The 288,358-nt window shown below is 38.9% G+C and overlaps 3 protein-coding genes and 1 pseudogene across 4 annotated transcripts in view; 1 reads left to right on the forward strand and 3 right to left on the reverse strand.

Annotated features, from left to right (window-relative positions):
• Positions 1–7,013: 7,013 nt before the first annotated feature.
• Positions 7,014–9,233, reverse strand: Adam30 (ADAM metallopeptidase domain 30). The gene has a single exon (XM_047559767.1). It carries the CDS (start codon positions 9,231–9,233, stop codon positions 7,014–7,016), a length of 2,220 nt encoding a protein of 739 aa, XP_047415723.1.
• A 24,850-nt stretch (positions 9,234–34,083) lies between these two features.
• Positions 34,084–193,131, reverse strand: Notch2 (notch receptor 2). 2 transcript variants are annotated; one of them, XM_047549663.1, is made up of 34 exons: positions 192,799–193,131; positions 152,159–152,240; positions 124,622–124,881; positions 121,284–121,619; positions 112,503–112,625; positions 95,722–95,955; positions 94,095–94,250; positions 93,474–93,662; positions 92,496–92,609; positions 91,571–91,684; positions 89,507–89,740; positions 85,774–85,884; positions 81,142–81,334; positions 79,719–79,864; positions 77,580–77,693; positions 74,603–74,722; positions 74,028–74,180; positions 68,963–69,191; positions 68,003–68,204; positions 63,543–63,696; positions 63,010–63,194; positions 62,106–62,238; positions 51,050–51,286; positions 48,877–48,989; positions 47,477–47,982; positions 45,788–46,135; positions 44,793–44,935; positions 44,405–44,615; positions 43,882–43,978; positions 41,968–42,136; positions 41,050–41,351; positions 40,158–40,305; positions 39,400–39,497; positions 34,084–38,644 (listed from the first exon to the last, which is right to left on the reverse strand). In XM_047549663.1, exons 1-34 carry the CDS (start codon positions 192,869–192,871, stop codon positions 37,256–37,258), a joined length of 7,416 nt encoding a protein of 2,471 aa, XP_047405619.1. In that variant the 5' UTR covers positions 192,872–193,131; the 3' UTR covers positions 34,084–37,255. The 2 variants fall into 2 exon arrangements, with proteins under 2 accessions (XP_047405619.1, XP_047405621.1); XM_047549665.1 differs by lacking the exons at positions 34,084–38,644; positions 39,400–39,497; positions 40,158–40,305; ... (17 more) ...; positions 79,719–79,864; positions 81,142–81,334 and adding an exon at positions 85,422–85,585.
• LOC124988762 (stomatin-like protein 2, mitochondrial) lies at positions 64,306–65,277 on the forward strand (annotated as a pseudogene).
• Positions 193,132–274,040: 80,909 nt separating the features above from the next.
• Sec22b (SEC22 homolog B, vesicle trafficking protein) overlaps positions 274,041–288,358 on the reverse strand; it is a 17,201-nt gene continuing 2,883 nt past the window's right edge. The window contains exons 2-5 of the mRNA XM_047558068.1: positions 285,281–285,390; positions 282,171–282,331; positions 279,323–279,469; positions 274,041–275,370 (exon numbers count right to left, since the gene is read on the reverse strand). Coding sequence (XP_047414024.1) covers positions 275,216–275,370; positions 279,323–279,469; positions 282,171–282,331; positions 285,281–285,390 — 573 coding nt within the window. The 3' untranslated portion in view covers positions 274,041–275,215. The remainder of the gene's footprint in view (positions 275,371–279,322; positions 279,470–282,170; positions 282,332–285,280; positions 285,391–288,358) is intronic.

Raw genomic sequence — 288,358 nt, forward strand, 5'->3', positions numbered from 1 at the left:
TCTTGCCCATTTGTTTCCATTCACACTATCACCCCATAGTCTACTCCACAGTACTCTTTACCAAGGTAATTAAAAGGAAATTCTGATTCATGCCATCTCCTGTGGTTATTGTTATCATTTTATGTTGTCTGGGCATCCATTTTGAATACAAGTTTAACTTTTTCACACCAGAAGCAGGGCCAGTCACCCTTGACATAGTTTCCAATTCTATACCACACTCCAATGGCTCAAGCCCAAGGCCAGAGATTAGCAATTTAGAGACATCTTTCCTGCCTGGTAGACAGTGTTCCCAGACACTTTCCTGGGGCTCCCTTTCCAGGACCATTCAGGCATTTTCCTTTACCTTTTTTCTTTATATATACTGCTAGTTGTCTTTCTGCCTCTGCCTCTGTCTACTTCACTTTTCAATCCTGCCCCAATGGGATCCTGAGTCTTTGTGCCCAGGATCTGTAACAAATCTTTGACCTTATTTCCTAATGAGGGTATTGTATGGAACCTACCCTCTGAAGAACCAGGCTGGTTTTCCCCAGGATGCTGGAGTAAACAGAAAGTCAAGCTTACAGCACTAGAGTGATGGTCAGGGAGGACACAGGTCAGACAAGAGCCACCAGAATCTGTGAGGGGCCTCCTGATTTTGAGTGAGACAACTAATCATCATTAAACCATCCACCAGGTTAAAACAAGTATCCTATGAAAGGCACACTGTAACCGCCCGTATTCATTCACTTTTATTTCCTGTTTCCTCAGGGTTATGGCCACTCTGGAACCCCAACTTATCTGGAGGAGTCTCAAGACATCTACCACTCATTTTCTGATATTGCACCAAGAGTAAAAAGGCCTAAACAGTGAGTTATAGAATCATCAATGAAATTCATATCAGCTACTTAGCTGGATGGACTAGAACATCATTTTATTAATATAAGAAGACAGTAAAGATCAACCTCACAGAACTCGTCATTCTCATTTTCCAGCACACCCCCCCTTCACCATGGCTTAATTCAATCTTATTAATGAGCATATATACAATAGCCCATATTACAGCTCTAGTTACACTGTTCATTGGAGTTCCAGACTGCTGTTTTCCCCACATGAATGTTTCTGTAACACTCAGACTCAATGTCCAAACACAAACCCTCCCTTATCCCAGCCCAATTTTTTTTTTTTTTTTTGGTACTGGGGATTGAACCAGGGGTGCCTTACCCCTGAGCTATGTCCCAATCCCATTTACTTTTCATTTTGAGACAGGGTCTTGCTAAGTTGCTGAGGTTCTCTCTAAGTTGTCCAGACTGCCCTTGAACTTGTGAACCTCCAGCCTCAGCCTCCAGAGTCACTGTGACTACAGGCACATGGTACTATACCTGGCTCCATCCAGACTTTTTCCCAGCAATTTGGATGTAAGAGGATTGTGCCACTGTGTCCAGAGACATAGCCAGAAGCCTACAAGTCAGATCTCTGCAACAAAAAAAGAAGCAAACAAGAAAAAACAGTAAATTTATTAATGCATGCAGTGCACATCCTGTGGGAGAAAATGAAAGGAATATCAAGGCAGGGGGTTAGAACTTTGACTCACATAGCCACATGTGTCAAAGAGTCATATTGTGAGGTGACATTCTGATTTCCTTCAGTGCCTTGACCCTTCAGTGAGGAAGCATCTTTAATAAACAGTGCTAGCAATGCAACAGATATCTACATTCCCATGCTTATTGCAGCATTATAATAACAATAGCCAAGGTACAGAAACAACTTAAATGCACATCATCAGTAGATGAACAGATACAAAATTGTAGTATACATCCACAATGAGATATGATTCAGTCTTTAGAAAGGAGGTATTGACATATGCAACAACATGAATGAACTTGGGAGGAACTTGTGCTAACTAAAATAAGCCACTGAGAAAAAGAAAAACACTGTGCAACCTTACTTTTATGTGGTATCTAAGAGAAAGGGAAAGTATAAGAAAGAGTAGAATGGTGGTGACCATGGGTGAGGAGGGAGAGGAAATGGGGAGAGGTAAAACAAATTGCATAAACAGGCAGTTAGAGGACAGATGAGTCTATGAATCTAACGTATAGCAGGAAGACTATAGTCTATAATACAATAGTATTATTGTACTCATATTTGAATAATATTTTACCATATAATTAAACATTGTTGAGAGTAGATTTTATGTGTTCTTATCACAAAAGAAGTAACTAACAAATAATAGGTATGTGAAATTACTTATCCAGAGTAATCATTTCACTGTATTTGCATACCTTAAGTTTTATATCTTCATGTTGTATACCTTAAGTTTGTACAATAGAAATATGAACAGAAAGTGAAGAAGAATGTGAAACAGACAGAATCAAAAAGAAGAAATGAAAAGGCTGGGGTGTAGATCAGTGGTAGAGCATTTGCAAAGCATATATGACACCCTGTGTTTAATTCCCAGCACTGGAGGGGGGTGGGGAGAGGGAGGGAGGGAGGAAGAGAGAGAGAGAGAGAGAGAGAGAGAGAGAGAGAGAGAGAGGGAGAATCAAAAAGCAATTAAGCTAATATTTACCAATATTTGGAAGAGTTGAATCCAACCAAATATCTCTTAAGTCACAATATTGGTCAATAACAATGATTCTATAACAAATGTTTTAAAATGTAACCTGAAATATACTATGTGCAAGGGAATGTAATTCTTTATATGATGAGCACAGACACTATTGTTCTTTGGAAAAAAATATTTAGAAATAGGACTAAATATAAGAAACAACAAAGGTAAAATTTTAAGAAAGAGGTTTAGGAAAATTTGCAAATTCCTTATCAAAATGGGAAACACTATATATAATTACATAAGGTGAAACAGAAACCAGTAAAACTTCAAAAATAAAATCATGGTGAGAACTTGTAAGGTCGTGCTTTTAGGAGTAGTCAGTCACACACATAACATAAATATCTTAATAACTTAACAAAATCATTAAGTTAAAAAATTAATGGGTGTTGTGTTTTAGTCAGCTTTTCAGTACTATGACCAAATTACATGAGAAGAACAACTTAAAGGAGAAAAAGGTTATTTTGGCTTACAGTTTCGAGGTTCCATTCACGGTCAGCCAACTCCATAGCTCTGGGCCTAAGACAAGGCAAAACATCATGATGGAAGGATGGAGCAAAGGAAACACCTCCAGACATGGCAACCAGCAAGCAGAAAGAGAGCTCTGCCTGACAGAGACAAAACATAAACCCCAAAGGCACCCCTCCAGCAACCTACTTTCTCCAGTCACACCCTACTTGCTTACTGTTACCACCCAGTTAATCTGTCGGTATATTAATCCACTGATTAGGTTATAGCTCTCATAATCTACTCATTTCACACTTAGGCATTCTTATATTATCTCACACATGAGTTTTTTGGGGAAATAACCTAAACCATAACAAGGGAAAACTGGATATCCTGCAAAAGAGTAAAACTGCACCCTTATCTTATACCATATATAAAAGTTAACTCAAAATGGATCAGACTTAAGTATAAGACCTGAAACAATAAAAGAAGAAAACATAAGGGAAAAGGTTCATAACATTGAATTGGGCAATTGGATTTCTTGGCTGTAGCACTAAAACACGAACAACAAAAGCAAAAATAGCTAAATAGTACTAATCAAAATAAAACACTTCTTGGGCTGGGGCTACAGCTTAGTGGTAGAGCACTTGCCTAGCATGTGTGAGGCACTGGGTTCGAGTCTCAGCACTGCATATAAATAAATAAAATAAAGGTCCATTAGCAACTTAAAAATTTTTTTAAAAAATAAAACACGTCTGCACACCAAAGCACAAAATTGACCAAATGGAAAGGCAACATACAGTTCTGGGGTTGTGGGTCAGTGGTAGAGTGCTTGCCTGGCATGTGTGAGGTCCTGGGTTCGATTCTCAGCACCACATGTAAATAAACAAGATAAAGGTCCATATATTTTTAAAAGGCAACATACAGAACAGGAAAAAATATTTTCAAATCATGTAACTGGATAAAAAGTTAATGTTCCAAATGTGTAAAGAACAACTACACTTATTCAAAAATAAGAAACCAAACAACCCAATTAAACAATGGGCAAGGGATTTGAATACAGATTTCTCTAGTGAAGATATACAAATAACCACTAAGCCTATGAAAGATGTTCAACATTGCTAATCTTTAGGAAACTTGCAAATCATAATCACCATGAAGTACCATTTTACAACCATTAGGAAGGTTGTTTTCTAAGAACCAGAAAATTCTAGTTTTAGGGTAGATGTAGAGAAATGGGAACACGTGTGCACTGTTTGAGGGAATTTAAAAGGCTGCAGCTGCTATGGACGACAGCAGGGCAGTTTAAAAAACTTAAAAACACAATTACCACAAGATCTAACAATTCCACTTATAAATACCCCAAAGAAAGTAAGGACATGAACAAATATTTGTTCACAGCAACACTACTCACAATTGAAAAAAAGTGGAAGCAACCCAAGTAACCAGTGAATGGTTAAACACTGTGGAATATAGATATATTCAAATACTATTTAGCATTACCAAAGAAGAAAATTCTGACACATGGTGAAAACAACTCTTGAGACTGAGGGATCTTTGAAATGAAAGGGAGTATTGAGACATTATAGATGCAAGCTAGAAAAGGATCAGACCCTTGGACAAGTTTCTGCAACTTCCAGTACCAGGGCTAGATGGCAGTTAGAAAAAAAAAAAATGTCCTTTGTACCTATAAATCAAGAGTATTTTTTATAACAAAGATTTGGAAAAGGAAAACAAATTGAATCAACATTGGCTATGGATAAGAGGGACAGGATAACCCAAAGTGGGAGAAGATTGGGGATAGAACAGTCCATAAGGAGAAGTACTGTTTGCTTTTGAATTGGTTAAGGTTGTAAGTAGGTTGCAATGAATGGCACCTGGCTATCAACCATGTGGGGGTTTAAGTCATATGGTCTTGGAATGTGGAATAGCCTTTTGTTGGTTTGGCTTATCCCAATGAACTGATTAACTTTCCTTATCTTTCCTCTCCTCCACCCACCAGCCCTTGTAATTAAATGCAGAATATCTGAGAATTTTTATCTTATCAACAGACTACAACATACATGATCCCTGAAGACATCGTGCTAAGTAAACCAGTCACAGAAAGAAAAAAATAGTATAAAATTCTGCTTATATGAGGTATCAAGGTAGTCAGATTTATGGTGACAGAAGGAAGAATGGGAATTGTCAGGGATGGAGAGAGGGAAGACTAGAGAGTCGTTGTTTAATGGCTATACAGTTTCAATTTTGCAAGATGAAAAGAGTTCTGGATATTATTTGTCCAACAATGTGAATATTCTAAATACTACTGAACTGTCCACAAAATGGTAAACATATTTAGGTACCCTACTGAAAACTGTAAAAACATTTGCTAATGTACATATATCTTTATGGTTTCTTAATAAATGTTCCTCTCTAAATTCAGTTCCTGAATTACTATTAACTTTTTCTTGAATAAGGTCATTTTTATTAACTGTATAAACCTGCTTAGGTTAGCCTGGCTGTGACTCAGTTTCTATTTGGGAAAAAACAACAGCAAGCTGACAGAATTACTTTAAGCTAAAAACATGTTAATGCACATGAAGCTCTTACAACATCGCCTGGCACATAGTGTGCTCTCAATAACGTTAGCCATCACTATCAGCGTGCAGCTGTGACTCAAGGTCCTTGGTTTTCTAGGCACTTTCCAGTGAAGGCCAAGCCTGATACATGTTTGGAGTTATGACCAGCACAAAACCGGTCACTTGAGGTTCTCCTCTGAGTGAAAACAGTCCTCAAGCCGTCCAGGTGGAACGGCTTTCACTGTGAACCTGCCCCGCCTTGTCTTCGGTCAGAACCACCTTGTGGCTGAGGAACAGAAGGTTGGGGTGGGGCACTGAGGCCTGCAGTGCTGCTGGGGAGGGAGGGGACAGTGGGCAGGGTGAGAAGAGCAGGAAGACCCAGCCTACTGCCAGCCCAGCACCTTGGGCCCAGAGGTCTGGGAGGGCCAAGCCCCTGCCTGGATGTGAGAGGTGGGCACCCACCCTTGCAAAGTGCCACTCAGTCCTCGCCTCCCACCCAAAGAGCAGTGTGAAGGGGACAGAGATTTGGAGGCAGAGACATGGAGGTCCTTGGGGGTGAAAGGCATCCCTACTCTCCTCTGTTGTACTTGGGAGTGTGGAGGTCCGAGGCCAGGTGTCCCTCGGCACACCCTCACAAAGACTGTCCTGCAAGCTCATGCCCCAAACACAGAAATTTGCTCACAGCCAAACACTGCTAAAGATGGGAATCATCTGTAGACTGTGGAGCAATGCAGGTGTTATGAGGGATCAGTGTGGTTGACCCCGAACTGAGGTCACCCCGAACACTGTTGGAGACCCCACCTTGTAGAGCCAGAGAGACCTGCAGAAAGGCCATGACAGAGAAAATGCTCATTGAAGGGACAGGCTTTAATTTCATGCTGTTTATTTATAATAGGTGTTATCTTCACTTATCATGCAATATGGGGCTCAGGTGCAGCCCTCAGCAGTGAGCAAGTTAAAGGATGCAGAGGGAGAGGCAGATCATTTCTTCATTTATTGGAATTCTAAGACAGGGCTACACTTTGAAAACCGTGGAGGGCTGGAGATGTAGCTCAGTGGTAGAGTACTTGCCTAGCATGCACCAGGCCCTGGGTTCAATCTTCAGTCCGCAGTACCACAAAACAAAATGACAACAACAAAACTGTGGTAATTTCAGAGTTTTAGTGTTCAGAAAAGCCATTAGGGCATTCTTTCCAGGTCACCCAAAACTTGATTACAAATGGAGGGACAAGTGAATACTAGGAAAATAAAATGCACTGATTTTTTTCCAAAACAAGAATGTCATTTATTTGCTGATTGAATGGGTGTGAAATTTAAGTTAAAAAGTTTTGGGAGAAGAAAGAAGAGTAGTTTGGATAAGTGATAAGCTTGTTAAATAACTGAGTCTATGTTATCAAATGACTAAGGATCGCCTGGTTACTTTATTCATTTCTTGGCATTTCTCGCTCAGGATCTGTTGGCATAGTCTTAGTTGGTTGTATTTTCTGCTTGGATTGTGAAGATTTTGCTCTAAGTTGCCTGAAAAACACAAAAATTGCTGAGATGACAAGTAAAATAAGGCGCAAAAGCATAATAGCTATAACCTGAATTGTTGAGGACTCCTGATCCTTCTGTGGTCCTGGGGGTCCACTGTCGATGCTCCCTCCAAACCCCTCCTCCTCACAGAATGGAGGGGCCCAGCCATACATGCAGTGGCAGTGTTTCTTTGCGTTGCAAACACCTCGGCCATTGCACTTCTCAGGCAAACAGTCAAACTTCAGGACTGAGTTATTGACACAATTTTTGTTAAAACATACCCGGTTCTCACCACAGGAGGTGCCGTCATTTATCACACCTATGTCAGGTATCCCCATGGGCTTCATGGCTAGATGGTAGCCTGTGCCCCAGCACATGAGATTGTCCTCTCGCAGATGGGTGGATATTATAATTGTGTGGTCTGGCAAGTCAGGGATCTTTTTGACATTTATACACTGCAGCCTGCCACATATCGCATTTGCCTTCTCACACTTTACATATGTAGAGACATCTTGTATCTCACAGTTACCAAATTGATCGCCTTTTAAATTAATTACATCATAGCACTTATTAGGTGCCTCCCTAGCATCATGTCCAAAAATGCTTTGGCACTGCATGTATCTGGATCGGCACCCCTTACGATAACAATAGCCTTCATACTTGCAAGGGGTCCCATCCTGCTTGTAAGTGTCAGCTGGGCAGAAACCTGAGGTCCCATCACAATACTCTGCAAGATCACATTCATTTTCTTCCTGCCTACACATAAATCCAGATGGAAGAAAGTTACATTTGTGACAGCAAAGTCCAATGCTACAGTTGGCTCCCAGTTTAAATTTACAATTAGTTCCACAACACAAGTCGTCATGACATTCATCGCGTGTACCACAATCACATTCCTCTTTTGGTTCCACAATCTTGTTTCCACATCTGGTAAACAGAGTATCTAGATCTGGGATATTATTTAGGCATTTTGCTGCTACAGATACGTATGCAAAAAAAGATTCGTAACTGCAATTACTAAACCCAGTTCGTCCTGTGCCCATGATGCAACTCTTCCTACCTCTACAGTGGCAGTATTCTTCATCATGTAACATTCCCACAGAATGACCCAGTTCATGAGCAGTCCAAGTGGCAGGTCCAAGGACATTTAAATCTAGAAAGCTACTTACTGATCCAGCTGCATCTCTACTACACACTCTTCCCCAGGACCATGCAAGGGCATCTGTATATTTTCTGTTAATATAGAAATGTGCCCAATCTGCAGGGAGCCGAGAATTTAGTGTGTTTTTTCTATAATGTACAAATTGGTTTAATACTTCAGCTAAAGTAGAGTGTTCAACATCTACTCTGTTGTGATCTGTCCATACTTCAATGGCTGATAGATATATCCTCATATTGAGATCTTGAAAGTAGGTGTCCATAATCCCAGTCAAAATAATGGCATCAGACACAATTATAGAAAGATTGGAATTCAAAAAATGATATCTAGTCTCATCAAAAACCATGACCAATTCCAAATACTTTCGGTGTTTATAGGATCCAGAATAGTCCCTTATCCTAGCCATATCCTCCTGTTGGGCCATATGCCTTTTTGTTCCATCATAACTCAAACCACAGGTCTGATTGCTTAACTCTTTCTTCAGGAGATACACGACATGTTCAAAAGTGGACGAGGCCTTGAGGGGCTCGATTTGGTACTGTTTGGCATCGATGGTCAGTATGCCTCGGAGACCCCCCATGCATGTGCTTAGAGTGGCCCCAGAGTCCTGAAACCCTTCCACCGAACCTATATAGTTGCAGTCCTTGGGTATATAAGGGTGATCCTCCAGCAGCTGGCCCTGTTCTGTGAAGGAGAAAACGCGCAGATGTTGCGGCAACAGAAGTTTCTTGGGCCACAGGTGGATGATGTGCTTCTTACCTTCTAAGTGCAGGAGGTAGGACACGGAATTGGGGATACCCTGCTCCTCTCGCCAGAAGCTCAGCTTCCTGGGGATGATGATTTCGTAGGAGTCAAATTCCAGTTGGTGAAAAAGTAAGTCGTCGCCCAGAGAGTCAAGGAGGAGCAGGGCCAGAACCAGCACGGGGAGCGGGAGGCCTTGGCAGAGGAGGGTGTGCACGGACCCCATAGTCTATTCCCTCCTTGGTCTGTTCCCTCCTCAGGAGTTGCGGGGGCAACTCCAACCTGGCGAGTCAGACTTCCATGGACTGCCGCTAGAGGCGCCGGAGCGCCAAGGGCAGAGCTCCCCCAGTAGAGACTGAGGGGAACACTGTCCTCTGGGGGCCAGGTCTAGCTGACTGTACCCAAAGCGCGCGCCCTGCCCAACGCATCCAGTTCGTTTTCTGGGCGGTGCGTTGGGCGCGCGTGGCTGAATCGAGGGAAAGGTGCGCGAGAATCAAGGCGAAGGGGGCTGCTATCATGTGGGTTGGAGGGGAGCAGAGAGCAGTTTGAGGAATGGGAAAGGTATGGAGAAATAGGGGGAGCGAAAGAGAGCTCGTTAAAGGTCCGCTGTGTCCTCATCTTCTAGTCTGTTCTATGAGCCCTGGAACAACGGTAGCAATTGGATGTTTCTTGGGCCGCTCTGCTTACCTGACTGGCTGTCCCGCTGGGGTCCTGCAGCAGAAGGATGGAACACCAAAACCCTCAAGAGTTGAAAAGTTGACTTGAGAATCAGAGTGCGCGAGTGCAGACTCTACATCGCAGCCCCTGTCCCCTGCATCAGCCTTGGCTGCAGAGAGGCTCCAGAGGCTTCATCCGTGTACCCAGGCATGAGGCAGTTCCTGTGCACATTTTGCCTGGTGGCTTTTCTGCTGTGCCTCCTCAGGGTGCTGGGCATCAGCAAGATTTGATTTTTGGTGTCCCTATGCTGTGTGGGAGAATCTAGGGTAAGGACTTGTTAGAAGAGGGAAGTCCAGGAATTTTCTGAGAAAGGCAAATAGCTGGTTGTTTTTGTAGTCTGAGTGACAGGTGAGAGATGGCTACGAAGGTAAGAGTCCCCACCTCAAGACAGAGGGAACAGTTTCCACAGAAAGGGCAAATCCCAGAGTCATAAGGTGACTTGGAGGAATTCTGAGAGAAGGGTAGCATTTTCAGTTTTTTCTTAGGAAATTTCTTAGGAAATGAAGTCTGGCATTTACAGAGGGCTTATGTGGACCAGGACCATTCTAAGCTCTTTGCATAAGATGGCTTGTTCAGTCTTCACAATTACCCTATGTCATGAGCTGTACTATTATCACCATATTTGACACCTGAGGAAATTGCAGCTGCCCCTTGGTCAGGTGGTGGTGGTAGCTGACAGTCTCTGCCAGTTTAGGCAGTTCAGTCCAGAGCACATGTTCTCTACAGTAAATTCTCTTGTCTCTCTAAGGCAGGACCAACATGACACTTCCAAAGTTGTGAAGCAACATAGACTCTGTTGGACTTAATATTTGAATAGAGTCTTTGGCATGAAAGAGGCAAGAATGGTTTAAATGTTTGTTTCTGGCTTCAGCAAAGGTTGAGTATCATGACTCCAACAACTTAAGAGAAGAAACCATCAGAACAAGTAGATTTAGGTAAGGGGAAGAAATGTGTCAAGCTCTACTTGGGACATGTGATGCAGGAATATTAAAGAAGGGATTTCTAAACTTCAGTAAGATACATGGACATCACTGAGGTGAGGTGTATGGGCTGGAGCTGAGCCCATGCCATGGGCACAGGGCTGCAGATTAAAACAGTGAATGCTGATGGCCATACCTCATGGGGCTGCATGGAATGAGCAGATAGCCCTCAGGAACTCTAGGATTTAAGATCAGTCAGAAGGAAGAAGTTTGCAATGACCTTCAAAAGAGTGGTCATGGATATAAGAGCAAGCATAGAATAGGTGAAATGAAAGATGTGGTGGTCAATGGGATGTCATAGTAAATTTAGTGCCAAGTCTTTTAGGAAACACTGATAAACGGGTCAGATATCAGTACGTTTGGATGTAACCTGGAAGTTAGAAAGAGGAAATCACAAACCTAGCCCACATCTTCAAGAAATTGGATATGAAGAAGAGAGGAAAGATAGAAAAGTGGCTGGTGGGGAGTCTATGAGAGGAAGATGGTTTTTCTTAAAATTTATTTTTATTGTAAACAAACGGGATACATGTTGTTTCTGTTTGTACATGGAGTAAGAGCATACCATTTGTGTAATCATACATTTACATAGGGTAATGATGTTTGATTCATTCTGTTATTTTTTCCTTCCCCCCCACCGCTCCCATCCCTCTTTGCCCTCTATACAATCCCTCCTTCCTCCATTCTTGCTCCCCTCCTACCCCCCATTATGTGTCATCATCTGCTCATCAGCAAGATCATTTGTCCTTTGGTTTTTTGAGATTGGCTTATCTCACTTAGCATGATATTCTCCAATTTCATCCATTTGCCTGCAGATGCTATAATTTTATTATTCTTTATGGCTGAGTAATATTCCATTGTGTATATATATATATATATATATATATATATATATATATATATATATATCTCACAGTTTCTTTATCCATTCATCACTTGAAGGACATCTAGGTTGGTTCCACAATCTGGCTATTGTGAATTGAGCGGCTATGAACATTGATGTGACTGTATCTCTGTAGTATACTGATTTTAAGTCCTTTGGGTATAGGCTGAGGAGTGGAATAGCTGGGTCAAGTGGTGGGTGCATTCCAAGTTTTCTAAGGAATCTCCACACTGCTTTCCAGAGTGGCTGCACTAATTTGCATCCCCACCAGCAATGTATGAGTGTACCTTTTTCCCCACATCCTCTCCAACACCTATTGTTGCTTCTATTCTTGATGATCACCATTCTAATTGGGGTGAGATGGAATCTTAAGGTAGTTTTGATTTGCATTTCTCTTATTACTAAAGACGGTGAACATTTTTTCATATGTTTGTTGATTGCTTATAGATCTTTTTCTGTGAAGTGTCTGTTCCTTAGCCCATTTGTTGATTGGGTTATTTGTATTCTTCGTGCAGAGTTTTTTGAGTTCTTTATATATTCTGGAAATTAGTGCTCTATCTGAAGTATGAGTGGCAAAGATATTCTCCCACTCTGTATGGTCTCTCTTCGCATTGCTGATAGTTTCCTTTGCTGAGAGAAAGCTATTTAGTTTGAATCTATCCCAGTTATTGATTCTTGCTTTTATTTCTTGTGCTATGGGAGTCCTGTTAAGGAAGTCTGATCCTAAGCCAACAGGTTGAAGATTTGGACCTACTTTTTCTTCTTTAAGATGCAGGGTCTCTGGTCTGATTCCGAGGTCCTTGATCAATTGTGAGTTGATTTTTGTGCAGGATGAGAGATAGGTGTTTAGTTTCATTCTGTTGCATATGGATTTCCAGTTTTCCCAGCACCATTTGTTGAAAGGGCTATCTTTTCTCCATTGCATATTTTTGGCACCTTTGTCTAGTCTGAGAAAATTGTATTTATTTGGGTTTGTGTCCGTGTCCTCTATTCTGTTCCGTTGATCTACCTGTCTATTTTGGTGCCAATACCATGCTGTTTTTGTTACTATTGCTTTGTAGTATAGTTGAAGTTCTGATATCGCGATACCCCGTTTCACTCTTCCTGCTAAGGATTGCTTTAGCTATTCTGGGTTTCTTATTCTTCCAGATGAATTTCATGATTGCTTGCTCTATTTCTGTAAGGTACATTATTGGGATTTTAATTGGAATTGCATTGAATCTGTATAGCACTTTTGGTAGTATGGCCATTTTGACAATATTAATTCTGCCTATCCAAGGTCATGGGAGATCTTTCCATCTTCTAAGGTCTTCCTCAATTTCTTTCTTCAATGTTTTGTAGTTTTCAATGTAGAGATTTTTACCTCTTTGGTTAGATTGATTCCCAAGTATTTTTTTTTTTTTGAGGCTATTGCAAATGGATTGTTTTCCTCATTTCCCTTTCAGATGTTTCATCACTTGCATATAAAAATGTTTTAGATTTATGTGTGTTGATTTTATAGCCTGCTGTTTTGCTGAATTCATCGAGGAGTTCTAGAAGTTTTCTGGAGGAGGTTTTTGGATCATCTAAATATAGAATCATGTCATCAGCAAATAGTGACAGCTTAAGTTCTTCTTTTCCTATTTGTATCCCTTTTATTTCTTTAGTCTAATTGACTAGAGTTTCGAGGACAATGTTGAATAGAAGTGGTGAAAGAGGACATCCCTGTCTTGTTCCCGTTTTGAAAGGGAATGGTTTCAGTTTTTCTCCATTAAGAATGATGTTGGCCTTGGACTTAGCATAAATAGCCTTTACAATGTTCAGGTATGTTCCTACTATCCCTATTTTTTTCTAGTGTTTTGAGCATGAAGGGGTGTTGTATTTTGTCAAACACTTTTTCTGCATCAATTGAAATAACCATATGATTCTTATCCTTAAGTCTATTACATGGTTGATTACGTTTATTGAATTATGAATTTTAAACCATCCTTGCATTCCAGGGATGAACTCCACTTGATCGTGGTGCACGATTTTCTTAATATGTTTTTGGATATGGTTTGCCAATATTTTGTTAAGGATCTTTGCATCTATATTCATCAAGGATATTGGTCTAAAATTTTCTTTCCTTGATGTGTCTTTTCCTGGTTTGTGTATGAGAGTGATATTAGCTTCATAGAATGAGTTTGGTAGGGTACCCTCCTTTTCTATTTCCTGGAATACTTTGAGAAGTATTGGAATGAGTTCTTCTTTGAAGGTCTTGTAGAACTCGGCTGAGAATCCGTCTGGTCCTGGGCTTTTTTTGGATGGTAGGTTTTTAATGGTTTCTTCTATTTCATTGCTTGATATTGATCTGTTTAAAATGTGCATGTCCTCCTGGTTCAGTTTGGGAGGAGCATATGTCTCTCAAAATTTGTCAATGTCTTCGGTAGTTTCTATTTTGTTGGAATACATATTTTCAAAGTAGCTTCTCATTATGTTATGTGTCTCAGTGGTGTCTGTCATGATATTTCCTTTTTCATCATGAATTTTAGTAATTTGAGTTTTCTCTCTCCTCTTTGTTAGTGTGGCTAAGAGTTTGTCTATTTTGTTTACTTTTTCAAAGAACCAACTTTTTGTTTTGTCAATTTTTGAATTGTTTTTTTTTGTTTCAATTTCATTGATTTCAGCTCTGATTTTAATTATTTCCTGTCTTCTTCTACTTTTGCTGTTATTCTGTTCTTCTTTTTCTAGGACTTTGAGCTGTAATGTTAGGTAATTTAGTTGTTGACTTTTTATTCTTTTCTGGAATGCACTCCATGCAATGAATTTTCCTCTTAGTACTGCTTTCATAGTGTCCCAGAGATTTTGATATGTTGTAACGTTTTTCTCATTGACCTCTAAGAATTTTTTTATCTCTTCCCTGATGTGTTCTGTTACCCATGTTTCATTCAATCGCATATTATTTAGTCTCCAGGTGTTGGAGTAATTTCTGTTTTTTATTTTGTCATTGATTTCTACTCTCAGTCCTTTATGATCTGATAGAACACAAGGCAGTATCTCTATTTTTTTGCATTTCCTAAGGGCTGCTTTGTGGCATAATATATGGTCTATTTTCGAGAAGGTTCCATGTACTGCTGAGAAGAAAGTGAATCCACTCATTGATGGATAGAATATTCTATATATGTCTATTAAGTCTAGGTTATTGATTGTGTTATTGAGTTCTATGGTTTCTTTGTTTGGAAGATCTATCTAGTGGTGACAGTGGTGCGTTAAAGTCACCCAGAATTATTGTGTTGTGGTCTATTTGATTCCTGAAATTGAGAAGGATTTGTTTGATGTACAGGGTGCACCATTGTTTGGGGCATAAATATTTACTATCGTTATGTCTTCCTGATTTATGGTTCCCTTAAGCAGTATGAAATGTCCTTCTTTATCCCTTCTGACTAACTTTGGCTTGAAGTCCACTTTATCTGATATAAGGATGGAAACCCCCACTTTTTTACTGAGTCCATGTGCTTGGTAGGTTTTTCCCATCCTTTCACCTTTAGTCTGTGGATGTTTTTTTTCTATGAGATGAGTCTCTTGCAGGCAGCATATTGTTGGTTCTTTCTTTTTAATCCATTCTGCCAGTCTATGTCTTTTGATTGATGAGTTTAGGCCATTAAACATTCAGGGTTATTATTGAGATATGATTTGTATTCCCAGTCATTTGGGCTTATTTTTGGTTTTTAAGTTGGCTCAGTTTCTCCTTTGAGTGTTTTTTCTCTAAGGTAGTTCCTCCCTTTGCTGACCTACATTGTTGTTTTTCATTTCCTCCTCATGGAATATTTTGTTGAGAACATTCTGTAGCATAGGCTTTCTATTTGTAAATTCTTTTAACTTTTGTTTATCATGGAAGGATTTTATTTCACCTTCAAATCTGAAGGTTAGTTTTGCTGGGTATAGGATTCTTGGTTGGCAACCATGTTCCTTCAGAGCTTGAAATATGTTGGTCCAGGCCCTTCTAGCTTTTAGAATCTGGATTGAGAAGTCAGCTGCTATCCGTATTGGTCTCCCCTATATGTAATCTGATGCTTTTCTCTCACGGTCTTCAAAATCCTATCTTTATTTTGAATGTTAGGCATTTTCATTATAATGTGCCTTGGTGTGGATCTGTTTTAATTTTGTGCATTTGGTGTTCTGTAAGCCTCTTGTATTTGATTTTCCATTTCATTCTTCAGGTTTGGGAATTTTTCTGATATTATTTCATTGAATAGGTTGTTCATTCCTTTGGTTTGTATCTCTGTGCCTTCCTCAATCCCAATAATTCTTAAATTTGGTCTTTTCATGATGTCCCATAGTTCTTGGAGATTCTGTTCATGATTTCTTACCATTTTCTCTGTTTGGGCAACTTTATTTTCAAGATTAAATATTTTGTCTTCACTGTCTGAGGTTCTGTCTTCCAAGTGGTCTAGTCTTTTGGTGATGCTTTCCATTGAGTTTTTTATTTGGTTTATTGTTTCCTTCATTTCAAGGATTTCTGTTTGGTTTTTTGGTTTTTTGTTTGTTTGTTTGTTTGTTTTTTGTTTTTTGTTGGTTGGTTTTTTGTTTTTTTTTTTTTTTGAGAATCTCTATCTCTTTGTTGAAATGATCTTTTTGCTTCCTGCACTTGCTCTTTCAGCTTATTGGTATTATCATTCACTGCCTGCATTTGTTCTCTTATCTCATCCTTTGCTTCGCGAATCATCTTAATCATGTATAATCTGAAGTCCTTTTCTGACATTTCTTCTAACATACTGTCATTGGATTCTATTAATATAGAATCTAGATTTGTTTGGAGCATTTTCTCCCCTTGTTTTTTCATGTTGTTCATGTATCTTCCCCTCTAGCAGTGCAGATCTGGGGTATTGCAGATTTCCCCCTATAGGCTTATAGTGGCCCTATAGGTTTCCAAAACCTTTTCTTTAAGGGGAGATCAACATTAGCAGTGCCCAATTCAGACACTATGCAATCCTAGACTCAATAGCCCCTATGAGGACATTAACAATATTGTCATAATAAACAGAATGAGTTCAGATAGTATCTTCAGTAAAACAAACAGATTTGCAATAAGGTCTGCAGTTTCTAATGGAGGACAAAGAACATGCAGAGGGATGTAGAATGTGGCTGTTAATGGGATAAGAAAAGAATATACAGAAGTTCTAGATAATAGAAAGGGTGAGAGTGTAGTCAAAAGAAATTGGATGTTAGCATGCCAAAAAGGGAGAAAGAGACTCTGAGGGAACAGGTAAACAAAAGGAAAAGAGAGCAAGAAAAGTAAAGAAATAAAAACTTAAAATTTTTCAATAAGGAGAAAAAAGAAAATCTACTGTATAACAGTCATATAGTAATGAAACTTCCCAGTGTTCAGTAGTGTGATGCATGAGAGGTACCTGACAATGAGCTTCAAGTCTCCAGCAGGCGTCTCAGGATGGGTTTTGCCCCACCTAAAGATCTGAGCTACAGCTTCCAGGATTATCCAAGATGGCCGCTCTGGCTTCCAAATATGTTGGCAAATGGGGAACTGCAGCTCAGGGTGTGGACATGGTCAGCTGGAGGTCCTGGAGGCGGGGTGTGGTTGGTCAGGCAGGGGTCCTGGAAGTTGGGTGTGTTTGGTGTGGTTGTGGAATCCTGGAGGCCAGGTGCAATCAGTTGGTCTGGGGTCCCGGTGATAGTGTGCAGTCAGTTGGTCTGGGAGTCCTGGTGGTAGGGAGCAGTCAGTCGATGTGAGGATCCCAGAGGCAGGGAGTGAACCGTCGGGCTGAGGGCTCCTGGAGACAGGGCTCCATCAGTTCGGCCAGGGGTCCTATGGGGCCTGGCTGTTGTCTCAAAATGGTGGCAGCCACGTGTAATCAAACCTGCAGTTACTGTCACAGTGAACTTCCAGGCAACAGCAGGCAGCTGGTGCTCCACTGGCAGTCTCGGCGATCAGTTTGCTAACTGTTGTCGGACGATTGGGAGGTGAACCTTGTGCGTTGGGTGATGGATAGGTGTAAAGCAGGCGATGGACTGGTGAGAGGCAGGCAAATAGCGGATGATAGGCGCCTGACAATGAGTAATCTGCACTCAAAAAAGGCGTCAATATGCTGGCAGACTGCAGGTGATCACAGCAGACAAATGGGGTAAACAGCAGGGGATCAATAAGCAGCAAAAACTGCCTCATGAAGAAACAGATATCCTCTGCTTGAAACTGGAGTTATGGAGCGACGAGGAACGCAGCCTCCCTCTAGTCCGCCATCTTGGATCTCCCTGGAAGATGGCTTTTTAGAGGAAAAGTTCTGGCCATTTCCATGTGCTGTTGGGAAAGCCCCTGAAGAGTATCCAGGAGAAGATGGCCAGCCTGTTGCATTCCTCTCAGGAAACAGCAGGAGGCCAGTGGACAGTGGAGAGATTAGCAGGTTGGCAGAAGTACAACTGCAAGTGTGAGAAGATAAGGGGAGGCCACTGCAAGGCATCAGTTCTCTGTGAAGTCCAATGCTGAGAAAGAGGAGCTGGTGGAGGTGAAGGGGAGAAGACAACTCAGGACAGCTGACCAGGGAGGAATGTGTTTGAGGTCCTGGTTCATGTTGGCAACCAGAAACTGCAGTTTCCCCAGTCTGTAATTCTGTTTGCTTTTTTCAAGTCACACAAACAGCCTAATGTGACAAGGGCAATTGGAATCCATCTCCTGGATTGATCCAATTCATTGTTGTTTTTCTCTGTACCATTTTCCTTTAGGCTGCTTGAGAATTTCTTGAGGGATGAAGTTCCTTTTGCTACAGTCTAGTCTGTATGCTTGACCCTGCAGCATCTGTGTATTGGACATAGAGCCTTGTGGAAACAGCCTGCTTGACACACGGCTTTATTCACTAAAGTCATGTATGCATATCATGAAGGCACACACACACACACACACACACACACACACACTGAGTGATAAGAGTAGCAAATGAAAACCAGCATTATATGCCAATCCTGCATACCTCTCCATATGCTCCCCACATAGGACTGTTTGGGTGTGATTTGTTCTCCATCTCTTGATATGTCTTTAGAGGTACAGAAATTATGTTTTAAGGCATGATGTCAAGCAAAATAATCCAAAAACAGAAATACAGATTCTGTATGATATGGCTTATATATGAAACAAAATACTCAAAAGTCCTAGAGGCAGATACTTGTTAGCATACAGGTGTTGGGAACAGGAGAAAAGAAGGTACGAAGTTCAAAGGGTATGAAGCTTCAGTTATGCAAAATAAATAAGGTCTGGGGGTCTCCTCTACAGCATAGTGCCCATATTCAACCATAGTGTGTGGTGTATCTGAAATGTACATAGAGGCTGCACTCATGTTGTGTTCTTACCACGCTCCTGCAGTTGGAGCTGAAATGTCCTCCAAAGGCCCATGTATTAAAGGTTTGGTTCCCCACCTGGAGGGCTATTGGGAGTGATGAAATTTTTAAGAGATGAGGCCTTGTTGGGAGAAGTTAGGTCATCGGGGATGTGCCTTGAGGGAGATATTGGGATTCCAGCCCCTTCCCTCCCTGCAACTCCCATCTCCCTCTTTTTCTGCCTGCCCCCATTCCTGACTATGAAGTGAGCAGCTTCCTTTCACCATGCACTACCGCCATGATGTGTTGCCTTGCCCTATAGGCCCTAAAGCAATGAACCAAGTGACCATGGTCTGAAACCTCCAAAACCAAGAGCCAAAATGAATTCTCTTTTTTTTTTTTTTTTTTTTTTTTTTTTTTTTTTGGTACTGGGGATTGAACTCAGGGACACTTAACCACTGAGCCAGATCCCCAGCACTTTTTTGTATTTTATTTAGAATTACTTAGTGCCTCGCTTTTGCTGAGGTTAGCTTTGAACTTATAATCCTCCTGCCCCAGCCTCCTGAGAGGTTGGGATTACAGGCATGTGCCACCACACCCAGCAAATTCTCTTTTTAAGTTTATTACCTCAGGCATCTTCTCACAGTGATGGAAAACCGACTAACACCCACATGTACACACAACTATAATAATAGTAAAGGAGGCAGAAGGAAATTTTGGGAGGTGATGGTTATGATTATGACCTTAGTTGTCTGTAAGGTTTATATTTCTACAATGTTTGAATAGAAGTCTTTAATGTAGTCTTTTATATAGATTTGCATTTGAAAAAGAGGATAGCTCATTATTTTAATTGACATTCTCTGTCTACTGGGGTTGAGCTTAGTAGATGAAAATTGATCTACTCTTTTGTCATTGTGGTAAAATTTTTCATATTCTTCGCCCATTCTCTGCTTTAAATAATTTGTTGGAGCTATTTAAATAATTTGTTGGAGCTAACTGATTTTGCAAATCAGTTTTGTCAATCTGTTATTTGTAGTTAATTTTTATAATGCTTTTCACCATACAGAATATCTTAAGCCATTCTGGTTTCTGAGTTTCCTGTCATCTGTCTTCCCTTATCGTGATTGTAAAAATATCTGCCTAATAATGTGCTTTAATAAATTTCTTTTAGCATGTCTCTGCTTTTTCTTTGTATGGAATACAATTCTATCTCCCATCTAAGGTATGATTCTGTCTTATTATTTGAATAAGATAGTGAATAACCTATAACTGACAAAGGATACTATAAATGACTGATAAATCAATGATAAAAGGACAATCTAATAGAAAAGGAGCAAAGAGTTCTACAGGCACTTCACAAAAGAGATCCACCCTGGTGGCTCTTGCCAGAAACCCAACCTATAAAGTATTAGGAAAAGCCATTCACAGGCAGGTGTCTCACCGAGGCATTCAGGGGTACTGAGGAAAGTTGTTCACAGGAAGATATTTCAGCCATCATTTAAATACACTCCACTCTAAAACGGGGGGCTGCTGGAATGGCTGCTGGCCACTGGGTGCCTCCAGCTGCTATGTGCTACCCATGTGAAGTGCTGCACAAGTTCCTGCCTCTGGAGACCCCCCTGCGGGGATCTGCTTACCATGTTGCAGACCCTGTCAGTAGACTAGTCACTGGAACAGGAAGGAAGACATCTTACCCCTGACCAATCTCTCCAGCACCCTCAGCTCACAAAGCTTAACAGAGTGTCAGTTAGCAGAGTGAAAATGCCTAAAAGACCCAGGTTCATTTTTACAGAAGAAGCAAGAAAGGATGATTCAGCATCGTCTCTTATAAGGACTTAGATTTGCCAGTCAGAAGAGAAAAAATTACAGAAATCCAGTTAGTGTCTATGTCTCTCAGCTGGGGCAAGGGATGCAGGCTCTGTGATTCCAGGACAACACTTCCTGAGGCACCCGTGGAACTGCTGAATCCACGTTTTCACTCTAATGTTCTCCATCAGATCAACAGAAGTCTCTAAAATCACATCCCTCCACCAGCCAGGTCTTCTCACCTGAGGCAGATTCTGGTACCTGACAGAATCTAGATAATTTCATGATCTGCAGGGATTCGAATAATCACCTACAGAAAAGATTCTGAATCTTTAGAAAGTTTCTCTTGTTCTCTTTAGTGGCAACAAGTTCTAACCGTTGTGGGGTTTGGGGACTTTCTCTGTATATAATTAGATCACCTCCAAGCAAGGACTGCTCTGCTTGTCTTCCTGGCTAGAGCTAGGACTTCCAGGTCACATGGAGCACAACACATGAGAGAAGGCTGGCGTCTGCATTGTGCCAAGCTTTCAGATCTACAGTGCCATCATTAAATATGACATCTGCGTAGATTGTGGTGGATACTTCATTTGTTTTATCAAATTCCTCTCTGGTCCTAACACACTGTTATACTTAGTCATTTTTACCATGAATATTTAATTTTATCAATACATTGCTGTAATTTGTGTCTTCCCCTTAATGTGATGATGACTCATAATTGGTACACCCACCTGTTAACTGTCCTTCCTTTCCTGGGGAAAAACGATGGAATTCTAAAACATACATTGTTTTGGTTCGCTAATAGTTGATTTAGGATTTTTGAATCTGTATTAATGGGTAAGCTAGATCTCTAATTTTCCTTGTTTGTATTTTCCTTTTTGTTTGTTTGTATTTTTTTTGTTCCAAAGTTATAATAGTTTCCTAAAATAAGTTGAATAGGCTCTCTATTTTTAATTCTCTGGAAGGTTAATGATTGGGCGTATCTCCTCTTTGAAGTTCAGTAGAACTTACCTATTTCAGTATCTAGATCTGGTGTTTGTTTTTTTTCCTAGACATATTAGGATAAATTTGTTTATGTTCACTAATGAATCTTTATTTATGGATATGCTTTTTCTTTTTAGATATACATGACAGTACAGTGTATTTTGGTATATTATACCTACATGGAGTATAACTTATTCTAATTAGGATCCTATTCTTGTGTTTGTACATGATGTGGAGTTATCCTGGTCGTGTATGCAAACACAAGGATTAGAAAGTTATGTCTGATTAATTCTACCATCCTTCCTATTCCCCTCCAACCTCCCTTCCCTTCATTCTGCTTTGTCTAATCCAATGGACTCCTATTCTTTCCCTCTCTACCCTCCCTTCTTGTGTGTTAGCATCCACATATCAGAAAGAACATTCAGCCTTTGGTTTTGGGACTTATTTCACTCGGCATGACACTCTCCAGTTCCATCCATTTGCTAGCAAATGCCATAATTTCATTCTTCTTTATGGCTAATATTCCATTGAGTAATATATACCACATTTTCGTTATCCATTCATCTGCTGAAGGGCACCTAGGTTGGTTCCATAGTTTGGCTAGTGTGAATTGAGCTGCTGTAAACATTGATGTGTTTGCATCACTGTAGTATGCTAATTTTAAGTCCTTTGGGTATAGACTGAGGAGTCAGACAACTGGATCAAATGATGGTTCCATTCCAAAATTTCTAAGGATTCTCCATACTGCTTTCCAGAGTGGTTGCACCAATTTGCAGTCCCAACATTAATGTATGAGTGTACCTTTTTCCCTACATCCTCACCAACATTTATTGTTCCTTGTACTCTTTTTTTTAACCTTCTTTTTTTACTTTAATATTAGACTAAATATTATGATGCAAAGTTTCTGTTTCTTTTGGTTTTCAAGTACAGAAGAGAAGAAAATCATAGGAAATGCTTTTTAAATGTTAGAAATAGAAGTACTACCCCTTGCTTATTTTTAAGAAAAGTCTTATATTTTATGCCAAACAAAACTAATAATTTTAACATGGAAATAATAATGGACACAAGATTCAATGACCTAACTCCTTGGGTTATTAATCTATTTTACTTTTTAATTTTTTTCTTTTAAAATTTTTTACAGACTGCATTTTGATTCATTGTACACAAATGAGATACATCATTTTGTTTCTGTGGTTGTACATGATGTAGATTCATACCATACATGTAATCATACATGTACATAGGGTAGTGATATCTGTCTCATTCCACCATTTTTCATACCCCACTTCCCTCTCATTTCCTTCTACGTAATTTAAGTTCCTCCATTCTTCTCTCACTCCGCATCCCCCCTCCCCTGCCTTGGCCCACATTATATATCATTCTCAACTTATCAGGGAAAACATTCGGCCTTTGGTTTTTTGGGATTGGCTTACTTCACTTAGCATGATATTCTCCAATTCCATCCATTTATTTGCAAATGCCATAATATTATTCTTCTTTAAGGCTGAATAATATTCCAGTGTGTATGTATACCACATTTTCTTTATCCATACATCTGTTGAAGGGCATCTAGGTTGGTTCCACAATCTAGCTATTGTAAACTGAGCTGCTATAAACATTGATGTGGCTGTGTTACTGTAGTATGCTGATTTTAAGTCCTTTGGGTATAAACCAAGGAGTGAGACAACTGGGTCAAAAGGTGGGTCCATTCCAAGTTTTCTGAGAATTCTCCACACTGCTTTCCAGAGTGTCTGCACCAATTTGCAACTCCACCAGCAAAGTATGAGTGTGCCTTTTTCCCCACATCCACACCAACATCTATTATTGTTGTTTTCTTATTGGGGTAAGATGAAATCTTAGAGTTGTTTTAATTTGCATTTCTCTAATTACTAGACATGTTGAGTGCTTTCTTATTTATTTATTAATTATGTCTTCTTCTGTAAAGTGTCTGTCCAGTTTCTTGGTCCATTTATTGATTGGGTTCTTTGTATTTTTGGTGTAAAGTTTTGTAAGTTCTTTACAAATTTTGGAGATAAGAGCTCTATCTGAAGTGTGTGTGGAAAAGATTTTTCTCCCACTCTGTAGGCTCTCTTTTCCCATTATTGATTGTATCCTTTGCTGAGAAAAAGCTTTTTAGTTTGAGTCCATTCCATTTATTAATTCTTGCTTTGATTTCTTGTGATTTGGGAGTCTTGTTAAGGAAGTCTGATCCTAAATCAATATGATGAGGATTTGGGCTACTTTGTCTTCTGTTAGGTGCAGGGTCTCTGGTCTAATTCCTAAGTCCTTGATCCACTTTGAGTTGAGTTTTGTGCAGGGTGAGAGATAGAGGCTTAATTTCATTTTATTGCATATGGATTTCCAGTTTTGCCAGCACCATTTGTTGAACAGACTATCTTTTCTCCATTGTATGTTTTTAGCTCCTTTGTCTAGTATGAGGTGACCGTATTTATGTGGGTTCGTCTCTGTGTCTTCTATTCTGTATCGTTGGTCTGCCTATTTTGGTGCCAATACCATGCTGTTTTTATTACTATTGCTCTGTAGTATAGTTTAAGGTCTATTCTTCTATTTGGTGCTTGAAATTGATCTGTTTAGATTGTGTATGTCTTCCTGATTCAGTTTGGGAGGATCATATGTCTCTAAAAATGTGTTAATGTCTTTGATATTTTCTGTATTTTTGGAGTACAGATTTTCAAAGTAATGTATTATGTATTTCAATGGTGTCTGTCATGATCTTTCCTTTTTCATCACAAATTCTAGTAATTTGAGTTTTCTCTCTCCTCTTTGTTAGTGTGGCTAAGGGTTTATGAATTTTGTTTACTTTTTCAAAGAATCAACTTTTTGTTTTGTCAATTTTTTGAGTTGTTTCTCTTGTTTCAATTTCATTGATTTCAGCTCTAATTTTAATTATTTCCTGTCTTCTACTATTTTTGGTGTTGATCTGTTCTTCTTTTTCTAGGGCTTTGAGATGTAATATTAGATCATTTAGTTGTTGACTTTTTATTTTTTTAATGTATGATTTCAATGCAATGAACTTTCCTCTTAGTACTGCTTTCAGAGTGTCCCAGAGATTTTGATATGTTGTGTTGTTGTTCTCATTTATCGCTAAGAATTTTTTTATTTCTTCCCTGATGTCTTCTGTTATCACTGCATCATTCAGTAGCATATTATTTAGTCTCCAGGTGTATGAATAGTTTTTGTTTGTTATTTATTGTTGCTTTCTAATTGCATTTCATTATGGTCTGATAGGATACAAGGTAGTATCTCTATTTTTTTTTTATTACTTGCTTCTTTGTGGCATAACATATGGTCTATTTTGGAGAAGGATCCATGAACTGCTGAGAAGAAAGTATATTCGCTCGATGATGGATGAAATACTCTGTATACCTGTTAAGAAAATATCATTGATTATATTATTTAGTTGTATAATATCTTTGTTCAGTTTTTGTTTGGAGGATCTATCCAGTGGTGAGAGCAGTGTGTTAAAGTCCCCCACTGTTATTGTGTTTTGGTCTATTTGATTCTTAAAATTGAGAAGGGTTTGTTTGATGTACATAGATGCTCCATTGTTGGGGCATAAATATTTAAAATTGTTATATCTTGCTGTTTTATGCTTCCCTTAAGCAGTATGAAATGTCCTTCTTTATCCCTTCTTACTAACTTAGGTTTGAAGTCCACTTTATCTGATATTTGGATATTTGGATGGAGACACTTGCTTTTTTACTGGGTCCATGTGCATGGTATGTTTTTCCCCATCCTCTCACCTTTGGTCTGTGAATGTCTTTTTCTATGAGATGAGTCTCTTGAAGGCAGCATATTGTTGGGTCTTTCTTTTTATTCCAATATGCCAGTCTATGTCTTCTGATTATTGAGTTTAGGCCATTAACATTCAGGGTTATATTTTGATATGATTTGTATTCCTGGTAATTTTGGCTTATTTTTGGTTTTTAACTTGACTTGGTTTCTCCTTTGATTGACTTTTCCTTTAGGATAGTTCCTCCCTTTTCTGACTTGTATTGTGTTTTTCACTTCCTCCTCACAAAATATTTTACTGAGAATGTTCTGTAGTGCAGGTTATTTGTAAGTTCTTTTAACTTTTGTTTATCATGGAAAGATTTTATTTCATTGTCAAGTCTGAAGGTTAGTTTTGCTGAGTCTAGGATTCTAGGTTGGCATCCATGTTCTTTCAGAGCTTGAAATATATTGTTCCAGGCCCTTCTTGTTTTTAGAGTCTGGGCTGAGAAATCTGTTGATATCCATATTGATTTCCCCTTATGTAATCTGATGCTTTTCTCTCGCAGTCTTTAAAATCCAATCTTTATCTTGTATGTGAGATATTTTCATTATAATGTGCCTTGGTGTGGATCTGTTGTGATTTTGTGCATTTGGTGTTCTGTAAGCCTCTTGTATTTGATTTTCCATTTCATTCTTCAGGTTTGGGAAATTTTCTGATATTGTTTCATTGAACAGGTGTTCATTCCTTTGGTTTGTATCTCTGTACCTTCCTCAATCCCAATAATTCTTAAATTTGGTCTTGTCATGATATCCCATAATTCTTGGAGTGTTCCATTCATGACTTCTTAACATCTTCTCAGTTTGTTCAACTTTATTTTCAAGATTGAATATTTTGCCTTCATTGTCTGAGATTCTGTCTTCCACGAGATCTATTCTGTTAGTGATGCTTTTTATTGAGTTTTTAATTTGGTTTAGTGTTTCTTTCAAGTATTTTTTTTCAGAATCTCTATCTCTTTATTGAAGTGTTCTTTTGCTTCCTGCATTTGCTCTTTTAACTGTTTACTGGAATGATCATGCATTGCCTGCATTTGCTTTCTTGTCTTCTTTTGCTTCATGGGTCATTTTAATTATGCAGATTCTAAACTCTTTTTCTGTCATTTCTACTGCCATGCTGTCATTGGATTCTATCAAAATAGCATCTTGGTTTGTTAGGAACATTTTCTTCCCCTGTTTTTTCATATTGTTTCTGTATATTCCCCTCTATCAGTGAAGATCTGCAGTACTGAAGTTTCCCTCCACAGGCTTATTGTGACCCTGCAGTTTTCCAGTACCTCTCTTTTGAAGGGGAGATCAATATTAGCAACACCCAATAAAGAGAAAATGCAGCCCTGAACCAGATAGCCCCTATAAAGACTTTAACATTATTGTAATAAACAGGATGAGTTTGATTACTATTTATAGTATTTCTAGTTGTGAATGAAGAGGATGGTTAAGGGTGTAGGATGTAAGTGAGTAAATACAGGTACTGTCAAAGTGCCTCCAGTCTCCTGTAGGTGTCTCAGGAAGGGAGCCACCCTTCAATGATGGTGGCCACACCCTCAGGAATAATTCAAAATGTCCCCACCAGCCTCCAAAGAAGCTGAGGAGCCCCAGCGAGGGCCTACTGAGTCAGCATGGGTGTGAGGGCAGGCACAGTGTCTGGTGTACCTCTGCTGTGGGGGAGTGGGTGAGCTCAGCGATCAGAGGCGGGTGGTGTTACTTGTATTCTTGATAAGTACCTTTCTGACAAGTGAGATGGAATCTCAGTGTAGTTTTAATTTGCATTTCTCTAATTGCTGGAGATGTTGTACCTTTTTCATTTTTTTTAACCATTCATATTTCTTCTGTCAAGTGCTTGTTCAGTTCCTTTGCTCATTTATTGATTGGGTAATTTGTTTTTTTGGTGTTAAGATTTTGGAATTTTTGGATATTCTGGAGATTAATGCTCTATCTAATGTGCAGGTGGTAAAGATTTTCTCCCAATCTGTAGGCTCTTTGTTTACATTCTTTTTTCCTTCACTGTAAAGAAGATTTTTAGTTTGAATCCATTTATTGATTCTTGATTTTACTTCTTGGGCTTTAGGATGTCAGTTCATAAGTCAACATGATGAAGAGAGTTGAACCTACTTTTTCTTCTAGTAAGCTTAGAGTCTCTGGTCTAATGTCTAGGTCCTTGATCCACTTTGAATTGAGTTTTGTGCAGAGTGAGAGATAGGGGTTCAAATTCATTCTACTATATATGAATTTCCAATTTTCCGAGCACCATTTGTTGAAAAGGCTATTTTTTTCTCCAATGTATGTTTATGGCACCTTTGTCTAGTATGAGGTAACTATATTTATATTTGTGTGGGTTTGTCTCTGTGTCTTCTGTTCTGTGCCATTGCTCTTCATGTCTGTTTTTGTGCCAATACTATGCTATTTTTGTTACTATAGTTTGAGGTCTGGTATTTTGATGCCTCCTGTATCACTTTTCTTGCTAAGGATGGCATTGTCTATTCTGGGTCTCTTATTTTTCCAAATGAATTTCGTGATTGCTTTTCCTACTTCTAGGAAGAACATTATTGAAATTTTAATAGGAACTGCATTAAACTGTAAAACACTTTTGGTAGTATGGACATTTTGACAATATTATTTCTGCCCATCCAAGAACATTGGAGTTCTTTCCATTGTCTGAGGTCTTTTTCAATTACTTTCTTTAGTGTTCTGTAGTTTTCATTGTAGAGACCCTTCACCTCTTTTGTTAGATTGATGCCAGTATTTTTTTGGGGGGTGCTATTGTGAATGGGATAGTTTTCCTGATTTCTCTTTCAGCTGATACATCATTAGTGTATAGCAATGTAATTGATTTATGGGTGTTGATTTTATACCTTGCTACTATGCTGAATTCATTTATGAGTTCTAGAAGATTTCTGGTGAAGTTTTTTGGGTCTTTTAAATATAGAATCATGTTGTTGGCAAATAGGGATAATTTGAGCTCTTCTTCTCCTATTTATATGCCTCTAATTTTCTTTTTCTTCTTCTTCTTTTTTTTTTTTTGTCTAATTGCTCTGATGAGTGTTTCAAGGACTACATTGAAGAGGAATGGTGAAAGAGGGCATTCTTGTCTTGTTCCAGTTTTAGAGGAAATGCTTTCAATTTTTCTCCATTTAGAATGATGTTGGCCTTGGGTTTAGCGTATGTAGCATTTGCAATGTTGAGGTATGTTCCTACTATTCGTAGTTTTTCTAGTGTTTTGAGCATGCATGGATGCTGAATTTTGTCAAATGCTCTTTTTTTTTTTTTTTTTTTTTTTTTTTTTTTTTTGCATCTAGAGAGAAAATCATGTGATTCTTCTCCTTAAGTCTGTTGACATGGGAATTATATTTATTGACTTTCATATATTGAAGCAAACTTGCATCCCTGGAATGAACCCCACTTGATCATGATGCACTATCTTTTTTAAAACATATTTTTAGTTGTAGATGGACACGATCCTTTGTTTTTTTTTAATGTGGTGCTGAGAATTGAACCCAGTGCCTCACACATGCCAGGCAAGCACTCTACCACTGAGCCACAATCCCAATCCAGGAGTACTATCTTTTTAATGTTTTGTATGCAGTTTTCCAGTATTTTATTGAAAATTGTTGTATCTATGTTCATCAGGGATATTGGTCTGAAGTTTTATTTCCTTTGTGTGTCTTTGTCTGGTTTTAGTGATATTAGTTTCATAGAATGAGTTTGGAACCCTTTGAAAGGGTTCCCTCCTTTTCTATTTTTTTGAAGAGTATTGGTGTAAGTTCTTCTTTGAAGGTCTGGTAGAAGGCAGCTGAGAATTCATCTGGTCTTTGGCTTTCTTTGTGAGTAGGCTTTTGATGGTATCTTCATTTTCATTGCTTGAAATTAATCTGTTTAAATTTTCTACGTCCTCTTGATCCAATTTGTCTCCAGAAATTAGTTGATGTCTTCATGATTTTCTATTTTATTGGAGTATAGATTTCCAAAGTAGCTTCTGATTATTGTCTATATTTCAGTGGTGTCCGTGGTGATATTCACTTTTTCATCTTGAATTTCAGTAGAGTTTTCTCTTTTTCTTCATTAGCTTGGCTAAGGGTTTTTCTATTTTGTTTAGTTTTTCATAGAACCAACTTTTTGTTTCATTGATTTTTTAAAATTCTTATTGGTTTCAATTTCATTGTTTTGGCTCTGATTTTAACTATTTCTTGTCTTCTACTCTTTTTGGTGTTGATTTGCTCTACTTTTTCTAGGACTTCTAGATGTAATGTTAGGTTATTTGGTGACTTTCCTTTTAATGAACAAGCTCAGTGCAATAACCTTTCCTTTTAGAACTTTTTCCTCTTTCCTCTTAGAACTTTCCTTCATAGTGTCCCTGAGATTTTTATATATCACTATTCTCATATAAATTTTAAATTACTATGTCTGCTATTAAATCCTTTTATTTCTGTAATGCTTATTAGTTGTGCATTCTTTATAATCTCCTTGTTGATTCTTGTCAGTTTTCTCTCATTTTTTTCAAATAACCAACTTTTAGTTAAATTATCTTTTTCAGTTATTTCATTCATTTCTGCTTATTTTCTTTCTTCTATCTTTCTGGGCTTAGTCTTGTGTTCTTTGTCTAATTTTTTAATGAAGGTGCTTTACATTGTTATTCAGTCTTTCTGCTGCGATGTAGGTAAAGTTTTTCTATTTAAAACCTTAGTTGCTTTCCACAAATCTTAAGTGTTTAGTATACAGTGCTACTATTTTATAATTATTTTTGTCCAATTCTAAATATATTCTAATTTACATTTACACAAGTAACTTGATAATTTGTAAATTAATTTTTTCATACATGTAGGAATGTTGGTCATTTTTTTGACAGTGCTATGATCAGAGATAACTGCATGATATTGAATCTTAGAAATAGAGTATGTTGAATTTTTTGTGAATGTTACTCTTTGAAATAAATTTATAAACTGTTTCCATAGTTCCTGTTTGTAACTGTGTGTTGAAATGGGACTTTTTCAGTCTTGGAGTTCAACACAGTGCCTTGCTGATGTCCTTCAGTCAAAGATCAGTGGAGTGGCCCTGTGAGTCAATCAAGTAAGTGCTCCTTACTGAGTGCTGCAGTAGAGAAGCTGCACACCTTGGGGAATGTGGGCATCTCAGGAATTGAACTACTGCTGGGTGATAATAGCAGGGATTCAAACGATTGAGTATTTTAATGAATTTTATCTGAGTTGTGGGCGTGATCAGATATATTTAGGATTTTTATCTAGAAAATCAGTAGAGCAGAAAAATGGGAATACAGTAGAGCTGGAGTTATAATTGATGAAGCAGCAGTAACTGATAAAGCTGTAACTGATAAGGAAACAGTGGGTGATGCTTGTTAGTATATAGGGTTTGTGATTTTTTTGATGGTTATTGGGGGGGTATGTGTCTGTATGTTTGCTATTATAATTGTTCACTTATTTTCAATTATATGCTCCAACTAGGTTTTTAATAACAAATCTGTTTCTATGAATTAGTTTCATATCACTCTATTAAATTCCATATGGTTTATGGTAATTCTTTCATAAGTTTTCTTTGGTTGTACAGGTACAGTCTTACTAAACTCCCTTCCAATTCTTACATGTAAAACCTTGTAATAACTATAGTAATATGATTATTACTGATTCCCTTCCTCTGATTAGTCCCTGCCCTTTAGCCTTCCTCAGCAGGCAAGGAAAAGTGATCCTCGAGGGGAGAAACAAAGAAACATGAGACAATTCCATTACAGAGAGTAAACACTGGGTCCCTATACTCCAGTATTTTCTTGGCCTAAATTCTGTGAAAATAGACACATGAAGCAGTGAGGATTTACAAAGAGGTTCTTAAAAATTGCAGTGAGATTACAAAACCCAGAACCAATCCCAAACCAGTGCCAACAGGTACCAAATAGCAGTCAGAACCCAATGGATACGAGTTATCAGCCAGAACCCAGAACTCTGGCCCAGCAAGCTAACAACACTAGCTCATGTCATTTACTTAATTAACTTCACAAGTATTCAACCCCACATTTCATTCGATTGAGTTTGAAAATATTACAAGCAACAATGTTTTAGAGAAGATAATTCCTGCAAACCAAATTCATGAAAACCAGTAACTGGGAGGGGAGGGAAGGGGAGGGGGTAAAAAAAAAAAAAGAGGGTAATAGAATTAGAGGGAAAAATAGGAGTGTTAAGTTGAAAGCAGTATGTATGTCATCCTTAAAAGTCTGAAATAAACATGATGACATACATTTTATAAATTCTAGTATTAGGTGTTTATATGTTTCTGTAGGTCATTGAAGGTACATTTTATTGAAGTACAACTTAAGTAAAATGAACAAATCTTGTTAAATTTTTCATGCAGTGGTACGTACGTGTACATCCATATAATCGTGACCTGGTCAAGAGGTTTTCAGACTCCAAAAAGATTCATTGCCCTTGTCTCAGTCAAGATCCCCCTCCTCAAAAGGTATCCATCGTTCAGATCTCTATTTACTATTGCTTTATTTTTCCTGAATTTATATAATGGAATCATACAAAGTGTGTTCATGTCTGAGTATTATGCTCAATATGTCTATGACGATTCTTGGTGTGGTGTTGCATACGGTTGTCTTTCATTCCTGTGTAGGATTATTTTGAATGAATGTAATATTATTTGTCCAGCCTACTGTTGGTCATGCTCAGGTTGGGTACTGAAAGCCAAAGCAGGAAAGAAGCCCACAAGGAGGTCAGGAGAGTAATTTCACTCAGGATTATCAATGCATAATTTCTTTCACTTTGTCTTTCCTGTCTTGATGTACCAATGCAGACCCCACCAGTAGAAATTTCTCTTAAATATTATAGTTGAAGGGAGAAAGTTTGAGGGAACAACGTGTTAGTGCCTTCAGATTCATTCTCTTCCCTTCTCCATCAAACTCTCAGCCCCAGAAATCCTTTTTCTAAGCTTCCACTTGGACTCACCTCCCAGGTGGAGGTGGGGCAGGGAATGAGGCCAGAGTATTCATTGCCTGGCTTCCTTCTCCTCAGAGGCGTAGGGTTCACTGTGTCTTGACAGAAGCCTCAGTTCTTCTCAAGGAAACATGCACTATTGGTCTCTCCTTCCAGGTGCCAGTAACTTCTGCCAGCCTTTGCCCCTCTAGATCTACAGTGGTAATAGCTCACTGATGCTTGGCCAGAGGCTTCTATGCTGACCCCGTTCTTCCCCCACACTTCACAATGCCTTTTGTAATAATCCTTTCACAAATAAGGCTTCTTTGAATTATGCTTATTTGATTGAGTGTGCCCACGCTTTGCATTTGGGATTGATCATTGCAAATATTTTAAGCCAAAAGAAGGAAAAGTTGTATTGTTTCACACTCATTTATACCCTGACACATACACCCTCTGGCTGGAAAACAATGGCAGAAGAAGTAATAAGCTTGCATTTTCCCCATGGACCACATCCTGTTGAGTGTGCAGATATTAAGGACAGTTGTTCTGCTCATTGTGTTCTGAAAAAAGAGCCAGCCTGGCCACTGGGCTGTGAGGCTGTTCAGCTGTATGACTGAGGGAGACCACCCCTGCCCCTGCATGATCATGGTCTGGTATCTAAACTTATCATTCTGGTTCCCTGTATAACTGGGGGTTAAGTTCCATGGCTTAAGATCGCAGGGGTAGGATGTGGTCAGTCAGCAGACCAGTAGCCTTCAGCCCAGACCTATTGAAGCAAATTTTCCATCCAGCAAGTTCTAGTTCCACGAAGTCCACAGGAGGCAACTCCAGCTCTGAGAGTCCAGGCTGAAAGGGTGATGAGTCCTTGCTTTCAAATTCATTTTCTTCTTACACCATTATAAAACACACATGAAGAATCAATTGTTTTTTAATGAAATTATAACACTGGGAATAACTAATTAAAGTGTTACCAACTGGGTTGACAGTTATCTTCAAATAAACTCATCTGCTTAACTGAAGCATAACAAGTTTCAAGTCACTTAAACATATACTGTTAGCATTTTTAAGTATGCATATGTGATTCAGAAGCTTCTGCAAAACAGGAAAATATTGAAATAAACTAGATGCTGAAGTTTATATGAGAATGCTAATGCAACACATATCATCAATACCAAATATTTATGTTCAAATGTCTTACTGATTGTCTTTATAAGTAAATGTCCAAATGTGAACATGGTAACAACTTTATACACAAAATACTGTTTTGTAATCCCATATGCCATGTTCTACACAAAGTTTAATTTGAAGAATAATATTACAAAACAAAGGTTCTGGTAACTGTTTCGTTTTTATATCCCAACAATTCTTGCTTCAACAAGAATTCTCCCCATTTCCATTGAAAGGTGTTTTGTCCTGAGCAATTGTCTACTGCTCACTGGCTACTGGAGGGTGGCATTAAAGTATTATGATGCATGGAAGTATTATGACTCAGTATTATGATGTTTCTGATTTGATGGAAAGTTTTTCCTCAAAAGCATTTACTTATGATCTGATTAGATAAAGAAGAAGAAGGGGGCGGGGGAGGCAGCCCAGCTAGGCTTTGTAGGATTCAGAATGAAAGGAAAACTATTTTTCTCTCACCAAATTATGACATTTTGATGTAATCATAAGAGCAGGGACACAAAACTGGAAAAATTTTTAAAAAATGCAATACCACTGAGCTTGACATGTAACCTTTTTATTTTGTGATAAAAATGCTTTCATATAAATTTCATCTTAACTACTTTTAGAATGAAATTTTGACAAGTAAAAACAAAGTGTGCACTTTCCTTACTATGTATAGTCAGGAATATGCGGTCATTTTATTGGTTATTGGGTTTCTCATACAAACAGATAAAATATCACTTTTAAGAGAAATGTACATAAAGAAGTTGAAACGAAACAATTATTGGTGGGGGCCTTGGGACATAAAAATGTGTCCTCCCAAAGAGTCATCACTCAATGTGTTGGTTAAGGCCCACATCCCCAAACCACAGGTCAACATAACACTATTACCTTTGGTTCTTTTCTATGCAAGAATTACAAAGTGGCAAATTTAACAATAAGATGATATTGTTAAATATCACATCACAGCTCGACTTCTTACACCAAACTCTTTAATTTGTGGTCTCACTTTCCTGAAAACCTTTCCCTCCCCCACCATCACATAAGTCAGAAAAAGATATTAAAAAAAAAAAACACAAGAAAGAAAGAAAAAAAAAAAACCTATCCTCAAAGGCAGGCAGATGAGAAATCAAAGAAAGGAAGAATTTATAAAAAGAAAAATAAACCCAAAGTGGGAGGGATCTATGCATGGCATAAAAGAGTCCCATAAAATCTTGTCTCCAATTCAGAACCCAAATGAGAAAGTGATTATCCACATTACCTTCCCTTTTAGTAGATACTACACAACAGTTCTTAAAATCCGAGACTGGTAAACGTTGAAAGGTAGTGCTGTCCTCACCACTGAAGTCTACTGTCTGTAATGGCAGCTCTCACATTCCTTCCTCACAAACCCAAAGGATCCAAATTAAAGTAGCCCAAAGAGGAAAAACATGAAAGTCAGTCCTTCATTGTGCTGGGGGAGGGAGGGTATAAAAGATCCGGTAGCTGCATCAGAGGCTGATACTCTCAGGCAGTGGGGATGGAGCAGGGGCCAGCAAGGGGCAGATGTGGAGTGGTCCAGAGTGGTCCATACAGATAGGTGCTAGGCCAAGAATGGGTCCAAGGGAAAGAGTCACCATTTGGAATGATAACGTGTTTACACACCACTAACGGGACTGGCAGGATGCTGCCACAAGAGGGAATCAAACAACAAACAAGCCATTGCATGTACCGGGGCAGAACTAATTACTTTTGTTGATTCAATGAACTTGGATGGTATGGAAAAACACTATTTATAGACTGCTATGCCACTGGACACAAAGGACTTCTATAGAGGGCCACAGATATATAAATGAGGTCAGTGGGGAGCACGGGTGATACCCCCAAGCACTGCAAGAATGAGGACTACCATTAAACCAAAACAGAGCAGGAAATCAATCTACTAATATATACAAAATGCCCTAGCAGAACTAATTTTCCAGGTGTCACAGGCATCACAGTACCAGGGAGAATTGGCAGTGTGGCCATAAGACCAAATATTCAAGGAGAAGATGAAAAACATTGTTTCTATAGCTGACTAAAATGGTTCTGATCTTGTTGGAGAGTAAGTCACCAAGACCACAATTCAGAGGACAGATTCAGGTGCAATCACAATCAGAACACAAGGCTGACAATGAAAGCATGGAATCCATCATGATTTACAAGGTGACTCTAGGAAAGGAAAAGTTCCTGGGAAGTTTCTATACTAGTTTTCAAAAGGACAACATCATGACTGCTTCAGATCAAAAGAAACAGCAAAAGGTGGCACAGGTAGCCTCACAGTTGTGCCCTAGAAAACTAGTCCAGCTCTCCATGCTCTGTGCTGGCACACAGTGCAGTATACACAGCCCAGGGAGGACCTGCGGGAGCATTAGTAACTCGGATTGCACAGTGTAGAGGGAATTTGGTAAACAGGCTCCTGCTCTCAAAAATATCAGAAAATAAAAGATTATGATCAAAAGGCAGAAAACTATCACTGGGTCCCTTGAGTGGAGAAAAGTTCAGTCCTAAATGGCAAGGGCAAATTGTTTGAGACATTTTCTTCTGTGGAGATGTATGGAAGGAAAGGCTCAACAGTTAAGACTGACTTCACCTGCTGGATGAGTGAGGGAAGCAGACTTATGGTCCTAAGATCCGGGACAAACAAATGTGTTTCACACTGGCAGTTGATGGAATGCTTGGCAGAAGGTGGAGGGGCCAGTGGCAGGTAACTGCTTCTTGCATGAGTTAGCTTATCTCTTGGTCATTTCCACATTCCGGCTCTTTTTCTGGTTTTAAAAAAAGGGAGGTAAGTTTATAGTACCTAGGCTTCCAAGGATAAAACTTTACACTGACTAGGTCCACAAGCAGAAAACAATTGATTCATATCCTTCATCCTGGTGAGGTTTCTATGCAGCTTGCATGCAGGAAAAAGAATTAAGGTGCAGCCTCCTGAAGGAATCTCCTGCCCCCGAAATTTGTTCAAAGAAAAATATTTTGTTCCCCTTCTCTCTTGAGGAATGATATACGTGGAACATAACATGTTCATTTTTTATAGAAACACACTTGAAAGGTTTATGTTGAGAACCATAACCAAAGTAAACCCTGTGAGACTCCTGGCGGTGCTGAGGAAGTAGGAGGGGGATGAAGTTGCTTTCCAGGGCAGGAATGATTCAAAGCACAAAAAGTCTTGCCCTCTATTATGCTGGTAGGGCTACAACCATGGAAAGGTGCAAAAAAAAGGAAAGCACCAAATGAAGCAAAAGGATTGCCAAGCTGAGAAGATGAGATAGGTCAACTCAGGCAGAATTCCAGGGTACAATTCCCAACTGGACTCTAGTGTAGAATCTTCTCATGGATGTAGCAAAAGCCCTCGGGGCTTAAAATGCAGTCCAAGCTGCAACGATGTCTGGGCTACAAAGGCATCCCTCTTATTCTCCAAACAGAACAGAGTAAACCTGGCCCCAAGGGCTGCATTCATCTTGCATTTCCATGAACTTGACTTGGTGGGCAAGAGATTAAAAGGAACCATGTCCTTCCCCTAAAACTTTGCAGATATCAGTGATGCCCATAAATTGCTTCTCACACGTTATCTGAGAAGATAGGAGCATCTTCCCTCTCTTGCCTTCAAAAGCTGGTTACAGAGATTTCTTCACTTCCCTTCCGGATGACCTTCATTTGTTCCTCAGCAGCATTCACAATAGGCAGTTCTGTCTCTACAGTAGAGGCAGATTCATGCGTAAACCTGCATGTTGCTGTGCGGTGGCTCAGACATGTGTGTCCCTGGTCCCCGCTGAACTCCTCCAGCACCCCCAGGAGTAGGGCTGGTGGTCACATCTGACCAGTCAGAAGCAGAGTGGGGTGATGAGCTTGACCACTGGTCAGGAGACTCTGGGGATGGTGTCAGGTAGGGATGTTCACCCTGGAGGTGACCACTATGACTGGGTGTTCGCTCAGCAGCACTTGAGGAAGTATAACTATGCTGTGAAGGGGGTGTGGGATACTTGCCTACAGAGGCTGGGAAAGGATGATAGGCTGGGAGGATGGTCTGAGCTACCTGCCCATCCTGCTGCGGCATCATGGCAGTGGGGAAAGTCACACTGGGCAAACGGGCCATTTCTGGAATCTGGTACATAGTGGGTAAGGAACCTGCAACAGCTGGAGGGCAGTTGGACTGAGGCTGGGGAGCCCCAGCGGACTGGGCAATGCTGCCTTTGGGGATGAGCTGGAAAGTCACAATGGGGGGTAAGGGCTCCCGTGGAGTGGTGATATGCTTCCCTTCAGGTGGCCTGCTCTGGGGAGCTACACCAGGGTGGGTGCCTTCAGCAGGAGCCAGGACCATGCCAAACATCTCATTGTACTGGGTCTCATTCATCTCCACGCGGTTCATCCAATCTGCTGGGACAGAGACTGGATGTAGTCTACCCAAACTTCCTGCACTGCCACTGCCAGGGGGCACAATATGGTGGTGGGACAGCAACTGGCTCACGGAGGGAAGCACAGTGCTAGCCCCAGGAGCCAAAGGCTGCATGTCATGAAGGTTAGAGAAAGACAGTGCATGCTGAGCATGGACTGGGGCAGTGGGGGCAGCAGTAGCCAGCATAGGGTTGGGTGAAGCCTGTAAGATTCCAGGGGATGTGATCATTGGAGAGGATGTGGTGTCAGAGACATATGTGTGAGGTGACTCTAGAGAATCAACAGGGGATAAAGTCACTGAGCTCTCAGAGAGTTGGACCTTCTCACTCAGAGACTTCTTCCTCCTACTCCCCTTGGCTTCCTTGGCCTCCTTGGCAAGGTTAGGGAGGCTGGTGGGCATGGTACTCTTAGCATTGGGTCGTCTAGGCTTCTTGCCCATCGGTGTGTGCTTCAGACTGAGGAAAGACCTGTTGGGCCCACAGATGACAGGTGAGAGAGCAGAAGTCAGCACAGTGCCTGGGGGGCTCGGTGTCACATTGTACTCATCCAGGAGGCGCACAATGTCATGGTGCATGCGATCACGAGCCACATCTCGGGGAAGACGATCCATGTGATCTGTGATGTCACGATTGGCAAAATGGTCTAACAGGATCTTGGCTGCTTCATAGCTCCCCTCCCGGGCAGCAAGAAACAGAGGTGTCTCTTCCTATAGAAAAGACCCACACCAAACATTGTTAATAACATTTTGGAGAATACAGCAGTGTTACTCCCTTTTTTTATTTAACCCCCTTAGACATATTTTGCCTAAGTGCCTCCCCCCATGAGATTTTAATGCCTCAGACATGCTATCAATCTATGTGATGAATGTATACCTGTGATTTGTGTATAAATGTGTAAGTTTATTTTACCTTTCACCAAGAATCAATTTTCCCTCCAATGGGCAGCACATCCTCAGTGAGGAATTTGTGAAATAAAGCATGCCCCTGAGCCAGAGGCTCACTTAAAACAGTACTGCGCTTGTCAATATACAGTTTTAAAAGGAAAAGTACTTACAAGTAAGGGTAGGAGGAGAAAGAACTAAAGTAAAAATGGGAAAGAGTAAAAGAGACAAAACATGTTAAGAAAGAACTAAGATTTAGGAAAAGAGGAAGCAAATGAGAGAAGATGAGCAAGGTAAGGGAAGCATGACAGACAACTCAGAGGGGAAAATCAAACAGGAAAACATCATGGTATCCAAGGACAGTAAGGGGGAAAATGAAACAAATTCGAGAAAAGTGTGACCAACAGGAAGGAGGACCTTTATCAAACTCTCTGCTTGATGGACACCCAGTTCCTGCCCAGCCTGCCCCTCGATTTTCTGTACTCATCACAAAAGAAGCTATTTGGAGAAAAGGGAAGGACCTTATAAATAAGTGAGGCTCTGCTACAAGCATCCTCAAGCTCTGAGCTTACAGACTATACCTTGTTGTCCTGCATGTCTCGGTTGGCCCCGTTTTTCAACAGCAAAAGTGTCGCCTCTACATTATTGACAGCAGCTGCCCAGTGAAGAGCAGATTTTCCTGCAGAGGAAAAACATTTTTATAAGCAGAGATTATAATGACACATCCTACTCCTTTTAAAAGGAAGCACCATTTGACTTGTACAAGGAAACCTTGAACTTCCCAGACATCAGCAGGAAGCCAGTCATCTGTGGGGCCCAATAGGAGAAGAAAGTATTATCTTCCTTTACTTCTGTTCTAAGAAGACTTCAGTATAGGCTCCCTCGCCTTTAGAGATAGGCAGGTAAAAGGATCGCTTGCATGTGGTATCCATGACTGCCACATAATAGAATCTACCCTTCACAGACTGAAGACCTGCTCATTACATGATGGATGTGTATTTAAGCTATCCCATACAACCCTCCTATAAAATGAACTCTAATACATTCTCATATCAAGAATGGTGTAGCTAGGAACCCACACAGGTGAACCTTTCATGGACTTTCTTTGAGGCTTGAGAACCCTACAAAAAATTTCCCTTTCCACCATAATCCATGGATCCCTACTGGTCCAGCTCTCTGAACATGATGTGGTGAAGGAAGAATGAATGAATTCACGAAAGAATGGGTCAATCTCCAATGGATTCGGATCAGGCAGAATTCTTAGGGATCATGAAATGATTCTCTTCCCTAGAGCCATGGTTTGCAGATAAGAATCCCAGTTCCTGCCTCTTGTCCCTACCATGGTCATCCACTGCATTCACATCTGCTTGGCAGTTGATCAGTTCTGCCACCATTCCCTCCACAGCCAGGCGGGCAGCCAGAATCAGGGGTGTAGTACCATCATTCATTCTGGCATCCAGATCGGTCACTCGGTTGCGAATCAGAATCTAGAAGAGGACAGAAAAGAGTCACTTGGATGAGGAAAAATAATGAAACCAAGAGAAGGAAATAAGAGTCTTAGAACTGAGGCTAACCTGTAAGTTCCTGAAGGGCAAGGAGAAAATTGTTATCTTTGTGTCCAAGATACTATTATGGTCAATAAATATTTGTTGAATGAAAGGATGCATGAAACAACTTATAAGTCATCATCAAGACATAATGGCCTATATAAAATGATGTACCTCTACCTTCTAAGGAAAGCAGAGAAATGTGGGGAAGTGTCACAACTTCAATTACAGCACACAGGCTAAGGAGATTTAGAATGCTTCTGATGTCTGCAAAAGGTTGAAATAAAAGGGTGTGAGGAGAATACTGTCAACTCAGGTCAAGAAGGCTGCCAAAAAGCAGCTGGAAACCACAGAGCTAAGGCAGTTAAAACCAGTCAAAGGCTTTGGAACAGGTTTCATTCCTTTTGATCTGTGAATTTGGGAGGCATCTTTGCACATCAAAATATTGCTAAAAATCAGAAGACTGGTATAATCTGCTGTTAGTTCTGTCATTGTCTGGGTAGCTAGAGCAGCTCAGTTGGCTTGCCTCCCGTTTTTTTCTTTCCCATCTAGCAAGCATGACTAACCTCTCAAAAGATTTATCGAATGAACCCAATCAGATATTAAGTACCTAAACAAAAATAAAATATTGTAGATCCATAAGAGATTCTCATTACTCAAACCCATTCTTCTCAAGTTCTTTACCTGGAAGACACCTTGGGCATCAGCTGCCACTGCAGCATGGAGAGGACAGCGGCCCATGTTGTCCTGGGCATTGGCATCTGCACCTGCATCCAGGAGGCGCTTGGCAGCGTCAGCCCTTGAGTAGCGGGCTGCAAGATGCAGGGCCATCTCCCCGGTCCGGTCTGTCTGGGCCTGGAGGCTGGCACCCTGGCAGACCAAGTCTGTGATGATGTTGGCAGAAGAGTCCTCTGCATCTTCATCTTCGTCACTCAAATCTGAGCTGCCTCCTCTGAGAGAAGCCAACATCAGTGGGGTGCACCCATCTATAGGAGAGGAAAGTTCCAGAAAGTATTCAATGAGGAGAAGGAAGTTAGCCCTATTGTTGGAATAGTTCTATTTGAGTTAACATTATGTTTAGGAGAAGTAAATTCCTTGTATTTCTTGTAATAATTGGTGATAAGTTCTATACCTTTGTCACCAGTTTTTCCTCTGATACTTCTTTTCTGTAAAGTGTAATGGGAAAGTAAGCCTTTCTGAACTGTGGGCTCTTCTCTAAGTTAAACAAGTTTTTCTGCTCAAGTTTAAGTGCTATGCTAATTTAAACTGAACACTATTTTACAATATCCAATATTAACAGAATTATATACATAAAGTAGTAACTAAACTAATTATCCATCCTTTGCTTTGGTATACTATTTTTGTATCCTTTGAGAATCAAATCCATTTAATCAGTTTCTCAACATGCTTGAAATACTTCCCCTTTCTTGTGAGTTCATAATTTCTGCATGCCTATACTCCTTAAACAATCATTTTCTCAAGCTGATTTTCGATCTGTGAAATTGGCAGGGGGCATATGACCAGATGGGGCAAACACAGGACAATTATACAGAGACAAGGTAGACACTACCTAGTGAAGAGGGGAAGGCTTGAGGTGCTAACCTGGGCCCCGGACATTCACGTCCAGTACATCTACCTCCTGCTCAGCCTGAGGAGGAGTGAGAGCCAGTGATGGTGTTCGACGAATGTCTGCGGCTTCAAGGTGCTGCTGTGTCCATGGGCGTCGATCAATGGGGTCATCTTCTTCTGAGAGTAAAGCCTCATCTTCAGCCTGGGAGGGCAAATAATGCTCCCTTATCAATCTGACTCCCAGTAGAAGCTGCTGACTGCTGTCCAGTCTCCCACCACTTCTTTTAACTTCCATCCAGTTTTCTCTCTCTTCCTGCTTGCTATGGTTTAGATATGTATCCCCCCGCCCCCAAAAGTACACGTGTAAGACAATGCAAGAAGGTTTAGAGGCGAAATGACTGGGTTATGAGGGCCTTAACCTAACTGGTACATTAATCCACTGACATGGATCAAATGAGTGATAACTGTAGACAGGCTGGATGTGGCTGGAGGTGGATCCCTGGGGTGTGCCTTTGAGGTATATATTTTGTCATTGTTGAGCAGAGCTCTCTCTGTTTCCTGGTATGACTTCTTGAGTCTCTTCCTTCCACCACACACTCAGCCTCACCTTGAGCCCCAAGGAATGGAGCTGACTTGAGAAATGGGCCGTTTGTTTATAGACTGAGACCTCTGAAACTGTAAGCCCCCAGATAAACTTTTCCTCTTCTAGAATTGCTCTTATCAGGTCTTTTAGTACAGCAGTGAAAAAGCTGACTGAAATAATGCTCTGACCCTTTGTACCATTCATTACTTCAGCTTCCCACTACTTTCAAGATGTGGTTCCTGCTCAGCCTTCCTGCATCATCAAGACAGTTTTCCCCACCTCTCCATCCTAATTCTAGGGTACTCTTGATATGCTACTTCTGCTTCCCCAAAGCACCATACTCTTGCTTCTGGGCCTCTGCCCATGTCCTTCCCTCTGCCTGTTGTGATTTTTTCCCCTCATTCTTTGTTTGACAAACTGCTACCTACCCTTAAAATAGAAATTAATTCCTCTTGCAGGTCTTAAAATGCACACTCTGTTTACCTTTACTTCACTGAGTGTGTGGTTAAGTGCTTACATGGCACCATGTGACAGTTTCTACCAGAATGGAAGGGTCTTTAGAAAAGTCAATTAGCCTTGTTCCTAATACAGTATATAGCACAGAACAAGCACTCATGAAAAAAGATTGAGAAATATAATAACTATGACAATTTAAAAGCAGCTACCCTTTACTGAATTCTTAGTATGTGATAGGAATTAAGGTACATTATGCTTATTGCTATATTATTTTCAAAGCAACTTACAGAGGAAAGAGTTACTATGATCCCCACTCTACAGAGAAGGAGAATTAGATATAAAAAGGTAAAGTAATCTGCCAGCTACTAAGCAGCAGACTTTTGGACTTGAATCCACTTCTGACCAGCACTGCACCATTCCTGGCTACTGGCCACATGCAGCTATGGATGTGCAGTCTCCTTCCTCACATCAGCCTCAGTCCAATCTACCTCTTGCTCTGGAAGATTTTAGTTTCCTGGGCTCCAGATGTGGAGTCTCCAAAGTCTATAGCCACTGGCTTTTTTTTTTACTGTTACTTCCATCTTTTCTTACAGAAGAGGTGCCCAAAGAGATCTAGTCATGGAGGAAGCTGATAACACACCAGATCTGATTCATCTAACAGCATGACACTGAAGGAAGAGGGCATATTTTATTATTTTTAGAAGGTCTTGAAAACCATAAACAGGTAACCCAAGGTCATTAATGTCCTAAGGTTCCCTCTGTGAGAAGTTGGGATAGCCACCTGTCTGGGCAACACATGAAAGTGATCACCTTTTCCTCCCACTCAGGACACTACAGATTCAAAGAATGGAAATCTGAAAGGTAACCAGATAATGACTAAGATGGTGGTTTTACTGTAGCCAGCTTACCTTGGCTTTCTTTGGCTGGGGTCCTTCATCATCCATCCAATGTTCACTTGTTCCAGAACCAATTAGATTAGCCTCTGACACTTGCACTGAGAGATTTCTGATATGATCATAAAGGGGAGAAACGAAAGCAGAGGTTACAGCATTAATAAATATAGTGGTTTTAAACACTTTTCCACCATGACATACTCCTAAGGTGCTACTCTGACATGGGGGTCATGGCCCAGAGAGGACTGCCAGTATTCTATGTGATATTTCAGAGAACCCATCCTTTCCCTTCCCACTGAGAAAGAGCTTACAACAAAAGTGTGCCTCCACACAGAAGCCAAGCACCAGAGTGCTTTCCCATGACCACACCTGCAGACTTTGGCACTTTGGTTTTAGTCACTCACAAGTCATTCAGCATCATGGTCATTGTGATTAATGACCAGAACTCAGAATTTAAAATCATGGTTCAATAAGATATGCTTTTCTATTCATTTATGCTTATTACTATGGATAGTGACTTATTGGCAAACCCTCTTACTTCAACCCCACAGCATCCTGTCCCACTGGCTCACGACGCTTGTGATTGCTGGAGTCTCGCCGTAGGGTGAAACCTTCAGGCAGCCACAGGGAGCCATGCTTGCGCTTTCGTTTTGCCATGATTACCCCCAGCAAGATAATGAACAAGATAATGACAACAGCAACAGCAAGCAGATAGAGGAGCTGAGTGCGTCTTGGAAACCGAGATTCACCTGAAAGTCCAGAGAAACAGGGATACTGTTACATAAACCACCAAACTCTCACTATCAGCCTGAAGTTCATTTAGAGGACCATTTGATCCCACCACCCCTGAAAAACAGAAGGTTGCACACACTGAAAAGTGTGCCCCTAGGGATATCTCTCCCCAAGCCTTTCCCCTTATCACTCACTGACAACAGACACCAGAGGGTACGACAAGGTCCCCTGAATGGCATGAGAAGCCAGCAGAGCTGCTGCTGCATCCGTGTTCTTGAAGCACTGGTCCGAGTCTTGAACACACTGGCGGTTGTCAATTTCCAGAAACACCTTAGAGCTGTGGGAGGCCAAGGGAAAAAAGGAAGAAGGGAAATGGAAGGTAGAATAGGGAGGTCCAGCAGGTTGAGTCAGATGGGTTAGGTGAACTTTCCTTTTTCCTCTCGGCATCAGGCTGTTCACCTCTGGGATGCTGCCTTCAGAAAGATCTCAGAAACTAGGACACTGTCCCTTCAGATCCTAAACACTTACTCTCAACAAGAGGATGTCTCACCTTCCTTAATCTGGCTGACCTAAGGCTTCTGATTGAGGGAATGAAAGCAAAGTCAGGAAGCTGGGGAGGCTGGCCTTCAGTGCCCTCCTCTCGAAGGCTTCAGTGGGCTTCTTCCACCCCTTCCTACCTATTTGGTGGCACTGAATTCTGCACATTTGGGGCCCTATTCCTCCTAAGGTTTTGTATTCATATTTCATTAGCTGAAAAGATGAAAAATTGTGGGATATACCAACATATAGAGGGGTGTGAATGACAGAACGAACGAAGATCATTGCCCTTGTCAAAGAGACATGTCATAAGTAAAAAGCCTCGAAAATAAGGCAATGACTAATACAAAAGAGGAGTCACTAATAAAGGGTTTTGCAGCAACTCTGGAAAAAGGTTAGGGATTCCAGCATTTGAGAAGACTTCCCCAACATCCTGCCTCCCACTTGCTCCAGCCCACCTGATTTTCCAAGATCAGGGCAAATCTTTATCCTTAAACAAAAGTACTGGGATAATGGGCTTGTCTTAAGAGGTGGGCTGTTCTATTTGCCTAAGCTTTGCACTTTTATAGGCTGAGTTATAATTTCTGCTGTGCCTCAAGGTGCTGAGCTTTATAGAATTTACCTTTAACAAGTTCAGAAACCAAATACCTACCCAGCCACCTCCTGTTCTTGCTCCTCAGGAAGAGACCTGCGAGTCATCCTCTGCTTCTTCATGGCAGCTGATTTCTCACCATAATAGGGGTACACCATGAGGGCCCCCTGTGAGTCCCGTTTAATGCGCAGATTGGTGTGCAGCAGGGTGCCCAGTGCCCGCAAGAAGCTGCGGGCATCCTGGAGCAGTTGTTCGGGGGGCATCAATACCACAATGACCAGAGTACCCTCCGCCAGGTTCTCAGGCTGGTCAGCAGCACAGTCCAGTCCATCCCAGCCACACTCCTCACTGTTGCATCCCTGGTCACAGTGGTTGTCTTTAAAGTGGTCTGCACAGTACTTATCATACCTAAGCAGAAAAGAGAAGGAAAGGGGAATGGGATTCAAACTAGATGAAGCTTTATTTTGTTTTCTACTTGAAACTACTGTGGATATTGCTACCCATCTTTGTGGCCCATATCAGGACCCATCGGACCTGTGAAGTCTTTTTTGACTTTCTGACCCTGGTATTGCGGAGTGCATACAGTCTATGCCACTCGCCATTACTGACAGTTCCCTGAGTCCCTGAATGGGTACAACACTGTGCTCATTAGGCAGCATGGGCTTAGCGGCTCTCACACAACTCACATTCTTGTTCATTCAGATTTTTAACCAAAGCAGCACATATGAAACCAAAGTCAACCTGATTAAAGCTTCCTCTGCTTTGTATTCACTGTTCCCCTTAAATGAGGTAACAAAGAGATTTAGGAAGTAAAGGTACCCAAGTTGGCTCTAGACCCTGAACCATCAAAAGCTGACAGAACCATGTCAGTGTGGCCCATTTCTTTTCCTCTTGGGAGGGAATGCAACTGCAGAAGGTACACACATGGCAGGGGTGAGGGTGGTGATGTTCCGTACAGTATACAAGATCTAACTTGTTTAGTCTCTTTCAAACACTGGGAAAAGGAATTAGAACCCCCAAACCTAAGTGTTCACAACCCTTCATCTATGCTCTCTTCTCCCACCCTTACCCCCATCCCTTAATATCTCTATCATTTGGTACAATTTGCCAGAGAGCTCAGTGATAAAATTAGGAGTCATTAGTACTATATGTGCTTTTGGAAAGGTCTTTAACCTTTCAGACCTCAGTTCTCTCATATATGAAAGATCATTAACAATACCTGTGTCTCACAAAGATTATCAAGAATTAACTGGGGCTAGATGCAATGGGTAATAGGAGACTTATAGCACAGATCATTGAGTATTTTATAACTGCAACAAAGACCAGGAAACTCCAGAGGCCTAATCTAGCTCATGCTTCCAGATATATTTAGATGGGGAAAACCAGTCTAAGGGAAAGGAATGGGTGAAGGAAGAGAGGTACAGACCTTTCCATCCATCCTGCAGGCAGGTTACTGAGAGGCTGCCTAAGGGCAGGAAATAACACTTCCAAATGTTATTTCCCTCAGGGGTCACCAGAGCAGCAGGTGAGAAGGCAAAGATAGGCAGAGAAAGGATGGTTATGCAACGAGCATTCCTGGCCCTCTGTCAGTGAGGGAGAGCGCAGGGTGGCTGTGATCGACAAGGCTGGCACCATCCGAAAAGCAGAGGCAGCTTGGGCTGAAGCAGTGGAGTGGTTAGGAGCAAGAAGGAGAAACCGAGGAATGTTAGTGACAGTCCCCTCAGCTTCTGCAGAGCCTGGAGTCCTTACTTGCACGTCTTGCTGTTCCCCTGGCATTCGAAGTTGTCAAATAGGCACTCGGCCGTGTTGCACAGCTCATCACACTGGTTGTTGATGTAGTCCCAGCAGGGAAGTGGGGAGGAGCAGTTGGCCCAGGGGTTCTCCATGGTGAGGGAACAGTCACCTCCATCCCACTGGCAGGCGTGGCTGTTGCAGGCCTCATCGCAGACGCCGTCCCGAGCTTTGTCAGCACAGTACTGACTCAGACAGGTGGCAGGAGGGGTGCTGGTGGGGGCCGTGTAGAGTTCACAGTGGCTGCCCCAGAACGGTGGAGAGCAGTGGCAAGAGTAATAAGGAGGCTGGCGCTGAGGGTAGCAGCTGCCCCCGTGCTGGCAGGGGCTGCTGGCACAGCCTGACTCACAGTCCTGGGGATTGGGGCAGAAGCAGCGGGGTCCCGAGGCGGTGTGTACACACTGCTCTCCTTTTCTACACTTCACCTGTCCACAGCTGCTCTGGCATCTCGCCCCGGAGAAGCCCTGTGGAAGGTGGTGAAGAAATGAGGATGGTAGGAAGACCTAAGGCTTGCCAGGTTCTTGCTCCCAACCCCTCTTGCATACCTTGAGGGAGATAAAGACTAGACACTTGTTTAGATTCCTCCACCTGACACCCTCAACTTAGTTCAAGGAGCCAGTGGGTAAGTACTGAAGGTTCCATGAGATTAATGTAGAATTCTCTCACTTTAAGAGCTCACTTCTAGAAATTAAGTCCACAGATCATGATGGGAGAAGAGTTACGTGACCTTGTATCCAGAGGCACCTTCTCTAATCATTATTAGATCATTTCTATAATGGTTTTAGCGGGGGGAATCCTGTTGGAAGTTTTGAATCCCTAGAAGACTTCCATATCTCATCTCATTCTTGTACTTCTTGCTTAGCTCAAGTCAAGGTTACTGGTCAGGGTTTTTTTTGGGTGTTTCCCCACACATAATGACTTCTCTTTTAGGGAATTTTCAGCTTTGGCATTGGCAACAGAATATTTACATAACAAATGAATGAAATTAAGCTGCTTTCTACTTTTTAAGGAACAACATAAGCAGAAGAGCATTTTACCCATGGGGCAGGAAGACTCTTCCAGCATGGGACCCCAGAGCCACAGACAGTGGTCCTATTTCAAAGGGATATTCCACCACTTCTTGTGTTCTTCCCTTGGTGTTCCAAAGGTTGACAGTCACAGATTGGGAAGCTTAAAGTTTCTGGGAGTGCCTAAACAGCTTTACATGGGAAAACTGAAGTACTTTCTTCTGAAGGAGATGAAATTGATAAATCTCCCCATTCCCATTAAGGAACTTTAAAAACCCAGGTTTAATTTCAATTTTTTCATAAATCATATGAAAGAAAGAATGTCCTTTAAGTCAGTAGCAGGCCACTTACTGGGGGACAACGACAAATGAAGCCATCGGGCACATTGCTGGCCACAGCACAAGTCCCTCCATTCAAGCAAGGCATCTGGGGACACACGTCCACGAAGGTTTCACAGTGACGGCCTCAAGGTAGGGGGAAAAAAACAGTTTTAAAAGGCAGAACTAGTAAGGCCAAGTTACTGAACCAAACTCCACTGGGATGGAAACCAGCCACAGAGTGAGCAAGGGGTGTGAGAATTGAGTTCTAAGCCTCTGGGAATATGAAAAAACGAGACACTTGACGGACCTCAACATGATGCCCTCACTGGCTCACACCAGTTCCCTCATCCCTCTTGCCTGTGCAATAAAAGCACAAGCAGCCGCATCCCCAACCAAACCCAGAAAGGATGCATATGAGAAGTGACTCTAATCACCAACTTCTGCTCACCAAACTGTTCACCCCATTTTGTTACACCTTCTATTTCATAAGAGAATCTACACCAGGGTCAATGTATCTAACCGGGTGTTGACAGTTTATAGAGAATGTCTGTTCTCTTTGAAATTATTTTGGCATTTCTGTAACTTAATTGGTCTTACCCTTAAATACAGCTTCATTTTTCCACAGTTAATTTTCTCTAGAAACATTTCTAAGCCAAAGGACAACTGGCTCCACCAGAAAGTGAACCAGGCAACTGGAATCATGGAAGGGACATGGGGCTCAGCTAGGACCTCTTGGCAAATAGTAGAAGACAGGCCCATCTGGACTGTGATCATTTAGATTTTTTTAAAAAATTAAAATAAATTTGGCCATTCAAAATAAAGAAACAAGAGTTACAAATGTTTGACTTTCCAAATCAGTGGCAGACAGTGACCAAGAGCAGCTATCACAGGGACACAGTGCTCAGGGGGTCTGCTGTTTATCTCGCTCAGTGACATCTGACTACAACTGCAGTTCAAGGGATTCCTTTCATCCACAAGTGTGGAACAAGCACAAACGCTTACTTCCTGGTAGTGGAATGATCATTCAAGGTGGTTTTTATTCCTTTCTTCTCTGTTTTCCCCTTCTGTAAGTGCTTGTCACTGTTTCCAGAAAAGGCATCCTCAGAGGTAATGAAAGAAATAGCCATCTTTGCTTTTCTGGCTTCCCAGGTACACTGGGGCCAATATGGGCCTATAGACAGACTATTCATATTTGTTCTATATCCCACACTACCTTAATAGGTGGACTGTTTCTTTTTTGGTATTACAGCATTTAGACAGCTTCCATATTTCAAAGTCCCTCCCATTCTTTATAAAATTCCAAGGAAATTCAAGGTAGTATCTCTTTAAAACTGAAAGGAAAGGAAGGGAGGGAGGAAGGGAGTGAAGAAGGAAGAAGGGATGAAGCAAAGAAAGAAGGGGGAAGGCAGGCTAGAGATGGGTTCAGGTATAGCAGTATCCAGCTTGTCAAATGACTAGAAAACAGACTACTGCAGCCTATCATCTGACTCTCAGAGCATAAAATATTCAACATGAGAAATACAACTACAGACTCCAGAAAATGCAAGACAGATTTCAAATCTGGGCATCTGATGATCTGGTCACATCTAGATGCAAGCAACTATTTAAGTCCCCCAAACTATTTAAGTCACCATACTGCCCTTCTTCAAAAGTGACTAAAAAGTGCTGTGATAAAGTCCCTATTTTGAGGCAGGGCTTGGTCATCATTATATATCCTGTGGTGAAAAAATGAAGCTTGAGAAAAGACTAGGAGCATGGTCAAGCCTCAGCAGGACAGGGCATACTTGTGACTACTGTGGTTTTCTTGTTCATACTCTAATCCACTGATTTTTGGCTAAACAACCCGATTCAGACCAAATCTCCTAAGCATCACAGAAGATACTAAACTTCTCTGGGTCTTGAAGTTGGAAAGATGACAGTGAAAGAACTACCCAGTAATTCAAGTCATTACATGTCAAAAGAGGCAGGACAAGGGAACCAGCATTAGATACAAGGTTCCTGAAAACAAAATACCCTTTTACTCAGATGGAGAGTTTTGTGGCTATACGGTAATCATGGTAGCACTGCAACCTTAAACTAAGCTAGTCAAGTTTTCTGTACATAGGAAATGCTTCACTTGGATCTAGGATGAGTCACACAGGGCTGGATCTGCTCACTAAAGCCCCCTCCAAGGCAGAGTGGCCAGGGGCCACAGAGGTTCTCACCAGTGAAGGCACTGCGGCAGACACACAGATAGTCATTGGTAAGTTGGATGCAGTCCAGGCTGCCCTCAGAGTTGCAGGGGTTGGAGAGGCACTCGTTGATGTCCCCTTCACACCGCTCCCCAGCAAAGCCAGGCAAGCAATGACAACTGTACCCTCCAATCCTGTCCACACACTGACCACCATTAAGGCAATGGGGACCTCCAGCACAGTCATCAATGTTCTCTTCACAAAGTAGGCCTGGAGGAGAGAGAGGAGAGGGAAAGCATTATGAAAATCCTTTGACCACTGCTCTCTAGCAAGGGAAAACCATCCTTGCAGGGATTTTAACAATTAATCAAACTACTCTTCTTTTAGGAGTGGAACCTTTTAGGTTGGACACGGCAAAGTGCACTCTTGGTGCAAGACAGCTACCATCTTCCTGGTGAGCAGTTTGAGAAAAAGAAAGAATATGGATCCAAGAAAGTGAAATATAGAGAGTCTGCATTCCTTGTTGCTCTGTGACTTGAGATTCAAGCAGAGAAAATACTGTTTCTCTGTGAGGCCGTCATGGCTGCCCACCGATCCCCTATTGTTTACCCCCTATTCAGCCTCTGCGATTGCTCACAGTCTGCCAGCATATCACCTGCCATTTGCCCATTTGCCTGCCTCTTGCCTGCCCACTGCCTTTTGCCCCAAGTCTACCTGCCGGATCATCCACCGTTAGTCTGCAGACTGCCCACAGACCACCAGCAGATCACCCACTGCCTGCTGCTGCTTAGAAGTCCATTGTCACAGTACCTGCAGGTTTGGTTACACATGGCTGCTGCCATCTTGGGACATTAGCCAGGGCCTGCAGGTTTGCCACTGCTGCTGACATCTTGGGGCACAGCCACCTTGGTCTGAGGACTAAGGCCGGGGCCTGGGGATATATTGGGCTACCTGCAGGTCTAGGTGTACCTGAGGTCTTTCTGCTGGGTGTGCTAGTGGCCGCCATATAGCTGCCTCTTTGCAGGGTCGCTCTTCTGTGTGAGCGCATCCCTGGTGATCACTCTGCAAGTTGAAAGGGTACTGAGATCTTGGGACTGCGGCAAGGCAGAGCCTGGGGAAGCTGAAGCCCAGGTCCATCAGATTGCAGCTGGGTTTATGCGGGCCAGTCTGGGTCTGGCAAGCCTGTGGAAAGCCAGAGACTAGGGGAAGTTCCCAGGAGGGAGCACAGTTTGAAGAAACTGGAGAAAACTGGGCCCTCTCCATCTGAAAGGGGCCAGCTACAATGGGGGAGACTAGATGACAGTGTGAAGGCATCTTGCTATAAGCTCACCCACCCAACCAGTCCGGCATCCACTGGACTGAAGCTAACAAACTTCAGACAACCCCACCTATCAGTAGAAGAAGGAAAGCTGAGACAATTTTGAAAGCTAAAGGAAGCGATCATTTCAATTTTTCATTGATTTTTTTTTTCCGTCTCTCTCACACCTCTACCATCTTTGGATTCAAATATTTTTCATGCAACAACTTATTAAGGAATGGGACACCTGAATAGTAAGCATATTAAAGTTTTGTTGTGTATTCTTATATTTTTACTTTTTAAAAAATATCTGTATGTGCTTTTTCTCTCACCTGTCTCCTTGGATTCTCTTTCTCATTTCTCTCATACTGTCAATCTCTATTAATTCATCCCTTGCTCTTACTATAAATTTTTACCTCTATCTTCTCTCCTCCTCCTTCGTAAACATCACATCTTACACTACTTCTGTTCCCTCATTGTCCATCATGTGAAATGGTAAACCCTTTTAGCAAACTTACTGTTTATATTGTAGACACTAATTGAACAATTCATTTCTGTCTACTGTGATAAAACTGTAGATACCTAAATAGGAGCTATTTGGTTTAAGGTTGTATATTGTTTGAACTGGGTGCTGTTAATATTGGCCTCTTCCTTAAAGGTGAGGTACTGGAGCCTTCAAGCTTAGATAAGACTACATGGTAGAATCTGTACTGCCTCAGGTCAATACTGCTAGATGGGAAGACACACAACATGAAAAAACAAGGGAACAAAGTGCCACAAACAAACCAAGATGTTCCAACAATAGAATCCGCAGACAACACAGTAGGAGAAATGTCAGGAGTTTAGAAAATACATAGTTAGATTAATCTTTGAAATAAAGGAGAGAAAATACAGGAAGTGAAAGATCACTTCAAAACAGAGGCAGGGATTATAAAAAGGAATCAAGCAGAAATTCTCAAAATGAAGGAAACAATAAACGCAATTAAAAATTCAATGGAAAGTATAACCAACAGACTAGACTACTTAGAAGACAGAACCTCAGAAAATGAAGACAAAATATAAAGTCTCAAAAGTAAAGTTGACCACCCAGAGAAGATGGTAAGAAACAATGAACAGAACTTCCAAGAAATACGGGATAACATGAAAAGACCAAATTTAAGATTTATCAAAATAGGCGAAGGTGTAGAGATACAAACCAAAGGACAAATATCAGAAATTTTCCCCAATCTAAAGAAACAGAATGGAAAATCAGTTATAAGAGGCTTATAGGACCCCAAATGTACAAAATTACAGCAGACCCACACCAAGACATAGTTTAATGAGAATGACTAACATAAAGAATAACAAAAGAATTTTAAAGGCTTCAAGAGAAAAAATCAAATTACATGTAGAGGGAAAACAATTTGTATTTCAGCTGGTTTCTCAATCCAGACCCTCAATTCCAGGAGGTCCTGGAGTAACATATATCAAGCTCTGAAAGAAAACTGATGCCAAAGGAGAACTTTATATCCAGCAAAATTAAGTTTCAGATTTGAAGATCAAATAAACACTTTCCATGACAAACTAAAGTTAAAAGAATTCAAAACTAGAAAGCCTACACTACAAAATATTCTCAGCAAAATATTCCATGAGGAGGAAATGAAAAAACAAAAAACAATGAAAACCAGCAAAGGGAGGAACTACTCTAAAGGAAAGGTCAATCAAAAGAGAAACTAAGTCAAGTTAAAAACCAAAAATAAACCAAAATGACCAGGAATACAAATCATATCTCAATAATAACTGTGAATGTTTAATGGCCTAAACCATCAATCAAAAGACATAAACTGGCAGGTTAAATTGGAAAAAAAAAAAAAGACCCAACAATATGTTTTTAGGAGACTCACATCCTAGAAAAAGACATCACAGACTGAAAGTGAAAGGTTGGGAAAAAAATATATCACTCACATGGACTGCATAAAAAAGCAGGGGTTTCCATCCTCATATCAGACAAAATGGACTTCAAACCAAAGTTAGTCAGAAGGGATAAAGAATGACACTTCATACTACTTAAGGGACTCACATAACAACAAGGCCTAATCATCATAAATATATATGCCCCAAACAATGGAGTACATCAAACAAACCCTTCTCAATTTCAAGAATCAAATAGACCACAACACAATAATACTGGGTGACTTTAACATACCTCTCTCACCACTGGATAGATCTTCCAAACAAAAACTAAACAAAGAAACTACGGAAAAGAATAATACGATCAAATGATTTAGACTTAACAGACATATATAGGGTATTTCATCCATCATGAAGCAAATACACTCTCTTCTCAGCAGCACATAGATCCTTCTCTAAAATAGATCATATGTTATGCCACTAAACAACTCTCAGCAAATAGAAAAAAACAGAAATACTACCCTGGATTCTATCAGATCATAACAGAATGAAACTAGAAATCAATGATAAAATAAAAAATAGAAGCTATTCCAACACCTGAAGACTAAATAGCATGCTACTGAATAATCCATGGATAAAAGAAGAAATCAGGGAAGAAATTTTAAAAATACTTAGGGTAAATGAGAAATTTAAAAAATACTTAGGGTAAACTGATATATCATAATCTCTGGGATTCTATGAAGGCAGTGCTCAGGGGAAAGTTTATTGCATTGAGCTCATTCATTAAAAGAATAAAAAGTCAACAAATAAATGACATAACGTTACATCTCAAAGCCCTAGAAAAAGAACAAACTGACACCAAAAGCAGTAGAAGCAGGAAATAATTAAAATTTGAATTAAAATTAATGAAATTGAAACAAAAGAAACAATTGAAAAACTTGACCAAAAATGTTGGTTCTTTGAAAAAGTAAATAAAATTGATAAACCCTTAACTACACTAATGAAGAGAAAGAAAACTCAAAATTACTAAACTTCATGGTGAAAAAGGAAGTATCATGACAGACACTAATGAAATACAGAAGATCATTAGAAACTATTTTCAATAAAAAAAGAAACTATTTTCAAATTTTATACTCAAATAGAAAATCTCAAAAACACTAACAAATTTCTAGAGACGTGATCTACCCAAACTGAAGCAGGAGGACATATACAATTTAAACAAATCAATTTTGAGCAATGAAATAGAAGAGGGCATCAAAAGTCTATCAATCAAGAAAAGTCCAGGACCAAATAGATTCTTAGTTGAGTTCTATAAGATCTTCAAAGAAGAGCTAACACCAATCCTCCTCAAATTATTCCATGAAACAGAAAATGAGGGAACCCTTCCAAACTCATTCTATGAGTTTGGTATCACCCTGATACCAAAATTACCTCAAGGACAAAGACACATAAAGGGAAAAAAACTTCAGACCAATATTCTCTGATAAACACAGACTCAAAAATTCTCAATAAAATTCTGGCAAATTGCATACAAAAACATATTAAAAAGATAGTGCACCATGATCATGATAGTGCACCATCCCAGGGATGCAAGGTTGGTTCAACATACAGAAATCAATAAACATAACACATCACATCAATAGACTTAAAGACAAGAATTATATGAGCTTCTCAATAGATGCAGAAAAAGCATTTGACAAAATACAGCACCTCTTCTTGTTAGAAACACTAGAAAAACTAGAGATAGTAGGAACATACCTCATCATTGTTAAGGCTATGCTAAGCCCAAGGCTGACATAATTCCTAAATGGAGAAAAAAATGAAAACTGGAAAAAGACAAGGATGACCTCTTTCACCACTTCTATTCAACATTATCCTTGTCCTTGAAACTCTAGTCAGAGCAATCAGACAGACAAAAGAAATTAAAGGGATACAAATAGGAAAAGAAGAACCCAAACTATCACTATTTGATGACAACATGATTCTATATTTAGAAGACACAAGAAATTCCACCAGAAAACTTCTAGAACTCATAAATGAATTCAGCAAAGTTGCAAGATATAAAATCAATACACATAAATCAAATGCATTTCTATACATAAGTGCTGAGTTCACTGCAAGAGAAATTAGGAAAACTACCCCAGTCACATAGCCTCAAAAAATAAAATACTTGAGAATCAATCTAGCAAAAGAAGTAAAAGACCTCTACATTGAAAACTACAGAACACTAAAGAAAGTAATTGAGGAAGACCTTAAAAGATGGAAAGATCTCCCATGCTCTTGGATAGGCAGAATTAATACAGTCAAAATGGCCATATCACCAAAAGTGTTATAAGATTTAATGCAATTCCTATTAAAATCCAATGACATTCTTCACAGAACTAGAAAAAGCAATCATGAAATTCATTTGGAAAAATAAGAGACCTAGAATAGCCAAAGCAGTCCTTAGCAAAAAGAGTGAAGCAGGAGGTGGCATTACAATACCAGACCTTAAACTAGTACCAAGCAGAAATAACAAAAACAGCATGGTAATGGCACCAAAACAGACATGTAGACCAATGGTACAGAACAGAAGACAAAGAGACAAACACACATACTAGACAAAGGTGACAAAAACATACACTGAGGAAAAGATAGCTTATTCAACAAATGGAGCATGCTGGGCAAACGAAATCCATACGTAACAAAACAAAATTAAACCTCTATCTCTCGCCCTGCACAAAAATCAACTGCAAGTGAATCAAAGACTTAGGCACTAGGACAGGGACCCCACACCTAATAGAAGAAAAAGTAGGCCCAAATCTTCATCATGTCTGCTTAGGACCTGACTTCCTAAACAAGACTCCTGAAGTGAAAGAAGTAAAATCAAGAATCAAAAAATGGGATGGATTCAAACCAAAGAGCTCCTTCTCAGAAAAGGAAACAATCCATAACATGAGGACAAAGCCTACAGAATGGGAGGAAATCTTTACCACATGCACCTCAGATAGAGAACTGATCTCCAGGATACATAAAGAACTCAAAAAACTTAACAACAAAACACAAATACCCAATCAATAAGAGGGCAGAGGAACTGAACACACTTCACAAGACGAAATACAGTTGATCAACACACATGTGAAAAAATGTTCATCATCTCAGGCAGTTAGAGAAATGCAAATCAAAACTACTCTAAGATTTCATGTCACTCCAGTCAGAATGGCAATTATCAAGAGTACAAGCAACAGTAAGTGTTAGTGAGGATGTAGGGAAAAGGGTACACTCATACATTGCTAGTGAGACTCTAAATTGGTGCAACCACTCTGGAAAGCAGAAAACTTGGAATGGAACCACCATTTAACCCAGCTATCCCACTCCTCAGTTTATACCCAAAGGACTTAAAATCAGCATGCTATGATGACGCAGCCGCATCAACGTTTATAGCAGCTCAATTCACAATAGCTAAACTATGGAACCAACCTAGATGCCCTTCAACAGATGAATGGATAAAGAAAATGTGGTGTATATATACACAATGAAATATTACTCAGCCTTAAAGAAGAATGAAATTATGGCATTTGCAGGTAAATGGATGGAACTAGAAAATACCATACTAAGTGAAAAAAGCCAAACCCAAAAACGCGAAGGCCAAATGTTTTCTCTGATAAGTGGATGCTGATCCATAATTGGGGGGGTGGGATAGGGAAGAATGGAGGAACTTTAGATTGGAGAGAGGAGAGTAAGGGGAGGTATGGGACAGTGGGAGTAGGAAGGACTGTAGAATGAGACAGACATCATTACCCTCTATATATGTATGATTACACAACTGGTGTAACTTAACACCATGTACAAGCCAGAGGAATAAGAAGTTGTTCTCCATTTGTGTACAACATGTCAAAATGCGTTCCACTGTCAAGTATAACCAATTAGAACAAATTTTAAAAAATTAAAGAAGAAAAGAAAGAGTATGTAGGGCTTCTCCCACAGAATTCAAAGAAGTAGAACCTGATCAAGTAGGTACTATCATTTGTTCCATCTCAAAGTCACAGAAGGGAGCTCAGGAATGACTCAATAATTTTTCATTAATTTATTAATTTTAATTTAAAATATAAAATTAGTTTAAAAGAATATAATTTAGTAAATACATAGATCATAGCTTTGTAAAGATATTGATAAAATTGAAGCCAAATTGAGTGATAAATATTTTCAAGTTTTACAATTGATTATTTTTCTATAAACACACTAATACTTATTGTTAAAAAAAATAGAGGAGAAATATCCTGGTGAGGGTTCAAAGGTTATTCTAGTTAAAACAGAACTTTAATGTACTGTAGATGTAAATGAGTCATCTTGTATGAATACCTGCAAATATATTTTAGAAACAAAAGAAAAGAAAATCAACGACTACTTCAGGAATTGTGGTTAATTCCAGAAGTTACAAAAGAAGAGTTCTATATTCCTCTTGCTTGTGTTTGTAGTATACATTAGTATAAGCAAGAAAAAGAATGAAATGCAAAATACGGTTCCATGTTCAACAGGAAGTGCAAAAGATAAAAAAAAAATGAAGAATAAGCTTAACAAGAATATGCTGTCCTATATGAAAATAACTTTAAAAGTGTCCTGAGAGACACAAAAGGAGACCTGAATAAATGGAAAGATGCCCTATGGTTTGGGTAAGAAGATTCTTCATTATAAAGATGGTTTCTCTATACTAACTCATAAATTTATGTACCCCCATAACAATTTAGCAGAAAGATTTTTTTAAAATAGACAAACTGATTTTAAAATTATATAGAAAAATATAACAAGGAAAACACAGAGAAGATTCTTAATAATTATAACAAAGTTACTGTGAATTAATAGCACAATAAAACAAAAACAAAGTCCATAAAACCACCCAACACACATGGGAATTTAGAATTTGATAAAAGTGACATCTCACATCAGTAATACAAGATCAAATATTCAATAAATTGTATTAGGACAAATCATCTGTAATAAGGTAAAAGTGCTTCAGTATTTCAGTTGTATTAAGAAGAAATATGATAATTCCTTTATAACCAGAGAATGGGGAAGATATTGCTAATTGACTCAAAATCCATATGCTATAAAAAAGATTCAGAAATTCATTCTGACTAAAAATAAAGTCTTCATGAAAAAATTACCACAAAGAAAATGAAAAGATAAAAAGCAAATATGAGAAAATATTTTCATTTTATATCAGAGATTACTATTTTCTATAAAATATTAAGATCAATAGTATAAAGGGAAAAGGGAGAACAGATAAGAAAAGATATATAACAAGAATAAGAAAACTAAATGACTCAAGTGAGAATATGTTCAATCACACTGAGAAGAAGCTGGTTTGCTGATACACTATCATTCAACAAAATCAGTTAAAATTACAAATGCACATATTATCCAGTTCAACAATTCTATTTCTAAAATGTTATATGCATGCAGGATAATCCAACTGTCTATCACTGGGGCACTGGTTAAGGAAAATATAGCATACCCATAAAGGGAATTCTCCAGCCTTAAAAAAGTTTGAGGAAGTTCTATATTTTGATATGAAAATATTTCCAAGTTTAAAAATCAGATACAAAAAAATGTGCCTAATATTGTATCTTCACAGTAAAAAATCTCTTTGTATTTGACTTCCATGTTCATAAAGAAATTCTGAAGAATATTCAAGGAAAAAGAAAACCCTAGGAGACATACAAGAAACTAAAAGTAATGATTACTTGTTTGTGACAGAGGGAAAACTCAATGTGGAGGGAAAAGGACAGGGATGGGAAGATGTGTTTTTACCATATGCTTTTTCTATGTGTGCATATATGTATTTTTGTCTATGTCCATGTGCATATTTTACGTCATCGCCTATTTAGAAATTAAGTTAAAAACAAGAAAATAAAAACAAACAAAACTGGCATATGCTCTCAGTCTCACAAAATATTTGATATTTATCAACTGTGACAACATTAGCATAAATGCCCAGTCTCCCATCAAAATGGAACCACTGTCAATGAACAGATCTATCAAATGAGAATAAATGCAGCCTTGGCCTGAAGTAAAATAGTAGGGATGGGCAGAACTGTTACAGTTAGTTTTCAAAGTGAACAACTGAAAGTGTGCCCAGGTCAGGATCCAAAATTCAGAGGAGAGCAATTGAAAGCAGGCATTGTGGTAATTCTCACAATGATGTAATGAAACTTAAATCTCCTGATAAATTCACCAATGGCCAGATAATTTAAGTCAGGATAAATAGTGTTCCACGTATCTAAACACACAAACATGTTATAATAATTCAATGAATATTTAAGTAGGATAAACTCTAAGACATCCACACCAGCACCATTGAAATTAGATTGCCAAAAGATACAGAGAAGCTTGAAGACATCGAGAGAGAGGAGACATACCCTATAAAAGGGAGCTTCAATACTAATAACAGCCAATTTCTCATTAAAAATCATGGAAGTGAAAAAGCAGTGGGATGGAATATTCACGGTGGTGGGATGGAGCAGGGAGAAGAAAGTCAATAACAATAGCAAATCACTATACTAAGCCATGAAAAGTCTAGAAAAGATAGGAATTGTGTTGCCTTGTGATATGATCCATGATGGACTTAGACAATAAATAAAGAGATCTTGGGATAGTTGAGATGTTAGAGTTCAATGAATAAACATGTATTCTCCCAGATTCCCCAGCCTCCATTGAAGACAGATGGAGATTATTAAATAATTTTTGACAATGCATTGTGAAAGATAGTGACGTGTGTCACTTCCAGACTAAGGTAGTGAAGGCTGCTGCTGCATGACCCGGCAAGTCTGTCTCTCTTTCTTTCCTTGTGGAAACCTTGAAGGTCAAATGTTTTAAACCACATATCTAAAATATGTGGTGGCAGAGAAAGGTAGTACAACACCTATCAGAATTTATTTGAATAACAGGAAAAAATAGTTCTTTTGTTATTAGATTTGAGGTTTAATAAGCTACCACCGCAGCTATAGCTTGTCCTAAACCAGTACAATTCAAAGCAATAAATTAATAACAAATTGGAGTTGACATTTTTCTTTGGATTTCTGAAATAAAGAACAACTCTCCTTTTCACACGACAAACTTTCAAATATTTAAAGGCTGTTTCTCCTTAGTTTTTTCTTCCCCTTTAACCTCATTTCTCAATAACTACCCTACCATTAGAGTATTCTTCAGTCTTATCTGAGCCAAACGCTAATCTCTAGGATACCAAATTATCAAAATTCACTGACACAAAGATGTAAGACAATATAAATACTTCTTTGAACTTCTAATCTCTTCCACAGGAGAGAAATTTCCCATTATTGTTAATGGCCTTTCACATTTTTTCCACAGGTTACTCAGAACAGGCACCATCATACCTGATCTCTTCTAATAATCAATACTTATAGCTCTTTCTCAGAAATTGGAGGTGTTGGCAATGCCCACAGGCTCTGCATTTATGCAGGCAGAGCCTTAGGCCATCAGCTTCCTCCCCTGGAATTATGAAAGTAGGCAAATATTTTCATTTTGTTCATTCCCTCACCCTGTAGAACCAAACTAGCTAGCTAAAAAATAAAAGCAGGTAAATATATTATTTACTCCAGGGGTTAGTAGTTGCTTTTGCTTAAAGAAGCAAGGAATTTTGCTGATGGAGCTAATTTTGTTACAATGTTATATCAGTTCTACATTCTGGGTTTTATGAAAAATAAGATTTGAAACAACCAGACCAAACTGAGACTATAAAGCAGAGCTGGCAAGAAATCAAAGAAAAAAACTATTTGAATCAGTAGGAGGTAGAACTACATGTTTGTAGTGGAGCTAGTTCTACTCTCTTTAGTTAACACTAAGAATGGATTTGTAACTTAAGAGAAGGCCAAGGATGGAAGATAAGTAAGACTGATTTCATACCCCGAGTGCCTGGTGGGCATGAGCACTTGAAATGGTTCACAAGGTCGATGCAGGTACCTCCATTCTGGCATGGCTGATTCTGGCACTCATCCACTTCATACTCACAGTTGACACCCTGATATCCTGGAACACACTGCCAGGAGGAAGCAAAGAAGGATGAGAAATACTGGATCACTAGTGGAGATAGACCAGGAAGGCAAGTGAGATCTGGAATGTTACTCTGATCCTGTCCCACTCCTCACTCAGCTCTTATATGTTTCTCTGGAATCCCCACATTCTCTGCTCATCATCCGTTGAGGGTCAAACTCCATCTTACTGGCATTTACCCATTCCTCTTCCAGTTGAACAGGTCACTTTAAAGGGAAGATAGGATTGAATATCCTGAGGGTTGTTTTCAATATGATTCCTATTCTTCCTCCTATGTACAGGTTTTCCCATTTTTAAAACATGCATTCCTTCATATGTACAAGGACCCTATGACTCGTCAAACAGCATGCATGGGTGGTAGTAAAGGCATGGCATGCATTGAACTCCAGGATCAGAAAAGTGCATGTATATGTGGAAAACTGACTGAGATAGTAGTAGGGGCAGAAGGAGGTGGGGCTGGCTGGTTGTGGTGGATGTAGGGACTGGAAGAAATTCAGGATTGGTCAAGGAATAAGATATAACTGTAAGACAGCTTTATTTGAGCAATGGTTCAACAGGTTTGTATGTAGGGCAAGTCCCTTATGGGATGAGACCATCCAAAAGGGATGAAGGGTGAGAAGGGAAGAGAGATGAACTCTTGGACAGAAGGAGATCAGAAAGGAAGGTTACTGGCCTAAAGCTGGAGTTGACATACTAGCACGCACAATAGCTACACCACCTCCTGGGAGCACTCTGACCTGTGCTCATTCATCCTCACCTCACATCTGTATCCTCCAAGGAAATCAATGCAGGTGGCACCATGCTGGCAGGGATTGGATGTACACTCATCAAGCTGCTTCTCACAGTAGCTCCCAGTGTAGCCCAGCGGGCACTGGCAGTGATGCGTGTTGCCAGCGTCAATACAGACACCCGAGTGCTGGCACAAGTGCTCAACAGGCACAGCTGGAAAACCGGGGGAAGAAGAGTCATTACAGAAGAGCACGAGACACACATGGTTCTGACTGACTCAAGAACACGTGAATCTAAGTTGGTTGGCCAGCAAATCTTATTCTCATCTATTTTGTCACAACTGTCAGCACCAGATTTGCATTAAAAAATAAACAAGCCCTAAAAGGGGAATATGCCTTAGAATTTCTTTTTGGAACCTCTAACCCCATTCCTCTACCCTTTCTCCAGAGCCTTGCCCATTCACTATTATCTGCCTTTCCCTCTTAACCCACAATAATAATGATATACCACTGGTCAGTCAATACTTCAGTGAAGACCTTGAGACCCCGGAACAGAACTCACCTTTGTGGGCAGCTGCCAACTTACAGGAGACATTGGGCACATCACAGTAAGCACCCGTCCACCCAGATGGGCACAGGCACCGAGACTCTGCCTTTTCCTGAACACAAGTACCTTTGTTTTTACATGGTGAATGACTGCAGAGGTTCACCAAGGTCTGAAGCAGAGACAAGGGAGCATATATATCAAAATCCAAATACCAAAAATGAAGGAAATAAATTACATTGTATTACAAGAAATCAAAGGAAAGCACACTTAAAAAAAATAATAAAAGCCCTCACCCAAGCTCTAAATAACATCAAGTGTTCCGGATGCAGCTCATAATTTTAACATAGTCTATTTTCTCTTAGCTCTGCTATTTAATAAGTTATTTCCACAGCAGTTTAAGAATTTGAGGAAATCCAGTAGGTTGTTATTCTCCATATTCTAGACATGATTATGTCTACACATATGGACATCCTGTAGAGCTAAAAAGAGAGTCCAAAAAGTCCATCTTCCCTATACTAATCCTATATAAAACCCACATGGATCCTGACCAACCCTTTCTGCAGTAAAAATGGGTAAAAGGACATAAAGTTCATTAACAGATCTGGGGGAGTGGAACTACTAAAGGAAAGGCTTGGGTAAGAGTTTCTCAAGTGGCCTCTCTGCTCCGCATCCAGTTGGCTCCAGAGGTTGCCGCAGCTGCTCTGTGTAGGCTTCTGCCCACCCTCCATGCTGCTTCCTCAGGATTGCCTGAAACACGTCGTACTGTTTGTGCTGGGTGGTAGAGTGAATGGGCAGATTCCACTGGATCCTGGGGCCTGACTTGAACATCCTCATCCCTGTATTAGACCGGATCTGATACGTGCAGTCTCAAGGAAATTGTCATCAACGTGCCTTACCAGTCGGCTATGACTCTTGACAGTGTAACTTTTAAAATGGATGGAGTCCTTTACCTACGCATCACAGACCCTTACAAGGCAAGTTATGGTGTGGAGGATCCTGAATATGCTGTCACCCAGCTACTTCAGATGACTATGAGGTCAGAGCCTGGCAAACTTCCTCTGGACAAAGTCTTCCAGAAGCAGGAGTCCCTAAGTGCCAATATTGTGGATGCCATCAACCAGGCTGCTGACTGCTGAGGTATCCATTGCCTCCATTATGAGGTCAAGGATATCCATGTGCCACCTCAGGTGAAAGAGTCCATGCAGATGTGGGTGGAGGCAGAGTGGCGGAAACAGGCCCCAGTTCTACAGTCTGAAGGAACCCAAGGGTCAGCCATCAATGTGACAGAGAAGAAGAAACAGGCTCAGATCCTGGCCCCTGAAGCAGAAAAGGCTGAACAAATAAATCAGGCAGCAGGAGAAGGTTGTGCAGTTCTGGCAAGGCCAAGGCTAAGGCTGAAGTTATTCATATCCTGGTTGCAGCTCTGACACAACATAATGGAAATGCAGCAGCTTCACTGACTGTGGCTGAGTAATATGTCAGCATGTTCTCCAGACTGGCCAAGGACTCCAAACTATCCTGTTGCCTTCCAATCCTGGTGGTCACCAGTATGGTGGCTCAGGACATGGGTGTATATGGAGTCCTTACAAAAGACTCAGTGCCAGGTGCCCAGAATTTGGTCTCTACCAAGAGTGGCAGAGATGTCCAGGGCCTGGATTCAAATCTTGATGAGGAACTTGATCAAGTCAAACTGAGTAGTGGAACTGAGAAAGGCCAGGGAAGTCTGGGGACAGAGAAGCGGCACTATTAGATTCTGGCTCTAGCCTCACTGCCAAGATTTTGGTTTTTATTTTTTTATTTGAACTTATCAATCAAGTAATAATCTCACTAGTAGTACACCAAAAAGAAGTCCATTAATAAACCTAAAACTTCCAAAGAAGTTATTTTAAAATTTTTAAAAAATTTTTATTTGTTCTAATTAGTTATAATAATAGCACACATTTTGACACATTATACACATATAGAGAACAACTTCTTATTCCTCTGGTTGTACAGGATACTGTCACACCAGTAGTGTACTCATACATATAGAGAGGGTAATAATGTCCATCTCATTTCACCGACCTTACCACTCCCACCTTTCCACCCCTCCCCTCACTCTCCTGTGCCCGATCTAAAGTCCTCTACTCTTCCCTATGCCCCCGCCCCCCACCCCCTGCAATTATGGATCAGCATCCAATTATCAGAGAAAACATTTGGCCTTCGGGTTTTTGGGTTTGGCTTTTTTCACTTAGCATGATATTTTCTAGTTCCATCCATTTACCTGCAAATGCCATAATTTCATTCTTCTTTAAGGTTGAGTAATACTTCATTGTGTGTATATATACCACATTTTCTTTATCCATTCATCTGTTGAAGGGCATCTAGGTTGGTTCCATAGTTTAGCTATTGTGAATTGAGCTGCTATAAACGTTGATGCGGCTGCGTCATTGTAGCATGCTGATTTTAAGTCCTTTGGGTATAGTGGGATAGCTGGGTCAAATGGTGGTTCCATTCCAAGTTTTCTGAGGAATCTCCATACTGCTTTCCAGAGTGGTTGCACCAATTTGCAGTCCCACCAGCAATATATGAGTGTACCCTTTTCCCCACATCCTCACCAATACCTATTGTTGCTTGTATACGTTGATAATTGCCATTCTGACTGGAGTGACATGAAATCTTAGAGTAGTTTTGATTTGCATTTCTCTAACTGCCTGAGATGATGAACATTTTTTCACATGTGTGTTGATCAACAGTATTTCGTCTTGTGAAGTGTGTTCAGTTCCTCTGCCCTCTTATTGATTGGGTTATTTGTGTTTTTGTTGTTAAGTTTTTTGAGTTCTTTATGTATCCTGGAGATCAGTTCTCTATCTGAGGTGCATGTGGTAAAGATTTCCTCCCATTCTGTAGGCTTTGTCCTCATGTTATGGATTGTTTCCTTTTCTGAGAAGGAGCTCTTTGGTTTGAATCCATCCCATTTTTTGATTCTTGATTTTACTTCTTTCACTTCAGGAGTCTTGTTTAGGAAGTCAGGTCCTAAGCAGACATGATGAAGATTTGGGCCTACTTTTTCTTCTATTAGGTGTGGGGTCCCTGTCCTAGTGCCTAAGTCTTTGATTCACTTGCAGTTGATTTTTGTGCAGGGCGAGAGATAGAGGTTTAATTTTGTTTTGTTACGTATGGATTTCGTTTGCCCAGCATGCTCCATTTGTTGAATAAGCTATCTTTTCCTCAGTGTATGTTTTTGTCACCTTTGTCTAGTATGTGTGTTTGTCTCTTTGTCTTCTGTTCTGTACCATTGGTCTACATGTCTGTTTTGGTGCCATTACCATGCTGTTTTTGTTATTTCTGCTTGGTACTACAGTTTAAGGTCTGGTATTGTAATGCCACCTCCTGCTTCACTCTTTTTGCTAAGGACTGCTTTGGCTATTCTAGGTCTCTTATTTTTCCAAATGAATTTCATGATTGCTTTTTCTAATTCTGTGAAGAATGTCATTGGATTTTAATAGGAATTGCATTAAATCTGTATAACACTTTTGGTGATATGGCCATTTTGACTGTATTAATTCTGCCTATCCAAGAGCACAGGAGATCTTTCCATCTTCTAAAGAGGTTATTTTGAAGGGAAGAAAATGAGGCTTACGAAAAACAAGAGGTAGAGAGGAAGGCCACGTTCACATTAGCTGAAACAAAGGTCAGTGAAGGGATGGGCCTCCAGCACTTGCATCCGCCCTATAAGAGTGAGCAGGAGACCTTTGAAGAATGTTCTCTGGATCTGTCCAGAGAACTGCTAAACACATGGAGGTAGTTGTTTGCATGTCTGATATAACCAAAGCCATACTGAAATGCACCTGTGAGTCCGGTCACATTTTTTTTGCCATATATTCCTAAGTTCTCTGGACTTCTGTTGTTCTTTGATTGCTAAAGCAGTGAAGTAGGATAAAATGAAATAGTACCATTTGGCACATACCTTGAACAAGACACACATTGAGTCTTGGGGCTCAGTTTCTCTTCCATGAATTGAAAGTTTAGCGTAGTCACTTATGGGGACTTTGCCCATCTTAAGATTCTATGAAAATGTATAATTGCATGTCTGAATTTTAACAACACGTAAGTAGTTTGGTTTTATGACTTCTACCTTGCAACACATAACGATTGCTTATTATACTCTTAGATATTGTACCTGACCTTTAAAGTTTTGATGTTCTTTCCCCTCTTGTGCTTCCGATATAAAATGTATCTATTTGCTTGCTTCCCTCATGTATTTTTCTGCAGTTCTTAGTCAGTCTCTTTAGACAATCTTTGTTAATCCATTTTGTGTTGCCTATGTCACCAGTATGGAACCTACTAATAAGATGCTACCAAATTCATCTCAGAGATATCCTTGAGGGCTGTGATTACCTCTTTTAAGAGGGACTTATTCTGCCTAGAAAGGGAACAACTGTAATACTCAGCTACTCTGGGGGAACTGAATGAGTGGGCTGGAAGTTAATTACCTGACAGTTTTTCCCAGTGTAGCCCAAGGGACAGGTGCAGCGGTAGGTACCCAGACCATCGACACATGTTCCCTCATTCAGACACGGATGAGAATTGCATTCATTGATCTCGTGGAGGCAGAAGGGACCAGTGAAGCCCACAGGACACAAACAGGAGAAGGAGTTAATTCCATCAACACATGTACCACCATTGAAGCAAGAGCTAAGGAGCAAATGGGGAGGGAAGCAATATCAGCTATGTATTGTTTCTTTTGACCCACTATTAAAAACAAGGTTACAAAATCTAAGAGGCAGATACCCTGAGCATCCCAAACTCCTATATCCAGTAAATTTTACTTTCTTTCCAATTAGCTTGGGTGTCAGAAGCCCTGAGTGCCAACTTCCTTTCTATAGCCAAAGGCTTGGGAGTATTGGAAAGGCTGAGCTTACTCTAGATTCCCAGAGAATGTGAAGTTTTCCAGGTTTTGCCTAATTCTGAGAATTTCCACATATTATTTGTTATCACTAAATCAATTTACTTTATATGAAAAATGCCAAATACACAGCTTTTCAGTCTAGACTGCCTTATAAAAGAGAAACAGAATAAACACGTTGATAATATAATAAAAATAAATGGGACAAACTTCCCAAAAAGTCCTTAAATGGTGGAAACAAATCTACCAAGGAATAGGAATTTTTAGATCAACTGCAACTGGAATGAACAAGAGAACAAAAAGAGAATGGAATTATATAGTTCCTACTATTCCCTAAGTAAAAAATAAATGCTGGCCTATTTATTCCACTAAGTTTTTCCACCTTTGACCTTCAATCAGGAACTGGGAATAGGCAATGAGAGATGACTAGATAGGAGCCAAGGGGAGGCCTCATCCCTGCCCGACAATCCTAGCACTGCACTCGTAAGTTCCTCTGTTTCCTTCCTTTTCACATAAGATGCTGATGCCCAACGGCATGGCTACTCACCTTTCAGTGCATTCATCGATGTTATTCTCACAGTGGACTCCATCGAATCCTGCTTGGCACTTGCAGGTGTAACTGTTGACATAGTCAGAGCAGGTCCCTCCATTCTTACAGGGTTCACTCAGACACTCATTCATGTCTGTCTGGCACTTATCCCCAGTAAAGCCAGGAAGGCAGAGACAGGAGAAAGTGTTTACTCCATCCACACAGGAACCTCCATTCTGGCAAGGATCTAAGCCATTACAAAAGATTCAGAGTTTAGAATAGCAGCACCAAGTTCACCTTAAAACTGGTGAAGGTGAATGACCTCATGCTAAGGGGAGCACAATTCTGACTTTTGTCCTTGACCTCTATATATCTATTTTGCCAATTCCCCCATTTATGAAAAAGAATTCAGTAACATTTACCTGAGATTTTAAAATTTTATGGTAATTGGGATAAATATCTATATCACCCCTAACAATTTTGTAATATTAGTATAGTCATAAAGCTTGCATTGGTCTTTCATACACTGGCACACTAAATATATGATCCAACACACAGTTCATAATTAATATTAATTAATATTTTCAAAAGATGTATGTGGAGGCTGAATAGGTGAGCAAAGACAGAATTATATGTAAAATCTCCATACATATGTGGATATATATATATATATTCATTTTGTTCCAGAAATATTTAAAAAATTAATCATTCCTCTGTACTCTCACTTTCTTCACTTGTCTCCTTTTTATTATGGTTTTTAGATTTAGGTAGCCTTAGGAAACAGACTTATAACAAAAATTTTAAAAATCACATCGCTTGATCTTAGAATACTTTATGCTCACAGAAATTAATTAACAAGTCTATTCCTGAGTGACATGATGGAGAGTTGGGCCTACTTTCTCTTCTAATAAATTCAGGGTCTCTGATCTAATGCCTTAGTTCTTGATCCATTTTGAGTTGAGTTTTGTGCAGACTGAGAGACAGGGGTTCAATTTCAATTTATTACATATGGATTTCTAGTTTTCCCAGCACCATTTGTTGAAGAGGCTATTTTTTCTCCAACGTATGTTTATGATACCTTTGTCTAGTACGAGATAACTGTATTTTTGTGGGTCTGTTTCTTCTATTCTGTTCCACTGGTCTTCAAGTCTATTTTTGTACCAATACCATGCCATTTTTGTTACTACAATTCTGCAGTAGAATTCAAGGTCTGGTATTTTGATGCCTCCTGCATTACTTTTCTCCCTAAGGATTGTTTTGGATATTCTGGGTCTCTTGTTTTTCCAAATAAATTTCATGACTGCTTTTTCTATTTCTATGAAGAATGTCACTGGAATTTTAATGGGAAGTGCATTCAGTCTGTATAGCACTTTTGGTAGTATGGCCATTTTGACAATATTAATTATGCCTATCAAAGAACATGGGAGATATTTCCATTTCTTAAGGTCTTCAATTTCTTTCTTGAGTGCTCTGTAGTTTTCATTGTAGAGGTCTTTCACCTCTTTTGTGAGACTGCTTCTTAAGTCCCAATTCTTCATCATGTCAGCTCAGAAACAAACTTCCTTAATAAGACTCCTAAAGCCCAAGAAGTAAAATCAAGAATTAATAAACAGGATGGATTCAAACTAAAAAGCTTCTTCGTGAACCGAGAATCTATAGAATGGGAGAAAATCTTTTCTACCTGCACCTCAGATATAGCATTAATCTCTAGGATATACAAAGAACTCAAAAATCTTAACACCAAAAAAAAAAATACTCCAATCAATAAATGGGCAAAGGAACTGAACAGGTACTTCACAGAAGAAGAAATATGAATGGTCAAAAAATATATGAAAAAAAAGCTCAACATCACTCCAATCAGAATGGCAATTATTGAGAATTATTAGTAACAATAAATGTTGGTGAGGATGTTGGGAAAAAGGTACACTCATACATTGCTGGTGGGACTGCAAATTGGTGCAACCACTCTGGAAAGCAGTATGGAGATTCCTCAGAAAACTTGGAATGGAATCATTTGACCCAGCTATCCCACTCCTTGGTTTATACCCAAAGGACTTAAAATAAGCATACTACAGTGACACAGCCACATCAATGTTTATAGAAGCTCAATTCACACTAGCCAAGCTATGGAACCAACCTAGATGCCACTCAACAGATGAATGGATAAAGAAAATGTGGTACCTATACTCAATGGAATGTTGCTCAGCCTTAAAGAAGAATGGAACTTTGGTATTTGCAGGTAAATGGATGGAACTGGAGAATATCATGCTAAGTGAAATAATCCAATCTCAGAAAACCAAAGGACAAATGTTCTCTCTGATATGTGGATGTTAACCCATAACAAGGGAGAGTGAGGAGGGGAAGAATAGAAGTTCATAGGATTAGACAAAGGGAAATGAAGGGAAGGGAAGAGGGATGGGAGCAGGAAAGACAGTGGAATGAACTGAAAATAACTTTCCTATGTTCACATATGAATACATGACCAGTATAACTCCACATCAAGTACAACCAGAATAATGGGGTCCTAATCAAAATGGGTTGCACTCCACATATGTATAATATGTCAGAATACACCCTACTGTCATGTGTATCTAAAAACAACAAAGAAAAAAGAAATCAATCAACAAAATTTGAGCTACAATCATGCCATGGCTCTCCACAATACAGAGAGCGTGCAAATCAAAATAAGGAAATCAAAATAGAGTTACTGCTCTTAAGGACCTTATAAAAATATAATTGCAAAGCAAGTCATACACTTAAAATGAAAACTAAACACGAAGTAAAGAGTAAAATGGCCCCTATTTTATGATAGAAACATTTAAAATATCTCATATTTCTTTTAAACTAATGACTGAGTCTAATTACAATTAGAGCAATTGTAAAAATTATGTTATCCTTTCTTAACCACAGTACACAATATGATAATTTCCAGTGACTCCTACAAGAAACTCACAATAATTTATTGAATTGTTTCAAACTCCTTGTAAATAGTGCTGGTCCCACTTCATGTAAGAAAGAAAATTTAAGTACTGAATATTTATTTAACAGTTAATGTGAGACAGGCATCCAAATAGTCTGATCCCATTCTCTAATTTCTCCATCAATTATCCCTTGGACATATTTTTTTCCACTATTTGCCACAAAGTGTAAATATTATTTGTCTGCATGTCTTTCTTCCCTAGTAAATTAGCTTCATAAAGGCTGTGACTAGGTCTGATTTATCTTGGCACTGCCAGTTCCACATTGTCCACAGATCTTAAGAACACTAAAAGTTTAATAAGGAAATACCATGAATGACTCTATGTTCACATATTTAGAACTTATCTAAATTAGACTAATTCTAATTCTTTAAAAAGCACATTTTACCAAGGCTTAATCAAAAAGCCTGTATAGTACTACATGTACTAAAAACAATTAAATTTGTAGTTAGAAACTTTGCCAGAGCTGGGCATGATGGCACATGACTGTAATCCAAGCAACTTAGGAGGCTGAGATAGGAGGACTGCGATTCCAGGCCAGCCTCAGCAATTTAGGGATGCCCTAAGCAACTTAGCTAGACCTTGTTTCAAAATATAAAATAAATAAAAAATAAAAAGGGCTGGGAATGTAGCTCAGTGACAAAGTGCCCTGGGTTCAATCTCTAGTACCCAACCTCCCCCAAACAAACAAAAAAGCACTTTGCCAGAAAGAAAATTCCATTCCATGCCTTGTTTGGGAATTATAGTATAAACCAAGTTGGAAAATACTTGACAATTTCTTTAAAATTGAACATAATGTTTATCATGCATTATACTCCTAGGTACGTACTAAAGAAAAACCATATATAACCATATGAAATCATTTATCTATTTAGACTCATTCATAGTAACTTTATTTTTAATTACCTCAAATAGGGGGAAAAAATGGCCATCAAACGGTAAACTGAAGTACATGCTGAGAATCCCAAAACTTAAAATTTAAAATGCTCCAAAATCCAAAACTTTTTAAGAACCAACATGATGCCACAAATGGAAAATTACACATGACCTCATGTGACAGGTAGCACATGTACTAAAAACATAACCTTCAAGCTATGCATATAAGGTATGTATGAAAATGTAAATAAGTTTTATGTTTCAACCATAAGATATCTCATTGTATATATGAATATATTCCAAAATACAAAAAAAAAAAAATGAAATCTCAAACACGTCTGCCTTTTTTTTTTTCAGTGCTAGGGATTAAACTGAGAGCCTCACACATGCTGAGCTACATCCTCACCCCTCTGAAACACTTCTGATCTCAAGCACCTCAGGTAAGGGATACTCAATCTATATATCCATTTACCAGAATACTACTCATCAACAAAGCAGAATAGACTATTATTGTGAATAACACAGACAAGTCTCAAATATTCTATTCACTGAAACAAGTCAAAATTTCTAAACAAAAAGTATGCTTATATGGTTGCATGTATATAAAATGGTAAAACATGCCAATTTTCTACAGTGACAAAGTAGATCTGTGGCTGTATGGGATAAGAAAGTAGAGGGACTAAATTACAAAGGAATATATTTAGAGGGACAAATCAGTATATTATCATTAATGATGGTTTTTATTATCATATGCCAAAATTTGATAAAATATACACTTAAAATATTTGCAGTTTATTGTATATTAATTATCATTCAGAAATATGTATATGGAAAACTATCATAGTATTGTTTCCATTTTGTCAATATTCAAAACATCATAGAGAAGTGCTTAAAAGAAATTCCTTTGTTTGATTCCTGAAGACACTAGTTTCTAAAGAATATGTTAAGGGTCTGGGGCTATAGCTCAGTGGCAGAGCGCTTGCCTAGCATGTGTGAGGCACTGGGTTTGATCCTCAGCACCATAAAAATAAACAAATAAAATAAAGGCATTCTATCCATCTACAACTACAAAAAAAAATTTTTTAAAGAATATGTTAAAATGACAATGCTAAAACTATTCAGTAAATGACTGATATGGTTGATGTCAGCGAGAAAGGCAATGGCCTCCACTGAGTTCATCTGCTCTCCTCCCTGCGAGATTTCCTCTCCCTTAGGGCTGGCATACTCACTAGCAAGGCAGTCATCGATGTCCTCCTCACAGTCCATACCACTGAACCCTGGAGGACACTCGCACATGTAGCTGCCCTGGGTATTATGACAGAGACCATGGTTCATGCAGGGCTTGGAGACACACTCATCAATGTCAATCGTACACCGCTGACCTAGAAAAAAAGAACAATAAACACCAGTCCTTGGAAGCTGATTCCCACAGTAATCTATGTGGGGCCTGAACTTAGGTGGGATGGATGAAGCTACTTCAAGGATGCCCTGGTTGATCTCAGGCTTTGGGAAGTCCCAGGAAAGCATCTGCATACCTGAGAGGCTGATACCATCATGCTAAAATTCTCTGTAGGAAAACTCAAGGTTTGAGAGTCTCAGGTTGGAGTTTATAGCCACTAGAGGGCCCCAAAGACCAATGGACAGGCTTCCTGCCCCATTCCAGTTACCCGCTCCAGTGCAGACTTGAGATCTTCACAAAGACTGGCTGGCCTTAGAAGATCAGTCTTTTATGTCATCTGAGTTGAACTGACCACTTTAAAGTTCAGAACACAAATGCTTGGCTTCTCCTCCCCCGTGTTATTACCTTGCCAGCCAGGAGCACACAAGCAGGTATAACTCTCAAAATTCGGTGCCTCTTTACAAACAGCAGCATTCTCACAAGGGTTTGGAGAACAGGGAGCCAACACGGTTTGACAATTTTTGCCTGAAAAGCAAATGACAGTTTGTGATGGAGAACTTGCCAAGAAAATAAAGTTTTCCCAAACAGTACACTCAGAATGTCCTCAGACTTCAAGTCTAAAGTAGTCATGAAGAGAGTGTGGGCTGGGTGTGGTGGGGCACCCCTTCAATTCCTGCAACTTTGGAGGAGGCAAGAGGATCACAAGTTCAAGGCCAGTCTGGACAACTTAGCAAGAACCTGCCTCAAGATAAAAATAAGGAAGGCTGGGCATGTAGTTCAGTGGTAGTGTGCCTATGGGTTCAGCCATGTTGGGGTTGGGCAGCCTTTGGAATCTGAGAGACTCTTAGTCCTTTCAATCTTGGTCTAACATTGCTAACTTGTGAACTTTTAGACAAGTTATTTCTCTTCTTTGAGCCTTACTCATAAACGAAAAGAGAATGAGAAGAAATATAATTCATAAGAGAATTTTTGAGGATTAAATGAAAAAATACAACACAAAGTCCTTATTGGCAAAGAGCCTGGTGCATAGAGAGAACACTCAATTACTGCTGGGCTGCTACCACCTTTGCTGTTATCATCATAAGTGGTTCCATGGATCTGGACACCTGCATTGATCAGATGAGATAGTCTGTGCATCTCCATAGCTAAGATTCAGCTATGCTGAAGCTCAGTCCCACAGACTGAAGCAACAGCGTGGCCTCCTTCTCCTCCAGCCTCCACTGGCCTGTTCCAGGGAATGGGTTAACCAGAAGGCAACAGGCACTGTTGTAGAGGTGGGAGAGAGAGTGGAGCACCTCTGATAGCCAGGCAAGCTGACTCCTTACAATGTATGAATATGACACTGGCATCTGCCCACTACTTCCTACCTTAGTATGTTAGATATAAACTCATAGCAAGAAATAATTAAATAGGAATGCTAATAATAATTATTAATAGGGAATGAGGTTTTTATTTTATTTTTTTGTAGTGCCAGGGATCAAATCCAGGGCTTCACACATGCCAGGCAAGCACTCTACCACTGAGCTAAATCCCCAGCTGAACAAGATTGTTTTTAAAACTCTCATTCTCAAGTTAACAACTTCATTTTACAGTTTTGTATTCAGAGAAAAAATAAAAACACTAAATGTTCACCAAAATATCTCTAATCCATTTTTAAAAGGTTGGAGAATAGTGACTTACAAGGGACAGCAATGCTGCTTGGTTCCCGTATGCTGGGGAAACTTGACAAAGCTTAGATAGAGCCTTTAACCATACACAGCTACGCTGCTTATCTGCATACTTGTTCAGTCAGATTCACTTCTCTGCTGTAAATTTTTTTAAGAAGGATGCTAAGGAAAATGCATTAAAATGCAGCAAATAACCAAGTATTCTCAGTGAATATGAAAAGCATAATGAGAAAATAATGAGAAAATCATCTGCAGATGAGCTATATACCTAAAATACACAGCAGGTAGTCCCCAAAGTGGCGGAGCATGGTGACACCTGTGTATATCCACAGCTATCCATTCTCAGTCTTTGTGGCTGTGAGATGTCTTTTTTTCTTGGAGAGGGGGGTACTGGGGATTGAACCCAGGGACACTTAACCACTAAGCCATATCCTAGCCATTTTTGTATTTTGTTTAGAGACAGGGTCTCGCTAAGTTGTTCAGGGCCTCACTAAGTTCCTGAGGCTGGGTTTGAACTCATGATCCTCCTTCCTCAGCCTCCCAAGCTGCTGGGATAATAGTGTTAGCCATCTCAGCATGTAGAGATGTCTTTTTGCTACCAACAAATGGAATCAATAATGCCTATGGAATGACATTATTTGTATTTTCTTTCTCTAAAGACAGGATCTCTTGACTTTGATTTTATGAGCCAGGTGGGTTAAATGCTATATTCCTATATTACTACTTCTTCCAAGGGGCAAAGATAATAGAGAAGAGGCAAGTCTTTCAGTCAAGCTCCTGAACATCCTGCTGCTCTACACAGCTCAGTCACCATGAACTCTGCTGCTAACAGCCCAAGACTCAAGGAATGACAAGTCAGGCACGCTCCTGCTGCATGCTCCACACTGCTCAGACAGGCAAAGCCACGTCATGCCTCATGGATGAAGAGAACGGATGACAAGAGGTGAGCAAGGCATACAAGTGCAACCACCATGTGATGGCAATGAGGGAACAGGAGAAATGTCCAATGTGCCAAAAATACTTCCCCAAACACAGAACAGTTGATGTCAACTGAAAACACACTTTTGTCCTCTCTGTGTGAAAGAGCCACTCAGGGGGCAATATTTCTGAGTGAGACTGAGGTCTGAATGTTAGGACTAGCATGGCAGTTAACAGGAAGACCTTCAGATTCAGAGATTTATGGGCAAATCCTCTATCTCCTATTTACCTTTGTGAAACTGAAAATTCTAATAGAATTACTGATGACAAGATTAAGTAACCCAAAGAATAGAAAGTGTTGGGGTAACTGTAGATGTTACCTCAGTGGCAGAGCACTTGCCTAGCATGTGTGAAGCCCTGGAATTCAAACTCCAGTATAAAACAAAATAAAACAAAAACAAAACAACACAAAAAATGGTGTCTGTCTGGCAGTGTTCATCAAAACACATGGTCCATTCAAATGATGAAATAACCCAATAGCTATGTACCAGATTCCAGTCAGATATAACTTTTTTAAAAGTCCAAACACTTAAAGAATGATGAAAAGCAATGTATTTCCCCATCACAATGTTTTCTAGAACTCAGGGTGCAGTCAGTGAGGGCAGAAGGACAGCCAGGCAGTGATTCCTCAGAGCTGCCTCAGGGCCCCATAGACCTGCCTCACTGAGGCTCACAGTGCACACTGACCTGGCGTGGCCAAGCAACCCCTCTGCTCCCACAGCACCTGCAGCACCCACCTGTGTAGGGCAGCACACAGTGGCAAGTATAGCCACTAACATCATCAAAGCAGGTCCCCTGGTTCAGACAAGGATTTGAAGCACACTCATCAATATTCACCTGGCAGTTGTGACCTTAGGCAGAAAAAGGGAAAAACACACACACAGTGAAACATCTGTCAGCCTCCTCTTTACCTCAATGACCAGCCAGTTCTCTTGGTGGTAAAAATTAAACACCTCATCATACATTGGGTCACTCTGCAGGAAACACTAAAATAGATAAATTACAATCATTGCTTCAGGTCACTGGAACACCTGCTCATTCATTTGGTCATGAGTCCCTGACATACAGTCAGTCAGTAAATGATCAATCAGTCAAAAAGATGAAGGAAGAACAGTCTATTCTCATGGCCTGAGAGCCCAATGCTCCTCCAATTACAAGTAGTTTCTTAATGATGGACCAAGATGCTCACTGAGAGTGAAAAGTGTATTACCTGATCTAAAAATAGGACCTTTTTATGCAAAGTTTCTGTTCAGGAAAAAGAAAAATGCTTTTGCATACATAATTAAAGCCTCTGATTTATGCACACTCTCACTTGCACATTCTCTACCATCGATGGGGTGCTTACAGAAGTCATAAAACTGTTTTTCTCCTGATTCAAAGCATGACATTTACTCCCACCAAAAATATGAAGAAAAGTAAGGAAAGATAGTGGAGACAGGATAGTATCCAATGTTGCCTACCTTTTGCATCTTTGGTAAGGTTTCACACAGAAAATAGAGAAACTACAGCACTGTGAAGAAGAAATTGATGATCTAGACGTATATAGAACTGGGCTCAATTGTACTATACTACTAATTGGGCATAAGAAGTTGGATTTTACATTTTTTTAAATTAAAAAATAATTTGTTGTAGATGTTGATAGATCTCTATTTTATTCATTTATTTCTATGTGGTGCTGAGGATGGAACCCAGTGTCTCTCTCACACCTGCTAGGCAAGTGCTCTACCACTGAGCCACAACCCCAGGCCCATGGATTTTATATTTTGATTTTTAGTTTTTTCATTGATAAACATGTCTCAATGAGATAAAGAAAGGTGCTTTTGTATCTACAAATTTCTTTGCAAATGTAATGTAATATATCAGACAATGAATGACTGAAATTGGTCTCAGAAAAATTTCAGGTACAGGTTTCAGTATCATCTAAAATGCCTGACACTAGAATTGTTTCAGAATTTGGATTTTTTTTTTGGGGGTTTTGGATACTTGTATATAGATAATGAGTTAGAACTCAAGTCTAAACAAAAAATTTATTTATATTTCATCTACATACATAGCCTGAAGATAATTCCATACAAAACTTCCAGTGAACATGTATTTTGTCTTTGACCTGTCATATGAGGTTGGGTGTCAAATTTTCCACCTGTGGTAGCATGCTGGTGATCAGAAAGCTTAGATTTTGGAGTATTTTGGATTTTTGGATTAGGGATGCCTAATCTGTAATCAAATAAAGTGACTCTAAAACACACTGATATATCACAGTAGCTAATCACAGTTTTTGAGTGGGTAAATTGATGAATGAGTGAGTATATAAGCATAAATATAAATGATTTATTCATATTTTTATCTCTCATGAGCTTCCATGAGAAAACTAATAGTGCAAATACAAGTGTCAACTCAAAAAAAAATCTTATCCTCATTGCTATGCATTTTTCCAAAAGGCAATAAGACACTAAGTAAGAATATTTTGATGTGTAAAAGAATTTATAAGAAGGTCCCAAACACAGAGCTGAGCCTGTGATGTTGTTACCCTAACTATATATAGTAAGCAAAATATTCTATTTCCCTAGAGTGATTTGAATTATCATAGAACAAAACCTAGACCAAGAAGCCTACAACTAGACACTTGTTCAAAGCTGTGTAAGTGGAGTCTTAACGGAGCATCTGAAATATTAACTGTTTTAGCAGCTTGCCTCTCTGTCAGACTAAAGGTAGAAATTGTATCTATACAAGTTTTTTTTTCCCCCAAATGCCTCACAAATGCTAATTTCTCAATGTTTGCCAAATGAAATGAATGAGAAAAAAGAAATGGAAAGAAGTGAGTCAACCAGTATGCAATAAGATAAACAACAAGCATTAAAGATGTACTTTTGTTTCACCTTTAAAGCCCTTCTTGCAAGTACACCTGTATCCATTCACCAGATTGTCACAAGTTCCTCCATTCTGGCATGGGTTAGAAAGACATTCATTTTTGTCCACTTCACAGTTGATGCCAATCCAACCTGCATCACAGAGGCACTTATATCTAAAAGAAGACCAAAAAAAATGTACAATACAGTCAGAGTATGAAATAAAGGAGTTGGTGAAGAAATGAGGGGACAGGAGCTTATAAGTAATCTCATTCACATTCTTCTGACTCTACATAGAGTCATTGGGCCCATCTGTTATGTTCAGTAAAGAAACCTACATGGTGCTTCCCTGGCTCAACCCCAAGAAGCAAGTGAAATTAATTAACTGTAGTAAATTTCATACACAAACAATGGCTGTTCATATATTGGACCACTCTGCAGGAAATACTATCTTTTTACACATAAATCTAAGGTAAAGCAAACCTTACGATCTCTAGTTTCTGTTGCAAAAAAGACTCCAGGAAATAGGATAGAAGCAGAGATTATAAGACATGGTGAAGAACTCCCTGGATGCCTTACATCTGAGTCCTGCTTGGCTCTGCCTCAGAAAGCACCCAGGGTATTGAGCAAGAAAGGGCACAAAATAAAGGCATCGAAATATATAGTCTCCTACTTGAACGTCAGTATTACTTAGAATGTGCTATCAGGAAATGATAGCCATTTTTAACAGAAAATCTGTGGGAAAAGGGTAGATGGAAGGGGGCATTTTGAAGGCTGCCCTACTCTGAGACAGGAATACCAAGTTAATTCATTTTTAAAGAAATTTTATTTCCTTCAACACTCTCCATCTTTTCATCTGTTGCAAGTGTGGAAATGGCAATGTCTAAAACCCTGTCTTATGGCAAGTACAATAAGAGTACAAGATCATCTCACAGGACCTACAGTCACTCTCTGGTTCTAAAAATTACCAACATATTCACACAACTCTAGGGGACATGCCAACTGCAAATGTTTTATCAGAACCATATCTAAAGTTGGTTGAACAGTTCTACCCCAGAGTACACACAAGTGCTATGACGAACAAAGCTGGATTTGTGTTTAGAAAGTGGTTAAAAAATGGGGCAAGAACATTCCTCAGAACTCAATCTTGTAATAAATTCTAATACACAATTGCCAAAGACTCATGAAATAGTCTGACCTCTTCCCATGAGGCCCTTCCTGATTACTTATGTAAAGGAGATAATCCTTACTCTCTTCCCAGGTCTTCCATCATGGAAGGTAGGGACAGCTTCCACAGACAAAGTGATAAATTAGAAATTTGCAGATTTCCAAAACCTTCAGCCAAATTGCAGGACAAGTACCCAACTGACTTCTTCAGGCTATCGCCAGTACCAAGAGTCAACTAGCTTGACACAGGTCAACAGAAACCTGCCAACATATGGCATCGACTCACCCAGTAAGGCCCCCGGTACAATTGCCGTGGATGCAGGGACTGCTCAGGCACTCATTCACCTGAGAGTAGCAGCTAGGATGATGGGGACCCTCTGGACACATGCAGCGGAACCCATTCACATCGTTGATGCACGTTGCACCCTTGCGACAGGGATTGGAGGCACACTCATCGATGTCAATGTTACATCTCTGCCCTGCAGAGAAGGGGGTGTTGTTACTCAAATCCCAGATGCTCAGGGAACAGACCCAGAACTGAGAGAGACAGGTTGACACTCTTCATGTGCACAGGCTATGAGATGCCTTGGGACACCAAATGTCAAGTTTTAAGGAATAAGTTACTGGAAAATGGAGTTGACCTAATTGCTTCATGTATGCATGTGTAACAATTAATCCCACTATTGTGTATAATTATAGCTGCACCAATAAAACATTTAAGGAATGAGACACTCAGAAGTACTTAATGCCATGCAAGGTGGTACAGGGAACATTGGCATTTGATAATGAAGAAAAGTTAACAGAACACCAGAATGGTGCTGTAGCATGTTGACTCATATTTCTTTCTCTTTCATCTCAGAATTAGGAAACTTCACAAGATTTCAAAGAGAACCTCAAATGTCAGCAAAAACTGCTCCTGCTGCTGTGAATATACTACCATAAGCCTTATGGAATATGATTTCTGCGAGCTTATCACTAATTCACTTTGCAGTTAGTCAACCTCTTCCATGTCTACCTATGGTGAACTGCAACTAACTGGAATGCTTAGTCAATGACTATTAACTTAGCTTAATGAACTGATTTAAAAGAAAGGCATTTTGTTTTCATTCTTAAGAGTTTCATTTTTAAAAAATATTTTTTTAGTTGTAGATGAACACAATACCTTTATTTTATTTACTTATTTTATGTGATGCTGAGGATTGAACCCAGTGCCTTACACATACTAGGCAAGCGCTCTACCACTAAGCTACAGTCCCAGTCCAAGAGTTTCATTTAATCCATTTTCTGCCTCAGAAAGTACAGTCTCTAAGCATAATTTTATGGCCCCCTAAAAACTGAGAAAACAATATTATCTCTCAGTCTAGACAGTGGTTCTCAAACTTCAATGTGCAAAATAGCCACTTAAAGTTCTTTCTTGAAATGAGATCCTTAAGCCCTACTGCATATATTGTGATGGGTGGGGCCCAACAGTCACATTTTTAAAACATGCAGTGGTTCAAACACTAGGTTTTGAGAAATTCTGTACCAAACAATTATACTTTTCATTCTTTTAATAATGTTGATGCTGGGAGTACATGAAACTGAAGTAAGTGTGTTCTTCTTCCAAGCCATAGCCAAGACTGAACTTTGAAAAGAAGGCTAGTTCTTCACTGTCATTCTGGTGAACAGTGACGATAAACCAGTTATGCAAGTGTTTTTATTTGTTAAATTTACAATAATTTTTAGAGATTTGACTATATATTCTGAAATGATATGAAATTTTAAAATTGCCCATAATTCTGTAAATGAATGAAATCAAGCAACTGCCATGAAGGAACATATGAATTACAAAGAATACAATGTTCTGACTCAGATAAAAAATACCCATTTTTTTTTAAATTTAAGAAAGAGCAACCCTGCATTTAGAACAGGAAATTCCAAATGAAATAGACACACACCCTTTAAAGTATGGGTATTAACATTTTTTCACTCTCTGTTGCTCTCTACACCATTATTGGTGGTTCTTGTGGTGAAGACCCATAATCTGGACGTGGTTGTATTTTTCTCTAAGTGTTTTATTAATAACTTGTTTTAAAATGATATTTCCTTGGCCTTGACCACTGATTCTTTGAGATGTTTACCACTGGCACCAAAATATGAACCACAGTTCTTCAACTGCTAGGCTGTCCCAGGCCTACAATCCAGTAGAGTATGAGAGGAAACAGCCTTTCCACTTGTGGTCCTGGGAAGTATCTACACAGATGCTCTCAAGTTTTCTTCATTTGTTTTTCTGTTTTTGTTTTTGCTTTGTTTTATTTTGTTGAGAGATGAAGTCTCACTGTGCAATCCAGGCTGGTGTTCAAATTCTGGGCTCAAGTGATCCTTCCACCTCAGTCTTTTGAGTTCCTCCTCTCCTCTGCCCTCTCTTTCCTCTCCCTCTTTTATTCTTTGCAGTGCTGGTCAAACTTGGGGCCTTGAACATGCTAGGTAAATATTCTACCACTAAGCTACATCCCCAGCCTTCATTTGCTTTAAAATTCTTCCCAGAAAAAATTTTCATGCCATCACATGAGAGTTTTAAGTGGCTTGTCATGCAGTCTTCTGTGTGGATTGGCAGCAGCCCCACTAGAAAGGTCCTGCCTTCATGGAATATCCACTGGGCATCAAAAATACTCAATGCAAGTCATGTCTGATATGGGGCTCAGCAATTATTGAAATGAGAAGTTACCCTGTCTTTCCTATTTGGTAGGTACTCAATGAATTGTCAATGAATTGGTGTTTAATGAGTGACAGCATGGTATAGTCCAGGCTTTAGGGTCTGGGTTGAATAGCAGAAGTGCCTTATTTTGAGTCCAATTCACTCAATTCATTCATCCAGCAACATTTACTGATTGTTTCTCTGTGCTAGATACTGCTAGAAGGATAATAAAGGGAAGTTTCTGGCCTTCTGTGAATTCATGGTCCTCTCTGTGACTCACTAGCTGAGGACATGGACATATCAAGCTCTGTCTCTCAGCTGCCTTATTTATTAAATGAGGATGGCAGAACTTCCTTTCTGGACTACTGGAGAATTCAAGAAGATAATGGATGTGGTGGTGCTTTTTAAAACTGAAAAGTAGTTCATAGGATTATCACAAGATTCCTTTCTTTCTCCCATGTATTCAAAAGTATCAAGAAGTCCTAGGAAAACAGAGAACTTAGTCTTACAAAAGAAAAAAAAATCAGCTTTTAATAACAGTTTTCCAAGCTTTCCAAGCTGTTATTAAAATAGGAGGGGGAAAGTGTAAAATTAAAAAAGGGGAGAGAATAAAACACTTCACATTTACCACTCATAAGTATATACCACAGTCATCTTAAGATATTTTCAGCATCTGATTTTTACAAAAAAATTTCAGACACAGAAAACAGTTCCAAGAACAGTGCACCACCCAGTAACCAAAACATTCCATTTCTTGGTTATGCAGTTTCATGCTTCACCTTAAGTTTATTTTAGAATATTTTTAGCCCTATGCCCTCTTCCTTGACCTTGCTGGGTTGCTGAATGTTAAAAAGAGAAAGAATATGATTCACTGACATTTGAGAAAACTAAATAAGTAAGCCTTACATAAGTCCACAAATTAACCACACCAGACAGCACCTACTATGACATGCAGTGTGGGGGGAATGGGCCTGGGTTCTAGGGTCAGCTCTCAGGTAGAATCCTAGTACACTGATAACATCACTTCACCTCTCTAAGCTCTGGATTTCTCATCAATACCACCAGAACAAAAACAGCTGTGACAATTGTGACTTGGCACTTAATTTAGTGCATAGCTGAAAATATGTGCTAGCTGTTTTCTTCATATTACCCATTTAACAACAGTGCACCATTATCCTAATAGTAGGGATTTCTATGCATTCTGTTGGCTGCCACCTAATAATGGAGTGACAGTTTTTAGGATGCACAAGTTCATCAGGCCACCACAGTAGTGCAGGATCTTGGTTTCTCAGTGATATTCTAATGAAAAGGAATCACTGATACCATTGCAGTCACAAACATTCCTGTCTAGCAACCACAGTCATACAAAGCAGGAGAATTGCTCATGAACTAGAGAACACATGGCAATGGCAGACATTCTCTTCATTTGGCTCTGGCTGCCTTCTCTCACCTGGAGTGCCAATGACCATTTGGTCATCATTAAAGGGTATTACGTTAGCACCTACTTGTATGTGGCACTGACTGGAAAGAATAGAATGCACTGTGAATTCCTCTGATGGTGCCTGTAGCAGACTGAGGTGTCAGTGAGGGCCCAGATTTCCTCAGTAGCCTCTGGAACTTTTTACAGGAAGGTAAAAGGAAAGACAATATTAACAAGGAAAAAGGAGAGAGATGCATGGATGTGCTGGAGTGCACAGGTTTGCATGTGCTGGTGTTCTAACTATCTGCACTATAGTAAGAATGACTTACTAAACTATCTTAGACATTATCTTCCTCCTAGACAGAAAGATCTTGCTCATGCAGGCAAATTAAGGTGTTCCCCTCAAGTTACAAATTCGTTAAAACAGTCTCCCAAAAGAGGAAGAACATGAGACAAAAAGTTAGTGTTTTCATGCTAGTTTATTTCAGGTATGGTTTTACAGAAAGCACTGACTACTGCCTGTAGGAAAATAAAAGTGGCTTTGGAGGCAACTTAACTCAAGCACAGTAATGGAAACTTATGGTCTGTCCAGGAAGTCTTCTCAGGTAGCAAGAAATACATGGTAGAAAAACCCTAATAAATGAAAAGTGGCATGTTTCAGTTTAAGCAAGATTTATGAGAAGAAAACTGAATCAGAGAAGTATAGAAGCAGATTTCAAACCTTCCAGAAAGAGGAAGAAACAGGAGACATTTGAAAAGTAATTCTCCCTCAGATGTCCCATTTTCCCAAAGTGATGGGGAAGAAGTGCATGAAGCATTACCTGTGAATCCTGGCAAGCAGACACAACTGTAACGATTGATGCCATCCATACAAGCTCCGTGGACACAAGGGTTGCTAGCACAGTCATCAAAATTGATTTCACAATTAACTCCTAAAAAGAGAATCAAAGAGAAATCATTCCACATTATCACAGACGTAACCCAGCTTTTGCCTGTGATGTTGTGGAGTAAGAAGTGTAAATAGAATACAGGCAGCACTGGATAGAACACAGTAGCACTTCTCAAAGTATAGTCCACAGATTCTTTCAGAATTTTATTACTCATATGAAGCCATTATTTGCCTTTTTTACTGTGTTGATATTCACACTGATGTTTGCAAAGGCAATAAGTATAAAAATGTTGGCATGTGGCAGGAATCAGGCAGTGGAACCAAACTGTGCTGGCAGTTACTGTATCTTCACATCCATGCTTCCCACAGTTAAATAAATATAAGAGCTAGTTCACCTTCGAATGGCTTTGGCAAAGAGGCTTTGGTCATAACTTTATTAAATCTCGAACCTCAAATGTACCTCTCCTTTTACGAGTGATGAAAGGGGAAGCACAGAAGAGCTTCTGTGTATGCAAGTGTGAACACTATGTCAGGAGAAGCAGTCATGCAACTGCTTGAGTTGTGAACTGAAATAGCTGCTTTCTACATGAAACCCCATGTAGTTGAAAGAACAACTGACAGATAAGCCAAAGTTAGTCAGACTTGAGTGCTTATCAAATATCAGGTGAAAGAAATAAACCTGTCATTTTGAGGGAAACAACTGACAACGGTACTTCATATTGAAAATAAAATTTGAGCTCTAGAAACCAAAATTAGAATTTAGAACTTGAATCCATCACCTTAAGCTTGACACTGACCATCAGTGCTAAGAGCTAAAGCTCAGAATGATCTTTAAACAGGTGTGGAATTTCCTACGGTGTTGCACTGCCTTACTTTTGATCTGTTCCACAGATGAACAGAAGGGATTAGCTATGTTGACCCAGGCTTGGTTGTAGATATGGATAACGAAATAATAAGTCTATATCAATCATTAGTGTTACCATGGTATTGTAGTGGTAATGTAATTTAACACTCATGATATCTCACTATTTATTTAACATGGATTTAATGATGTTTTCTGAGTTATCACAGAAGAATATGTGGGTAGTAAAAACAGTCTAAGAATTAAAACACACGATAAAGATACAATTTCTAGGACAAAATTTCCTAGAAATTTTGATTCACTCACAAATTGTATTATTTTTATTAGTAATTACTATGGCATTAAAAATTTGTTGGGCCATTGTGTGCAAAGCAGTTGGCCTTGCAGTTTTTGTGATTTTTTGCTAATCTTCTCAGCCAAGCTGTAAACCCAGCAATGTTATACTATTTTACAGATGGCATTGTTGACTGTCCAGCACCAGTGAGGCAGGACAGGCGAGGCCTTGTTTTTTGGTTCCACAGCTCTGTGCTCTTTCCAGTATGCCACATTGTCGTTCTATGTTAAAGAGGTTCTCAGCCTCACTAGCCATAAATGAGAAAAGGATTTCCATATCCCACATACAAGTTACACACGTAAGAGATATCTAACCCTCGTCTAGCCCTTGACAAACAACCCATCTTTGCCCTTGCCCCATGAAGCCCTTCAATCCAATGTAGCTCTAACCCCAGGACCATAGTTTACCTGAGTAGGAATTGACACCTTCATCAAGCTAGGCCAAAGAGCTTCTATGTGGAAATGTGACCTATGTGACCACTGATCTATAAAATGTCTTCTTTGTGCCATTTTCCCTACAGCCCAATAATTTCATTCTTGCCAGGAATCTATCAATAAGAGGCTTCTGTAAGCTTTCACTAAAAATTGTTTTGTTGTTTGTTCATGATTCTTTAAGCCAGCTCAAGTTGAATTTTGTTTCCTGAAATCCACAGAAACTAATGACTCAAAACAGTTTATCATCATAATAGCACAGATAAGAGAAGGCACTGAAAGCTACTCCGAGTAGTCTCTCTCCCTTTAAGGACCCAGCAGGTGAATACTGCAACTATAGTCAGCAAGATGTAACACGTCCCTTCCATCCAGACCCCATTCCAGCACCAAACCACCAACACAGAACATTCAATAATGGACTGGGATTCTTACTCTAGGAAAAGAGTATATTCATAATGCCTTATTTAATGAACTATCCAAGCAGGTCCCTAGCACATGCCAGCTCTTTCTCTACACACTACAGACCAACATTTCTTTATGTTGCTGGCAGTTCTTTGCTTGAATTTTTCTAACTGCAGGAATGGATTTGGCAGGGCCCTGGGACCTCCTCTGCCTCCCTTTCCATGCCTCCTGCTGCAGACCACTCATATTTACCCCTTGACTCTCAGTGACAATTACTTAAACCACGTTCTCTCTTTCCTCCCCAGGAAACACACCTGATGCCTCCTGGCATAATGATGTAATCCCACAGGAAACAAAGCGCTCCTCAACCCACCTCTCACCCAGGTTCCCAGAATGTCTTATAACAAGAATGACAACAAGGCCCACAGCAGCACCTCCAATCTAAAGGAGGCCATGCAGGTGCTGGTAAATCTCTCAGATTTCTTTTCATCCAACAATTCTCATGTCTGGGGACCAGCCCTGGAGCAAAGTGCTTTCAGAAGGTTTCACAAAGATCTATTCAGCCCTTTAAGGGACTTATCTAAAACTGGGGAGGGGCAGGCCTTTTCAGCTCTGAAGGCATGGGATGTGTTTCTTATGCTCAGGCAAGTCAAAAAGGACTTTGTTTTCAAACTTGGCATGTGTGAGGTCCTGGATGAAGACCAGGGCCTTTGACAAGTTTGAAGAAATGGATTTGGAAATAACACCATAATATGAGGGCAGCTAAGCATATCCCCTACCTCTGCCCCCTACAGAGACCATTTTCCTTAAGTCCAGGACGAGCGCTCAATAAATCTCCCCTGATATTGGCAGTTTCTCTTCTAGCAAAGGCACACACTAGTTAATCTTCTACAATATATTTTCCTTTGATCTGAGGCTTAGTACTTCTCTATTAATCACAGTTGTGTCCATAAGAGTTCCTATAATATGTAAAAGAGAAGCCAGTGAAACCTGTGAAATGTGCTCTTGGAGAAAACAACTCCAAGTCCCACCTGGAAGGAGCAGCAGGACCTCCACCTACCAAGCAGCCTTAAATAGTCAGGGAACAGCAGGGAGAGACAGTGGTGTCTGCCCATCTTCACAATTACTGTGATGTGTAACAAGGTGGCTCTTCTCTGTTAGAGTCCCCCCAATGTCTAAAAACCCAGCAGACATAAGCAACAAAAGAAAACCATCAAAATTAAAGAGACTAGACTATGAATGGGAAAAGAGGTAAATGGAAGGAAGGAAGGAGGGGAAGATGGAAGAAAAGCAGGCAAATCTGGGTAAAAGGGACTTAAAAAAAATTCATCAAGTGAAAAAGACAAGGCACTTTTCAATTTTAATAATAATCTTGCACTTTGAAGTGATATGTCTCCATTTAATGAAAAACGCACCCACAAAAATCATTGGATTGGCACAGATATTGACTCTAACTTTCCCACTAGGTAGAACCCTCTCCCTTGGAAGTATTTATGTTTGTGGCTTTGGCTATGCCTCTCAGAATTGGGAATATTTTTTATTTAATCTGTGCAAATGTCAAGAAAATTGTAGATGTCTGGGTAAATTGTGTTGAGAAATGACAAACCCCAACCCCACATAACCAGAGCAGGCTTACCTGATGTGCCCGGCTGGCAGTTGCACTGGTAGCCATTCACCAGGTCGATGCAGCGCCCATCATTCAAGCAAGGGCTGCTATAACACTCATCAATTTGGTCACTGCAGATGGCACCCATGTACCCGGGATTGCAGATGCAAGTGTAGGAATCAATACCATCCTGGCATTGGCCATGGTGGCAAGGATCAGGGTCACAGTTGTCGATGTTTTCCTCACACAACACACCAGTGAAACCTTGGGAAAGAATTTTACCAAGGAGTCTTCAAAGCCAAGGCAGACACTACACAACTGAACCTAAGGGCAATTAATCCATTTACCCTACACATTCCACATCTGAATGAATCTGACTACTGGTTTTCAGCAGTGGGAACTGGTTGGTTGTTTTGATTTAGAAAGCAAGCCTGGAGAGCTGTGCCCAAAATAAAGATCAACATAAGATCTGCAGGACCAAGGCATCTTTGAGACCGATCACTGGTTTCACTGCAAAGAGGCTTTAACCTCAGCCTCCCCCTGTCTTACTGGGCTTCAGGGAAAGCTGCTCTTGACTTTTTCTTTCTTTCTTTTTTTTAATTTAACATCTGATTTATTTTTCTCCCAAACCTAAAACATAAGTACTGATTAATCGTTTCATGCACCTGGTGTTCCCGATTCTCACTTTCTGACTTTGAAGGATAGAGAACTTTATTCTGCTTCACCCCTTCCAAAGTATTAAGCACATATACTAGACTTTTAATAAATACTTGTTGAATAAAACAAGTGGGTGTAACAATTATGAGCATTTAAGTGAAAAAGGGTGTTCCTACTTTCAAGACTTGGATACACCCACCTCTTCCTCTTCCCAACAGACTCTAAGAGACCTATCCTCCTTTAAAAAAGTGCATCCAAGTTGGGTATGGTAGTACACGCCTGTAATCCCAAGGTCCCAGGAGGCTGAGGCAGGAGGATCATTAAGTTCGAAGCCTGCCTCAGTAACTTAGCAAGAACCTAAGCAACTTAGTAAGCCCCTCCCTCAAAATAAAAAACAAAACAAAGGGCTGGAGATATGGCTCAGTGGTTAAGTGCCCCTGGGTAACCCCCACCTCCCCACAACAAAGCAATTTTTAACTTCTCTCTAGTGAAGCTTAGATGTACCAAGAGGAAAAATCCTGGAGTTTCTACAATGAAAGACAATAGATTATAAAAGAAAAGGAAGTTCAGTGGCTTGTTGGAATTGGTCTCATCAAAGGAGGTCTAATATGAATATAGTTAACACTGTGCATGATTTTTGTGACGAAGTTTGCTTTTCTACAACCAGAAAGAAACCATTTGCTCAATGCCTATAACTCTTTACAAATTCATTTTCTAAATAAATTTGAATTGTAGTTATAATTTTTTTCTCAAGCAGTCAGATAACAAAGAATAACACCTTTTCTAATAATGTTTAGGCTTTCTAGACATTATTAAGAAGTAAACATGTAAAAGTGGCATTTGACTTAATGAAATATACTCCAAAGAAAAGTGGCCACAGGCTCACAAAATAGAGTATGTGTGAACAGATGCTTGGATCTGTACCAGAAGTCAGCAAGGAGACCCTAACACTTCCCAGTCAGAGCTCTTGCCTGTTGGCTACACACCCAGCTCCCAAGAGCAACTGTGTCTGACCTTCCACACTTACACATACTCAGCCCTTAGATTCTTAGGCCTTTTCCAGTCACTGGCCTCAAGAGACAGAAAAAAAAAGGGCAACTACAGGGAAGTCCCAGTGGAACAGCTTTCTATGGAGATCCTACTTTCCCAAGTGAGTCAGTTATGCAAGCTGGAAGTTCACCGCTCTACATGCCCCAGAAAGACATGGATACCAGTGGAATATCCAGGCCAGGCCACTACCATGGTGGCGGAGGAGGCAGGTGCTACAGGAAGGGACCACGAGAACATGAGAAAGTCTGTGGTCAGCAGCTCTAACACAGAGCAGCCCTGAGGGTTAGAGCAGAAGCTACTCAGTCTCTAACACAGAGCAGCTACCGGAAACTGTTGCCATCTGTGCAGAGGGACCTCCCGGGGGATGAAAAGCGAGCAGGCACTTACCTGTGGCACACTGGCATTCATAGCCATTTGGGTGATCGATACACTTGGCCCCATTCAGACACGGAGTACTGGAACAGTCGTCGATGTCAATCTGGCACACTGGCCCCGTGAAACCTTGGGGAGGAAGAAGGGTGACCCAAGTCAAAGTCTGTCCTGTGTCTTACTTGCTGAGTAGATGATGCCCATGGAGGGTGGGTTAGGTTACTGCTGGAGCCCATGTTGGTGGGACCACACATGACCTCCCTAGCAGGTGGTTGTCCCTACACAGTGGTTCTCCCTAGCAGGTGACCAAGATACCTGGGAGATACTCAGGGGCAGAGCCCTCCTGTCTCCACCACTGTTTCTTCAGAGAGATTCCAGCTCTAGAGGAAGCAAGAGGAAATAAAATGCTACATAGAGCCCTCAAATGAGCACCCCGATCTTCAGAGGCAAAGGGACCCTCTCTCGGGAGAAAAAAGTGGACTGGCCAATTGCTGGGAGACAACTGGCATGTCTCCAATAAGAGCATGAAGGGAAAGAGCAGACAGAGATCTTGCAAAAAACTGGATGCGTGTTGTCTGTCTGGATTTGTGGGGTGAAAAGTCTCAAAACGATAAAATCTCACAGAGGGGATTCGAGAGTATGACCCATGGGGGACAAAGGATCCTGAACAGCCTACAACCCAGGCTTCCATGGAAGTGAGAGCTCTGAAATATACACACAGACAGAGGTCATGGACAGTTCCAGAACAGACTTGGACCTCTGTCCAAAAATGACTTGGAAGAGAGGCTAGCTAAAACAATTCCCCATCCCTCCACACACGCCTCTCACCAAGGCCTCACTTAATGAGTTCCTCATGCACAGCCCACACACATGCCCCCTCCCCTCCCGTGGTCAGTCAGCTTTGTGCTTCAGAAGGAAACAGGGCCAGGTGGCGGACACTTACCAGGGGGACACAGACACTGGAAGCGGTTGACTTTGTCCACACACTGCCCATTGTTCACACAAGGGTTGCTCTGACATTCGTTGATCTCCAGTTCACAATGCACACCTTTGAAGCCTGCACAAAACAGACCACACACGGCTCAGAAAGAGACAAAGGTGTACTCCAGCCAAGAAAAGAGTGTGCAGAGGTGGCTACAACTTCCATGAGCATGGATATTTCTGCCAAGACTCAGGAACTCTGCCATGTCAGGAAATAGTCCCTGTAATTAGGGCAGTGGATGATGTGAAAGATCCTTGTCACCATGAAGAGGGGACAGGGGTTACCTCCAGAGACACTGGTGAGATCCAACATGCAAACAGACTCTGCCACACTGTGTCAATGTACACTTTGGAGACAGTGCCAAACCCAAAGGGTCCCTCCCCTGAATTCCTAAATGCCAGCTGAGTGGGAGCTGCTGCTGCAGTCAGGGTGCAGGTTGAAGTCAGGGCACCCTCCATGGCTACAGCAACGGGCATCCTTCATCAGCCAGAGCAGCCACCTCAGCTGTCTCTTCACTAGTGTTAGCTGGGTCTCTGAGGATTCAAGAACTGTCTCTGCAGAAGAGCTCCAGGACACCAGTAAGCATGTGCTGCAGGTGAGATGCAGTTCCATGAATGGAATGGGATGGATTTTGCAATACTTTGAGGGATCAGGAAAGTTTGTTCATATATCACCCCTGAAATTTTCTGGGGCATGAATCTGGCTTGTGACATAATGAACTTGGTCTATTTGATCCACATTGCTTGGCCAACTCCCATATTGCCTTCCTCTCTGTAAGAAAGGGGTTGGCCTGGGAGCCCCCAAACCCTATAGCCCCCAGTCACTTAGGGAATGAAATGGTGGCCCCGTGCTTGGAATCCCCCTGGTTCCTGAGTGCTCCCTGGGACAAGGGCAGTGCTGCCTCCCCTCTCACACCCCAGCATGGGGGCGTCCATCTACCTGGCATGCACAGGCAGGTGAAGCCTCCAATCTTATCCAGGCAGGTAGCATCGTTCTGGCAGGGGTCTGAATGACACTCGTTGATGTCCATCTCACAGCGAGGTCCCCCATAGCCCTTGAGACACTCGCAGTGGAAGCTGCCATCCGTGTTCACACACTTGCCTGCGTGCTCACAAGGATTGCTATTGGCTGCAAGACACAAGCACCGATTACCAGGACCCAAGCCCTGGCCCGTTTCCACAAATGCAGACTCAGAGGAGCATCTGATGGTTACACCGGCACCAGGTCTTTCCTAAGCTTTCTACCTTCTCATTTCTTACATTATTTACAAAGGGAAAAAAAAAAAAAGAGTAGGCTATCTCTGCTCTTGTGCCTGTCTGTATTCTGTAGCCCAAACTGCCACTGAGAAAGGCTTTATATGAAAAATCAAGTACAGATCTTCCATATATTTAATTCCCAGAATGGAATATACAGTTATGCTGAAGAGTTAATTGCAAACAAAGATACCTAATAGGAGAGATCTGAGATTTGGGTGTAACACACTCCTGGGGCAAATGAGCTCCCGATGAAAGCCTTGCTGACCTGACACCCACTGGAAGCAGGGAAAGGCTGTGTACTCACCCATGGCGCACTCATCCACATCTTCTGTGCAGTCTGCCCCTTTGTAGCCCTGTGGGCAGGTGCAGATGTACTGCCCATTCAGCGGGTTGGTGTCACACAGCGCCCCCTTGTGGCAAGGGTTGCTGATGCAGGCATCATCCAGATGACACAAGAGACCTGTCCAGAGTGGGCAAGTGTGGAGAGAGATAACATCTTTCACTTGGAGAATTTTCTCTTTCACCAAGGAGCGGCAGCTTTATGCCTCCTCAAAGTCGAACATGAAGATTTACGGGCAATGTCCCTTCACCTGGTCCTATCCAGGGACAGACTGCAGCATCAGCAAATTAACTAACTCTTCCCGACAAACCCATGTTCCAACCCTGAGCCCTCAACTAGACATCTCCTTCAGGGCAGAGGCATGTAGAGGTCAGCAAATTAGAAGAGGGACACAGGAAAATGGAGATTTCCTCCAAAATGCCAAACTTAGCATATATAGTAGAAGATACACAGTTAAACTTCTGATAAATTTTTATAACAAAAGTCATATACTGCATGCATCCTGTTTTATCTGACATCTTCCTTCTCCAATGTCACTCTACCTGATGGTCAGAGGGTCATATGCATCTCTCCACTCTCAAAAGAAAACAGGAACCAATGTCATGGGCCTCTACTACAGTGGCAGTTTTATGGCACTGACATTTTTTAAGCAGGTGCAAAGGACATTCTAGGCTTCCTGCTCCACAGAGTTCTAGTGGGTACTAAGTTTTCCAGTGTGTTATTTACTAAGGAAGGTTTATTCGATAAAGCTTAAGTTGTAGCTTTTGGAAAGGCAGAAGAAATATAACCAGATTTCAAAACTGCTGGGTAGAAAGTTATCTTGGCTAAACTTTTTTCCATCACATCCATCCCTACATTGCTGTCATACTCCTAGAAGTAGAAGCTATTAAATAGAAAGAGCAAGGTTAACTTTGTTGTCCAATGAAACCCTCCCTTAGAGTAATATTTTCATAGACACAGAGGGTTGAAATGCCCTTAAATGTCTCTCTTGCCGATTCCTTCTGGGTAAATGAATTATTTCTTCTTAAAATCTAGTCTGTGAATCCATTTATTCATCATTTAGTAGGAATTTGTGAGGTACTTTTGAGTCTAAGATCTTGAGGAGTTCTGCAGATGTCCCAAAGACCACAGTTACTGGCTTTCATTTTCTTTTCTTTCTTTTTTCATAGTAAGAGGAATTGAACTAAAAGGTATTTTACTACTGGGTCATATCCCCAGCCCTTTTCATTTTTTAGGGTCTCATTAAGTTGCTTAGGGCAAAGTTGCTGAATCTGCCTTTGAACTTGTAATCCTCCTGCCTCAGCCTCCAGAGCTGCTGGGATTACAGGAGTGCACCACTGCATCTAGCCTAGCTTTTATTTTCTAGGGTAACAAGCCAAAGCACATAGAGTGAAGATTAGAAGTACAAGTCCTAAAAAAGGAAACTAACTTCCCAGACCTCTGGCTAGCAGATTACATTTCCAGAAGAACAGTCCTGAGTGCTATGTTCGTACAGATGGTATTTCATGGAGCACAGCTGCCAGACAAAAGACACAGCGAAGCCCTGAATGCTCACTGCCCCCAGTCCCATTGTCCAGCTCTGACTTCTTACCTGCCTTTCCCTCTGGACACATGCAAGCGAAGGAGGCCACACGGTCAATGCAGGTGGAGCCTGGAGTGCAGGAGGCGAAGGCACAGTCGTCGATGTTCTCACTGCAGTCATCTCCACTCCAGCCATTCACACACACACAGCCATAGCCACCATTGCGGTTAGTGCAGGTGCCTCCGTTCTGACAGGCATTGGGTTGCAGCAGGCACTCATCCACATCCTCTGTGCAGAACTGTCCTTTTGGGGGAAAAGAACCTTTGATTAGGGGCCCCACATCTCAAAGGATTAGCACTATCCCAGCCCCCATGTACCTCACCTTTGTGTGACCTGCCTGAAATTAAGGCCAGTAGAGCTCACAGTAGGCCAGGAACTCTCCTGAATTTTAATGCTGTCTTAAGCCATCCAAATCCAAATGATATTTATTCCAGGCAAGTTATTTCAAGATGAACAAAAAACTATCATTGCTAGAAACTCTTGACAACATAAGAACAGCCTACCAAACAGAAGGTGAAACCTATAGGATCCTTGACTCACCTAAGTCCCTGGATCAATGAATAAGAGCACAGAGAAAAGAGTCTAAGAAATGAGTAAGTCAAAGAAAAACAAAAAGGAACTTACATGTCCAAACATTAGGGCAACTGTTCCATATCTGGACTGATATTAGTATCAGTGTCCTACCTGTGATACTGTACAAAAGTTATGCAAGATGATGTCACACAGGGAAACAGTTGGTAAAAGGTACTAGATATCTCTCATTAATTCTTACAATCATGTGAAACTTCAAGTATTTCAAAATATAGACTACAATTTTCAAAAACATTAGGCAAGCAAGGATAGAAGAGATGAAGAACAATGAGAAGGTAAGACCAAGAATGGTGAGACTGGAGCAAAATGTGCTCATACCGAGGTAGAAAGCCCAACCAGTGCAACAGGAGATGGAAGAAGAATCAGTCTGCTGTCTGATAAAGAGCATCTGAAGGATGACAAACATCAGGCTCCTACAGGTATGCTACAGGTCATCCTGACAACAACAGTGGGACTATGGCAAAGCCTCTTCAGCAAGGAGCAAGCATGTATGGTATTCCTTACAACCAAGGAATCTGTGTTTAAGAAATGCAGTTCAGTGCCAGGCCACCAGAGTCACAGAGCAAATTAATGAACTGGTCTGCCTGGAGGTCTTTTAAAATCAGTTTAGATAGCTATCCAAGGAAATTAAAATTTAGATAATTTGAATTTTCTAAAACATAATAAGCTGCTGAAACTCAAAAAATTGAAAGGTATCCTTCATTCTTCTTTGTAAAAACAAAAACCTCAATAATTAACTCACAAAGGTATTCTGGTGAACAGATCTCTTAATGAAAAAGCACATAATGTTTGCATACAGAAAATGCCAAGGCTGTTGCTGGTCCCCAGAAGACCTAATGAGATAACTGACTCAAGCATTTGCAGAAGGCCTATAATGTGCCCCACTATGCGGCCATCACTGTTCGCACACGCAAGCTGCACCGGATCTAGCCTAACTGCTCACCTATTCTTCACTCCTGTCTCACCTGTACTTCCACTACTATAAAACCAACATCATCTATCACTTGTTTGGTTGCACAGCCATCTTTGACCACTTGGTTAAAAGCAAGCTCAGTTTGAGGACTTTTAAAAATAGATTCCCAATAAAGCCCACTACCTAGCATGGCAGGATGAGAATATGCATGTCTCTGGAACTCTGTGTTAAGCATCTCTCTTCTGTGCTTCCCTCTTTACTCCAACCATGTAATTCCTGAAGGAACCACTATGTCTATACATAATCACACCCTGCTGGCCATAGCAGACTGATTCAGCATGGGCATAGGATCCAATCTACATCACTGTGGCCCGTCCCTAAATTATTGGACTAGGAACACTTTGTCACAGGACCAAACGGATGAGACAGGTGGTCCTCAGAGAAAGCAATCAGGGTGAATCAGAAGTACATAGCAAGAAAACATAAAATCATGATGGCATTCAAGTTACTGGTTCTTGTTCCTGAAATCCAGCTGCTCCTGGCACAGCCCTTCTGAGAGATGTCTCTTGTGGTAAGTTTTTCTAATTTGAGATAAGATTCTGCCAGTTGTAATTCAAAGTATTAATAAATACACAGTAAGTGAGGAAGGGAGAATGGGAGGAAGTTAATGAGTGAAGGATTGAGGAAGGGAGGAAGTGAATAAGAGAGGGAGTGAGTGAGCAAGTGAGGGAGTGAATGAGGGAGTAAGCAAGGGAGGGAGGGAGTGAACTCAATGGCTAACACCTCCCCCAGGGAAGATGATGTCATTTCATTTTTTACAGAAAACTTTGCTCCCTTACAGTCCCAGCAGAACTCTTACTTCGAAGTAATGACAGCTGTGTTATTAGGATGCAGGTGGGGTTGAGAAATAAACATATGACCAAGAAGTAGGTGAAGAGTCTTGTAACCTGGAAAACTGCTGAGTCTTGTCTATCGTACTTACAGGAACTCAAATATCTATGCTGCCCCTGAACCATAATGACTTGTGGAATTTGAGCAAATCAGATGTTATCCTTCTTTATTAACATTGTGATAAATCTAAACATATGACACTGTGTTTAAAATTATTTCAGATTCATTTCTTATGCATCATAACACCCAGTCATTAAAATATTGGTGTAAGATAGACTGGTAAATAAACAGAGACTAGATAACATGGTAAGTATTTCCTTGATATGGAAATTTGGCACTCCTGGGACAGGACACCAATAGCCATGGATTCCTTACTGCAAAGTAGGCAGTTCTTGGGAAGCCATAAAAAGCATCTCACTTGGAGCTGAGGAAATGGTTCTGGAGAGGTAAAGTAACTTGCCTATGTGAGGCAACAAGAGCAGAAACACTGGCATTTGAGCTAGGGCTGCCTCACTCTAAAACTTAAAGATTTGAGGTATGGATCTGACCTTATCAAATCCCCCTGTTTGTCCCATTTTCCCAAGGGCTCAGCTATGTGGAAGTGGGGAAGATGGAGGAGGTGGAGAACAAAATTATGACTCACAGGGCAGGATTACTGGAAAACTTATGACTGCACACTATGTCCAAAATGCAAATGTACTTTTGGGTATAGTTTACTATTTTTTGATTGAGACATTTTTGAAATCCACTGAATCCTAGAACTACATGTCTGTTAGGCACTATTCCTTACAGACATGAAATCTAGAAATTCAAGAGCACTCTGGCTGAAGGAGTTTTCTACAGGATGGATTTCTTTTCTCTGAGGTTCAGGCACAGTTCTCCAGAGCAGCACTGCTCCCCAGCCTCAATTCTGCCAGATCTTTTTCCCCTCCTTATTACAACTCTATCAACCAGCTCTAAAATTCACAATGTTGAAAACAGTATACGGGGTGGCCACTGCAATTGCTTGCTCCAAAATCCCCAAAAGAATGTCAACTAAGATAGTAAATTTCCTTCATGTCCCCACCATTTTAGCACAGGATAAAACCAGTGCAGGAGCTTAAAATTAAGAACAGTAAGGCTCAGAAAGGAAAATGACCTCCCAAGTTCATAGAGCTGGTGAGGAGGAGTGCTGTCACTCAAACCCAGGTAAGTTCGTCTCTAAATCAGAGCCTTTCACTGCAGCACAGCTGAGCACCAGCTTGGCTTTGGTCAAGACTTAAAGACCAGATCCCTGATCTAACAGTCCTAGAGCACAATGAAAGGCACAAGAACACCCTTAGCAGAAAGTAACAGAAGGTATTAGCATCGGAGAAGTTCTTGGCACTCTCCTAGACAAATTAGGTCTATGTTCTAAAATCATTTGGCTTTTTCCACTACTCCATGGCAAGAAAACCAGACTGGTTTGAAGGGAGGGGGGGTTCCCGAAGAGGAAGGCAGAATTAGGTTCAGAAGACAGCAAAATGATCCATCTGAGTGTACTCTGGTTGAATTTTAAAAGAAGACAAGGTGGAAGTGGCTTGAGACTTATTCTGAACTTGATAAAACAGGCAACCCTGTGTGCAAAGATTAGTCAGGCAGTAGAATACAGGAGGGATGAAAGGCAAACAACTTTCTGTTAGCAGGGAGAGGAGGAGAGCGCATAAGTTACAAGCTACCTAACATATAAAAACGTCTGGTGAAAAGGAAGAGCTATGTTGTCTCCGTACCCCACCAAGCCACTAAATCTTCAATCCAGACAAGTCTCAGCATATATCATCATCTGTGTCAAAACAAACCATGCTGGTGAACTCCCAAAATATGTTGCACAAAGCTCAGGCAAGTTTTGAGGGCAATAATTATCCCTCTTAGTAATTTCCACCTGTGGATACTGAAGGCTAATGCTGTTTAACACAGGGGCCACAATAGTGGGCTGGGTAGGCTCTCTGTTCTCTATGGGAAAAAGAGAAAGAAAAGGGTTTGTATTTAAAAGCTACCCTCCAGGAGACTGGACTAATCTGGTATGAAGCATCACATTAACTAATCCTTGGCTGATACTGGAAATGATGAGAACCACCTGTAGCTACTGATAATTTTTTCCAGCTTATCATTTTTGCCTCATAAATATACTCAGATTCCTATCTTTCTTAATACACTGTCTCTAGCCACAATAGTTTCTGGTGATTCCTCACACATTAAGTTCTTTCCTACCTCAGTACCTCTGCATATCCTGTTCTCCTCAGTCCCTCTAATTCACATAGCTAGTTATTCTCATTCTTCAGAACTCTCTTATAACTTAAGAGGTTCTTTTTTTTTTAATTGTTGATGAACCTTTATTCATTTATTTATAGTGGTGCTGAGAATCAAAACCAGTGCCTCACACATGCTAGGTAAGCACTCTACCACTGAGCCACAACCCCAGTCCTTAAGAGGTCCTTCAAATGCATCTTCCTCACTACTCTCCACCATTGCATCTATTTCAGTCAATCTCTCCTGGAATATGTTCCAAGTGGTAATTATTTACTTATTTACTCTAAGTAAATTTCCTCTCCCATTAGACTACATACTCTATGAGGATGATTGTGTCTACCATTCACTTCAGTATACATGCCAGGCACTGTACTAAACACTTAGGGTCAGTGGTGAAACAGATGAGGAAATAGGACCAGAGAGGTACAATGATTTGTTCAAGTTTGCACAGCTAGTTCAATCAATTAGAAGTACAAACTGGAAATGGAAATAGTTAAGTGCTCAAAAAGATTGGGAGTGTGAGACTGCTAACTGAGATTAAGTTAGTTTTCAAAAGAGGAAGAGAAATCCGAGCTGACTATTGAAGGACAGACAGGATTGACAAACACAGGAAAAGACAAAGCAGCTCATTAGTGTTACAGATGAAGCTTACTACTAACCCACCACTAGTAAACCAAGCATCCATATTGGTTTTACAGGAGTAGGGTCACTTTAACATTCTTTTCTTATTGCTCTATCCTATGGTTTTAAGACCACAGGATAAATAAGATTATGGACCCAGCTTGTGCAAGTAAATATAGCCAAGTTAACCATAGAGGTCTGTACTGAAATGGAAAACAAGATCTGAACCTCATTAGTATCACACTCCAGCCAAGTGAGCAGTGAAGCACTAAACGGACACCATTTATGAGCAGTAACAGCTCATTATAGTTCTCTAAAGGTACCACAAACAAACCATCAATCTGACTTGGAGTTACAAGTGACTGGGAAGAGGGAAGGAGGAGGACAACAAAAAAAGAGGAGAAAAAGAGTGAGTGCTGGGCCTGAGGATGCTCTGAAGAAGCCCTCTCCCTTCCAGTCATCTCTCAGCTGTGCAGTCTGTGGGAAAAGGTTTCATCACATTAATGTCCTGTTAAGGGTCAACCTACAATGCAACAACAATCCTAAAAAATGAGTGTGGCTGGCCCTTGCCCTGACCCTGCTACCTTCTCTTCTATGGTTAAGTCAAGATAATTCTGTCTCTGACATATCCTTCCAATCAGCAGTCACCCAAGCTCCAGACTTCTGGAGTTTCATATCTTTCCAAGTCATATAAAGCATTCTTATAAACTCCATCCTATAAAAATCTCTGCTCTAAACACAGATTTTTCTGTTTTGCTGGTGAAGTTAAAGAACATAGTAGTACAACTTTCTGGGACTGCGGCTGGTTCAAATATTCAGTGTGACCATCAGAGTCTGCAAGGCCTGCCTAATGGGAGAATACGTGTGCACAGAACGTACAAGCACACCCATGTGTACCACCTGGGGTATGGCAGTGACTGAGGAGAGTGGTGTGAGGGCAAGCATTCAGACAAATGCGAGACTCTAAAGGGACTCCTCCACTAATCCCAGACACCATCACCATTTTTAGGTTCCTCAAAGGCCTGGTTCTCCTGGTAACTTCCACTGCACTCAGGACAGAATGCTAACACCAACCTGTGTTTACTACCAACCTCACAGGCTCATTTTTCCCATAGCAACAAAGGATGTCTCCATTCTAATCATATCTCAAAGTCTCCCTCACCCCCTTATCTACATGACCCACCACACACAAACTTCTCATCACAGTCCCTTCCTTTTTTGCTAAAATAAATCTCATTTGTATCATACCCAAATCCACCTTGCTTTTGCCCACTAATCCTTCAACCCTATCCAAGGGCAACTCCACATTATGGTGAACACTTTACTTAAGTGAAATCTCACCTTTTCCTAAAGACTATCCCAGACACCCCTCTCTGGAAAAGCTCCCACTGTCTTCCTCTTCCAAAGGCTGCCATCTGCATGAAACTAGGGCAGAAAGAATCAAACCCAGATATGGTGACACACACCTGTAATGCCAGTGCCTCAGGAAGCTGAGGCAGGAAGATCACAAGTTCCATGCCAACCTGAGCAACTTAGTGAGGCTCTATCTCAAAAAATAAAAATAATAAAGGGCTGGGGATGTAGGTCAGTGGTAAAGCACTTGTAGGTTAAATCCCCTGTACCAAAAGGGAGGGAGGGAAGGAGGGAGGGAAGGAGGGAGGGAAGGAGGGAGGGAAGGAGGGAGGGAATGAAGGAGGGAAGGAAGGAAGGAAGGAAGGAAGGAAGGAAGGGAGGGAGGGAGGATGAATCAATTTTCCTTTTATTCCCCAATGCTGTTACTGACCTCAAACAGCAAAAATATATGTATTAAGTTACAGGTAGGTGCCAGACATGGTCATAAGCACTTTACCTTGACTGTCAAACATAATCTTTATAAATGACTACTTCACTTTTACAGAAGCTGTATAAGCCCAGTCCACACCAGAAAAGGTATTAAAGTATCTGAGTGAGAAGAGACCCTACTAATAGTTGTGAATTTGGAGCAGTGTAGTCGAACCAGGAACAATCAGAAAATCTAATGTTCCAATCCAGTCATTCATTCAACAAAGACACACATACACACATACACAGAACTATGCCAGGCCCTGACCTACATGCATGGGGGTTATACTGGTGAATTAAACAGACATGATTTCTACCCTGTAAAACTTCCAGGCAAATAGTGGTTTTGTAGCCAAACAACAATAATTAAGGGTGATAACTGCTTTAGCAGTTACCAGTTGCCTTAGGAGCACAAACAGAGGACTATAGAATGAGACTTTTAAGTGAAAGCCTGCAGGACACAGGCAGAGCAAGGTTGGGTAAGAGTATACATGTGTGAGGGTGTGTGGGGAAAGGGGGACAGGGTGGGAGTATTTCAGGCAAAAGGAAGTGATGAGTATAGGTCTGAATAAAAAAGACAGCATGGCTCATTTGAGGCAATGAAAAAAGACTCAGTGTGGCTGAATTACAAGGCAAGCACGGGGGAGTGGAGAGATGCAGCAGGCGAGGGTTACATACAGTGCCTTGGAACTTGATCCAAAAACAAGGGGGACCCACTGAAGCGTTTTAAGCAAAGAAACAACTCGATCCAATTTGTGTTTCAGAAAGCCCACTCCACTGCAGGCAGGAGAATGGGCTGAACTCCATCTCACCCCTCCAGGTCAACAGTAATTTAAAGCACCAGGGAGCCCCAGCCTCCTGTGGCCGCTATAGCAACAAGAAAGTCCGAAGTGCATCTGGGGCAAATTCCGGATGTAGCACACCGGAAAAAGCATCCAGGCTGAGCCACCATATGGAAAGCCATGGAAGTTGGGTCAGTGCTGAGCATTCAGGAAGTGGACCCCTGTCTCAGAGAAGAAAGTGGTGCCAAGTTTTGGTCCCACTTGCTAGGAGGCCTATACTCTGGTTCCCTCCCCATTTCCTTAGGTGCTGGATTGCTAAGCCAATAAGAGCCCCTCGCCTCACAAGGAGGAAAATCTAACTGAAGTCAGAATGAGAGTGAGGAACTCCAATAAGATCAACTTCTACTATCTTCAGGTAAGCAGTTACTCTGTGCAGAATGAGTAATATGGGAAAAAACCAACATGGGATCTATTAAGACACTGCAATATAAAACATGTGAATGTATCACTTAAGATTAAATGAAGAGTATACTATGAAAAATATTTACTTCCAGAAACTAATACATTTTAAAAAGAATTTGTTCTGTGCTCCCAAGACATTTAGACAAATTTAGGCTCTAAAACAAAATGAAAAATTATACAGACAACCAGATTCAGGAAAGCAGCTGATGAGCAGGTGGAGATGGAAAGGGCCTAGAAGAGATGTGTGTATGTCATAAAACAAGAATGCGGTTCAAATAAAAATCAGAATCAGAAGTTGTAAAGAGAACTGAAACAAAGAAATATAAATTAGGTATAAAGGAAAAGTTTTAAGAAGTTCTCACAAAATGCAAAGCAAAAAACAAGCAGATTAAAATACTAAGAAATATTTTAGCTTTGGGGAAGAAAGAATGAAAGCCTAATGTAAAGATATTGTGTTTTTCTATTTTAAAACAAATGAGGGCAAGTGTTGCTTATCAAGAGAGTAGCCATGCTCATCTGGCACTGTGCTTCCCACAGTGTTCACCACAGAAAAAGGAACAATGTCTAAACTAGAAATGAAATTGTGGCTCAAGGAATCAGTACATAGCTAGAACACCACTGTGCACAAAGGCCACTAAATCAGAAGAGATTTTTCAAATATCCAAGGGCTCCCAAAATATGCCAACATGTCACTTTCTCAAAAAAAAAATTACTCAAAGATATACTTATTTGACTGAAAAATTAATAAAGAACTGTAGAATGAAGAGTTTGTAACATAGCTCCACTAGTAGTTAGCACAAAATGAACTGCACACAGAATTAAGCCTATGATATCATAAACTGGATCTCAAAACTGTAATACCAAAGAGAAGTTTATAAGAAGATGCATACACATTTAAAATTTAACAATAAAATGCTATAATTTGAATTTTAAAAACCTGGATTGCATACACAAAATCAAGGAAGTAAAGGAAAGTTATAAAAGAAATAAAAGTATGCTAATTCTCCATCTGAGAAGGACATTCACAAATAACAATTCTGCTTCAGACACTAGAAAGATGAATTGAAGTTCAAATTTTTAAACATAAATTCACCTAAAAATAAGAAACACTACGAACAAAATATTTTTCACAGAACTAGGAAAAAAAAATTCTAAATTTGTATGGAACCACCAAAAAACTCAAATAACCAAAGCAATCTTGAACAAATAGAACACAGCAGGAGGCATGACATTATCTAACTTCAAGATACACTATAATGCATTGGTGATTAAAACAGCATGGTATGGGCCTAAAAAGAGACAGAGACCAATGGAACAGAATAGAGGACCTAGAAGTAAACTCACATGTGTACAGCCAACTAATTTTCAACGAAAGGCTAAGAACACAGGGGAAAGTACCACCTTTTCAATAAATACTGCCAAAAAAACTGAATATCCACATACTGAAGAATGAAGTTAGATCTCTGCCTTTAAACAAAACCAACTCAAAATGGATTAAAGACTTAAATGGAAGACCTGAAACTATGAAATCACTAGAAGAAAACACAGGGAAAATACTTCCAAACATTGGAATGGGCAAGGAATTTTTGGACAAGATTCCAAAAGCACAGGGGAAAAAAGGCAAAAATAAGCAAATTGGATTATATCAAACTAAAAAGTTTCTATACAGCAAAGGAAACAACCAACAGGGTCAAGTGACAATCTACAGAATGGGAGAAAATATATGCACACTATACATCTGACAAGGGGTTAGTGTCTAAAACTAAAAAAACTCAATAGGAAAAAACAAAAAGGCAAATAAATAACTCAATTAAAAATGGGCAATAGGGGCTGTGGTTGTGGTTCAGAGGTAGAGCGCTTGCCGAGCACACGTGAGGCACTGGGTTCAATCTTCAGCACCACATAAAAATAAATAAATAAAGGTATTGTGTCCATCTACAACTAAAAACATTTTTTTAAATGGGCAATAGCCCACCACATAAAAATAAATAAATAAAGGTATTGTGTTCATCTACAACTAAAAACATTTTTTTAAATGGGCAATAGCCCTAAATAGACATTTCTCAAAAGAAGAACTGCAAATAACCAATAAATATATGAAATCATCAGGGAAAAGCAAATCAAAACCACAATGTGAGATATTACCTCATTCTAGTAAGAATGGCTATTATCAAAAGATAAGAAGTGCTGGTGAGGATGTGGATAAAAGGGAACCCTTGCACACAGTTGATAGGAATGTAAATTGGTACAGCCATTATGGAAAATGGAATGGAATGGTGGTTACTCAAAATTTAAAAATAGATTTAAAAATAGAACTACTTCATAATCCAGCAATCCTGTAGGTATATATCCAGAGGAAATGAAATTAGTATTGTCAGAGACATCTGCACTCTCATGTTCACTGCAGCACTAGCCACAACAGCCAAGAAATGAGGACAATCTGCGCCCATCAACTGATAAAGAAAATGTGGCATATACACACCACGGAGTACTATTCAGCTATAAAAAAAGAATGGAATCCTGTCCTTATTTGAGTCTCCTGGTTGTCACTCAATAGCCACCATTTGTTAAAATCTGTTCTGGGAATGCCACAATAAGTAAGTTGGTTCTCAATCCTCAAGAGGTTGATAATTTATGAGGTGAGCAGAGCATACAAACTAGTAAGAGCAGTGAAGTACTAGAGGTATGCAGAGTTGAATCAAGAGCAATGGTACAGCCCTGAGAAATTAATTCTTCTCAATCTCCCCCTTTACCCCAAGTACTTAGATGGTTCTCAATTCCTATTCATGTTTCTTTCAAAACTTCATGCCTTCATACTTCCCACCTCCTATAATAGTTATGTACAGACTTCTTTACTCCTTCCTGGTCAATTTTACCATTCCTGACAGAAATTAACTTTTTTAATCTTTGTGTTTGTTATAGCATCTAGCATGGATTTAACAGTTGTGCAATAAATATTTGTTATTTAACTTATAATCATTCCGTGTAGGCTTAAAAATCATGAAGTTAAACTGGATCCTGTTTGCAACGTGGCCAAAACTAGACACTGAGTAATGGACCACAAGGACAGGAAAGATCCTTCAGTCTCACCTCCTCATTTTGCTAAACCATACTATATACTCACTCCTGTTCCAACAACACAGTCACTAATCAGCTTTTGGACCTCTGGAATGAGTGTGCTTCAGGTTAGTATTTGGGCAGTCTTCCCACTAGATAAGAAACTGAAATTGGGGTGGGAGGCAGAATTCCAGAGAGCAGGCTGATTATCTGGTGGTACTCACAATCAAGCTGACAGCAGAGAAATTGAAATGTGAGATGCACTTTCCCATTCTGCCACACAGGATATAAATGAAAACACCTCTGCAGTTCAAGATATAATTAGTTTCTACTCTCAAAAGCTCCATCCCTTAGTCTTACATACATGCAGGTACACACACATACACACACACACACACACACACACACACACACACACACAGTGATTTTGAGAAAAGACCCATCCTAGAGAAAATCTGCCACGGACTAGAGGCTGTACTGAAACAGAGACAACTCATTCAACTTCAAAACACCACCATGCAGAGACTCATTCCCAGACACAGGGAGCTCCTGCACCACCTCTGGCAAATGCACTCGCTGATTCATGCCAAATGTTCTTACTAAAACTGGAGCAACTAAGAGCAGTGGGAATCTTAACCAACTCTTTAGGCTCATCATGCTTATAAAGGAGCTGAGAGAAAATGTGGTCAGTTTTATTTGACTCATATCCACCTAGCTTTCATTGTTCACTTCTGCTTAATGTCCCAAAGCACTACTCCAAGTCCAAGCTGAAATTACATTTCTGGATTAATAACAAGCACAGGAAAATAAATCACATCTGCCCCAGGAGTGAACCCAAAACCAAAAGCAGCCACAGAGAGGAATTTGTGAGTTGAGTTTAGAGTCAACTTTAATTCTGAAGGAAATGAACCTTTAAAAAGAAAATTCAAATAACAATGTACGTAGACAAAACATTAATCTACGCTGTTCTAATAAATTTTGGGCTCTGTTAAAATTTTCTTTTCCCTTAAATGGATATCTGCCAGAGCAGAACTTCTCTGATAAGATGGCATGGGGCCAAAGGCAGTTATGATAAAGACATTTGTGCTCAGTCTGCATTAAACCCTTAGGTATACTTTCCTTTCCTAAAGGAACATCTAGTCATTCAGACTTATCTCCACAGCAAGATTCTTATAAAGAAGTAAACCATCTGCCCACACCCACCCCCAGCCACCAATTTCTTTTTTCCACCTGAGCTCAGTCTACTTGAGAAGTGATCTTTGAAAGCATGAGCACTATTTGGACAGCTATGGTAAGCAGAAAGGCTCTGAACTAGGCTACCACCAGTTCTGTCCATACTGATAGGGAAACCACAGCAGAACAAAGCCAACACGCTCTGTCTAGTGAGGTTGGCACAAGGCTTACTCTGCATATGGTTACGGATCTATCCCTCTACCACTAAAGGACAGAGTGGGTGCTCCCACTTTCCAGCAGCAAGGGTAATGCATTCAGAGCACTTTCGCATCCAGAATTGTGCTGTCCGAGAGAAATGAAACGAGACAAAGGTCTCTCCAGTGGCCACTTTAAACAAAAGAAAAAGGTCTTGGGTGTAGCTCAGTGGGAGAGCACTTGCCTAGCATGGCTGAGGCCCTGGGTTCAAGCCCCAGCATGACAAAACATGACAAAACAAAACAACACAACAAAATAAAATAAATAACAAATAAAACAAAAGTGAAAGGAACATGTGAAATTAATTTTAGTAGCATATTTTATTTAACTCAACATATATAAGGCATATTTTACTATCTAATCAATATTTAAACATTAATGAGATGTTTTACCTTTTTCTTCATGCTGTCTTCAAAATCAGGTATTTAATAGTTATGACACTTTTCAATTCAAACTGGTCACATTTCACGTACTCAACACAAGATGTTACTAGTGGCCACCAAACTGAACAACACGGATCTACACTGCTTAGCACAGTTGCTGTTTGCCAAATAATTTTTTATTTATTCACCATTGATTTGCCTAAGACCCCAATAAAGTAAATGAGAGATATTAGTTTCATGTATAGCAAATAAAGCCTTCTGACAAAAGGGACCTGATTTATTTACCCCAAATCAAACCACAGAGTTGGAATAACTTCTACTCATCTTGAAGTCTAAAACTTGCTTTGAAAGATCAAGCCTTTTATATATGTGTACTTGGAAAACAAAGCTATCTGTTAGCCTCTTCTCACTAAAAATGTAGCAAACTCCCAACTCTCCATTTATTTTAAATTAATGCTTAGTGCTATCAGTCATATAATCTCAATCCTTCTTTTTCAGATGGCTAGCAACATCGTTTCCTCTCCTACTAGACTAGAACAACCTCTCCTTTTCTATTTTGTCAAAAGCCAAACCAAACAATTCCTGCTTCAACTCTGCAGCTGGAAATTGCAAAGGAAATTCTGAACAAAGTTGTAATAATGCTCTTAGGTATAGCGAAAACAGCACTGAACTGAATATGAAACATTCATATAATGTTAACTTTTAACCTCAAAGCAACTGGACAGATTCTTAAAATGGAAAAACAGAGTAAATCACCAAAACCTAGAATAATAAAATTATAAACTGAACTTTCAACCTATTAAAGGAACCCAAAATCCTTATAAATAAAAAATTTAAAAGACAACTCATAGAATCAATTTGATAAAGAAAAAAGACTGCAGATTTGCAACTCAAGCCTAAATTCAAAACACTAACTATCCAAACACTATTTGCCTTGGGCAAATTATCTAACCCTTTTGAACATGCATATCTGTGGAAAGGATACTTAATATATTATACTCCTAATACAGTGATTGCAAATGTTCACAAAATATGTTATAATTAAATTATTCAGTGCTAGTAAATTTCAATTAATTTTTATACTCCAGCCCACTCATTTTTGTAATTATGTAAAGCAGAAAACACTAATCTGCACTTCAGAATTCTATGTCACAAAATTGTCTTTCTACTCTTTTCCTTAGTAGAGATTGGGATGGTGAAGAGCTCAGCTATAAAGATCTATAAAGAGCACTAGAAAACTGCTGTCATCAATAATTCAGTGGGCCCATAATGCAGTAGCTCCATCATATCAAGCAAACAGTAACATCAATCTAAATGTAGTTATACTGACACGGGGAAATACAGCCCAGAAAAGAACACTTAGCTCAGCCTGAGAGAGTTGGGGAAAGCTTCCTAAGGGAGTTAACCATCTGATCCAAGTCAAATAGGCACAGAATCTTGAAGAAAACAGGACAAGGGGTGAAGGCAGGCCCATCTGGAGAAAAGCAATGGAGTGAATGGAGACACAGAACATGAAACAACACACAGCACAATGTGGGAGAACTGAGAGGAGTTCATTTTGCTAGAGTCTGGAAAGCTAATGGATGCATAAGAAGACTGGAGAAACAGACAGAGCTGGGGCATGAGAGAGTCACATAACACAGGGAGGATTTTAGGACTTCATCCTGTTGATGACAGGCAGGGCAGAAAACAAATCTTGTCATTGGAAATCAAAGTATTAACATAAGTAAAAAAGGGAAAGGAAACCTATGGTGGAAAACCAAAGACAGAAGATCTCTCCAAATGACAGCCAATAGATCAAAAGAAATAGAAATCACCACATGGAACTTATTCATTACCCCTTTCTAGAAATACAAATTACACTGACAAAGGAACACCTTAAGAACTTGGACAGAAAAAAGGCACTTATTAAATATCCTGGGGTAAGAAATCTGGATAAAATATCATTTTACTGGGAAAGTCTGCCATAAGATCAGACCTTTCTAATTAATATCAAAGCAGGAAACCAAGTGTGGTATCAAAGAAAAATCAGCAATGAAGTTACAATACCAGTTAATCTTCATTGGCATCAGAAGCCCGAGTACCACACAGAGTCACTCTCCCACAGGGCACAGGGAGATTAGAATAAAGTCAAGTTCCTGACACTTATCTCATCCTGCCCAGTACCAACTGTAAGAATCATTAAAAACAGAAAAAGTCCAAATCTTTTCAATTACTGCTGGGTCATGTGATTAACTTTATAGTAATTTTTAAGTTGAAAAAAATGGCCTCTGAAAAAACTACCACAAAAATAACAAAGGCTAGGGAGAAGAGAGAACACAGAAAGCACAAGGGGTTGGAAGTGAAGTCCTAGGATTGGGACCCCATGAAGAAATTCTAGGGGAAGTCCAATTCTAGGGAAACCCAGTGGGAAAGTATTAAAGAGGACAGTTTGGGGATTAAAAGCAGAAATAAGGGCTTTTCCAGAAAATCATGTTATTTAAGCTTTAAATCCCTTTTATCTTTTCTATTCATAGTCTATAGCACAAAAGTACTCTAAATAATTAAATGCTGCAGATAAGGGAAAGCAATTCAGACATGCTGAAGAACACCCAGCAGGAATGACTGCCACTCAGCACCAAGACTTCTCTGCAACAAATAGTCCAGTACTGGTGCTAAAGTTTCTTCTTATAACACCAGCTTATTCCTTGGGTTTCCACAATAAATAAATTGATTTCTCTCAAAAATATTCAGTTTCAGTTGTAAGTAAATAAATAGATGGATACAAAAAGAAATTAAAATTCAATGTCTGCATAAAATCACTCAACTTACTGAAGTGAAAAACTTAGGACAACATAAGAAACTTTCAAGAGGCTATAAAATTAAGCAAGACTATTCATGTAATGTCAGAAGCAGAAAATATTATTTTTGACTTGTGTGCAGAAAGGAATACAAGAAAGAAAAAGCATCCGGGAGTAGTGGCATACACCTGTAATCACAGATGGGAGGCTGAGGCAGGAGGATGTCAAGTTTAAGGCCAGCCTTGACAACTTACCAAGATCCTGTCTCGAAATAAAAAAGAGAAAGGGCTTGGGATGTAGTTCAGTGGTACAGCACTTGCCTAGCACGTATGAGGCTTTGGGTTTGATCCCCAGTACGATGAAGGAAGGAAAGAGGAGAAGAGAGGAGAGGAGAGGAGGGGAGGAGAGGAGAGGGGAGAGGAGAGGTGTATTCAGTTTGTTTTGGCATTTAAGTATGCTTTTTCCTCTCAATTTTTATTAAGCATCTACTATTTTCCAAGCAAAGTACTGTTTTTCCAAGATAATAAGTTCAGAGTCAACCAATAACGCTCTCACATCCACTGTAGCACTTAGCACAGTGCTGAGTTCAGAGAAGTTGCCCAATAATTCCCGTGAAAATGTATCTTTGAGTGAACACTGAAGAACACCTGGGGTTAGCACTGCACCCAGCTCAGTTCATACACTGGTCTAAAGCAGCCCTAAAATTACTTGTGCAAGGTGTCTGCTTCAGCAACAGTCTCTTCTCCTTCCCAGTCCACACCCCATTCTGGTGGATTCGTCACAGCGTACATACCTGTCCACTGAGGCGGGCAGCGGCAGTTGTATGTATTGACCCCATCCACACAAACCCCTCCATTCTGACACTTGTGGTTAGGACAGTCATCAATATTCCGCTCACAGGTGCTGCCTTCAAAACCTAGTAAAAGAGGAACAAAAGAAAATGATGGATTCTCATACATGAGTGTTCTGCTCAGAACATGATCATCAGGACAGACCTGCTTTGTGATTTTAGTTCAAGCCCCAGCAGGTGCTCAATGCAGGACTCACTATATTAAAAATTTCCTGGGGCTGGGGCTGGGGCCCAGTGGTAGAGCGCTTGCCTCACACATGTGAGGCACTGGGTTTGATCCTCAGTACCACATAAAAAAATATGAATAAGTGAAGACATTGTATCCATCTATAACTTAAAAAATATTTTTTTAAAAATTCCCCATCCTTTAACTTTTCTGGCCTTAAGCACAGCTAGACAGGGTAAGTGACTCATTATACCACGGCATGCCTTCACAGTTACCTCACAAGTATTTCATAGTGTTTCCATGAAATAAAATCCCAGGGAAGATAAATGTCTACTTAGGACAGATATTAACTGGTTCTAAAAAACAGGGTATTAGATTTTTCCCAACTCCATACTAGACTACTGGGAAGAACAGATGAAAGATTACCTAATCACCCCCCCGCCACTGGGATGACAGCTCAGAGACCTTCAAAACTGGGATGAAGGGAAGACATAGGAAAAATATTGAAATATTGAATATTAATTTGGGTCAAGTCCAATCTCACCACCTACAAGCTGTTCAATACACAGTAAATCACAATTGGTCTGTTTCTCATCTGTAAGATGAGGCTGAGACCACTTGCCCAGCCTTCCTTTACAGATCATTAAAAGTGCCACATCATGAATAATAAAGTACAATGCAAAAGTTAAAAGCTATCTGGAAATAAGGTAACATTATTACTAACTAAACTTTCCGGCACTCCAAATGCTTCCTGTTTCTCTCTTCATGAATGCCACATTTATAGCACTGCTTCCTTCTTCCTGAATTTTCCCTTTCATGAAAAAACAAAACCAGAACACTAAACTTCACTCAAACTGCCCACAGTGCTGTTGTCTATAATTTATATATTGGGCTTCTTTCTCTTTTCTTGCTACCAAATTCCTAAATACCAGCTTGAATTCAATGTTACTGTTCAATGAACATATAATATGACTAGATATTTAGACTCCTCAAAATACCCCTTCAGGTTCTTCTCTCTCACTGAAAACATTTACAGGTCTTACACTAGATGCGAGGAATAGAACAATAAGTAATAGAGGCAGAGTCCTTGCTTCTCAGGCACAGACAGCCCGGTGGGTGGGACAGATGTCAATCACACCTTGCTCTACCATTCCTTACCACAGCTACTGTGGATTCTACATCTGCTTGGCTATACTGGGACATAGCTGGTTTCTCTGAATACAGTGTCAGTCATCTAAATAAGCATAAACCAAGTAGCCAAAAATATTACCCCAAAGTCAAAAGATATCACTTCATGGAAGACAAACATTTGAAAATTTGACTAAAGAAAAATATTTTTCCAGGTAGTGGTCCTCAGTCCATTTAAGCAGATGTATCACTAAGCAAGCCTGAGAAAGACTGTAAATACACATTAATATTTTTAAAAATTTATATTACTCATATTTCTGTTTAATCATCTGAAAGTCTTGGTAATGGACTAATGAGCCAGAAAATGCTGAATTGCTTAAGCCCACACCTAATTATGATAAAGTGAAGCCAAAGCTACAGATCTACCACACAGCAGTCACTGAATGGGAACTAAGGTTTGTGTTTCTAGCCTAGTGCTTTTTGTGGAGACATTCTTTAGAAAAGTTCAAGTTAGGATTTCAGCTGGGGGGAGGGTGAAGCTCCTGGCCCACCACTGCTGGACCATGCGTGGTCTATGGTGTTCTAGAACTCCCGATGGTCATCTTCTCCCTAACGTATCTCTCTGGTTACAGACTGACTTAAGCAGAATGTCAGGAAGACGGTAAGGCTCTTGTAGCCAAGTTACAAGGAATAGAAACCGGGACCCTGACTTTCTATTAGCCAGTGTTACAACTAACTGAATTCACCAACCACAGACAAATTAAGAAAGCAGAAGCATTTCAGCATAACCACAAAAGATAAGAAATAAAATGTTTTCTTTTTATGTATGACTATTTTTGAGATAGTTCTTCCCAGTCAGTAGCAAGGCAGGTAAGAAGGGAGACAGGCAAGAGAGGTAACTCACAGTGAAAAACATAGTCTATAAGACCAAACTGCCTCTCAGCCCCGCCTCACAATAACTGAGTGACCCTGGGCACAAAGCTTAACTTCTTGTCCTCATGAGGACCTAGCTGGAAGAGTTGCTGTAAAGATTAAATGAGTGAGATTGATACAAAAAGCACTTAATTCAATACATGGTGCTGGATCAACTAAAAGGCCACATGCAGAAGAATGAGGTTAGACCTCCTCTTCACACATAAAAATTAGCTTCAGAGACCTGAAGTAAAAGCTAAAATACAAAACTATTAGAAAAAGAAACAGAAGTAAATCTTTGTAACTTGAGCTAAGCAAAAGTTTCTCAAATGTGCCTAAAAGCACAAGAAAAAAAAACTGATAAATTGAACTTTATCAAATTAAAGACACTGGGTTCCAAAGGATGCTATCAAGAAAATGAGAAGACTGCTCATAAATGGAAGAAAAATTTTGTAAATCATCTACCTGATATGAGACCTGAATCTAGGATACAGAACAAATTCTTACAGCTTAATAAAAAACAAATATCCCAATCATAAACTGAGCACAGTATCTAAGTAGACATTCTCCAAAAAAGAAACACAAATAAACAGTAAGTATATGAAAAGAGATTAAACATACACTTAACAAATGTTGACAAGGATGCAGATGAAACCCTCATATACTGCTGGTTGGAATACAAAATAGTGCAGCCAGTTTGGAATATTGTCTGAGTCTAGCAGTTCCTGAAATGTTAAATACAGTTATATGATTTAATGATTCCACTCCTAGGCATATACCCTCCCTATAAATGATAACATATATCCACCAAAAGCTTGTCCAAGAATGTTCATAGCAGCATTATTCACAATGGCCAAAGTGCCAATCAACTGATGAATACCTAAAATGTGGCAAACCTATTTAAAGGAGTATCATTCAGCCACGAAAAGGACTGAAGTACTGATATATGCTACAACATGGATGAACTTTAAAAACATTACACCAAGTGAAAGGACTCAGTCACTACTGACTACATATTGTATATTTTCATTTATATGAAATGTCTAGGCCAACAGAAACAGAAAACTAGATTAGTAGTTGCCTTGGGTTGGGAGGGAGTTATGAAGAATGAGTATTAATTGATAATGGCTACATGATTTCTTTTGAAGTATAAAAATATTCTAAAATTGACAGCAGTGATGGTTACACATCTATGAATATACTAAACACCACTGAATCGAAAGCTTTGTGAGAGCAAATTGGTATATAAATTATATCTCAATAAAGATGTTATTGAGCTATTAGCTAATGTTATTATTTATCAATGGGATTAGAGCATCCATTAGAGATCACATCCATTACGGATTATCTACTCTAACCCTACTATTCTACAGACAGGGAAGCGGAGGGCCTATCTGGCTAACTGTCCACGACTGTAAGGCCAGCAGGCAGGAGTTAGCACTGAACCAGAAACTTTACCCAGTTTTCATCAGTATGTTTTCTAGGACCCCAGAGTCCCCTTTGGAACAACTGGAAAAAACAACCTAGGGCAAAAGTTCCCATGTCTGAAAAACTCAAACCAAATCATTTCTCCTCCAAAATTAAGGCAGGATTTATGCTTTAAAAAACAGAGATACAGAACTCTTTTTGGAAAGAGCTAGCAAATTCTTCTAAGAAACAACCCATCCAAAGAGAGGAGAAATGCTCTAAGAATAAGTTACCATTGCAGACATGTCTAAAAAATATTTTTTTAAGTTTTTAGGGAAAAGGGAAACAGACAGGCCTCCAGACTTGTGGGTGGGATGGTGTAGCAGTCACAAAGGGCTTGCACGGCTGCACTAACTGGAGCCTATTTACTCAAAGCCAATTCCCATCCTTACAAGGCCAAGAGGAGAGGAATTAAACTCAGAAGGAGCATTTTAAAACTGCTGTTATAAACTGGTGGGCCACTTCAGTGATTAAGGATGGCAGTGAGGAGGGGAGCAGACAAGTCTTTGATTTGTCATCCCACACAGAGAGCAACATCTCTCAAGGGAGCACCAGTGTCTTTCAGGCCTTGGGAGGTATGATGGTGGAAAGGAGCAATAAAGAAAGACGGGAAGATGAGATGACCTAACCAGTATGCTCTGGGGTCAGGCGCAAAGTCCTGGGAAAAGCTTCCATGAACAGGAATCAAAGTGCAAGGAGAAACCAGGGGTACCTGAAGCTGGACTAAAGCAAAATGATACAAGGTTACTTTTTTTTTTTTTCCTGGAAATAAGTCTGCCACAAAAACAAACTTGCCAAAATATGATTAGCATAATATCAAAGAGAACACCACCTGATCCTGAGTGTCAAAGTGCAAGAGGGAATTATTTCTGATAGTTCATAAGCTAGGAAACATCAGAACAGACACAAAAGCCACAAAATGCATGCAAACTATTTTTTAATACAGAGAGATACCACATATATCCAGCCTGTGAAGTGTAGGATGGTTCACAAAGGATGAATCTTCACTGATAGGACAGGACAGAACAGACCACTTTCTGTGAAGTTTAAAGGAGAAATTGTAGAAGAATAAACAGATGTGAGAGAAAAAGAAAAGGGAAAGTACACTGAGGACTGTGCAATTCAACTGTGAACTCATAAGGGACAGCAGTAGATTCAAAACAGCCACTGTGTTCTGATTAGTGTGCGATTTATTAAAATATCCACAAACACAAAGCCAGCCTAACACATTCTCTCCCCACTGGTTGGCCCTGACCCCAAAATCTGGGAGTCAATGATCCAATAATTTATTTTCATGCTCTATTTTGCTCTTGTGTTAAAATTTCTGCAGCTGGGTGCCCTCCTCCCGGCTTCTACGAAGGGCTTCACATGATGCAAGCTCACTAAGGGTCCAGATTATGAGCAGCTGCTGATCCAAGGAGGCTATGGAATATGGTTCCTTGATTCCATTCCACTAGTTCCTTCTTAAAGATAGCTTTTTCCCTCCCTCTGTGGAGAAACATTTTTTCCATGTCACACCAAATGAGTCATTTTTGCAGTTTTAATTCCTTCCCAATGAGTCCTGCAGTAATACTAAAATCAATTTTCAGTGACTACAGTATCCTTTGCAAGAAAAGAATTTTAACTTAACCATTTAAAGATAATCACTAACTTATATGCTTTTCACCAACTCAAGTTGAAAAAGAGTCCAAATTTCTTCTTATAAGCAGTATAAAAGAACAAAAGGAGAAGCCAAGCTCAGTCTAGGATGCCTGATGCCAGGAAGAAAATGAAAAGCCCAGAGTCACATGCTCCATATGGTGACCTGACACTGCACTTAAATGGTTGGTCAGTCAAGAAGTTTTTGTAGGCCTCTTAGGTTTCAGGAGCTGTTTTTAAAAGGTGTATGGGGTACATCAGGGAACAAAAACAAAGATCCAGCTTTCGTTTTGGAGAAGGGAGGAGGCAGTAGAATTTGGAAAAGATAAGACAATAAACAATGGGCAAAATGAAGTAAATTATATAGCAAAAATTATACACAGAAAAAGAAAACAAAAAGTAGACCAGGGTTGGTAATTAAGGAAAGGGGCTGGGTACAATTTTAAATAGAGTGGTCAGAGCATGCCTCAATTAGAAGTACAAAGACTTGGAATGCGGTAAAAAGCAACCAACCCTTGCAAAGTTGCAAAATACCTCAACAAGTTCCTTCGCCTCCTGAAGACTTGATTTCCCCATTTTTAGAATGGAAACACTAATTCTCTTCAAATAAGGAAACTATTCACGAGGAGATGGTGAATACTACTTTTAAGTAGCATTTCAACCTCTTGAATAACTTGGAGAATAATTGAGCAATGGGCAAGAAGAATGGTACTGCACCACGAAAAGGACTTTTTTAAAAGAAAATCATCACCAGGGTCTATTTCCCTTTGTGGAAATCAAATGAATACTTTCCAAACTTCACCTGGTATATAAGAACAATAGCATCTTGAAAACTGTAAATATATATTTATCCAAAGTTTTGCTATATCATCAATGGTTTCGAATTTTTTTTTTTTTTTTAATTTCCTTCTTCACATTTGTTCAAGCTATTCATCCGTTTTAGATCATGGGACCCTAGAAGGCAAGAACTAATCTACTTAACTATGTCTAAACATCTACAAATGCTCTGTACATAGGTTGATATGTAACAAATACTATTTGGTTAGAACTATCAGTATCTCATTTTTTTAGAGTGTGAACATATTATTTTAACCCAAATAGCTCAAAGCATTTAAAGAAAAGCCATGCATCTTCAACACACTTCCAAGGAAGCAGATGAGCAGAACAGTGAGACCCAGTAAGATGCACAAAAGTTCAGGCTTTGGAAATAACCTGCCTGGGTTTCAGGGCCCACCCTCTCCTGTATCTGCAACTTTGGGCAAGTTACTTAACACAACCAAATTTCAGTCACTTCACCCGAGAAAACTCAAAAAATAACTCCTAACCCCAAGGTTTTTGTGTTTAATTACACTAATGGTTGTGAAAGTACCTGATAGTACCCAACGTATAAAAGGTATTAAATAAATGTTAGCTTTATCTTTGCCAAATCTTCTCCCTGCTTAAATCCCCTCAGCATCCCCCACCACACCATCAGTGAATAAATAAATGTCTTGTTTTACATGACAAGCAGAACATGAGAGCCAAAATCTTACTCCATAACCCACCAGCCCTGGCAGCAACTTGGCTGTGGAATCTGTGGTTATTTCCTTTCTCAAGGAAGAGATGCTATTCTTGTTTGACAGATCTTTTCCTGGACACACTCTCAGAATTCCCTAAGGTTCTTATCGTGGCTAATGGAAAACAATGCAGAGACAATGGGAGTGAATAATCACTCTCTCCCAGCTAAAGACTTCCTTTATTGACTTCTCTGACTTCCTCTCAATATTCTGCTGCCAAATCAACCTCCTGATCTAGGAAACTATTAAAATAATTTTCTTAAAACTGAAAACAGCATCTAGCCTTCAACCATAAATCACACTAACCTCAATTACCAGCCACTTAGACCATTACAACATTAGACTACTAGAATGTTAGCAATATTAAAATATTTACAAAGCTAAATTGTTTATATTTCTATTTCTGTCTCTAACCCTTAAAATGCAAACAAATACAGGAGTGAAGCCTATCTTTTAGTTAGTCTTTCTACAAGATAATGAGGATGACAGAAATATTATGATAATAAACATATACTTAGCAGAAAATGATAACATTATTCTTTATTGAAAGAGAAACTAAAAGCAATACAATTACATAGGGCATTTTTGTGACTTAAACGATAAAGTTTTCATTGCAACTAGTAGCAGTGTCTCATGTTAGTATACCCAAACACATAACAGTACTTAGAACATAGCAGACAGCCAAGAAATTTTTACCAAATGCAATGAATAAATTACTATTTGGTCTTATACTGATGACCAACCTCTGACCTTTAACCCCCAAAAGATAAAACACACAAACCCATTTTATGTGAACCATATCCACAACACCAGAAACTAAGACTCCCACTCTGAAGGAGTGGCTAGAACAATTTCTTTTTGAGGCCATTCTGCTTATTTAGCACATTATTCCTGCCCCCTGCAGTTTTCCTTCTTTTGTTTTTGTACTAAGAATATTTGTATAAAAACAGGATCCTTGTTGCTTAGTAATTCATCTGCTCCAGCTGCTTGTGCTCTGTTCCCAATCAAAATTCTTGGTTTTCAGCCTCCTCATCACTTGTTTAAGGAGTAAAGTGATCTGGCCGCTTGCTCCTTCCCCCTTAAGGAACACCAGCCTGGAGCCCTAGACCTTGCTGCTTTGTTTATGACATCTATCTTGGGTTACCTGTGTTCTAGGGAACTTGTACCAGATCAGAGGATGACAAAGTATTGTGTCATGCTTAGTCTCTCATACATCAACTACCAGAGCTCATCAAAAAGTACCCACTGATTAACAGAGGACCTCCCTTCCAACTTCAAAATTCTCCAGCCTCAAGATGGGGCAGGGTTACTCCAAAATCAGGGAGGGTACATGGGAGAGGGTTCTGGAGGCCGAAAGTCCCGGGAAGATCATATATGGGAGGGTGGACACATTTAAATGATAGTGAATTACTCCATTAGAGGCAAAAGCACATGGGAAAGCTGTACACCTATTCTTAGTGTCACTGTAATTTAAAGTATTTCATTAATCATGCATACATATTTTCCAATGTCTAATTCTCATTGTGTTCTTCTCCATTCCAGATTTGCCTGTCCCTTTCCCAGAACTCTATTTCTCTTATATCTTCTGTTTCTCCAGAAGGGACAATAAACAGTTTCCAAGCCACTCATCATCATAAACCCTGACAAGTTAAATTACCCCCTGCTCAGTTTATAGACCACAGTGGGTCCATAAAACTCCTCCCTCACTAGCAACCCACCCCACACAAAATCCTCACTTCCCTTTTTCCTTGCTTTAGTACACCTCCTAAAGGAGCAACTGAGCCACACTCATCAACTTCCACCTTCTTCCTGCACTTGGTTTGCTTCCCAATCCCAGGACACTAGAGAGTTCCTTACCTGGAAGGCAGTTGCACTCAAAAGTGAAGTCACCAGTCTGCCGGCAGGTGCCTCCATTGACACAGGGGGAAGGTGCACAGGGCACATAGGGGCTGTCACAATGTTGGCCTGTGAAGCCCTGGGGACACTGACACTGATAGGAACCGGGTAGGTTGAGGCAGGTGCCACCATGCTGGCAGCGTCCTGGAATGTCACATTCGTTGACATCAGTCTCACACTTCTGGCCTGTGAAGCCTGTGAGACATCTGCAGGAGAACTGGTTGGCTACAGTGGTACAGGTACTTCCATTTGCACATGGATGAGACAGGCAGGCATCAGTCCATTGGCACAGCTTCCCTACAGAGGATAAGAGAACTTAGTACTGTTCACAGAAATTGGAGCCAGCCCCACCTTCAAGACCCTTCTCCCATCTAAGAAGTGACTGCAAGAGTTCTTACTTGCAGATCCCCAAGCTCTTTGATTTTATGGAAGAACAGATCAGATTCCTCAAGATCATCTGATACAGGATCCTTTTCAGCAACTCTCCAAGGCCCACAAATGAGACTCAAAGATGCCATGGATAAAGCACATAATGGGACCATGTTGTCACATGAAGTCAAGTCCTGAAGGATTCCACTTGTCTCTGTGGCACAGGGTCTGGTCCATCTACTCTCACACCTCCCTGTCTTGGCACAAGCTGTTCCTCCATTTAGAATGCCAGCTTCCATTTTGATTATTTAGTGAACTCTCTCTTACCTTAACAACTTTGCTCAACAGTCACCTTCTCTATAAAGTCATCCTTAATGCCCCCCCAACACCCCAGGTGCGCTCTTACCTTCCATTATAACCCGCTGCCACACCAACAGGGGCTGCATCCCCATGGTATGTTCTCAAGTTATTTCTACTAAATACATAAAATGTACTGATATTTTCCCTAACATGTTACTTAAGAGACCTCTTAGGTGAAGAAACAAGTCAATACTACTTCTATTTCCTTTAAACACAATACACACATACATTCTGGGAAATATTTTGTTAATATGTGGTCTTAATATAAATACTGCTTGATACATTTGGAGATGGTGAAGGATCCCTGGCTCTCTATACATCAGAGGAAATAGAAGCTGTCATGAGGACCAGTCTCTGGAAAGCTAACTCCTATGGGGTCTTCCAGGCAGAAAGACACCTGCAGAAGGAGAACTCTGCCAGGTTAAACACCAAGGTATGGGTCCACAGGAAGCGGAGCACATTCTTGGAGAGAGGGAGGGAAAGGGAAACAGAAATATGCCCAAGATTTTAGTAAATTTGGTATTCATATGACTTTTTTGTTTACATTAGCCTAAGTATTTTATTTTTTAAGCTAGAGATGCGAACTCCCTGGATTTGTTAATACTCCAATTGGTTGTCCAAATCTTTGACCCAAAGAAAAGCAAAAGATTCATGACAGCTTTGTTAACAGGAGAAAAGATGTGATACGTGAGTACAAAGAAATGCTCTCTGCCAAACCAAAAGGGAAAGGACCAATACAGATCTAGGCATGGCACATATATCTCAGGGTGCTGAGCAGAAAGGAATTGAAGGAACTGCCATTTTGTACCTATTTTTTCCTTCATTTTGCTAAGAGGTACGTATTACAGCAGAAAAGAGATATAAATGTTTACTTCTGGTAATCAGAGACATCAGGGTGCTTGCCCACAAATGAAACAGAAAAGTCCTTTAACTTACATTTCCACATGTATTATGTAGAGGCACTGACTTGTTGCCTCTGCTTCTTCGTCTGGGTGCAGATGAGCTAACAAGGTCTGACTAGGTGAGGGTAAAGGGCTATCACATAAACCAAAAGGATGAACTCGACCTGGGAGAATGGTCCTCCTTCTCAACTTAATAAATACCAAATTTTCTGAATTTAATAAATACCATGGTTTACTTCGAAAAAAACTAAGGGGCTAGGGTTGTGGCTTAGTGATAGAGCACTTGCCTAGCATGTGTGAGGCACTGGGTTCGATCCTCAGCACCACATAAAAATGAATGACTAAAATACAGGTATAATGTCTATCTACAACTAAAAATATTTTTTAAAAAAAGAAAAAAGAAAAAAGCTAAGGTTCACCTCTGAAGAACCCAAAATCTATGCCAGAAACACACATGTAAAAATTCAGTTACAATAAAATATGATATAAAAATAATAAAACTGTAACCAACTGCCTAAAGCAATCATGAAAGGGTACTAATAAATTTTAGAAAATATCAGGCAATCACCAATTGTAGAGAATAACAGAAGAACACTTCAGGCAACCTCATGGAAGCAATAGGAAGTATGACATCTCCAGGAAATGATGAGAATATAAGTGTGACCTGACCTAGATGCTTGTGGGCTAGTAAGGCTATGAACGTGTGGCCTACACTGTGATGAGCTAAGGCAGCCAAGTAAGGAGTTTACAGTTCATTCTGTGGATGATGAACACTCAACAGACACTACAAACAGGTGAGTTTGTTAGATCTGCATTTATAGCTAAAGATGTAACAATATGATGGATAAATGAGATGGAGAGAGAATAAAGTTAGAAAATCAGTTAAGGAACTATTTTGGCAATCTAGGTGAGGGATACCATGGCCCTCACCTACAAAGCAGCAGAGCAAATGAAGAGGAGTAAAGGTAAGAAACAATTCAGAGGCTGGCAGGTGACAGAACATTATGAAGGTGAGGACAAGGGAGAGGCAGTATCTAGTCTGGGTATGTGGAATATGTACTGGTGTCACTTACTTATGTCAACATGCTGAGTTTGAGGTTCTCAAAGAATTTCTAAGGAAACATGCAACAGGTGGTTAGAATTAGGAGCCTGAATGTCAGGGTGGGGGAGGAGGTACAGGGATGACTGTGAGAGTCAATGGCAACTGCCAAAGATGATGACAGTTGTTGAAACAACTGAAGAAACTGAGATTCCTCAGAGAGAACTGTGATATGGCTCCAAACAGTTACAGGAAATGTGAAAATTTAATGGATAAAGACAAAGCAACATAGAGAAAGAAACGATCAGAGCTCAGAAAATCAGAGAAGCCAGATTTTAAGAAGGAATCGATCATGACTTTCTTTATGGTGACAGTGACTTTCCTTCAGTGCATTTGCTTTGATCTCCAATCCTGACATAAATACTTTATGCAGTCAAATATGTCTAAGTATTTGACTTTTTTTTTTCTCCTTTTCCACTCCTTAAAACTCTCAAACAGAAGTTGAGGATAGTTGTCTGGAACAGTTTAGTTCCTTATCATAATGCTGGGGGACACTAACGGAGTTAAAGATGCAAAATAAAGGTACCTGCTAAGAGTAGGAAAGTGTGGGCTTGAGCCCCCTTTGTTACCTGTAAAACCAACTTGACAGGTACATTCATAGGTATCCCGGCTGAGCATGTGGCAGGTGCCTCCGTTCAGGCAGGGGCGAGACACAAAGCAGGGGTGAGAGGTGGAGTATTGGCAGTCCTCGCCTGTGAACCCTGGAGCACATCGGCAGGTGGCTTTCCCCAACATGGCCTGGGCCACGCAGGTGCCACCATTCTGGCAGCGGTTCTTCTCACAGGGATTTCGATGTTGACAATATTCTCCCAGGAAGCCCTCTGGACATCTGTAGGGGAAAAAAAGATGAGTTCATGAAAACACCTGACTCCTTGTAAGTACAAAAACTTACAGTAATATGGTTCATACAAGAAAACACTAAACTGTGAATCAAGAGACTTGAAGGCACAACTTACAGAAGGAGTACTTAGAGAACTTCACCACATACTCCTTGGTTCTTCTGAGTCTTGAAAGGTGACAAGAACACCAGGCAGATGAACCAGCAGAGTCTGCTCCCATGGTGAGTCAGCATAACCCTTACTCAAAGGTAAAATACACTACAGCTTTCTTCATGCAGATACAAGCTGGGATGGTGTAACTGCCTTTTCATAGAGCATTGTTCATATATATTTGCTTAAAATCACTACCTTTCTCATTGTAACTATGCCATTTGATAGGACTAAGATGTTCACATGATAATACATGTAATCAACCCTCTTATCCCTCCAATTTAAAATACATAAGACATCATGTGCTTTCTCTCAATTAAGTATAGAGAAATAGTAAACTCTTTCTCATTACCACTGAAACATCAGTTGGCCTGCACATAGCTTTCTGGGTTAATTTCAGGTAATTGATATTGCAACAAAGAAAAGGGGAAGGAGGTACAGGAATGGGGAAGGGTTGCATTCTAAAACCTGTTAATATACAAGTGGCAGTTTTAAATCAAATAAGAAGGTACAAAATTAAAGTAACATGAGATATCTAAAATTCCATATAAACACCAAAATGAATGAGGGAAATAACTCAAGAATAACATTCCATAACATTTTTCACATTAGGGCATTGAGGAATCTTCTTATATGCCACCTCTTAATTCATAAGGTGTATAATCATTCCAAAATGGGGGTAATATTTATGATAATTTTTTTTCTAAACAGAATCAAATAGGCATGGGAAGTCTCCAAGTTCATGAGAAGAGACTATTATATGGGACCTCAAAGAAGTATTTAAAAGAACACAAAGACTTTGATTCTAACTATAAATTTTCCTGTTTGGCTGGAGCCCCAGATATTTAGTCCTAACAATTTCTCCATTTTACTTTTTGGTGCATACAGAACTGAATACAGAAGGCTATTCCACCATCATGTCAAAGATAACACATTTAAATCAAACTCTAAATCTGACCCTCTAAACCAGATCCTGTCTTGTCTTCTTGTGCACAGTCACTGGGTGATTCTCCTAATCATGTAGACCTGAGACACTGGGGTCTGGTTGGATTCATTCCTGTTTCCACCAATCATATCCAAGACATTTCACTAGCCATTGGTTAGCCAACTGAGGTCTTCAGAGACCAAAGTTATTGAGAAAAAAGGCAGGTCAGCTATTAGGGAACTAAGACAGTGCACACTCAGAAGAACTGGGCAGAAGCTGAATGGGCTGGGAGAGAAAACAGAACCAGTCAACAGCTACAGCAGCAGTGATATAACTGGCCACAGGCTCCTCACCCCTTTCTGGAGCTGTGGTACAGAAAGCATGGCAGAGGAGGAGCAGTGAGAGCTCTGAGCACCTTCATGAGAAGGTCAAGACAGAGACAAGGAAGCAGCAAAGGAAGAGTTCATAGTACTAGGTGAAAATGGTGAAGGTGACAGTGAAGAGTCTGCATATCAGAAGGTCAGAAGGTCTTGTCCTGGTGCTGTGTCTGTGGGCAAATTATTATCACCTCAATTCTCTCACATCTTAAATAGTTAAGAAGGCTACCTCATCATGGCATTATGAGACCTGAACGAAGTCAAGTATGTGAAAAACCTGATGAGTATTAAAAAGCTTTACAAATGAGAAACATTTTTCTCTCTCCTTTGTGTATACAAAGGAAAATATGATGCCTTATCCAAAATCACAGCTTGATTTCATAATAAAGGGTTGTTTTTTTTTTCTTTTTTTTATTGTTTCTTAAGTAGAGGAGCAATGAGTACCAATAATGGCACAGTTAAAGTTAACCCTGAGTTATATTATTAAAAGCACTTGCAGTTTATTCAAGCAATGTGTTATGGAAGATGTTAAAAACTGCAACACAATTCTCATTTACAGTGACAGTCCTTTGGGCATTAGGCCTGGCTGATGACTCTTGGTTCTCCCATATGGGAATTATTCACCTTTTAAATAATACCAAACTTCTAAACCTGGGTGGGCTCTGACCAGATTTTTTCCTAAATATTATACCACCTCCAACATTACCATGTGGCATCTACCAAGAGAATACAAATTCATTTAAATTTTAGCATCATAAACACACAATGAAAACAAGGTTCCCAGGAAAACAAAAATGGAACAAGGCAACAAAGTTTCTGGAACTAAACAAAAATATTTCTGAAATATCTGTTTCTAGGGTTTAATCCACATTGTTGCTCCCTACCAAGTATGAAAAAATAAATTTCAGCTAATATATGTTGAAGAAACCAGTCAAGTAGAGGCTGGTAAAGATGGCTCCCAGGCCTAATTTGACCCAATGTTGTTTTTGTATGGCCTGTGAACTAAAAAGTTTTTGTATTTTTAAATGATTGGAAAAAATTAAAAGAATAATATTTTGTAGCATTCAAAAATTATATAAAATTCAAATTTCAGTGTCCATAAATAGTCCTACTGGAACACAGCCACATTCACTCACCCATGGCTGCTCTTGCACTATAACAACAGAGTAGTGTAGCTGCAAAGAGATCACATGGCCCACAAAAATATGTACTCTCTGGCACTTTACAGGAAGTCTGCCAACCCCTGAGCAAAAATATGTGACGTTTATTAATAGCATCTAATATGCTTATTAATAATGATATTAATGATGATGAAGAATATTTTCCTATTGGTTTCCACAAAGAACATTAAGCTCATAATATTCATTAATTCTTGCAAAAACATTTAGTAAACACATATTATGTGCCAGGCATCTTTCTAGTAGTCATCTCTTTGTATCCATGGACTCCATACCCACGCATTCAACCAACTATAGATCAAAAATAAATGGTAAAAAATGGTGTCTATACTGAACATGTTCATAATTTTTGTGTCATTATTTCCTAAACAAATAGTATAACAACTATTTACACAGCATTTACATCGTATTTGGTATTATAAATAATCTAGTGATGACTTAAAAAGTATATATGAGGATGTGTATATGAAAATATTATGCTGTTTTAAATGAGGGACTAGAGCATCCAGATATGGGTATGTGCAGGGCAGGGGTTCGGGCGTCCTAGAACCTATTCTCCATAAATACTGAGGCACAACTGACCAAGAAGATATTTGCATTCACGTATTTCCCTCTTTCATAGGGAAGACAAAAACAAAATCCAGAAGTAAAAGACATTTATATGTTAGGTGGAGTAAATGTTATTAAGAAAAGTAAAACAGGAAACAATGAAGTTAGGCATAGGGGCATGGAGTGGGTAAGGAGAGTTATTTCAGTTTTAAATAGGAAAATCAGAGAAGGCCTCATTGAGAAGGCAACATTTGAGTCAAGATTCAAATGAGGTTAGGGACTAGTCATTCAGGGAACTAAGGGAAAAGTCTTCAAGGCAGAGAAATACCCAATGTCAAGGCACTAAGATAGGAGATCAGCCCTGGCCTGTTCAAAAAATGGCAGACCTGGAGACTTCTGTTGCTATGCCAAAGGGAGGAGGAAAGCGTAGCAGAAAATAGTTGAGTCTAACTAGGATGCAGACCAGGTGGGGCCATTAGGTCACTGTAAAGAAGGGTCTTAGTCTAGATTGCCAATTCCTTTTTCCTTCTTCTTCATCAGTTATGGCCACCTTAAAGTTGAAGTCTGGCCTGCCCTTTTCTTTTCTCTCATATGCATTCAATAGTGTTGTTACTGACATGGTTTTAAACAACTACCTAAATGTATTACTTCAAAATACTCTGCTCCAGTCACATGTGTTCAGTGTTCTAGAAGCCATCTATCTACATCTGTGTAGATACTTAAAACTAAACATTTGGAAAAGACCATTTTCCCATGAAACTTTAATTCCTCCAATTTTCTAAGGATTCCACTCGCAATTTAAAGTCACTTTTAGTTATCTCTCTAAGTTATATGTAATTTATTGCTATGTTCTGACAAGTCTTGTTAACTGAATTCCTATAATACTTGCCATTCATGTTCACAGTTTCCTTTTTGACACAATTTCTGATCATCTTAAAAGCCTCGGACCAGACATCTTGTTGCTGACTGTTCCCCTGCCTCTATCCATCCTTGGAAAAATGGTGCCTCAAGGGTGCCTTAAGGTTCAGGGCACCCTAAGGTAATTTTCATCCAACAAGATAATCATTCCTAAAATATTTCTAAATGAAGATCACCAGTTGCTGGTTGAATACAACATGACAAACAGTAAGAATTTGGTAAGTAGTTGAAGTTATTTTTGTTCCTGTGGATTCTAGAACCAGACCACCTGCGTTTCAATCCCAGCTAAACCATTTATTTGATGTGTAATCCTGGGCAGAGTGCTTAGACTCCCTGTTGTAAAGCAGATTTAATAACAGCGCCTATCTCACAAGGTTTTTAAATCACTGCCACGCAGTTAAAATACCACCCAGTACATATGAAAAACCATGTATTTGTTAAGTATGGGCTTACTACTTCAACAGTCTTCGGTTTTTCCATTATCAGAAATCTTTTTTCTTTTTTAAGTCTGAAAATTCTGCCTCCTCTCCTAGGTATATACCCAAGATAACCAAAAACATACTGCCCTTACAACAAGAATGTTCAAAACAGCATTATTCTCAATAGCCAAAAAGTGAAAATAAACCAAATGTCCAGTATTTGATGAAGGATAAATAAAATGTGGTATGTTCATGCAATGTAATATTATTGGATCATAAAAAAGAATGAAGTTCTGATATATGCTACAACATGGATGAACCTTGAAAATACCATGCTAAGTGAGAGAAGCCAGACAAAAACACACACACACACAAAAAAAAAAAAAAAACACTGCAAGTATGATTCCATTCACACGAAATATCCAGAATAGGCAAATTCAGAGAGGAGAAAGCAGATTAGGTTGCCAGGGGTTGGGGGAAATGGAGAGTGACTGCCAAGAGCAGAGAATTTCTTTGGGGGGCAATGAAAATGATTTGAAATCAGATAATGGTGGCAGTACCACAACTCTGTTAGCATACCCAAACCACTGAATTGCACATTTTAAAGGGAGAGTTTTATGGTATGTGAGTTATACCTTAATTTCAAAAAGAACAAACTCTGCCTGTATAGAATTTCTACCTACTGGCTCTCCCTATCCTCTAGAACAAAAAGGAGCAAGTCTTCTGCTTCTCTGACATGTGGCTTTTCAAGAATCTAAAGACAGTTAGTGCAGATTCTCTGTGTTCTTTTTTCCCAGGATTCAGTGCTTTGGACTGTTTCTCAGTATAAAATCATTTCCAGACTTCCTCATCTTTTTAGTGGCTCTTCTATGTTTAAGATAACAATAGTAATAATAATAGTAATTATAGTAGTATTATTTTTAAGCACTTACTATGATTATGTACTTGCTAAGCATTCTGAACCTTAGAAAATTTAAGATTTCATAGCTAGTAGATGCTAGAGGGAGAATCCCAGGTATGATTCTAGAGCCTATGCATTTCAACTGGGCTATCCTGTACCATCCTCCAAAAATCTTTTTAAGGGGTTGGGGATGTGGCTCAGTGATACAGTGCTTGCCTAGCATGCATGTGGCCCTAGGGTTCAATCCCCAGTACTACAAAAAATAAAATAAAATAAAACTTTTTAAAAGGGTCCAAGTAGACAAAGATGCAGTACAGAACTGAACCTCCTGATTTGGATGCTATGTTTCTTCTATCTTAGTCTACAGTTGTGTTCACTTTCTTAGAAGTCATAATATACTACTATGTGCTCCTGAACACAAAAAAAGCCCAGCTTTATTTCACATGAACTTTTGTGTCACATTTTTTTCATCCTATACTTACATCTTATGCTTTGTAATTGGAACTGTCATTTGTTCCTTTTAAATCTGTCAGGTGGAATCCTTACTCCAAGTTTCATTGATTTGGGCAACATTTATACTGCATTCATATAATTACAGAATTTCAGCAGTGTACCATATCTCAGAAGCCAGCATATCCTACTCCTGTTGCACAGATAAGGACACCAAAGCTCACTGACTTGCCCCAACCTTCTCATCTGTGAACCTAGCAATTTTTCCCAGTTTTGCATCATCTACAAATTTATCTCTATCTTCACCTACATTGTCCAATAAAATAGCACTTCACTGAAAGCAGGCTACTAAGTCTTGCCCCAAGACTAACACCTTTTCAGTCAGCAAAGTCATCCCAACTTCACAAGCATCCCATCAACATCTCTCCATAGGGACAGCTTGGAAATCCTTGCTGAAACATTACTACTTAAGGAATAATCTTCTCAGAAAAACCAATAGAGTACAGTAAGCAGATTGAGAGGGAGGGAGGAGGGAGGACATGGGAAAGTACTGGGGAATGAAATCTACCAAGTTATGCAATGTCCAAGTATGGACATACCACAATGAATCTCACTTACATATATAATTATAATGCACTTATTAAAATAATAATAGTAATAATAAATGGGAGATCAGTAGAGTAGAGCAAGCAGATCAGAGGGAAGGGAAAGGGAAGATACTAGGGAATGAGATTGATCAAATTATGTTATGTGTGTATACAAATATGGCATAATGAATCCTACTATCATGAATAATTATAATGCATCAATAAAATTTAATTTAAAAAAAGAATATTCCTTCTTACACATAATTTTGATAATGCAACCTTCTCTTCTGCTTGGAAACTAGCATTAGTGCCCAATCTTGCAAACTGAAGTTTCTTAGAATCTCTGCCCTGCTTGTCTGTCCAACTATAATCATCTATCCATCTTAATCTATAACACAAACACTACAGATTATTTCCACAATCTTGTCTACTGTCCCCTACATAAATCATCTAGCTGGGTGCAGTGGCATATGCCTGTAATCCCAGTGGTTCAGGAGGCTGAAGCAGGAGGATCACAAGTTCAAGGCCAACCTCAGCAACTTAGTGAGGCCTTTAGCAATTTAGCAAGCTCCTGTCTCAAAATTAAAAAAAAAAATAAAAAGACTGGGGATGTGGCTCAATGGCAAAGCACCCCAGGTTCAATCCCTAGTACAAAAATATATTAAATTTAATTATAAAAAATCTTCTAATTTCTAGTGAGAAATATCATATTTCCCATCTAGTATGTCTCCCATTTATGTGCCTTTTTTTCATCCTTTCTCAAAGATCTGCTTGAACTTTATATCTTCTAGTGAGCCTCCTTAAAACCATCCACTATCCCCAAACCCTCCAACAGTAGATGCAGTGATTTATCTTCAATGACTCCACCCACATGGCTCTTTTTCAGTTAAGACACTCTACTCCTCCCTGCTCACCTCTCTCCCACCCCCTATTAAATAGTTCTTGATGGGAAGAACACATCTTGAAGCCCTGTGCAAGTTCCTTGAAAACCATGTCACCAAGCGACTGGTTCCAAAGCAGGGTAAATTTCATATTATGAATAAGAATAATCTCTCCATCCAAATCTGCTACAAAATTTCCTTCCAACTCTCCACTGTCATCTGCCTGGCAGAACACAGGCCAAATCAACCCCAGGAGTCCTCCTGAGGTACAAGATTATGATCCTTCACACCCCAGGAAGCTAAGCAGAATTATGTACACAGGAAGACAAAGGAGGAATGGGTAAGTGAGACAACCAGAAATAAAGGATCCTTGTTTCCTATGATAAGAGCTCTCCCAACTTCACATATCCCTATTCATCTAAAACATGAAGATGTATACCCTGTAAGTATAAGAAGTGAAACTGCCTGAAAACAAGAGCTTGAGTAGCTCTCTTCTTGAGATGACTCAAGTTGAGTTTGGTTAGAGGCTGAAAACATGACTATAAACATCCAAGTTCCATTTATAATTCCACTCAGCTACCCAGTACGAATGAAAAACAGTCTACCTCTTCAACCAAAGAGGTATGTAAAAATTTTCCAAAAAATAACCAAGTACATCCAACAGCTGCCTTTCATTCCCAAAGCTATATGAACGCCTCCCTCCTCTGGGGACAGTATCAGTTACTTTAATGGTTCTCAGGCACGTCCTTCTATTCCTTCCCTCTTCTTAAGCTTTGGAACCTGAAAAAACATGGTTCAAAGGTGAGGCTGTGAAAGAAGAAAAAGTCAGAGGAGGGTTTTTTTTTCCTGCAAAATAATTACACAAATTAATCTGAATACTTTTCATGTCTACATAGATACATATCCATGACTTTTTCTTTAAAAGTCTACCATCTCTGACATGAAGAGTACCACTTTTTCATTGTTACTATTCTCACACACACGTGGGGGAATGGGGTAAAAGGGAGGGAAGGAAGAAAAAAAGAGAGAAAAACAAGGGAACTAGAAAACATTCCATTTGAATACCTGTATGGTCCCCCTCACTAACACAGATGAAAACCAGACCCCAACTCTCACATGTCACCAGCAGCCTGGATTAATTTACATGTAGCCACTTTACAGATTTCAACGAAGCTGGGCTGTGAATTGCAATTCCAATCTATCTGGCAATAGCTGCAGTTTGGGATCAGTCTCCCTAGTAATACGGGACAGAAAAAAAATTGTTCTTTCAAGTTTCCTAAGTGAATAGCCACTCGTCTACAGAAAAGCTTAAAACAGTGCAGCAGCTTGTGTTGGCTCCAAGATGACTGAAGTCGGAGCAGGAAATAAGCCCCTTTTCCAAATAAAAGCCAGTGTTCTCTGTCCTTGTTTTCTCTGCTGAATGTTCTGTAGCAGCAGGGTGAGCACAAATTGCATCCAGGGTTTTGCTGCAGCTCTGCTTTTAGTTTTGGGGTGTTTTGAGTTTGTATTTGTTTTTTGTTTTTTTCATGAGGATTTGGTGATTTGGAAAAAACAACAATGACAACAAAGCAAAATCCCACCACATACAAGAAGAAGAAAAAGAGAGGCATGCTTTACAAAATAGCTATTTCAAAATCATGATTTTTAAAAAACTATACAGAATGTGGAACGGAGGGGAAAAAAATGTCTCATGTGGGTTGTGTCGGCACTGCAGCTGCTCCTCATTAAAGCTCCTCTTTACTCCCTCTGGGCTAGTTTCCAGCAGAAAATTCTTTAAACAGAACTCTGCTTTCAACCCACTTTCTTCTTGCTCTGGGCCTCTCGGCCCCCCAGTCCACAGTGGCAGCCTGCCCTAGCTGAGCTCTAGAGGGGGAGCTGTCATTAAGGTAAATGAGGTAAGGGCAGGGGAAAAACTAACAAAACCCAGAAACCAAATTAAGTATCGGTCAGTAACAAAGGTCTGCAGTTAGAAAGGCCCCAAATCAGTCTGTTCTTTCCTGTGGCCATAATGCCAGCTTGGTTTCCTGTCCCCTCTCCAGTTCCCCCTGTTAAAGAAGATAAAAATAATTGCTAACAGCCAAAGCTAGTTGTAACCAGTGAAAGTTCCTATATAACTTTCAATTCCCAAGGCTCACTCTGCAAATTTCTAGATGCCTCAGAGCCTAGAGAATCAAGTTGGAAAGCCTAGGCTGGCATTCAAGAACCCAACCCACTGAGCTAACTTCAAGGCCTTCCCCCTCCTAGCATAACCCAGTTCTGTGTCTCACCAGACTATTCACTTTTCAATTCTGCAACTCTGTGTAAAGGTAACTAACTGGGTTATGCTAACTACAAACTTTTTTTAAAGAAAAATTCACAAAGACTTCCAGTTAACTTCCTGGTAAAGAGGGGAAGTCAAAGGAAGAAGCTCTATCGTGTTGACATCTTGCTTTTTCCACTCCCACTCTCATTCCCCCTTCCTCCAAAAACAGAAAGGGGAGAAAAAAAGGAAACATAGCTTATTCAGCAAGAACGAAAAAACAAAAAGAACTTAAAAAAGAAAAAAAAAGCATTGGTGTATAGAACAGGGCCCATAACAAGGCTGTTTGTGGTAAAACACTGTTAGTTTGATATAAAGGAAACAAAGCCAAGTATACAATCAAATCCCCCCTCTTCCTTCCCCCCCCTACACAAACTTTATCACAACTAATATACAAAGACTGCCGAATACTACAGGGCAGTTCATTTTTCTACTATGTAAATTCAGCTCCCTGGACAGAACATTTCTGCTTTTCTTGTAGAAGTATTTCAGAAAATGTTAATCTCAGTCCCCACATTAGGCTGAATGCTTCCAAATTAAGTTTCCCACAGGAAAATAACCTCACGGGGAATTGTGAGGCTGGGAGCTGTCTTCTGGAGCCCCACCCCACTTGGTCTGCAATGTGTTCAGGGTTTTCTACTCCTCATCTGAATAAAGCAATGAACACACACTTATTGTAATAAATCCAAGCCACAGAGTGACTGAAGTGGGACAGGCGTTGAAGCTGTTCATTCACAGCATCGTTCCTCTTCACTGGAGACTGTGAAATCAGGAACCTCTGCAATGGGAAACCACGCTTTATTGACACAAGACCTTTGCAAACGCCCTTATCTTCAAGTTGACAGTCTAAGCTCATTTATCAGAACTCCAAAGCTGAGCTGAGCACCCAGGCTCTTCAATCCTCACTTGAAAGATGGGAAGGGGCATACAAACAGTGTTGAAAGACTTGTGTTGCTGCTCTTATAGAAGGTGGTCTTTCTTCTGTCTTCCAGGACACAATCAGTATCTTACCATATTTTACTGCCCTGGCCCCCAAGAAAACATCAATGTATGATTAAAACATGACTGACACACCCTAGTTATGTGAGTTTACAAAAAGTACCCTTCACAGTAATAGACAAAAATGAATGAGATAAGCCAGTTGTTCCTAAACTATGGACTGCAGAATTATGGCAAGAGTCCTGCAATGCTGACAAATCACTCTTTAAAGTACTAAATGATGTCATGTACATATTAAACTATACACAGATGCTGTTATGATTACTAAAATATAGAGGCTATTGAAATGATTTTGTGTTTGTGTGTGTGCTTGGGATTGAACACGGGGCCTAGTACATGCTAGGCAAATACTCTGTCACTGACTGGGTTACACCCCCAACCCCTAAAATGTCATTCTTGAATTCTCAGTAGATTTTGACCTGATGCATTGTATTCAAACAACAGGCTGAGAAATGACTTCCTCCTAAGATCATCTCTCCTTGTGTGCACTGTGTTCTTGCCACACTTAACTTCTTCCAGCTGGCAGAATATGCTACAGTGCACCGCTCCTCACCTCCAGACCTTTGTATGTGACTTTCACTCATCCTAAAACACTTTTGCTCACCCTCTTCTCAAAGATAAGTCCTCAAATTCCTTTGAGCCTCTGCTTAAATATGATTTCCTCTGAGAAACAGCCCGGAAACCCTGGCCATTTGCTCCTCTAACCTTGACATATCATATCACTCATTAACCTTTATTATGATTATCTTCCTTAGCAGACAAGAATTATTCATTGCCATATCCCAGAGCTTGACACAGTGACTGGCATATGGAAGACATTCAACTACTCAGAGCTCATATCCTTAACAGATGCCAAAGGGCAACATGCAAGGGCCCACAGAATGTTTATACCTTAAAAAGACTTTTCAATTACACTTGAAGTTTGGGAACCACTAAGTTAAGCTATTTACCCAAAGGATTTTTTAAACTAATCAAGATTCCTGATATATAGAGTACTTTTTAACCCTCACTCACCCCTAAAACATTCAAAGTGGGCCAACTGCATATGGAGTAGATTATTTTTTTAATCACATTTTCCTTAAAAATATGAAGTCAGCCAACACATACACACAGGCACGTGTGTGTGCATACACAATCTCTTCCATCTCCCGTAGTCTTCACTCTCTCTCACATTTTTTATTAGTCTTTGATAAAACACTGACAACATGAACCACAGGGGCCTGCAGCAGTGACCTCAACAGCATGAACTGTAGAATTTTAGAGACTGGCAGTGAAAATAAATAAGATTTCTAGGAAGAAAACTGAGTATGGGAGCTTGCTTTCTGTTCCCAGGGTGAGTGGATGACCACCTTCAAAGTTTAAAGTACAAAATATGTCTCAAAGTGGAAAAGTTTGAAAAGTTTTCAGTTTGGTTCTTAAGAATAAAAAAAAAAATCACATTTTATAATGATTCTTGTTCATCCAAAGGGTAAAGGCCACAATAAGTGAACAAATATACTGAGGGTGAGGGGGATAATTAGGGGAAAAAGTTTAAAAAGACTCCTTTAGGCAAGAAGCAATAATGATGAAAAGTTGAGAAACACTGAAACAGCATATGAAAAATAACTCTTAGCATAGATCTGCCACTCAAATACATAAAAATATTGGTTAGACAGAAAAGCTTCCTGCAAACATTGATAGTATTAGCTATAAATATCAAACCCGTGGGTCTTGAAAATAAAGTGTTCCCCTACTTTGGAAATTCGTTCACCTGTGTGTGGTCTGTTACATGAAATCAAAGCCTCCATGGGAAAAAAGTGTAACCTTGCAAAGCCAAATAGTAAGGTCTAATGAGAAAGTGTACCTGACATACATCTAGACACCATACAGATCATTTATTTTAAAAATATAATGCTATAATTCTATACTCTTCCATTATTTCAGCAACAAATACAACAGCAAACCCCACAAACTCTCCCCACATGGACAATGAGGGTAGTGCTGTGTGAGCAGCTCAGCATACCCATGACTAAGCCTGGAAGCATACACCAACAAGTGCCATCCCTACTACTAGGACTGGACTTACTGCTTTCATCTAGAGTAGAAGCTTTTCAGAGCAAACATGATATTAAAATCATCACCATCCACTTCACAGAAGATGTACAAGCAATCAACAGATATATGAAAAAATGTTCAACATCTCTAGTAATAAGAGAAATGCAAATCAAAACTACCCTAAGATTCCATCTCACCCCAATTAGAATGGCTATTATCAAGAACACAAGCAACAATAGGTGTTGGTGAGGATGTGGGGAGAAAGGTACACTCATACATTGCTGGTGGGGTTGCAAATTAGTGCAACCACTCTGGAAAGCAGTATGGAGATTCCTCAGAAAGCTTGGAATGGAACCACCACTTGACCCAGCTATCCCACTCCTTGACCTATACCCAAAGGACTTAAAATCAGCATACTACAGAGATACAGCCACATCAATGTTCATTGCTGCTCAATTCACCACAGCCAGATTGTGGAACCAACCTAGATGTCCTTCAATTGATGAATGGATAACGAAACTCTGGCATATATATATACAATGGAATATTACTCCGTCATAAAGAATGATAAAATTATGGCATTTGCAGGCAAATGGATGAAATTGGAGAACATCATGCTAAGTGAGATAAGCCAATCTCAAAAAACCAAAGGACGAATGATCTTGCTGATAAGCAGATGATGACATATAATGGGGGATGGGAGGGGTTAGCGTTAGGTTTAGGGTTAGGGTTAGGGAGGGGGGGCAAGAATGGAGGAAGGAAGGACTGTATAGAGGGAAAAGACGGGTGGGTGGGGTGGGGGGAGGGGGGAAAATGGCAGAATGTATCAAACAACATTGCCCTGTGTAAATTTATGATTACACGAATGGTATGCCTTTACTCCATGGACAGAGAATCAAAATGTATCCCATTTGTTTACAATAAAAAAAAAAGAAAAAAATCATCACCATCACAATAATTATCCCCAAAACTTTTCCATGTAAAAGCTAACTTTTTCTGAGTTTACTGAAAACATCTATGACTTTTAAGGCAATGAGAAGAGTTATTTGTCAAAGAAAAAAATGTAGTTGACATTTACTTGATTTAATACCACTCCAATTCATCAGGATCTCAGTTTGGGTCCCAGCCTTAGTCCAGCACAGATCAGCTCAACTAAGAAGAGTGGCATCAACTAAAATCTGATATAGGAGGAATCAGATATGATTCATTGTTCAAATTTCAGCAACATCTGCTTCAAGAATTTCATATGGATATTTAAAGAAAAATTAACTGAAAGAATGGTTCTTCCCATCTGTACCCACTGCCCTGGGAGGACATAAAACATTTTAAGTGGCTCCTGTGCTCTAAGGTGCATTGACATACTATAGCCCTTAGGCTAAATCTGCTGCCACTTATTTTTGTAACATCAGTCAAAGAACTATAACTGGTTTTTATGTTTTTTTAAATGATGACATTTTAAATGGGTATATTAAGTACCTACACAGGACCTTCAGTCTGCCACTTAGCTAAAACATTACCCAGCACTTTTAAGTTTGGTGGCTCCTGCTCTGAGAACAGGACAGCATTATGGTGTATGAAAGCAAAAACATCCTCAAAGCACTGCATACAACTCAGATAACTTTTTTTGCTTACTAAAAATCAGGTCCCTTTGAGAGCAATTATCACCAACAATGTTTTATTTCAGAAAGGCAGTTCAATGGTCAAAGGATCTTCATTGTTAATCACCAAATCACTGCATCACTGAAACCAAAGATGAAGACTGGTGATGTGGCTCACAGTAGAGCTCTTGCCTAGTACGCATAAGACCATGGATTCAATCTCCAGCACTTCAAAATTTTCAGTTAAAATTAAAAAACAAAGTCAAGGATGATAAAAAAGAGAAGGGGGAAAAATGTGGGGTCTAGCCCTAAGGTGGTATCTTATCATGACTACTTTCCTAAAAAGATAGGACCATGGCCTAAGGGCTGGAGAAAATTGGTTCTTGGGGGTCAAAAAAATCTTAGATATTACAATGGTTTGTGGCCTTCTATACCAGAGAAACTAAAGATAAAACAAGCATACCAAAGGTACATACTCGAGTTTATTCAAAGTGGTAATAAACACATTCTGTGAATAAATGACATTTATCCCAAAACTAAAGGATGAACATAACAAGCACAACAGACACTGAAAGCCGAAATGGCCCAAGCTGGATCTGCACTTCAACAAAACTTAAACTCCAAATAAACCCCCATGTCTAAGCAAAAGGCAGCACTAGGACAGAAACCACAATGCACATAGCAGCCCAGGTTTCCATGCTAACTCTGGAGGGGTGCTTCACTCACTGAACTGGGCCAGGGCAAGGCAACATCTCATGTCCCTACATACTCCTGCACCATTTGGCTCAAAAAACTCCTAGTAGCAGTCAAGATGTTTACAGGGTGTGTATGTGTGTGTGTGTGTGTGTGTGTGTGTGTGTGTGTGTGTATGATTTATATATAAATGTATTTTAAAGGTTTTATATATATATATATATTATGTATGTATGTATGTACTAGGCTCACACGCACATACTTAAAGTATGTAACTATACACTTAATAATTAAAAGCTTATGGGCTGGGGTTGTGGCTCAGTGGCAGAGCACTTACCTAGCACATGCAAGGCACTGAGTTCGATTCTCAGTACTACATATAAATAAATAAAGGTCCACTGCCAACTAAAAAAAAATATTTAAAAAAATTATAAGCTTATTTTTTAATCTGAATAAAAATATAAATAGCATGGATTTTTTTTTTTTTTCCAATCTCCTACCCAAAACTTTAGGATGTCCCCAGGTCTTTCTGACAGAGTGGCTGCTTTTCCTCTGGACCAGTCCACTAGATTAAAAACTTTGAACAAGTCACTTTATCTCTCCAATCTCCAGTTTCCTCATGTGTTAAACATAAGATGCTAGGCCGAATAATCTCCAATATTCACTTTATCTATAAAACTGCCCATTGTGGTATGCTCCATAGCCCCTTGGAGCTATAAGACAGATCTCCTTTAGGAGGACCTCAAAAGAATGTCCACATTGTTTGCTTTCATGAAATTTTTAAAAATCCAAGTGCATGCATAGAGTTAACAGTCTTTCAAACTACCTCACAAAAACCTTAAGTGTTTGTTTGCTTTTGCATTTTGATTTTATGTCAATACATGTATTCAACAACATCAGTTTTTAAGGTCTGGTACAGGAATGAAAAGAAATAGAGTTGGATCTTCAGATTGTCTAATGAGGTCAGGAGAGAGAGCTTAGTTCCAGTCTACAGTCTAGTCTTATTACACTATGCAATTCAGTGTAATTCACTTAACTGCATTAAGCCTCAGATTCCTCATATATAAAACAAGATGAATGGGAAAGGTGCTCTCCAGAGTCGCTTTACCCCCCAAGCATGATAACCCTATGATCCTGGCTTTCAAACTCTATCAGCAATATCACCCAAGGATATAAGGCTGCTGGTTGCTATCAGTGCCTGGGGGTCTGTGGCATTGTGTGCCTTGGCCACTACCACACTCCAAGCTGGGGCTCTCTGGGGCAAGAAATGCGCTTGTATCCCTTCTTTTACATCCCTCACAGTCCCTAACTAGCACCTTCTAAGTGCACAGAACACAGGCCTATGTAAATGAACTGCTGCACAGCCAGCCCCACACAGGAAGCAGGAGGAAAGAACAAGCACAAGGGAAGTAACAAACACATTTAATCAAGGGGACTGAAAAAGAATCCTGCAGTCAAGGGACAGAAAGGCCTTCCTGTCTTCCTCAGAACAATGGGCTAACAGGGCAGCCTGTTTCTTCAGCATAGAATGGTGATAGACACTTCAGGCCTTACTGATAATATCACACAAGGCTAAAAAGCAACTGGGGTGTGTGTGTGTGTGTGTGTGTGTAGTCAATGGTCTGAGAATTACTAAATTTAAACTCACAGGGAATGGACCTTCTAAGTAAATTCACATGGGACCTCTATTCAGATCTCCCTTACACATTTATCCTCTCAACACAGCATAAGGCCTCCCCAGCTCATGATGCTTCCATCAATCCCCATAAAATTTAGGGAAGACTAGGTAATGCTCTGTAATTAGAGGGTTTGCTTCTTTAGAGACTAATTATGAACTCTGATAGTGTCAGCCTTTGCCTGGAAGGAAATGAGTCACCTTTACATTAGTAATCAAGTTCTGTCCATTTTTTAAGTGACCCAGAAATTCAAGGATATGAGTTTCAGCAATACGAGTCAGAGCATCAGACACCACAAGAATATACAAATAGGACTAAGGCAGAAATATTAAAGTCAAGGAGGTTCTTGAGGTACTTTTTAGGATGACTGAGGTTTCAGAAGGGGCAAGCGGCCTGGTGAAATAATTCTTCAAGGAGATGTGTCTGGCTTACACAAGAACCAGCATTTCAAAATCTTAAAGGAATAGGCAGTTAAATGACTTAAGGCACTGCCATGATCTAGGTAGGAAAATTATAACCACTGTTAAATGTTTTCCACACAGAATGGGCAGTCCTGGTTTATTCTGGATAATTGAGGGTTGGGGTTTGTACTATATAATCAGAGGAAACAAGCAGTAAAGAACATGAGCTAATTTGGGGTAACCAAAGATTTGGCTAACAGATACTTCCTTACTCTGGATCCCTAAAATGAACAGAATCTGACCAGAAGAGATATGAGATTGAGACACCTGAATTCTCAGCAAAGAGACTGAACCACGCAGTACTATGAAGACCAGCCCTGGCTGGTTTTCTATCACTCCTTCTACCACAACCCATTTTTTTTCTTGCCCTAGAGATTCCTGGACTGTGTGCTTGCAAAAAGTGTTCATAAGCCTACCTGGCTGCTCTGTTTGGCAGCAGTACAAGAATCAACGGTCAAGGCCAAAAAGGTCTGGGGGAGGGAATGGTAATTGCTCCCAGCTGCCCTCTCTTCCTGTCCCCTGGTCCTCCCCTCACCCCTTCCTCCAGGCATTCCATCTCCAAACAAAGCTAACACATGCTAAAGGAATGATTTTTCAAATCGATTAGCTGTCACTGTAATACCAGATTAATGCACACACTGGCTTATTAAAACCTCACACAAATGGAAGCATAGACAGAAAGAGACACCAAGATGTAGAGGTTTTGAAGCTCTATCACTGAAGAAGAAATAAAGAAACTGGTAATGATTACTCCAGGTATTAATAGTGCTTTCTAGTTTCCTCCTCAGTCCCCATCCCTCCATCCTTTATTTATCACTCCATCTCCTATGGCTCCAATAATATTCCAAGATTTAGAATCTGAGTAGTGCACCAAAAATCCCTCTACCCCACTATAGTTGTTCTCTCCTGTGATGCTCTGTAGTCCTCGTTTTCTGTGTCACTCCAGACTGTTTTATTTATACACATGTGTATATATCCTCTTCCCAGCAAGACTTCAGAGGACTGCCACCCTGAGAACACAGGAGAACAGCATGCTCAGGTGGTACACCTGTGGATAAGTCAGTCACAGGCCTCTTTTCTTCTGTTCACAACACTCAGCATGGTGATCAGGCATAAGAGCATGCTCAATAAATACAAGTGTGATGTAAATTAAACCTTTGTTTGAACAATGAGAATTCTATGGTGCTTCAAAGTTCATCTAACCTTCAGAGTTCAGGATTCAGGGTCACAGAGGAACTGTAACTGCAGGAAAATAGTCTGAATCTACCCTAAATGCCACTGTTTTTGTTTGTTTGTTTGTTTGTTTGTTTGAAGATGTTGATAGACCTTTATTTTTATTCATTTATTTATATGCGGTGCTGAGAATGGAACCCAGTGCCTCACACATGCTAGGCAAATGCTGTACCACTGAGCCACAACCCCAGACCCTAAATGCCACTGTTTTACATACTTAATCACACTATTTTCTCACTAACCTTCTCTTCATATGTATGTGAGGGAAAAATTTGGACAGAATTCTCCAATTCAGTGTGTTCACTGAGTAATACCACCTGTCACTTAAATAACTGTCTTGTTTTTTGCTTTCACTTTTCTTTCCTAAAGCCCCTTTCATAAAGTCCAAGTAGGAGACTATTTTGGTGAAGAACATTTTAAATTGAAAGTATTGCATTAATAATGATAATAATGGTACTAGTCTGAGAATCAGCAACCATTTTTGGACACACAGTCAGACTAAGTGCTTAGTGATGGTCACTGACAGTGAATACACAGGTTCTAGAAAATTTGGGGAAACCCAAGAAAAATTCCAACTTACCTGGCATTAGTATTTAAGGTAAAACACCAACAGGACAAATATGGAAACAGTACACATAATACACAAACATGTGCTCACACATATCCATACTCATACACATACACACACACACACACACAGCGGGGATGAGGGAGACACTGAACATCATTCCTAGCTACAAAATTCCTACTAGTGGACAATGAGAAGAGGGCTTAATAAAAACCTCCATCATGCCCACACATTTATGCCAGTTTAACAAAATAAAGTCTGCAAGTTTTTTTTTCATTTTTACTGCATTCTGATATCCCCCACTCCTTTGCAAGTCTTGATTAAGAGCAGATATAGATAAAATTAAAATGAAGGATTTAATTAAGCTTCTCTAAATCCTGAAAGAGAAATATTTTTCATTCTGCTTTCAAGAGAAGGGACAAAAAAAAATTCCTACATGAAATTAATGGTGCTGACAAGCCACAATTGAACAATAAGAAGGAAACTTCACACAGGATTATGGTTAACCTGGAGACTGTGTTGAAAGAAGTCAAGCTAAACTCATATCTATGAATGCCAGGTTTGCAGGCCAAAATTAATTGATTTAGCTTACTGGCAGTTACCCAGGATGGGGAAAAGGATCCAGGCAGAGTTTCAGAACCTCCTGCTACTTCTCTACTGAACACTGAAATATATAAAGGTTCCAACCTAAAGAACAAAGATGAGTTGAAAAGAGCATGGGAATTCTGTTGCTATGTGTGGATAAGAAGCTGTCGATCAAGATTCCCTTCTAAAAGACCCCTCAGGGACACAGTGTACGTGCAAAGGATTTTTAAAGGACATCGTGTGTAATAAGACCCACTTGGGAATGCAACTGTTAAAAGGTCCAGTTCTCAAGTCCTAAACAAGGAAAGGCCTCAGAGGATATACACACGTACATTTGTTAACTCACTATGCAAACCGAGGTACCATGTTTACCAACTTGTAACTTCTGTGCTGGCAGCAACATATCAAGTTGTGGAATTTGTTCTGTCTCAATGTCACAGCTGCATAAAATTGGTCTGAACTTGTTCATCCTCAATTAGGAAAAAGGGAGAAACTTCAAGTCTTTCAATTCAGTTTTCTCTACTGCAGAGCACTTTCACAGACAATATCCTCTATCCACCCTTCACTGCATTCTTATAATTCATCTTTAGTAACTGCACAGAGCTGTCCAGTCAAAGGCCACATCTCAGAAACACAGCACTAGCCAAGCCTGGTCCAGGCACACTCATGCAGTCACAAGTAGATGCAAGGTCCCAGTACTATTTGAGTGCTCAGGCCCACTTAGTGCTATTATTTCTGCTTCAAAATCAGAACTACACAAAGCAGAGTTTTAATCATAGCTCTGATTTAAAAATAAAATACCTTTCATATATTTTCAAATGTTTAACAATTCCTTTTCCGAAGGCCTGTGTGAACTACTACTTTAATATGTAATTTGGTCCCATTTTTTTGATAGGCAAACTAAGACTCAAAACGATAGCACATTTTCCCACAGCACATCTCACATCAGTAAAAAGTCTTATGCCTTTTGGATGTGGTTTTCAGACAAATATTTAACCTCTCTGAGCTTCCACATGTTCACTGGTAAAAGAGGATTTAACGCTCTATACCGCATAGGACTAAAGTAGTACATTTAAGGAGCCTAACTGAGAATGGGTCCTGGCATAAAACATAAGAGTGTCCAATAAATGTTAGCTGACATTATAGACATTAACTTGCCAAAGATCTGAATCAGGACTCAAACTCACATCTACCTGGCATAAAATCCTATGTCCTTTGCAGGTCACCAGGTGTCTTAATTACTCACCAGTGCCAAGGGAACCACACTCAAGTCTGAGGCAAAAGAAGAAAATCAGTCATGCTGACTGTCTCTTAGTCAAAATGTTGGTGTTATTTCACCATTTTTGTACTCATTTTGATTTTTTGAACAGTGAAATTAAAATATTATTGATACTGATTACTGAGCTCTTTAGCAGAACCCTCATACCTGAGGCAACTATCTCACGACCAGCCCCCAGTCCAAGCTCTGCCATTCAGTGGTATGTGAACACCAAGGACCACATGACCTTCACTTACTTTATCCCTGACTTTACAATCCTCTAGTAGGACTCATTCTGAACCTCTTTAAAAAGTCCAGGTTAATGAACTGGTAATTATGTTTGACTTTGACTTTCCAAGGAAGTGTGAAGTAATATGATAACCATGTCAAATTAACTGCAACTACTATCAAAAATCTGAGTTTCACAGAAGATCTACAAGTAATCAACAGATATATGAAAAAATGTTCAACATCTTTAGTAATAAGAGAAATGCAAATCAAAACTACCCTAAGATTCCATCTCACCCCAGTTAGAATAGCTATTACCAATACAAGCAACAATAGGTGTTGGCGAGGATGTGGGGCAATGTCATACATTGCTGGTGGGATTGCAAATTAGTGCAGCCACTCTGGAAAGCAGTGTGGAGATTCCTTAGAAAACTTGGAATGGAACCACCATTTGACCCAGGTAGTTATCCCACTCATTGGTCTATAACCAAAGGACTTAAAATCAGCATACTACAGTGATACAGCCACATCACTATTCATAGCTGCTCAATTCACAACAGCTAGATTGTGGAACCAATCTAGATGCCCTTCAATTGATGAATGGATAAAGAAACTATGGTATATATACACAATGGAATGTTAGTCATAAAGAAGAATAAAATTATGGCATTTGCAGGTAAATGGATGCAGTTGGAGAATATGCTAAGTGAGCTAAGCCAATCCCAAAAAACCAAAGGTTAAATGATCTCTCTGATGATAAGTGGATGATGATACATAATGGGGGTGGGAGGGAGGAAAGAATGAAGGAAGAATGGATTGTATAGAGGAAAAAAAAGGGGTGGGGAGGGAGTGAGGGGAAAGAAAAATAATAGAATGAGACAGACATCATTGTCCTATGTACATGTTTGATTACACAAATGGTATAACTCTACTTTGTGTACAACCAGAGAAACAACAGTTGTACCCATCTGTGTGCAATGAATCTAAATAAATAAATAAATAAATAAATAAACATAAATAGAAAAGATAAAAATAAATAAATAAAAAAGTTTTAAAAACCTGAATTATCTCAAATTCTGTGAGATACACAACAGACAGAAAGCAATAACTCTTGAATGAATAATCCTCAAGCATCACACTAAAAACAACAGATTATTCTGCAAAAGTAACATACTTCATTTTATTAAAATGAAAACATACTTCATACCAAAAGACAACATACTTCATTTTATTAAAAGATAAAAAGGACTAGAGAAGAGTGGCTAGGATTCCACTACCATCCTCCAGAAATAATACACACACACACACACACACACACACACACACACGTGTCCATGTATGTGTGTGTACATATATGTATGTATGTGTGTGTATACATATATTTTTTTCTTTTGTATGCTAACTAGGGGCAACCTAATGAAGGACCCGAGTTGGCAGGACCAGTGTCAGTAGAGAGGACAGAGAAAGTGGTTTAACAGTTGATGTTCTCCCTGTGGATTTCTGTGATCTGACACTGCTTGCTGGACACTGAGTGTGTTAACAAGAATATGTTGAGAGGGGCAAACACTGAGTCAGCTGTGACTTCTGAAAATGCCTTTCTGGGGAAGCACCTTCACCACCTCAATGTCAATGATGCATCCTCCACTGCACGCTAGGTTCTGAGAGCCCAGTGCTCTACTCTCTACTATTGCACCTAAATTTGTCAAGAGGACAGTAAAGGCAATGGCTCCAGTTTTCTCGGATGGATTTAGGAGGCCTGGACTACCAACATCACTCCCTAATTCTGGCAAGGACTGTCAGTGTTTAATGTTTATTACAGACAGCACACAAGACTTAGATAAAATGAGACATAAACTTATATAACATTTCATGTTTATAATGATGTACTTTAAAATGTCATTGTTAGGTAGACAAAAAGCAGAGATTCTTGAGGGCAAGCACCCATCCACAGGAGCCAGGGTAACTCATGTGTCTCTTCATTGTTCCACAAACAATGTGCTAAATACCTCCTAAGTGGTGTATAGGAAATTCTGAAAGACCTCTTTATAATTTCAACTTTCATCCTTAAAAATAACAGTAAAGAAACTCAAATCAAACTAACCCTCTTGCTCATATCAATTGTAAACACTGGTCAAAACATTAATGGCATCAGAGAGCAACCAAAAGGAGGCAGAAACTAGACAGCCTGTGAGTTTGGGAGTGGGGGCAAAAAAGGAAGCAAACCATAGGAAACCCACATCTATGTTGCCTTCCCATGAAGCTAGCTTCCCAGTCCACACAGCACAAGAGGGAGACAGAACAAGCAGGCAACGGATGTCTTACTGGGTGGGAAGCCAGAGGCATCTGGAGCTGTCAAAGCAGCTGGAATTTGAGAAAAGTACTGGAGAAGACAGGCTATAGAAGGAGCAGCTCAAAGTATGCACACAACTCTGCTCAAATCCTCCAATGATTGATGACTGTGCAGAAGCAAATGGGATTCAGGAACCTCAGAGGAAGCAAGAAACTCAAGACTGAAAAGGCAAGCAGAAGGCTCCTGGTTAAAGCCTTGCCAAATTAGAGGGCCTTGATAAATATTGCAGGGCATGGTCAACCCCTCACACTTTCCACATAACGCTCTGAAGGGCTCTTAGAAATAAGGACCACATTCTAGGACTAAGCTTTCACCTGTTAGACTAAGAGAGAAACAGAAGCAAACCTATCCCAAAACAGCCTCCGTCAGATCAAGGTTATCTGTCAGGAATGGAACTGCCTACTGAGACAAAACTCAACATTCTTTAGTGGAAAAAAGCTTTTAAATGCATCACTCACAATGTCTGGTCAATAATTAAAAATTAAAGCACACACAAAGAAAACAAAGAGAAACTGTACCCATATCAAGAGGAGGAGTTGACAGAAACATACCCACAGACAACCCAGATGTTAAAGACTGACAGAAAAAAGCTCCATAAAATATGTTTTTAAATATACATTTTATAAACTGTATAATTCACAACCTCACCTACCCTCAGCATCCCAGCAAACTTGAGTTTCCCGTGATTTTTAATCAAAATAGGATTTGGAATGGGTTATTTTTGAAAGCCTGGAGCAAACAACTTAAAAGTGATTAATGATATCCAAACTTAATTATATATTTACACCTCCCAGTAGGACAAGGGAGAGAATAAAATGCCTTCTCTCTCTGTAGTGAGAGCGCTTTATTAAAACCTGACAGCAACTATTTAGCAGCAATAATTGAGTTTTATGCAAGATTACACAGATTCCCCTTGTCTGGCATCACAATTTGATCACACACTGACAGGGTAGCTAAGTTCCTAACAGTGAGAAAAAACAGTGGAGCTTTGCATAAAACCAATCTTTAAAAGTCCTTATCCTCATCTGTCAGTGTGATCTTATCAAGGGTTTCTGTAATTTCTATAAACAATTATTATATTTTAGCTGAGTCAGTAATATGTGCCCTCTTCAGAGGTAGTCAGAAACCTTCTGTTTTAAAAAATCACTTTCTACCAATTCCCACCCTCCAAAAAAAGAATTTGGCTTCAATTTTATTTTCTTAATCCACTGAGCAATCTCATGAATAAAAAGATAATCACATACACTGCATGCCTGATACAATTTTTATAAAATTTTCTAAATGTTATAATATTTATTTACTATTTTATGAAAATATTTGCTGAACAAACTGGCTTACCTTCTTTCCCCTGGGAAGGAAAGAAAAGAAAAGAAAGAAAAGCAAGGTTGGGGGGGCTGGGGAGATAGCTCAGTCGGTAGAGTGCTTGCCTTGTAAGCACAAGGCCCTGGGTTCGATCCCCAGCACCCAAAAAAAAAAAAAAAAAAAAGAAAAGCAAGGTTGGTTAAGATATATTGAAAAGTCTTTTGCTTAAGACTCTGTGGAAGGTTGGCACAGCATTCAGGAATGACCAACATGGCCTCTGTGGTGTGTTCTTGCTTTTCCTGTAACCACTGATGTTGACCCTGCCACTCCTAAAATGGCTAATCTTACCTTGTCTGAGGTAAACACTGTTTTCACAAGTTTGGTTCTTCATATTGGTCTCTCAAACCAAAACAATGGCTTTGCCTATTTATTTTTCTTACTCCCCCTTTCTCAAGGAGTTTGTTTCCTTCACAGCAGGATTGGAAGATACCAGAGGGACTGAAAGACCCATCCTGAACTATATCCATAAACATTCCATTCTACCAACAATTAATGCAGGCCCAGAGACAGAATTTAGGTAGCTCTATTTTTGTCAGTCACAAAAAGTTCCCTGCTCCCTAGCAGTGTTTCTCCCAGAAAAAGTACTGAATACATTTTACTTCAAGAAACACATTGTTGAGCAATACAGCAAATGCCAGGTACCCTGCCTCTCTGGCTATGTTTATGAAGTTTGAGACTGGCAACTCACTTATCTGCTTCCTCACAAAAGTGATCCTTACTGTCCTCTCCACATAAGGGCTCAGAGCTCATTCTCCTCTAGAAACCTTCCCTCCCCATGTCAGACCATAAATATATAGACCAACATTAAGAACCTATGTGAAATTCTCCCCACGTAAATCACCACATCAAATTATGTCCAAATAACTTGCCTCTCTGTATGGTACTACCATTCTGGATGCTACCTAAAGCAAATAAAATTCTCAAAGAGAACCAGTGTTTTACTTCTGAAAACAAACAGATAAGAGGCATGTGAACTAAAGAGCTTTTAGTTCAAGAAGCACATTGTTGACAGAAAGTTACATGGCAGATCCTGTGCAAGTTATTAACCATGAAACATGCCTAAGACCAGGACCCACAATCTAATGAGGTTTCAACTCTATATCAACAAGTGATCACAATGTAATGGGTTAACTACACAAAGGAACTGAATAATAGAACAAAGCAAGCAACTAAGGTACCAGATGCCTCAAAGAGACTAAACCAAGATTTCAGTGACCAATTCTAAGGTATTAAGTTCCCTCCCTTATTATCTCCAGTTGTATTTCCATTCTTAGAGGAGAATACACCACGTTTTCCTTGTCCCGCTAGAAAAATCAAGTGAGCAGGCCATAATCAGTTACATAAAATCTTTCATTTCCAATGTTATCTTTATTTCAATCCAAACAAACTATTGTTAAGCTTTACTGTCATCACAGCTTAAAATAGTTTCACTTTGTTAAAGAAAATTGTTTCTGACTTGGAAAAAAAAAAATTTGTTTGTGACATTAAAAAACTCAGATCCTGGGCAGGAGTTGTGTTCAGTCGTAAAGCATTTGCCTGGCATGTGTGAGGCCCTGGGTTTGATCCTCAGCACTGATATAAATAAATAAATAAAATAAAAGATCCACTGGCAACTAAAAGATATTTTTTTTTAAATTAGATCCTGGTGTCAGAATGGACTCAATTGAAAAAAGATTTACAATTATATGAAGAAAAAGAAGACAAATTTTATATTATCAAGTCTTATTTTCCCTGAAATAAATAGAATGGATACACAATATTATCAAAACTTTTTAATTGAGGTAAAAGGAAAAAATGACCCTATAGGAAATATAAAGAAGCTATTTATGAAATTATCTCACAGCTTTCTGCAAACAAACAAGTCTGGCAAGACTACAAGGTTAGAGAAAAAGAAAAGAAACACTCTTGAGTCAAAAACTAGTCAGCACAGCCCAGACCTATCTCTCTCTCACCATGGCTGTTTAACCCCATAGGAGACCCACTCGCAGCCCCTGCCCCAATTCCTATACACACATGCATATCTTCTTCCTTCAAAGTCTCACTTTCAGAAGTTTCAAATGATTATATTACACTGGGCAGAGTTAAGTACTCCATTTAGAGTTTGTCTTAAAAACAAGATCATAGTTATGTCTTAAACCAAAAAATGTAAGAGAACATACTCAATATGTATTAATTAGCCACTCACTAAAAATTCTTTTTATTTTTCAAAATTTTTATTAGTGCATATTAATTACACAGAACAATGGGTTTCACTGTAGCATATCTATACATGCACATAACATATTTTGATCATTTCATCCCCATTACCCCCTTCTTCTCCCCTGCCCCTCCCCCTTATCCCTTTTCTCTTCTCTCATAGTTTCCATTCTATGTAGTCTTTTTTCATAAGGAAAAAGATAATGGTAATAGCAAAAAATTCTTATTAACCATTTTTCTGACATCCCCATCTTTCCATACTCACTACCCACTAAAACTATCAGCAAAGTCTAAAAACCAATAACATTTCATAGAAATATTAAAAATAGAAAACCAAATATTGTCCAGTGTCCCACTGTATAAAAAGAAAATATGTAAAGAGAAAAACTTACTTGCAATAGCCTGTGCCATTGTGGTAAGTAACACAAATTCCTTCATTTACACAGGGCTCATAGCCATCTCGACACTGCAATGCTGAAAATAAGAAACATACGAATATTAGAAATAAGTCACTAATCACAACCCTCAACACCAGAGAAGTGAGATCCTCATCTGCATCGATCCCCCACATCCAATCCGATATGGGTTTTCCTCGAGAGTTTTAATCAGTTTATCTTTTAGCTTCTAGATTCATAAAAGCACAGAATTCATTCCACAAGTCTCTTCCCACATGAATTGCTTTTATGGTCTTACATGCTTTTACTTCTCTGTGCTTCATATATCCCTGGCTGTTAGATCTCTCTCCCAGAGAGAGTAAGACAATTTAAGCTATAATATCCATGCCATGCCATAATCATCTTGAGATTTGGATACTTCAGGTGAGTAACATAAAAATTTATAAATGAATGTTTAGGAAGACCTAGGTAGATACCAGGTCACCATATTAGGAGCTACTCAGTCTTCAGCTGAAAGTTTAAAACACTTCAAGAAAAAAAAGCAGACACATTAATAATATTCATTCAACAAACAGAAACTGAAAGCCTGGTATACACTATCTTAGGTTCCAGAAAAAAAGGAGAAACTGAATACATAGATTAATGAATAAAACATAATCTCTAAATTTAAGGACTCACAAAAAGGGAGTAGATCATGAATAGAGATTGTAGAGGAAGGGGGAATAAAAGTTTACAGAATGGGGACTGCAAATTGGTGCAGTCATTCTGGAAAGCAATATGGAGATTCCTCAGAAAACTTGGAATGGAACCATCATTTGACCCATTTATCCCACTCCTCAGTTTACACCCAAAGGGCTTAAAATCAGCATACTACAGTGATGCAGCCACATCAATGTTTATAGCAGCTCAAATCACGATAGCTAAGCACTGGAACGACCCTAGGTGCCCTTCAACAGATGAATGGATAAAGAAAATGTGGTGTATATATACCCAATGGAATATTACTCAGTCATAAAGAAGAATGAAATTATGGTATTTGCTGGTAAATGGATGAAACCGAATACTCTCATGCTAAGTGAAATAAGCCAATCCCCAAAAGCCAAAGGTCGAATGCTCTGATACATGGATGCTAACACACAATAAGGGGTGGGGAGAAGAATAGAAGATCATTGGATTAGACAAAGGGGAATGAAGGGAAGGGAGGGGGAATGGGAATAGGAAGACAGTAGACTGAATCAGACACAACTTTCCTATGTTCACATATGATTACATGAGCAGTGTAACTCCACATCATGTACAACCACAAGAATGGGAAAGTATGCTCCATGTATCTATAATATGTCAAAATACACTCTACTGTCATGTATATCTAAAAAGAACAAATAAAAAAGGAAATTAACAAAATGAGAAGATGATTTTATACATACTGCTAAAACAAAATTTCTCAAATTCTTGATTCTCTTGGTCCCTTTGACAGACAATGAAAAGGCACTTTTCCACCTAAGTCTCTCTCAGAACCAGACTACTCAGAAAAGAAACTTAACTAGTACAAACTTGCAGTTTTCAGTCAGGAAAGTTCGCCCCAGTCTGCCAAACACTTGTTAGATAGTTACTGTTTCTTGATTGTTTTAGCTTTTAGAGTTAGAATTTTCATCACCAAAATGAGTATCAAGAATCCTAAAGACAATTAGGCAAGACAGAAAAAAACCTAGTTAACAACTGAAATCAAAGTTGAAGTTTAAAGACTCTATTATTGGAAATCATGAAGATGTCCATCTCGGAGGATGTACATGTACAAATAAATACTTGAAAGCAAAACTGAGAAGTCCTTATAGTTGAGTTTTTCTAGCCAGAACATTCTATGCATAAAATGCAATATCAGAGGCTATAGCCTTGCCCGTCCCAGCAGCAAAATCAGCTTCTTTTCCCAGAGAGCCCAGGTACAAGCTGGATGTCAGAGTAAATCCTGTGACATGCTACATAAGAATACTTCATTAGCCCAGTACTGCACCAGGAGGTGAAATCATTTGAGAACATGTTTATAGAAATCTTATCTCATCCTTTAAATAATACTGTTTAAAAAAAGTAATAAAGAGGGGCTGGAGTTGTGGCTCAGTGGCAGAGCACTTGCCTAGTATGTGTGAGGCACTGTATTCAATTCTCAGCACCACATATAAATAAATGAATTTAAAAATGTCCATCAACATCTTAAAAAATATTTTTAAAAAATAATAATAATGATAGAAGCAATGTAGCACTTTGTAACTAAGTGTCAGTTACTATCCTAATATACATACATTAATTAAATCTTCACAACAACCATAAAAAGTTATTAATTTCCTTATATCTGTTCCATGAGTAAGGCAACACTGATGAACCTAAGGAGTCTAGATCCAGAAACTGTGCTCTTAACTACTGAGATATTCTGCTTCCCACTGCCTGACACTGGTCCTCACAGGAGGGCAGTGTAGGTATTATTATACCCATTTACCAGAAAGTGAAGGCCAAGGACATTATGTGGTCCCTACAGACATCACCCCACTAGCTGAGGGCAGTCCTGATTTTAGGACCCAGGTCTCTTACTAAGTCCCACCCATTTCCATAAGAGCTGTTGGGATCATACAAGCAGTCACTTGGCGGTGGGATGAACAGGCAGAATCAGGAAGAGGGTCATCTTCTTGCCCATGTCCCACTTCCCTGTAAGGCTCAAGTGCTCCCTCTTCCCACACTGATAAGCCCAATGCTAGAACTATAATTAAAACAGTTAATGTCAGGTTATTTCCTCCATACCAAAGTTCTCAAACTGATTTTTTCATTCTCTTTAGACACTTTTATTAGTTTCAATGAGAACTTCCTGGCTTTTCTCTATTTGCCCTTCTCCTTTAAATAAAAAGGAAAGAAAAGGAATGTCCTACAGGCACAAAGCAAGCTGCTGGTTCTGTCCCCCTGTGAGAATCCTCATGCAGTGGAGGGAGGCAGAAGACCTAAATTCCTGCCTCTGAGTAGACCTTGCTGTGCAATTACAAGCAAAGCACAATCTCATAGGGGCTTAATTCCCTACATGTAAACCAATCTGGAGGTGAACTAAATGCCACTGAAGATCCCAGGTGATCCAACAGTGACTCTCCTGTGTTAAAAAGTACACAAACAACATGCCCCATACTTAGAGAAACCTATCCAAGAGGGCAGAAGGACCCAGCCACCCATGACTCAGAAAACTGTGGTTGAAAAAAAAAAAAAAAAAAAATCACAACCTGTTCCTATTAAGCGTCCTGGCAAATCATTATAGTTGTGACAGGTTCAGAGAAATACAAACAACCCAAAGTCAATATGTGGCAATCAACCCAGCAAATAACTTTATAGCCTAGCCTTAGCAAACCAATCCAATTCAGCAACTGACAAGGAGGCGGGCTTACAAGGCTAATAATTAATGCCACTTGACTGATTTGTGGGATCATGCTACCTTGAACCTTTAACATTTATTACGCCATGGTCCTCAAACTCTAGTATGCATCAGAATCACCCGGAGGGCTTGTTAATACACAGTGCCAGATCCAACACCCACAGTTATGACTGAGTAGGTCTACAGGGGCCCTGGGAATCTGCATACCCAACAAGATCCCAGAAGATGCTGATAATACAGGTCTGAGAAACCACACGCTGAGAACACAGACATTGGGAAGACATGAGTATCCCTTAAAACTATACAATCCTTTACAGGTCTTGAAAGATCTAGATATACTCTCAGAATAATCAAAATAAAAATAAAGTAAAATTTGAGATTCATCATTTTACCTAGGGCTATTTCTAAATGAATATTGTAATTATTTGCCAAAGCTAAAATTTTGATCATCCAAAATGATGGAGAGTGGGAAAGATCTCATCTCAAACTTCAATTTTATTTTTTCCAACATACATTTAGTTTTAATAGAGAAACTAAAGGCAGTTTAATATTTGTAAGAATGAAAATAAAATGCTAAATCAAATCACAGAGAACAGATGCTTAGGCTGATGCTTCAATGGACTACAAGAAAGAAGCCACTCACAAAGAGTGACTTTTTTCCCGAATTTTCTTCCTACCACCACACAAAATAGATACTTGATAAATACTAGCTGAAAGAACTAAACAGACACTTCTTTAAAAAAAAAAATACAATGGTCGACAAATATTATGGAAAAATGTTCAACATCTCTAGCAATTAGGTAAAGGCAAATCAAAACTGCATTAAGAATTCACCTCACTCCAGTCAGAATGGCAATTATCAAGAATATAAATAATAACGAATACTGATGAGGATGCAGGGGGAAAGGGTATGGTCATACATTGTTGGTAGGATTACAAATTAGTACAACCACTCTAGAAAGCAATATTCGGATTCCTTAAAAAACTATGAATGGAACCACCATTTGACCCAGTTATATCACTCCACAGTATATATATTCAAAGATTTAAAATCAATACACCACAGTGACACAATTCACAATAGCTAAGTTATGGAGCCAACCTTCAACAGATGTATGGATAAAGAAAATGTATATATACATAAAAGAGTATTACTCCATCATAAAGAATGAAATTGTGGCATTTGCCAGTCAATGGACTGAACTAGAGACTATCATACTAAGTGAAATAAGCCAGTCCCAAAGAGTCAAAGGTGAATGTTTTCTCTGATATGTGGAAGCTAATCCAAAATAAGGGGGGCAATGGGGTAAAGAAAAAAGAAAGAGAAAGGGGAAAAAAAGGGGAAAGGGAATTGGACAAAATAGAGGAAAGATCAGTAGAGCAGACAAAGGGGATTGAGAAGGGACAGAAAAAGGGAAGAACAGTGGAATGAATCTGACTGAACTTTTGTATGTGCATGCATGGATATAACACGTGGGTCCCACAGTAGGTGCACTCACAGGACGTTAATTTATGTTTAAAAAATAAAGTAAAATGTACATGGATTGAAGAGGAATAGTGGAGTGGAAAGGCAGGAAACAGGTTGGGTTCTATGTTTCTGTAATTATGTCAGGGTGTATATAACTAAAAAGAATTTTTTAAAATTTAAATAAAAAAATTCTGGCTGAGTGAGAACAATCTTAACATACCGTATCTGTGCATATATGTGTGCAGGCTCCTCCCCAAGTTAAAAAAAAAAAAAAAAAAGAGAAGTAGCAAATTTCAATGTCATTGCTCTATCACTTGGCAAAGTAACGCAAAATTTACGAGGCCAATTTCTAATTTGAACACATTTTCAGCACAGTGTGCTTAGGGACTAGCTCTCTAATATTCACAGCACACTCACAGAGCAACTAGTATGAGCAGGTGTGTACCCTAATATCAAGAATACCATGGTTAACAGAATATTAAATCTCTACTCTCATGAACCTTATTTGTTTTAGGGAAAGATGGATAACAAATGAATAAGTAAATAAAATCATTTCAGTGAAATGTCCTGTTAGAAACAAAATCCAGCAATGGAATACAAAGCAATCACGAAGGATGAGGGAGTTAGGGAATAGTGTGCAGAAAAGGCCTGCCTGAGGAGGTATCCTTTGAGCTGAGACTGAAGGGGACAAGAGACATAAAGATAGGGGGAAGATCACTCCAGGCACAAGACAGGACAAGAGGAAAGCCCTTAGGTGGGAATGAGACTGGCATTCCAGGTCTGCATGGCAAGAGGTTACTAAACAAAGGGAGAGAAAAAGAAGACAGGCCAGGGAGGAAGGCAGGGGTTAGATCTCGAAAGGACATGGTGAGAGTCGCAGCTTCTACTCTAAGCTGGAAGGTAAACTCTGAGGTTGTGTTAAACAAGGGAACTTACATGGAAAATTACACAATTTAATACAGGATATGATATCAAAAAATGTGATAAATTCTTCCCAACTGCCATCACTAGTGGTCTAATAAAAGACATACCAAATTACTATAAGCAAGAGAAAACAGAGCTCACTCTTCTTTTTTAAAAAAGGTATAGCAGTCAGGCACAGTGGCACATGCCTATAATTCCAGTGGCTCAGGAGGCTCAGGCAGAAGATCTCCAGTTCAAAGTCAGCCTCAGCAACTTGGTAAGGCCCTAAGTAATTCAGTGAAACCCTATCTCTAAATAAAATACAAAAAATGGCTAGAGATGTGGCCCAGTGACTGAGTGACCCTGGGTTCAATCCCCAGTACAAAAAAAAAAAAAAAAAAAAAAAAAAAAGAATAAAGTGATTGACTAAAAATAAAATAAACACTACATAAGCAAAAATGTCATTCACCCTTAGTAATTCTACTAAAATTTGTTAAACAACTACTATGAGCATGGCTCCTCTATTAGCATTGCATGGAAATCAAACATGAATAAAACAATCTCTGGTCATATGTTCTTTACAACGTAATGGAGGGAAGTTAGAGGAGTAGGGGCTGAGCCACTATGACCTACACAAATGTAAGAAAAACATGAATGAAATAAAAATTGCTTTTTTAGCTACTAATATTCATCTCAGAATCATACCACAAAGAGCCTTTAAGAAACAACACAAACTCATGCTGTTTAACAATAACCTTAACTCAGTCCAGACAAACCTCTAGTGTTTATTTAAGCCTATCAGACTCAACTATATACAAGTACTTCAAACAACAAAATAAGCTGTCATTGATTTTTACCAGTTCTAGTAACTGAGGAATTTATCTCTTTAGGGATAGGCTAGAGGTGTCCAGACTCCATAGAATCCTCTTCCTTGAGATTCCCTAGGTTTTCCAGGGTTTTTCAGTACCATGCCAGCTACACAGCACTGGCTTAAAAGCCTCCCTTTGTTTTAGGAATCTCTAACATGAGTAATTAAGTCTGGTACCCCAGACGGTGTAATCTGAGCAACCTTCAATGTGTTTCACTTGTTGAATTGACATGTAATCATTTTAAATTGGCATTACTTGTTGCTTTGTAGCCTCTTCAAATAAGCCTCTGTTGTCTGTCTCACATGATTCTCTGTGGCATATCCACTGCTCACTCAGAAGACCTGAATGGTTGGAGTTCCTGAAATATGTGAAGAAGAATTTTATACAGGGCCCTTTATTCCCCCCTGCAACATTTATGCAAATTTCAAGTAGCAGTATTTGAGAAATGAAGTCTGAGTTTACTCCTAGTCCTTGGTGGTGGTTGGCTGCTGTTGCTTCTGGCACACGGCCTCTGGAAAAGGCACAGTAAAAACGAACACAGCAAAGTTTTCTAAAATGACTGCTTGCATTATTACCAAAAATAGGAGAACGGAGGGCAGACAGGGAGACACTGGGGATTTGCAATAATTCTCATGGCACCCTGCAATTTCAAACAACAAAGCTTTTTACTAAATTTTTTCATTCCATTTTTTGGGATCAAGCCATGTGGAGGGAGAAAAGGTCCAAACAAACAGAAGTGTGGAGGCTTCAAATCCCAAGTGTTACAGTCAAATAAAAATGAAGTGGAGAAACACCTGTCTTCCTCCTTTAAATTAGTCTTGATTAAAAGTAAAACAAAAAACAAAAAAAAAAAACTGCAATAAGAGAAACACTAATTTTATTTTCCTGATAGTATGCCAAATATTTATTTGTATGCTCTTCACAGATATCATCTATCAGAAAACCTGTTTCCCACCTGAAAACTGCTGATACCAGATTCAGAGAAAAAGTCTTAGGTTGTACACAGTTCACAGCAAAACAGTACTGCTTTCCAAAATCTGAAAATACGCCTTGATTTAGGGATATGTAATCAACAGAAACTGAACTTATAAGACCGATAAGAGTATATTTAACATGATTAATGGAATCTTCATTTTATAAAGGAATTCATTCCAGAATGAGATTGATTAATTATGTGACATGCATGTACGAATATGACATAATGAATCCCACTATTATGTATCATTAGAATGCACCAATAAAATAATAAAGAAATTCATTACAGTGAATTAATAAACCTAAAATAATCCTGGATTCTAAAAATTCCAATTGTCCTTTTATAACATTATATTTATTACAAAACTAAAAATCATCAATTTGCTGCACCATATGGAAATTTACTATACGTGTTTTTCCCTTTTACTTTTGTTTTTCAGTTTTTGTAAAAACTACAGAAAAAAATTAACTTTATGAGTAAAATTCCAATTCCTGGGCTTAGACAAAACTAATGCATTTGGATATGAAACTCTTCTGAAGGAAATACAAGGTTGAAAAAAAATCCACACATCAATCAGGATGTAGCTGATTTTATTATCACCTCCATACTTTTTCCATCAGGGCCATAACAAGTACTCAACACTCAACAACATTCAGTGAACTAATATCTGTAACTAAGACAAAATCTATTAACAAACCCAACAACCAGTTTATGTGTTCAACATGTTCTAAGATTCCAACGTTATCAAGTATAGGAAAATTCAAAATTTGACTGTCGAATTCTGATTTCACTTTGTGTAAGAAGTAGAAAAAGTAAAATTGAAGGAAAAAATAGTGCAAACTTCCTGGCCTTTAACAAGGATGAAAAGTTGAGAAAGTAGAATTGCACTTTTCTAATCTTCACAAAACTAAAACAACTTTGAAAGTTCCTGTCTTAAAATTTGCATGAACGAACTTACCCGCTCCAACCTGGCCCCTCTGTGACTCTTAAGCTATGTCTATTATGGTAAAAACTGAAACAGACTGAACAAAAGCCAAAATAATTCACATTTAAATGGAAATATGAAAAAAACAGTAATAAAAATTCCAACTGAATGGTAAGATTGTCTATTTTCATTGTACAGAACCATTTTCCCTAAGTAGATTCACTGATACACAACCACAGAACAAACACCACTGAGATCCAAAGAAGCCCCAATATACTTCCTCAGAATAAGTATCCAACCCTTGATAAAATGACACTGACCAAAATAAACACAAGGTGTACATGTTCAGAAGGTTCAGGATCTTGGTGCAATAAAACCCAACAAAACAGAAGAAGTTGTATCATAATATCAAGTTCAATTATTTTCTATACAAAAGGCTGTATACTTGTGTTCTGATTACCCCCAAAACAAAAAATGTCAATCCAAAGGGTTTTCACTTATATTTCTCTATTACATGTTCTCTGTTCAACTCTATTATCTGTATCTGTTCTCTTATCAAGACAAATTTTGCCTGTCACCAATTTCCTGTGCTTTTAGCAAACCGTCCCTTTTAAAAACTTTCTGAAGACAACTGTTAAGTACAACTTAATCTTTTTAAAAGCCATTAATTTTAAAAAGATGCTTTTAAAATTGCTGGAAAAATGTATAAATATATATATAATCTTCCTGCTATCCACCAAAAGAAACTAAGTGTACTTTTAGCTTTATAGATGGAGGAGACAATTTCTAGTGTTTGTTAATTTAGAGGTAGACTCTCAAAAAGGGACAAACTATGTTTAAAATGGAAATGGAAAAACCTATGATTGTTCCATGTTGTTATATAATAAAATCATGAAGACTTCCCAAAACCAAACAGGGAAAATCCAGAGAACAGTCTCAGATTTCCCCATGTACATCCTTCCCCATAGCCTTTTAAAAACTCACTCCCTCTCTCTTTCCACCCCACCTCCTCCCCTGCTCCTCCACAAAACAAAAACCCTTGGGTGCTGGCAATGAAGTTATTCACAAGAACTGAGGTTGAGAGGGGAGTCCCTAGAAGGTCAAAATCAATGTAACTGTGTAAAGGATGGGTAGACAGGGCAGACTCACATAAGGTCCAACTCCACATGGCTGACTGTTCGGCAGTGCAGGTTTGCAGAAGCTGAAGTTCCAACAAGGGGCTGTTCCTACATTTTTATCTGGGCCACAGAGACTCTGTATCAAGCCCCAAACAAATCCTGCTGACCTGTGTATAGTACCCAACCCCATATGTCACTGAACACTGTCTAAATCTAAGAGCCTCAAAAGGCCCTAACCCTTGCCCGAACACTTCAAATCTGCACAGAAACTAGCATTGTGAGGAAAATATCTAAATCTGGAGATGGTAAATGTATATCATTCTCATTTCCAGAGAACATGCCTGGGGGCCAAAAACCTTGGAACAGAGGAAGGCAGACAGTAGGAAAATATCAAATCTTTATTAAATACTAAGCAGAAAAAAACACATGAAATGTAGCCCCAAACTTCAACTTTTATTTAGTTTGATTTTTCAATTTCTCACTTTCTTTGTTTCTTCAAAAACAAATCTGTGTTAACTCACACCAATAATAAGTCAACTAAAAACAGTAACAATAATGAACACCTAAAGATAAATGATAAAGAGCTAATGACTTCCATGTTCAATAAAGTTCCTTTTAAAAACCTCAGTCTTCAACTCTGTACATTTTCAACTGCTCATATTTTTTCCTTTTTTTAATTTTTATACCTGTATTTTGTCTATATGTGGTGCGGAGGATTGAACCCAGTGCCTCACACATGTTAGGCAAGTGTTTTACTACTGAGCTACAACTCTGGCCCCACTTTTTCCTTATTATGAAAGTAAGAATTCATCTCCAAAGCTACTCAAATTTCTGTGGAGTTGTTAGTCATTTTAATAAAAAAAGCAAACCTGAGCACACTAGCAAACAGTCACAATTTGTTTCTGCAAATACTCACACCTGTTCTCTTTGCTCATCAACTCATGCTCAATGAACAAAGACAGCACAAATGGAAATTTTTGTAGACATAATAAACAACCATGTTGCAACTTAAACTTCCCATGTCTGTGTCTTCAAACACTGGAGGGAACTCAAGATTTCTCCATCTGCAGAAAACACCTGATCCGGACACCCAAAGAGTTAGAGCCTCTGACAAAAGTTTGCTTGTTTCAGCTTTAGTGTGGAGTTCTCAGAAAGGTAAAAAAGTAAATAAACTGCAAAATATTAAATTTAAAATTTGGGGGCAAGTCCTGTAAGAAGTGTTGACACTCCTGAACGCATCTTCCTCCCACCCTTTCATGGATTAGTCCTAAATTCCTTAAAGTATTAAAAAAAAAAATTCCCTGGCCTACCCTCTCCCCCACCCCCCCAACCCATCCCTTCATCTGCTTCACTGCCACTCCTGTCTGGAGCCTGAGAGTTCCAGAAGAACTGATTCTGGAACTGAACAACACAATCCATCTGCTCCACCGAGTATCAACCCAGCTATGAAGCCTGGCACAAGGTCAGGGTTTGGAAAATGCTTGCCATGCTGTACTGTTGAAGGTGCAGACCTGTACTCCTCTCTCCCTCCAAGAGAATGATAAACGAGTTCTCAATTTCCCACAAGACAAAAAGAAAACTATCATTCTGATAGTTTATTCTAGGCTTTTAAGGTCACAATGACCTGGCAGAAGAGATATTTTAATTTCTTTTGTTTATAGCTCTTAAAATTCTCTCCTCAACAAAAATTAATTCCACTTTGGAGACATGAAGAGTGACACTCATGATGAACACTAGGGATTTGCAGAGGGAGTTTTACCAGTTTCACCACTACAGACCCAGTGGGAAAGTGCTTCCACCATCACCTCTTCACATTACAGGATTAAGTCCTTTGGAAAACCAGTATGAAAGCAAGCACCCTCAGTTTAAGCAAAGGGACAAAAGATTCAGTGAACGTGGTTATTAATGCAGTGTTGTGCTTAAATAACATTTCTCCTCCTCCCCACTAAAGCACACATTACCTCACTGAAAATATTAAAACCAAGGCACTGTAATCATTTTGGCTGTGAGCTGGAATGTAAGTTACCACAGAAAATCACAAAACCTCTAAGTTTTATACCAAAAACATTAAGTAAATCAAGTATCTACTCCCCCACCTAATCTAACCTGACTTTAGAAATGTTAACTAGAGCAAGTTTATAAATTTGAGTACAGTAAGTTTCAGAAGTACCCACCCACCTCCCACCCCAGCACAAATCAGCAACCTTCAGAAGACAGTCTTCTCAGGGAGTAACTCTAAGGATGTGAATTTCAGAAATTAGACACCTGTCTGGTCAGCATCCACCCAGTAACCAGAGAGCAACAGGCACTTTTACCCAAAGATGGAGCTGATGTTGACCAGGCATCATGAAGCAGCGACAGCACTCCATAGAACATATTTAGGACTAACATCCTAGCCTCTAAACAGCAGAGATTTTCTGCTGATTTGCATCTATCCTTCTCCACCCAAACCCACAAGCATTTGACGGTCTTTGTGAACACAGAGGTCACGTACACCAGAAAGTCAGTTCATGATCCTCAATCTGTGAGGGTTGCCCTGAGAAGGCTGGCCATATAAGATGAACTGGCCAAAGACAATGCTATACTAAAAGTACCTTCACAGCTTGCCAAACATTTTCATATAAAAGATCTAATTTGATCCTCACAACAACCCTATGAAGCATGCAAATTTGTAGTAACATCATTTTACAGAAGAGGAATGTGCCACCCAAAAAAATAAGGGACTTGCCCAAAGTCATACAAATCAAAGTATTCAAGTCAGGACTAGAATATATTTTTTTATGTACAGGTTCTGCATTCCTTCCACTCACCACATCTGTACAGACACGGTCAGAAAACCCGTATCAACCAAAACCTTAAACCTCCATAATACACATCTATGACTCTAACAGTCTTAGATAACCACCCACAAACTGCCCATGCATATAAAGATCATTTATACCAATGACCTTATATTTGTCAAAACAATGAATGCCCAGGACAAGAGGGGCTGCCAATGATGTACTCTGAAACCACCCAGACACACTTGCTAATGATGGACACCTATTCATTAGTGTCACCCGGACCTCCAAAATAAAAGAATCACACTTTGAAAACATGACAATTCTAAATTTCAATACACTGTGATATATTACTTCTCAGGAAGGCAAGGCCAAAAAAAAAAAAAATTACAAGGTAAAAGAATGGCTGAAATTGTACAGGGCTTTCTTTTTTCATAAAACTATAACTAGACACCATTTCTTCTCAATAATAGAGTAGCTTCATAAAAACGAGAGGAAATTACAGGTCACAGATAGAACCAGATCATAAGAATGGTCACAACTTACCTTGACAAGATTTTACTCTTAAAAATCCTGTCTACTAAAAGTAGGTAATCCATCATCATTTGAATGAAGTACCCATAATTCAATTGATTAGAAACGAATCCTTCCAAAGAACACATGTGCAGTTAAGGTAATGAAAACTGAACCGCCAAACAGGAAAAGTGTGGCCTACTACTCAGAGAAGGCAAGTAATGACTAATGTGGTAAACCAAAAATGCCATAAGACAGAATATTTTCTTCATCTGGTCTGCTTCCTTCCAATCAAAAGAATCAACTGAGACAGAAAAAAGACAAAATCTGCCTTCCCAAACCAAGAAATAAACGGACCTGACACATACCCCTAATGATGCTAGATCCCAAGTTGATAAACCTTAAACTGCTCAGAGCACCATCTTTCCACAAGGCCCAGAACAACAGATTCTTGTCTTCCAAAGCTAAAAGTATAAATGTTATCACTATAGTTTAATATGTTGTCCATAAAATACCACCTTACTTCATGTCTATACCACTAAAGAACTATAGAAAGCAGAGATACATTAAAAACACATCACTTTTGTTTTTTCCTTATTGTAATTTTTAAAGAATATCTGGCACCATATACCTGGACTTCATATTGGTAGCTGAATTTAAATGAAGTCCTAAACTACAATAGGTCTATAATAAATAATATATTCTTTAAATAGGCACCCTATCAAAATTCAAGAAATCTAAGGACAGAAATCCAAGGAAAAAAACAGATTTTGAAAAGTTTCAAGCGAAAAAAAAAAAAAAAAAAGTTACAATCAAGAAAGAAAGGAAGTGGGCAACCTCTTTTTGTGCATGTAAGCCCCACTTCTGAAACAACAGCTGTCTTTGCTCAGCTGGAGGAAAACCACAGGACTTGGAATAACTCACTTAACGTACTGTCCCTCCTTATGTTAAAATGACACTGTTGACTCACCCTCAGTGGGACATGCATTTGGTTTAACTTGTTTTTCCAGTAAAGTAATGAGCTAAGCTCTCTAATATTGAAATGATTTGCATTCCCACAACTGAGAAAATATTTGGAAATACCTACATGTATAGTATACATGCTCCTGAGCTTGTCTGATTCTACCTTGTAGAAAAAGAGAATTTTAATCCTTTTTCTAATTTGCTCTCCAGAATCTTGCCACAAATAAATACCAGGGTTATCCTTCCTATTTATTCTGTTATAAAAATGGAATATCTCCTAATAATCAAAATAGTAGTTCACTGCATTTTCTCAGTATCCTGTTATCTTAGTTAAGTCTCATAATTCTGTGCTTCCAAACACTGAAATGAAAAGAACTGTCTAATTCGTTTCCCTTGTTTTTGGTTACACGTCCTGCTTAGCTTTGGGTGATGCTGCAAAAGGCCCATGACAAAACCAAAGCCCTTGCAGTGCAGTATCACTCAACAGGGTTCCAGAGGACTCTTGGTATATTTTTCATTCTATTGCTGTCATTTTGAGCTTGCTCTCTAGTTAAGGCAGAGAGATTTTTTTTTTTTAATGAGTAAACATTTACCAAGCCCTAACTCTGAATTACAACCAGGCTAGACACTATAATGGTGGGAAGGGAAGGCTTAATGACATCAAGCAAGGGTTTCATTTACACCAACCCAGAACATAAATGGGAGGGTTGCTAATTCTCCTTATTCAAAATTTAAAACAGTATTCTTTCTCAAGGAGACATTTAACCTAATTCACTTACATATTCTATTCTTAACTTTTGCACCCCAGAAAGAAAGCTATTTAAGTCAAAACATTAATTCAAAAGTGTTTAACAAAGGAACATTTGAAACACTGGGAGTAAAAGATAATCTATTTAATGAAAGAACCAAGAGCTTTGGCATTAAACTCTTCAATTTACACTCTGGATCAGTGGTCTGCAAAATGAGGTACATGTATCCCAGAAGTGGGGGAGGTGCAAGGCCTTCCACTGGGGTGCTAGAAGAAATTTTAGAATACTTATAAATTTACAGCCTAAAAAATTTATACCTAAGCTTTACTAGTAGCTGATACACACACACACACACACACACACACACACACACACACACCACAGTTTATTGGTTGTACATTTATACAATATGTAAATAGATATTTACTTATTGAGGTGCATGTTAAAAAATAATATTTTTTTAAAGTTTGGAGGTTTCTGTTTTACCCCCACTTTTTTACATGCTAGGATACACATACTCCGAGAGTACATGGTGTGGCAGGAAAATGCAAAGAAACTAGATAAACTTGCTACATATTTATGGCACCTCTATTTCACTCACTCAGTCTCGGGAAAGTGACATTCACGCTTCTCTACTATCAGTTGTTCTCTAAGATAGCTCTGGTGAACATGTTTTAGGATGGAGGAGCTCATGAAATGAAGACCTAGGTTCTATGCCTGGCTCTCCAATGCCAAGCTATCTCACCAAAAGCCAATCACTTTATTCTTCCAGGTCCCTTGGGTTCCTCCTCAATTCAGTTTTATGATTCATAAGTTTTTCTTCCCATTCTTACTTGCTTAAAGCCCTAGCACATGTTGTTCTTTAACTGGAATGCATTAGCCATTCCTCCCCACCACTCTCAGCCCCTGCCTCCCTCCCTGATGACTTTGCATTCCCTCAGCTTCCATGACTATGATGCTAAAGGGTACTTGCTGGAAGGGTTTATAAATATTCTCAATTTATTTTCAGTGCCCTCATTACTTTTTGACAGACTATAAGCTCCTTTTGTATACAGTGCTGAGGGTTACATTCTGCACGGGGAGCTAACATATATTATCACCTGATCTAGTCAACAATCCACAACCCCAGCCCTGATTCAAATCAGCAGTTACTAATTTTAAGGGGTAAAGTGACAAAAAAACAAAAGTACTCACATAATGAGGGCAAGTGATATAGCAAAAGAAAAATGAGGCTGAGACCATCCCTAGGTAAGCCAGGTTATGAGCAAAATAGCTCTGAACTGAGCAGGAACAAAATGAGGAACTAGGGACAGTATAGAGAAGTAGTAACTTAATGATAGAATAACGCCCCCTCACTCAAAACAGCTAAGTTCACATCCCAGCCATGGTCCTCTAACAGAACAATTAGTAATCACATGCATTTATATATGAAATACACAAACACCCTGCGCTATTTGTTAATATTATCACATCCATTCCATCAAGACACCAGAACTCCTAGGAGAAATGTTACATCTTTATCTGTAGATCCTGGGGCTCCATGGCATAATTTTCAGTTACTCAGAGCAGGATGAGGTCCGACTTCCCTTTTCAGGTTTTGTAAACATTCCTGAAGGTTCCATGGCATATTTCCCATCATGTAAAAGATAAGATTCATTATGGGAATGCTCCTTTTAAGGAAGCAGCGTGGGGTAAGTGGTAAAGTCACAGACCAGGGCTAACAAGGCAGCCACTATTTTTGTGTTCTTGAAGAGTCAATTACTTTTCCAAGGACTAAATTTTCTAATCTGTTAAAAAACAAATGTTAGATGACCTGCGGTCCTGTAGCCAACAAAACACTAGTTTAAAAACATTTTTAAAGTGACCTACATTAAGATGTAAATGTACTCTACATCAAAATTCAATATTCACATATATGTATACACACCAAAAAACAAAAACTTCAAGAAACAGCAGTTATCCTTACTATGTGCTGTTCTATTACTTTTTTTTCCAAACATGCTATCTGATACCTACCAAATTGGTTTCATAACCCATGAACTGACACAATCTGCAGTTTAAAAACACTGGCCAGGAGCCCGGTAGTTAAGAATGCGGCCTTGCAGTCAGACAGCCTAGCACCACCACTAACTACCTATGAAATCTTGGGTAAATCACCAACCATTTCAAAGTTTATCATCTTTTAAATTGAAATTAAAACACTGGGGTTTTCCTAAGGATTAAATGAGCTAAGCATGTGAAGCATTCACCACACTGTCTGACACAGAATAGGCACTCAAGGAAAAGTTTTGGTGATGACTAATAACATCAACATCATTATTAGCAAATGCAAGGGTTCTAAAAGGAAGTAAAACAAGTAGAAGGAGGCAAACAAAAAGAACAGACTCACCTGTATGCACCAACACAAGAAGGACTGCTACAGGGTTAATCCTGACCTATGTTCACTGAAGTCCCACAGTTGAAGGGGTTCTTGAATGCTTTCTTCACAATATTCCCTAGCAACTAAAAATATGTGGTGGAGACTCACATATCTACTGAATGAAAGAGTACATCTCAAAGCTCAATTCAATGTACTGAGAAGAGATACCAAGTAACTATTCTAAAACATTCAGCACCAGGGCTGACTCCTAAAAGGAATGAAAAATTTATTTCTTAAGTAGTATTTCCCCACCTCTGGGCTCACACTGTACTCCACCAGGACTTCTGGGATGCAGGTTTAGAGTGTTTCCTCAAATTCCTCATCAATTCTCAAAAAAAAAAAAAAAAAAAAAAAAAAAACAAGATTCACAGCTTATCTACACATGGTGCTCTTGGCACCAGAGTTCTAATGGCACTGTTCTCTGCCAAAACTCACTTTATCATATACACACACACACACACACAATACACACACACACACACACACACACATCCTAATTTCTCAAAAGGCTCCTTAGTCAGAAACCCTGCAATGCCATCAGCCTCATGTCAGAAACAAGCTTAAGAGAAAACACAATGGTTCTTATCAAGAGGCAGAAAGATATATCTTCCTTTAACTCCGGAAAGGACTCTAATATATTAATATACTGTCCAAGAACAAAGGGAACCTTTTAGGAAACAGAAGATTCCATATTTCTGTCAATGAAATAATAATCCTGTTATACATGGAGGAACAGACAGTGAACCTAGCTTTGATCTCCTAACATGCTCTGGTACCTGTAGAGCAACTCTTCATGACCCTCCTGGGGTCTCTGCCCTGTCTCTGCAGACAAAACACATGGCTGTGATTCCATAAAAGCATATTTGGTGCTTCACAAACTATCACATATTATCTTCTCAACATTCAAATTTATATCTGTGAACTGATTCATTTCCTCCCATTCCCACTGATCCAAATGATTTATATTAAAAAGTGCCAATAAGTGATTCAATGGCAGTAGTGACAAAAGCATAAACTAGAAAAGATTCTGAACATTTGCATACATATAAAACAGCATGATATTATTGAAGTGAAGGCTCCCAATAACAAAAAGAAAAATAGTTTTTTTTTATAAAATGGGCCACAGTACCTTGGTCCTTCCTGGTTTTGGCAAAAACCTGAGCTGGAAAGACATGGTTTTTAAAAAAGAAAAATTAATTTTAAAAAATTAAATGAATCCTTTCAAAACCTCACCAAAAAAAAAAAAAAAGAAGAAGTTTGGGAACAAGGGAGTGAAGAAGGGCAATGTTTTCGTCAGGTCGGACTTATCCTTTGATATGCATACACTGTCTTTTCTTGTGGTCCCAAAGAAATAGTTGAGCCATTATTGTTGATAATGACGAGCAGATGCTGATGGGATGACTGCACATCAACAGTTCTCAGACTCTGGTCTTGTGTAATTGGGTGTGTCAATCTATGTCACTCCACGGATGGTTATTAAACTAGCTACAACTTCCCTAAATCTTTTCACTAGACCTGAGCAGCATTCTGAATAGCTGTTCTCTGCCAACTGAAAATAGGCACTACTATAAAAAAAAATCTGTTGAAGAAGTAGTCCCAAGGTCTATTCCTCCTCCCTACACACACACACACACTCTCTCTCTCTCTCTATCAGAAAAGTTTAACTTATAATTCAAATATTTAAATTTTCAAATTTGAAATTTTTACCCAAATCATAAATATCCCTTTACCATGGGAAATGTAAAAGTCTAGTAACTTCAACCAGACTGAATGAAAAATACAACTAATCACCAATCTTTCATGAAAACTTAAATGCATTTTGGATAGCCTACGTGCCTCGGGAGTAGCCTCTTCTTGGGATGATGGGAAAAGGGAATTTCAACTCTCACCATATACCACTGCCAAATTCTTCCTAATGAGAGGTGCACGGTCCTGATGTAGCTAGATACAGTGGTCTTTATGGAGGAAACTCTCAGCTGACTACAGGGTGAGGTCAAATGTCCAGCTGGATGGCCTTGGGAGTTAAAATGTTCCACACAGACTTCTGTTGATATTAAGGTGTCAAACCTTCAATTAATTTCTGTGGGCAGTTTTCAAATACTTGTAAAATATCTTGTTGTGGTAAGGCAAGCACGGTTCCATATGTTAAGGGATGTAAACAAGGCAGGAGCTCTTGTATGTGCCATTAACCTTAGAATTCATTGGCTGACCTGAAGTATAATGAGGCCGCTAATTTTTCTTTCTTTCCCCATGAACACTTGTCAGTTAAAATTTTAGCTGGTATGCATTTTCTTCCCTTAAATGTATCAGTTACAGTTCCCACAGAGCCTAGGTACACACTTCCTTGTGGGTGTATGTGTAAAATTACCATAACAACACATTTTCTATTTCCTCATTTTGATTAAAAGAAGAAATGCTGCAGTGTGCTTACATAAGCCACAGTGCAATACTGACACACCCCTCTGAATACGCAATGTGTATTGTTTAAATTTAAAGTTATAATGATTAAGGAGAGAAATGCCAAGAGCTGTGACATAAAATTACATTAAGGATGCATGCTCTTGAGAAATTTAGGAAATTTTGAGGAACAGCAAAGTCACTCAAGGCCATGCAGGAAGAGCCAAGATTTGAGACCTTTACAGATGGCTGAGCAACAATACTAAGAAATGGACATTACAGAACACAAAATGCCTCTAAGTGAACATGACATTCTGGACCCACTGAAAGAGGATATGCAAGTTGTGCTGTGCTGAGCCAAGTCAGCCATGTTCTCCTGCCTGATTCACTTTGTTTCAACATCCTGATTAGGTAACAGCAAAAAGTGGTTAACATCCCAGGCACAGAATAGCTTTAAGAAAACCTGACTTGGGCTGGGGGTATAGCTCACTGGTAGAGCACTTGCCCAATGTGCACAAGGTTCTGGGTTCCATACCCAGTACCAAAGAAAGAAATGAAGGAAGAGAGACATTAAAAAAAAAAAAAGGAAAAAACCATTAACTGACCCATCTGAGAAAAGAATCCTTAAGTTCTGGTTCACCACTGTCATGTTCTGACAAAGCAAATCAAACAGAAGAGAATCCTTCCATGTCATGCGGAACAGAACACAGATTTAGGGGGTATTATAGAGAAGGCAAGGTGGTACAGTATCATGAAATAAAGCTACCCTACATATCATATTTGTGTTCTAACCCTGGCTTTTTCTGATACTAACCATGTGATCTAGAAGAATTCCCTTAAAAGCTATTTGAGACTTGATATACTCATCTATAAAACTAATAATATAATTAGCCTTCTATCCTTAGCAGAGTTCATTTGGGGCTCAAATAAGATCAGTCTATAAAAGTGATTATGAACTAGTGAGCATTAAAATATTATTTTACAACAGTAAAATTCTCAGTCCAAAATTCTGTGAAACCAGAAAACCCTCACCATCTAGCCTAGAAATAATATATGATTATATGGTTCAAATTAGGTCACATACACTTACCTATAAGACCCATTCCTCTAGCCCATGTGGGATGGCACGTATACATATAGGCTAGTGAAAATAATTTCAACTCTTTTAAAACAATTTCCCCACTGTTCTCCTCATGCCTCAACCATGCTCAGGAATTAACAAGCAAAAGCAATAATCTCTTCCACCTCCCCTGGCCTTCTCTGGCACAAAAATCCAACATAGGCCACTTCACATGCCTGATTAGATAAGCTTTCCCAATGCTGAAAACCAACTGCTTCTAACATTTCAAACCTGATTTCCATGAAGACTCAGGGGTGAAAGATGGAAACAAATAATCCAACCAAGTATGTTCCTCCTTATTAAAAGTGCTGCAGCTTTGATTTGAAATCCTAAATAATGTTTTCTATGAATCAGCTGCTTCTGAGGTGAGAGGTGAAGGAGGCTGCACACTATGAACAGACAAAGGAGTTAGAAAGGCTTTTAATTCATACCGGGTTAATCTACAAACTTGAAATTACTAGACAATAGTACATTTAGTCTGTTCTTTAGGTAATCCATAATCTTGCCTTGGCAAGGAAGCTCAGCTTAAAGGGAGTCATTAAAAGAAACTGAAACAAAGAGGTCCTGAAACAAGTATTCCCAGACTCTTTCTTCCACAGGGGGAATTACCATGAGACTAATGAAGTTTAAAGTTCAAGGCCCCACACTTGGGTACCTATTTTGTGCCCAAAAACATGTAAGCACAATTAAATATGCTGTTTCCAGTCTCTACAAACAATACTGCAAGTTAGATATTACCATTATTCCCATTATAGAAATGAGGAAATTGAGACTTAGAGAAGTTTAGTGGTTTGTCCAATATTCTTGGCTAGTAAGAATCAGAGCCAAGTCTATACAGTTCCAACTCATGATCTTCATAATGGGGGATGGTGATGGGGATATAGCTCAGTTGGTAGAGTGCTTGCCTAGCATGCACAAGGCCCTGGGTTCAATCCCCAGCACCAAAAAAAAAAAAACATAATGAGGGAAGAAGGTATATAAAGTCATTCTGAAAGATATTTAAAAATAAGCAATAAACAATGACAGTTATATATCTCTTATTATCCTTAGCATCCCTGGGCATTCTCTCTTTCATCATTCAACTGGTGATAAACAACCAAAATCTAAGGAGCAAGTCAGGAATGTTTGAAAGGACCCACATGTCTGAGCATGCAGAAAAGGACTGCATTTTCAAACAGCACGGGCAATGTGGGATTTTCCACTGGTGTCAAACATATTTCTCTTAAATATTAGTACGGATGACCACCAGTTTTCAGTAATGAACACAATAAAAATAAGTTCACAGATGCCAGGGGCATGGTGGCATACACCAGCCGCTTGGGAGGCTGAGGCGGGAGGATCGCTAGTAATTGCTAGTTGCTAAGCCAGCCTTAGCAACAGCAAGGCACTAAGCAACTCAGTGAGACCCGTTTCTAAATAAAATACAAAACAGGGCTGGGGATGTGGTTCAGTGGTCAAGTGCACCTGAGTTCAAGCCCCGGTAAACTACCACCCCAAAAAAGTTTACAGAAAAGAAGAAAAAGCAAAGTTGTCCTCATTCTTGTTCTGTAATGATGTGCAGAAATGCTGTACACGGTTAATTCCAAAATTCCTGGCCAGGATACATTAGTACTAAGAAGTTTTAGTAACTGGCTAAGCCCATTGTTCAATGTGGAGGTATTCTAATCACTTACGTGATTTCTCACATCCCTTTGAGAATGGTACAGTAATACAACTGCATGGTCCAGAGAAAACTATTTGTAATTAAAAGGGCTGGCATAAAATATTTCCAAGCACAATTATAACTCTGGGATACCATTTTCAATCTTTCTAATATTACTTTTTTTTTTTTTTTTTTTTAAAGCTCTGTATTCGTTACTGGTCTTAATCTACTAAAGAATTTCTTTGGGGGATCAAGAAGTAACAGGGAAAGAATCTCTAAAAAAACTTTCCTGTATTATAACAAACATAAATCCATTCTTTCTAGTTATAAAAAAATTTAGAAGAAACTAGAATTCCTCAAGGTGGAAGCTTGAGTTTAAATAATTCCCATATTATGTAAGTGCTCATTCAAAGTTATTATTCAGAAAAATAAACTATAAGGCAATTTAGAACACAAGATATCATTAAACCCAAAACTGCATTATCTGTGGGACTAGAGGACTCCACAAGACAGACATTGGCATTATTTACTGTGGTTAAGTGTGTTAGCTTTGTTGTTAGGAAAGGGGAGCTCCAGAGGCCTCTCTGTTCTACTAACTAGTAGGGTGACTTGTATGACCATTCCTTAACCTTTCTGTAAGCAGGAATAATAACACCAAATATAAGGATTAAAAGAAACAGGTAAAGTTCTGTCCTCCCAAGCATCTGTCACATAACAAACCCTCAGTATATGGAAGCTACTGATACTCGTAGTCGCTCCATGAGAACAGATTTTTGTCTGCTTGGTTCACTCTATTAACAAGCACAGGTTTTCTTGAAAACACTTTCCAGTTCCTCCAAAGTGACATTCACATTCATCTACATTATATCCAAATTCAGGTATCCTTAATGTATAACCTTTTTGATCATAAGCAGCTTAAGCAGCTTTTTTGGAAAGATTTAAATTATAGGAAAATATTTTAAGTGTTTTAAGGGTATTTGAGTTAACATGTGCACCACTTACTTTTCTGTAAACTGTACTTACACATAATTATAAATATCTCAGACTATAAAAGAAAACCTTTCACAGTGCTCCCACAATGGAAAAACAAAGTCTTAGAAATAATTATAGAGGGAGCAAAAGGGAGTGGCAGGTAGAAGAGAGTTTACAAAATCTTCAAAATGCAATTTGGAATTTTGTCTTAAAACAAAACAAAACAAAAATTCTGACAACCATTTGGTCAAGGCTGCCAAAACTTGAGATAAGCAAACTGTTATGGGAAACAAATGTTAAAATACGAAGCCCTTTTCTGAGAAAGTAACTACACCAGTCCTGGCTAATCCAATTCTGAATCACTAATGACACCAGACCTTCTGGGTTGTCATAACACTACAAAGAAGTCCAAAGGGACAGACAGGGGCTCACAGGCAAATATTTTCTCTGCTGTCATTGACATTTTCAATATGGCCACACCTCTGTCCTCCCCCACTCTTCCTACTTCTTCACTGTTGATGGCTCTGACACTAACCCTTTCCAGGCCTCAAAAACCAGAGGGTCAACATACTAATACATCATCTGAGTTGTGAGCACAGAAGAAAAACCACTTGACCAGAAAATCAAGAGCATGAATTCTTGCCCCAACACTGACCTGGCTCCAATCCCTTTGGCCAGTCACTCTGCTTCTGTGGGCTTTTGTTTCCTTAATTTTAAAAGAAGGACGGATTAGATGGGTGTTTCCCAGCCTGAGATTCCAAATCTCCAGATGCCTCTGAGGTTGTAATGAGAGATGATGAGGTATTTGTATTATTTCAAATGTCTAACAGAGATCATTCAATGCCTGCTTTAAAGCTAATGAAAACATCAAGTATTGTAGCCTTAGAGTAGTATTCCTCATTGTGGCACTGAATGGCAAGTGATGAGGTTTGCCATATCATAGGATATTTGAGAATGAAAGTATTGGAACTAAAAGTGTTCTCAAAGCTTAACCTCAGAAACATCGTTAAATGTGACATCCAGCCACAATGTATGGTTAATAAGAAATGGGGAAATGATTTAACACCTATCAATACAATTTGCACAAGAGACAAAATTTCTCCAAATGGGAAGTATACCCCATTAAGGGAACTTCATAAGGTCACAGGATACCAGTGAACAACTTGTATGCTGCAAAGATGACATGCTATCTCTTATAAAAGAACACCACTAACAGCCAGGCACAGTGGTGCATCCCTGTAAACCCAGCTATTGGGGAAGCTGAGCAGGAGGATCACAAGTTCGAGGCATCATTTCAGCAACTTAGCAAGACCTTGTCTCAAAATTAAAAATTAAAAAAAAAAATATATATATATATATACACATACACACACACATATATTACACACACACACACACACACACACACACACACACAATCTCCAACCCAGTGGTACAGCGTCCTTAGGTTCAGGTTCAATCCCAGTACTGAAATTAAAAAAAAAAAAAAAAACACCATTAACAACAATAAGTACATACTATATTCTTACTATGTGCCAGACCCTGCAGATCCTATCCTATGGATATAATACCTATTAACTTATTTAATCCTTAGAGCAAACCCAACACTCATGCACTACTATTGTCCTCATTTTACAAATAACAAAACCAAGGCACAGAGCACTTAAGAAACTTTCCCAATGATACAGCACTAGTAAGTTTAGAGCCAGACTTGTAAGTGCCCCACCTTACCATCCCCAAAAGCTGACAACTTCCTCTCAAAGAGAAGTTTTCCTAAACACAAACAGTAGTGTCCCCAAGCACAGTCCACAGGAGTCTGGGCCAGTGCTCTGGAGAGCAGCCCTCCAAAGGGTTGCTTCATTGCTGCGGTCCACTTTGGCCTAAAGACTCATCCTTAATGTCAAGTCCCCCGCCCAACCCTCACCCCCATTCTCCTTCTGAATTCCATTGCTTGTCCTGGTACTTAGAAATCACCTGAGAAGGCAAGGGCCTTCAATGCAATCAACTAATATACATCCATTTCTCTTATTCAGAAGATACAAAAGATTTCTAATAGGTTGGTTCTTCAAAGAAGGTAGTTTGGTGAATTAATTTTTAGTTATTCATATCATAAAATTTCTGTGCATCAGAAATGTAGTGGAGTAAGTAAGGGTTATGGGGCAGACCCAGGTATAAATTTCGACTAAGCCACTTATTACCTGCATTAGTCTGAGCATGTGACAAACCTGTTTCCACACTTCCCTACCCATCTCTCACAGGGTTGTGGAGAAGTGAAATTATGAATGTCTGTATAGCACTATGACTACCAAGGCCCAGGAGATGGACAGGGGTTTGAATCCGAGCTACTTTCCTCACTGTGACTCACTCCAACATCCTAACTATGAGGCTAAGCTCCAAATTCCTTGTCTGTACTATACATAAATACTATCTACCCAAAGGATAACCATGTGAATAATAGGAGGCAATACACGTAGAGTCCCTAACAGAATGACAGAGTAAAACTTCAATTTTTTTTAAAAGAAAAAAGTTACCATATAAAAAAAAAATCAAGTCACAAGTTTAAATCCCATCTCTGTCACTTACTATCTAGGTGTAAATGGTATACAAGACACCTACCCCTCTGAGGTTCAGTTTCCACCAAAGGTTTTTGGGGATTAAAGGAGGCACTATGTGAGCGCTTGCTGTTCACTATAAATTACTATATAAATTTTGGGGGTTGTTTTATTTTATAAAATATTTTTATGTTAATTATATTTACTGGTCCTTCCAAGTATTTAGAAAACACTAAGGCAGAGAACTATTAAGCCATAGCAGGAAGACTGATGATCCCAAAAGTAGAGTGAAGATAAGGGCAGGGTCAAAATACATTCAGACCAGGCAGAACAGAAAACTGCCTTAAAGGAGAAAGATAAAAACAAATACTTAATCAACCTACATTTTTAATCAGCAGCTTCACCTGCTGGTTAAGCCTTTCAGTGCACAATCAGGCATAATGATTCTCTTACTTCCTCCCAGAAACAGTATTAGACTTCAGGGTGAGAAAGAACTTCACTATAAAATCTCTTTCCCCATTCACAAATTAATTACATGGAAGGAACACAGAAAGAAGGACCACTGGACACAAATTGGGAGTCTTAGTCTAACTGGCGTTCTCTGAACCACCTCATTAAAAAAAAAAAAAAAAAAATGCAATCTTTTAGAGAAGTTTCCTTCTTTGATTGGTCAGAAATGGCCTCATTCCCCAGGTCTCCTCACGCTAAATATGGCAAGAGCTGGCAAATGACCAGCTCAGTAAATTCCAGTGTTACTTAAGAAAGCATTCATATTGCCTGAAATTACTCTGAACCAAACACTTGAGATCTGCAGGGCTTCTACATACAGCAGTTCAGCTGGAGCACTGAATGTCAAAAGCAGTGGGGTGCACTAAGAACACACCAGCTTGGAAAAAAGCAATCTACTCAGAACACACCAGCTTGGAAAAAAGCAATCTACTCTTCTTTATTGCAACATTCTTTAGCAACAACACTGATCTCCTACCCACTGTGCACACAGCACTGCACTGGGACAGTGGGAGGCTGGAGGGAGAAATGGAAGAAACAGGTGGTGTCCATGGGGTGCCAAAACAGCAGGCCACTTCAGTTAGTTCTGTCCCACAACTAATCAATTTGGGGAGGGGAAGGGGGGGAATCTTAGTCATCTGTTGACTGACCAAACTGACTAGCTAGACCACTGTACAGGCTTATCAATCAGGTCAAAGTGTCAGAATTAGCAGCATGTGGTAGACATCGTATACTCCTGCCTTTCAGAGGTGGTACAGGCTTCAGAACTGGTGGATATCTGGGAAGATAGGACATTAGATTATCCCCAACCCCCCCCCCCAAAATCACAAATTTGGCTCCAGAATATGCTAGTTCTCTACATCTTTTTTATTCAGAATTGAAGTAAATATATATTTCCAAGGATATATATATAATCGACAGCATACTGGGGTTTTTTTTTTGGGGGGGTGGAGGTGTTGGTACTGGGGGTTGAACCCAGAGGCATCCAACATTGAGCCACATCCCCAACCCCTTTTTATATATATTTTATTTAGAGACAGAGTCTCCATAAGTTGCTTAGAGCCTACTTAAATTGCTGAGGCTGACTTTGAACTCACAATCCTCCTGTCTCAGTTTCCTGAGGTGCTGGGATTACAGGCATGCGACACCTTGCCCAGAAACATGTTGTTTTATGATACAGTCAGATACAAATTTTAAAACAGCTACAAAAAGTCCCATTTAAAAAATACTTTAAAAAATTAAACAAGTCCACTAGAAATCAAAGAATAAAAAAGATTAGCCCATCAAATGAATAAGTTTTATATCAAAGTTAATAGCAATTTAATATGTCATATATATTGTGACATATTTAAGATAAAGGACAAATACCTTTAATATTTAAAGAATTTTTTCAAATCAGAAAAAAATGAACTTGGTCAGGCACAGTGACAAACACTGTAATCCCAGCACCTTAGGAAGCTGAGGCAGAAGGATCACTAGTTTGAAGCCAGACTCAGCAACTTAAGCAAGGTCCTGAGCAACTTAGAAAGTCCCTGTCTCTAAATAAAATACAAAGAAAAAGGGCTGGGGGTGTGGCTCAGTGGTTCAGTATCCCTGAGCTCAATCCCTAGTACCAAAAAGAAAAAAAAAAAAAAAAAAAAAAGAAAGAAAGAAAGAAAGAAAAAGAAAAAAGAAAAATTGAACACTTTGATGGGTAAAAGACACAATCTGCCAAATAAACAAAAAGACAATACAAATGGCCACTGATCACCTGAAAAAACAGGCAGCATTACTATAATTTGAGAGGCTAACTAAAATGTGGTAGCATTTACCTCTTATCAAATGGGAAGGAGTTTTAAAAATAGAACCTAGAATTGATGATCATTGGGAGCATTTACGGTTTCATATTCTACCAATAAAAGTATAATTTGATAAAACTATATGAAAAGGAATTTGGCACTGTGTATTAAAAGCCACAGAAAGGTTCGGATTCTTAGATAAAATAGTTTAACTTCTGGGAGTCTATATTAGGAACTAAATGTTTCTACTAAGATTTATGAACAAAAAATTGTTAATCATAGCATTATTTACAATTACAAAAATTGGAAACTAAGAATGAATTTCACTAAATGAAGCATACTAGATAATAAAACAGTAAGCAGCCTTTGAAACCATATTCTTAAATAATATTTGCATGTGTGAAAAATGTTCATATTATTTTAAGTGGTACAGAAGCAAAGGACAGAACTATCTATATTAAAATCCCAATTACAATCAAAGACACCAAAAATAAAAACTAGAATGCACTGAAATGTTAACCATGATGTTTGGGTTGGAGGTTACAGAATTACTGGAGATCTTAGTTTTCCTGTTTTTCAACATCACTTTCTAGGATAAATTTAGTAATCTCTCTTTTGGAAATTTAGCTTATTGGAAAAAATATCTTATAAAGGGAACTTTCTGTATGAAAAAGATCAATACCATATATATATGAAAATTTAAAAACAAAAGAGCTGAACAAATTAAATATGTAGCCAAAGGAGGGTAAACACAGTAAATCCATTATTAATACATTATCTAATCATTAACATTAAATTTATGAAAAATGTTTTCAAATATGAAAATATTTGTAATTACCAAAGAAAAGCAGAACAGAAAATTGCCTTATGTATTAAAAATGTATTATGAATCAATGAATTTTTTAAATTTAAGCATACAGAATAAAAGCCCAAATATGGCTGGGCACCATGGTGCACGCCTGTAAACACAGTGGCTCGGGAGGCTGAGACAGGAGGATTGAGAGTTCAAAGCTAGCCTCAGCAATGGTGAGGCACTAAGCAACTCCATGAGAACCTGTCTCTAAAATACAAAATAGGATGGGGGTTGTGGCTCAGTGGTCAAGACACCCTGAGTTCAATCCCCAGTACAAAAAAAAAAGAAAGAAAGAAAAAAGAAAAGAAAAAAGACCAAATATGTATACCAAAATATTGACAGTGGTATGACTATGTATTTTTTTAAGACTTTTTTAGATTTTCCAAACATCCTCCACTACTTCTAAATGTAGCTACTTCACTATCTCTCTCTCTTTCTCTCTCCCCCTCCTCCCCCTCTTCTCTCTCTCTCTCTCTCTCTCTTTCTCACACACACACACACACACACACAAATCTTGTACAGGTGCCAGAGAGAATCAAAGTATAAACATGAGTTAATTATGTATAAACACAAGTGCTAATTCTGTTGCTATGTAAACCTACCTGAAATTGTTACAATGATTGTTTTAGTTTCTTTAAATCTCTTAGAAAATATGTGTCACTGGGAGTTACTATGAATTGTCACTTACTTGAAATAATAACAAAGACATTGCAAGTCTCAGGATATGGTCTTTTTCCTAAAAATCCTCATAAAAATTAGGAAGTGCTTTCAATAGTGTATGAAAGTAAACATGCTTAATGTTTCCAATTAAAGAAGATCTACCAAATTAAAAGTCCTATTCACGGCATAGAAAAACATATAAAAACTAATTAATAATCAAAATATACATATCCTGGGCCAGCACGATGACAACTGCTTATAATCCCAGCTACTCAGGAGGCTAAGGCAGGAGGAACACAAGTTTGAAGTCAGCCTCAGCAACTTAGCAAGTCCCTGTCTCAAAAAATAAAAAGGGCAAGGGATGTAGCTCAGTGGGCCTCTGGGTTCAATCCCTAATTTAAAAAAAAAAGACACACACACACACACACACACACACACACTCAAACTTCAATGAGTTGTGAAACTTTCTGCACAAATGCATGTAAAAACCAAGAACTAAACAAAAGTATCTTTGCAGCTTACTATATTTACCATTTTGAGAAGGTAAACAACTAGCACTATCTACCTCTGAGATTATTCATATGAGAAATGCAACAGAATAGATTATTTAGTAGGCAGTATTCAATTTTTCTTATTTAAATGTTGGAAAAGGATGCCAACATAGAAATCTTTCCCTGCTAGGTACCAGTTAAAACAGACTACTGAAAATGTTTGAGACTTAAAAGCCTTCCACAATCATCTCAAAAGGGGGGCGGGGGAAGGATGAGAATAAAAAGAGATGAACTAAACAAACCACACAATTTAAAAATGCACCTGCCTCCAAACAAGGCAGTATACTTTAGAATACAACCATGGCTCCTAATTCAAGACCTTATTCAGCAAGTAAAACTGTATTTCAAAGAGAGGCTATTTGTTAAATGGAAACATATTATTAAGGAGACAACATCTGACTCCAATCAAAATATTATCATCATGTTTTCCTTACCTCACAAAACACACACAATCTTAATATGAATAAACATGTACACAGGTGGGAGAGCAACTCTTAACCCAGAACAGGTTCTGCAACACCACAGACCCAACCTGTCTTTCTGCAAGGATGAGTCCATCTTGGCATGATGTTTGGTTGATATATTCAAAGAACTCAGAGTTACTGCACAGCTGCCAATAACCTGCAGAAGGAACTGACTTGAAGACCAGAAACTGCCCCAGGCAGGCCTCTAAGGAAAGGTGCCTCCATCCAATGGGAGGAGAGACCCAGGCCCCCCACTGTCTGGCCAGAACACCAAAGAGAGCACAGCTGAGTCAAGGTCACTGGCCTGCAGTTCAAGAGGGGCAAGGGTCAGCAAAATGACCCCCCAAGAACTTGTTCAATTACATCTAGTAATACACACACATTTGAGAAGCTGGTAAGACAGGGTTTTGCCAAGACAAGTACAAAAAGGTGAGGGAGATGTTGGTGTGATTCATCAACGCCACCTGCAGCGGCAGCTCTGGGTGTGCCCACACCACACATCAGTCATTGCCTGTCTGTGATGAGAAGTTCCTTCATTAAGAACTGGATCTTCCACAAGGGCTTAAGCATTAGACCAGAGACCCTGCACCTAATAGAAGAAAAAGTAGGCCTGAATCTACATCATGTTGTCTTAGGAACTTATTTTCCTTAACAAAACTCCTAAAGCACAAGAAATAAAATCAAGACTCAATAAATGAACAATCAATAGCATGAAGAGAGAGCCTACAGAGTGGGAAAAAAATCTTTACCACATGCACTTCAGATAGAGCACTAAATCTCCAGGATATATAAAGAACTCAAAAAATTTAACACCAAAAAAACAAATAACCTAGTCAATAAATGGGCTAAGGGATTGAGCAGAACTTCACAGAAGATATACAATCGATCAACAAATATATAAAAAAAAGTTCAACATCTCTAGCCATTAGAGAAATGCAAATCAAAACTACATTAGATATCATCTCACTCCAGTCAGACTGGCAATTATCAAGAATACAAGCAATAGTAAGTGTTGGTGAGGATGTGGGGGAAAAAGATTCACTCACTCATTGCTGGTGGGACTGCAAATTAGTGTAACCACTCTGGAAAGCAGTATAGAGATTCCTTAGAAAACCTGGAATGGAACCACCATTTGACCCAGCTATCCCACTCCTTGGTTTATACCAAAAATACTTAAAATCAACATACTCCAGTGATACAGCCACATCAATGTTCACAGCAGCTCAATTCACAATAGTTAAGCTATGGAACCAACCTAGGCATCCTTCAACAGGATAAATGGATAAAGAAAATGTGTATATACACAATGGAATATTACTCAGTCTTAAAAGAGAATAAAATTATGGCACTTTCAGGTAAATGGATAGAGATGGAAAATATCATGCTAAGTGAAATAAGTCAATCTCAAAAAACCAAAGGCCGAATATTTTCTCTGATATGTGGATGCTGATCCATAATGCAGGGTGGGCAAAGGATGAATGGAGGAACTTTGGGTTGAGCAGAGGGAAGTGAGGGGAGGGAAAGCAGGGGAGTGGGAAAGATGGTGGAATGAGATTGACATCATTAACATAGGTACTTGTGTGATTGCACCAATGGTATGACTCTACATCATGTATAACCATAGAAATGAAGAGTTGTGCTCCATTTGTGTACAATAAATCAAAATGCATTCTGTTTTCATGTATAACTAATTAGAATAAAAATAATTTTTTAAAAAGTTAGAAAATTGGAAGTGATAAAAATAGGGAAACACACAGCCTGGATAAGCCCCTTTGTGAGTTGTCATTGACACCTTTTTATCAGAACTTTATTAAGAAATGACCTCTGAAATAAATGAACATTGCCACTGTAAAAGAAAAAGAAAAGAATCAGCAAATGGGATGGTATTAAACTAAAAAGTTTCTTTACAGCAAAGGAAACAATCAAGAACGTGAACAGAGAGCCTACAGAATGGGAGAAAATCTTTACCACCTGCACCTCAAATAGAGCACTAATCTCCAGGATATATAAAGAACTCAAAAAACACCAAAAAAGCAAATAACCCAATCAATCAATAAATGGGCAAAGGAACTGAACTGGCACTTCACAGAAGACAATCGGTCAACAAATATATGAAAAAATGTTTAACATCTCTAGCAATTAGAGAAATGCACATTAAAACTAAGATTTCATCTCACTCCAGTCAGAATGGCAATTATCAAGAATTTAAGCAACAATAAATGTTGGTGAGGATGGGGGGGAAAGGTACACTCATACATTGCTGGTGGGACTGCAAACTGGTGTAACCACTTTGGAAAGCAGTATGGAGATTCCTCAGAAAACTTGGAATGGAGTAACCACTTGACCCAGTTATCTCACTCCTTGGTATACATCCAAAGGACTTAAAATCAGCATACTCCAGTGATGCAGACACATCAGTGTTCACAGCAGCTCAATTCATAATAAACTATGAAACCAACCTTGGTGCCCTTCAACAGATGAATGAATTAAAATTGTGATATATATACATACATATGTGTGTGCATATATATATATATATGTATATATTATGGAATATTACTCAGTCATAAAGAAGAATGAAATTATGGCATTTGCCAGTAAATGTATGGAACTGGAGAATATCATGGTAAATATAAGCCAATCCCAAAACACCAAAGGCCAAATGTTCTCTCTTACATGCAGATGCTAACTCACAATAAGAGGGGTTAGGGAAGAATAGAAAGTCACTGGATTAGACAAAAAGTAATGAAGGGAAGGAAGGGGGATAGGAAAGACAGTAGAATGAATTGGACATTACTATCCTATGTATATATATTACTGGCCTATGTAATTTTACATCATGTACAAACAGAAGAATGAGAAGTTATACTCTATATATGTATATCAAAATACGTTCTACTATCATGTATAACTAATAAAAATAATTTTTTTTTTAAAAATAACTGGATCCTTCAAAGAAGATATTTCCAACTTAACTTGTCCTAGATCAGGTCTGGTATCCAGGACTGAGGACATAGCTAGCTAGCTCGCTCTCGATCACTCACTCTCTCTCTCTCTCTCTCTGTCCCTCTCACTACAAACCCCAACAGACATAACAGATACACAACATGTGCCAAATTTGTATGTATACTCATGCCAATCAAAAGGGTCCTTATCTTTTCTCCAAGTCAAACCTTGATACTTCTAAATTACAATAGGGAAATAGGAAAAGGGCATAAAGAACACAATAGCAGAGAAGCCCAGAGGGTGAGCTGTACTGCTGATACCTGGTGGTATCAGGATCTGGCTTTACTCCCCCAGACTCTACAGCTCTTAGTCACCCAAACTACAGGAGGGTGTAGATGAGTGACTAACTGGCTGTATTTAATATTCCTAACTGCGGGCCCAACTGTCTTGTCTCCATGATGATGTCAGCTCTTGGAGGAAGGACCGTAACTCCTACTTGGTCAATAATTCCCACACAACTAAAGACTAGAATACCCTGAACTCCATACCACATGATGCCAAGGGTACACATACAAATTAAGTGTGACAACATACCACAATCCCCCCTCACACACCACTAAGTCAGCAGAGCTGCAAAGATTCTAAATCTTAAAACTAATAGTTAAGGATCCTACCCAAGAATTACAGAGAAATGTACATATTTATATAATAAACTAATACAGTAATTGCTGTATTCACCATGACTCTTATTATCCCATTTTCTTGTTTTTACTCTTCTTTTTAAGGGCACAATGTGTTTTCTGTCACATAACTAATATTCCCCCTCAAAAAGGAGAGGAAGGAGGAAAAAAAAAAAAAAAGATAGTAAGTAAGTCTTCCACCACTACCAAGGAACACTGAATGGTTTGTCCCAGTGGTATCAAAAGTGTCTTTATAAGAGAAACAATCCTGAGCCCCTTGAAGACTGTTCAGTTCTGCTCAAGAACCCTAGATGCCCCCTTTAGTCTCCCTTTCTGACTCTATTTGCTGGTATAACCTAGGCACCTCAAAATCAAGACTGCCTGAAATAAGTGACCTGATATATCTTCTCAATAATCCACCTGAGGGAAGTGCCTGCCACTGGGTATGCATTCATGGGTTCATAAAATCGCACTCTCAAAGGAAGCACCCTTCACAAGATCTGAAGACAGAATTCCTTAATGGACACCCAACAGGCTGTGGAACCCCTATGCATTCTGGCACCTCAGGTAACATTCTGGTGGAGGGAGAAGAGGGCTTCCATCAAAGTCATCCATGCATAAGCATGTCCTAAGACACAGGATAGTTAGCAGATTATTGTGTTAAAGACAAAACAACTTTACCTGCCTTAAGGGAGAATCAGAGAAGCTTCCTTCTTCCTAGTAAATTAGGCATTCAGGAAGATACAGACATAGTCAACGGGGAAAAAAGGATCACAGGACCCAGACAAGGCAACCTCTCTATGCCATTCTCAAACAGGAAAACAAAAATACAAAGCAAAATAAAACTTTGATTTTCCAGATTCACTCTGTCTTGATTCTAATTTTCCATAACATTAGAATCATCTGGCTATTTCCTGAACACACAAATTCCCAAACACCATTCAGGACCCACTGAATAAGAATATCCAGAACACCCAGGTATTATGACCAAATATGGGTCGGTGAAACATTGCTGGACAATTTTTTTTCCTCCTACCAGGGCCCACCTAGGTAGGAAGGAAGGTATGAAACACGTAAGCAGCCATCTCAGACAAGATCAACTTCATGTTCCTCACTGGGTTCCACTCTTTTTACAGACAGGTGGGTGTCTGTTCAGTAAAGGTTACATAACTACCTCTTTTGGATCCTTGTACCCACACAAGACTCAGACAAATTCCTGAGACAATACCAATGGGTGCAAATCATAAAGGGACAGATTACAGTCGAACATAAGATCTCTCTCTAAGTATTATAGCTGGTCAAAGATAGAGTAAACTGCCTCAAGAGACAGGGAACTGACTGTCACCAGAGGTGGTCAAACAGAGAGGAGGCATGCTACCACTTGTCCAGGATGTTATAAGAGAATCTCATCCAGCATGGGGTTCACAGAAGGACTAAAAGATTTTTAAAGCTCCTGCCAACACATAAGTTAACAAAATATGAAAACTGCAGGCACTGCTTAAGTAATAAAAAGCGATAGCATAAAAGTCTAGGTAGAGTCAGGTTTCAATGATGCTCTTCTTCAAAGGAGAAAGCATAGGGACAAGCCATTGACTCATCTGCCTCTCCTATAGAATGCCCCAAGGTGGCAAAGCGGGAGTCACAGGTGCTCAACCAAACCTACTGCTCAGGTGACTCTGCATGTTGGGAGCATGCCAGGCAAGTTCTCCAGTTCTGTAGGACAGAGAAGGGATGTGTGTAGCAGAGTCCCTGCCCTCAAGGAGCAAAACTTTGTTACCGAGAAAACTCACATACCATGTATTTCACCTTTACCAGGCCTCCCTCCAGTGGTGGTTGGTGTTCAGAAAATATATACATATCCTCTTAGTCTAGCAGAAGTTTGCAATATCCAACTTACGATGAAAAAAATAAAAAATGTCATTAAAACAAACATAAACTTAAGATACCTCTAATATGTAAAAAATACTACTCCAAAAAATGACCAGTCCTCAAAATAACAAAATTACAATAAAGCATGACAATTCTGAACAAAATAATAAAAAGTGCTGGCTTATAGTAGTAATACAGGAAGCAGCAGAGAGTGAGAGAGGCAGGGGGTGGATGCCAGCACCTTTGAAGTTAAGGTTCCAAAGTCAAAGTGACCTTTATAAATACCAGAAGTGATCAGAAAAAAAAAAAGAGAAAGAAAACACACACACACACACACTCAAAATGACAAGTTTAAATAAAACATATGGGGAAGGGGAAAATTTGGTTCTTCCCTAAATTTAAGGTAAGCAATGACTCTTGCAAATATTACTTAAAATTTGTCCAGGAGTACCACGGTAGTCCAAAATAAGAAAATGACTAAAAGTAACTATTCAACTAAACAAATATTTGTTTACTGAGTGCCTATTAGATGCCAAGGCACCATGCCAGGTAGAGGAGTAGGGATATAAGTATTAGGAGAAACATTTAAAAGACCTAATTCTTTTCCTCCAGCACACATTAAAATAAGTATTTGATGATGTTTTGGGTGTTTTTGTGTACATAAACTCATTTGTACACAAAATACATGCAGTATGAAGAGTGAGAAAGATCTGGGACCTGTGGATCAAAAGAGAGAAATTCTACTCTCCTCTCTGTAATTGGCTCTGTGACCACAAAGTATATGAGAAAATGGAGGACAAAAACAGTACCTCTCCTGCAAGGTCACCAAACCAATTAACAACAGACCTAACTGAAAATTCTTCTGGCTCCATGATCCTTCTAGTTCCATGATCCTTCCAAAATGCTACACATACAGCAGACTGATAAAGAAAGAAAACTTTTTGGTTTCAAATCATTTGCAGAGAAAGAGGAGAAGACAGGAGAAGAAGAATCAGGAAAGGATAGGAGGAAAATGAATGGGCCAAGTTGAGACATCCACATACAGATATCCAGAAAGGAAGCACTTAAATATGAACCATAAACACAGCATAAGGATAATGAACTAAAATCTTATTCAAGCCATGTTGGAGTTTTTCACTCTAAAACCATTTTAGACAAAGAGATAAAAAATCCAAAAATGATATATGTAAATTATCCTCAAGGAAAAAAAGATAGCAAAGAAGGGGAAGGCGAATTTGTAATATTATTCAAATATAAGAAACTTTCTACAGAAACAATGACGACACTTTGTGCCTAGATGAACAAGAAAAAATTAACATTATATTCTATAGCTTTTATGTTAGTAATTTCTAAATTCAAGAGTCAGAAGGGTTAAACACTGGATTGGCTAGCTATCATTAGGTTCATTACGGGAATTATTAAATTTATAGAATCCATACACCACTTGAAGACAGAAAAAGTAGAATTGATCAATGAGTTCCAACCAGGTTCCTGTGTCAAAATCACTTATAAACCTTAAAAAAAAAAATGCAGATTCTTAAACCTATTGTATGGGAATTCCTGGGCATTGAGTCCAAGAATAATTCCAGCTGATTCTGATGCTGCCAGGACGAAGAGCTCTGTTCAACCACAATGGAAGGGGCAAGGAGGAGGATCACTAGGAATGGCATCAGAGAGTGGGAACTAGATCAATGCAAATTTTGTGGGCAAAATAGAATTTCTGTGGGTGTGATATTTTTAAAATGTATTGTAAGGCTGCTCTGAAGCATCCAAGCATATCCCACTGAATTAAGACATTCTTTAAAGGTCCTGAAGTCAGCAACTATAATCCAGGTGAACCAAAAGTTGTTCCTTTATGCCATCAGAAGCCTGCAAAAAAAGGCAGGACAGTAGGAAGGGGGTGGAGAGATGTCAACAAGATATGAATGTTTTAAAAAATGAAAACACAAGGAAAAGAAGAGATAACACAAATAATCACTCTCCCCACAACAAATACATACCTCAAAAAAGGAGATAAATAATAATACAGAAGGACAAAGGGAAAATAGTTTTAGGGTAAATTTCATCTCTATCTGAAAGAAACAATTGCTCTTTGTAAGGTTTTTCTTAAAGCACTCGAATTCAGCTGGGAAATTATCTAGCAGGTAGCAAAACCAAGGAGTCACTTCCCACCGCAAAGCTAAAGAAAACAAGGAGCAAGGGGTGGTCCTGGATAGCTGTTTAGACAATCAGACAGATGGGCTGACAGCTCCTTGCCTTAGGAACTTGGTGATGTTTAAATTAACAATTGGCCATAAGCCAAACACAGGACCACTCAAGTTTGGAAGGGTGTGTTATAATTAATTGGTACCTTGGCAAAATACAATCATAATAGATTAGGAGGATTCAAGAAGCCTTTACTGCTAGACTCTGAGATTTAAGACTTGTACTAAGAAACAGGGTTTTAATCTCTTCTATTATAGTAGTTTAGCATCTAAAGAACACCTGTCTAAAAATCAAAATGTCTAAATCCTACCCTTTGAGCCAACTTGAGTAACACTCAAGATGACCCTCCACAGCACTACCTCGCCAGATCAGGAGGATATAGTTCTGTGCACTGGGGTCCTAGAATGAGCAAAGCCCTATATGGCAGAGTAATCCTCTTTCTTATTACTTAATATTTGTTTGTAATAACCTTTCAGTTGTACTGAATGTTTCCTATAACCCTCTAAAGGTTATGCCGTTAGTCCTATTTCATAGGTGGAGAGACTACAGATCATGAAGACTATATTATTTACTAAACAAAATAAGTTAATGGTAGGCCAAGGACTGTAACCCTCAGAATATTTCATTGATTGTATGCCTTTTTATCCTAAATCTACTCTTATACTAAAGTTTCCACTCAAAGAAAAAGGAAAGGCAAAAATACCATTACATGCATTTTTTAAAATATTTCAGAAACAACAGTTTTGTTTCATCATCACACAGCCTCCTGGTCCACTTCTGAAATTCTTAGGGACCTAGCTGTGTATGAAATTTGAACTTTCCAAGAAGTATCTGGTTGGTGCTGAACAACCCAGTACTGTTTTCAGGTGATAAATAACCTTGTTCTCTTTTCAACATCTGTGATTGGCATGTTGGCTGCCTGTTAACAATGAACAAAGACCATGTTTTTCTGAAGCTCATCTTCTCCTTTTCTTTGAAAAGAGACATAGTTCATGTACTAGTTTTTTGGTAAAAGTAAAATCTTCCTTCAGATTAGGCTCAGGAAAAAAAGGGGCCCTTTCGATTCAACAAACATGCACAAGACCCTACCCCAAAAGAAACAGAGTTCGGAAAGAATAAGTTCAGCTCCTGTCCTGAAAGGACTTTCTGAACACCTGTTAAGAGCCATGAGTTTTATATACATTCTTTAATTAATCCTATTAGCTGGATAATTTCATTCCCGCTTTACTGGTGAGTTCATATAGCAGTTTTGAATCCAGAATTATAGAGCAGAGCCCCCAAGTCCAAGTTCTTGCCACTTAACAGTCTAAAGAAATTCAGAATCTAAAAGTGCAGATGGGATGGGTGAAATATGTTTCCTTCCTTGCTCCAACCCTGTTAGAAAGATTGTTGGGAATATCCAACCATAAAGAGGCTTTCCTCCAAAGCACTTTGAATCAACGTATCCACTTTTCCTTGCCCGCCCCGCCCCGCCCCACCCCCAACCATGCCAAAAGAGCTGCAAATGCCGCTGCCAGGTTGGAGGAGTTGATGATCGTCACACCACATTCCTGGGTCTGGACACACACTGAAACAGCAGCAGAGCTCCGCTCCTCGGAAAGAATAACAGCAGTTGAAATTTTTAAATCATGTGGTTCAGCATGCAGCCACACCAGTTTCTCTACTGCTCCTGCCTCCACCTTTCAAAGACGAGCAACACGCCCGACTCATCAACACACCCAACTCATCCAGACCGCCAATCCGGTCAGAGTGTCAAAACTCGGGCGCGCCACAAAACCCTGTCCTCATCCCGACCAAACCCACACACCCAGACTGCGTGCTCCCCTTTGGCAAAGCGAAGTCCGGCAGTGAAGGGGTAAGCCCTTGGGCTTGGAGGCCCTACCCCCGCTCGCTCCACGCCAGAATCTGGCATTCCTTCGCTCTGCCCATCCGCGGCCCGTGGCCGGCGATGGTTCGCCCTAGGCAGCCAGCTCTTGGCTCTCCTCTGACCCCCAAGAAACGCGGAACCAAAAGAGCAAAACTGTTCAACTCCTGTGCTCGGAAGAGGCAGTTTCTGAGCCTCGTTGCGCGGCCTCGCTCAGGCAGAGGAGGCGTGTATGGGGCCAGCGGCAGAGCCGAGAGGGAGGCGGCGGGGAGCGCGGGGGAGGGGCCGGCCACGAGCAGGGACCCACGATGTCCAAACTTTCGGGAACCAAGTGGCCTCTCTCTGCGCGGGCGGCGGGGCCCTGCTGCGCAGAAAGAGAACCAGGGGAGTGCGGGGGTAGTTCGCCCCAGGTGGCCGGCCTGACGGCCGGGCTTGACCCAACACTACGCGGCCAGAGCGCGGGGGACAGCGCCCCTCAGTCAAATACTCACCACGCGCCGGGGCCGCGCGGCACAGCCACAGCGCCAGCAGCGCCCACAGCGGAGCGGAGCGCAGGGCGGGCATCTTCTCGGTCGCCTCCTCCTCCGCCGCCGCCGCCTGGGCAGATCCACATGGGGAGGGGGTCCCGACCCAGGAGCCCCACTTCTTCGCCCCTCCTGCTGCTACTGCTGCTGCTGCTGCGGTTCACCGCCCGGCACTACCTTCCGAAGCTCGGGCTTGAAAGCCTGGACTGCCTGCACCGCGGGTCCGCCGCTCCCCGGCCGCCGCCTCAGCCGCCGCCCGAAGTTTGGCTGAAACTTTCTCGGGTGTGCAGCGAAGCAGCCTCGTGTGTCCTTCCGCCTCGGCCGCCTCCTCCCACCGCAAAGCCCCGCCCCCTGTCGCCGCAGCCTCGGCCCCGCCGCCTTGGGCACCCAGGGGTTTCCCGCAGGAAGAAGCGCCGGCACGAGCTCCGCGCGGAGGGATCTACTACGAGAACTCAGACACCCCCACTCCCCAACCATCCTTCCCCAACCCGCGCCGGGTCGCGAAGCGCCTTTACACGGTCCGCGCTGGAGCGCCTAGCTGGGCGGTGCCTCTGCTGAAGGGGTGGGTGAAGTACTCTGAAGTTCAAACACTCGGGTTTGCCAGTATCATGAACTTGTAGGGAGAGACATACCTCAAGCCCCCCCACCACACACACACACACATCCACACTCTTCCCTGCCAGCTAGAGGAATGCGTAGAGTATGACCAATGCTGTCAAAGAAGGAAATGGGGGCTAAGGCGCCAAAGTCCATTTAAAAGCAACAGGGCCATCACCTGGGCTGTGTTTCTTCAGTTCAGGTTGGCATATATTTCTGAAACGCCCTACTTTGCGTAGGACTGCTTGAGACAGAATAATGATACCAAAGATGCATTAGCTATTTCAAGAACGAAGACTTTGCTGCTGTGGATTAGGAGGATTCAGGGAAGACTTTCATAAAGTATCTAAGATGAGAGCAAGATCAGTAAAATATGTATGAGTAGACCAGCTGAGGATATTCATTGTAACATTGTTATAGCCCAAAATTGGGAACAAACTAAATACCCATTCATAGAGTGCCAGATGAATAATGTATAATACATTTCTAAAGTGAAGTGCAGTACAGCAATTGAAAAGACTATCTTCATATATGTCGACAGGGATGAATCTTGAAAACCAAATGATAGTGGAAAAAACTAATTGCAGAGAGAGATGTAAAATGTGTCATACATTGTATATCTGAATTTTTTTTCAAAACAATACTATATATTATTTTTGGATGCATATGTATATAGTAAAAGAAAATAATCAGAATAGTGATTACTTCCTGGCAGGACAATGGGAGATGTCTTCTGGCCTGGGTACAAGAGGGTTTGTAAAAGCTGAAATTAACAACAGACAACAAATTGTGTGGGCCTGTCATTCCAAGAAAGAACCCACATAAAAGCAAAAGTACATACAAGGGAATAGTAGATGACTTCTGGCACTGTTAGTAGTAAGGGGAGTCAAAGAGGGAAATGGGGTTGGGAACAGATCATACATTCTTTGAATGACAAGCTGAAAAGTGGAAGCAGGGATGTTCTCTCTCAAATCATAGAAAACCATCAAAGGTTTTTGAGCAGGGGTAAGACTTGATGGAAAGGAAGTTTGCTCTGATAATCCTGTGCAAAATTGATTGTCATGAGCAAGAGGTGAACTGGAGCTCCAGGACCAGTCAAAAATTTGAAACAGTCCAAGCATAAGGTAGCGAAGCCCTGAATTAATGGGATACATAGCAAAGTGGAAAGGAATTGATGGTTCTGAGAGAATCTGGAAAAAAATGCAAGGGGTAATGGGACAAGATTTTTGTGATTAATTGGATATGGGAGTTTACAATCCTATTGGGATAGGAAAGTCTACCCACAGAGCCTCTCCCTGACTCCTATAGGACAAACTCAAACTTCTAAAAATGGTACATACAAGTGGTTTTCCCCATTGGTTCCCAACTCCTGATATCCCTGCCCCCATTGTGAACTTTACACAGTAACAGTATTGAATGACTTCAGATTCTCCAAATATATCTTGCTGTTTCTGACTCTGTACCCTCTGTTCCCTTGACTTGAAGTGACTCTTATAGTCCCTTTCCCTCCTCCTCTTGAAGGACTTCTAATCATCATTCATCCTTCACTCCTAAGAAGGCTTGCGGACACTGTAACGAGTTCCTACCCCTAACAGACAGTCTCTCCACTGTACTGCTTCCTTTATCTTACACTGATATCTATTTTTCACACAGGACTTTTGTATTTCTATCTTCTCAGCTAGATTAGGAAGTCTTCATGGGCAAGGACCATGGCCTTATTCACCCACAGTGTCTATCACATAATAGATGTTGAACTAGAATATGAAACAGCACTAAACAAGCATAAATAAGGTTGATATGAGTGTAGGCCCATGATGTTACAAAACTGTACTTTAGTATTTTAGAACAGATAAGCAAGTACTGTTACTGAAAGTAGTTACCCCGGGATGTTAGAAATATATTATTTTTAAAATAACATAATTTGTCAAAATAGTTTTGAAATTTCTCTTATGCATCTTAAGTGTTTTTAAAGAGAATAATATTAATATTTTGTTTCTGATCCCCACTGTCTGATCATTCCCTTTACTCACTAAAGATATTTCACAGTGAGTTGGCTGTATTCAAATTTTAAAGGTCAACTGCAAAGATCAAATTTGTCACTATTAAAATATATTCAGAAGGTAAGGTACTTATGCCTGAAGAGCAGCTCCCAAAATGACTATAGCTATAACAACGTTATTAAAATAGATGTGTAATTCCCTGGTGGCTGAAAACAACTATTATGTTCAATGTAGTTTTTGTTGAATTTGTTGTAATGTCATCTGCTATATTGTTAAACTCACTGTGTATGTTCTGGCAAGAATAAGAAAAAGGGCTGGGATCACGGCTCAGTGGTAGGACACTCACCCAGCACGTGTGAGGCACTGGGTTTGATTCTCAGCATTGCATATAAATAAAAAAAAAAAATAAAGGTCCATCAACAATTTTAAAAAATTAAAAAAAAAGAATAAGAGAATAGAATAAATGTTGTGAATGGAAGAAGGCTGGACTGAACAAGTACTTTGAAAGACATGTTTTGAGCAAGATATGGATATAAGTTGATTAAAAAAAAAACAAAACACTAAAAAGGAACTGAAAGCCAAGGGAAAAAATTGGGATCAGAAAAGACTTAGAGATATGAACAAGCCCCACCCATCAACCAGCATTTTAGTAAAGATTTACCATGGGCCAGATCCTGGGCAAGGATTTGAGGGATAAAGAGAAACAAGTAAAGAGAATTAAGATCCAATGTGACAAGCAGAGTGTTGTAGATTCACAACTGAGGGACTGTGAGTCCTATCTCAGCCCACAGGTGATCAGGGAAGGCTTCCAGGAAAACCCAACAACTAGACTAAGAATTGGAGAACCAAACCATTAATTTAATCAGGTGCAGAAGAGGAGATTTCTCACATTAAGAGGGTTAAAGCTGTTCCAGACACACAGCAACATGTATGGAAACAGGTGAAATGGAAATCAGAATTTGTTTCCTGAACTGGGAAGAACTCAGAAGCTGTGGGAATACCGAAAAGATGGGCTTGGATACTGAGATTGGTAACTGCTTAGATGAAAGAGGAAAAGTAGATGAAGGAATCAGCAGTACCTTGAGGCATGATAATGCTTTTCCCAGATACAGGATGTAAAGGAGAGGGAAAAGGAGGTTGATAGTGAAGATTAGTAAGCAAGATACCAATATAGCTGGAAGGGGAAAACTGGGTTCTGGAGTAATAGCAGTAGCTATTGTCAGCCTTAGGGAGACCTGGGCGTAGCCTGACTGATTAGCAAAATGGAATTGCACTCTTGCATTTGGCCTCTTCCCAAAATTAAGCCTAACTAACTTCCACTGTGTACATGTATTTCTCTGATCACTATCAGAAGCTGGAGTGACTTGTAGTCATATCTCAAAACTTGAGTAGCCACTGAACATGTGAAAGGTCCAAATCTGCCTGAGAATGTCAGTCCCAAGGTTACATAGCAGTTCACTCAAAACTGAATTGGGAAATGGTCTTCCCCAAGAACATTGCTTCTAGTCATAGCAAATTCTACTTCATAGGAGAGATTGGCAGGAAAACATTGCCAAAGTTCTATAACTAAAGCTCAGTCTCCAGAACCGAATTAAAATATAGATTTTTGTATAGATCTTTAGCAGTAGAAAAACATGAATAAGAGCTACCAGTAGTTTTAATCAGAGCTTAAACTTACAAATGTCTTTATTAATTAAAACTCACATGTAAAATTGCCTACCAAAGCAAATATAGGATAAGACAACTCATTTATTCTCATCTGTCCTCTCAGATCCAATAGGCTGTAAAAAACTCAGGGGCATAGACTGGCTCATTTGCTTATTTTGCCCCAGTTTATAGCACGTAGTATACATAAGTGCTCAATAAATGTTAAATAAGGAACATATATTTCTTTCTTTTTTTTTTTTTTTTTGCGGTGCTGGGAATTAAACCCAGGGCCTTGTGCTTGCGAGGCAAGCACTCTATCAACTGAGCTATCTCCCCAGCCCAGTAACATATATTTCTATATAAATTGGGGAGAAATAAAAATCTGAAAGAATGCTTTGGTGTCTTGGAAAAGTTCCCGGCTGAATCAATCAAACTCTATAGGTACTGAAGTCAAGATCCTAGGGTAAGTATTAAGTTTAGTTACCTTACATATCTCACCACATAACCTAGGAATCCAAAAATGTGTGGTGAGATGTTTGTGGAAGAAGGAATTAAAAAGGAAGATTTCTTTGTTTTAATGATGTCTTGCTTTTGGGCAGTGCTTCAGAACTTTTAAGCGTATTATCTCATTTGATCCTCAAAGCAAATCGTGGGAAATAGGCAGACCACTCATTATTATCCCCATTTCACAGATGAAAAAAGTTGAGATAAAGTCTTACCCAAGGTGAACCAAGTAATTAATGACAGAGCTAAGACAAAACCTCACTGTTTCTGTCTTCTTATTCAGTCTCATTCCACTGCATCTTTCTACAATCGTACAAAGTATATCCAACATATTTAATGTGAGAACCTCTGGGCAGAGAGCATTAGTTGTTTTCTTTTGTCTTTTTTTTTTTTTTTCTATATTGGGTCAGAGAAACCTGACCCACTGTCATTGGGAAACCTAAACAAGTGAATATGTTCTTTAATTTTAAGGCATTTGTGGGGAACGTACCCAGGTTGCAGAGCACATCCTCGATTCTGGCAACACAGACATAAACAAGACCAACCCAACTCCTGCTCTCTGAAAATCACAGTGCTTTGAGAGAGACCAACACATAAATAACATAACTACACCAGAGATAAAGTACAGGGCCATGGGAAAGTAAAGAACACTGTGATTAATTTCAAGGTCACTTGCATTTCCTCCAGTCCCTCCTGTCAGATATGAACCAAGGTGGCCGATGTTACTGATTGTGAACAGTGGGAAAACAGGGAGCATCTCTTACTCATCTAGTATTCCTGTTTGTAAACCCCAGAGTAATGGTTCTTTGCCTTGAACACAGTAAGTCCTCAATAAAGACCCATATTCTGAAATTTCCATGAAGTTTGACCAGAGAACTTATTTGTTCAAGTTCTAAAGAGCAGAAGTTAACCTCAAGATTCAAACCAGCTGAGAATTAGAAGCCAGCCAGACCCTTCCACTGAGTATAGATCCAGTTGTCTCTGCTCTGATTAAGTGTAAAAATAATATAGGTAGTTGTAATTTTGGCTTCCTTACATATTTTTACCCTTTTACAAATGTATTTTAATGTAATTGAGGTTGAAGAGAGGAAAGTTTGAGGTTGTGTTTGTGTAACGACCTATTCCTGGGTTTGGGGTACAGCTCCATGGTAGAATACTTGCCCAGCATTTGAGTGGTCACTTTACTACTACCTGATTTAAAAGCTTCTCTTACATATTTTATACCAAGAGGTATCATCACATTTTGCTTCCTAAGTGGGTGTATACTTTTCATACATAATGATGTAAAAAAGAGCTGACCTTCATGCATCTCGGTTCAATAGCATCTCCTCAATTCAAAAGCATCATAAATCCACAACTGTGTAATTATCAAACCACACTATTATTGGACGAATCTCAGTTACTAAGTTGGTTATGCAACTCTGAATATTTATGAAATGTTATGGCATTTGTTCTCAGAGACTATTTAGTTGTTTCTACCCAACGTTTTTATATTTTGCCTTCATGATTACCCAAGAAATTCTTGAACGGTGAAATCCAGGCACACAGAAAGTTTCTACCTTAAAATATGGAAAATCTTCATACCACCTAGGCACAGATCACATCTAACTAAGTCCTCTGAAGCAGAAGAAAAGGGAACATTTTCTTACAATGTGGAATTCCAAAATGATGAACTAAATATGAGAGTGGGGGCATCAAAAGTAATGAGGGGAAATCCCATTTATAAAAAAAAAAAAAAAAAAACAAAAAAAAAAACTCCTTCAAAGTAAGTAATTCATCAGGAGATAATTAATGGCTGGCAACAGGTATTTATAACAGAAGCGTACATGACCTTAACGATAGGGTTTGCTTCTGAAAACACTCTAATTAAAAAGGGAAAGAGTAATTTTATAGGAAAGTACAAATCAGTGGTGTGTATGCCTGCTAATGTGTGCAAACAGACAGAGGTGGTAATTGCTGGGCTCGGACCAGGTATCTGTTGCCAAAGATAATAGACTGTAAATATGCAAATAGGGTTTCTGATAAAGCTACAAGTGTGTCAGTATTTTGGGTCAGTTCGGAATAGAATATGAAATTGGAATTCTGAATATGAGAGGTGGTTGCATCTGAATTTCCCAGATAACAACTTTTTTTCATTTCATTTCAGGAATATTGCAATATAACCACTTTGTCATTTTACTCAGACCATTGATCCAACCATTTTTCTTTGAGAGCTTTGACTTCTTCTTTCTTTTAATACTTAGTGGACATCTAAGCAGGAATTGAAGATTGAAGAACAGATGATGGTGAGACAGAATGTTTCCCACATTAAGATTTCCATCTGAGCCCAGTCTTTCCTGCTACAAACAACCCTGAGGACAGTTCACACCTCTATTGGTTTCTTTTGCAAGATATATTTGCCCCCAAACAGCCTTCCTTAATAAACTCTCATGATCTAGAATTTTTCTACTGATGACCGTCATTTGAGAGTATTACTAAAGATAATGGTTGGGCAAATAGATATTTTTTAAGCAAGGTAAGGAATCGTAGGGTAAGCACCACCTACTAATGTAAACCCCAAGTGCTGGAATTAGGAAGGAAACTGAGTTTCAAAAACGGCAAACTTAGAACATGTATAAAGTAGCATACTTCCTTACTCATCCACCACTTGGGGTTTTGAGGAGAAAGGGGAAGTAAGAAGATTTGAACAGAAGAAAAACAGAACAGAAGAGTGGGAGAGGAAGGTGAAGGGTCCTCTGGAGTAACATGCACCTGTTTAGAAGTGGGGAAGTAGAATGCACAGGAGCAAACAAAGAAGCAAAGTGGAGATCCTCCTTGCACAACTCCCTCTTCCCTCCTGAAGGCCTGGGGTGAGCCCATGGTATTGTCCCAGCAGCAGGAGAGGCCAGCCCTCAGCATACCTCCCTGAATTCCCTCCAAAAAATTCAATTATTCCTGGTCCAAATCAGTACCCTCCATTATAAATATTCATAGATAATGGCAACACTAATGACATTGATCGTGATCCTGGCATCCAACCTTAATGGGAGCATACTGTGTGTCAAGCACTTATTAAGTACTTTACCTACTTTATTGTTTGTAATACTCCAACCAGCTTATGAGTTAGTATCATTTCCACCTCCTAGATAAATTAAAACCAGAGGAAGTTGCTCAAGATCACACAGCTTCTAAATGATAAGCCGGGTCCATCTGACCAACCCCAGTGACACAGTTGACCTCTGCATGCTACTCTTTGCCCACAGGTCTCTGTCTCAGTGATCCGATCCCACCATTGTTCAGATGATCCATTTGAGTGCTAAGTTATGTTCTAATTATTTATTGTAAGCCTGGTCTCCCAAGTTTATTGTGAGACAAGGACTTATCCCACATACCTCTTTGTGCTCTCCTATAGCATGGTACCCAGCCTCCTGCTTGGCACCCTCCAACTCTGAGGCAACTCAGACTTCTTTTCTCTGCTCTGCCTGCCACATGGGAGGTCAGGCAACTTTGTTGATTGGTTCCACACTCTACCTTTTTACTTTGAAATATTCACTTCTAATACTCTCTTCCTAATAAAAGACAAAAACCAATAAATAACCAATTATATGTACTGCCATAACTTTAATTGTAAACATAAAAACATCCTTTTAAAAGTTATAGGAAAAAGTACCCCTCATATCACCACTGATAGCATTTTGGTATGTTTTATTCAGTTGTTTTTATATGCATATTTCTACAGTGTCTTAATCCACACATGCATAGAGTTTTTAACCCTGGATTCTCAGGTAATTTATAAATTATAAATATTTTACTTTGATGCTACATAGATGCCATATGTAGTATTGTTATTGTCTGCAGAATATTCCAGTGTTAATTGAGAAAAAGAGCTAGAATACATTCTGCATTGGTATTGGGATCTATATCCAGAGTTATATATCTTATTGAAGAAATAGCCCTTGGAGGCAAAACTCACATGCTGCTTTCATTGACAAAGTCAGTTGAATGACTGGATGGGCCCTTCTGTATCTTGAATCAAGGAGAAGGAGCCCCCCTAAAGAATCCCCTGTTGCAGTTTTCTCCCCTGACCACTTGCCCCCTCTATGGCATTTACAAGTCTTTACCACTCTTCTCTTTCCCACTTTCTGTTCCGTGTTTCCTTCCCAGTAAAAGTCTTCACTTCCTCCTTCTCTAAAGACATCTCCTAGCTCAATGTCACATCCCCTGTAAGACATACCCTGGACTCCACCAGTTTTGTACTGACAGGCCAGGCCATCTAAGAACTCGCCAGGCTCTTCCCTCAACCTCTTGACCTATCTCTTTTGTTGCCACCTTTTCTTCCTCCCCTTGTATCTCAAAGAAAAGAATCTTCCATGTTTCGGTGCTAATCCACTTGCATCGGCCCCTGATTTCATCCCCTTCTGCCTTTTCCAGGATCATTTTGCCATTCATTATCCATGTGCCCCCACCCCACCTCACCATGCATCTCTACTGGCTTAATCCCCTTAGTCGACAAGTTTCTTCTACCCTACACACACACACACACACACACACACACACACACACACACGTGCGCGCTTACAGTAGATAAATGTGGATGCATGTATCTTTCCTTTTATTCCCAAATCTTTCAAAAGAGAAATTTATCCCTTGCTGTTCTTACTTCCTCAACCCACTGCAGTGTCCTCTTTCTATATTTACTGAGCATCTGCACGTAAAATTGATGTGGGAATAGAGATGGACAGGGGAGTTCCTACTCCCAAGAAGCTTCTATCTGGTTGGAAGGAAAACAGTGGCCAAACAATACAACACAATAAGTGTCATAATAAAAATATATACAGTAGTTTTCATAGGAGGGCTGCTGGAGGAAATTGGAGAAACTTCCTAGGGAAGTGATGTTTGCATTAGGCCTTAAAGCATGAGTTCGGTATTGCCAGGCAGAGACTGTACATATACTGAGTAAGGGAAATCATATGACTGACAGGGGGAACAACTTATGCAGAGAATTGTGAGACCATAATATTAGGGAATACCAAATGCCTCAATTGTAAGAGTAGTTTCCTGTAAGGAATGCTAGAAAAGATGGAGAAATACTTGTTTAGGCCAGTGGTTCTCAAATTGTAGTATGCACCACAATTACCCAGAAGGTTTGTAAGGAACATCAGTTGCTGGACTCCATTCTTAGAGTTTTGAGATGAGTTTGGAATGAATTAGATAACTTACATTTCTGGAAAGTTCCCAGGTAATACAGATGCTGCTGCTCTGGGAACCACACTTTGACAATCACTGTTTTAGTCATCCAAATTCTGCTTGTATTTAGTGAAATTACTTTTAGATCTCTTTAGAGATCTCCAACTTCAGAATCCAATTAACTGGTTCTCAATTCTGACCCTCTTTGATCAGTTTGCAACATTTGACATCATCCACAATTTCAGTAACTTTCCAATCATTTCCCAGCTTCCATTCTCACCCCTTTTCAGTTCCTTCACTAAACTGAAGCCCCCAGCATTGCCCAAAATACAAGTATAATCCTATCACTCTATACTTAAAATCTACCAATGGCTTCAAAATTCAGAGGCACATAGGAAATGCATGGTCTTCTGGACTCTTTCACTGCAGCCCCATATTGTACAGCCTATGTTCTGGGCTCATGAAACTACCAGCCACTCCCCAGACATGCTACAGACTCATGTCCTCCTCACTTTTGTGCATATACTTCCTTTGCCTGTAATGCCCTTCCTCTCTATCCACTACCCATTGTGCCCTCACCTGTGGAATCCCAAGGCCTAGTGCAAATGTCACCCCCTCTGTGCAGCCTTCTTCAGCCTCACAGTTCCTTTCCCTGAGGCCCTCTAGAGTTGGTCTCTACATATTATATATACGTTTAACAATTAACTGAATGTGTGACTACTGTATCGGGGCTTACATAAATACACACTCTATCATACTAGTTTTGTTATTCCTAATAGAAGACATTCAGTATAGGTGCATTTTGAATAAATGCTGGAAATACAGTACACACTCCACACAGAATGATTTGGTAGGCTGCCTATCCAGTGGAACCTGCAGTAGGCAGGCAGGCAGAGAGGAGGAGGAGAACATAAAAAGAAACTTCATTAATGACTCAAAGTCAAATGTGCCACCTTACAGCCACCTGACTCCCTGACTGAGGGGTGAAACGAGGCCTTTTACTTCACAACTCTCTCTTTCTTTGATGACACAGTAGTTTGTCAGCTCTGTGAACCCGGCAGTTAGTTATGCAGCTGCCTTTCTTGATTTTGGTAAAACACTTGTAGGGGAACTTGTCTAATGCTTAGGACCAATACCTGTGGAGACTGAGCAGAAAATACTTTGGTAGATTGACTTGATGCATATACCATTAGCCGGCGGCCATTTTCCTCCTGTTCCCCTCAACTGCCGAGGAATGCTGGGAGATTCTCTGCCTATAAGAAGAACATATCCTATCTGCTGCCATTCTTCTTATTCTCCCTCTCTCTCCCACTCGCTCTCAGACTTAATCCTGCGCATTCTGATTTCTGTGGTGGTCAGACCCTGCAGTAATGAAACAGGCCCATTTTGCTATGTGACTGGGCTGTAGTCTCCTCATTTGTTAGTAATACCATAAGGTTAAGAAAGCATTTATCAGCTAATGAGCATTTTGTCACCTTTCCCCATCTTCCTTCATCTCTGCAACCATTCCTGTGAGAACAGCCAAAATTTACAGAGTAACTCCTTGTGCTAGATATTTTGCATACATGATCTCATTAAATCCTCACATCTTTTCCAAAGGTAGGTATCTTTTTCTCCATTTAACAAATATAGATACTGAGGTTCACAGAAGTTAAATAATTTGTCCAAGATCAAAAAGCTAACAAGTGTAGAGGTAGAAATTGAACTCCTGGTACAATAATTCCAAAGCCTGTATGCTTTCTATTACTCAAACCATCCTGGAGAATCGAAAAGGCCAAATGTTACAGAGTCCAGCCATGTCACAGCAAAAATTAAATTCAATACATGACCAGTGTAACTCCACATCATGTACAACCACAAGAATGGCATCCTAATTAAAATAAGTTATACTCCACATATGTATAGTATGTCCAAATACACTCTACTGTTATGTACATCTAAAAAGAACAAATAAAAAAAGAAAAAAATTAAATTCAAGGCATTTGATTTCCAGGGCAGCCCACAAATAAATACTATATTGAAAAATTGTTTGGATATGTTTAATATTGCAAGAATTTACAAAACTTAAAAATTGATGCTACAATGTGAAAATGACCCAGGATTGGAAAAGCTATTGATTGCTCACAGTATTTCTTGATTTTACTCTTTTGTAGCTAGTGGCCACTCTTGGTTGGATGTGCCCGAACAGGGATGCTTCCCTATTATCTAAAGTCATACATTCACCTGTGATTTTGCATCCTCCCTGGGAACATTACTTTTTAAAATCTTCCTCCTTCTTCTCCTCTATCTGGAGCACAAAGTATGACCAGACAGGAGGAATAAGATTGTGTGTACATGCACAATTATTTCTACAAAATATAAATTATGTTTATTTCTAAAACAATGCCAGATTCACTTAAATGTTGATGAGAAATTTTGGAGGGTCAATTTGATACCTAAAACATAGACTTTCCTGAATGTTTCTTTGTTAAACTTGTGCTCATGGCATTGTGAATAAACAGAGCTTGTGATAACATCCATCATAGAATTAAGCACACAGAGTGGGCGATAAAGTCAACAAGAAGCTGAAAGCAAGATTTACCACAGATAAGCTGCCAAGAGTTGGCCATAGATTCTAAGTGGACACTGTAGCTCATTCATCTTCTCCCTTCAGCTTTCCAACCCAACATCATCCCTGCTTTGTTGCTTGTGACAAGAGTAAGAAAGTAGGAAACAAAGATATCATGGGTATCATGTGTAGGAAATGAATACAATACATTAATGATTTGTCTAAGACGAAATGCAAAGACTTGTATTAAATTATTGAGTGCTATGAAAGAATAAAAAAGATAATTTTAAAAAGCAAAAGAAAAATCATATCCTAGAGGAGACATAAATGATTGCTTCCTTTAAGCAATATTCTGTTTTCTTATCCTAGCTATCTCAAGCTCCACTGAGGTTCTAGAGTCTGTATATTATTCAAAGGTTTGAAATTGTTTTCCTTGGATTATTCCCACTCCTGTAATTTTTTTGCCTCTCTTTTCACAAAAGTAGGTTAAGGATGTTCAGGTTTCCCTCAAGCGTCTTAAGGAGTTACTCATGATTACAGTTGCATCTTTCAAATTGCCCAACCTGTTGAAAGGCTGCCATGAAAGGAGCTTCTACAAACACAATCTGGGCAGTGTTTTTCATTGTCTTGTGTTGCAAAATGTGACCCAGGAGTTACCTCCAAATGGATAATTAGCATAAAAGCTGCTGAAGCAGAGGAGAGGAAGGTGAGCTACTGTCCCTATGGAAAAGGCTGCTGCTGTCTCTGCAGGGAACATGTACACTGAGAATAAAAGGAGGAGAAGCTCTTTGCTAATAAATGTGAAAGGGTTTTACACAACTCGGTGGCACATAATAAGTGGTCACAACTGCTTTCTGGTTAGAATCTTTAGAAGTTACTTCTCAGTCATTGGCCTTGGCTGCCTGTTTCCTGACCATCTCCTCTTCTTGTGCTCTTCTTTAAATTGAATTAAAGCTTCATCAGCCATCTTGGTACTTCTCTTCCTTTTCCCCCCTTTTCCTTGCCTTCAAGGGAGCCTTTGTAGAATCTCACCCATGAAATTTTAACATCACAGTGGTGGTTAACTTTATGTGTCAACGGTACTGAGCTAAGGGTAACTCAGAGAGTTAGTAAACATTATTTTGGAGTGTATCTGTGAGAGTGTTTCTGGAAAAGAATAGCAACTGATAGACTGAGTAAAAACCATAAGTCTCACAGATGGGCGTCCTCCAACACATTGAAGGCCCAAACAGAACAAAAGTGTAGAGGAATGACAAATTCGCTACTGTCTTTTCCTGCGCTCAGGTACCAGTGTTCCTGGTTCCTCCGACTTTGGAGTTAGACTGGAATTTAATGATTGGCTTCCTTGGTTCTCAGGTCTCCAGACTTGGACTAGAACTACACCACTGGTTTTTTGGGGTCTCCATCTTACAAATAGCAGATCATGGAACAACTTTCCAGTATCCATAATTTCCTGAGCTCATTTTTCATAATAAATCATCTATCTATATATATATATCTATGTGTGTGAGTATATATATGTATATATGTACATATATACATATATATATATATATATATATGCATCCTATCAGTTCTGTTTCTCTGGAGAACCTTAATACATACAGATATATTGTTATAGCAGTTTATATACCATATGTAGATGTACACTCTATACATTTTTTTAAATAAGTTGTTTTTTATCCCCCTAGAACCATCCTTGCTCCTACTAAGAATGCATGACCTATCTAATGACAGACAGTAGACAATAGATGCAGATCACAGAAATAGATGTGAGACAAAACCAATTTGGGCAAAAATCCATGCAGATGGCAAGTGTAGGAGTTTGTCTAAATAAGGCTCAGGTCATGACAGACAGCTGTCTATAAAGCTTAGCCAAGCAGAACACAGGGTGGATGATGCTGTTGAAGGCAATGTTGATGGAAGACATGAGAGCAAGGTTCAAGGTAGGCAGAGGCACAGAGAATATTCCTCCACTGGGTCAGAGAGTGCCTCATACAGAGGAACCCTCTTATCCAGAAAGTTTCTCTGGAAGAGAATTCACTCTCAGTTCTGAAGCCAGACTTAGACATTCTGCCTTTGATTCTAAAGAGTACGAACAACTAGGCTGATTGTGCCCCCTTGATGAAACTCTCTGCATTTTTTTTGGGGGGGGTAGGGAAACATGTCATGTTTGTCCCTGTATTCCCTTAGAACCATCCACATCTCCCAGTGCTTTGAATCCTACATATCAGATGAAAGAATGAAGCCTTCCAACCTGATTTAGAACAGGGTTAGGGTGTCCACGTCCCTGGTATTCAGGAAGGTTGAGTTGATAGGACTGGTGTTTCTCTTCCTAAAGTCATTTGCCTTCTGGAGATCTTCTTCTGACCTAAAAATAGAAGACCCAGGGCCCTGACTAGGGAGCTCTTAAAGCTATGCTTCCAACAACGCTTAGCATCTCTTAATGATCGAATTCAGTGGCCTCTCTCATTGATTTCCCAGGTCCACAGCTTAGTACATTTGGTGCTGGTGTGCACTCTCTTCTCTTCGACTAGAGTCAGCACTGACTCCAGCCTTCACCACACTCTGCCTCTTGGAGTCTTCTGAGTGCTCTCTGCAAGTGTCTCCTCAGTCTCTTCCTTCCTCCTTACTTTTCATCAAGGGCACCCTTTTTATCTTTTGTTCCTTTCTATTTCCCTCCATATGCTCATCGGTTCATATGTTCAGTGTAATTTAGTAAAATTGTTCAGCACTCGCTATATGACTAGCACTGATATAAGCAAGGTGTGGTACTTGCATACTCTTATGGAAGAACAGATACGGATATTACCAAGCAAAATGCAATGCAAAATATGTAATATAGATGTGTACAAGGTATCTTAACTACTCCAATGAGGAAGTGATTGATTCTGTCTTGAGAATATCATAAAAGGCATTGCAGAGGGGAAAATTTGATGTGTGCCTTTAGAATGCATAGGGTCTCATAAAGCAGAAATGCTGAAAAGCATTACAGAGAGAGATGAGGATGAGAAAAGCACACAAGGATCAAGAAGAAGATGAAAGTCCACTTGAGTGAAGGGGAAGTAGGTGAGAATGGAACATGGAAAGTGTTATGTGAGGACCCTGGAGAGTTAAGACTACATGGTAGCTTCGATCACCAACTAAACCTTCATGATTACATAACATGAAAATGGGTCCTCATGGTGTCTGGCACATGCACTTTAAATAAATTTAGTTAGTGTATGTTCATTAGATACCTATATATCCTGTAATGTGCTAGGTGCTGGTGATCAAAGACAACTAAGCTGTCCCCTCAGGAGCTCAAAATAGAGTAGAGAGACTGACATATCTTAAAAGCTAATAAATGCAAGACAAACAGTGAGGATGACATGCACAGGATACAAAATAAGAGAGTGACTGGCTTTGAGTAGAAGGACGAGCAAAGAGTACTTCAGAAAAGAAGTGATAGCTGAGCTTTAAGAGATCAATTGTTCCCATTCTCTCTCTCTCTCTCTCTCTCTCTCTCTCTCTCTCTCTCTCTCTCTCTCTCTCTCTCTCCCACACACACACACCCATTCCCCACCTCTTTCACAATGCCATGAGCTGAGAAGCTTTCTCTCCATGCCCTTACACCATGACGTTCTGTCTCACCCTGGGCCCAGAGCAATGGAGTCAGCCAGCCATGAACTAAGATCTCTTAAGTCCTTGAACTGAAGAGGACTAAGAAGCTTTCATTCAAAACCAATTAACAACTTACCTGGCCAAGCCCCTTCACAAGTGGATTTGCATGGTTATGATTCAAACAAAAACAGAAGATGCACCCCTTAGAAAGGACTAGAAGTACTTTATGCTTATTGCCATTAGTCACATTCTCTCTTATAAGAGCAACTGCAAAACAGCTCATGGCTAATACCTTTCAAATTAAGAAATACAGAGTTTCTAAAAACAGAAAGTAAACAGCAACAGATAAAACCTTAATATTAATGACCACTTGCTCTGGAAACTAAAGAAATATATTCTCCATCCTTATACACAGTCTTACCTTACTTTTGTTAGCAGGCAGTTAACAATTACTCATTGTGGTTATCATTGCATTGAAGACTTTTACTGCCCACCATGAACTTTTTTAACTTTTAAATTTTATTTTAATTAGTTACACATGACAGTAGAATGCACTTTGATACATCATATATAATGGAGTATAATTTCTCATTCTTCCGGTTATACATGATGTAGAAACCCACTGGTCATATAGTTGTATATGTACATTGGATAATAATCTCTGATTCATTCTACTTTCCTTCCTATCCCCAGGTCACTCTCCTCCCTTCACTCCCCTCTACCTAATCTAAAGTAACTCTATTCTTTCTTAGCCCCTGCATTGTGAATTAGCATCCCCATATCAGAGAAAACATTAGTTAGGTCTTCAGGTTTTGGAAATTGACTTATTTCACTTAGCATGATATTCTCCAGCTCCATCCATTTTACTGACAAATGCCATAATTTCATTCTTCTTTAAGGCTGAGTACTATTCCATCATATATATATACCACATTATTTTTATACATTCATCTGTTGAAGGGCACCAAGATTGGTTTCATAGTTCAACTATTGTGAATTGAGTCGCTGTGAACATTGATGTGGCTACATCACTGTAATATTTTGATTTTAAGTTCTTTGGGTATAAACTGAGAAGTGGGATAACTGGGTCAAATGATGGTTTCATTCTAAGTTTTCTAAAGAATCTCCATGCCGCTTTCCATAATGGTTGTACCAATTTGCATTCCCACCACCAATGTATGAGTGTACCTTTTCCCCATATCCTCACCAACACTTACCGTTGTTTGTATTCTTGATGATTGCCATTCTGGCTGGAGTTGAATAGGCTATCTTTTCTACAACGTAGGTTTTTGGCACCTTCGTCTAGGATGAGATAACCGTATTTATGTGCATTTGTCTCTTTGACTTCTATTCTGTATCATTGGTCTATATGTCTATTTTGGTGCCAATACCATGTCATTTTTTTTGTTACTATGGCTCTATAGTATACTTTAAGGTCTGATTTGTGATGCCTCCTGCTTCACTCTTCTTGCTAAGGATTGCTTTGGCTAATCTGGGTCTTTTATTTTTCCAAACGAATTTCATGATTGCTTTTTCTAGTTCTATGAAGAATGCCATTGGGATTTTAATTGGAATCGCCTTAAAGCTATATAATGCTTTTGGTAGTATGGCCATTTTGACAATATTAACTCTGCCTATCCAGGAGCATGGGAATGCTTTCCATTTTCTAAGGTCTTCTTCAATTTTTTTAGTGTTCTGTAATTTTCATTGTAGAGGTCTTTTACCTCTTTTGTTAGATTGATTTTATTTTTTTGAAGCTACCACCATGGATATTTTTAAGAAATACATCCTGGTTGTTTGGGTTATCTCTCTCGTCATTTGCCTTCTCACCACACCTGAAGAAGTTGTACCAGAAAGGAAGAGACCTGAATGTGAAATTCTATTTAGTTTGCCATATAGTTACTCCTTGGATCATTGGTTTCTTGGAAATAAAACATTTTAAGCATGAAAAAAAGATCAGGGCTGGAGTTGTGTTTCAGAGGTAGAGTGCTTCCCTGGCATGTGTGAGGCCCTGGGTTCGATCCTCAGTAACACATATAAATAAATAAATAAATAAAAATAGTCCATTGACAAATAAAAAAATATTTTTTAAAAAAGAGAAAAAAGATCAATTGAAGTTGGATAGTATGGTAGGAAGAATAATAGCTTTCCAAAGATGTCCGTATCCTAAACCAGTAAATGATAGCTGCTTACATGGCAGTGGGGACTTTGCAGATGTGATGAGGCTCAGGGAAGATGAGAAGATCAGATTATTCATATAGGTCTGTTGTAATCGTAAGGGTTCCTCCATTAAAAGAAGGCAGATGAATGGATAACAGAAGATATTAGGAAGGAAATTAAAAAATTCTTAGAGGTAAACGAGAACAAAGAAACATCATATCAAAATCTCTGGGACACTATGAAAGCAGTACTTAGAGGAAGATTTATTTCATGGAGCACATTTAATAAAAGAAGTAAAACTCAACAAATAAATGACCTAACACTACAGCTCAAAGCCCTAGAAAAAGAAGAACAGACCAACACCAAAAGTAGTAGAAGACAGGAAATAGTTAAACTGAGAGCTGAAATCAATGAAATTGAAACAAAAGAAACAATACAAAAAATTGACAAAATAAATAGTTGGTTCTTCGAAAAAATAAACAAAATTGATAAACCTTTAGCCACACTAACAAAGAGAAGACGAGAGAAAACCCAAATCACTAAACTTTGGAATGAACAAGGAAATATCACAACAAACACGATCGAAATACAAAACATAATTAGAAGCTATTTTGAAAATCTATACTCCAACAAAATAGAAAATTTCGAAGACATCAACAGGTTTCTAGAGACATATGAATTGCCTAAACTGAACGAGGAGGACATACACAATTTAAATAGACCAATTTCAAGTAATGAAATACAAGAAGTCATCAAAAGCCTTCCAACAAAGAAAAGTCCAGGACCAGATGGGTTCTCAGCTGAGTTCTACAAAATCTTTAAAGAAGAGCTCATTCCAATACTTCTCAAAGTATTCCATAAAATAGAAGAGGAGGGAACCCTCCCAAACTCATTCTATGAAGCCAATATTACCCTGATACCTATACCAGACAGAGACACATCGAGGAAAGAAAATTTCAGACCAATATCCTTAATGAACATCGACGCAAAAATTCTCAACAAAATTTTAGCAAATCGCATACAAAAACATATTAAAAAGATAGTGCACCACGATCAAGTGGGTTTCATCCCAGGGATGCAAGGTTGGTTCAACATCAGGAAATCAATAAATGTAATTCACCATATCAATAGACTTAAAGTCAAGAATCACATGATTATTTCAATAGATGAAGAGAAAGCATTTGATAAAATACAGCACCCCTTCATGCTTAAAACACTAGAAAAAATAGGGATAGTGGGAACATTCCTTAACATTGTAAAGGCCATCTATGCTAAGCCCATGGCTAATATCATTCTAAATGGTGAAAAACTGAAAGCATTCCCCCTAAAAACTGGAACAAGGCAGGGATGCCCTCTTTCACCACTTCTTTTCAATATCGTCCTTGAAACTCTAGCCAGAGCAATTAGACAGACCAAAGAAATTAAAGGGATACGAATAGGAAAAGAGGAACTCAAACTATCCCTATTTGCTGATGATATGATTGTATACTTAGAGGAACCAGGAAATTCCACCAGAAAACTTTTAGATCTCATAAGTGAATTCAGTAAAGTAGCGGGATATAAGATCAATGCACATAAATCTAAGGCATTTTTATACATAAGTGATGAACCTTCAGAAAGAGAAATTAGGAAAACTACCCCATTCACAATAGCATCGAAAAAAATAAAATACTTGGGAATCAATTTCACGAAAGAGGTGAAAGACCTCTACAATGAGTACTACAGAACACTAAAGAAAGAAATTAAAGAAAACCTTAGAAGATGGAAAGATTTCCCATGTTCTTGGATAGGAAGAATTAATATTGTCAAAATGGCTATACTACCAAAAGTGCTATACAGATTCATTGCAATTCCAATTAAAATCCCAATGATGTACCTTACAGAAATAGAGCAAGAAATTATGAAATTCATTTGGAAGAATAAAAACCCAGAATAGCTAAAGCAATCCTTGGCAGAAAGAGTGAAGCAGCGGGTATTGCAATACCAGATCTTCAACTCTACTACAAAGCAATAGTAACAAAAACGGCATGGTATTGGTACCAAAATAGAAAGGTGGATCAATGGTACAGAATAGAGGACACGGACAGAAACCCAAATAAATACAATTTTCTTATACTAGACAAAGGGGCCAAAAATATGCAATGCAGAAAAGATAGCCTCTTCAAAGAATGGTGCTGGGAGAATTGGAAATCCATATGAAACAGAATGAAACTAAACCCATATCTCTCACCATGCACAAAACTCAACTCAAAATGGATTAAGGACCTTGGAATCAGACCAGAGACCTTGCATCTTATAGAAGAAAAAGTAGGTCCAGAGCTTCAACATGTCGGCTTAGGACCAGAGTTCCTCAACAGGACTCCCATAGCACAAGAAATAAAAGCAAGAATCAATAACTGGGATAGATTCAAACTAAAAAGCTTTCTCTCAGCAAAGGAAACTATCAGCAAGGCGAAGAAAGAGCCTACAGAGTGGGAGAAAATCTTTGCCAATCATACTTCAGATAGAGCACTAATCTCCAGAATCTATAAAGAACTCAAAAAACTCTACACCAAGAATGCAAATAATCCAATCGACAAATGGGCTAAGGAAATGAATAGACACTTCATAGAAGAAGATCTACAAGCAATCAACAAACATATGGAAAAATGTTCAACATCTCTAGTAATAAGAGAAATGCAAATCAAAACCACCCTAAGATTCCAATTAAAATGGCGATTATCAAGAATACAAGCAACAACAGGTGTTGGAGAGGATGTGGGGAGAAAGGTACACTCATACATTGCTGGTGGGGTTGCAAATTAGTGCAGCCACTCTGGAAAGCAGTGTGGAGACTCCTTAGAAAACTTGGAATGGAACCACCATTTGACCCAGCTATCCCACTCCTTGGCCTATACCCAAGGACTTAAAATCAGCATACTACAGAGATACAGCCACATCAATGTTCATAGCTGCTCAGTTCACAATAGCCAGATTGTGGAACCAACCTAGATGCCCTTCAGTTGATGAATGGATAAAGAAACTGTGGTATAGATATACAATGGAATATTACTCAGCCATAAAGAATGATAAAATTATGGCATTTGCAGGCAAATGGATGAAATTGGAGAATATCATGCTAAGTGAGATAAGCCAATCTCAAAAAAACCAAAGGATGAATGATACCGCTAATAAGTGGATGATGACACATAATGGGGGTTCGGAGGGGTTAGTGTTAGGGTTAGAGTTAGGGTTAGGGAGGGGGGCAAGAATGGAGGAAGGAAGGACTGTATAGAGGGAAAAGAGGGGTGGGAGGGGTAGGGGGGAAGGGAAAAAATAACAGAATGAATCAACCAACATTACCCTATGTAAATTTATGATTACACAAATGGTATGCCTTTACGCCATGTACAAACAGAGAAACAACATGTATCCCATTTGTTTACAATAAAAAAAAAAGAAGGCAGGAGCATCAGAGAAAGAGATTTGACAACGGAAGCAAAGGTGAGAAGACATGGCCATCAGCCAAAAAAAAAAAAAAAAAAAAAAAAAATGTGGGCAGACTCTAGAACCTAAAAAAGAACAGATTCCTTCTGCAAGTTCCAGAAGATATGCAACCTTGCTGGTTTTAGCCCTATCAGGTTCAGTTCAGACTTCTGATCTCCAAAGAATAAAATGATAAATCTGTTTCTGAGCCATTAAGTTTGTTATGACAGTAGCAGGAACTCAGGTAGGATGTGGGGGTAGAGAGCAGTCCAGGCAAAAGGAATAGCTGAAGCCAAGGCACAGAGGCATAAACTAGCATGACTCACCTTGGGACCAAGTCGCAAGTAGTTTAGTGTTGCTTGGGTTCAAGAATCACCAAGTTTCTGAAGAAAAGGCTGGAGTGTGAATAAGTAGGAGAGGATATAGGCCTGATCAGGAGCTGCCTTACCATGGAGCTTAGATATTGCCTAAGTATACAAGGTAAATCCAGAACCTTTAATGGTTTAAAACAAAACACTGAATTTTCAATTGGAAAGAAAGTTTGAATGGGGAAGAGTTGGGGACAGGAAGACCACTTAGGAAGGTATTGTAAAAGTCCTGGCAAGATGTGGTGTGACTCAAACCAAAGCAGTGTGAGGAAGAGGTCAGCATAGTAGCATTCAGGACCCAGAGGGTGACAGAATATTGGTGGTAAAGAGAAAAAGAAGAATCAAAGATCATCCCAGATTTCTGATTGGACTTTGGTGGATGCCCTTGCTATCTGTCTACTGAATGGCAAAAATCGAAGGTTCCTCCCATTATTTCTTGGATTCATATTTTCTTTTTTTCTGTATCCACTCGGTTGATTAGTTCATTCAACTTGTGTCTAGACTTTCTTTAAAGTCTCCTATCAATTTTTTCAAATTCTATTGTTTCCCATCCTTAATCTAGTCCTTACCTTATAGTTAGAACAATTAATTTAGTATTTATCAGATATTTATTTATTGCCTACCAGGTACCCCCTAAAGACTCTGGAGATATTACAAAATACAAATTTAAAATAAACTAGCCTAAATTTAATCTAGCAGATCTTCATATGGGGCTCTTTTGGGCATTCCCATCTCCAGTTCACATCTATAATTACTTTCAATTTTTTCTCACTATATATGTATATTTACTTTCATTTTCTTTTATTTTCTTTGGTGTGTGTGTTCTCAAGCTCTGTACCTCCTCATCCCAAATTAGTTATAAGGAGTCTTAACTTACAAATGTGATCGAAAGTTGTACTTCTCAAACTCTCTGTGGGGCTTAAATTTTTTTGTTTGTTTTCTTAAAATTGTCCAAACTTGTGGTCTATATCCTTTTGTCCCTGACTACAACATAGGGTGTGCCACATATGACTCACTGTGTGAATTCCACAACTCCCAAACTAGTTTACACCCAGCTTACTGAAAAGAGCCCCCGATGATGTGCTTAGATGTCACAACATCCTCGGTTTGCTTTCAAAACTTCTAAATGCTTACTCTCAATTTCAGCACCATCCATATTTTGACTCCCCATACTTATTCTCTTACTAGAGTATTTTTGAGGAATTTAGAAAAATTTTCAAATGAAAGCTTAATTATAATCATTTTTTTTTTTTTTGCTAGCCCTCTAAAGCCTATATTGGTCATGCTAGCTTATGTTTTCCTATAATAGACTGTGAACTATATGGAGTCATGAGACATGAGAATGAAGAAATGAAGAACTGTGGGACTTTTCTTTTGTTTGGCATACCATCTTTTTAATTTATTCATTTATTATTTATTTATTTATTTATTTATTTTTTGCAGTACCAGGGATGAACTTGGGGCCTTACACATGCTAGGCAAGCGCACTACTGCTGAACTACATCCCCAGCTATCTGCAATCCCTTTCAAAATTTTATTTTGATACAGGGTCTTACTAAGTTGCTGAGGCTGGCCTCAAACTTGAGATCCTCCTGCCTCAGCCTCCCAGGTAGCTGGGATTACAGGCATGTTCCATCATACCCAGCTTTAAAAATAAGTACTTCATATTCTCCCTTGCTTGTCATGTTTTTCTTTTATGTCTTTAATCAGCTACTTCCTTAACCTAATCTCAACTCATACAAATGAAACATGAAATTAATGTGAAAGACTCTCAGTTCTTCTTTTTTCAAAGATTCAGTTCTTTATCAAGTTCTTTATAGTCCAACCACTTCAATTTCACCAGCCCTAATTAGATGAAACTATTTAACATAAATCATAGTTTCAATTCAACCTCAGGCTTATGACTGGATGAGAGTAGGAAAGAGAAGGAGCCTTTTGTCTCTGGGTCACTGGCTCAATACTGGGACTGGCTTATGCTGGACATCCTCCAGCCCCTAATGAATATGTTTGCAACCTTATATTATAGCTCGTCCAGGACCTTTTCTCAGTCCTCATCATCAGTGTCCTCTTTGTTTTGACATTACTAACTCTTTGTTCCCTGTGAACAAACTCTTTCTATGGCTTCTTAACTCCACATTGAATTTTCCTCTATTTCTGTGCCTACTCCAATTTCATCTTTGTGGTCTTATTCTCTCTCCTCCTTCCCAAGGAAATCATCCTAGACTGCTTCTGTCCTGCTCACTTGTTCTCCAAATGCCCTCTTCTGTGCTCTGGACTCAGACATCCTCCTTAGCTAAACTCCTTCCTGAGTGTGAGACACATAGTTCCAACTATTTTCTTAACATCTTCACTGAAGTATCTCCAAAGCACCCCAAACAACTCTGTTACTTCCCTGCTTTCCTTATCACAACAATACTATCTACTTCAACATTCAATATGAACTCTTGAATCACTCTTTCTTTTTGCCAATGACTTTCTTTTCCTTTGTTTGTTCTTTTTAGATACACATGACAGTAGAGTGTTTTCTGACATATTATACATACATGGAGTATATCTTCCCATTCTTGTGTTTGTGCATGATGTGAAGTTACACTGATCTTATATTCATACATGAACATAGGAAAATTCTGTACAATTCGTTCTACTGTCTTTCCTAGTCCCATCCTCCTTCTCGTCCCTTTATTCCCCTTTGGTGGAATCACTCTTGACTCTTTGTTTCCCCTCATTCCTCATCTTCAGTCAGCCACCGTTTACCATTCTGGCACGCTGTACTTGTTTCTCCATCATTCTTTTCTCATCTCCAGGCCCCCATCACTACTCAACTGGACCATTATCACTTCTCTGAACCCTCAGCACAGCTATCAGGCTCTCCCACCCCAAAAGAGCTACCAGCCTCTACCCTGGTGTTGCAGTCCCTTTCTCTGACAGGCAACTCCCTCATTCTGACTCCTGAATACTGACCTCCCAAACCCTTCTTTCTCTAACTTTTTATAATACAACCACGACTCCTTTATTAGCATGAATCTCAGACCCTGACATTCGTACCCTCTTATTCTAGTTTAACAATAATAACTGCAAGAAAAATAACCATATCACACAGCCTGTCTTCTCAGGTATTCTCAACATTTCCTAAATGTACATCCTTTCCACCATTTGTCAGTCCTCTGTACCTTTGTACCTTCTGTTCTTGCAACCAGTTATGAACCAAACCCTATCATTCTGCCTGGATGGATTATTGTTCATCTCCTTGGTACCTATATTTCAGTTTCTGGGGTGACTCTTCCAAGCAAAGTTCAGTTCTCTTTCTAGAGTAGTTCCAAAGCACTTTGTAAGACCTCTATGGATAGTTCATTCAGTGGAGTTTTTATGAACTAAGCACTGGACTAGATTGTAGGGATACAAAACTGCTTGCCTTCAATTGGTAAAGAAAGATACAAGTATTTTAAAAAGTACAGTTATATATTTTAAAACAACCAATATTACAATGCAGTATGGTTTCTGTAGAAAAAGTATGGGCAGAACATGGTGGACAAAAAAGAAGAACGGTCAATTCTACCTGAGAGATTAGAGATGGGAGGAGAAAAACCTAAGAAAATCTGTTACAGAGGAGATAACCCTTTGTGCAGTGACAGGAGGACATTCCAGGCAGGGGATGGCATGAGCAATGGCCTGCCAGTGTGGAATAACATGCCACATTTAGGAAAAAGCAATTAGTTCACCATAGCTAGATTCTGGGCATCAGCCTAACACTGGTTAGATGAGGAGCTGGAGAACAAGAAGGAGGCTTCACCTCAGAGGACTCAAGGCACCTCTGTAGGGCTTTAGGCAGGGACAGACATATTTTTAGAAGGATCATTCTAGCAATAGTGTGCAGAGTGCAATGTGATTTTGAAGAGTGGGGTACACATCTGCTTTCCCTACTAGATTGTGAGCTCCTTCACGTTGAGTCCTCTGCCTCTTTCTATCTTTCTGGTACCTAATGCATTCATTGGCCATGTAATGAGAGAGGCTCTGTAATGCTGGTCCTGGAATCAGGGAAGGGAGATCTACACGGGCTAGGTTCCAGCCCAGTGAGACATCAAAAAGTCACTCTCCACTTCTGTTTCTTCATCTATAAAATGGTGGCCTATCCAAGATCATCTTTCAGTTCTCTTTTGCTCTTATTTTCTGTAATTGTATAAGGGAGGTTCCTTGTTTTTTCAGTTTGCAGTCAATATTTGGTAAAGTAATAACAATAATACTAGTTTACAGAGGTGTCAATAGATTAGTATACCATGTACAGTTTGGCCAAAAGATTACACAAGCTATTCCCTGAATAGTGGGCAATGATTCTGGTTAAATTATTCACACAGAAAAAGGATGGGTTCTTCCTGCTGTGGGTGTGTAGGCTTATCTCCTTGATTGTTTCTTCCTTTTCAAAGGAAATAAACAGAACCGACATTACTATTATTGTGGGCTTTTAAGTGATAAGGCCAATATATTTCAAAAACACAAGCAGCCTGAGAGAAACCCAGAAGTCATCCATCTGAACTTAGTTCTTTCTTAATTAGCACAGCCAGAGTGCCCAGAGCTCAGTCAGGCTCCCCGTGTTCCTCTCATAGTGTCCATGTCTTTGACTTAGTAGACTAGGCTTTGTAACTTCTGCTTCATCAGCGTCTTGCTGGCCTTATCACCAGAATATAAAATTCTGGGTCTCTAGCCACTGAGCAAATTCCTATTGACCACAAAGAAGCAACGGTTTCTTTCATCCTGTAGGTTATTTGATTTTTACCTTGATGACACCCTAGTCTTCAACTCTTGAAATTTTCAACACCTTTTTTTTTCACTCATGATATGATTGTATTCTCTTCTTTAAAAAAATTTTTATAGCTTTATTTATTTTTACGTGGTGCTGAGCCTCATGTGTGCTAGGCAAGTGCTCTACCACTGAGCCACAGCCCCAGTCCTGATTACATTCTCTTTTATCCAATGATTCTTTTCTTAATTTAAAGAAAAATTTCATCAGTGTATTTCTCTACCATCATCTGTCTTCACAATATCAGAATAGAATCATTTAAATTTAATGTATTAAAGATTTTGCCTTCAAACAACATTACCCTATGTAAATTTATGATTACACAAATGGTATGCCTTTTCTCCATGTACAAACAGAGAAACAACATGTATCCCATTTGTTTACAATAAAAAAAAAAAGATTTTGCCTTCAATTTTTAAAATTTAGTGATTTATTGACCTTTTCCTAAGAAGTATCATTCACTGCTATTAAACTCATACATATAAATTATCTAATTTCTTAACATAATATCTATATTTACTCATAAAACAAAAAAATTCTCAGTTGGATCATATTTTCATAATAAACTATGTCCATGGGTTTCTTTTTACTGTAAAACATAGCTGCTAAATTTGTTCTGGGGCATAATTTTCCAGAGTGGCTTGTAAACCCACCACAGTAATTTGGAGATGCTTCAACCGAGTTGAATTTCCTTTAAAATAAGACTTTAGAAGAGGAAAAGAGGCCTGCTTATTTCCTTGGAGGACAAAAAGAGAAAGAGAGGTGACGCAGCCCATCCCTTATGCTCTCACACTCTAGGTGAGGTGGGCAAGACAGCAATGTCAGTAACTGCTTGGACTTTGACCTCCCTGGGTGTGGGTTCTGTTTTCAGATACTTGGCTTTTTTTTTTTTTTTTTTTTTTAACAGTAAGCTAACAGGGTGGATATGGTTCTCAAAATATCATCTAAACAAACAGATGCACAGTAAAAGCAGTTCTTCCTCCAGAGAGGGGCTCAGTGGTCTTACACTTCTCCACCCTCAGCCTCCTGTGCTTCGTAAGAGGCTGGTCCATCTCCCAAGACTATTACATAAGAAACACATTCTAATGGGCTTATTTACCCCAAGAGGCATTCAGAGCATATAGTTTTCATTTGTTTACCTGCATGTGAAAGGTATTTGGCAGTAAAAGATCAATATTTCTTAAGAATCAGGAGAGTTTCTTAGCTAAGTCACTATGACACAATAGAAAGTTCTAAAATTCACAGCAGCTCTTCCTATGAGGGCCTGAGATGATTTGTAAAAATGGCTCACTAATCTCTTAACCCATAAAACCCCACAAAATTGTGCAAAGCAAGAGATTCAGATCTTCATGTTCACTTTAAGAATGCCCATTAAACTGCCCAGGTCACCAAGTATTTAAAAGATGGCACTTCGAAGGAACAATGTGTGCAGTTATAGCATTATAATGGTAGATGTGGTAGGTGTATCCTGGTAGAAAGCACATTTTGAAGCACATGCTTAAAATGCAAAGAGTGATGCTGAACTTAAGTGTTTAGACATAGATTCTCTGGCCATTGAACACATCCAAGTGAACAGAGCACCCAGGAAATGCTGCCATATTTATAGAGCTCATGGTTAGATTAACCTATACACAAGCTCCCCTGCCAAATTATGATGATCCTCACTGGAAAGGTACAGATGGTTCCTAAACCAGAAAAGGAGGCTGTATAGAAGAAAAATATATCTCAGAAGAAATTGAAGAAACAAAAACTTGTGGCTTGGGAATAAATTTAGCATAAAATAAATTATAAGTGAAAGTTAAAAAAAAAAACCAAATTCTAAACCAAACACACCATCTAAAACTTATACAGTATAATTTGAGCTGTTCAATGATTGTATAAAATCAAAATAATCTTCTGTAAGAAAGTTCCTAATACAGGCTGATACTTTCTGTTCCTTTCCTTATCTCCAAAGTGGGTTGATTATAAAAACTTTCAACTGTTCTGTGCAAGAAATAATAATGAAAAGGAAAAATGTGGTCACTCCAGATTAGTTTATCTCATAAATAACTAAGAGTCACTGAAAACCTAAAATATCACAAATTAATGAGAAATCTTATTGCTTCCCATCCAGTTCTTTTGCCTGGTTTTTCATAAGGGTATCAATTGTGAAAAGGCTAGTCTCATATAAAACCTGGAAGAAATAACAGGAAATTGTGTACTGCCTTAAGAAAAATATCAGGAAAGGAAAATAAAAGGTACTTTTTGTTATACAGGAAGATTTCAATGAACAAATTATATTTTATTGACCATTAATTACATTGGTATGTGCATTGCCTTTGCATCTGGCAGCTGACACTTGTTGAAAACAAGTTCTTGAATGAGTGGTTCTCCATGATCTAGTCTCACAAAAGTGCTCAATTTTACTTATTTTGGTTCTTAAAAGGTTACTATCCAAACAAGTATCTCTTGTGAAAAAGAGGACAGAAAAAAGATGAATTGTTTTTAAAACTAAACTTGTCACTTTTAGAAACAAACTTAACAGATGTCCGTGGTAATAGGTAATCATCCAACAGATGGATGCCAAACATATAAACAGAGATAAGTGTTGTTTTAATAAGCCACTTACTTAGAGAATGTGGACTGAGATAGTCAGTGCTGTAGTTAGCATGTAGCATGACATGGTGACTACGAGTGCAACCTCCAGAGTCGGGCTGTTTGGTTGTGAATTCTGACTTTGTCATTTGCTAGCTAACAGATCTTGGACAATCTTGGTGCTCCAATGTCCTCATCTGTAACATGGAAACAAGAATGATATCTACCTCATAGACTTTTGTGAGGTTATACATGGAATGACTTAATAAATGAAAAGTGATTAGAAAAGCACCTGGTAGCTGGGCATGGTGGTACACACCTGTAATGGAGGATCACAAGTTCAAGACTGAATGGGGCAACTTAGAGAATCCCAGTCTCAAAATAAAACATAAGAAGGGTTAAGGATGTAGCTCAGTGGTAGAGCATCCCTGGGTCCAATTGCTGAAAAAAAAAAGTGCATGGCCTAGAGTAAAAACTTACTGAATGTTAAAAATCCTTGTGACAGTGTAGGACTGAGATTGAAATAATACAGACCACAAATTGAAAAACTTCCGAAAGTGCTTCCTAAAATCTTCTGTCTCCTGGAATTCTCAGTTCACATCAAAGCAGAGGTTGAGGGGCTGGGGCTGTAGCTTAGTGGCAGTGTGCTTGCCTAGCATATGTGAGGCACTGGGTTTGGTCCTTAGGACCACATTAAAAATAAATGAATAAAAAAAAGGCATTCTGTCCATCTACAACTACATTTTTTTTTAAAAGCAGAGGTTGAAATCTTTTCAGCTATAAACTGTAATCATATAACCAAAATTAAATGTGCTTAAAAAGTCAACTTTCTTTTTTTCCTCATCGTCCTGTTCTCCTTTGGTGTAACCTTTTCCCCTCCCCAGTACAGGGAACTGAACTCAGGGCTTCCTGCATGGTAGGCAAGCACTTTACCACTGAACTACATCCCCAACCCTGGTGTAACATTTTTCAATTAGAGTAATTAGAGTTCCAGTTAAAGACACTGGATGCTGTAAGGAGGTAAGTCTGTATCTGATTGAATAGGTTATTGTAGAAATCTTACTATCATGCACAACATCATCACTAGGGAAAATACACTCCATAATGGCAAATAACTAAATATTCATCTCAATTCTACTCAATGAATCAAGGGTTCGGGATTGTTGATTACACCAGAACTGGTTCCTTGATTCCCTTCCTATACCGAAGGGGAATATGCTTGTCTGAGAGAACAGGGGTGATCCTGAAGATCTACCTGAGCTAGATGAAATGGGGCACTCATCCTAAGCTGGAGGTTCATTGCCAGGTGGCCCTTGCAAGTTATATGGTTGCAGAGTGCTGTGTCTTAAAGTGCTATGGGTGGGATCCTTCCTCCAGGTTATGTGACAGTGACTTAGAATCCTTATACTCCACTATGGCTTCCCCACTGTGACTTAAGTTTTGTTCATGTAATAATGTGGTGATGGACCATGCCCTTTTCCCAGTCTGCTACTACTTCTCCTGAATGATTGGAAAGACACCTATTTTAGGTGATTGTCAAACTCTGCAATTTAGACACACTGTTGTTTTAAGAACTAAAAAGTCAAAACCTACCCTCTGGCATAACTATATAAATATCATTTACAAGAAAACATAAAAGGGTTAATTGGCTTATCAAATATAAATTATGCCAATATGAGAATAGAAAATAAACACAAATTCCAGGAATAATATAAATAGCATCTCAGCCAGGCCCACTGCCCTCAATCTGACCCCACTGCCCAAACTGAGGTTGGTCTCTTGTAGACACAGTTCTGCACAGTCACTGTGCCAATGAAAGCCAGACCTCAGGCCAATTACTTCTTCAGAAGAGAGGGAAGAAATCAAGAAATAGTTTATTATTTCCATTCCAGCACCTAGCCCAATGACTGGCACTGTGCCTGGAATATAAAGAATTTTCAGCAAATATTGTTTGAATGAACAGATAGGCTGCCACCCACCCCACAGCCAGTGTGACTTGGAAAGGATTTAGCCTCCTGAGGCTCCTTATACGCATTAATCCTGTTTCCTTACCTGCCCCTCACCATGTGTGGCTGACTATCCTAGATAGCCTTTCTGATATGGGTAGTCTCTGCCCCTGGTTTCCCCCCAAAGACCCTGGGAGGGCCAGTATTGTCTGTTTTACCAGCTTATTGGCAGGGAAGAGGGATGCAAGGGGACCAGACCTTCTTATGTGGGACCTACAATTCCTTTTCCCTAAGTCAAGGTCCATGTGAAAGGTTTGTTATATTGCCAGGAGCGTCATGATTAACAACCATGAGTCCTATTGCTGAGAATTCCCTCTTCCCAATGCTTCGCACTGCTCCCTGATTCATTCTTCAGATACTATTGCAGTTATGACTCCATGTTCTTTTTTGCTATGAGGCATTTTATTCTCTTCTGTCTTGCACTTAAAACCCAAGTATAAAATCAACATTAACATAATTTTATTATAGATTTGTTAAAATCTGCAAAGACTTGAATTTGCTGTCTGGTTCTTGGTTTTCAACTAATCTTCTCTTCTGAAAGAAATTGACATTACCTCCCTCTTAAAAGAAATCCTTTTTGGGTTGGGGTTGTGGCTCAGTGGTAGAGCACTTGCCTAGCATATGTGAGGCACTGGATTTGATCCTCAGCGCCGCATATAAATAAACAAAACAAAGATCCATCAACAACTAAAAAAATATCTTAAAAAAAGAAATACTTCTTTCCTCATTTGATTTTATGGGCTACTTCTAGTAGTATATTGGATTCTGTGTCTCATATTTCTCAGTGTTCAGTTTCTTCCTTTCCTATCCCTTTCTTTCTATTCCTATTTCTAACATATCAATTAAGGCTTTTGTTGGCTTTTGTCTCAGCTATAACAATATCTCTTACATGGTTTTCTTACACTAATTTATATCAGTTCTGGTCCTTCTCTACCGGGTTGGGGAAAGTTGCTTTCACTCTAATCCCCAGTTTCCTCATCTGTAAAATAGGCATATTAGATTTTAGTCATTTTTATAAATACAAGCAAATATCCTAGACTCCCCTAGGCTACAAATTCAAATGTGATGACACTAATTAAAAATCTTAGTTATCATCACTTCCCACATATTTCTGAAGAACCCACAAAATTAATTAACTCAATATTTATTGAGCATGCTATGCCAGTCACTGATCTAGGTTCTGGGGACAGAAAGATAAATAGACCAGGATACTGCTTCATGGCATTTGCACTATAGGATAGGAAAAGAGATGATTAAAAAAAGAAGAAGGAATGAGACAGAAAATGAAATGGCAATAAGAGCTACAGAAAGAAAGTTGTAGGAGATGGTAATAGAGGATGAAGTGAAGGGGATTGTTCAGCTTCCTATGGGGTCATCAGAGCAGGTTGCATTGAGAGGACTTTTTCTGTACAAAGACATTTGCATTGAGTGGGCAGATCTTACCTGTGCTGCAGTGTACTGTTACAGTCTGCTTAGCTGGCATAACAGTGCTTGCTCAGATGACAGTGCGATGAGCTGGAGGTCCACAGTGGGTGTGTCGGTGTGGAGTCCTGCATGGTTACCTCTGTCAGTGATGCTTTTGAAAAACAGGAAGTCAGAGAGTCCTTTTTTTTTTTTTTTTTTTTTTGGCATTAATGCTCAAGGTAAAGAGTTATCACAGAATTAACTGAAATTATCTACTATCACCCTGCTCCAAGTTGGAAGAAAACTTTCTTGTCATCACAGTTAACTTCATGATGCTGGTTTTATGGGAAACTGAGGGCTGTGACAGCCCCCATGGTGCCCATAGGTATCTCTTTCAAAGCAAGAAAGGAAAAGTTCTCTTCCTGATGTTACCATCAATTACCGTCTAGGCAATAGGCCCTAGAGCATTACACGGTTTCATATAATGGCTCTTTATGTTACACAGAGCTCCTTCTTGTTTTCCTCTGGGAAGACATGTCCAGAGGAGGTGGGTTAGGCCCTGCCCTATGACAGCCAGACTGGCTAGAACCTTCCAGAGCTAAAGCCCAGTCTTATCATTGCAGACTCCTTCCTCAGGAGACTATGCCCTCACTTGGGCACCTGTATCTTTGCCAGCAGTCGGCCTACCTTGGAAATCTCCCCAGACATGTCTGTGCATGACTGAAACACTACTGAAGCAAAGATTTAGCCCCAGCAACATTCTTAGCCCTCTTGTAAATCAATGACCACCAATCATTGATGTCTGAGGGAAAGAGATATTATAACTCTGTATCACAAGTGAATCTGTCTGAATTCTGCCTCAACTGGGACTTTGTGTTACATAAGAAATAGAAACTATAAAGTTTCTAGCAGAATCCATCTAGTTAGTAGGTTCTCAAAAGATGGTAGCTATCATAATTATTTAAGGAGTTGCATAAAGACATTGTAAATGTATTCTTCATGGTTTTAAAAAATGATTTATGAAACCATGTATCACACCATTGGAAGCAAATTCTTTGACGATGACAACAAAAACCTCTTGACACACAGTTGTTTTCTTCCCTCTTCTAAACTCAGATGAGTAGTCTTACATCTATGGTTTCCACTTCCTTCACTTGCTTCTGTTTGGTTTCTGCCTCACTCATTCCTCTAAATTTGCCCTCATTGAAATCACCCGTCTCTCCTTAATGTCATTCCCTCAGGGGTCAGTAGGTGGGCCTGGGGAGGGAAGGAACCCTCAGGGAAAGGACAACCTGGAGCAGAGTGAATCTGAGTAGAGAGGAGGGGGAGGGAGCAAGAAGTGAGGCCATCTCTTCCAAGTGGAGAGAATGATCCAGAACCAAGGTTGAATCTAAACACTCACCTTTTACTAATAGTCAAGCAGTCCAGTTAGAAGCCAACTCACCTAAGCAGAAGAGAGGGTCCAAAAACATGCCAACTCCAAACAGATTTAAGCTGAAAAAAAAACAAAAAAACAAAAAAAAAAAAACCAAAGTAGTCCCACAAGGAAGAATGCAGGGAGATGGTAGCCAAAAGGGATTCCAAACTCATCAATTACCAGTTGCATTTGGCAGGGCTCTCCTGGGAATGTCTGAGGAAAAGTCCAAACCCACAAGATTAATTCTTTCAGAGATGAGAGATGGGCTCCCAGGAGCACTCCTATACTGGATATGTCAACACAGTGCCTGCCACACCCAACTTCCTCTTCGAGATGAAACTGCCCCACCCACAGCCCCCTGTACTGAGAAGCAGAGGTAGGCTGTTCTTTACCCAGGGATGGCTCCTGATTGGACCAGGAATTGACCTTTCACTCTAAGGCTGCCTCTGCAAAAATCAGGGCTTCCCTGGAAAAGATGAGTTTAGTTGATCAGATTCTTTCCTTCTGGAATTTGAATTAGGAAACATGGATATGCGAAAGCACTCAGCCATGGAAACTAAAGCTGAAAGGATGCTGTGCAATGGCTTGGGGCCATGGAAAGTTATGGCAAACTAAAGCTATGAGGAAGCAGAACAGTATGATAAGAAATTAGGATTTATAAATCAATAGCAGTGTTATAATTGCTAGAGAAGATACATGAAGAGTAAACAACATTTGTTGGTTGGAATAAGACAGAAGGAAGAAAACCTGCAAAGAGGAAGACTGCTCATGACTACTGTTATGAAGTGTCTGCCTTAGTAAATTCCAGCTCACTAGGTTCCCAAGCTAAAGTTTGTTGGACACCTACTATAAGTTAGGCATAGTTCCAGGTATTTGGGATCCATCAGTGAAGAACAGAAACAAGAAAGGACTTACAGAAAACCTCTTATGACTTGAGGTAGGGTCTCTTTTTAAAAAGGTCAAATTAAAACAATTCCTCCTGCCCTCTGTCTTTCCCATGAACCAACTGGTGAACCATGATGTCATTATAAGTCTACTCCCTCTTGGGAACACAGTTTATGTTTATCTCAACTGACATGTGGCCATGATGACAGAGTGACTGAATGCCCCTCCTTTCCATTAACTGGGGCTCAAAAGTTGGCTTTCCCATTTGTTTATGTGATCCTTGGCACAATTTTGTTGGCTGTAATTTGAAGATAAAATAGCATCCTCATCATTGCACTGTTGTGAGAATTAAGTGAAAAAAATCTATTTGAAGCATTTAGCATAGTATCTGGTCTGTGGTAAGTGCTTGATTAACGTGAGCAGTTGTTGATGATGTTACTATTGTCAGAAATCCTGTAGCTTTCATATTGGGCAGAATAAATGTATTAGGGGAAGAATTAGGTGGTGTTTGATCCTCAGACCTGCTCTCTGAAGGTCTGAGACCTTCTCTCAGGTTGCTGGAGGCACAATGTGGTACACTCATGAAAGTTCCTTCTGTTTGGTAAGCACCTTCCCAAGTACTGCCTCACTGCAAGAGTATTGATAGCACTGAGAAGAAAGCATGCAGTTAAATGGTTAAGATGAAATTGTGCTCACACAGAAGATCAGTTGTTGAGGGACCCAAACAATGGAAAAAAGAGACCACAGAAGTAGAAACCATTTTTTACTCATCAGGATATAAATGGTCAGAGTGGACGGAGGGAAAATGCAAGGAGAGAAGAGTGCCATCTTTGTGGAGCTGTCACTCCTAGGACATTGGCATTACTGAGCCAGAAAGAAGTCCATAGGTGGAGTCCCGGAGGTGTGTGGATCAGAAGTCATATCTGCTCTTCAGGAATCCCAGGTTATCTTTCCCTCAGGCCCAGATATATTTTTTTGTTACTGCCCCAGAACACCTCATGTCAGAGAGGGCCTCGTGTTATGTTCTGGTTGGAGAACAGCTGTGTAGCTGGGTGGAGGGTGCGTTCAAGCTCTCCTGGCAGGAATCTACACTCTCCTACTCCTCTAATGGTCTTCTCAGCATTTGACATTCTCCAAGGCCTTGGATCTGGATTAGGACCAGATCCAAGAGATAATAGAGGGCAGGATAGGGTTCCTCCTGGGTAAGGATGGCCCACTTTACAGTGTTGGTAGCATCTGTCTTAATGCAAGACTGAACAAGTTGTTTGAGCTGCCTAGAACTGGCACTGGTTAAGAGGACAGACTCCAGAGCTGGATTGCCTAAATTGAAAACTCAGCTTTTATTTGCAATTTTTTACCATGTGACCTCAGAAGAATCATTTTAACTCTTTGTATTCCAGTTTTCTTATCCGTAAAACAGCAATAATAACACTATATACCTCTTAGGGTTATTATGAGTGTTAAATTAGTTAATGTGATGAGTCCTCAGAACAGGGCTTGGCAGATAGCTCCAGTGATACTGGAGCAGGGGTGAGGGGCATCTTGAGTTGCCCAAACACAGTGTCAATGTCAGCACATCAGGCAAACTTCCTTCTCTGTTTTAGGAGGTCATTACTAGGGCAGTTAGACAGAAAGAACAAAGTGCTATGAAACATCTCTTGGAATGTGTATGTAACTCTAAAGTGACCAGTGTGTCTCACTCCAGAACCACAGATACCTGGCTATACCAAACTTGGTCCACACATTTCTGGAGACTGTTTGAAGGTGCTGATGCTTCAAGTAACCCAGGACTGCTGGTAATAGAGTGTTGTATGAAGCATAGCTGGACAGGTGTGCGTGGAGTTGGAGGTACTCAAGGGAGTATTAGGGCATTGTTCTAGAAGAACAAGAAGCCATCCCCTAGAAGGTCACACAGAATACCGATTATTTCATGTGTCATAGGTCGAGCAGTGTCATGATCTCTGCAAACTGTCTAGGTACTGGTAAAAAGCCATCTTGTACTCTTTGTCTTCCAAATGCAGTTGATGAAATACAAATGAGGTTGCAGACACTCAGATGAGATTTCATGGACCCCCCAGAGTTGACCCAGGAGCCTAAGGGAACCAGACAGGATCAGGACTTCTATAGTCCTAGCAAAGGCTCAGTTGTCTGCTTTTCTTCTTAATAAAATGTTCCAATGAGCTCTTGAGGTCTCAAGGCCTATGAATTCCCATTGTCTTAAGGTATAGGTGTTGTGGTGGCCACAGTGTTGCCAGATAAAAAATTCAGGACAAGTAGTTAAATTTGAGTTTCAGACAAACCACAAATAATGCCTTAATATAAGTTTATTTTAAATATTGAATGGCATATACTTAAACTAAAAATATGTTACCTGGATCAGTGTGGTGGCGCACACCTGTAATTCTAGAGACTTGGGAGGCTGAGTCAGGAGGATCACAAGTTCAAAGACAGTCTCAGCAACTTAATGAAATCCTAAGAAACTTAGGGAGACCTTATCTCAAAATTAAAGATGAAAATGACTAGGGGTGTGACTCAGTGGTTACGTACCCCTGGGTTCAATCCCAGTAACTGCCCCCAACCCCAATATTTGAACCTGAATTTCAAATTTATTGGACTCTTGTATTTTTTGTTTTCTGGTAACCCTTACTGGGGGTATGTCCACAGAAGGCTGATGGATGGGTGCAGACTCCAAATGAACACAAGAACAGAGGTGCTAGGGGATCCTGGTTTCCTCACTTCACAGGACCCGTGATATGAACTCAGTCAGTGTAAGTTGCTAACAATGAGGCATCTCTGATACCTACCTCCTCTAAGGTTGTGGTTGGCTACTCTATAGATTTAAGGACTTCTGACTGTTGGTCAGGACTGTGAGAAAGTCCCAGTGGTGCCCACAGTGTGAGTTTCCAGACTATAGCCAGGCCAGTGTTCAGCATCCTACTTTCCCATCAGAAATGAGAATTCTCATTTACATACATGTCCTCTTGTTCCCAAATATAAACCTTATATCTGCATAAACTGCTGGAACTGAATTTAAAAGCATGGCAACTGAGAGACACATGAAGATAGAGCACTTCCTCTGGCAGCAGACACTGTAAGGCTTAGCATGGTCAGACCAGTAACCTGTGATCTCAAAACCAAGAGCCCCTTTGTCAGTAATTTGCCTCATCTATAGAATGCATACAGTAGCCACATCACTCTGTTTCTGAGGGCTGAGTTGTGGAGAACCAGCTGGAGATCTGGCACTGGGGACTAAAACAGAGTCCAACCTCACTCTCTTGAGGTGGGAGTAGATAGTAACCAAGGATAAGGATGAGGTGTAATTCTGAGTTTCTTAAGTTGAAAGAATGGTCCAGAACCTCCTCAGTCAAGCACACACAGGTACAGAGTTCAAAAGCCGGGTTACCCACATATGACTGCATGACCAATATGATCCTATAATATGTATAATCAGAAAAATGAGAGATTATACTCCATTTATATATGATTTATCAAAATGTATAAATGCATTCCACTGTCATGTACAACTAATTAGAATAAATAAAAAAATTAAAGTGAAATTTAAAAAAAAAGCCAGGTCATCAAGAACCAGAAGCAAAAACCTATCCAAACAGGTCAAAACATCAAGGCACTGTTAGGAGACAGAGTTTAAACGGTGTGCCCAGCAACAAATTGATGTTTCTAAAGTCAGCATGTGACTACCACCTGTCAGTCATTTTTTAATTTCTGGGTCTTGGGTCAGATTATGGATGGTTACAGATGTTGCTCAGTGGTTAGGGATGTTGTCAGGGACCTGACCTAACTGTCAATACCAATGGACACTTCTCAGCTCTGTTCTTGGAACACACTGCTGTCCCTGACTTGTAGACATGCTTTCTTTGCTGTCACTCTGCACTCTTGACTTTGGAGACCTGTATCCTTCTGGTCTCTCCCTACCTGCTCTTTCTCTGTTTTCTTTCAAGTCTCATTCTTTTTCTCCCTGATCCTTAAATATTCATATGTCCTGTTCTTGGTCCACTACTTTGCTCTTTTATTTCTAGGATGCCTAGATGTTCTCATTTGTTACTGTTTAGTCAACTTTTTCACTGCTCTGACCAAAAGACCTGATAAGAACAATTTTAGAGGAGGAAAAGTTCATTTGATGCTCAAAGTTTCAAAGGCCTCAGCCCAAAGTCAGCCAGCTCCATTGCTCTGGGCCCAACATGAGGCAGCGCATTATGTCAGAAGGATGTGGCAGAGGAAAGAAGCTCAGAACATGGCACCACGAAGCAGAAAGAGCTCCCTCAACAAGGACAAAATATAAGCCCCAAAGGCACGCCTCCTTGCCCTCCTTTCTTATCCACACCCAACCTGCCTACAGTTACAACCTAGTTAATCCATTCAAGTGGATTAACACACTGATTAGATTAAGGTTCTCCTAACCCAACCATTTCACCTCTGAATATTCTTGTATTGTTTTACACATAAGTTTTTGGGGGAGACCCAATATCAAAACAATAACAACTCTCATATTTCCAACTAAGCACAATTTGTTAAAATGTGGGTTGCAGAGGCAAAGAATTTGGATGCTTTTTTGCAACATCCTAGCTGTGAGACCTAGGCCAAATTTTATTTTGATTTTTCAAGCTTCTCTAGGCTTCATTTCCTCATCTACTAAATGAGGATAAATAACATCAACTAACTTATAGGGTTATTATGAGAACTAAATAAGAAAACATATATAAATTACTTAGCATAGGGTCTGACACATAAGTACTCAATGAATATGCCTAAATGGTTATCTTTACTATGCAAATGCTGCTGAATTTTAGCTTTTTGTTTTCAGTTCAGTACTCTCTCAGGAGTCTTACTCATATATCCAGCTGTCTGTTGCCTCTTTCTATGTAAATGTCCCAAAGATATTTCTTGTTCATTGGGTCAAAAATAAACATGCCTTTCTTCTTCTAACCTTCCCTTTCCTTCTCTTGTACTTTTTTTTGAGGGGGGGGGGTACTGGGGATTGAACTCAGGGGCACTTGACCACTGAGCCACATCCCCAGCCCTATTTTGTATTTTATTTAGAGACAGGGTCTCTCTGAGTTGCTTAGTGCTTTGCTTTTGCTGAGGTTGGCTTGAACTGGCAATCTTCCTGCTTCAGCCTCCTGAGCCTCTTGAATTACAGGCGTGCACCACCGTGCCTGGCTCTATTATTTTTTAAAATACATTTTTTAGATGTTAATGGACCTTTTAATTAATTTATTTATTTGTTAATTTATTTATTTGCAGTGCTAAGGATAGAACCCAGGGTCTCATGCATGCCAGACGAGCACTCTTATCACTGAGCCACAATTCCTTTCTTCTCTATTTTTTACCTCAATGGTTGACACTATCATTCATTAGTCACCCAAACTGGAAACTTAAAAGAAGTTATCCTTGACTCTTACTTTTTTCATTTACCCTGTTCTTCATCCAATGTCATTAGAATTAAATAATTTTACTTTTTCAGTCCTTTGACTTTACATTCTTGCCACATGTCTTGATAAAAATCTCTTGAAAAGGTGTCTCAAGGCCAAGACCCTGAATCTGAGACAGCTTGTGACTTTGGAGGTAATGATAGACTCCAGGGGCAACTTCTGTTATTGTTTAGAATACTTGCTGCCTCTGTTTGTGGAATTTGATATCTGTCTTTGTCTTTGACTTGCCAATAGAATGTGAGCATATGTGATATATGCCAGTTTGAGCAGAACCTCTAAGAGTCATCCTGTCATCCCAACATTGTTCTTTTCCATCACTATGATCCTGCCATGTCCCATACAGGGCCTATTCCCCTGGCATGAATCACAAATGTGGAGGATGTGAAACAGATAAAAGCTAACTCATGAAATACACAGCACATACCAAAGATTAACCTATTTTGTTTTTAGATATGGGGATATTTTGTTATTGCATCACAACCTTGCTAAAACCGATAGAATTCCTTTCAGGATTATTCATGGAGTTTTTGAAGCAAATGCATGATAATATGGAAATCAGTGAATCATGATGATGTCAGGCACAGTGTTCTCCAACACTATAAGAAAGATGGATGTGCTGCCAAACATCACAGATGCTTCACATATGTCTAGAGTACCAAGGTTGTTCTTTTGGGTGAAGTTTTGTTTGGCAAAGTAAGTTTTCACCATTTTGAAGATGTAAGTTTCTGGAAGGGGGCCAAGAAAATCAAACCATAGAAATCTGTTTAATGTATACAAAATAAGAAAACAAAACAAGAACCAACTGAACTGAGAGTTATCAGGGATTCATAGAATTGCATGCTGAAAGGAAATGGCATTGCTGTGAGTTTATTTATGACCTACTTCAACAATTTGAAAGAAATGTCAGCAATTCCTAGGTTGGTAACATAATTTGACAGAAAAACAGCTTTAATTCTCTAACACTACCACAAGTCCTAACTCAGCTCAACCATTTCTGGGGCACACTTTGCCCGGCACCTACAGCAGCTGCAGCAACAGTAGTTAACAACAAAAGGTGGCATATGCTGAACCATGTATCAGTAGATGTTAAACAGGGTATTTCTTTGCTATTCTTCAAATTTGGGTATTAACCGGGCATTTCAAGATTAAAGTAGTCTTAATATTCAATATTAAAATAGCTTCTAAATTTCAGTGTATTGCCATCATTTGGGGCCAGATGATGATGATGATGATTGGTACTGGGGATTGAACCATGGGGTGCTCTAACACTGAGATACAACTCCAGCCCTTCTTATTTTATTGTTTTGAGACAGTCTTGCTAAGTTGCCTATGCTGGCATAGAACTTGCAGTCCTCCTGCCTCAACTTCCCAAGTTGTGTGTGCTACTATGCCCAGCTGGGCCAGATAATTCTTAGTTGAGGGACAGTCCTGGACATTGTAGGATGTTTAGCAGCATCCCTGGCCTAACTCATTAGATGTCTGTGGCACCCTCACAGTTGTGACAATGAAAAATGACTCTAGACATCGGCAAAATTCTCCAGGGTGACTTCCTCTTCCAAAGGAATAAATTTAGTGGTAGGAAATTAGAAACCATGGCAGAATAAATTGAAGATACTTTTGATTAGCTAAAGAGTTCAGGTAGTTAGCTTCTCACTTCTCTTAGAAACCAAGCTAAGCCTGTTCCAATTCTTTGTAAGTTGTTGACTGACTATTCTAGAGAGTAAATATAATTTGCATAGTCAATACAGCATGGAGATTAAGGACTTGGTTTTGGAATCAGACAGCCTGTGTTGGAATCATAACACTGCCATTTGCTTGCTGTGTAAAGTGGGACAAGTTTCTTTCCTTTTCTGTCTTTGTTTCCTATTTGTACATGAAATAGCACAGTATATATGATAGCATACATGAAACAACATAGGATTGTTGATAATTCAATTAATCAGTGTACATAAAGTTGTTAGAATTGAGTCTAGGATGTCAAAAACAGTCAGTGGATGAGTAGATGCTTATTCTTAACCCCTACAACAACCCTTCAAGTTAGGTAACATTACCTCCATTTATACATGTGGAAGCAAATATTCAGGAAAACCAAGTTCAAAATCACACAACTGCTAAGTTGTTTGGCTGGCAAGAAGAGGAACTGGACCCAAATTTTAAGACTGAAATGTTTCTCTCTTAGTTAAATCTGGGAGAAAAAATTCTTTTTCAGAGATAAAAAAATGGTGTCCCCTTGGGTTGGTGTGCTCACATGAGGTAGTAGAAAGATCCACCAAACAGAGGCTGAAAAACTATCTTTACCACAGACTAGCTGTGTGAATCTAGGCAAGGCTCTCGAACATCCTGAGGCTGTTTACTCATCTGTAAAATGGACACAAAAGACACCTGCTCTCTATCTTCACGGATGGTGGTCAAAGTCATGTGAGACAATGTCTGCAGCAGAGTGCTGCAGAGTGGTAAACTGCTCAGTAAATGCTGTAGGGCTAGGAAAGCAGCTCTCAGCAGACTGTCAGGAAGGCATGCCTAAGACCTCTCAGTTCCTTGGCCATCTGGGTCCTGGTGCTACCCCTGCAGAGCACTTCTTCCTGGGCCCCAGCATGCTCAGCAGAGACCTTGTGTGTACCAGGGTGGGACTGAGGCTTCTCCTTCCTGGGTCCAGGGTGGGCAAACTGGGTGGTAACCCTAACTTGGAGGCAGCAGCTGCTGCTTATCTGTAGTTAGTCAGCAGCCCAGACAGATGAGGTGTCCGTGGTGACCTTCCTGCCTCAGTGAGTGTGGGAACCCGGGGCTTCCCAGGGCGAGGGAGTGGGAACATAAACAGAATGGCCCCTGTTGAAGCTCCAGCATCTTGTCCTCCCTCGGCGCTGCCCTAACCCAGGAAGAAACACAAGAGAGACCCCCCAGGCACCGCTGCCTAGGACTGCAGAGGGAAGAGACCCCAGCCCCGGGGAGGAGTCGCTTTCACCTCCCTCCTGAATCTCCCCCAAAGGTGGACACTTCCTGCTGAAAGTCCCACCACCAGTGCCCTTGGCCGTCAAAGGGGGCAGAGCCAGAAATCTATCATCCTGGTGGAAACTTCCCTTCCTTCCCTCCTCCTCTCAGCATGTTTGTCACTGTATTCCCTAGAACGCTCCAGTGGTCAATGTCAAAGGGCAACAGACAAACAAAAGGAAGTTTGGGAGCCATGGTTAATTCTTAGCTACCTTTCATGTGTCTGCAGAAGGCCTGGCGTACTTGTGGGCTCTTAGGACCAACCCATCAACTACTCCAGAACTTTATTGTGTTAAGTATCTTTCTTTTCAATTCCTTCCAGCTGCCTCCTCTGCGTCTCCTCGTTGCCTGGTTCCTCCAATGCACCACTCAGAGTTGTTCTGGGGAAAATGATAGCACATTTTCTATGATTTCCCACCTTTTTCTTAGTCTTCTTCCTCTCCATCTTTATATTGGCCAGCACCTAATGTGCACTTGAAAAATATCTCAGGCATCATAAATGTGCTGGGGATACATCATCCAAGAAGTGAGATAAAGGTGATGATGTCTGAGTGCATGTGTTTTAACTGGGAAGACAGATATTGGACAAGTGTTCTCCAAAGGAGATGCTGAGAGTACCGGTGCCTATCTCTGTAGGTGCAGATGGGGGCCTGGGAACAGCCTCCCTGAAGAAGAGATGTTAGAAACACAGGGGTTATTCAGGTGGAGAGTTGGGGAGGGGGAAAGACAGAGGAGAAGGAAAATGTATGTGAAGGTGCTGAGGGAAGACAGAGCATTTGAGGAACCAAAAATGAATAGTACAGCTGCTTGTGGTATATGACAGGGCCTCACCCTCTCCCTTGAGCTCTGGTTTGCCCCTAAATACTTCTGCCTACTCACCCACCATAAAACCTGTCATGTATACTCTTCCTTTGAGGCTCTGCTTTTTTTCCTTCCGTCATTGCAGTCTCAACAGATAATTTCCTAAAACGAGTAAAACATTTTGGAGCCTGGAAACTTATATTCTTAACTGAATTCAACTACTTTACTGTGCAACCTTCAAGCAAGTTCTTAACATCCTAGAACTGTGATTCCTACATCAGTAATAAGGCCCAATAATTGTGCTACTAGAAACATTTAATGAATGTTTATGACAGCACCCAATGCTGAGTGCTTTTGTTGTTTATAGCACTTAATTCTCAAAAACCTCATGAAATAAATAATAGTTTTATCCCTTTTACTCTTCTCAAAGGATTCTTGGGAAGTCTAGGTGTGACATTAATCATAAGTGTGTTTTGTAACTATTAAGGGGTTAGTGCAAAAAATGAAATGATATTATCATGCTGTTCAGCCAGTACATATTTATTAAATAAATTCAACCATTGTGGCATCTTCATGATTTTAAATGAGCCTCAAAATCTTTTGTCCATCTCCTGAACAAACCAAATGGAAAGCAGTAGCAAGACTGGAGAATGTTGTCATCATCAAACTGAGCTAATCACATGTGGTGCCAAAACACAAAAGGGACAATTCCATAGATGCAACCCTGAACCTGCAGAGATTATGGACTGATGACCACCATTGCTTGGGACATACAGGCAGATGAAACTCAGAGTCAGTGGATGAATAAACACTGAGGTTGCCTCAAACTCCTTGTCTACTAAGGGTGAGGGTCTGCACAAGCTTGTAGCAAGGCTGGGGCTGAAGCCAGAGGATCTCAGTCTGTTAGTATTCTCTTTAGTACGTGTCTCTCCACTTTCTATGGCTTTATCGAAATGTTTCTTCACTCCAAACTTTGGAAATTATGTATACATGATATATGCACTGTCAGAATAATGACATGCCTTTTAATTGTTAATTTCTAAATATAAAAGACTAACATAAATGTGTACATATGCACATGTGTATCCGTATTGATGCTCACATATGCTTATGTGGCTTCCTACACTCACGCTCCCCTACTTGGCAAGAAGTGGTGCTCCTTGGCTCCCCCTGAAAGCCAAATGTGGGAGGAGAACTGACACCAAACACAAATGAGGTGAAAGAGGATGACTGTGGTTTGATCCTCACAGATCAGAAGAGAGACCATGAAAAAGAGTCAACAAGATGAAAATGATTTCAGTACAGGTGACTTTACTCTCTGTAAATGATTGTAACGAACATCTGTTTAAACTCCTTTAATTTGAGCTTTAACATCCATTCCCCCCACCTTCACAATATTAGACAGTAGAGTCTGAGGAAAAGCACATTCTGGGTTCAGAATAATCCAGGTTCTGTCAGAACCTGTCACTCATCAGCTGACTGATATTGGACAAGTCACAATCTAAGCCTCCATGTCTCTACCTGTAGTAAGGAGAAGCACTAAGTACCTCATGCAGATCTGATAAAGGAAAATAAAATGTAGCAAGTGTCTTGCATCCAATATTTGGCAAATGACTACTTGGTAGTATAGATGACAAAACAGATGCTCAAAGTTGACTCCCTCTTCTCAGTCCTTAGTTCCAAAGAATCGGTCAGGGATCCCGTTCGACCCGGGACTCTTATTCATGAGGAGCGCCAATGCCACATTGAGGTAATTTTTAGGTTTCAGTGATTTTTCATGTATATATTCTTTAATTTGTATTTCTCTGCCAAATTTGCACATTAGCAAGTTCAGAATTCCAGCGCAAAGATTTATGTTAGACTTTCTGGAAAATTAGATCTAGGGTGACCCCAGGGGATCAAAAGAGTTATGGATGAGGAAAGAAAAAACACATACCCTCTCACACCCACTCCAGTTGTGCACATGTAGGTTATTTATGGATTGATGTGACAATCATAATCCGCTGTTGGCTCTGCCACTTCCCTTTGCTGTTAGTGTGTGTATGCTCAGTCTTTGTCAATTCACAGAGGTAATGCAAAACCAGGAAAGTAAATCTGCTTCTTATACCTCTCACTCCACACCAGTCTCCTCCTCTCTTTTTATTTCATGCTCTGCAGCTTTACACACTGGAGGTAAATACATTTGCAATTATCTTTGCTACAGTTCCCATTTTGGAAACAATAGTCAGGTGGATGACAGATGAGTAAGGAATCTGGGGACTTTAATCCAAATGTGACATGGTTTAATTGTGGGCCTCAGGCAAGCTAGATTAGGTTTTGGTCTTTATCTGTAAAATTTAAAAAAAGAACGGAGTATTTATGGAGTGTCTGTTCTGCCAAGTATCTTCAACCACATCACTTAAGACATAAAAAAAAGAATCCTCCCATGGCATTGGCACAGAAATAGACAGGTAGGCCAATGGTACAGAATAGAGGACACAGAGACGAACCCACATAAATACATTTTTCTCATACCAGACAAAGGTGCCAAAAACATACAATGGAGAAAAGACAACCTCTTCAACAAATGAAGCTGGGAAAACTGGAAATCCATATGCATTTAATTTCATTTTAATGAAATTAAACCACTATCTCTCAACCTACACAAAACTCAACTCGAAATGGATCAAAAACCTAGGAATTAGACTGGAAACCCTGCACCTAATAGAAGAAAAAGTTGGTCCAAATCTTCATCATGTCATCTCAGGACCATACTTTCTTAACATGACCCCAAAAGCACAGAAATAAAAGCAGGAATCAATAAATGGGATAGAGTCAAACTGAAAGACTTTTTCTCAGCAAAGGAAACAATTGACAATGTGAAGAGAGAGTCTATAGGGTGGGAGAAAATCTTTGCCACATGCACTTCAAATAGAGCACTAATCTCCAGAATTTATAAAGAACTCAAAAAACTTTACACCAGGAATACCAATAACCCAATCAATAAATGGGCTAAGGAAATGAACAGACACTTCACAGAAGATCTGCAAGCAATCAACAGATACATGAAAAAATGTTCAACATCCCTAGTCATAAGAGAAATGCAAATCAAAACTACCCTAAGATTTCATCTCACCCCAATTAGAATGGTGATTATCAAGAACACCAGCAACAATAGGTGTTGGCAAGGATGTGGGGAAAAAGGTACACTCATACATTGCTGGTGGGGTTGCAAATTAGTGCAGCCACTCTGGAAAGCAGTATGAATATTCCTTAGAAAACTTGGAATGGAACCACCATTTGACCCAGCTATCCCACTACTTGGCCTATACCCAAAGGACTTAAAATCAGCATATTACAGAGATACAGCCACATCAATGTTCATTGCTGCTCAATTCACAATAACTAGATTATAGAACCAATCTAGATGAATGGTTAAACAGATGAATGGATAAAGAAACTGTGGCATATATACACACAATGGAATATTACTCAACCATAAGAAGAATAAAATTATGGCATTTGCATGTAAATTGATGAAGTTGGAGAATATCATGCTAAGTGAAATAAACCAATCCCGAAAAACCAAAGGCTGAATGATTTCTCTGATAAGTGGAGGATGATACATAACGGGCAGGGTGGGGCAGTAAGGCAAGAATGGAGAAAGGATGGATTGTGGAGAGGAAAATGAGGGGTGGGAAAGGGGGCATGGGGGGAAGAAAAAATAATAGAATGAGACAACATCATTAGTCTATGTACATATATGATTAGACAAATGATGTGACTCTACAACGTGTAAAACCAGTGAAATGAAGTTGTACCCCATTGTGTACAATGAATCAAAATAATAATAATTAAAAAAAAAATTCTCCTAGTTAGGAATATTTATCTATATTATGCAAATGAAAAAACAGTGAATGGTAAAGGAGAGTGTGAGTTGGAATTTGAATTTAGGACCACCTGATTCCAAATTTTATGCTTGTACTGGTAATTCAATGTCATCTATAATGCCCTTTTCTATTCTAATATTACACTGCTCTGTAGGCACAATTAATCAATAGTTGGCTTAGTTTGTTACAGTGAGTCATTCGTCCACGCCTTGGGGTCTCTGTGTAGGCAGAGCCCCATGGGGATTTACCACATCCTTTATTCAGCGATTACATCAGCTGCAAACTCTGGTATTATAAGGAGTAATTTTATTGCCATCAATTGAAATCTAATACTTGGCTTCATCTAAAATGCTCCTTCCAATAAGAAAAAAAATTACTTGGGAGCCCTTCCCATATCCTTCCTTGGAAGCTTAATATTTATATAATCAGCCTTACCTTCAATTATTCAAGATAGTTGGCTGACAAACCAAAGATATTTGACATGTGTATATTTAAAATATTCTAATCCATATAGGTTAAAGGCATAGTATGAAGAGCACATGAAATGTATTTACCAGCGACTCATCATTGTCATGGAGATTTATCCTTCTCCCTTTTATTCTCAGATGCATCCGAAGTTGGACTCATGTAAGAACTTAACATATCCCAATGGTAACTCAATTGTATAATGGTTGGAGAAGAAAGTACACCCCACTTCATAGAGAACAAAGAGGAACTCTTGGTGTTTCCAATTCCTTTTCAGTCACCCAGGTATATGGTAGAGTCTGATCCTTTTACATTGTAGTTACCTAAAGGTAAAGATAACGTTTTATTTGATTTTGCATCATTAGACCAGCCCAATGCCTAGCATGCGGTAGTTGCATAAGTAAATGCACAGGATAAGGCAAACCAGTAGGGAAGGTAATTAGAATAATCTAGACCATCTCTGAATTAAATGTCAGCTATCAATTTAAATCTGCCTTAATCATGTGCTATCAGCTCCTTGAGAGCAGCAACCATGTTTACCCATCTTTGTGTACACTTAGATTTAACCTGGTATATCAAAGGCTCAAAAATTCTTTGGAATTGAGTCATCTTACAGTAAAAACATCCTATAAGATGATATAGTTGAAGGATGAAAGAAAAACTAAGTGATTTGAAGGTGATAAGAGAAGAATAATAACAATGATTACATAATCAAACTTAGCAGTGTGGTGGAAGACAAGGATGTTCTTGGAAAGGATTGATGCTATTATTGGAGAAACCGCATTAGACATTGTCCAGAGAAAAGTTGTGTTGTTTTCTTTCTGCTGCTTTCGTGAGGGGCAAAAGTAGAAGAGATTCATATTGATACTTAGGGAAAATGATTCCCTAACATTCCACTCCTGTCTGTCCCCACTGTTCCCCAATAGGCCTGAATCCAAAATATTACGAGTCTCATGCATCAGTTCCCACCCTCACCCCCATGTCTCATATGGAGTCATTTCCTGGATACATGAGACCTAGGACGAATTCCAGCATCTTCCCTCCTAGACCCAGTACCACATCCCTCTTCCTCTCTAATGACAACTTCTCTCCAGGAGGGGTTAGGTTCACTGCACCCAGAACTCCTTTTCCTGTCCTAACCTCCTAAGGCATGATCCTAAGGCAATACTCTGTCCTGTGAGGCTAAAACGGTAAACTTTTTCAATCAGAAAGATGAAAAACGGACTTTTTAATGGGACACCCCCTGTGATTAACACCATCCTGTTATGTAAGAAGCCCAGGAGTGGGAGAATATAGGTCTTCCTGGTGTTTCATAGATTTCTGGTTGTGGGGTCAAACTTGACTCAAAGTTGGCGTGAATAGGAGTAAATTAATGGCTTTGGTGGGGAGTGAGTAAGACTGAAGTCTGGAGGGAGCAGTGTCCTACATGGATGAATAAAACAGACAGGAAATATTCTTCAATGGAACAAGAATGTGGGAAACATTTGGATGAGAAAACTGAAACAAAAATTTAAAACGCAGGGAGCTTTAAAGTCCTCATTGAAGATTTAGGGAGATAATAACAGATAACATTGTCTACTTGACATTCTTCAAAGTTCTGTAGATTCATTACTTTATACAGTCTTCACAACAAGTCTACGAGGTAGGTGTAAGTATTAACCCCATTTTATAGATTAGGAAACTGAAGCATAAAACCAGGGAACAACTTACTCAAGGCCATATAGCAACTAAATGGCAAAGGGAATTGGAATTTAAAGTAAGCTCTATTCTATATTACCATTTATTTGGCACAATGTGATAGGCAGTATGCCTTATTCTGACCCTAGGAGTTCCTAAAGAGCTCTGTGCAAGAGAAAAAAGATATTTATTTCTTTTAAATTTACCCCTTCAATTGTCAACATGTTGATTATTTGTGAATTGATGTGACACAGATCTTTAATCCTGTATTTTTTTCTTTTCTGTGTGTGTGTGTGTGTGTGTATGTGTGTGTGTGTGTGTGTGTGTGTGGTGCTGGGGATTGAACCCAGGACCTTGAACATGGGAGGCAACTCTACCAACTGAGCTATATCCCCAGCCCTAATCCTGTATTTATATACACATCTTTCCCATAAAATGTGTATCAACACACTGTGTGTCTATGCTGTGGTTTTTTATACTCACATACGATTAATTTACCACTGGTCTTCAAGATCACAAGATCATACCTCATTACTACCTCTAGTTTTTAGCATGGTTTCCATTAGCTATTCCTGGGAGGAAATAATCAGTCCTTGCATTTTACAGATGGGGAAAGTGGTTTAGAGGAGGTCAATGGCTTGAGCAAGGTCACAGACCAAGTTAGCAACATGTGGCTTAAATCGGGATCAATAACCTCTGTCTGCCCGACCTCATCCTTAGAGGGTCTGTCTGTCCTGGGGACTGGACCACATTCCAAATTGGGTCATCTGGTGCATGCTGCCTGTCTGAAATTCCCCTTGTGGTTTTGCTCACATCTGGTGTTTTTCACTTCTCTTTCTAAACACGTGCTTTGATCCTATTGCTGCTACAGCAGAAAGATGTCCAGGGCTCCAAGGAGCAAAGCTAACTTAGTGAGAGGTGAAAAATACTCCTCTTAACAGAACATCTAAAAATAAACAGTGTCACAGTTTCACCATGCCATGCTTGAATCACTTCCTGGAAATCCCTAAATTTAGTTAATTTCTGTGTGGTCTCCCTATAGTCCCCAACCCTCTAATGTGCTTGGAATCCCAGACCCCCAACTCTTCTCAAATGCCAAGAGAAGAGGAAGCTCTTCTCATCCTCCAGCTGTTCTTCCTTTTGGTGATGCGCAGAGTGGACTGCAAGGGTGACAAATGGTTAATAGTTAACATGCTCTCCTTAACAGTCCTGTAGTCATAATTCTCCATCAGTTCACACGCGCTGAACGGACTGCTATCTATATTTACTTCCATAAAACCTTATCTACAACTGGCTTTCCTGTTTTACTTATTTTAACAAACTTTGTTACTGTTTCTCTATTATGAAAAGTATTTTTCATTATATTAAAAATTTTAGAGAAAGAGAATAAGAAAAAAAATCCACAATCCTAGCAGTTAACCATATCTTTTATTTTTTTGATTCATTTCCTTCCAGTCTTATTTTCCCTGTACTGTATGTATGCTTTTTCATTTATTTTTACAAAGTTAGAATGATAATTTACATGCAGTTTATGTGTCTTCTTCTCTTCTTTACTTAATATTATAAATGTTTCCTATTGCTGTGGTTTGGATATGGTCACAGTATCCCCCAAGCCTTCATGTGTCGAAATTTAATTCCTCAATTCTCTTAAGGTATTAGGAGACTAGACACAAAGTCCAATGATGGTGTTTAGAGGTGAGGCCTTAGGGAGTTGGTCAGGATTAGGTAAGGTCATCAGGTTGGAGCCCCCATTATTGAATTCTGGTGGTTTTATAAGAAAAGGGAGAGACCAAATATATATACACATATGTGTGCTCCCTGTCTCTTGCCATGTGGTATCCTGTACCACCTCAAAACTCTGCCAGCAGGGAGGCCATTACCAGATGGGATGTCTTTACATTGCACCTCCAGAACCATTGGCCAAAATACACTTCTTTTCTTTATAACTTACCTAGTCTTTGGTATTGTATTATTATCAACAGAAAGCAAAGTAATATGCCCACATTGCTATATAATCATTCAGAAATAAAATTGGGAACAAAAGGGGACATGTAGATTTTGACAAGGTGAGTGAGGAAAGTTTACCCGTGACCTCTCAGAAAGGAATGGATTATCAATATTTTTATTTTATTTTATTTTTATGGTACTAGGGATTGTACCAAGGGTTTCTCTATCACTAAGCTGCATCCCCAGCCCTTTTTTATTTTTTATTTTGAGACAGGGTCTCACTAAATTGTCCAGCTTGGCCTCAAACTTGTGGTTCTCCTGCCTCAGGCCCCTGAGTACCTGGGATTACAGGTGTGTGCCACTGTGCCCAGCTGAGAATATCTTTTGTGGGTAGCCAGTTCTATCCTGAGTTGTTGAGTTTTGGTAGGAATCTAGAGAAGATATAGCTATGCACAGAGACAAAACAGCCCAATATATTTGGAGACAAAAGATTAAAGTGAAGTCACAAATAAGAAACGTAAGATTTAAGACAATGAACCTTCCCTATTGAGATAAGTCAGAAGCAAGACTACATGTTTTGGTAACATCTACCTAAACAGTCCACAGAGAAGAAAATTTATCACAGATATGGCCAGAAGAAGGGATGCCAGGAACACTTCTCCTTGGGAAAGAACATCTTCCCATGGGCTATGGAAAATGATAATAAGGAAGTTACATTGCTCACTCCAATTGCCAGAGGTTTCTAGGGAAGAAAGAGGAAACAGAGCATTCTTCCTGTTATAGGGAATTGTTTGACTTCCTTGCTTGGTTTTCTATTTAATCTTCATCCCTCTTCCCTTTTCAGTTGACCCATTAGATTTCTGCCCCAAACTAAGAAATGGTTTTCAAATGAATTAAGTTGTCCTCATTTAGTCAACCTTCCTCCACTCAAACTTTCAGCCTCTCTTGACTTTCTTTGCTGACCCTTCCAAACCCAAGATGTCCCACCAGCTCCCTCATGCCGTATCCACCTGAAGCACATACAGAGGTCCATACTAAGCAGCATCCACGTGCCCTGCATTGCAGCAACGGTGACACCTAATGTTGCAGAGAAGGATGCGGGCCATCACCTCCTGCTTAACTTCTTTGAAGCTGTTTTACCTAATGTAGGGAAACCAACCGACCTATTATACTCAGGCACTTTAATCTTCACAATGATGCTGAAAGACTGGAATGATCATTTTTAAACTCACAGATGAGGAAACTGAGGGTCAGAGTTTGTTTATGTAATAATACATAATATTGTGGAGATGTAACAGAATTGAGAAAAAAAACCAACTGAGAAAAAAAGCAAAGTACAAAGCAAAATATCTTGTTAACCACCTTCCCAAAGGAATCACTGTTAACTTTTTAAATATATTTCCTTTATCTTTTTCTCTCTCTCTCTCTTTCTGGGACAAAATTCAACCCTTAACTCTTGATGTAATATCACATTTTTTTCCATTTACCATTTTGTTGTGAACATTTTCCAGAAGAGGTGCACTTTGTTGGGGGAAGGGACTAGAATATGCATTTGAAGCAGGGGGGGAAGGCCCCAGTACAGAGCAGCACAATGAGAAGCAACCCAAAGCTTAGGGGAAGACTGAAAATGAGAAGCACACAGAAAGGGCAGGAATGCTGTCAGAGCACTGGCCACCATCATGCTCTTCCTGCTTCACATGTTTCCTGAAGGCTCCTTAGAAACGTGTTAGGAAAGAAAGGCTGCTGGAGCCACCCAGTCTTCACCATGACCCCAGTTCCCCATCCAAACCATTATCCAGTTTGGCACAGATCCTGGAAGGAGGACACCAGGGAGACGATAGAAGAAGATAAGAAAGAAATACGTGCAAGGGAAAGTTTGGAAGGTGAATGTATTAGATTTGTCAACTAGGAAGCAATATACACATGGGCATGGGTGTGCATATAGGTGTAACACACACACACACACACACATACACATGTAATAACTAAGATGTCTTTCATAGGGTCAGACAAATGTGTTTTCAAATCCTAGCTCTGACTCTCATTTTTAAACAAAGATTTTATTTTTAGAGCAGTTTTAAATTCATAGCAAAATTGAGCAGAAGATCTGGAGATTTCCCATACATCCCTTGCCCTACACATGCATAGCTTTCCATTACCAGTATCCCTCAGTGGAGTGATAGAACTCTCAACAGTTTATTAAAACTGATGAACCTACATTGACACTTCATAATCATCCAAAGTCCATAGTGCACATTAAGGTTCACTCTTGGTGTTATTATACATTATACTGAAATGGAAAAATGTATAATAACATTATACATTATAGTATAGTACAGGTTAGTTTTACCATCCCCAGATTTCTTCGTTCTCTACCTGCTCATCCTCCCTTCCATCTTGACAACCACTGATCCTTTTACTGTGTCCATAGTTTTGTCTTTCTAAGTCATATAGCTGGATTCACATAGTATATATGGCCTTTTCAGACTGACTTCTTTTCTTTAGTAGTATGCATTTAAGTTGCCCACATGTCCTTTCATGGCTTGATAGATACTCACAGGCATTTTTCTGTGAAACTTTAGGCATGTTACTTGGTCTCTGTAAGCTTCACCCTCCTCATCTGAAAATGGGCCCGACAATAGACATATGCATCAGGTCTTGTGAGAACCAAAGGGAGGCAATGAGCATAACATAGTTACTGCAGTGCCTGGCATGAAGAAAGCACTTTGTTCATTCATTTATTCAATAAGAATTATTATCTACCATGTTGAATGCTAAGTGCACAGACTGAACAACACTAACAGGGTTCCTATCCTCATGGAACTTAAACTCTGAAGAGAAAGGTATATATTTATGCAAAAATCCTGAACAATCAAAGTTTATAATTTTGAACTGTACAAATAATTTGAAGAAAATAAACTATTTCTAAAATAAAAAAAAAAGGAGAAACTGATTTACTTTGGTAGGGATGGAGAGAAGGCACTTAGGAAAGGTCACTCTGAGGAACTGATATGAAGCTGAGACCTGAAAGCTGAGCTGGAAATAGTCAGATAAAGGTTTTTGTGGGATTGGCAGAGGAAGTGTTCCAGGTAGAGGGAACAAGTCCTAAGACTTCTATAGAACATAGCAGATTAGAGGAACTGAAACATCCGTGTAACTGGAGTGTAGAACTAGGGGAACAGGGTACACATGAGGTGGGAGACATAAGCAGATACCAGATCTCACAAGGGGTCACAGTACCCCAGTGGATGCCTATTCTTTAAAGAGTGGAAGGAGAAATGGCAACCAAAAGAAAGAATAATAAAAGAAGAAGAAAATCCAGGAGAGTAGAATAGCACAGGAGGGAGGGAAATGCTGGGAGCGGTGGACAGTGGAGAGAGAGAAAACTAAAAGAGCTGTAAAAGTCAAAGGCTAAGAGAAGTTGAGGAGGACAAGGACTCAGCAGAACCAAGCAATTTATTAAGTAAGAAACCTTTTGAGACCTCTGAGCCTAGCCAAAGCGAAAGCTAGACTGCAAGGGGTTCAGAAGCAGTGTGTGGAGAGGAAGGAAAAGAAGAGAGGAAGTTAGCAAATGTGCTTTTTAGAACTGCTTTATTGTGATGAAGGAAAAGAGAAAGTTCGAGTGATAGCTAAAGGAAAAATTTCTTCTTTATTTTTATTTTATATTGGGGGTTTTTTTAGCATTTTTCTAAAGTGTGGAGAAGGCTATAGTATAGAGATTGAAATCAGAAAGTAGGACTGATTCTGTCTTCAGCCAGCTGCATTCCTGTGGGTATTTTGCCTGCAATTAGAAAGTGGTAGGTTCTGTTGTTGAGGACCGTAGATCTCAACAATGCTTGCAGTTTTAGATATGGTTAGTAAAGACTGTACAAAGCATTTTCATGTTTTTTAAAAACTATAAATCAAATGTCATATGTTAACTCTAAGAACAATAGGTATTATATATTTTAAAGTAATGTTTTAAAAACTCATATCCAGACACAGTTAAGAATTTATTCCACTGATATCTAAGTACTATTAGTAGATGCCCTAATATAAACCTGGTTTTATTTTTCACTTGATAGAATCCTTTCTTTGTAATTACCTTGGATCATTTCATTGGTTCAAAAATCTATTAGGGTAGGCCCATATTTCAGGTCAGTTTTATATCAACAGCTCTTTAAAATATTTCTAAATCTAAATTTCCCATTTGCTCATAATTTTTCTTCTGCCTCAACAGGAGATGGAAAGACAATGACCCTGCTGGGTTGATAGACTTATGGAATGAGAGTTTAATTTTACTTACCCCGTTTCGTTATCAGCTAGAAACAATACACATTTTCCATCCCACCACCTCCCTTTTTTGTAAAGCAGAAGGAAATAAAGATAGATTTCTGATTTTTATTTATGTATATCAAAGCTAAATATGCACATAGTTTAAATAATCAAATAGTTCTTCTATGTTACTAATTACAAAACATAACAATTCTCAACCCCCACCCACTTCTTAACCATCAGAGGAAATCACATTCACTGTTTTAACTAATTCTTTTTTTGATAAATAACTTATCTCTAAATGACTATTTTATCTATTCACTTTCCACTGTAGGAGGTAGAGATTTATCCTTTACCCCTTCTCATGCCCCACCCAAACATATTTCCTGGGCTCATCTATCCATATCATTATTAGACTGATACTCAATGTTTATATTACTATGGCTAAATAAATACTACCTGTGCCTGTATTGTATTGTTATGAAATAATTTTTGAATTATGATTTTGCCTTTTCTCAAAAGCATTTTGCTTTTTTTAGAGTTAATAATTGTCTCATTTTCATTTGCCTATCTCTTTCTGTGCATATGTCACTAATTTAATTCATATTCATCATCAGTTGTTTAGTCTTCTCTTAACATTTTCAGACAAATTTGGTACTGTACCAATTCTATCTTGAAAAACAGCTCTTCCAGAGCCTTCTCATCTGTTCCTATCTGAGCTGATTGTTCTCCAGGCTTGCTGGACAGCTATTCTCTTAGGATTTCCATTCACCAAGCCCTGGGGATTCCCTTCACCTCTGTATTGAGTACCCTGGTTCCTGGATTCCACCTCTTCCTCTTTCTTGATTTACTCCTTTGTTTTGGCACAGCACGTTTTCTAGTAGTTTCCTATGAGAGAGTGCAGGGGAGATACAAGTAGCTATCAGGGCCCTGCCCATGTTCTCTTGGCACTTAGCACATCCCTGCCTTCTAAACTGCCAGCACATAGCTGTTTGCCTGAGTACTTTTTCTGGACACTGAAGGTCTGTTCAGGAAGTGATGGGGAATTAACCCCCTCCTCCCTAGAGCAGCCCTTAACCAATGACTGATAAACACCCTGATAACAGATAAATACCCCAGCTTCCTTAGCCCGGAAGGGATAACCCTGAGGATTGTTTTCTGCATAGATCTCCCAGAGTTCCCCAACAAAATCAAGTTTCAGTTGTTCACAGTAACTAATTGGATATATCAGCTTCTTTTTCTCGCTTCTCCACTCCCCAACAGATATTTCTTGGGGTCATCTCTCAAATAAATTACTTTTGCTCTTATAGTTTCTGGTTTCCACCATTTATCTTTTTGCTTTACCTTTCTCTTTACAAAAGTTCTACTGAGTTTTTAAATTTTTACTGTCATATTTAAATTTATAAGGTATTTTTCTTTTGCTCTCTAAACATTCCTTTTAAAAATTGCTTTCTATTCTTATTCATGTATGAACTTATCCTTCTTATCTTTCTAAGGATGTAATAATTTTTTGTTTTATTTCCCTTTCAGAGATGCGTTGTTTCCAAACAACCTGAAGGGCATTTGTCTCCAATGTGTCAGGATCCCAGAGAAGGTTTTCCTAATGTCCCGGCTGGCTGATGGGGTCCACAACTAAGAAAGGAAAGAAGGCAAGGCTGAGCATCTCCAATGACTCTAAGTAACTTTTATATAATCTCCTTTTTTTATTTTCAGGATGTCCTTTCACACAACAGTGCCTGGTTTTCCCTTGGTTTTACTATGTTGCCAGAAAAACAACAAAACAAGAGACAAATGTTCATTCCTTGCTATTGTGGGGAAGGGACATTTCACCGGACACCATCAAGAGGATGGGGGATCTGGGGTTCTTGTTGCTTCCTGAACTGATTTTCAACTCACCCTGTTGCTTTCATCCTCAATCTTGCTCACATTTCCAAAAGTATCTAAGGTCACCAAATGATGAGCATTTGGAAGATTCTGAAATGTTAAAGCAGGCTGCTTTAGCTTTCTTATCTGCTGGCCTGGGATTCAGCTTGCTCAAGTCTCTTGATCCAGTTACAACATCCATATAAGTCCAACTTTTAAAATAACCTTGTTGTTGTCCTTTGTGTATTCTCTTTGTCTTTAAGCTTATTCTTTCAAAAATTTTATTTACCTAAATTCTTATTTGCATACATAATGCAGGATGAAACTCTGCAAAGACATAGAAGAAACTGGTGCTTGCTCGTGGACAGGAAGAAAGTGGAACTGGGCCAATGGGAGACATGGATGAAGGAAACTTTGGTTTGTGCCTCTTTATTTTTTGGGGTTTAACACCATGTGAAAGTTTTAATTAATCAAAACATTAAATTTTGGTTGAGTTCTAGGAAGGAGTGGAGTGCAATGCATGTGTTGAATCTATTGTCTTTAACCAGAAGTCTCAAGTGTTGTTTTTCTAGATTATCAGCTTCAACACTGAGACCATTAGAAACTTCCCAACCAAAAGTCATTCTAAGCAAATAGAGAGCAATAAGCCAAAACACAGACAGATTTGTCTCCCTGAAATAAAAGATTTATGCAAGGCAGAGAACAAAAAACAAATAAAATAAACAAAACTGGAAGACCAAAACTAACTGGAGAAAAATAATTTGCCCCTAAAATGACAAAGGGTAGTTTCCTTAAATTATGGAGTTGTTACAAAGCAATTAAAATCAGGTCAAAATCCAATAGAAAACAAAGGACATAGATAAAATACACAGGTAGGTAAATACAAATGACTTTTTAAAAAAAATATTTTTTTAATTGTCGATCGACCCTTATTTGATTGATTGATTGATTGATATGTGTTGCTGAGGATTGAACCCAGGGTGTCACATGTGCCAGGCATCCACTGTACCACTGAGCCACAACCCCAGTCTGCTACAAATGGCTTTTAAGTATATGAAAAATGCTCAATCTCACTAATAATTTAAAGAATGAAAATCAAAACAATGCAAAATTACTAAAATCTGATAAGATAATTGATGAAGTGAGGATTTGGAAATACAGGAAATCTAAACACTTTCAGTGGGATTAAAAATTGTAGTGCAGTTTGGTAATATCTATTAAAATTAAAAGTTACATTCTTTGACCCAGCAGGTTCACTACCAGAAATTTATCCTATGAATCCGCTTGCACTGGGCATTAAGACATGTTTATAAGAACATTTACTGCAATATTACTTGTAGTCACAAAAATTGTAAGCAACACAACTGTTCATGATAGTAGTCTACATAGATAATAATATATTAATTCAAAGAGATATTATGCAGCATTAAAAAAGAATGGGGCAGGGTTGTGGTTGTAGCTCAGTGGTAGAGCACTTGCCTAGCATGTGTGAGGAACTGGGTTCAATCCTCAGCACCACATAAAATAAAATAAAGGTATTGTGTCCAACTACAACTAAAAAAAATTTAGAAAAGAAAAAATGGACAGCTTTATATTCAGGAAATTATTTCTAGCATGTATTGTTAAGTTTAAAAACAAGGTGTGAAACAATATATGGAATGACCCTATTTGTTCATATGGTGAATTTTAGTTTTTTTTTCCTAAATACATAGATATACTTGTGTACACAGAATATCTCCGGAGGAATACATAAGAAATTAGCAATAACAGCCATCTCTAGAAAAGGGAATGGGAAAATTGAGGGGGGTTGAGAAGGGAAGCAAAAATATATTTTTCCTTAAATATATTTCTTCTTTTTGTTAAAACCAAGTACACATTTTAAAAAATAATGGATATATTAATCAGAGGTTTTGGCTACAGCAACAGGAAAAATCTAGTTAATTTAAGCAGAAAATGAATTTATTAAAGGATAACGATAATTTTCCAGGCCTAGAGACCCACATTTAGAGATGACAGCCAGAACAATTCCATGAAGACACCAGTGCCTCCAGTGTAGAGACAACACCGTGGGACCGTGGACACCCCAACTCTGGATACTAGTGCCTTCTGATAGAAGCACCACAACTGCAGCATCTGGAATCTGAATGTGGTTATTCCGATTAATGCTGATATCTGTAGAACAAAGTCAGCAATCTTTGAGGTCACTCATTCCAAAGTCAAAGTCTAGTACAGATCCTGATGCCTATGCATAACTGTAAGTGGACTGGGAAATGAGAATCAGATACTTTCTGTTTCAAATGTGGGATGTTTATCAGGATCCATAAAAGGGAGGAATGCCCTGAATACAGAAAGGCTAATTAACTGGGGTGGGGAGAGAGAGAGAAAGAGAGAGAGAGGTATTGAGAGAGAGAGAGAGAGAGAGATTGATATATATATATATGAGAGAGAGAGAAAATCCATAGCACTTCAGAGTAGAAAGGTCCCTATAGTTCTTTTAGTTCAAAAGCCTTGTAAGGAAAACCAAACTCAAGTTAATTTGGGGGAAAAAAAGTGATCTGAGGTAACTTTGCTATGAATACAGACTCCCCATCTGGGGCCCTATCCTGCAGAATTCTTGAGTCCCATCCAGACTTTGGCAAAGGCTCTACCACAGTGTTAACAGGCAGACTTGCTTCCAGCAGAGCCTCTTACTGAAGAAGCTGGTGGCATTTATTACAAGTATTATTAAATTTTTATGTAAGATATTAATGCTTATTTAAAAATAATCTTATTTTTATTACTAAAATAGTTTATTAAAAACAAGAAAAAATATAAAATAATTAAAATAAATGGTAAAATCCCTATCCTCCACTCTTGTACTAAGAATAATCAGTGTTAAAAGTGTGATCTTTTTCTATGTATGTACACATATTTATAGTTTTTTATGGATACAAACATATATGTCTATACTCTTTAAATACTTGCTTTGCATTGTACGTATATCATGGACATGACTGACACCTGAAGTGACTTGTATGTATGTATTTGTTATTGGCAGGTTAGTGGATACCACATGAAGACCCAGGTGCATGAGAGAAGGATATGATGAATCTTGGAAGGCTTGGTGGTCAGGTGATAATTTTGGTCCATTAGCCTTGTGGTGCCAAAATATAAGTTGCTTCATATAGAAAACTACCAACTTCATCTATATTCAGGGTTGATTCAGAACATGACAGGACCTCTATAACTCTCTTCACCAACCTCATTTTTAGGTGAGGAACTATTTTTCTGGTGATGGGCATGGTTAGGGGTCTTGCCCAAGATCACCTGGCCAGGAAAGTGGTAGAGTTGGGACTTTTCTCCAACATCATCACTCACTGCATTGTGTTGCCTTGTTTTCTGCAGTGTTAAGAAGGAGAAGGAAAGCAGTGCTTTTGAAAACATTTGAATTCCTAGACAGTAGTGCTCCATGCTGACTTTGTGTCTGTGAGTCCTTCCATGAAGTTTTGCTTTTGACTTTTCTTTTGCCTAGTATATGCCTTACTAACTACCATTAACTATCATTGGGTACTACAAGTCTTTTACTTTTCAATCTTCTCATGGTAATTTCCACTTTTTGCTTCTTTTCAATCACTTTTTAAAAAATTTGGTCAGGTTTTGGCAAAATATTGTACATGATATATAGTATTCTATCAGATGGATGAAAGATGGAGGGGGGAAAACAAAGAAATCCAATCAAGTTCATATAGATGCCAAATTTGCTGCATTAGGGAATGGTCATTTAGTGCTAGATAATGAGAATGGGGTGGATTACAAATTAGGATAAGACACGTTCCCGCTCATGGCAGCTTACTTTCTCAAACATTTATCTCCAGACTCTTCACCACGATAGTCTATCAAAAAACAAAACAAGACAAAAGCTGACCATACATTCCCAATCACTTCATATAGTTTGTACTAATTTAAAAATATTGATAAAGTTGAATTTTCTTAGTATTTTAGATTTAAAAATAAACAAAAGCAAGCATTCACATATTTTCTTTCCATACTTCAGTGTATCATTATGAGCACTCCATTTTGGATCCCACTGTTCCAACCAGGGAGTTGCATAGACACCAAAAAATATTGTGACACCAGAGAACATGAAGAAGACTCTAATATCAGCAAAGTTATCTTAAAGCATCAAAAAAGCATCCCTGGAAGAAAGGAAGGCTGCATATTTGAGGAACTCAGACCTACCTCTGGGCCTAATTCCCTGGTTTTAGGCCAGAGATTGGTACCAGTCTGATTTCTTTGACTGATGTTTGTGCAAAGGCTACCTGATAAAAGGCCTCACATGAAGAGCCTACCTCACCCCTAAGGCATCCATTTCCTGGAACTTTGAGCAAATGAAGGCTTAATAAATAACATGCCATTCCATGATGACACAGATAGACACTTGTGACCCAGGGCCCAGGGTCACCCTTGACTTTCTACACTTGGTGGTGGGGCAGCAATTGGATATGGAGTAGGAGGCTGAGTTGCATTCTATCCTTTTTGTATGAATGCAACCCTTACCCGCTCTGAGTCTTAATTTTTTTCATCTGCAAGTTGTATACTGGATAATTTGTTTGTACAAGTTCATACAGTTAGGATGTGCAGAGATAGGATTCTGAGGCTTGCTGGACTCTAAAGCCTATGTCCTACTCACTCCACTTGGATGCTGATCTTATGATGCTCTGGAGAAGTGAATAGGTAACATGAGCACATCTCGTCAGCTTTGAAGAACAAGGTTACACAGTGTTAAGATTTAGTCCTCATTTTCAAGTCAAATTCAAAGTATGTTTTTCTACACAGCCCTAAAAGTCAACAGAGTTGGGTTTGGTTGGAATGAAAAGGCGGAAAAAAGAAAACTTCAAAGTTAACTTTATTATTTTTAGTCCCTTATAACAGGTTATGGTAATCTGGAAATAGGTTAGGAAGAATGTGACCAGTTATACCCAAACCTTGCTCTTAATTTTGGGCACATCCTTTAGGCTGAATTTACTTATCTATTAGGGAATCCCAATCAGTGATCTCTAAAGAATCTCCTTGCCTGATAATCCTCAAATTCCCATCTTAAAATACTCTGCAATTTGGAGTCTCCCTGCACTCTGGGGAGATGGCAAGAGAGAGGCCTGTGGACAAAGATGCAATCCTCAGGTTAGCTAGGGTTTACTCCAACAAGGCTGTGTGGGGGCAACAGAGAGTGGATAGGGACTCAAGCCAGAGCCCTGGTGGATTGGGCCGGTAATTATAAAGAAACATTGCGGAGAAAGTTTCTGTTGTGGTTGTTCCCTCTGTTTACTTTGGGCAGTTCTGTCATTTTTTAACTGACCCTTCCCAGATGAGATCGTCAGTTTTCAGCTGGGTAAAGTCAAGGCCTTGCAACTGATGGAGTATTTGAATCCTCTGTGGCTCAGTTGCTGGAGAAAGGCCAGGGCAGCTGACACTCCCCCCCATACCCGCCCCCTTTCAGGGAAGTGAAGCCAGGGCTGCAAATTTGCTGACAGTGGCCAGCGGCCTGTAAACCCAAACATCCTCCTCTACTCTGCTTTGCTGTAGCAATGTGAAGAAAAGAGAGCCATGGATCTTTCCAGAGCAAGGAAAGGCTCTAGCCATATTCTTTTCCAGTCATTCACTCCTGTGCATCGGCTCACAGCCATGTGCATACAAGGTTACAGTTACAATTGAGAACTGCTGATGCTGCTTAAAAAAAGAAAAATGAAAAATGAAAAACACACTTTTCTTCATGACTAAAAATTCTTAGAACTGATTCAAACCCAAAAAGTGCATAGTACTTGTTTTTATTTTCACATTTTCTTAAGTTTGAATAGTACTCATGTAGCTGTTTAAGAATCAGAAAGAAGGAAAGCTCAACTTCTTTTAATAAATTCTCCAGTTTCTTTTAGCCTGTGAATATCAAAGAATAGAGTCTTGTACGCCTAAGATTAAAAACATCTGGCCGGCACATCTGAGTAAGGTTGGGCTGAAGTGGGGTCACACCAGGTGGAATGGCCTGCCCTTTCGAATTATGGAATTTTAAACACTTGTGTTACTAAAAGTTGCTAAATTCAACCTTTTCATTATACTAATGAAGATAGAGTCCAGAGAGGTTAAGACTTACTGTCATACAGTTTGTATAACATGAACCCAGAACCCAAGTCTTCTCAGTCCCAGTCTTGCATATTTTGCATTATCTATCCATTCTCAGGGAGGACTTGCATATTAAAAAATAAATTATAAAATACATAACTCCCATTTTCTAAACATCCATTTAATTCCACTTTTGTAGTTTAAAAAATTTTTAGTCGTAGATAGACACGATACCTTTATTTTGTTTTTATGTGGTGCTGAGGATTGAACCCAGTGCCTCACACATGCTAGGCAAGCACTCTACCACTGAGCAACAACCCCAACCCTCACTTTTGCAGTTTTTAGCCACTGAATATGTCTTCTTTTTGAAGAAAAGAGATTTAATGTTCATAGAGCACTACTATGTTGCAGGTGTTCAAATGCATTTCTCATTTAGTTTTACAATACTATGAGGGAGGCATTATTATGCCTGTTTCATAGATGATGAAACTGAAAGGTTAGGTACACTTGCCCAAATTCACCCAACTAGAAAGTGGTGGAGTCAGGATTTGAATCCAGATCTCTCCCACTCTGCAGCTCCCAACCTGTACTATATCACATCCACTGTGCTCATCAGTTTATATTTATATGCTTTTCCACTTTCAAAATTATGACCTAGTTTTCATAATTATTACATTTATTGGTGTATTCATTCATTCAATAAATATTTATTGAAAGTTCCTCTATTCCAGACACAGTTGAGACACTGAGGATACAGTAGCAAGCAACATACATGAATCTCTGCCCTCCTCGAACACATGGGGAGAGAGAGAATAATCCAAATAAATAAGTCAAATGAAGTGATAGGTGCAATTAGGGAATAAAGCAAAGAAAAGGAGTAGGAAATGCTGGGGACTAGGGAAAGATAGCGATTTCAAATAGGATGTTAGGGGAAAGTAATTCTCATCTATTACATTGGTATAAAGATCTGAAGGTGGTGAGGGAACAAATTAATGTATGTCTGGGAGAAGAGGATTTGAGAAAGTGGAAAGAGTGAGTTCAAAGTCACTGGGGCAGAAGGAGGCCTGTGTATCCAGAGTAAAGTATACAAGAAGAGAAGTAATATCACATAAGGTCAGAGAAATATGGAGGCCAGATGACACAGGGCCTGAGAAGAATAAAAGTGTCAATTTTTATACTAAATGAGAGGGTAAACATGGAAGCTTTGAATAAAGACTGATACGCTTTTGAAAGGATTACTAAGTGTGCTGAGAGTAGCCTGGGGGTAGATAACATGGTAAAAGCAGAAACACCAGTTAGGAGGCTACTGCAATACTACAGGTGAGAGATGATGGTGACCTGGACCTGGAGTAGTAGAGAACGTAGTGAAAAACAATGCAATTCAAGGTATATTTTTACAATGAAGCCCTCATAATAATCTATCATATTTATACATCATGATGTCACAAAACATTTTCCTATTTCGGAGATTTCGTTTGCTTCAATTTGTGCTCTTACAGATAATACTCTTACTGACATTTCCACTTATACTTTTTACATATCTTATTTCCTTAGAATAAATTCCCAGGAGTTCAATTACTGAATCAAAATATGTGTTTACCCTTGGGACTCTTGCTATATATTGTTATATTACAAAGTACCTCCACCAGCAGTACTTTGGGGATCTTTTAATTTTAAATGCTCCAGAATTCCTTTCCTTTCTCCAGCAAATACTCATCTCTCACCTTGGTTTTTTTCTTTTTCTCTCTGCTCTCATTTTGGAGAACTTATAAAGGGGAAGAGTAACAAAGATGGGCAAAGGTTAGGCTGTCCACAGAGAGAGGTAAGAAAAGACTGAGGAATTTCTTCTTCTTTTTATTTTCCCCCTTGTCTTAACAGCTCTGAGCTCTGAGAAAGGGCCAGCTGTTTCCCTTGGGTGAATGAGAATCTCCTTCTGTAAGAATCAACAAACCAACAATACTGCTTACTTAGTGACCATTTTTCCCCCCTTTCTGGGAAGATCAATGGACTTTACAATTTCAATTATCTTTCACAATATTCCCTGGTGCTAGATCAAACTGCCTCCTTTGAACAAACATTCCTCTCAACAGGGTGGGAAGTTTACCAAATTTTTGGTTCCTTTATTCCCATTCCCCATGGTTTGGTTCCCTTTTCAAAGGACCTGTCCCCTCTTCAACTCTAAAGTGTACCTGCTCAGGCCTCCTTATCCAATTTTACCCTCTTTTTAAAATATATTTTTTTAGTTGTAGATGAACACAGTATCTTTATTTTTTTATGTGGTGTTGAGGATCGAGCCCAGTGCCTCACACATGCAAGGCCACTGAGCTACAGCCCAGCTCTCAATTTTACCCTTGATATGAAATAAAATGTTTTAATTGTTTATTAGGCATAGGGGCTTTCTAATGAATTTTAGTTATCTGCCTGTCAATTTCTGTTGATCCCCAAGCTCATGTGGAAATGCAAGGGACTCAGAATAGCCAAAATAATATTGAAAAAGAAGAAGTTGATGGGCTCATACTTCCTGATTTCAAAACATATGATAAAACTATAGTAGTCCAGAGAGTTTGAGGCCGAAATAGATAGACATACAGATCAATGGAAAATAATCGAGAATCACAAGTAAACTCTAACCATTATGGTCAAGCGATTATTGACAAGAAGCCAAATAATTCAATGGAAGTAAATGATCTTTTCCAAAAATGATGCTGGAACAACTAGACATCTACATACAAAAGAATAGGCTTGGACCTTTGCTTAATACATAATAATTAACTCAAGTGGATCATAGACCTCAATTTAGAAGTTACAATTATGAAACTTTTAGAAGAATATGAAATCTTTCTGACTTTGGGTTAGGTAGTAAATCATTGGGTTAAGCAATGATTTCTTAGATGCACCAAAAAGCACAGGTGATAAAGGAGAAAGAAAAACAACAAACAAACAAACAAACAAAAAAAACAGCTGATAAGATATATACTTCATCAAAATTTAAAACTTCTGTGCTTTAAAAGATACCATCAAGAAACTGAAAGGACCACTCCACGAATAAAAGAAAATATTGCAAATCATATGTTTGACAAGAGACTTGCATCTAGAATAATAAAAAAAAAAACCTCAATAATAAAAAGACAAATGATCCAATTTAAAATGAACAGTGGGGGCTGGGGAGTTAGCTCAGCTGGTACAGTGCTTGCCTCTCAAGCACAAGGCCCTGAGTTCGATCCCCAGTACCACAGAAAAAAAAATAATAATGAAATAAAAAATAAAATGAACAGTGGACTGAGGATGTAGCTCAGTAATAAAGCACTCAACCTAGCATGCTTGAGACTTTGGGTTCAATCCCTAGTACTGTAAAATAAATAAATAAAATTGAAACAGACAAAACATAATATTTTTCTGAAGAAATTACACAAGTCACTAGGCAAACGTAAACCAAAAGCACAATGAGATACCACTTCTCCCTCTAAGATGGCTATGATAAAAAAAAAAAAAAAGGCAGAGAAGACGAGAATGGTGAGGATATAGAGAAATTAGAAATCTCATACGCTGCTGGTGGGGAAGTAAAATGGTGCATTGACTTTGGAAAAGTTTAGCAATTCCTCTAAATGAAAAAATAGAGTTATCATATGGCCCAACAATTCTACTCTAGGTAGAATTTATATAAAATTTATATCACCCAAGAGCAATGAAAACATGTCCATACAAAAATTTGTATACAAATTTTCATAGATTTATTCATAAAGGCCCCAAAGTGGAAACAACCTAGATGTCCATCAAGCAGTAAAAGCTGCCCATCAACCAATGAATGAATGAATAAACAAAACATGATAGATTCACACAATGGAATGTTATTTGTCAATAAGAAGGAATAAAGCATCGATGGAGGTTATGGTATGAATGAACCTCAAAAACATTATGTCAAGTGAAGGAAGCAAGTCACAAAAGACCATATATTGTATGAAGACATTTATGTAAAATACTCAGAATAGGCAAATTCATAGAAACAGAAAGTAGAGAAGTGATGGCCTAGGACTAGGGGGAGCAAAGGAATGGGGTGAGAGATAGAAATGATTAGCAACTGTTAGCAGACATGAGGTTTCTTTTGAGGATGAAGAAAACACTCTAAAATTAGTTGTGATGGATGCACAACTCTGTAAACATTCTAAAAAGCACTGAATACTATACTTGAAACACATGAACTTCATAATATATATCTTAATACAGATATTTTTTAAATGCATCTTCTTGTTCACTCGTGAAAAAAGACACCAGAGAATTTGGTTGATTACCTTCAAGAAATCTGTTCATATGCTGCATGAAAAAACGTGCTATGGGACTGACCTAAGGGGTTGCTAGTAATAAAAGGTGGAGGTAAAGAAGGGATGAGGAAGAGGAAGACAGAATAAGGGATGGAGAATGGAAAAAGGAACCAGTCAGTCATAAATCATCTCAAATTAGAAAATCATGTGCAAAAGGGAGAGGAATTGGGGGAGGGAATTTTTATCTCTGTGTCGGAATGGGAGTGGTGTGGTTCAAAGCAAAGTTAAAATGCAAAAAATTGAGAGGAGAAAGACTTCACTGAATTATCTAATGCTGTGTACAGCTAACAGGAATTAATTGAAAAAGTATGCAAGCATTACAGACAAATGGAAAAAGGAATTATGATTGATATTGCCAAATTTATATCAAAGGAAAATGATACTGGAATTCAGCAATTAGTCAGAAAAGAAAGAGATTAACTCTTTCTACAAAGTTGTGAGTTAACATTAGGTTATTTTCTAAGAAAAATAACTTCTACTTTGTCTAAGTAGAAGTTTGTGTATATAATTTTATTTGTAGCCCCTTGCATTTCAAGATGGGTATTTTTCACCATAGTAACTTTTTAATTTCTAAAAATTGTTCCATAAATTACAGCTTTTAAGAGACATATTGAATCTAAACTGTGTCTTTTTTCAAAATAATTTAAAAATGCAATGGTAACTCATTGCGTCTAGTAAGGCAGACAGACAGACAGACACACACACACACACACACACACACACCATCCCCTAAAAGTTCAAAATATGTCACGATACAAATTGCACCACTACTGACCTCTTTCATATGTGTCTTATCCCTTCCTACCATGAGCCTATAACTTCCTGACAGCCCTGTCGCATAGGGTAGGGTAGAAGAGACAGGGACAGAACAGTTGTGACTAGAGCTTGCTCATCTGGACAATGGATGATGATAGTTACACGTTTTAACATGTTTTAAAGGGTCTGCAGCATATGAACTACTACTGTCAGATGATTTTGATTTGATTTTAATTTTCATAGAGATCCCCCTCACCCAGATGAGGGTATCAAAGCTCAGGTATGAAGTGATTTGTTGAGATCTCTCACTATACTGTCCCTCTTCAAGTATATAAACATATCCAAACCTCCTTTGATTTTTATTGCAACATTTTCTTTAGTCAATCTCTCTCTTCTTTCATAACTAAGATTTTTCAAAAAGTAGCTTATACTGCCTGCCTCTTTTTGGACTCATATTGCTAATTTTCCTTGTCTAAGAAATGTAATGCACTCATGTCACAAGATGAAAGATGGCAAGTGGGGAGTGCAGTCATCCAACTCCTGCAGGCTTGGATCATGCATAATTATTATACATAACTTGAGGAATGTTCTTGATCATTGAAGAAAGGGGGCACACTCTGGGCAGGAACCCAGACTTGGGAAGCTTGCAGCATTTTTCTGAGCTTCAAGGAGTGTCCCAGTCCCACTCCCTTCCTGTCTGAAGTGAAGGCAGGTGGAAAAGAAGGAAGGAGTTTTGTAGTCAAAATGAAGTCATTTGATTACAAGTTACATTCTTTCTCATTTATTAGATCCTTTCCAACTTATCACTGTTTGGGTTGCTAAAACTGAGAACAATTTTATTACTTAAAGAGACTTTGGGAGAAAAGAAGATCCCTTTACTCTAGATTTGTTTCTCTTGCTTTGTATTTTAATGTCTAAAATTCCTCCATTTAAGCTTCAATAATGATCTACACCTCAGAAGATCTGCATTGACAAGATTATAGAAGCTGAACATGACAGAGGAGGTGATAATGCTGCAAGAGGAGGCAGACCCGAAGGCATGCTTCATCTATTTCTCAATGCTCCTCAGTCAGTCCTGGTCACTTACAGGGTAGAAATATGTTGCACAGAGGTGAGTGAGGAACTTACAGGCTTGGGTACACAGTAAGTTCTTTCTCCCTCCCAGCTGCACTCGCAGTATTTCCTGTTCTGTTATCTGAAGTGTGAGGTTGGCAGTCTCTAAGGCAAGTAAGTGCCCACTTCCAGTCAAGCCAAGCAACCTTTCTTCTAGACTAAGATGGATGCCTGTATTCTCTGTGTCTGACTCTCCAACTGCGAAAGCAGAGCCCAGGTCTCATCTCCCGAGATTCTGAGGCAGTGAGCCTGGGAGGGTGAATTAAAGGGTCACTCTGGGGTTCTATATTGCATCTATATTCAGGCTGCTGAAGTATCTCCTTTAATAGCAAAGGGAACATATATCTTTGCTTCTCCTATCTCCTTCCTTTCTCCTTGCCCCTTCACTGAAGGCAGGAATCTGAAGGTAGTCATTCATTGAGATAGTTGAGAACTTTAAATGTTCTCAACTATCTCAAAGGGGAGTTGTTATTAGTTATAAAATAACTACTACTATTTGAAGCAGCTTTTCAGGCAGATAGTAGAAGTATTTGGGGGAAACATGGGAACCTTCATGGGAATCATCCATGGCAGAGAATTGCTAAGAAATACTCTTTTTAGATCTTTTTAGAGTTAGACTGTGTAGGAGGTTTGAGGCAAATGGCTCAGTCATTCACTTCAGGGACCTTCCCCCAGCCTCTATATTTCTTATTACCATCCGCCTTCTTAGGTAGTGACACTCATGGTGACCCAGGAAAGTTGGATCAGAGGAAGTGGAAGATTAGGCTGTGCTGATGATTTATTAAACTCTGTGGCTTCTTACTCCTCCACCAGACTCCCCACCAGAGGGTGCGGCTTGGGTCATGCTGGGCACACAGCAGCTTTGTGGTGGGTATCGGTTTGTGCTTCCTCTCCTTTGCTTTCGATTCAATGCCTTCCTGTTGCAGTCTGAGAAGTTCTAATTAACCATTGCCTCACAGCAGCTATCCCACATGCAAACTGGATCCATGTAGGGGCAAGTGTAGGGTAACCAAAGGGTAAGGGTTGAGAGGTAAGAAAGGAGAGTGGTAGAAGTCACATGGAAACAAAACAACAACAACAACAACAACAACAAAACCCAAAGACAGTATGTCACAATGAGTAATAATCAAGAAAACATTCCAGTACAATTAAAAATATTCGTTTGCATTCCGCTACGGTAAAAATCAATCCTAAGTTAACTAATTCAAACATTTTCATGTGAATTTTGGCTTTAATTCCAGAATTAGTTAAGCATCTAAGTTTAGTTCTGATTCAGGAATCAGATCAATGACAATTTGAGAGTAAAAATCAGTCTGAGTACACTTGAGGCCCTGTAGTAGAACACTCAGGGCAAAGGAAATAGCATTTGTGAAGGCCCCGAAGCAAAAGGAAGGAAGGTGTATTCAAACCCTGAAGTCCAGCAGGAGTAGAGTTCAGACTGTTGGCAGGCTGGTCATGAGGGGCTTATGAACCATGTTAAGAAGTTTGTACTCTATCCTCAGGATAGCAGGAAGCAACTAAAGGGTTTTAAATAAAAGTGATTAATTCATCAGAACTGCATTTATATAAAGAACACCCTGATGGCTGATGGAAAATGATCCAAGGGGAGAAAAACTGGATGTTTTTCCTAGGCAGGAAACAAGCAAGAGGGAGTGTAACACTTATGCAGATGGTACTCACTTATGTCAGGTGGTGACAGTGGGAAAGGGGAGAAGTGAATAGAATCAAAGGGAATTTTACTGGACTTGGTTACTGAATGTGTGTAGGGTAAGTGAGCAAAAGACTAATCAGGGATGAATCCTAGGTTTCTGGCTACAGTAACTGGGTGGATGGTGCAGCATATACTTGGGTAAGGAGCAATATAGGAGGAATAGGTTTGAAGGAATAAGTTGGTTGTCTTGGTTTTAGGAATTCCCAGTTGGAAAAGTTCCAGGAGGCAGTTGATTACATGAATCTAGAGATCAGGGGAAGTAGAGATTTGGATCCATTTGCATATAGGTCTAATAATGCCATGGAAGGGAATAGGATTTCTTAAATCTCTCACACAATGTAAGAAACAAGTGGTTGATGTAGAACAGTGTCCTTAGAAATACCAACGATACTTTGAGTTTTTGAAGAAAGAGGAGTTCGCAAAGGAATCTGAAGATCCATGGCTAAGGTAGGAATGAAAGAATAGCATGTGGAAACCAAAGGAAGACAGTGAGTCTTATCAGGGAGGATGTGGTCAGTAGCATCAGGTACTCAGATGTCAAAGAAGATAAAGACTGATGTATTGAATGAATTTAGTAAAAGAGGGATGGGGGATGGCATTGGTGTCCTTAAATAAAGGTTCTTATAGTGGGAGCCAATACCAGATTATTTTGGTTGAAAAATGAATGAGAATTAGAAGCAGCCAGGCTAGACAGCTGATTCAGCAAGGTGCACCCAAAATGCCCTTTCATACTTTGATATATCCTGCTCATTCCAGGATAGGCTGGAGTGAAGGATTTATAAATAAACAAAAATCTGAAGACTATGTATCTATTTTTTGAGAGGCAGGGCTAGAATTCAGGCAGTGAGTGACTTATCACCAGACAAGAACTTTCAACCAATAACGAAGGCCTATATGCTCCCTGGTGCTAGTATGGGGGTGTTGGTCTACATTAAGCCAAGAATGTGAAGCAATTCTTAAGAACAGGAAGATTAACTGGAATGGAAAGGACTCTGACTTGGGGGTGGTGGTAAAGGAGGTAGAGTGGAAAACAGAGTAGGTTTTGTATTTTTTTTTTTTTTTTCTTCTCCAAAACAACCAAGCCAGAAATGAACTGGCAAAAGCAGAAGGCATTGAAAAACTGTAAGAAAGCCTTCCTATCCCATCTCTCATTGCAATGAAGCAGACAGAAAAAGCATCATATTCAGAATTGACTTTTATAAAGCACTTATCAGGAGGGAGAAATTACTCATCCTGTGGGGCCCTCAACATATGGGGCATCCCCCTGCAATTTTCTCTTCAAGCAAAGAACAGCTATTCTGATTACAGATGAGAAAATTTATCCATAAAATGATAGTGGCTATCAACCTCATGGGGCTATAGTGAGGATGAAACAAAATTATGTCTGTGAAAGTACCTCCTATACTGTTACTAATGGTTCAAATGTTAGCTGCTATCATTAAAGATTCACCAATTAAAGGTATAAAGGCACTATGAAACTTTTAAACAAATTTGGATAATAAAAGAATGAAAAAGATCAGATATAAACTTCTCTGTATGACACAGATACTCTATGATAGGCATATGTAGACACTTTTGGGAATCATTCTTTGAACTTAGCTAGGCATATTAAGTTGGAAAGATCGAGCCTGAGCACCTTACCTTCCTCTTATTAGAAAAAATCATTCAAAAACTGGTGCCATATCCATGGTTATAGCAGCACAATTCAATCATCACATTATGAAACCAGCCCAGATATCCATCAGTGAATGAATAAATAATATGTGGTATATATACATAATGAAGTTTTATTCAGTTATAAAGAGAATGAAATTATGTAATTTTCAGGAAAATAGAATTTGAGAACATGTGATGTAAATAAGCCAAACTCAGACTCAAGTGTTGTTTTCTCTCTTATGTGAAAGCCAGAGAGAGAGAGAGAGAGAGAGAAAGGTGGGGAATCTCATGAAAATTGAAGGCAGACTAGTAGAGGAAGAGGACCCCAGGAAGGAGAGGAGGGAAAAGGGAGGTACTGGGGGATGAAATTAACTGAAGTATGCTATGTGCATGTATGAATATGTCACAATGAATCCCAGTCTTATGTATAAAATTAAGAAACAAAAAATTGATGCTAAGTAACATCCAAAAATGTAGGATTAAAATGGGAAAACTAGAGGGTTTTGGATATATGTTATATAGTTAAAATGAGATTAAAGAAATAATTATTTTCTTCAGAGAACACATGAAAGGTAAAATGTTTTTTGAAATGAGTAAATGGTTGCTGTAGTACTTATTGTAATGAGATTAGCTTTGTCATCTAAAGACCTGTTTTTTCTGTGTGTGATGGAACCCCAGGACTTGCACATGCTAGGCAAGCACTCTATCAAGTTACAGTTTCAGCTAAGACCACCATTCTCTTTACAAAATAGTTGTTTTCCTCTCAAGGAAAAACTAGACATTTTGAGGAAGTCGCAGAGCCTTTGGATTGGAGTTTTGCTGCCCTCTTCTGGGAACATCAAGTTATGGCCTGAGAAATGGACCTTGCTAAAGGATTCTCACTAACTGCAGTATAACCAGAGCAGGGAGACTGCCCTATGAAGACGGAGATAAATATGGAACTGGGTGGTAAGATTCCAGAGAGACAGGCATGACTGCACTGGTCACAAATGTTTATCTTTAACAATTATAAGTCATAATGTTAACAGTGATCCAGCACAGTATACTTACTAGTCATTTTGAGGTTCAGAAAATCCTTAAAACCATTACTGCTTTTTTAACCTCCTTTTATCCTCAAATAATCCATAAGTAGGTAGAACAGATATATTTGCTTTTTCCACATGAAGAAACCGAGGCACACCATGCCTAAATAACATATCTAAAGTACTACTGCTAGACTGGTGAGCTAGGCCTAAAAGTTTTGTGTTCCAACCCACGTTCAATGCTCTACCATTTTTCACCTGCTGCACGCATGTGATACAAGCAAACTGTCTCCGTTGCAATTTCATATAAATCTCTAATACTCTTCAGCAATGTCCATTTTACACTGCACAGTTCAACTAACTGATAAAAATAAATATGCTGCTTTGAATATGATTCGAACAAAAATATGCTGTCGCAAAAACAAATACAAAATTTATATAAATTCCTCCAAGAAAGTGGCTGTACAATAGCAGGTCTTACACTGCTTTGGAAATTCTTTGGTGTCTTTTTCTTTTTAAAAGAATCTTTAAAAAGCAGAATTTTTATAAGATACTTAAATCCCAACTCTACTACTGGGAAAAATCTGAGAAAACTGAGAAGATGAAAACAAAACAACAACAAAGAAAAACCAATTTGAAAGTCAAAGTACTTTTATTTTGAAGTTCTAAGTGCATAAGTAAACATACTGAATAATGCAAATAGGCTAAAGAAGAGAAACACAGAGAAATATAATCTTCAGTACTTTTTATTGTCCCTGCATGCTCAGTCCAACATACCTCACTGCCCACCTACACAACCTACAAGGGAAAAATTGGGAGTTTAGCAGGTGCAAACTCCCATCAGTAGGTCAAAATTAAGCCTTAAACCAGTTTCTTAACAGTAGCACGGTAAAAAGATTACCTCATATAGCATATTGATTAAGGTGTTTATCACTGAACTGAAACCACTTTTTCAGATGAAAAATTGACAAGTAGTTAGTGGATAATAAAAAGTTCATTAAATAATATCTATACAACACAAAAGCAACTATAGGCATGATGGTCAACTAGAAATATTCCCAGACTGAGATCTGCTGGTCTATTGACTTTTGTGCTTTTTCTCCTAGTCGAATGTGCCTTTGTTTTATTTCCTTCTTTACCTGCTTGCCTTTCAATTGTTTCTGCTCCAAAGAATCAATTTCACTTGCTATATTTCCTCCCTTTTCTCCAAAGTGTTCATTATATTATCTAATTGATCCTCTTTTTTGTTCTGACTTTTTTAGCGTGCTTCTTTTATCCTCATTCCTTTATAGGCCTATACCATTTTTCACCACGTTTTTTTTTCCTTTCAAAATATTATTTTTAAAAAAGGGCATACATTTTTGTAAGTCCACATATTTATCCTGCAAATATTTGCTGGGTACCTCCAATGTGTCATCCACTGTACTGAATACAAGGATTCGAATATACAAATAATAACTGGTCTCCATCTCAAAAACACAAGTACACACCAACTGGTATTTTTAAATTGGTAATTTTGGTTTAAAAAATTTTATTTTTAGTTGTTGATGAACCTTTATTTTATTCATTCATTTATATGCAGTGTTGAGAATCAAACCCAGTGCTTCACACATGCTAGGCAAGTGCTCCACCACTGAGCCACAACCCCAGCCCATAAATTGGTAATTTTGTGCTAGAAATATGAACATAATAATGTGGGAGGATGGAACCCTAACTTCTCCCAGGTCATGAGAATGTTAGAAAGGTTTTATAAAGGAGATATCTGAGTTAGATTTTGGGAAGGTGAACAGAACTTATCAAACTTGCAGGGAAAAGGACAGGAGGAAAATATTCTAGAGAAAAGGTACAGAATGAATCACGGCACAAGGCAAGTTATTTGACAGTTTAGAAGAGCTTAGATTATTTGGTTTGAGTGAAGCAAAATACAGGTGGTGGAAAGTGGTAAAAGATGGGTCTGGAATGGCACAGTGGAGCCACATTGTGGACTGGAGTATGTGATCTCTTTCTATAGGAAATGGGTGTGATTAGCTTTTTTGGAAAATTTCTGATATTACGGAAGTATTGGGGCCAAAGAGGGACACATACAAGGAAGGTAGTAAGGACACTACTGCAAGGATCCATGTTAAAGTTAATAAGTGCTTGACTCCAAGAAGGTGAAAAGAAAATGGCAGCAAAAAATTTGGGTCCAGAACTTAGTGAAGACAGGTATATTTGGGATTAATCACTAATATAGGTGAAGCCCTAGATAAAGAAGAGCTTTTCCTTGAATTCTTGCATTGTTTGAATTTTTTTGCAAAAGGATTCCTTGAAGCAGGGGTGTATATCTTTGCTGACTTAATGTATGCTGAATAAAGAAAAAACAAAGTATTAAAGGCTAAATAATGCCTAAAAATAAATAGTAAATATAAGATTCAGTTGATTTTGAAGCTCTCGTTTATAGAAGCAAAGCTGCAGCACAATGTTAACATGGAAATGAAAACCACATGGGAAATAAAAAAATAAAATGGTAGAGGATTAAAAATGTAACAGGAAGAGAGGGAAACAGAAGAGAATGGGTAAAAGGAAATGGGAAAAAGTAAAGTTTTCTTTTTTTTTTTTTTAAGTGAGTGGAGTTTGCACTTTGCTAAACTATTAGTGAATCAGATATAGAAAACTGTTGAATCACCACTGAGATTAAATGAAAAATGGAGTAAATAAAATACAGGAAGATATACATTATAAGCTAAGTGTGAAAAAGGCAAAATCATAACAGCAAAAGTTATTTAGAAAGAATAAAAGGAAAATGATAAAGTAAATAAAAAAGGATAGTAAAATGAAATTATAAAAGATATACAAAACTTCAAAATAAGCATATGCTAATAATAGGACAAAGTAAAATGCTTAAGACAAACATGTCTATGTCATTATTTAGGAGTAGTAAATAGTGCAGTATAGTGATTAGGTACATTGCTGCCTTGGATTTGATTTTCTGTATTTCAACTTGCTAGCTATGTGGCCTTGAGCAAAGAAAACGGCTACAAAGATTATAATACCCATAAAATATCCAATACTTAGTACTCAACAAATGAAGATTATGAGAGAAAAAATTAGTCCAGTGTATATTACTATATCAAAGTCCAACCTCCAGTGATTTTTCTAATCTAAAATATGGATTGTTACAGCAGTTGAAATAAACTTTTTAAGAACTAAATGACTATAAATTGCCTGAGACAGCTTTACTAAAAGGGTCAATCCTGCCTGGCAATAAGGAGTAAGAACAGGATGTGAAATTCAATTGGCTCATTCTTTCTTAAACTATGTCATTCATAGTAAAATATTTCCTTGGTGGGGGAGTTACCTTAACAATACAAGTTATTTGGTCCAATTAGTTAATATGCAATCATAGAAATAACATCCATGCAACTATGGTTTTTGCCTTCCTGTTGAACTGCCTGAAAAATACCCACCAAATGGGGTTTAGTTTGCTAAACACACTAAAAGCCTTGATAGTGTGTTCAACACTCAAGCTTAGTATAGAAGTGAAAACTGAGGTGGAAGTTTTCACTACCATAAGGAATAGTGAAGTACCAATAAGGCAGAATTTAAATTATGAGGTATTTCACTATATATGTTTTATTAAATCCTATGTGTACAGAAGTGACTTCTTTTTAACTTGCCTTTGTAAGACATCTTACTAATAAAAGTAGAAAATAAAAATTTTAAAATTCTTAATTGTGATATAGAGGAACTACAACAACAACAAATCAGCAGAACCATATCTCTGAAAGCCATACAGGGAAATATTTGATATAAGCACACTGGTACAGTTTTTCAAGAATACATCTCATTCAAAAAGTTAGTTTGAACTATAGAACTTTTCCAGCTCACCACAGCTAGACAGTGTTCAAAGCCTCTGGGTTCTTAGCCTTTTGAGTTCCACATCCTATATATCTGGAGTTCTTATTTGAGGGATCATGGGGGTCACTAAGTCACAAAAAGACTTTAGGGTCCTTGAATAGCCTGAAATGGTTTGTGACATTAGGTATGCATGTACATAAGAATATTTTCTGGGGTAAAGGCACATACATTTCATCAGATTTTCAAAGATTTCTCACAAAGTTTAATAAACATGGTTAGACACAGATGTGTGTACAATGTGCCAGATATAATCCTCAACCCACTGCAATCTGGCTCTGTTCCCAGCTCTCTGGAATCACTTCAGCCTGTAGGATTAGGTTTCTGGTTGTTAAATTCAAAATACATTTTTTTGGGTACTTACTTTATTTGATTGTTTAGTAGTTCAGGACTCTGTTTAAAGGAACTGATTCTAAAACCCAATTGCCTAGATTCAAATCTTTGCTCTATCACTCTTTAGCTAGGTGACTTGGGCAATATACTTAATGTGCCTCTGAGCAGCATCCTTTGTAAAGTTTCTTTATTCATAGAACGATGTGAACATCAAAAGGTTCAGTCAATGCAAGAATCATTTAAAAAGCTCCTAACAAAGAAGTGTTATGTAACAGCTTTCAGTATCTCTAATCACTCTTTTCTTGAAAATCATTTAAAACTGGCCTAATTCTTCCTTTTATGAGTCCTTGGTTTTAACTCCCGATCTCTCCCTTTTCCCTCTCCAAAGTATCTTTTATGTCATGGTCAAAATGATCATTTGAACCATAATATAAAGCCATCCTGTGTTATAGCCATTAATAAAGTCTAAACTCCTTAGCATTATAGACAAGTGTATACAGTGTATCATTCTAGTTCTTCCTTATATCTGACTGTCTCTACTTATCTCAAGTTACGCTAAACCAAGTTGTTATACTCCCAAAATGTGCCTCTCTCTACATGTCTTGCACATGCCATTAACCCTACATGCCCCATTCTCCTTCTCTTGAAACAAATTGTCTCCTTTCTTAATGTGCCTCCAATAACTTCACACAGTATTTATCACATTCTATTTTAGATGCCTGTTTGACTGCTGATATAATTCATTTAGTTAAATCTTCCACTAGCTCCTATTAAGAACAAAGGGGGCTGGGCAGTGGTGCAGGCCTGTAATGGCCAGTCTGGGCAACTTAATGAGACACTGTTTCAAAATAAAACAAAAAGAGCCAGGGATGTAGCTCAATAGTAAAGTACTCCTGTGTTCAATTCCCAGTATGAGGAAAAAACAAATAAAAAACCCAAATGGGAATGTATTATGAATCTTGTTTTCTCATTTTTCTACTACCCTGATCTTGATGTAGCTCAATGGTAAAGTACTCCTGTGTTCAATTCCCAGTATGGGGAAAAAACAAATAAAAAACCCAAATGGGAATGTATTATGAATCTTGTTTTCTCATTTTTCTACTACCCTGATCTTAAACCACTTTCTTATTCCTTTATTCTTCATTATCCCATCCTTTCAATTAGTGCAAGGAGATTAGGTGGAAATGTACTTAGAAAGGATATACGTACATAAATTAACTATATAACAAAACTTCACACTGAAGGGAACATTCTAGAAGCATTTATTCCATTGCTGACCATTAGGTTGTACCATGCAACTTCTCAACAATAAGCTGCCACTCTCCATTCCTAACAGAAGCACCAAATGCTATGGTACCACTACCTAGGTTTTCAGTTTTATTACCAATTATCATCACTTAAAGGATATGCCTTTTAGGGACTTAAAAGCACTTATTCTCTATAAAAGAACCTCATATTTCATGCACAAAACTCCAATTGGCAGATATAGGTTTACAACAGAAGGAAAAAAAATTGTAGTTCTGTAAATTATCAGAAATAAAATAAGCATTTCTACTTGCCTTGTTTTAAGGAAATAAGATTATATTTTTCTACCAAGAATCAGGATAGTGGCTCTGATGATCCTTTAAGGTTATAAAACTGCTTACTAAAGTTCCCTCTAAAGATGTTAAGAAGTTGGCTTATTTTCCTATACAATTTAAAGAAATATTTGCAATATGTGTAGGAGTTATAGGTTATATTGTAGACACTGGCAATAATATTCAAAAGGCCTATTCTCCCCTTTTAAAAAATTCCATGTCAGAAGGTAAAAGGAAATCCCCATTATCCCTGAGTGAAAAAGGAAAAAAAAAAAAAAAAAAAATATATATATATATATATATAGGTGCTTTTATTGGTTAATAGAAGCCATTGTAAATGAGTTATTTATTTTTAGAACATTCTTAAAGAATTTGCATAAACTGAAACAGGAATGAGGGGCTCTCAGAGTTTCTTAGATAAAAGTAGCAGTATAACTAGTTCATCTGCAGAGATTTCAAATTTAATTAACTATATAGCTGAATAGTTTCCACTTTGAAATGTGAGAATATCCTGAGAGGATGTTTATGGTACATAAAACTAATGGATAAAGGGGAATTTTAAAAAATGTTAGCAGGAGAAAAACAGAGTAGGGAAAACTATAATATAAGTAAAGGGCAAGATAAAGCTGTAGTACTAGGCTGGGCCTTTCTTCTCTTTAAGCCAGGGGCCTCTAGCCATCCTATGCTATACCCTTGCTGTCATAGTAATATAAACCAAAAGCAGTGAAATAAAATTAATAATAACCTAAACTAATTTAAGTCTTTTGTTTAAAGAGTAAATGAGAGAAAAATTGTAGCTTCTTAATCAAGGAGTGCTTTATAATTTCACGGCATCTTAATATAATTCATTTAACCCTACAGCAATTGTGCAACAAGCAAAATATAATAAAAGGAAAACAACAAAGGTTAACTCCTATAGGGGCCAACAGACAGGATTGATGCAGCACAGTAATTAACCTTCACATACTTGGAGTCTTGTTTGAAAGGCATCAAAAACTCAGATTACTGAAAAATCACAAATGTCACCAACAAAAGGAATGTTGATTAAAGTCAAAAGAACTTCCCAAAGGGTTGCCTTCTTTGAAGGAATTTCAGAATGTTGCTAGCACAGGTTGGCTACTTAAATCTCACTGATGGCTCCATTAGAGAATGAGAATGCCCAGACAGTGCTGTTTTAAAAATGTACTGGGAGGGGAAAAACAAAACAATCTACTGTTCCCTAATGTATATGGCTTAGCACCCAGAGAAAGCCTCTGCCCCCAAGAGACTTTCCACAAAGGGTTAAGCTTCAATAAATGAGGCGTACTCTTTCATTTTCAGGATGTCTTTTCTTGCAAGGTCTTTAGAGGCAGAAGTTCCACTTGGATTCTAATACACATTCCTGTGAGCTCAGCTTCCTGAAAACATACACCTGCCAGGTTCTAGGTTCTCCCTTACCAATGACTGGATTCACTACTTCACAGCCACCAGAATCGCACATACACTATTAACATGATGAAAAATACAGCTACGGCTGCAAGTTTGGCATAAGTGGAACGCATGTTCAAGTACTTCGCATCCTGGCGGTATTTCTTGGACAGACTGGACAAATTGTTGGCCTTTGAATCCAATGCTGTCAAAGAGAAAAAAGGAAACCATTAGTTAGTCTTAGGAAGTATTTTATCAACAATATTAAGGCGTAAAAATAACCAAAATGAGAGGCAATATATTAACAATGAAACCTAAATTTTCATTTTTATTTTAAGGGTAAGGTTGCATATATTGAGTAACTCAAAATTGAAGTACTATAAGATTTATAATATATTTCTAAATTGTCTGACCAAATTATGTGCAAAATGATTGAGCCTGTATGGTGAGGTGGTCAGGAGCACAAATTTTGGCCTTAGATTCTGGTTCATATATCAGCTGCACCAACCATGTAATGTTGGTCAAGTCACTTAACCTCTCCCAGTTGTTTTCTTTTTAATATTTTTTTTAGTTGTCCATGGACATTTATTTACACATGGTGCTGAGAATCAAATCCAGTGCCTCATACGATAGGCAAGTGCTCTTACCACTGTGCTACGACATCAGCCCTGTTTTTTTTAATCTATAAAATGTAACAGTAAAATAACAAAAACTACCATAAGATTGTAGGTACATAAGATTGCTTGTAAAGTGAGCACAATGCCTGCACTTATGATAAATACTTGATAAACATTAACTGATATTTTTCTAATAATCATCTTTATAATATTTTAATCATAATCCTATCATTTTATAATATTTTAATGGTCTAAATCATATTATATCATATTTTTAAAAATTGCAATCCATGTAAGATTAAGAATTAGATAACTAGAAAATTCAGTTAATCAGACACAGTGTTAAATTACACTTGAATGGTATAGTTAAAAATTTCTGAGATGTTCCACATAGAAGAGACTATTATGAAGTTTAAACTATAAGAAGTTATATTTTAATAGGCATAGGAAAGTAAAATTGTAACTAAAATGTAGTAACAGGATCTAAAAAAAAACCAACATAGGTAGTAAATTGCCCTCCCCCACTGGTAATGCTATTATCTTCTAAACTGTTACTGAGTACTTAGAGATATAGCCAGACATAAGCTAGGTCAGATTAAAACATAAAACATATTTAAATAATGAAAAAAAAACCTCTCAGTTTGACATAAATTTTGATCAAACTTTTCATTTCTCCAAATTTTTACAAAACATTTTTCAATCCCAATTTGTTTATCTCCCTTAAGACAATGCAATTGGAAGATTTGGAATTGCTTAATAGAGACTGGACATAAATTTATTTTGATCAAACTTTTCATTTCTTCAAATTTTTACAAAACATTTTGCAATCTCAATTTGTTTATTCTCCCTTAAGACAATGCAATTGGAAGATTTGGAATTGCTTAATCGAGACTGGTTTTGATTGAGAAATGTAGCATTACTTAATGCAAGCATGATAGTCACATCTGAATTTAGAAACTGATCATATGAGTAAGAAAAAAAAAAACCCTAGTCATGAAAAAATGCAGTTAAAAGGATGTGAAATAACCATGACAATGATCAAGAAATCGTTCTATCTAGTCTACTAGAAGATACCCTCCACTGGACAGAATTTTACTGTTTTTACTGCTATATCTCAGAACAGACTTGACAGATAATCAATGCTCAATAAACACTTGCCAAATAACTCTAAATCTGCTGAGAATAACTGGGCAGAGGAACAATTATTAGGTCATATGAAAAGTGATAGTTAAGAGAATTCCATAATAAACAAACATTTTGAAACACATGATATCATAAAGACAAAGCCTCTGCTTGGAGAAGTCATTTAGCAAGTATTTATGCTATATAGTAGAACCATATGAAGTGGCAGAAGATTCAATGATGATCAAAACATACATGATCCCTACCTTTATGAAATTTATAGTCTTGTAGCGGTAACACCATTGAATGAAAAAACAACCCAGAGCTTAAAAGATAGCTGTATTAAGCAGTTAAAAAAAGGCGTAATTTAATTTTGTTGAAAGAATCCACAGGAACACCTCTTAGTCTTAACTTTAAAGCAGACTGTCTATTAAATTAGAAATTAGAAAGAGAAGAAGGTATAAAAGATTTATTGTTTTGAAGAAGCTTAAAGAGGAGGAAATATTCTTTGAAGTAGGCTAATCTCTTTACTGTCCTTTAAATATGCTGTTCTGATTTTTTTTCTTCTACTTAAAATACTTCTTGTCTCTGTAAATTCAGAAAGCTTTTCCTGTTCACTTCACATTTTTATATATCCTTCTATATTAATATAGCTCCTGTTATCTACATATCCATTTAAAGTTAATGTACACTGAAGAAGGCCAAGGATACTAAAGGACAAAGACTCCTGCTAGGTATCAGCAGTGTGATTTTTAGTAGGCCGCATAACTTTTCAAGGTCTTTGCTTTTTTATTTGTAAGATTGGTTTGATATCACTCATTACACACAGAACAATTATGAAGATTAAATAAGATACATGTAAAACTTCCCCAGCAGATTAGAACAAATAAATGCTCAATAGGTGTTTATTCCCTTACATTGTCTGTTAATTACTCTCTGAGACTGTTTCTTATCTCCTGAACCAGATGAAACTACTTAAGGTAGACATAAACTTCTTTTCAAATCAGCATATCAACTTTTTAGAAAACAACAAAACACTAGAGAAGAATTCTTTACATTGTTGATAAGCTGATAGACATAAAAATTTTGGATTTAAGAAAAACCTTTGTGCTAACTCTACTTTTATCTTAGGTAGAAACTCTAAGTCTATTATGAAAAAAAAATTCTCAAAATTTGATATTTAGAGTGTAAAGTTATATGCTAGGATAACTGCTGACTACTAACAGTAAAGTTTTGGTTCATAGTAAAGGAAACCCCATTTAGTAATGTGTAGTAAAGATGAATTTAAGAAATACTTATTAATGGGTATATAGTGAAAGAGAGAAAAACAGTATGTGAAACAGATATAGAATTCATAAAATACTATCTTTAAAGAGTTTATATGACCACCTCTAACACTTGAGTAATGCTTAAACATCAGCTAAATACATATATGTATTTTAACCTTACTTTACTTTATTATCTACAATTTTAAAACTACTATAGGTAATTTAATCCCAAGCACTACACACATACAAAAAAATCACTATAGGTTAAAATATGCCTAATTTTACATAAATATGTAACCAATTTACTTCAAATATATTAAGTATCTATATTAAATACATAGTGTACATTATAAATATGTAATAAATTTGTATATTTAAGTTAAATTGGGTGAACACATATATACCACATAATCATATACTACAAAAACATGTAACTAAATGTTTTAAGAGTTTAAAGTACAGAAAAGATTAATGTGACGTAGGCTGTAAGGATCAAGGAAGGTTTCTTTTTGAAGAATCAGTTCTTGTCTACATCTTAAAGAGCAGATCTGTACAGTGAGAATGGACCATTAAGAATGGTAAGAAAGCTGACCAAGCCAAGATAGAATGAGAGATGTTTGCATCCTTGTTTTCCATACATAGAGTATACTGCCTTATACACAACATGCACTTAGTAACAATGACTGAATGAATGATAAGTAAGTTGGGAACAGACTAGATCTTATCTTATAGTCTTAGATTTAAAAGTTGTTCAGCAGAGGAAGTGAAGTCTTCATTTTATAAAGATTGATCTAGTAGTAGTAAAGTCTCTCAAACAGGCTATTCATGGATTCCACTGCAATAAGTCTTTTGACATTTTCCTCTCATATTTTTTTTTATTTTCCTTAACTCATACAAATGTTTCTGTACCTAATTTTGTAAATTTTTGTAAAGAGTAATTACTTCAAATATGTAGGAGTCCTTTACACTGTTCTAACTCAACAAAAACTAATCATGTTAGGAAAAAAATGTATCAAACTAGAAGCTTTGTAATGTAATCTATTTCTGAGACATGAATTCTTAACAGTCCTAGGAAGAATGTGACTGCAGTAAAAATAAGTTATCCTTGACTATGGTACCTCTTTATAAGACTCGTATTGCTTTCAGATACCTGAGAGTGCTTCACCTCGTTGTAACACTTCTTCAATATTGGCCACCATGATTCTCTGTACATCTTGCAATTCAGTGTTGATGGAGCCTAGGTTTCTCCGAGCACGACTGTCAATGTAGAGCTTCTTGGTTTTCTGAATGAAGGTATCTAGAACAATGAAGAAAAGTGACCATTAACAACTCCTTTCAAGTTCCTCACAGTACTGAAGTAGGGAATCAGAAGTTCTGAGTTTATTCTTGGATTTGCCACTATCCATGGTTTAACCAAGCACACAGGGTGAGTATCAAAATCTAGGCTTTGATTTCTTCATTTGTAAAATGTAAAGCTATAACTAGGTGACCATTCAGGGGATATGAGCTTTGGAGAATTCTGAATAAGACGTATTTGCTCTTGGACTTCTTATAGAAGTACAGACCACTATAGTAAGCCTTTCCTAAAAACAGAAAATTTCAAACTATATTTGGTTTCATTGCTTATTCTACAGAGTTCTCAAAAGGATGCCGGTAACACCCTACTATCATTATAGTCTAACAAGGCAAAAGAGTTAATGATTACTAAAAAGTTGACAATGCTGCCTGAAAGTATTTTAACATATTTTCCTAATGTTACCCCATTCTTAAACTTTGGGTAAAGAAAGCATGTAAATGGGAATTTCCCAAAATACCAATGTAAAACTGCAGTCTCATCCATCTTTAGCCAATATTGGTGTTTCTCAAAACTAAGAAGAATGATTTATTATTAAAGATACTTTCAACTTTTGGTAAAAACCTGAAGTTATATGTGCTAGACACCCCTCACTTGCCTCTTTGGATCCCTTCCACCCTTTTGCACCTTGCTTTCTGTCTTAGGAACTTGATCTATATGGCATACATCAATGGGCTCCTTAACCTCTGGCTTCCAGCAAGGATCAGGCAATGAAGGAGCTCCAAGAGTAGCAAACGTTTGGAACAGATCAGTGATATCAAGGTACTTATTCCCAATTACTTCTTGAGAAGTCACTTTCAGCTGGCAACAGTATCTCTCTACCAAAAGTTACAGCTCCTCTCAAGTTGGTTTCTCCTATAAATTTCTTCTTTTTAGTTCCAAAAACGGCTCCTTCCTTAGATGCCTTCAGGTCTACGAGGGTAATAACTACCTTGTTAGCTTAAAAAATTTTTTTGGGGGGGTACCAGGGATTTAACTCAGGGACACTGGGTCACTGAGCTATATCCCCAGGCCTATTTTGTATTTTATTTACAGATAGGGTCTCACTGAGTTGCTTAGTACCTTGCCATTGCTGAGTCTGGCTCTGAATTCATGATCCCCGTCTCAGCTTCCCAAGTTGCTGAGATTACAGACGTGCACCACCGCATCCTGCACTACCTTGTAACTGATTGTAGATTACTATTCCTTAGTTCCCTTATAGCCCATTCATATCTTCACATATAGCCAGCTAAGCTTGTCTGAGTGTACCATCTATTTCCTGTGTGACCTTGATACATGCATCTTATTTTTTCTTTGGGTTTACTGAACTGAACTGTTATTATCTATAAAAAATAAAATCCGAACAACTGATATTACATAAATTAGCTTTTGGAGAATTTATAGTTATGTAACACTACAATATTTTGCCAAACTTTTAATTTCTACAAGGCAAGATGATCCAGTTATCTAGCAAACTTAAAAGACTTCAGAAATTCTAAAATAATAAAATTACTTTTACTTTAAAAAATATTTTTTAAAAAATTTCAGTAATGCAGTATGATCCTACTTATTATTATTCCTTATACTTCATGTTTTTAGGACATTTTCTTTGATCTGTGGCCATCAGATACTTTACCAGGTCTGACTAGTCTTGAATCTTACAAGTATGATACCCATGCTCACTACTTCTGAATACAGTAAATATTAGTCTCCAATCAATACCACATCTTCTAGTATTTTTTTTTAATTAGAGAATCTTTTTCTACTAAAAGAAATAAAATACCATTTTTTCTAATTTCCAAATTCTGATCTCCATAAAATGAGTCAATATTAGCATGTGCATAGAGTTGGAGGAAAGAAGACTTAGCTGTTTTAAGCCAATCAAGTACAGCTTTATGCATAGCTCTTTGTCACAAATGTCCCTTATTGGTGGTGGTGCATCACTGTATTCCCAGAGGCTCTGGAGACTGAGGCAGGAGGATTGTGAGTTCAAAGTCAGCCTTAGCAAGTTAGCAAGGCCCTAAGCAACTCAGTGAAATCCTGTCTCTAAATACAATATAAAAAACCTGGGGATGTGGCTTGGTGGTTAAACACCCCTGGGTTCAATCCCCAGCACCTAATCCCCAGCACACACACAAAAAAGCCCCTAATGAAGAATCAAGTCAAACAACAAAAAGGACAAAAGGCAACAAGATCAACAGGGAAAAGACAAATATAACTAGAAAATAGTGCTTCCAAGAAGGGAGCCTCATTCATTCAAAAAGACAAAAAGGTCAAGTATGGTGGCACATGCCTGTGATCCCAGCAATTCAGAAGGCTGAGACAGGAGGATCTCAAAAGTTTGAGGACAACCTTGGCAATGAACTTAGTGAAACCCTGTCTTAAAATAAAAAAACAAAAGTACTGGGGACATGAAACTCAGTGGTAGAGTATCCAGGGTTAAATACAAGTACCACCAATAAACGAAACGAAACGAAAAAAAAACAAAACACAACCAAAGAAAGAAAGGGACAAAAAGATGTAGGATGAGAAAAGAGGGTGAAGTCAAACTTCCAGTAAGTAAACATCAGGGGAAAAAATGTGTCAAAATTTTATCAGTGTAACAAATAGCTTCTCCTCTATATTGTTTGTTCCCCTAACAAGGAAGTGAGGGGCAAAAACTTACCAAACTCAATAAAGGAATAAGGTCTAGACACAGTGGGCACCTTTTTCCCATGCTGTTCATCAAATTCTGAGTGCAAATCTTCTAGGTAGGCAAAAGCCAACTTCTTAGGAAAGGCAGCTTCACACAAAACCAGATAACACACTCCCTGCTCAATAATGTAGCTGGAGAGACAAAAAAGCAAGACAAGTTGTTTATAAAGTTAATAGTACTTCAAACTTGTTGAAGCAAACTCTCAGGACCATATAAATTTGTGAAAATGTCTAGCTTTAACCCTTTGAGGCTGGCCAAGAGAAAGTCAATTTCAAACCACAAATTCTCAGAATCAGAAAACTTACTTCTTCCGATTATGAGACATATATCCCAAAAGGACTATTTTGACTCATTATAATTGTTTATTCATTATACAATTCTTGAACTAACATATATCATCTACTCTTTGATTTTGTAAGTAAACTAGAATACATATATTAAATTCCTTCTAGTCACAAAGTAAAACTGGAAATTTTTGTGGATACCTAAAAGCTAAAAGTTAAACTGCATATTATTTACTTGGTACATAAAACAGAGGCCATGGAACTAATAATGCTGTCTGATTTCCATGATAAGAAAACTATAATCAACTGGAAACTATTGAACAACAGAATTGGCTTCCAATTGTGTTAGCGAGTTCCCTGGATTATATGATTATATGTATGAGATATTCTTGGGAAAAGATTAGGCTATTAAGTAGCTTTCAAACTTCTTTTTTGTTATAGTATTCTTATTTTTAAAAAAAATATTTTTAGCTGTAGATGGACATAATAACTTTATTTATTTATTTTTATGTGGTGCTAAGGATGGAACCCAGTGCTTCACATGTGCTAAGCAAGCACTCTACCACTGAGCCACAACACCAGCCAGCTATAGTATTCTTTACTTTAGCAAAAATTATATTCAAAAGACCAATGTGTACAGATTATATCAGAGGTTCTTCAATTTAAATAGGAATTTAAGGGCCAAAAGCATTATATGAACTCCCATCCTTGCTCTATGTAACAGCTGAGGCACATTAGGGCTTCACAGAAGACAATTTAAGGCTATTATATGGTATCTCAGGCCCCTTAAAATCATACTAATAATGCTGCTGTCCTTTCACTTGCTTGGACACCTGAATAACAGTTCTCCTTGCCTTCAAGCTATACCATCTTATACACCACCAATTTTATTTCCTGAAAATAAGTAGGACCCCATATTACCTTGTTTACAAATTCTAGAGGTTCTCCAATACCTATGAAATAAAATCATACTACTTGAAGTATTTATAGCCCTTCAAAAGAAGTATAAGCTACTTTCTACCACATATTCTAATACACCAAATGGCAAGCTGTTTTCTAACAAGCTTGGTTTTATATTTTTAAACATCTTTATGAACTTCTACTTAGGTTATCGTTTCTAACTGTAATGCTCTTTCATATACCTGGAGAAATTCTATTCATTTTATATGCTCAATTGTATTATAATTTTTTTTCTGTGAAATTTTTCTGCATTTTTTCTTCCTCTACCCACTTTTTTCAAGTTAACCCCTACAAATGGGAATTTACTGTTCCTTCTCTTCTCTCCCAAAGCATTCATATTGCATTACAGCATTTCTTGCCCTGAAATATTAGGGTATGCTTGTTAATGTTTCTATCTGCTAGTAAAAAGATAAGCTCATTAAAGGTTAAGGATATTAAAAGGAAGACTTAACACAAGGTCAGCAAAGAATAAACCTTTAAAAATAGCTCTCTGGTAGAAATAAAAGATATGAGATGAACATTCTAAAGGAACCAGAATCCCTTAATTCTATAAGAACTTTCCTAAGTCTTTTGTTTCCTAACCCATGGTAGAGATACACAGTCATTTCCTCAGTATTAATAGGAGGTTGGTTCCTGCACCTCTATGGATACCAAAATCCAAGGATGCTCAAATCTCTTACACACCAATAGATATGTAAGAACAATTGTATCATATAATTAATTTACATAATTGCATAATTACATTGCTACGTTGCCCAGGCTGGGGTCAAGAAAGCTTCCTGCCTCAACGTCATGAGCAGTTGTGACTATAGGTGTGTACAATCGTGCCTGGCTAACTAACTGTTTTTTTGGTGTTGAAAATTAGATTTATATAAAATGTTTTAGATACTATATAAGTTGATGCCTTATAAAATGCAACGTCTACCATTTTCTTAATCAACAAGCCAGGGTTTTGTTTTTATTTGGCTACATTTACTTACTTACTTACTTGTCTTTGGTAAATGGCAGTATTTGGAATTTTTTTATTTTTAGTTAAACTCAAAAGATTCCTCTTGGGCCCAGACTATTTTACTGAATCCCTAAAATGGCAAAGATTATTTAGCTGATCCCTTTTATTTTCCTGTGATCTTGTAATTTTCCTGATTTAACAGATTCAAATTTCACATGTACTGAACATTTAATATCAGTTTTTTGTAAATCATTTAAAATGTAATAAAGTACCTTTGATCCCTCTCTCAGTTGTATGATTATCTTTACCACTGATTGAGATGCTTTTAAACTTTTACAGTTTTTTCTAAATAACTAATATTTATTGACTAGTCCCTTCGTGACAGGTAAGTAATATACATGGGTTTCCTTTAAAATCCTTATAAAACTTCTATAATCATTTGCCCTATTTTATAGAGGAAACTAAAGCCTGAAAAGGTTATGTGAATTGTTCAAAGTTACAAACTGATGAATGTCTGAGCAACGGTACTAACTTACACATGTCTGGCTCCAAGACATTACTAAAGTAAGAAGTTATCTACCATTGTATGATGGGTACAGAACTTTTTAGACACAGATTAAGAAGTTAAATTACTGTAAGCATGTCCATAGGAGTTGCTCCCATTAAGAGACTATATTTTTCAAGTTATCTTTAATTCTAAAAGACCATCATGGGCTGGGGAGACAGCTCAGCTGGTAGAGTGCTTGCCTTGCAAGCACAAGGCCCTGAGTTCAATCCCCAGTACCGCAAAAAAAAAAAAAAAAAAAAAAAGACCATCACAATTCTCCTAAGGTGTCACACTGTATTTTATTCATAAATGATCATAAAGAAAACAGGACTATACTCACTGAAAAGTCATGGCTCCTGCTTCCAAGGTACACCTGGTAGGGGACTGTTCATTCAACTTTCGAAAGAGTTGCTTAGCCTGGCTCTGATACTGTTGAAGGTCCCGGCCAGACTGAAAGAAGACACCTTCATTTAAGAATTTTCCACACAAAAAGCTGGGTCAATCAGTGAGAAGCATCATGATATCTAGAGGACACTATGTGAATAAGGTCCTTAATTTACGGCTTAATAAGATTCATTTTAATGAGAGAAAAATGATCTATTTTTAGGACAAAAGACCGAACCCCTACTTCAAAATCATATTGGTTATTTGCTAAGAAGCAAAAGTATGTATCTTAACTACATTTCTGGCACTCTCAGTGTTCTTTCCACTATTAGGTCAGTACCTTTCTCCTAACCCATTTCATTTGCACAGTTACTGGCACAGAATGACACAGCATGTGCTATAATCAGGAGAAATTTATGACTGACAAATCTCATTTTTATGCTGGCATGTCAAGCAAAACTTTTCACAAAGCCTTACATGATTAAGAATTTAAGCAAAACTAAATGTATACACTAATGACTATAAATTATATTAACACAAGAGTGCAAGTAGGCAAAAATGAGTAGGGGTATAATCAGGATTGGAAAGTCAAATATCATTTATGTATAAACCTACTTGGTTCTCTGTATGGATACCAAGTTTGAATACTGAGGAATATGTTCAAAAAAGTGAAAATAATAACATGTGAATAATGTAATTATAGTCATATTTCCCTAAAGGATTTCTGGATAATGTTATAATTAGTTAAAAGCGGGGAGTGAGGGTTAGTCTATTGGAGAAATAGTGTCATTACTTTCTGCAGTGCTGGGGTCTCATGCATACTAGGCAAATGCTCTACCACTGTAGTAGTAGCATTTTGAAAGGAGAAAATGAAGAATAGGAAGCAAACACATTATTTATTCATTTGTATACTAACTGCGGGAAGGAAGACTTTCTGTTGGTTATGGTCTGAATGTCTGCATTTCCCCAAAATTCATGTTGAAAAAAATTTTTTTGTTTTTGTACCAGGGATTGAAGCCAGGGACACTTAACCACTGGGCTGCATACCCAGTCCTTTTTATTTTTTATTTTGAGACAGGGTCTTGCTAAGTTTATTAGGGGCTTTGAATTTGCAGTCCTCCTGCCTCAGTATCTTGAGCCCCTGGGATTACAGGCATGTACCACTGCACCTGGCTCATGTTGAAATCTTTTTTTTTTTTTTGGTAATAGGGATTGAACTCAGGGGCACTTGACCACTGAGCCACATCCCCAGCCCTATTATTTAGAGAAAGGGTCTCACTGAGTTGCTTAGTGCCTCACCATTGCTGAGGCTAGCTTTGAACTCGTGATCCTCCTGTCTCAGCATCCTGAGCCACTGGGTCATGTTGGATTTCTTAACCCCCAGGTGATATACCATTCCTGAGAACACAATGCTGACACAATCCTTTTGGTTAAATAATAACATTTCTGGTATACTTATATGACACAGTATCATGTATTCATTAAAACAATGTCATATAATATATAATGATATCAGACAATGTTCATCAGATACTGGTAAAGGTCAGTCTTACAGGATTGTCCATTATCTAATTATACACAAACACATGCATGCACACACAATTAAGGTCACACCCAAAAGGATATAATGAGTATAGATTATAGGTAATAATCACCATTGACATTTTGGTCTTTTTGCTTGTACATATTTACTAAACTTTCTAAATAAGCATGAATTAATTTTGCAATGGGAAAAATTATTCATTCATTCCTGTTTATTGAATATTTGCACCCAGTGTATGATGAGCAATTCTGGTTTGTGAATTTAAGGCAAGATGGAATTAAAAAGATTCTTCAGAAATAGGTAAATGAAATTAAGTGATCACTTTCTGCCAGACCCTGTTTTAAACACTTTATATATAATTTAACTCATTTAATCTTCACAAGCACCCTAGGAGATGGTTATTATGCCAACTTTATGTTTGATAAGTCAAAGTCCTGCCAAGGACTCTAGATCAATAAAAGATGGAGTGAGGATTTGAGCCTTGGTAGTCTGGCTCTAGAGCCCCTGCTCAAAACATTATATATACCACTTAAATAATTTGAATTTCTTTAATAGTAAACATACCTTCTAGGTGATGTTTTGCTAATTCATAGGAAATGCTAAAGAAATCATGTGACAACTTTTGATACATTATCTCACTAAACAAAATAATGACTAATTTACAGACTGACCTTTAGTTTGCTTTCAGTGTCAAAGTCATGAAGGGCTCACAGTCAGCTAGTTCACCTAAAAATATTTGAATGTCCTGATTCTACTTTCTACCTCTCTAGAATAGATTAATGAACTTTATACAACTTATAATGATAAGTTATAATGATAAGTTAAAATGATATCTACTGGTAATCCAATAATGAAGTGGATGAGAATAAATGGACAAATTGTATAAAACACTTGAAGTTATTAGACAGCATATTTAGGATTTATCTCTCTATATCACAAAAAGTACAAGATCATTTTTGTCACACAACCACAAGTTTCATTGCTGTCACCTAGGACTGCTGAACAACTAGTTCTATCAAATATTATCTTTTGCCTTAGAAAGAACATTTAGTTAAGCTCTTATAATTTAAAAATCCCTATTGATCTCAGCTGGTCAAAGTCCAGCAGAACCAAGAACTAACCATTTTTCTCTATAATTTACCTTAAAAGATTGGGAGAATGAAGCTATGTAACTGTACAACAGACTATTTTTTGTTTTGTTTTGGTTTGGTTTTTTAGTTCCCTGGTGGTTAGATCTAATACCTTCTTGAAGTCTAAACTGCCCTCCACAGAGCCAGTGCAAAATTAAAGAGAATACAATCATTTTAAGGTAGAACAGAAAAGTGGATGAAGAAATTGCAAATATCCTAAAAGGAAAACACCACAAAAGGAGTAAAAGAATACACAGGATATTAGTTAGGGGGTCTAGGTTTGTGAAGAAAAGATCATCTCTCTACCAGTCCTAAGACTAAATTCCTAGTTAAGCACAGAGGAAACACTGTGTATAAATTC

This window comes from Sciurus carolinensis, chromosome 1, assembly GCF_902686445.1.
Source record: "Sciurus carolinensis chromosome 1, mSciCar1.2, whole genome shotgun sequence".
NCBI classification, from domain to species: Eukaryota; Metazoa; Chordata; class Mammalia; order Rodentia; family Sciuridae; genus Sciurus; species Sciurus carolinensis.

Bases quoted from the DNA above. Each gene is read 5' to 3' on its own strand.
- Adam30 (XM_047559767.1), bottom strand. From the start codon at position 9,233: ATGGGGTCCGTGCACACCCTCCTCTGCCAAGGCCTCCCGCTCCCCGTG.
- Notch2 (XM_047549663.1), bottom strand. From the start codon at position 192,871: ATGCCCGCCCTGCGCTCCGCTCCGCTGTGGGCGCTGCTGGCGCTGTGG. The intron at 74,181-74,602 runs GTAATAACACGG...CTTTTTTTCTAG, and splicing joins GTGTGCTCCTGGCTGGCAAG to GTCAGCGGTGTACGATTGAC. The intron at 48,990-51,049 runs GTGAGAACCTCT...CCCTACCTTGAG, and splicing joins CTGCCGCAGTGCCTTCACTG to GCCGTCACTGTGAAACCTTC.